This window comes from Mesoplodon mirus, assembly GCF_964341445.2.
Source record: "Mesoplodon mirus genome assembly, chromosome: 7".
Lineage (NCBI taxonomy): Eukaryota > Metazoa > Chordata > Mammalia > Artiodactyla > Ziphiidae > Mesoplodon > Mesoplodon mirus.
Window position 1 is genome coordinate 88,846,587 of NC_138983.1, and position 226,842 is coordinate 89,073,428.

Here is a 226,842-nt window from a genome sequence, read left to right on the forward strand (position 1 = left end):
TTTTTTATTTATTTATTTATTTATTTATTTATTTATTTTTGGCTGTGTTGGGTGTTCGTTGCTGCGCGCGGGCTTTCTCTAGTTGCAGAGAGCGGGGGTTACTCTTTGTTGCAGTGCGCCGGCCTCTGATTGAAGTGGCCTCTCTCGTTGTGGAGCACGGGCTGTAGGCGCCTGGGCCTCCGTAGTTGCAGCACATGGGCTCAGTAGTTGTGGCTCACGGGCTTAGTTGTTCCCTGGCATGTGGGATCTTCCCAGGCCAGTGCTCGAACCCGTGTCCCCTGCATTGGCAGGTGGACTCTCAACCACTGCGCCACCAGGGAAGCCCCAACCTTGACGGTTTTGAGGAGCAGTGATCAAGTGTTTTGTAGCATACCTCACTAATGTAAACTGTCCAATGCTTTTCTCATGGTAGGGCTGGGATTATGGTTTATTGGGAGGACAACCAGATAAAGTGCCTTTTTTATAACATCTTATCAAGGGTACATGCTATGCACGTGATTTGACTGTTGATGTTGACCTTGATAACCTGGCTGAGGTCGTGTCTCAGATTTCCCCACTGGAAAGTCACTCCTCCACCCCTTCCACACTACACTTGTTGGAAGGAAGTCACTATGTGAAGCACAAACCCAAAGAGTGGAGAGTTATGATCCACCTCCTTGAGGACAGAGTATGTACATAAAATATTTGGAATTCTTCCACACAGAGTTGTCCATTTCCCCCCAAATATTAATTTATTCAATTATTGATATTTATTTATATCAGTATAGACTCGTGGATATCTATTTTATCCTTTGGGTTATAATCCAATACTATTTTATTTTGTTGTTTGAATTGTTCCAGCTTTGGCCATTGGGAGCTTTTGCTTTTGGCGCCTGTGCTCCTTTGACATACTCCCTTTGGGGTGTGTGAGTTTGTGTGTGTCTGTGTATCTGTGTGTATATGTGTTTAGCATGCATGTTTGTGTGTGTGTTTAACACTTCCTGACTTTCTGGTACCACAAGGTGCTCCAGGCTCATTTTGTGTATTTCCTGCCCCAGTCCTAGAATCAGTCATTTCTCTGAGGAGCCCTGGTTCCTTCTATTGGAGAGTAGTAACAGAAACCAAGAGCTGGGCTCTAGATGTGCTGTTGCTAATGGGGTATTATTTGATTAGGCTCTCTTAACTGAGAGAACAAAGAAATAGATACGTATAGTAACCCATGTATATACACATATCAGTAAACATTTCTATATATAACTATCTATATCTATATTGAGCTGAGTGTATACTGATGTCTGCAACTATAATCCATTAATGCTGAGATTAGTTTAGCTTTCTCCTCGTTTATCTGTAAATTCATACTTCAATATTGAGAAATGTGGCTACCACCATCCACCATCTATTTATTTAATTGTTCAATTTCAGTACACATGTATCAGAATTGTTAACCCATCATCCCAACATCACTATTTTTAAGTATAGTAGTTAGTAGAGTCTCTGTTATAGCTTGCTATTTAATGAGTTTAAATACCCATTCGTTTCTATATCACAAATTTGCTTTTTAAAATATTCTAATGACTGCATTTAAAACATAGTAACTAGTTTCTTTTGAGATTCTATGTATTATATTTTATGAATTTAAAAGTGTTATTTTAAGACTATTTAAATGGGCTACTCCATATTGTCAAAGGATCCACAGTAAAAAGAAGGTGAGGATCTCAACCTCACAAAGATTATTGTCAGTTTATAAGGAGATGATGTGAAATTGTCTGGTGCAAATGTTGGGAGCTCATGCTTGATAGGTGTTAGCTTTGTCCACTTGGGCAGGCTTCTTTCTCCTTTAAAGTTCTAAATTGGCGGAAGAGAGAACATGCTAAACCTTATGGTTAATAATTTATAATGTAGTGGAAGGATTTGCTAGGTATCAGTGTTGGAGGTAAAGGTCCATATAAGGTTGACAGAGGATGAGAAGAAGACAAGGATGACCCTGAAGGTCAGGGGTTTTGTAGTTGAACAGACTGGGGATTGGATCCTTCCATTCACAGCCTGACTTTGTCTCATTTTTGAAATAAGGAGAACAGTGGCTATTACATAGGCTTGTCCTTAAGAGTGAAAGTAGATGTTTAATCTTTTCTTTCAATTTGTTTGAGACAGTGGGGATTAAGTGTGGCGATTTGGGACAGTTACATAACATATTGGATTGTCCTTCCTTGTATAGTTTTCACTCTGTGAAGCCAGACTCACTGGAGGTATAGATAGTTTCTCATGATAATTCAGGCTCCTTCATCCATGAAAGTACTCTTGCCAGGTGCTTTTTACTCATAGAGACAATCAATGTTGATGGTGCTTGGGATAAAACAAAAATTAAAGATATTAAATGGCAGGAATTAACTGCTTCAGATGCTATACCATGGCGAGAGACATAGGGGAAAGAGAAAGAAAAAAAATGAAATGAGAAATGTCTTACGTCAACATGTACGGTTTGAATCTATCTGCTTGGAACTTGACACACACCAGTATGCCAGATAATTTAATTTAATGAATAGTGGCTAGGGTGAGGTGAAATAGATCAGTTTTTTAATCTATGACTTTTCATTGAAGAACCCTTTTTTAAAAAACAATCTTCGGATCATGACTTTGAGGTCTGCAGTAATTCCTTTCTGATATTCTGGAATTACAGATCAAATGGCCTCATGATATCATGCGTCTCCGCAAAGGACAATATGAAAACCTGAGCCAGAGGCCCTGGGTGCCTGAAGCTGTCAGCATTAGAACCACTCCTTTGGTTTAAGGAGTCCTTCCAGAAAGGACTCATTTAAATGCAAATATACTATCAAGAGGGGTAACCATGTATCCAGTATCTGATTAGCAGCCATTAACAATTTAGCAGAGATTAGCTTCTCAGATTTATTATGGAGAGGAGTTGTCAGGGTGATTTGGCCCAGGCATCTGTCATCCACTGACTGCCAGGTCTCCTGCCCTCTTCACTACATAGGGATCTGCCTAAAGCTGGGAATTTAGTTTACTAGGAAAGAATTGGGCACTCACTGCATGAAAATCAATATTGTTTTACATAATTTTGACTTATGAGAAAGGGTAGGAGGAGAATTTCTATAATAATAGTACCTTTGTGTGTGTGTGTGTGTGTGTGTGTGTGTGTGTGTGTGTGATAGCTGCTCAGCTTAGGTTGATTAATCATACTCTACAGAAATCTTAAAATTTTATGATAAACATCTACCCTTTCAATGAGGCCAGAAATTATATCATGTAAAATATGCACAAATGTAGTCTAGGGATGGCAAAGCTATAGTAATAGAAATAGAATTGCGTTCAAGTAATTATAGCTGGACTAAAAATTTCCTGCATTAATATGAAAGCACGGATACAAGAGTACAAGAAAATGATCATTCATATGAAGATTGATATTTCATATTGAATATCTGTAACAGAAATAGGAAAATGGAAGAAGGGAAATGACTACAAACAGAACAGTAACTGTTTCTTTAGACATCGCTAAGAATTTACCTTGTTTTTACTGGTAAGGAGTTTACATATAATACCAGACCTATATAATACAGGTAGTATTCTATAATTGGAAGCCTAGATTTAATTGGGAAATGTATGTGTACTTAAGTGAGATGCTTGGTAAATGGCATATGATACATTCAATAGTGTGGTGTAAGCAATTCTCAAATAAACCCTTTTAAAAATAAATCATCATGTAGAAGTCATGAAATAAAACAATGTACTTAGGCATTGCTCTTTAAATTTTTTAACCTTAAGTTTTTAAAGAATCTAAGAAAACCAAAAAATCCCTTCTGGAGAAAGGTATAGTTTGAATAAAACTTTTGCATTGTAATGAATAGATTATTAAATAGTATTTATAAAGAATTATGCCTCTATAATTATTCATTTTTTAATAAAAAGGAATATTCAACTTTTCAAATCAAATTTAAGCTTATAAGAAGAGGAAATTGAAATTTGATTAAAAAGTAAGTTTCAATGAACTGTGTTTGGTCATCAGGCAAGTGGATGTTCATCCATTCAGCAGATATTGATGGAGTGTCTAATATGTGCCGCTGTTCTAGGCACTAGAGCAGTAGGCTCTAGGAGTGAACAAATAAATCTCTTCTTTATGGATCTTATGTTCCAGTGGAAGGAGACCACCATAAATACATAAATATAGCATGTTAGTGGAAGGACCATGAAGGAGCAGCGTAATGATGCAAGGTTTAGGGCAAGTATATAGGGTGGTCAGGGAACATTTGAGCAGAGATTTGAAAGAAGTATGGGAGCAAACCGTATGAATACACTGAAAGAGAGGCTTGGTGTATGCAGGTGGGTGGGCTTATACTTTATGTGTTCCAAAGACTAGGAGGTTAGTTGGTTTGTAGTGAAATGATCAAAGGGGAAATTGTTAGAAGATAAGTTTAGAAAGCTAGGTTAGCGAAAAATCACTTAGGGTCTTTTAGGCGATGGTCAAGAGAGAACTTTAGAGGATTAAGAATTTGTTTTTGGACATACTAAATTTGCGATGGCATGTGTGGACATGTGAAGTAGACAACTGGATATATTAGTCTGAATTTCAGCAGCAAGAGATTATCATGGCTGTAGATGAAAATCGGTAAATCATCATGGTATTTAAAGTCTCTAGATTTAAAGATGAAATCACTTTATAAGTAGGTGTAGGCAGAGAATACATGATGTTGAAGGACTGAGCCAGGAGACACTCCATCCTCTAGAGGATTCGGCAAAGGATATAAGAAGTGAGCAGGGAGATAAGACGAATTGTCTCATGAGCCAAGTGGTAGGTGTTAGGAGGAAGAGGGAGTTATTATTAATCCTACTGGTAGATGAAGATGAGAACTGATCATTTAATCTAGGACTTGGCAACATATAATAGATATCACTAATAACCTTAAGAAGAGTAGTTTCTGTGTAGTGGAGAGGACAAAACTAGGTCAGTGGGAGATAATGAAATGAAACATTAAGTAGAGCTGTGTTGTTTGAGTCATTTTGCTCTAAAGAGGAGCAGAGCAATGGGGCAATGGTTAGAATTGGACATGGGAAGAAAGAAAGCATTTTTCCCTTTAAGATGAGAGGTATTAGACCTTTGCATGCTAATGAAAGCATCTGGTAGAGAGCAAATAATGGAAGATACAGGGAAGAGGAGACATAGTAGAAGAGAAATCCCTGATTCGGCCAGAAGGGAGGTATCCAGTGCAGAGTAGAGGGTTCGGCCTTAGAACAGAGGACAAACATTTCTTCTGCCAAAGGAAGAAGGAAGGCAGAACACGTGGTTTCAGATAGATCCAGGTAGGATGGTAGACTTGGTGTTTGGAGTTCACAGATATTCTATTTTGATCCCTCCTGTATTCTCAGTGAATTAGGAAGCAGCTGAGAATTTAGAGGAAGACATGTTATAGACGTAAAGAAAGAGGAGTTATGAAATTGTTCTCTAGGACAGAAGAAAAGAGAATTGATTCAGCAATCAGTTTTCTAGTAAGTACTAAGAGTTCACATGGGGTAAAATGATTATGAATTTAAATGAGGCAACTTAGAAAGGTTGCTCATTTTTTTCTCCAGCCATGTTTAGTTGTTTGGCCCAGACGCTGAATTGGCATAAGTTCTATTTCACTAGGGCTGGCATTTTGCACTGCCAATATGACTAAGAGTGAGGGCCAAGGGACTTCACAGTGTCTCTGCAAAAGAGTGATTCTAATGACAGACCATGGGCTCTAATCAGGGTAAGCAGAGAACTGAGGAATTACGCCTTGAGCGCTACACTTGATTTTAACTGCAGGTTGGAACACAAAACTGAAAATCTTGACTGATAATGGTATGGTAAGGGCAAACACAGCTAGAACCTCCACATTTCACTCTGTTACACAGGAATTCTCCATGTTTCTTTCAGCTGAATTCTTGTCTCTAATTTCTTGATTCTTAATTCAGTGACATTATCTGAGGGGAGGTATGAATTTTTGATAAAGACTTTCAGAAATGCATTTTACAAGACTACTTTTAATTTTAAAGTTGTTAGACTAGAAATAAGTTTAACAGAGCTTGCAATGTTTTCAAGTGCTTTTCTTTTCTCTAAAGAGACATTTGTTTGACTATTACACCGAGCACCATCCTTCAGGTGTTCTTCCTCTGGCATTGAAAATATGAGTGAAATGTAACAATTAAACAAACATATTATCTTCAAACAGATATGGATCACTGTTTTCTTTCTAATATGGGCCAAATCTTGCTATTGACACCATGTCCATTTTTTCCCCAGTGTAACTAGTTGATTACTAGTGTTCCCTTCATTGTGTGTATGAGACATGTTTGCCCCCTCATGGATGAACCTGGAACTGTCACCGTGAACTTTTTCTTGTTTTTATAGGGAAAAATAGACTGGAAGTATAGATATTGTGGTCAATGGGAATTATTTTTGAAGGAAATGTTGAGGCTGACCAAAAGAGGTTGAAATCACTAGATGTTTAACCTTCAATTAGTTTCAGAACTTGGGATTATGTTAAGAACCACACTTTAAGTGAATCTGGAAGAAGATGATAGACAAAAAAGTTTAAATTTTGACATCCTTTTAAAATATGAGAACACAGAATTGTGAAGAAAGCTAGTCTCACTCTTATTTAAATATTAAAATGCTTAATGTTTGTAACTTAACTCAGAAGGATGAGATGGCTTTTCTTCAATTAGTTTAAGATTATATAAATATAAATGAAGGAAAACCTGCCATTGATTAATCTTCACTTGCTACATATAGAATTATACAAGTTATGAGAAAGTCCATTCTTAGGACTGTGGGAACAACAATGAATCTGACTTTCCCTTAAGTGTTTTCCCTAACATTCTAGAAAAAATAACTTCAATGTGCTGATTTAGACATTTATGACTTATTTGCTTGTCACTGTTTCCGTTTCTAGGAATAAGACCCAGTTTCTTTCCTCAAAAGAGTTGCAAGTTGATATAGAGCCAAAAATTGCAATAAAGTGTAATCAATTCCACTGCAGAAGTTTGTACTTGATATAAATTAATAGAAGTGCAAGCAATGTATTTGAAGTTCATTCTAGAGGAGTAGTTCAGAATAGCTTCATAGAGGAGAAGACCTGAGCTATCTTGGGAAATGTTTAGACAGATGAGGAGTGGAGCCGGAGTTGGGAAGGCAAAGGCAGTGTAGCCTTAGAATGCAAATGTTCACAGACATGATCTTGTGGCTTATTCACCATTCTTACCGACCTAAGAAGGACACCTGCTGGTAGCTTCATCATCATCATCATCACCATCATGTTAATAAAGGATGGATATTTTTGTCAGGTAGTCAAACAAGCTCTTTACATGTAGCACCTAGATGTTTTCTACGATCCACCTTGAGTTCAATCATTGTAATTATTCTCATTTTTCACATACAAAAATGAAGACTCAGAGAGATTAAGTAATTTGTTCAAATCTTGGTGTGTGCCCTTTCAACTCCATGCTCTGTACCTCTGTGCTTAACAGGCTAGGATGATTTGCCCATATTAAGGGCTCAGATATTGGTTGATAAGTATAATAATCTCATAAAAGGTAAAGTGAAGTAATCTGCTTTGATGTTTATGATGCAGTTTGGTGAATGCACTTAAGTGCCAATAGATGAATAATAAAAGTTAGAAACACACAAAACATAGAGAATCAAAATTCATATATGTATGTCTGTTGGGAACAAAAAATCCTCCTGAATGTCTAACTTCTTAGTAAATATCAGGATATCACATACACATCATTAGGCAGCATCAATGGAGTATCCTCTGTACCCTGCAAGAGGGCACTGTTACAGATGCACAGAAAGAAAATTCATATTTCCTGCACATTATAAATAAGGACATACTATGATCACGCTTTAAGAATGAAGTAATTTGAATTTTTAACTTTTCCTTATCAATTGGTGTATATGAATCATGTTAGGTGAAGAATTATTGGTTGATTGGACATTTTATGTTTTAATTCTTTTCAGAAAACAGTAAACAAATCCCTTTAGGATCAAAATATCACATTCAGCAAATAAGTTATTATACTGAAGAAAGTGATGAATTCAGTAAAGTGTCTGGAATCTAAAATATTATTATATAAGAAGTAATTGAAGGAACTGGGAGTAGATGACATGAAGCAAGACCAGGAGAGAAGTAGGTGGTCGCTCTAAACTATTTTAGGAGTTGTCCTATGAAAAAGGGTTTAGACTGTCCCACACTGAAGATTTTAGACCAAGTAGACAGGTTTAGGTTGATAAAAGGATGAATATTTTGACAAGTAGAACCTTTCAACTCTAAAATGGACCGACTGCATTTTAAACTCAAGAACTCCCTGTTACTGAAGTGCTTTAACAGAGGTTGAAGTTAAGCAGTTGGAAAAGGAAGAGACTTTACAGTGAGAAAATTCTATGATTCTATGGTTTTCAACTCATAAATTTGTGTAGTTCATCCATTTTATTCATTGTATACACTTAAGTATATTGTTCCTCGAAATGGCCATTCAAAGTTGTTTCCTGTGCCACACACTATGAATGCTAGGGTTGGTCCTGTGTAAATCTTACCCCCATTGAATTAGTATTAACCCTAAACAAGCAGCTTTCTTCCATAAGGAAACAAGAAAAGAGGTTCAGAAATGTCCAAACTAAGTTTCTATAAAACGGTGTTATCGAATCTTATTTATCAAAAAACTTCAAACAGGGGCTTCCCTGGTGGCGCAGTGGTTGAAAGTCCACCTGCCGATGCAGGGGACACGGGTTCGTGCCCTGGTCCGGGAAGATCCCACATGCCGCAGAGCGGCTAGGCCTGTGAGCCATGGCCACTGAGCCTGCACATCCGGAGCTTGTGCTCCACAACGGAAGAGGCCACAACAGTGAGAGGCCCGCGTACCGCAAAAAAAAAAAAAAAAAGAAAAAAGGGAAGATGCAGACCTGTATGCTTCAGGATTTTCTCACCAAAACCCCACACAATTTCTTTACTATTCCAGCCAAGTATGGCCTAGCCCTACCCTCATCCCTGTTTTTCTTAGTTTAGTAATAAAGAAAGAGATGGAAATAAAGAAGAGATATTAGGTAGAAAGATATAAAATAGTGGGGAAAATAATATAAGTGAAGTCATGTACCACCACCATTTACTAGAAGTGAACTTTCAGCACCAACATTAATATTTTTTCCTGTTATATCTGTAAATGATAATAACTAATATGTGCATAACAATTTTCAATTTAATCAAATCTCATTTTTATAACTAACTACTTCGCTACAAGTAACACGCTAAGGCAACATCAATAGATGAAAAAAGGTAGTCCCTGGCCCCAAGGAATGTTGCCCAGGAGAAGACAGAGATATGTAAAAAATACAATCACAATACAGTGTAGCGAGTGCAACAACCAGGAATGAAGAAGTGCAAGGGTAGCAAAAAGGAGCGTGTGATCACAACACTAAAAAGAAGACTGCACAAAAGACATAATATGTAAACTGAGGTTTGAAAAATGAAGTGGGTTGCCCAGGTACCCCATAGGGAGAAAGGAATTCTTGGAGGAGGGAAAAGCATAAATGAAGACAGTGAATTGTTCATATAATCCAGAAGTGAAGTAGGCAGTGGCAGGAGAAATGATTGGACACAGGCGTCATGAATACTTGCAGGTCTGCATTTTAGCAAGTCCATTCTAAAGGAAACTTTGAGGATCAACTCGGGGGTGGGGGGCCGCGGTGGGGACAGAACTAGTCATTCCTGAAAGAAACACTGGAACCAGTTTCTACCAACCCACCAATAGAACGACTTCAAAGGCAACATGGTATCACAGAAAGGGTTTGTTTTTTTGTTTGTTTGTTTTTAGTTCATTAGGCCTCACTTAAAATTCTGATTCCACAATGCACTTGCTTTGGGATCTTGAACAACACTCATAACCTCTGCAAGTCTCAGTGTAGTAAGTTTATGTGATTACCTTCATCTGTAATATCTCTGCGATGCAATTTTAATGGAAACTCAAGTTCAGGTCAAAGACAAGTTTCTCTGTAACTTCTCCTCCGAATTGATTCAAAAGCCGTCTCTCCCGTCCTCATTTGGCTTCTCTTATGGAATCTCATAAAAACTTCTATGACCTCTTTCGGGTTTTTTTTGTTGTTGTTGTCTGTTTGTTTTTTAATTTAAGTATAGTTGATTTACAATGTTGTGTTACTTTCAGGTGTACAGCACAGTGATTCCTTTTTCACATTCTTTTCCCTTATAAGTTATTACAAAATATTGAGTAGAGTTCCCTGTGCCATAGAGGAGATCCTTGTTGTATCTTTTCTACGCCTTCTTTGAATGACCACAGCACTTGTTGTCTGTATCAGTTTTATGTCTCTGGTTGCTTTGTGACTGAAAATGAAAAATTTCTATTTGTTCATGTCCTGGCCCTTCCTTAAAAATCTGTTCATTTATGTATTTCATATTTATTGACTACATCTTAGACACCGTGTTAACTGCTGGTTCTAGATGTTAGTAAAATATAGACCTTCCTGCTCAAAAGGTCACAGTATTTGTGGGAAAACAAAAAAATGAACAACCTATGTCTCAAAGAGCTTTGTACTTCCCAAAGAGAACACACCTAGTAGGTACAATAAATACACGTATCATACATAAATGTATAAATAGTTAATGGGATTAAAAACTAGAGATAACTGCTTTTCGATTCTGAGGAAATGATGATTATATTTCACCAGGAGCTCAACACCACTCTGAGAATGAGGGCTTAACCCCCGTCCTGACTCACTGCATCGCTTTTCTGTATAAAAACACACAAGTATGTACGTACGCTCTAGAAAAAGGCTTATCTGGCATGAATTTCAGATAGCAAGAAGAAAACTTCAAGAGGTTCAGAGAAGCATCCGGAAGCTCACGTGATTATCTGGCACTAATACAACTTGCTTGACAGGAAAATAGAGCTGTAAATCTCACAAAATTAGATCATCTTTGAAGAATTTCAAAACCTCCTGCTATTTATTGGAAATCCTAGAAGAACTGCTTCTTTTAAAGCATACTGATAATATGCTTTACAGCTTAATATTCAGAAGCCTATGTTTTGGCAAAGTGAGCTTCAGGAAAGAAGGAAACTTGAGGTTCAGTTCCGTCTACTCTGGAACCTCTGGTCAAGACATCTACTTTTGTGCTCAGCCATCTTATCACCTGTAAAATGGAGGCAACTCTAAGAACACATAGTTACACAGATGCTGCACAGTTTCACGTGTCATTGTCCTCATTTGTTTCAGAAAAACCAGTAACATCTAAGCTACGACTGCAAAGAGTGCAGTGTTCCTTGGGGTCACCTAGTGCAGCTCTGTCAAAGGAAAGAAAAGGAAAGGGGCCTAGAATAACTATAAATTTCCCAAGAGGACACTATTATTTTATGGTAAATCTGAGTCAAGAACCCTGATCTCTTTGATGACATTCCATTGTTCTTTCGTTGGATTCTGAACAACCCAGAGAAAGAAAGAGAAATAAAACTCCTCTGTGCTGTGTCACTGGTACAGGACGTGACAAGATTGGAATTGGAGAACTACATATTAACAGGTATTTGGGAAATTCTTCAAACTAATTAAGATATATACCAGGTCCATAAAAAACAGTATGTTTTCTCAAGATGATTCTGTGGAATGAACAGAACTGGTAACTGAAGGTGTCTGTGTGCTGCAGTTCCAAACAGGATGGGTGAATGCTTGTTTTCTGGCACCTTGAAGACTCCACCCCAACATACACATTAAAATAAAATTAACATTTCAACTGGGTCATAATTAATTCTGCATGTTCTTGTAAGTCAGCAAAATATTTCATATATCATTTAAGTTGTCACTCAGTTTTTTTTTTTGTGGTACGCGGGCCTCTCAGTGTTGTGGCCTCTCCCGCTGTGGAGCACAGGCTCCGGACATGCAGGCTTAGCGGCCATGGCTCACTGGCCTAGCCGCTCCGTGGCATGTGGGATCTTCCCGGACCGGGGCACGAACCCGTGTCCCCTGCATCGGCAGGCAGACTCTCAACCACCGCGCCACCAGGGAAGCCCCTATCCATTCATCTCTTGATGACACTTAGGTTGCTTCCATATCTGGGTAATTGTAAATAATGACGCTCTGAACATTGGGGTGCATGTATCTTTTCAAATACATGTTTTTGAAAACACGTGTTTTTGTTTTTTTCGGATTTATACCCAGGAGTTGAGTTTCCAGGTCATATGGTAGTTCTATTTTTAGTTTTCTGAGAACCCTCCATACTGTTTTCCACAGTGGCTGTGCCAGTTTACATTCCTACCAACACTGTACCAGGGTTCCATTTTCTCTAAAAATTGTAAATTTTCTTCCTAGGTGTAATTGAGATGGTAGTTCAATAATAACATAAGATCAGGTGATGTCTAAAGAAATTTTAGAAAACCTGGATAAAGTAAGAAAACATCTGTTCGCTGGCATCTGAATGTTAGAGAGACACCAAGACATGTGGGCCAAGTTCTGGAGAGAAGGGAAACACAGACGCAAGCTTGACATTTGGTGCAGCTTTTCTCCTTGGGGCATTTGCTGATTCAAATCTTACAGCCTAGGAGCTGAAAAGCCAAGGAGTTCAAAAGACTAACCACAGAAGCTGCTGGCATCCCTTGACTTGTAGGTGCAGCACTCTAGTCCTGCCTCTGTGGTCACTGCCTCCGCCTCTTCTTTGTATATAATCTCCTCCTGTCTCTCACTTATAAGTACACTTACAGATGGCACTTAGGGCGAGGATAGTCTCAACTCAAAATCCTTATATCTGCAAAACTTTACCTTGTAAGGTAACATTCTCAGGTCCCAGGGATTAGAGCCTGAGATCTTTGGGGCCACCAGTCAGCCCACTGTAAGCCCTAAACGTCTTCTCTCCTGAGGAAGGTCTAGGCTGGGCAGAAACCCCGACAGACATCTACCAGAGGCCAGATTCAGAGCCCTTTTAGAAGGTCATTTCTCAGCTCATTTGAAACCTTGCTATTGCCCTTTTTTTTTTTCTTTTCTTTTCGGTACGTGGGTCTCTCACTGTTGGGGCCTCTACCGCTGCGGAGCACAGGCTCTGGACGCACAGGCTCAGCAGCCATGGCTCACGGGCCCAGCCACTTGGTGGCATGTGGGATCCTCCCGGACTGGAGCACGAACCCGTGTCCCCTGCACTGGCAGGCGGACTCTCAACCACTGCGCCACCAAGGAAGTCCTGCCCTTTCTTTTTTCCTCCTGTTTGTCCTCAACAGGGGGAAGCATTAAGAGTAAATGAGGGGCTTCCCTGGTGGAGCAGTGGTTAAGAATCCGCCTGCCAATGCAGGGGACACAGGCTCAAGCCCTGGTCCAGGAAGATCCCACATGCCGCGGAGCAACTAAGCCCGTGCGCCACAACTACTGAGCCTGCGTTCTTGAGCCTGCGAGCCAAAACTACTGAAGCCTCCATGCCTAGAGCCTGTGCTCCGCAACAAGAGAAGGCCATGGAATGAGAAGCCCGCGCAACGCAACAAACAGTAGCCCCTGCTCGACACAACTAGAGAAAGCCCGGGCGCAGCAACGAAGACCCAATGCAGCCATAAATTTAAATAATAATAATAATAATAATAAAATAAATGCATTAGCAGATTTTGGGTTTCCTCTCATCGTTAGTGTATTGCTTTCATTCCTAAGACGCTAAAAAATTGGAAACCACTCCACTTACCAGGAACACACTTAGCAACACGGATCCAGGGGAAGCTGTTTTCTTCCGTAGACACTTCATGACCCCGGTTTCCACAACAGCAGGCACTGCTGGCTCTGCCAAGTTGCTGGAGAAGGGCACCTTATCTGCAAAGTCACGAATCCAAATGGGCCCCCATTGGCAAGGGTGGAAGGAAGTTGTTTGGCTTAGCTTCTTGGGGGATCAGAAGATTGGGAGTTCTGGTGGGGGGACTGCAGGTACCTTGCTGTCCCTTGGTACAACGTCAGGGGAGAGAAAGGTCGCTGGTAGCTTCTCAGAGCTACCAGTTGGGGCTGTGCAGAGCGTCTTAGTAAATGCCATTTTGGTTGCAAATAACAGAAACTCAAACCGGCTGAAGCAAAAAAGGGGACATCTACGGGGAAGAAAAGATGGCTCCTGCCTGTCCAGACTCCTCAGCTTTGCTTGCCCGTTGATTCTCTAACTTTCCACATTTCCTTTCAGTAAACTCCTTTTCTGTTTAAGTTAGCCACAGGAGATTTCTGTTGGTTGCAACCAGAGAATCTTGAGTGATACAAAAAGTCCTAGTGGAACCCAAGGGCAGGCATTACAATGGGCCTTTCCAAGGAAAGAAACCAAGAACCAGAAAGTCATCAGGAATCAGGGCAACTTTCTGCATCAGTTGGAATGCCTTCAGCTTTTTTTTTTTTTTTTCCTTCATGGAGCTCATAATCCATTCATTTATTCAATAAGCAATTATTGAGTGTCTACCCTGTGCCAGGCACCCTGCTAGGTCTTAGAGTTCCATACAGGTGTAAAATATGCCAAGACCCCTGCCCTCAAGTAGCTCACATTCTAGTGAAGATAAGACATGTGAGCACATAGAGTATATTCACAACACAGAATAAGAAGAGCTATGCCATGGACACATATACACCAGCAAACATAAAATAGATAGCTAGTGGGAAGCAGCCGCACAGCACAGGGAGATCAGCTCGGCGCCCCGCGACCACCTAGAGGGGTGGGACCGGGAGGGCGGGAGGGAGGGAGACGCAAGAGGGAAGAGACATGGGAACACATGCACATGCATAACTGATTCACCCTGCCACAAAGCAGAAACCGACACACCATTGTAAAGCAACTACACTCCAACAAAGATGCAAAAAAAAAAAAAAAACAAGAGCTATGCCAGAGGGATGAAGCATGACTGTCTTCATAGACCTAGAAAGCACAGATGCAATTATCCTGGTAGAGAGGGCCTGGGCAGAGAATCGCAGGTAGGTGAACCTGTGTGCACAGAGAACATGGTGTGTATGAGAAGCTGCAAGTTTGCAACATCCGTGGAGCAAAAGAGTTCTTGCAAAAGTAGTGGGAGACATGGCTGAAGAAATTGGTTGAGGATGAAGCATAAAAAACCCACTGAAGTGTGATCTTTTTTTCCTGAGGAGGCATGGGGGAGCCATGGAAGACTTTTAAGCTGTTTGAGGACATGGTCAATTCTCTGGGTTTCAGAAAAGTCCCTCTGGAGTCTGGAATGTGGTGAAAGCTGGGCTGGACCTTTCACCAGCGGGCATGCTCAGTCGCTCAGGAAAGGTTTTTGCTCTGCCTTGGGAAATTTTTCACGCCGCTCTGGCAGCGGAGCTCGCCCCGCCCACGGCTTCTCCTCACTGGATTGGTTGAACTCAGGGAGGCTACCAGGAGGCCCAGTTGACCTCCCAACTCCACACCCCGGCCCCCGCCCGTTAACGCTCTGGGCGCGCGCTGCCTCCAGCTTTAAATAACAGAAACCTGGATGTGGGTAGATGGTAAAAATTTGGAGCCCCTCCCAAATGAACTCTAGCCATGTGGCTTGCTTTGTCTGATGAGATGTTGGCAAACACATGGCAGGTGGAGACTTGAAAAGTGTGCTTTGGGGCTTTCTCTCTCCTCTTGCTCTTGGAAACCTGTACCCACCACACGTGGCCTGGTCTGGCCTGCTGGGTGATGAGGGACCACACCAGGCAGAATCAGACTTCCCAGCTGAGGCCTTTCTAGACCAGGGTTTCTCATTCTCGGTACTATTGACATATTGGATCAAATAAGTCTTGGTTGTGGGCAGCTGTTCTGTGCACTGCAGGATGTTTAGCAGCATCCCTGGCCTCTACCCCGAGATGATAGTATCACCCCCACCCCAGTTTAACAACCAAAGTGTGTCCAGACATTGCCAAATGCCTTCTGGGAGGCAAAATGCCCCCAGTTGAGAACCACTGTCCTAACCCAGCTTGCCTGGCAATGACCAGGCAGGCATGTACGAAACCACCCTAAACTAGCCCCAGCCAAACCAACCAGACCAGTACAAGTGGCCAGCTTGACGCCTGGAATCATGAGAACTAATAGTCGCCATTTTAAGTCACTAACTTTTGAGTGATTTGCTCCACAGCACAAACAGGTACATCTGACTACAGTGGCTGAAACTGATAGGATTGATTTATTTCTACAACAGGATGTACAGAGGTAGGCAGTTGAGGTACAGTGCAGAGCACAGTGATGCCACTAGGCTCCCACCCAGGCTTTTCATGTCTTTCCACTCCACTGTCCTTTGAGGTGGGCTTTGGTCTCTGGCTTGTTACCTGGTGATCCCCAACATGGCTGCTCCAGCTCCAAGTCCGAGCTCCAGGAGAGGAAAAGGAGACAAGGCAAAGGGACAAAGAGAAAAACTTTCTCCTAGCAAAGCCTTGCCTTTAATTCCAGAAGGGAAGCCCTGCCCAGGGCCTTCACCTGCATGTCACTGGCCAGAACTGAACAACACAGCCAGGTCTAGCTGCAAGGGAGGCTGGGAAATGAGGGCATTTCGCGTGCTGCTTATACAGTAGAGGGAGGCAATGACTAAGGGGCTTGTAGTGTCTGCTGCACTGTCTCACTGGGGGTCGTCTTGGTTTCTTCTTCTTTTTTTTTTTTTTTGCCACACGGTGTGGCTTATGGGATCCTAGCTCCCTGACCAGGGATTGAGTCCGGGCTCTTGGCAGTGAAAGCGCAGGGTGGACGGCCAGGGAATTCCCTGGGTCTTGGTTTCTTGTCTCTACCTGTTGCTTATCTATCCTGGCCATCTCTTTCTAAGACTGGCTTTGTTTCTCCAAACACAGTGGGAGAAATGGCCACCCCAGCTGGGAACTGCATCAAGACTTTCAGCTCCGGGCCATTAATGACCTGTGTGGTAACTCCATGTCCCACTTCCAAATATCAAGGGCACAGGTGCTGATTGGCCCAGCTTGGGTTAGAAGAGAAACCTGATTGGTCTGGCTTGGGTAGACTATCTACTGATCAGCCAGTCAGGTGTGGCCAAGAGAGCAGCAGTAGGTAGGGTAAACCTGGTTGGGGAATGTGCATTCTCAGAGAAAGGGGTGTGTGGCTGAGGAGACACCTAAAGAACCATCTAGTTCAAGGAGTGAAGAAAGGACATTGCCATTGTGGGTTGCAATGTTGATATGATAAAGATTAACACGTCCTTTGAAAGACCTCAAATACAGTGGAGCCACATAGGCATTACATTTAACTTATGCAAATTCAAATATTTGTATTCAACCAAAGTATTTTTTTCCCACACAATTTGGCTTCCAAACATGAGCCAGCTACTTAACTACTGCCTGACCAAGTGATCTTTTCTGGTGCTGGAGATTGCTGTTTTGGATTTTGGGGATATGGTACAGTATAAGTAATATGTTCTTTATGGAAAACTGCTGGGATTTTCAAGATTATTTTTAAGGTCAGGTGATGCTCCCCCTTCTCACTGTGTAAGAAGTACCTTTAGTGGAAGATCATGCCAATCATTTTTCCCATTTCCTTCTAGTTTTAATCAGTATAAAGAATGCATTTGGTTTTAAAATATCAAAATACTTTTATTGTGCCTTTTTAAAAATAAAAAATAAATGATATTCATGGCTTCTGGCTCTTCCTCCTGTTTTGTTTGGTGGTCTCTGGCCATACAAGAAAGGCAGGGAGAGAACAGATGGCTGGAGAGAAGGCAAAAATGAGGGTCTCTTCAAACACCATGGGAAAGGGGTGTGTCCACCTGGGCAGTGTGTGTTCTTTGATGACTAGGTACTTGGTCTGTCCTGATGGCCTGGGACTTGACCTACTGGGCTGTCTTGGTGCGGCAGAATGGGCAGCATGAGATGGAGTTAGAAACCTGGGTTCCAGACCCAATTCTTGAATTTACTAGCTGTGTGACTTTAGACGGGCCATTTAACTTCTCTGGGCCTCAGCTTCCTCCTTTGTAAAATGGGGAACATAATGCTATTTACCTCCCAGGGCTTGAGAGAGGATTAGACGAGAAGTGTTTTGAACACCGCAGAGCGCCATATAAACATGACTCACTGTTATGGAAGCGATAAAACTGGTTGCTGTTCACATTTATTATAATCAATTCAGATATAAATGCACTATACCATGGCCCCAACAGCCCTGAGGTTACCATTCTGTCCTGTGGCCCCAGTACACGCCCTGGGTTTTCTCCACTGCGGGCTTCTCAGAGCTCCTTGGAGGTATGACATTTGGGTTTGTCACTACCCAAACACATAATTGCATCTACCAGGCCTAGGAGTCTGAATTTCAAACTTATTCTTCATATGCCTGTGTATGTTTACATTCATAATATCTGTGAAAAGAACCCCTCTCCTCACACACTCCAAAATACAGTATTGTGCAAAATACCAGTCTAGGAAGCAACACACTAGGGTAGCAACCTTTAATGTCCTAAAAAAGCATCTTAGTAGTTGGACGCAGAAGAGTTACACTGACTCACGGAGGATCACGCGAGGCCCAGCGGGACGACGTTTCTAGTTCCTTCCACCAGGTTTAGAAAACAGAAGGCTCTGGCTGGATTTGCTGGACATTTCTCTCTTCAGCATCTCCCTTCCTTGGTCCATCTTTGGGGTGCCTTTTCTGGCTCCAACCTACAACAAGCAAGAGCAACAAATGCCCAAACTCTATAATTGTAGGGAGATCCCCAAATATTTCTCAAATGGCATTTTTTTTTTTTACTGAAAATAAAATCTTTGTTGTAAAAAATATTTATATATACACATAGACGTGAGCAAAACGAAGGTAAAATGATCCACCATTATCACACTACCCACAGGTAACCTTATTCACATTTTGGTGTACACTCTTCCAGATACACAGATAACGTTTTCTTCTGACATTTGCATCTTTTTTTGAACCAGCAGTTTCTGATGATAGGCAATTTCATTGGGATGGACTTTCTCTCGAAAAGCTGTTACTGAACTGAATGCCTTATGTCTCTGATGTCTTAGGAGGGTAAAATGCAGCATACTCTAGGGGGTCTGTCTAACCCTTTTCTGAGCACTACTCCTGGATCCAGGCAGCCATGTGTGTGACTCTGTCCCTGGTCATAGCTGATCGGGCACTTGGCACGGGCTGGGCTTTTAAGATGGTCACTCCCAGGATTTGGGTTATGGGTTCTAAGATGCTACTTGCTTCCTGGGCTGGTCCTTTGAACTGGGGGACCATGAGGTCATTCCTTCCTGTCACATGACTGGAGAGAGCAGAGATCAGGGGAGCCACACAGAGACACAGAGAGGAGATACGGCCTATGTGTGCGTGTGCGCATGCTTGTGTGTGTGTAAAAGAGATGATGCCTGAGATCTGATGGCTTACCAGTTCTATTTCGAGGCCAGTCTCTCTTTCAGCTCCCAGTTTTTATGAGGCACTCACCCCTATATCCTTAAAAAAGCCCCCTCCACCCCCTTTTTTTTTTTGCGGTACACGGGCCTCTCAGTGTTGTGGCCTCTCCCGTTGCGGAGCACAGGCTCCGGACGCGCAGGCTCAGCGGCCATGGCTCACAGGCCCAGCCGCTCCGCGGCATGTGGGATCTTCCCAGACCGGGGCATGAACCCGTGTCCCCTGCATCGGCAGGCGGACTCTCAAACACTGCGCCACCAGGGAAGCCCAAGGCCCACTCTTGGGGATGGAGTCGCCCAAGGTACACTTGGCAAGGAACCTGGAGGAAACCTTTCTGTACTGAGGAGATCCTAGACACCAAACTTCTAAGCTCAGGCTGGAGGGCAGGGAGAATGGGAAGCTGGCTCTTTGCTCTTAGCCGAAGCACCATCTGCCCCGCTTCTGTTAAAGCCAGAGGCAGCGTGAAGTTCCAGGGCGTCTCACATCTCAGAGAAGCACAATGTTCCCACAACATCCGGGGCCCATCCCAATATCTCATCTGCCATTTCACATCCGCAGGTGGTCCTCAGACAAAACCTAGATGTAGGGCAGTTTCTGCCTCCTCCCAGCTCAGTCATATATGTGAGTGAATAAGTAACAAACTTCCAGTCGTTTCCACTTTGCAGGGTGGCAAACGTCTCAGATCAAGTGGGGCCCTCAGGATGCTCTCTATCCTCTTAACATCCTGCTCTGGGGAGTAACCACCTTCTGGTCTTAGCACAAGGATGCTGGTTGAGAAGCTTCTATTTTTCAAATATATCCCTCACCTAGAATATCTTCGTTTCTTCCCATGATAATTTGGTTGCCTCAGCATGACTGTGGCCTTTTATCAAACTTGAATGTCTCCTCTCTCATATTCAACCAAAATGTGTTTGGCTTTCTAGCTTCCTGAGAGCTCGCCTCTACTGTCTGCAAAGTGGGAACGTGGACTGGCTTAATTCCAGTTCCAGGGCTGATTTGTCAATGGCAATGTTTCAACATGTTCAAGATTTCATAGTCTTAATTCTCAACTTTGAAGAGAATTCTAGAGGATGCTTCCTTGAAATTTAAGAGAAATACCACTGGAAATGTATCAGGTTTATTACCTGGAGGTTTCTAACCTAAAGGAGGAAAAGCTAGCACTCACCTGGGTGTCAGATCTGCACTGATTCCCAGCTCTCCTACTGAGCTGTGTGGCTCTGGACAAAGAAAGTCTCTGAGCCTCAGACACCTCATCTGTAAATTGGGTATAATAACAACACCCACCCTATAGGGTTGTTGTGAAGCTTAAAAGAGATACTGCACGTCGAGTGTTTGGCTCTGTGCCCGGCACATGCCAAATGCTCAATACATAATAGATGTGGGATAACTGTCCACTGGGCTTCCTGCTGACGTTCTAGGGTTTTCTCTCTTCTCTCTTCTGGCTCACCTGGAAATGTGAGTTCTGCATCTTTGAGTTCTTCATCAGCTCTCCAAACATTCGTCTCTTTAACACAGAAAGAATATTGACAAAATTTAGCGTATGTTCTTCTTTGCCTTTTGCATCAGAGAAAAATGGATTTTTCTCAACTTTCAGATGCTACCCATTTGGATGGAATGTTGAGCCTTCCTAGGTGAGGAGGTGAGGATAGAGGTCTGCAGAAGGGGGTGTGGCTTTGGGGCAACGCTACACTGTCCTGCTGCACCTTTTAGGGAATCTCTGTTCCAGATTCCAGCAGAGAAGGAGGTGGTCAACCAAGAAGGCTATGAAGGATACTGTATTCTTCTTGGAGGACAGATCTGCTTTAGCTGGAAGCAGAGCCTCCTAGATCAGTGGAAGAGGCTGTAGATGTCCAGTGGCTTTCCACCCAGTGGAAATGTTGAAAGCCCCAGTGGCTAACCTCCCTGGCAGGGACTACAGGGGCCTGTTGGGAAGCCAGCATCACTGAAAACCTGGAGCTTGCCGCTCCCCTGGGGTTTGATTACTATTGCTGACCCTGATCTGCTCAAGACCCTGCACCTCAGGGGCAGCTCATCAAAGAAAGAGCATCCCCTAGGCACTGGAGACACAAAAGTGAGAGGGAACTGGGGTCTCCCTTGCAGACTGACACTCCGCAGGTGAATGTGCAGTGGTGTCAGGAAGGAGACGTTCTCCTAGAGCCCTGAGCATCCACTGGGGTCGCCAACCTGATTCCTACAGCGGCCAGGAAAGGAAAAGAAGTGGGTGAAGTGAGCTGGGGTGGTGGTGGACAGCAGCAAACACACGAGCCCAGGGCCTTTCTAAGGGGCCTGGAAGATGGAGGCTTGTGATGGTGGCTTGTGGGTCTGTGGGCCTAGGGTCGCCAGATCTTCCAAGTTTCCCAGAGAAGCTGGAAATCCAGAGTATTCCAGGAAACTGCCCTATTTTGAAATGTAACTTCAAAAAAAATCCCATGAGCCAAATGGAATATATCTGTGGGCTGCCATCTTGCGACACCTGGTTCAGAACCTCCCTGCTTGGTGTCTAGTTGGTGCTCAGTAAATGTTGGAGGGGTTGCCAGATAAAATACAGGATGCCCAGTTAAATCTGAATTTCAGAATGAAGCCAACAAATTTGTGAGTGTGAATATGCCCCGTGTAATAGTTAGGACATTTATACTGAATAGCTTTTGTTGTTTATCTGAAATTAAAATTTAACTGGGCATCGTGTTTTTGGTTTGTTTGTTTTCCCCTAAATCTGGCAACCCTACCGGGTAGTCACAAAACTCAGGGAGGAAATAAGGCTGTCTTTTGGGACAGGGCATAGGTGCTTACAAGACTCTTCCATTCTCCCAGAAGGATGCTAACTCTACCCTCAGAGGACTGTCTGTGAAGGCTGATGGGCCCGTATTGAACTGACAGTTGCCCTCCAGGCATTTTCCGTGGAGAAGGCCTCGAGCCTGCAGCCACTCAGTATTTATCACAAACTCAGTTGAGACAATCACTATCCAAATTCCCAGATATTATAAAGCAGGGGTTAGTTTTAAACCAACAGCCTTCTTCTCTCCCACCCCATCCCCCGCCTTTTTTTTGGCAGAACCGTATATCCAAGCAAAATCCCATGAGGAACTTGGGGTATAAGATAATGGAGAGCTTCTCTGGCGGGAGAAAGGTGTGTGTGCTTTGAGAGTCACACCTTTCCATGGCACCCAAAGGCTCCAGGGAACCCCAGTTTGAACATTGCTGCAAAATTCCTTCCTGGATTAAGTTCCGTCAGTGGGCAACTGGGCACTGAAGGGCAGAGCCTGGCCCCTGTGCACCTGCTTTTCCTGAACTTTACTGAACACACTGGGATGTGATGAAGGGGGTGCGGGAGGGTCTTTTTCTTTAGCCTTCTTCTATCCGTATGCTGCATAGGCCTGGCCACATGGTTCTACTTCATCATTGTGGGCGGAAGAGCACCACCCCAAGCCCCTCCCATCCCACGCTCCTCCTACACAACATCTACCAATTGTGGGGCTTCCCTGGTGGCGCAGAGGTTGAGAGTCCGCCTGCCGACGCAGGGCACACGGGTTCGTGTCCCGGTCAAGGAGGATCCCACATGCCGCAGAGCGGCTGGGCCCGTGAGCCATGGCCGCTGAGCCTGCGCGTCTGGAGCCTGTGCTCCACAACGGGAGAGGCCACAACAGTGAGAGGCCTGCGTACCGCAAAAACAAACAAACAAACAAACAAAACACACAAGTGGCACGGAGGAAGCCAGAATCTTGAGAATACCTGGGCCCAAGGAAATCTTGGAAGATAGTGAGTTAAAGAGAATAGTGAGGGTAATGACGATGGTAGGAGAGGGTGAATGCTTTGTGGTCCTATGTGCTAAGGCTTTTGTATACAAGCTCCCATTGGGAAGGCTACGAGCTAGGTGCCATTTTTATTCTCATCTTAAAGAAGAGGGATCTGAGCTAATTAAGCAGAGGGAAGGTTAGGGGGTTTTCCTGGCTGAGACCACAAGGCAAAGTGGTGGTCACGCCCCCTAGCCAGGACTTGATTGGCTGGAGATTTGATTGGCAGGAGAGCTGAGCGGCTTCTCCTGCGAGAAGCAGCCGGTGCCCTTCAGCCTTTCTTACACTTCAAGCCCTAAGAAAGGGCTTGCGTGCTTCCCAAGTGGCAACTTCTGTGCATTTAAAAATTTCCTCTTGAAAATCCCAGCCTTAGCCCTTTCACAAAAGGTATCTGGGTCCTTTCTTGGCCGTGGCCTAGTCGTATTCACCAAAGAGAAGAGCGCGTCCCATAAGAGCTGGCAGCTTTGGGAGGACCGGGGAAGGCGTCAGCTGGCAGGAAGCTCCCTGAAAGAAATAGAGGAATCCCCACCCATCCATGAGCTGCCTATTCTTCCCCCTTAGAAACGGGGCTTGTGATGTTCCAGGCACTGCAGGCATTTTGCCATTTAACCCTCCCACTGCCCCACGGAGTAGGCCCCTTGCTAACAGTTTTGGTTGCTTTTGTTGAGGAACCTGGGATACAGAGGTCAAGCCACTTACTCAGGGTCATTCGGGGCAGTGGTGGGGCTTCACCCCTATTTGTTTGACTCCAAATCTGGCCTCTGAACTCTGAGAGACACTGCCGGCTTCTCGAGTGATGTGGGAAGTGGATTCGAGTGAGCACGGCCTGGGCCGCGGTTCCCGTCCCTCTGCCACATGGACAGAGCCACAGACCCAGTTCGCTGTGAAGGCCCAGCATCTTATACCAAGTCTCATTTTCACAGCCAGAGATATTAGTGTGGAAATAGGACTTTTGATATTTGAAAGGTCTGCTTGGTGAAGAGATGGTCAAAAATTAAAACTACAAACTCCATTTTTTTTTGGGGGGTGGGCAATTCTGAGGCTAAAGATGTGTAATTTCATCTCAGTGCTTCAACACTGCCACCTCTGTGAACGGGTGAAGAGTTTCAAAGTTTCATACAGGAGGCTAAAAAACTAAGGCTCCTTGTGAAAATACTACGTGTAAAACTTAGAAAAGAGGAATTCTACTTTCTGTTAATTTCTGCTTAAAGACAACGAAGATATACTCCCTGGAAGGAACGGATGCCAAGACAGATATATACAAGTGCCCTTTAGGATCCAGCAAAACTTTAAAATGTATTATTGTTTTCTTCCTGACAAACAGGCTGGCCTGTCCCTTGCACTGTGTATGAATGAGGCAGCCCATGAATAATGCATGTGAAGCCTGATTATGTAAATCCTCAGGTTTTCAGTACATGACAATGGCTTTTTTTGGGCCCTTCTCTGTCCCATTCTGTGGTCTGGTGTCTCTGCTTTGGGGCCTAGTCTGCCAAGCCCTGGGGGCGGGGGCGGGGTGGGGAGGGGTGAGCTCTCCAGAGGGCACATCAAAGGGAAAGTCACAACTCTGTCACTGGCCCAGCTCTCCCTGGCATTGCTTGGTGTGAAAGGAAACTGTCCTCTGCCTGAGGCAGCTCGATGACACATGCAGACTAAGGCCTGTGATGTTTAATTCACAGCAGTGAGCACTGGAAACACCGCATCCAGGCTCCCTCAGAGCAGGACAGCCACTTTTCATTTCTGGGGCTCTAAGCCAGAGAGCCTGCTGTCTGGAAACCTATTGCCTAGAAGGTTCTCAGAATGGAGGGCAGGCTTCTGCAAGGAACTATCTGACCATCACCTCCTGGTTGAGGAGAAGGGCACCCTTCTATGACCTTGGCCTCCTTAGAGCTCATGCAGGCAACAAACACGCACATGCAAATACACACACATGCAAACACACAGCACGTACTCACATGTACACAGATACACGCAAGCATGCGTGTACAAATACACAGCCCCAAGTCAGAAAGACTGGAGTACTATTCTGGCTACTCAGAATAGCAAACCCAAATCTTTATTCTCAGAGAGCTTATTCCTCGGTGTATCCCTGGCACCTGGCAGAACAATGAAAATCACAAGCGCCGCCTTTAAAAACACTCGGGCTGTTCACTCAACTGATTGTGGTCATCATTTCAGGAGGCAGGGAAGTCAGATCATGATGCTGGACACCCTTAAGCTCAGTACAGTGCTGTGTGTCAATTATGTCTCAATAAAACTGGTAGAAAAAAGAGTTATCTGGATAGAAAAAACAAGATAAAATACACGAATTATCAAAAGTTAAAAAAATACAGACGAGCTAGACTATGAGTCTCAGAAAGCACTGTTCACAACAGCCAGGACATGGAAGCAGCCTAAATGTCGATGGAGGAGTGGATAAAGAAGATGTGGTACAAATATACAGTGGAATACTACTCAGCCATAAAAAAGAATGAAGTAATGCCATTTGCAGCAACATGGATGGACCTAGAGACTATCATACTATGTGAAGTAAGTCAGACAAAGACAAATATCATATTATATCACTTATATGTGGAATCTAAAAAAAATGATACAAATGAGCTTAGTTACAAAACAGAAAGAGACTCACAGACTTTGAAAACAAACTTATGGTTACCAAAGTGGAAATGTGGTGGGGAGGGATAAATTAAGAGTTTGGGATTAACATATACACACTATTATATATAAAATATATAATCAACAAGGACCTACTGTATAGCACAGGGAACTCTACTCAATATTCTGTAATAACTTATATGGGAAAAGAATCTGAAAAAGAATAGATATATGTGTATGTATAACTGAATCACTTTGCTATACACCTGAAACTAACACAACTCTGTAAATCAACTATACTCCAATATAAAATAAAAATTAAATTAAAAAAAAAAGAAAGTTAAAAAAAATAGAGGCAAGCTAGACTGAGTCTCAGAGAGGTTAAGCTAACACATATATATGGAATCTAAAAAAAAAAAAAAAAAGAAGGTTCTGATGAACCTAGGGGCAGCCCGGAATAAAGACACAGATGTAGAGAATGGACTTGAGGAAATGGGGAGGGGGAAGGGTAAGCTGTGATGAAGTGAGAGAGTGGCATGGACATATATACACTACCAAATGTAAAATAGAAAGCTAGTGGGAAGCAGCTGCATAGCACAGGGAGATCAGCTCATTGCTTTGCGACCACCTAGAGGGGTGGGATAAGGAGGGTGGGAGGGAGACGCAAGAGGGAGGGATCTGAGGATATACATATGCATATAGCTGATTCACTTTGTTACACAGCAGAAATGAACACAACACTGTAAAGCAATTATACTCCAATAAAGATGTTAAAAAAAAAAAAAAGCTGCCTGAAGTCACACAGTAAATGGCAGAACAAGAGTCTAAACCTAAGTCTGCCTAATGCTAAAGCTATTCTGCCACCTTCCTTTGCAATGAGCGAATGCATTCTGTGCTGCCTGGATCCCACTGGGACCTCAGTTGGCTGTTTCTAAAGGGAGCTGAGGGGCAGCCTCAGAGGCTCTGCTCCGAGCAGGGACCTCTCACCTTCTGCTGCCTGATAGCCCTGGTGACCCTCTTCTCCTGGTGCAGCCGCTCTTCCATGTGTGCCAGGGCCTCCTTCAGCAGCGCCTTTTCTTTGGCCTCTTTGGAGATGTCGTCCTTCAGCTTTGCCACCTGTGACTGGTACATCTGAACCGACACTTTGCTCTGCCTGAGCACACAGGAGAGACAAAGTCTCTTTTCTCCTCAGCTTTCTCACTCACCACCAATGCTCCCGACCTGGGAGATCCTCAGAACACTTCCATATATGCCTGGCTTCGCGGTTTCCTTACAAGTGGGGGGAAGGCTGAAGATGTGGGGACTAGAGGGCAGAATAAATAGCCCATTGGCTGTGGACGTGCAGCATGAAGGGGGCACAGGTTATGCTACCAGCCCCTCCCAATTTCCCAGAGAGGGTGGGGGAACGGATACCACTGAAAATAGGATGGAATTACGAAAAGCACACACATGGTGAAACATCAGACACATTTATAAAAAAAGGTGCACCTTATTCCTTAACAGTAGGGTACTTTAACTGCTGCTTTCTTGCCCAGAGACTTGGGTCCATCAGGCCCTGAGTCACCATCCCGCCTGCCCCCCTCCACACCCAGGCCTCTGTCCTCTTGTCCTGGTCCCTACGGGTCTGCAGCTGCACCGAGGTTTAGCCTGGAGAATGGAGGCCTGGGCCTTTTGCCGGAGACATGAGCCATATTTGAGCTGTTCAATGTCTTTCTCGTATCGTCTCAAAAGCTCCTCTTTCCTCTGCAGCTGGTTCTTGAGTAGGGTGATCTTATCAAACACCAGGTACAGGTCTCTTTGTCGAAGCTGGTAGACTCTCTCCCTCTCTTTTGGGGAGAGGTGTTTCATGGACACGTGACTTGACATATCTTTGATGTTCAGCATAGTCCCGAGGGTTTTGCTCATATCCAAGTACTACGAGAAAGCGTTTCACAGGTAAGAGGCCTGGCCCAAGACCGCTGGTGGCCACTTTGAGGAGGCAAACGCCTAATTCTGTTTCATTCATTTTCTGCAGTTGCAGAGAAGAAACACATGCTTTGCAAATGAGTGCATTTGGGGCTTTTAGTATGACTTTCATTTTCCCCCGCATCCATTTACACTATGCCTTTTTGAGAATTGGGGGGAGGGGTGGAGGGGGAATGACAACAGACATAAACATTCATTCTTACTACCCAGTCTCCCAAGGAATTGGGCTCTGCAATTTCCAGCCCATGCTGGGATAGGAGATGGGTCTCGTGGACCTACTGTAACAACTAAAATGTATGTGGAGTTGATGTTTAAACTATCTGCAGGGCACACAGGTTTGGACAGGAGGGGACTGATGCTGGGTATACCTACCAGCTTTTCACTAAGATCTAAAGCGTCAGCCACATCCATTTTCCTTAACTTCTCAGTGGCCATGATGGACCCTGGGCTGGAAAGGCCATTTTGAGGCTGAAATTAAAAAAAAGAAGAAAAACTCTCTTGGCATTCCATTATGATTTTCTACATCCAGAAGAATAACCCAAAGAATAATGGAAGAACTGGAAAGATACTAAAGAATAATTTGAGAGAGTTAATTTTTTTAACATCTTTATTGGAGTATAATTGCTTTACAATGGTGTGTTAGTTTCTGCTGTATCAAAAAGTGAATCAGCTATATGTATCCATATATCCCCATATCCCCTGCCTCTTGCGTCTCCCTCCCACCCTCCCTATCCCACCCCTCTAGGTAGACACACAGCACTGACCTGCTCTCCCTGTGCGATGCAGCTGCTTCCCACGAGCTATCTATTTTACCTTTGGTAGCGTGTGTGTGTATATATGTCCATGCCAAGAAAGTTGGTTTTAAATCCAGTCTGACTCTGTGAACTGCTTTCTATATGACTGTGTTCCTACCACTTCAGAGCACGACTGCCTTTGAAATGATGCATCACTTATGCCATTCTTTGGCCACCGTCTCGTCTGTCTTCCCTTTAGGCCAGTGGTTCTCAACCGGGGGTGACTCTGTCCACCCTACCCCCTCCAGGACATTTAGCAATGCCTGGACACATTTGTGGTTGTCATAATTGCTGCTGGCGTCTAGTGGGTAGAGGACAAGGATGCTGCTAAACACCCCACGATGCATAGGGCAGTCTCCCAAACAAAGAGTTACCTGGCTCAAAAAATCAGTACCGCTGATGTTGAGAGGACAAGCTCCAGAAAAATGGGGACCATGCGGCTTTTGCTCACTATCTCCCTCCTTGTGCCCAGCATGGCACCTGGCACCGAGTGGTGCATAGTGGGCATGTTTGTGGAATGAACGAATGAAGGTTAAGTGGAAAATAGCCTCCCTCCTTTTTATTAAAGGAATCTCATTTCTGTGCAGCAGAAACCATACCCTCACAAAATTTGGCCCAACCTTCTCCTAGTTCTGGAACCTGGTGGGTGAGCATCACTTCAGACCCTTTCCAGAGACAATGCAGATAGTGTTTGCAGCTGCATCTCCCTAAGACCCCAACCAGCCAGCTGGCTGCTGGAAGCCCAAATGACTGCATGGAATGGCCACCAGTCTGAGTAGGTTACCTGATCTGAACGACTACAAATAACCATAATAAGCCTCCTTAAAAAATAAATTGGCTTTTAATGCTTGCCATGAGCATCTCTTAGCCCTAGCATTTGTTGGCACTACCCTGAAAACCTCTGAGATTAAAAACAAAACAACTAAAAAACTATAATGGCCCCCAAAATGACTGCGATAGATAAGAGTGGACATATTTGTCTATGTATCTATGGAGATGAGAATAAAAGAGGGTATCTGAAGATGACAATAAACCGGGCAGATCTGCTGCAAAAAGAACCTGAGATGCTGCTCAGTGTCTTCAGCTACCCTGAGCTGCATCCTCTGTACCTCTCCAGACGCCCCCTCTTTTCCTGAGGGGAGGGTCACGAAGGAAGAGCCTGGGCTACAGGATCCAAGCACACAGTCCCCACCCGGTCTCTGCAGGCTAGCAGACACACCACCAGGGACACACCCCTGGTGTGTCTTCAATCATTATTCTGTGACCTTGGGTGAGGTACTTGACCTCCTGAAGCCTTAATTTTTCTTATCTGTTAAATGGGGACAATAATAGTAACTATGACACAAGGCTGCTACGATCGTTCAATGACATAAGGCATGGAGCCGGCTGAGCTCAACGCCTGGCACACAGTAAGCAGTTCATAGATGTCAGCTATTCTTCCTCCTGCTCTTTCATTTAATTACTGCCAACCTTGGAGGATTGAGAGTTAGGAGGTTTCCTGCTCTGTGGTGTCAGTGGTGGGATGAGGGCTTGTTGCCAAGGAGAAGGTCTTGGAAGCAGGACCATCAGGACATGAGATCCAGCTGAGCTCCCCACCTGGAGACGGTCCCTCTACTCCCAACCTCAGAGAAGGAAGGTTCGATTTTATCAGGAAGACCAACACGTTTCTGAAGACTCACATCTCTAGACGTGTGAGCAAATGTCTAGAAAAATTGTAGGAGAAAATGCTGGTACAGAGAGGATGGCTTTATTATGTTTTCCCAAACCTGGTTTAGACCAGCTGCCACAGCAAGCCACGCTGACCTGAGCTGTCCATTGTCATGTGTCAGTCAAACACCCGATCAAACATCCATTTAGGATACAGGGCACCTTCAACCTAACAATCAAAGTACTTCTGAAAATCCTGGAAAACACAAACTATGCTCCCTAAGAAAGGAAGGTTTTCTTGGATAATACTCTTTAAATACTGTTTGACAATAATAACTATCATCTATTAAAGTGCTCTCTATGAGCTAGGCACTGGGATAAGCACTTTACATAATGATCTCCTTTAATTTTTCCATCATCATTTTACAGCTGGGAAATTGAAGTCCCAGAAAGGTTAGGAGCCTGCCCAAGGTCACAGAGCTTGCAGAGCTGGGATTAGGACACAGGTCTCTGATTCTAGAACTTGTGTCTTCTTAATCATCATGGCTCCCTTCTGCTGCCCTTTATGTGTTCATGTTTTTCAGTTTATAGCAAAAAGCAAATGTTAGGCAAGCTCATGACATACTGTTGTACATTAGCTTGTTGGATATTTTCTGCAGAATATAACATGTGATGTGAAAAGGAGGGCCCAGAGATTGACCTGGCCAGCATCAGTGCAATGCTATATCATGCTGTACATGATGGCAAGCCGCCTTTCTATTCAAACATTGGATCGCTGGTACGGCCAGGCACTGATCAGTCCATACAGTTGCCAGCCCATCAGGGAGGACCTGGCCTCGAATCAATGATGTATACAGTGGTGCCAGGGCACACGGCTAGTGTCTGTCCTCATGCCCACCCTCCCCACGTGTCAGTCAATGCAGAGACAAAGTTTCTTTGGTTACCGTTCCGATCTCTACTCTTGAAAAAGTTGGCAAGTCAGGTTTTGCATCCAATATTTTCTGAACATTTTTTTCCATCCCGAGGGTCTTTAAGTCTAGAAATGATCCATCCATGTGGTCCTTGTGATCTATAAAAGAAATAACTTACACTCAAAAGAAAGGCTCAGGAAGAAGTTACTGCATGTAAAAGTCACAGCTGCTATTTACTGGACACTTACCCCAGGCCAGTACTAATTAGCTCACAATCCTCCCTTGGCAGGTGAGGCATTGAGGCCCAGAGAGGTGAAATGACTTGTTCAAGGCCACACAGCTCATATGAGGCTGCAGCCTCCCAGGGCGGGGGCACTGAGGGGGAACCTTCGGCCACAGGTGTGAGGATGGACTTGAACCCAGGCTTCTGTGTCCTAGCCCAGGGCTCCACCCAGCAGCAAGCTTGGCTTCTTGAAAGCCCTATTCCCTCTAAACAGGGTATTTATCCTGGGAAGTTCCCCAAGGTTGGTCCTTGCACAGCATCCGTCTATGAAAAAGTCCCAGGGGAGGCGCCATCATTCACCTGGTGTGATCACTGCTTGGCTGAGGCCCCACTGGGCGTGGGCACGCATGGGTATGCAGAGTTGGAGGGGATGGCGTGTCAGAATGGAAGAGGTGGTTGGGTGAATGATGCCTCCCCCCCAAAGATGTCTGGGTCCTAATCCTTAGAGCCTATGAACATTACCTGACAGGGCAGAAGGACCTTTGCAGATGTGATGAAGGTAAGGATCTTGAGATGCGGGCTTATCCTGGATTAGCTGGGGGGACCCAATATAGGTGCATGGGTTCTTACAAGAAGCAGACACAGGGAGTCTGACTACAGACAGACAGAGACGGTGATGTGACAGAAGCAGAGAGTTGAAGGTGCTCCTCTGCCGTGAGCCAAGGAAAGCGGGGAATTTTTATTTCCTCGCCTTTTCCAGTCTAGAGACTAGAAAAGGCAAGGAAACGGATTCTTTCCTAGAGCCTCCAGAAGGAACCAGCCCCTTGCCTTTACCTTAGCGAAACTGATTTTGGACCTTTGGCCTCCAGAACTGTAAAAGAATAAATATGAGTTGTGTTAAGCCCCTAAGTTTGTGGTAATTTGTTAGAACAGCCATAGGAAACTAATATGGGGGGTGAAGGCAGGAGGTAGGATGAGAGGTGGGGAAATGCAGTGCATGTTCTGGAAGAGCTTAATTGGGTTAGAGCAGATGATGGGGGAGGGGAGGAGTAGAGGGAAGAGTCGGGATGGAAAGATGAGCTCAGTTTGTGGCCAGCCTAGAACAGTAGCCTAAAGAGTATAAACTTGATTTAAACATCACTGAAATGTCACGAGTGTGACCTGTGTGCCCGGCCCTCTGCCAAGCAATCAACGCATCACCCCACTGTATTGTCCCGCCATCGCCTCCTTTTACACATGAGGCGGTCGGGCTCTGAGACCTGTGGCTGCTGGACGCCACACAGCTGGCAAATGGCTGAGCCAGGGCTTGGGATCACAGTGGTGTGACTCCAGGGTCTGAGTCACTGCTATTTCAGCTTCTGATGGAGCAGTGAGTTGGCTTAATGAAGGGTGATTTTTTTTTTCAGAAAAATAACCGGGATGTATCAGAGACGAAGGAGCCAGCAGCATTTCTCAGCTGCAGCATCTCGACGTGTTGGGCTGGACAGTCCTCGTCGTGGGAGCCGTCCTGGGCACCGTAGGACGTTTAGCAGCATCCCTGGCCTCCACCTACTGGCTGCCAGGAGCATCACCCACCCAAGCTGTAATTATCAAAGATGAGAGGGTTTCAAGAAAGCAAACCGAGAGGGTTGGGTAGGCCAGAGAGAACATGGCGGGGGGAGGAAGCTGGGGCTTCAGTGCGGGGGGGGCACGTCAGTTGCCAAAGAGGCAAAGACAATGTGGGAAGTTGGTGGTGAGCACACAGGGTGTAATGCACTTCAAGGTCTTAGTGGGACAGGAGTACAAGCAGTAGAAAACGAGCTAAAGAAGCAGTGGTCCCAGTGAAGATGCACCAGCTTGAAGTGCATGTTTGATGACGAAGGAGAAAGATAGAGCGGGAGGCTGTAGACGCTGAAGAAGGAGGTCGTGATTCAGGAGCTTGTGCACAAGGTGGTCTGGGAGGGAGAGAGAAGGGGAGACTCAGGGAGGGAAGAGCTGCATTTGGAAAGAGAACGTAGTGAGGGAAGATGGAGGGAAAGGAGGAAAGGTGGGTGCGGAGAGAGACAGGAGGGGAGCTGAATAGGCTCGTGCCTGGGCCCTTGACCTCTGACAATGCCACTTGCTGAGAATTTCCAGCTTGGAAGAGTGAGAATAATAATATTATAATAATAGCTATTCAGTATTAACCACTTGCCATGTTCCAGGCACCATGCCAGAAGTTTACCACGTGATATTTTCTGATCATTACAAACAGCCTAGCAAGGAAATGTGTTTGCATTTATAGGTGAGACACAGACGCCCAGCAAGGTTAAGCTATGGAGCTGGTAAGCAGTAGGATCAGAATTCAGACCTAGGTCTGTCATTCTCTTTTCAGAGAGACTAGAGGCTGGAGACTGAAGCGCTGGGCTGGCTTATGTGAAGGGTGCGTGAGGAGAGGGGCACTGGGTGGATCCCGAGATGGCAGAGATGGGTGATGCAGACTTGGGCTGTTGGAAAGAGGGATTTTCTTCTCTGGGAGAAGCAGCAATTCTTGATTATAGTTCTGGTTACAAAATTTACACATGCCTGTTACACAAATCCAAACAGGGCAGAAACCCATAAAGTGGAAAGTGTCCCCCCGCTGTATCCTCAGGGGCCGGCACACAGTAGGGCTGCAATAAATAGCTGTTGAACGACTGAGGGAAAGTCAAGGCTCACGCAGTCTTATCATGCTGGGATAATACTCTCAACACTTTTATGTCTTTTCCTCCAGATTTCTCCTGTGGTTGGATATTGGCATTTGAAAAAAAAAAAAAGAAAAAAAAGGGGAGAACACTGTGCATATTGTATTACAACTTTCTTTTTTTTCACATAAAAATACTGCGTATCTTGGATATCTGAGAAAGAGCGATTTTCTATGTATGCAGGGAATCCTTTTATTTGCAACAAAGTCTTGCAGAAATAGACACAATCAACTGAGCTTGCAAAGATCAATGTAAAAAGTCCTTTCTTTCCCTTATCAAAAGAAGCTGAGAAACCAGGCAGGAGGAGAGGGGAGCTGACTTTTAAGGTCCTCCTTAGATGTTTCCTGTCTTCCAGTGGGACCACACAGTAATCCTTCACCAATTAGATTTTTTTTTTTTAGGTCGCAGCTTTTTTATTTTTTAATTGAGATATAGTCAATGTAAAATATTGTATGTTTCAGGTGTACAACATAGTGATTCACAATTTTTAAAGGTTATATTCCATTTATAGTTATTATAAAATATTGGCTATGGGCTTCCCTGGTGGCGCAGTGGTTGAGAGTCTGCCTGCTAATGCAGGGGACACGGGTTCGGGCCCTGGTCTGGGAGGATCCCAAATGCCGCGGAGCGACTAGGCCTGTGAGCCACAACTACTGAGCCTGCGCGTCTGGAGCCTGTGTTCCGCAATGAGAGAGGCCGCGATAGTGAGTGGCCCCCGCTTGCCACAACTAGAGAAAGCCCTCGCACAGAAACGAAGACCCAAGACAGCCAAAAAAATAAATAAATGAACAAATGTGGGGTTTAAAAAAAAAAGAAAAAAAATTAGGAAAAAGTGAAATTAAAAAAAATATATTGGCTATATTCCCTGTGCTGTAAAATATATCATTGTAGCTTATTTATTTTATACATAGTAGTTTGTACCTCTTTTTTTTAAAATTGGAGTATAGCTGCTTTACGATGTTGTGTTAGTTTCAACTGTACAGCAACGTGAATCAGCTCTATGTATTCATATAGCCCCTCTTTTTTGAATTTCCTTCCCATTCTGGTCACAAAAGGATGGAACGCTTCATGAATTTCCGTGTCATCCTTGCACAGGGGCCATGTTAATCTTCTCTGTATTGTTCCGATTTTAGTATATGTGCTGCTGAAGTGAGCACGGTAGTTTGTTCCTCTTATTTCCCTACCTCTAACTTGTCCCTCCCCCTTTCCCGCTCCCCACTGGTAACCACTAGTTTGTTTTCTATATCTGTGAGTCTATTTCTTTTTTTCTTATATTCACTAGTTTTATTTTTTAGATTCCACATAAAAGTCATATCATACAGTATTTGTCTTTCTCTGTCTGACTTATTTCACTAAGCATAGTACCCTCCAAGTCCATCCATGTTGCTGCAAATGGCAAAATTGCATTCTTTTTTATGGCTGTGTAGTATTCCACTGCATATATAGATATAGATATAGATATAGATATAGATATAGATATAGATATAGATATATCACATCTATTTTTTGGGGGTGGCCACACCATGCAGCTTGTGGGATCTTAGTTCCCCAACCAGGGACTGAACCTGGGCCGTAGCAGTGAAAGCGTCAACTCCTATCCACTGGACCGCCAGGGAATTCCCTACTGCATCTTCTTTATCCACTCATCTGTTGATGGGCACTTAGGTTGCTTTCATGTCTTGGCTATCGTAAATAATGCTGCTATGAACATTGGGGTGCATGTATCTTTTTGAATTAGTGTTTTCCATTTTAGGGGAATAAATACCCAGGAGTGGAATTGCTGGATCATGTGGTAGTTCTATTTTTAGTGTTTTGAGAAACCTTCAAACTGTTTTCCGTAGTGGCCACACCAATTTACATTTCCACCAACAGTGTACAAGGGTTCCCTTTTCTCCATATCCTCAAAAATAACAGTTGTTATTTGTGTTCTTTTTGGTGACGGCCATTGTGACAGGTGTTAGGTGATATCTTAACCAATCAGATCTTTAGTAGTGACCCCAATCTCCTGGGCTGCTCATGACATGATCCAACAATAGTTACTCAACCTGGATTTCCCTGAGGGATTTATTCCAGGATTTTACAGACCTAGCTTGTTACGTGCGTTTTATCCCTTAGGACAATATTTTAAAAGGCAGGTAGTATGGTGGTTCAGAGCAGGGGCTTTGAGGTCAGAGGGACCTGGATGGAGTCCCAGCTTTACCACTCGGCAGCTAGGAAATGCAGCCCATTGTCAAGAGCCGAGGAAGAAGGCCTGGGAAGAGAACTGAGTGCTCACGGCTAAGAAAATCTGACTAGCTGTCAAATAGAGATGCGGCAGGGGTCACAGGTAAAGGCACCTCGGCGTGAGTAAATCAAGCTGCCCTGCCTGTGTGCATACCCATCTGCTTGCCATCCACATTTAGTTCACATTAAATCAACAAGTATTCAAGGCTGATGCGGATGGCAGCTACCGTTTCCTAAGGCTTATGTGTGACCCCACGATTTGGGTACCACGTCGTTTAATCCTCACAACTACCTGGTGAGATCTTAACCCCATTTTATAACCAAGTAAACAGAGGCACACAGAAGTCGAGACCTGCTCACACAATGAGTAAGTGCACACTTGATAGTCACACCTTAGCAGCTGGTCTCCAAAGCCTGAACTCAGAATTATTCGTTCTAATGCAAATGGGGCTTTGCTGGGGCGAGGCCCGCGGTGCGCATCAGACACCCTTCACTCCAGGGAATGAAACTCTCAGGTTTGTCTCTGTTCAAGTTAACGACAGAACCTGTCCTCTAGGAACCGGGCATGTACCTGGTACCCCTCTGGATCTTCGGAGGGCGTGTGGGGTCACAGAAAAAACACAAGTGCCAGGATCACAACGACCTCAGTTTGAGTCCTGACCCTACCATGCACCAGCTGTGTGACTTTGAGCAAGTTTCTTAATGTTATTGATACTCAGTTTCCTTACTTGCAAAATAAAGACGACAATAGTACCTGGCTCATTGGGCTGTTGGAAGATGAAAGTACACAGTACATGTAAAACAACTAACACAGTGACAAGTACCGAGGAGGAGTTAAACAAACCATGGTTCCTACCCTCCTCTTAGGAACTGTGAACACACAAGGCTCTTAGGACTGCTTGCGTATGGTGATGAGTGACTGGGGGATCCCCTGCTGGCCTCAGTAATGGGAAGTACCTTGAATCACTTATCATGGTGGACTAACACATAAAAAGTTTTTGAGCCAGCTTCTTCTTTTTTTTTTTTTTTTTAGCGGTACGTGGGCCTCTCACTGTTGTGGCCTCTCCTGTTGCGGAGCACAGGCTCCGGACGCGCAGGCTCAGCGGCCATGGCTCACGGGCCCAGCCGCTCCGCGGCATGTGGGATCTTCCCGGACCGGGGCACGAACCCGTGTCCCCTGCATCAGCAGGCGGACTCTCAATCACTGCGCCACCAGGGAAGCCCCTGATGGCTTAATTTCGCAACCCATGTTTCTTTACGGGAATGTATGACTAGATTTAGAGGCAGAGGCTTCAGTGAGTCCTAAAGCCTGGGGAGGGGACAGTGCACACATTGCTTGGCCCCGCTATTACTAGGATAGAGATCATGGTCTTTCCTTGTTTTAGTTCTGATTTTGAAGAACAGCTAGAACTGTGGGCCACATCTCTCTTGGTTTCACGCACACTCAGACTCTGCCACGATTACAACGACAGTAATACAGGGGTTGGGGAGGGGCTGGGTTGCCGGGAGCAATGCAGCGCCCCTGTTCTCTACGCTATCGGGGAGGGGCAGGCACTGACAGAAAAGTTCATCTGGATTTTGCCTCTCTTTTTTTTCTTAAACCCCACATTTGTTTATTTACTTATTTTTTTGGCTGTCTTGGGTCTTCGTTTCTGTGAGAGGGCTTCATGTAGTTGCAGCAAGCAGGGGCCACTCTTCATCGCGGTGCGCGGGCCTCTCACTATCGCAGCTTCTCTTGTGGAGCACAGGCTCCAGACGCGCAGGCTCAGTAGTTGTGGCTCACGGGCCTAGCTGCTCCGTGGCATGTGGGATCCTCCCAGACCAGGGCTCGAATCCGTGTCCCCTGCATTAGCAGGCAGACTCCCAACCACTGTGCCACCAGGGAAGCCTTGCCTTTCTTTTTAAACACGTTTAAAAGAAATTCACACCACCTTCTGGATTACCTTAGACATATCCTGGCTGGGGCTGTTTAATCACCGGAGTTGAAAATCACTCCTCTATTCTCATTCATTATTGCAAGAATGTCAAGTTTGTGCAGCCTCCCTGGAGAGCGCTTTGGCAAGAAGGATCAACGATAAATGTTGGAGTTTCCCAGGTGTGGCCCTGGGCTCTCCCTTCTCATTCAATACTTTCTTCCTAGTGATACCATTCACACGTATGGCTTTAATCACCATCCATCCATCCACCCGTCCATCCATCCCATCTGACTAAGCACCCGCTATGTGGCACATGTTCTTCTGGGTTCCAGGGCCACATCACTGATACGGTTGGATATCCAGGGTGACAGCTGCGTCCTTGGCACCTCACTTTGGATGTCTACAGGCACCTCACACTCATCTTCCCTCTCAAACCCGGTCCTCCTGTGGCATTCCTTACTCTGGATTTTAGTGAAGGAACCACATCTGTACTTTTAACACAAGCCAGAAACCTGGAGATCTGTAGCCTCCTTTCTCTCCATCACTTCCCTTCTAGCCATATCTAACTCCATCACTGAGGCCTGTTGATTCATCTCTTAAATGCCCCTGGAATCTTCTCTCTTGCTCCGTCCCCTCCATTGCCACAGTGAGGGCCACCATCCCTTCCCTTCTAGCCATATCTAACTCCATCACTGAGGCCTGTTGATTCATCTCTTAAATGCCCCTGGAATCTTCTCTCTTGCTCCGTCCCCTCCATTGCCACAGTGAGGGCCACCATCGTGTCTTGTGACAGCCTCCTAACTGCTCTCCCGGGGTTCTGTGCTGGCCACCTTCCTGTACATTTTCCACTCGTGGCCAAGATGACTGTCTCCAAATGCAAGCCTGTTCCATCAGTTCCTTACTTAAAACCTTTCGTGGGCTTCTCTCTGCTCTCAGGTTAAAGCAGAGCTTCTTACCAGGGCTCTGCAAGCCCCCGGCCACAACATGATACAGCCCCTGTGGACCTCCTTCACCAGTCCCTGCCCTCCGCCTCCATTTCTTTAAGCCCCTTGAGTTCTCCATGCTTCCTTCGATCCCACCACGCTGCTCCCTCCACCCAGAATGCCCTCCCCTCCCCTCTTTGGCAAATAACTCCTATGCACCCTGCAGTTGCCCTGCCGTCCCTGACCAGGTCAGAGCCCTGCACTTCTTCAAAGCAACTGTCATGATTAAAGTTTTACATGGGAGTGATTTTTCAGTTAATGCCCCACCCTATTCCTCCCTGAGACCCTAAGATCTACAAGCGCAGGGAGAGTGCCTGTTAGTTCCCCAATATTTTATAATGAAAGATTTCAAATGTACAGTGAAGAGGGAGGAATTTTACAGCCAACATCCATATACCCCATAACCTGGATTCTACCTGTTTCTGACCCCATTATATTTCCATCCTGCACTGTGCCTGGTATCTAGGAGGCCTGCGATAAATCTTTGTTGAATGAAAGTGGTTCATATCCTTCCACATCTAGGATGATAAAGATAAGATGAACAGGTATGTGTGAATAATATTTATGTCAGCCTCATCTATTAAGTGTGAAAACTGGAAGCAACTTAAATGCCCATGATAGAGGACTGGCTAAATAAATTACGGTACATCCTTCAGAATGGGGTTCCTTGCCATCAGTGACAGCGATGATGTAGATCTGTGTATTGACATTGAAGGATGCTCCAGATGTACTGTTAGGAATGAAACTAAAGGAAATTGGGTATAATATGACATTATTCTTTTGTAAAGTTAAAAAATCAATACACGTGGATAGGTAGTGCCTATTTTATGCCAGGTACTATTCTAAGTACTTTACATGTATCAATGCATTTTAATCCTCACAAAAATCCTAAGGGGTGAGTATTCCCTATTATCCCCATTTTACAGGTAAAGAAACAGGCACAGAGAGGGGAAGTAACTTGCCTAGAATCACACAGCTCTTTCCATGGGAAAATGCCCTGGAAGTTCCACACAAAATATGATAGTAGTGATGATACCAAACGCTAGCGAGGATGTGAAGCAACAGGAACTCTCATTCATTGTTGGCGGGAACGCAAAACAGCCACTTTGGAAAAGAGTTTTGTGGTTTTCTTAAAAACTAAACGTACTCTACGGACTTCCCTGGTGGCGTAGTGGTTAAGAATCCGCCTGCCAATGCAAGGGACACAGGTTCAAGCCCTGGTCTGGGAAGATCCCACATGCCACAGAGCAACTAAGCCTGTGTGCCACAACTACTGAGCCTGTGCTCTAGAGCCCGTGAGCCACCACTACTGAGCCCGCGTGCCACAACTACTGAAGCCTGCGCACCTAGAGCCCATGCAACGCAACAAGAGAAGCCACTGCAATGAGAAGCCTGTGCACCACAAGGAAGAGTAGCCCCCGCTTGCCGTAACTAGAGAAAGCCCATGCGCAGCAATGAAGACCCAATGCAGCCAAAAATAAATAAAATAAAATAAATTAATTAAAAAAAAAACCTAAATGTACTCTAACCACACGATTCAGCAACCGCGCCCTTGGTATTTACTCAAAGAAGTTGAAAACATGTCCACACAAAACCCTGCATGTGGACGTTTATGGCAGCTTTATTCATAACTGCCAAAACTTGGAAGCCACCAGGATGTCCTTCAGTAGGTGAATGGATAATGGAATATTATTGGGCACTTAAAAAGAAAAAAAGAGCTATCAAGCCATGAAAAGACTTGGAGGCAACGAAAATGCATATTACTAAATAAAAGAAACTAATCTGAAAAGTTGTATGATTCCAACTACATGATATCCTGGAAAAGGCAAAAACTATGGCGACGGTAAAAAGATCTGTGGTTGCCAGGGGCTGCGGGGGGGCTGGGAGGGAGCACAGAGGATTTTCAGGGCAGTGAAACTATTCTTTTTTTGGGGGGGGATAGGTTCTTTTATTTGGAATAAAAATGTCCAGTTTTGAAAAGAAAAGACGTTATCTTAAAAACTTAAGTCCTCAAACCACAGGTTTCCCCATGACGAGTTGAATTCCTGAACACTGCAGAGGGATTACTGGAGATGTTGATTACTTAAGGCACTAATAGGAAGGCACTGAAGAACAGCAGGGCCAGGCTTCAATCAGGCAAACATGCGCTGCCATGGAGGAATTGCATAGGCTGGCTCTGAAGTTGGCTTCTCCTTTGCTTCTTTTTATTTTGTTAAACTTGTAGCTTTACTTTCCTCAGTTTCTAGAATATCAGTTTCTAGATATTTGGGTTTATGGGTTATCATCATTTTGCTTTATTACCACGTCCCTGATCTGTAACTTCACCCACCCCACTTCCCCTCTATGGACTCCACAGGTGGCTTTTAATGAATTCTGCGTACTTTCTGTTACTGTGTAGTTACAGAGTGACCTGAGAAGTGAAACTCATAAATCGAGTTGACCTAATACCAGGGCTTTGTGCACAGAATCCACCAATCTGCTCAGAGATGGCCTGATCTGAACCACATCCCCCGCCGTGCTCCCTGGCTTCTGCTTAGGGCAGTAGATTTGGGATCAAAGGCACCTTCAGGACTGGACCATCTTCCCGGTGGAGCATTGTGATTTACAGGGCCTCTGGGTCCTCCCCGGGGTGGGCCTCATTATTGGTGGACCTGCTGGTCTCAGGACTTAATGAAGCTCAGGTTGTTGATGTCTCATCACAGAAAGAATTCAGTGAGAGACAAAGTGATAGGTAAGACGTGGACTTATTTAGAGAGAAACACACTCCACAGACAGAGCGTGGGCCATCTCAGAAGGCGAGAAAGGCCAGGGCAGTGAAACGATTCTGTATGATATTATAATGGTGGATACATGTCATCACACATTTGTCCAAGTCCAAACCCATAGGATGTACAACACCAAGAGTGACCCCTACACAGCACTGTAAATCAACTACACTCCAATAAAATCAAAATGAAAAAGAGTGAACCCTAATATAAACCATGGACTTTGGGTGATTAGGATGTGTCAATGTAGGTTCATCAGTCCTGACAACTGTACCTCTCTGGTGCTGATGCTGATAAATGGGGGAGGCTGTGTATGAGTGGGGACAGGGGGTACCTGGGAAATCTCTGTATCATCCTCTCAATTTTGCCATGAACATAAAACTGCTCTAAAAAACGTCTCTACTCTATATATGTATATATATGGTTACTTCTGAGAGAGAAGATTTAGCATAATTTCGATTTTTCCTTTTGCCACTGTCACGTCTCATTTTTCTCCAGTAATCACGTCTCACTTGTGTACTTTTTTCCAGGAACACTGCTTCTCAAGTGGTGAAGCAAAGTGAAGTCTGGAGAAGGGAACACTTGGCCACATACCTAAGAAGCCTCCCTCAATAGATGTCCCATCGTGATCAGATTCAACGCAATATTTCAGCCATGTAACTATGTGAGAAAAGAGTTTCAATCACCTTTGTCGGAGCTGGAGAACTGGATCCCCACCTCGTGGAGGAGATGCTCCGTTTCCTCCAGCCAGGACAGTGACAGGCGCAAGATGTCCAGTGCCACCTTCTGGAGCCCTGAGACAGGTGGGCTCACCTGCAGGTGCTGTAGGAGGTCGACTTCCTTCTTCAGCTCATTGCTAGAGCAAGACATTGTCATGCACGCCTGGAAAGAGATGAGGTCGTGAGGAGCCCGGGCACCATCGCCAGAAATACCACCTGACGGTTGTGACCCACACAGAGCAGTGTTCTTGACGGGCCCGTGAAGCAGGCAGAGCCGTATGTTGGCCGCCCTGTGACGGCCCAGTTTTACTTCCCTTTTTCGGGGGGCGGAAGGAAGGAGGCAGCTTTTATTTCACGTGCACTCTAACTGGGACTCTGGATGGACAAATAGACCCTTTGTTTAGGTATAGGCAATTCCAAAGCCAAATTGCCAAGGACGATTTGGCTGAAAGGAGAAGCAAATTTGGTTACAGAATTCCTGCTGAGATCAACACACAAGCTGGTCATAAAGTGCGGTTTCCTGATTTGAAAGAGTGCTGACAAGCCAACATTTGCCCAGACTCCCCAAATAGTAGCTGCATATTTCCAGAGAAAGCAGAAGCAGCTGCCTGATGTGATAAGCTGGATCCCTGCGTGGGGGCCATGAAGTGGGGGCTCTGCCAGACCCTCTGGTCCAATAAGGGTAAGAGCAGCCTTCCACTGCTGGGACAGAAAAGAAAACTGCAAATAAAGAGCAGAAGGTTTCTTTGGTTTCTCTGGAAATAACACGGGGCTGTTTTTTTTCCCCCGGGGTCTGGGGCCTCCCAAAGGCAGTACTTGGAGTGTGTCGGGCAGCTTCTCCTTGGCCACACCAAGTTCACCTGGGAGGCATTTCTGGAGGTCCTTTGTTTTCTGATCTCAAACAGATTTCTCCAACAAGAGAAAAGGTGGACTAAAAGCAGAGCTGGACAATTTCCTGAACAAGGAGCACAAAAATGAGACACAGGGGACATTTGAGGAATGGAGAAGGGGGCACCTGGCAACTGTCTAAGGATGTCTTCAGCTTCTTGATGTTCTGGGTGATTTCCTCCTCTTTGCAGCTGCTGAGCTGGGTCTCCTTCTGCAGGGTCCGCTTTTGCTGCCAAACGTTGCTATTGTCCTCTGTGACCCTGCTGCTCTTTTCTGGTAACTGGTGAGAAAAAGAAAAAAAAAAGATTTAAAATGCAGGGTGGGGCTTCCCTGGTGGCGCGGTGGTTGGGAGTCTGCCTGCCGATGCAGGGGATGCGGGTTCAAGCCCTGGTCGGGGAAGATCCCACATGCCGCGGAGCAACTGGGCCTGTGAGCCACAACTACCGAGCCTGCGCGTCTGGAGCCTGTGCTCCGCAACAAGAGAGGCCGCGATAGTGAGAGGCCCGCGCACCGCGATGAAGGGTGGCCCCTGCTCGCCGCAACTGGAGAAAGCCCTCGCACAGAAACGAAGACCCAACCCAGCAAAAATTAATTAATTAATTAATTAAAATGCAGGGTGGCTCTGGGGGGAGGGGACCTGGAGGGCTTCAGCTTAAGCTCGGAGGAGGGAGGTCCTGGCGTGTTTTCGGGTTGGCTCTGGAGCGTGGATATTGGCTCTGTCACCGGGGCATGTTTCCCAGGATCAGAGATGGTGTTTTAAGAGCCAAAGGCCTGTCATGTGGCCACGAGTGTGTTCTAGATTCTTCTGCATTCTGGGAGGGATTCATCACACTGAGCCTGATGCTGTGGGCTCCTAAAAAGGAGGTCGTCCGAGAGAAGCCCGTGGTGTGATCTTGTGACCCGCGCGCTGACACCCAGGATTGGAGAGGATAAACGGAAGGATAATAAGGCATCGTTACAGCCAGAGGCCCACCCTCACTGCCATCTGCCACTTCAGGAGGAACGAGCGAGCGAGGACGCACCGTCCATGCTGAGGCCGCTCCTTTCCTCGCGGGGCTAACGGAGGTACACCGTGCGGGTCTGCCGACCAGACACAGTCCTGGGTGGTTTAATTTGATTTTCACAGAAACACTGCAAGGGAGTTTAACTGGCTTTTACTTGAAAAGCCAGGAAATCCCAGAAAATCAAAACAAATCTTTATGGTGTAGCAACAGTGTGAAAATTATGTGCCACCAACAAAAAACAGGAACATATGCTCCCAGTGTCTGGAGCCCCGGGTCCCTGAAGGAGAAAGTGGGGAAGAGAGACGAGCCTGCTGATTGGAGACGGGTTTGTCCTGGAACGGTTTCACGCGTCCGCAGGTGGCCTTGAGGACCTGACCTCTGAAAAGCTCCAGCTGCAGCACAAAGAAAGGGAAGGGGATGAGGTGAGGGGCGCAGCTGCAGCGGCAAGGCTGGGGGAGGCGCCTCCGTCGCTGGGTCTGGGAGAAATCGGTGAGAAGGCTCTGCACGCCTTTAGTGGTCATTATGGGTAATTAACACCTTCACCTCTCACCGGAAGGGGCAGTGCCCACACAAGAGAGGGGGACAGCAGGTTTTAATGACTTTTCAGGTGTGCCCGCCTAACCTAGCCGACGCACACGGTCAGCACACACACGTCTCGGGCTCTCGGAAGAGCCACTTGCTGCCAATTATCCAGTGGGAAGTCCAGGGCCAGGAGCGCTCTTCCGTAATTGCTACGTTGGCACCAGGCTGTGAGATAAACATTGAGGCTGCCAGCCCGGGTAACTCGTGTCATCAGCAAGGGTGCCTGGGGAGAGAAGGAGGAGCTGCCTGCTGCCGTTTTGTGCCTTAGACCTTGTGTCCTGAAGACGACGTCTCCTGTACTCCTCTCCAGGTCCCCGGAGCCTGGTGCAGCGCCTGGCACACAGCAGGCACTCAATAAACGTTCATCGAATGCTTAGAACAGAAACACCTGTCAAGTCAGATGTTCAAAGTCCTCTCCTTCAGTTCAGCCAGTTTTTACTGAGTGCCTCCCTGATGCTGGTGTCTTCATATTACGGATGATGAAACAACACAGTTAAATTAAGTCAGGGCTTCTAGAATGACGAGTTCAAGATGCCCCAGGCTCATGAGACTTGAACGGCAAAGAAGCCCAAGTTTCTCTGGAAATTTCCCAACGTGATGGCCCTTGGCCTGGGTTTTTGGCTCACTGGCAAAATGTGGTCATGAAAGGCTCTAAAACAGAGCCCTGAAGGACCACAAGGGCCACAGAATCAATGAGAACGTGAACAGGTCCTAAGACACAGGAGTCTGCTGCACACCAGGGAGCTCTGGGAAGCCAAGTAGAGGAATTGTGACTCTCCTAAGGACACCTCTGCAGTCATCCTGCCAGAAGCCAGCTGGGTGATTGGAGGGACTCTGGGTCGTCTGCTGGTTTCATGGCCAAGGGAGGGTCCTAGCTCACCCGAGGAAGAGGTTATGCAGAGGGCCCTGTGGGCAATGGCCCGTGTTATCACCAGAGGCGCCCTACAGGACTGCTTGGTGGGGGGTGGGGGTGGGGAGGGACAGGTCCTGCTGGATGGTGGGCTGAGTCCTGTGGTCACTGGCCTGGGGAAGGGCAGGACCTCAGGCCGGGAGCGGGCTGTGGAGACAAGGGGGTGAAGCAGCAAGGCCCAGGCAGCGCAGAGAAGCCTTGTTCGTCCTTTCTCTCTCGAGTCTAGACCTGGAGGAATCTCAGTGTCTCTGAGGGTCTTCCTGCATGACCCCTGGCCAGAGCCATGACCAGGCGCTCGGCAAGTGGCGCAGATCATGCCCTCAAGGCGGGTGTTCGCCGTGGGTGCAGAGTGCCAGCAAGGTGAGGGGTAGCCCAGGTGCATGGAGGGAAGCCCAGGCTGGCGGGCTCTCTGCCTTGCTAAGGGGTCGGCACCCTGCAGGAGAAAGGACACCGGGGGTGATGGTGTGGAAGTTGGTTGAAGAGGCTTTCAAACCTGCCTGAGGGTCAGCATCATCATTTAACTTGTGGGTGCCTCTGAAGTTCAGTGCGTGGGACAAATTCCGGTCACACTGATGGTTCAGGCTTGGATGCTACCAAACTCAAGGGCTTTGGGAGCTGGGCTGGGTGGGACGGAGGGCTCCTTTAAGGATTGTGGTTCTTAACCTTTTTTGGTGGTTTACAAATCCTTCTGAGCATCCAATGAGTGACGAGGTGGACTCACTCTCCCAGAAAAAGAAAAGCACAAACACATACATGCAAAACGTTCTTGGTCCCCCTGGAGCTGTGGCTGCCAGGAGAGGATGCCTTGTGGAGGGGGTCCAAGATGGGCTGCCCTCGGTGGGCTGTGTTCTGGAGGGCCAGTGCCCCGTCTTGGGTTCTCCTTTGCTCTCCCTTAGCCTTTGGTGAAGGCTCGTTTGCATGTTCTGGCCCTCATGTCTGTGCCACGTGTCAGAGGAAGGGCCACTGGGCCATCTTGGGTCAGAGGCCTGGGAAATGGCCCTCTCCCCACCCTGCCCACCTCCACCTGGCATAAGCTGTGGTATTCTGGGTTTTACTTTATTAAGAAAAGTGGCAGGACTTCCCTGGCGCTCCAGTGGTTAAGACTCCATGCAGCCACTGCAGGGGGCACGGGTTCCATCCCTGGTCGGGGAACTAAAATCCTGCAAGCCACGCGGTTCGGCCAAACAAAACAAACAAACAAACAAACAGAAATGTGGCATTTCCCTGGGGACACTGACTGTAGCATCTGTTTGGGGGCCCAGAGGAAGAAAGATCGCTCTAAATGTCAGGACAAAAAATGTGAAGGAGAAAGTGCTAGAAACACCACCGAGGTCAAGAGCTCAAACCCTTCCCAAGAGGGAACTGCACAGCTGGTTCACTGGGGTGGGCCTTGAGCTGGGACTGGCTGCTTGGTCAGGGTCTCAGGCAACAGCAAACACTGGAGTGGGCAGCTTCCCAGAAGGAAAAGCCTCTTTAGTGGAATCCACGGGGACGCGGAAGCCGCACAAAGCCCTGCCCCTGAGATAAGCGGGTGAACTAAGGCAGGCCGTCTTCCTCCTCATTCATCCCTGCCGGCCGCTTGGGTGCGGGATTCCGTGGAGAGCACGGGCCCGTGAAGGGGCTCTGCAGCACGCCTACCTGACCTACTGCCCTTTCCAAATTGGCTTTAATGAGGTTTTCTCTGTTCCTCATTTCTTGCAGCTGAAGCAATTTCCTTCTGGAATCCTCCCGAAGCTTCTCTTCCACCTGAAAGGATGATGAAAGCGTGGGCTTGCTGCTAATGTGATCATCATGCCCTCTGGGGAAACTCTTCTGGGTGGGCTAATGGCAGTGGGGGAGTCCCTGAGGGGTAGGGACAGCTGCAGCCCAGCAGCAGGGGTCACAGGCATGCACAGGGTGGAGGCAAACTCACAGGGAGTTGCCCCCTACGGGAAAGGGCCGAGCTCTGCACCCGGGGCTCAACTATGTTCTACCGCACACTCCCATCCCAGCTCGGTCCCTAACAAGCCGTACGACACTCGGAAAGTTACTTCACTGCTCCGTGACTCAGTGTCCTCATCTGTCAAATGGGGATGATGATACTAGTATCACTGCATAGAGTCATTGTGGGGATTCAGTGTTTGGAATAGTGCTTAAGGGCTCTGTGAGAGTGTTAAGTACTGTTGTAACCTATGAAAGGTGGACGGGAATGTCCGCCGTACAGTCTCGTTCTAATAACTCGTGATGGGTACTTGGAAATGTTATGATTGGGTTTATTATCATAACTGTTTGTCGTTACCACTTTGAGCACACTCACTGGTGGTAACCTCTCTGGAGGCTTGCCAAAGCAATGTCTATTAAGAACTGCAGCCTGAAAAGGAAGGCCTTTAAAGTGGAGAAGCTTGCCTACTTTTCCCCCCTTGCTTGGGTAACAGTCAACGCACGGTAAGCTTGGGAGTGCTCCACGCTACCCTTGGCTGGCCAGTGTAGGCCTCGCAGCTGCTCAATTCTTGGATGCACCTGCTGAGCCCTGGGCCCTGGCACTAACAGGAAATGAGGCAAACACTCGTAAATAAATGGAAAGTTTTTGTGCTGAAACAAATTCACAGGCTGTGTTTTTAGGGATCTGAAGAGGGGGATCACAGGGATGTTATAAAAGACCCAGAAAAGCCCTTAAGAGCTTTCTTCTGAGTAGTGTGGCCCAGTGGAAGAGCCTCTACCCAGCTCCGTTACCTTGGAAAAGTCATCTAAGCTCTCTGGGCCTTAGTTTTCTCCCAGGTCTAAACATGCTCTGACTTCTATTTCAGCAGCCTGTTTCATATGCTGCAAAAGCCAAGTCCAGCCTTGGACTCTGCCCCTGTTTGTGTTCTGCATGAACAGCCCCCGTTCCTGTCCCCAAGCCTCAGAGTCACCTTCAACAGCCGCCCTGCTCCCTCTCTCACACTCAGGGGTCTCATGCCTGTCCTCCAACCCCTCTCAAATGCAAGCTGGACTGTGACAACTGGCCTCCTCGCCTCGAGTTTAGTTTCTTCCAGTGCAATCTTAACGGTACTGTGAGAGTTACCCTGCTATAAGGCAGCTCTGTCCACCAGAACTTTCTGCAACGGTACAGGTACTCTGAGCGAGGCTGTGTTGTCTAATACGGCAGCCACCAGCCACATCTGGGGATCGAGCACTCGAAATGGGGCTGGTGTGGCGGGGGAACTGAATTAAAATTTTATTTAATTTTCATTAATTTCAGTGTAAACAGTAGCATGTGGCTGTTTGCTATGCCAGGGTAACTGAAGTCAGACAAACCTGGAGTCAGACAAAACCGACTGTGCCATTGGGCTAGTTACTTTACTAGTAACTAGTAGCCTTGACTTTCTCATCTGTAAAATGGAGAGGATGATTTCTAGATCACAGCGCTGTTGTAAAGATTAAGAGGTGAAAAGTTCAGGGTAACGCCTAGTACATGAGAAATTGTAACTCTCATTTTCACCCTAATTACTGTCCACGAATGTCATTGCATCAGTCACTTGTTCAGGAGGCTTAGTAGCTCCCCACTGCCTGTGTGGTACAGAGCCCAAGCGCCTGAACTAAGGCAAAACACCAAGCCAGAGATTCAAGAAGCCCCTACGAACTCTGTACGAGGTAAATAAAACTGAATCCACACCTAGATAAACCATAATAAAACTGCTGGAAATCAAGGAAAAAGACAATCTTAAAAGCAACCGGAGAAAAAGACAGATTATGCAAAGGTACAACAGTTAGGCTTACAGATGACTTCTAAATAGAAATAATAGGAGCCACAAGACAATAGTGACATATCTAATGCTGTATCTAATGTGCTGAAAGAAAAGAGTTGCCATTGTAGAATTCAATACGCAGTCAAATGTGTTTTAAGAATGAAGGTTAAATATACATCTCCAGACAGACACACAGGCACATTTGAGAATTTGTCATCAGCAGAGCCACAATGAGGGAAAACATTAAAGGGTATTCTTCAGACACAAGAAAAATGAACCCAGGTGGGTGATCAGAGATGCAGAAAAGACAAGCAACAGTAAGGGTAATGTGTGGATATGATACTGACTATAGAAAAACACTAATAATGTCTTGTGGGGTTTTAACTATCAAGAGGAGTTTAGAAAATGACAGTAATGGCTTATAAATCTGGAGGGGGTAAGTGAAGTTAAGGTGTTTGAAACTCATTGCACTGTCAAGGAGAAGGGCATCATTATCAACTACTATTGCCTCTTGGTAAGTTAAGAATGCAGGGCTTCCCTGGTGGCGCAGCGGTTGAGAGTCTGCCTGCCGATGCAGGGGACATGGGTTCGTGTCCTGGTCCAGGAGGATCCCACATGCCGCAGAGCGGCTGGGCCTGTGAGCCATGGCCACTGAGCCTGTGCGTCCAGAGCCTGTGCTCCACAACGGAAGAGGCCATAACAGTGAGAGGCCCGCGTACCGAAAAAAAAAAAAAAGAATGCACTTTATAGTCTTCAGGATGACTACTAAGAGAATAGTAGAAGAGTGAAAAACTTAATTAATGTGTGATTTTGGTGAGTCAAGGATGAATGCTATTGTCTTACTATGACTAAAAGAATAGTAAAAAAGTGAAATATTTCCAAGCTAATAGAGGGGGAAAGTGGAATAAGAGAAAACCATCCACTCAGAAGGAGGCAAGAAAGGAGAGAAAAAGGAACATACCACAGATGGTACATCTGGTATTGAGCAAGAAGGTAGATTTAAATCCCAGTACACGAGTAATTACATAATATAAATGGACTAAAAGTCAAAGATGGTCAAACTGTATTTTGTAAAAATGATACGCTATTTGAAGGCATATGTCTAAAACTTAAGACAAAAATTGACAGAGAACGTATGAAAAAGATAAGGTATGAAAACTCTAACCAACAGAAAGCCAGTGGTGAACCTAAATGACAAAGGAGACGTTAAGGGAGAAACACTACTAGAGATGAAAAGGGACATTTCATGATGATCTAAAGTTTTGCTCTACAGGAAGTATTAGGATCCTAAATTTATATGTACCTAGTAACACAGCCTCAAAATATATAAAGCAAACATCGTTCATATTAAAAGAAGAAACACACAAATTACAAACATGTTGAGATTTTTAAAAACATTCTCAATGATGGAACAAAAAAACAAAAAAAATCAATATGAGAATTTAAGTTGGAACAACATCATTGGCAAACTTGATTTAATGGATCAATTCTTTCTTAGATAATTTCACAATTAAGATTTGAAGGCAGTCTAGGGTAGTGGTTACACACAGGAGCTTTGGAGTCAGGCAGACCTGGATTCAAGTTCTGCCACAACTACTTTATGCAAGTGAACTTGGATAACTTCCTTCACCTCTGTGAGCCTCAGTTTTCCCGACTGTAAAGTGGGGTTAATACCAGTATAGACCGCATGGGGTCATTGTGAGGATGAACAGAGATGATGCAGGTGGAGTGCTGGCCCCAGAGTGGTTCCCAGGCCGACCTGTCCCTGCCATACCTTGCTCTTTTCCCGCAGCGTCATAGAGATCAGGCTCTGCTCGGTACTGCTCCTTTTCAGCTCCACCCTGAGCTTCCTCATTTCTTTTTCCATGTCATGGATTTGCTGAAAGAGTTCCAACAACAGGGAAGTCAACTTCACAACTCATTTCATCCGGTTCATTAAGGCAGAAACCTAGTCTGGGATTCGCTTCATTCCTTCCCTTGGGGGACAATTCCACATCTTTGAGGCAAAGTAGACTTTCTTTCAACGGATGCAATGAAAGGGCTGGGTGAGGGAAAATTTGAGTTTCTTTTGAAGATCAGCATGGATCCTGGATTAAACAGTACAAGATACCTATCCACTCATTAGAATCTCTTTCCTTGGGGTATATTTTTGAGTTCAATCTAAATAAGGGCTGTTTGGAAGACACAATGGGCACAGTTTGGAAGAAAAGAACAATGACATTTTTCTTTTTTCTCATTTGAGGCAGAGAAGTGTGCTCCTGACAGAGAGAAGAACACACGTCTCCTCCCCCTGTCCCAGGCACCGGGCTTCCCAACGGATGGAAAACGTATGCCTGGTGATGTGCACGAGGGTTCGGGCCGGTACAGGGGGTGAACATTTACATTGAGTGGTCATCTTTTCATTGTATTCATTTTTTTTTTTTTTTTTTTTTTTTTTTCTTTTTGCGGCACGCGGGCCTCTCACTGCTGTGGCCTCTCCCGCTGCGGAGCACAGGCTCCGGACGCGCAGGCCCAGCGGCCACGGCTCACGGGCCCAGCCGCTCCGCGGCATATGGGATCCTCCCAGACCGGGGCACGAACCCGTATCCCCTGCATCGGCAGGCGGACTCCCAACCACTGCGCCACCAGGGAGGCCCCATTGTATTCATTTTTATGTTCACCTTCCATACAAGGCCAGTGATACATTTGCTTTTTATTTTGTTTTTATGAATTGTTGTAAAATTGAATGTATTTAAGTAAAAATACTTCAAGAAGAGTTGTGTTAATAACAGTGCTCAGGGCTGTGATAAAACTTGTGACAGTGGATCATGAAAGTCTGGGCATCACAAGTCCAGGGGTAGGGACCACGGTGAATTTCTAGCAGCATATGGTGGCCACCTCCCGTCCCTTTCCCCAGGGGAAACCTGATGAGGGGCCTTGAGCCAACTGCCCAGAAAATCTGGGGAGAGTGTGTTTTCCATGGTCTTTTCACCCATCTCTTTGAGGCCAGCAAATCAAAGCATTAACACACAAACACCCAGAAAGCCCCAGAGCTTGTGCTAGCTAATGGGCCAAGGAACCCCTCCAAAACCCTCAAGGCCACAATCTAGGCTTTCAGTGGACACCTAGGGGTCAGGAGGTTCAATGCACGGTTTTGCAGAGTTTTAACTCTTTCTCTTGGGCTTCCCACTTCTCCTTCTGGGCATCTTCCTTCTGTAACTCTTCTTTCAGCACTGAGCACTGTGGAGAAAAAGGACAAGGCCACGGGGGCTTGGCTGGGGGTCCCAAGTAATTGTGTTCACGCCCAGGAGTGTTTCCTGCTGTATAACGCAATCACACCTCTGAATTCTGAGAGGCGAGACCATTTGTGTGATGGGAGCACGGGATCCTGCAGTCGTTCCCAGTTCACCCCTCTCATGAGTTCTGAGGAATAGAGCGTCTAAATTCCTCTTCAAAAGCCAGCAAACTTCACTGCAGGGGAAATCCAGCTTTGTAGAGTCTGGGGACTTAGGGTGCAGGAATTGGGATGTTTTCACGCTGTGAACGGTGAGGGTGGAGGGGGCCGAGGCAGTGAGCTGGGGTCCATCTTAGGGCTCTTGTGCAGGTTGCATCTCAAAGACACAACTGCCCCGACTGGTGTGGAGGGGTAAACGGAGCTGTCTTGCCCGAGGGCGGCTTGGCAACAGGCATTAAGGGCATAAGGATGGATGTGCCTTCTTTTGACCCAGCAATTCCCACTTTAGGAATGTACCTTAAGGACAATGACTGGAGAAATAAGTAAATCTGTAGTTTCAAGGATGCTCTTCACAGAATTGTCAGTAACAGTGGAAGAAAAAAAAAAAGAGGAAACAACCCAAGTGTTGTTTAGAACAGCAGACCACTTTATAACACTGGGTACATCCAGGAGAAAGTATGTAGCTTTTAAGACGAATGATAAGAGCGTTGATTTATTAGCACGGGAAAATAGTAAGTATTTAAAAATTTAAAAAATGTGCATAGTATAAATTCACTATAAAATGATTGATTGATTGATTTCTAGGCAATATATAGAAACAAGACTGGAAGAACATACATGAAAATATTAACACTGATTTCTCAAGGTAGCATTTCCTCTCCTCTCTTTTTATTTTTTCTTCTCAATGTCATCTACTTATTTTTCTAAAATTAACACATATGATATATGTCATTAAAAAAAAGGCATCTCAAATGTTCACAAGAGCAGTATCCTTGGTGGTGACGAGCCCTTGTGCTATTGGCCAGCACAGTCTAGAGGAGAAGGGCCCTCATTCCAAGGTCAACGAGGAAGGGGAAATGGGGACATAAATCATCCAAATGCACTTCAGGAGGTAGAAGAGCCAAGCAGGTGCTGTCTTTGCAGATTCCTTCTACTTAGCACCAGCTCTGCATCCCCTTCCCGTCCCCAACACACACACACACACACACACACACACACACACACACACACACACACACACCCCCCACATTAAACAGCTATAGCACATGCCTGGGAAGACACCCTGCTTGGGAGAAACGAATGCAGAGGGCTTGGCCAGGCAGCCGACCTCAGGCAGAGGCAGAAGAGCACAACTAAAACCAGCCTCCCACTTCTCGGAAAACGATTTTGTCATCCCCATTTCACACATGGGGAAATGGAGGCCAAATAAGTTACAATAAAAGAAAGCTCTGGGATGGGACCCTGGTCTGTCTGATCCCAAAGCTCATGCAGTGCCTTTCACCAGCTCCAAACTGGGTATGGTACTACGTTCCAGGTGTTACTTACTGTGCCTTTTCCTTGGAACCTCAAGATCTGTTCTCACCCCAGCCCCATGCAGACCTAGCTATCGGGTAGCCTCTGGGAATCTCTGAGTTGCCACCTGAGATGAAAGCTTTGAGGTTTTACCTTGACTCACAGAAACAGGCACATCATGCAAATACTGAGAAATCTTATCCTATAGGGGCAGGATTCTAAAGTTAGCATTGAAGGCAAGATTTGCAAATAGTCAGTTACATGTAAAAAGCTCTTTGCTTGCCTACCACGTTCATCTTCCATAGAGACATTCTACACACTAAAGTCTAAGGAAGGAATGAGCGTCTGCGTGTTTGCATCTAGATCTTCAGACGTTCTGCTGTGAAGACAGTTATGAGAACCAGCGGTGCTGGGACCACGATGCAGCCGTGTGGTCATCCGTGCTCACAGAGAGATCGTATTCTGTTTAATGTTAAACTTTGCAATGGCAGTATATGCTCATAGGTGGGTTTGTTGCTGGGATTAAACAAACTCATTTATAATAGGGGTTAGAAAATGTTTGCTGGATTTGAAAATCTATTATGCTTATTCTGAGCCACATACACGCTGTCCTTTGAAAGGCTTCAGAGAAGTTGGCCACCTGCCCAGCATCTACCCTCCCTGTGTCCTTGGGCACTGGCCTCATCTCACCACCGTGTGTCATGTGACTCCACTGTGTCTGCTTTTCGCAGCTACAATTTGCTGATGACCCGACACTCACTCTGGAGCTGAGGGCTTCGAGCTGGTGATCCTTTTCTTTGTTCTCACTTTTCAGTTGATTCACCTCCTGTTGTAGTTGTTGAACTTGACCATCCTTTACTAACACGTCTCTTTGCAAAGATGACACCATCTCTGTAAAAGAACCAAACCAAACCAAAACAAAAGACTCATGGAGGTGAAAGAGGCAGGAAGGATTATTGGCAACACCATGGCTGTCAGCCAACGTTTGGACAAGACTTTCCAAGCCCGGGCCACCACCGGTGCCCTCCTAGGACTGGGGAGGCTTTTTCCAAGGGTCCCAGAGCAGGAATGGGAATGAGAGCAAAGTCCACGGAACAGGGTTTGAGGCTTCAGTGAGAATGAGGGGCAGTCAGCACCAGCGAGAGGAGAAGCCTTTGGGGGCCTCTTGTGGGCACAGGCCAGGCAAAGCCGGGAGGAAAGGCCACACCATGGGCCTGGGGAACAAAGGCCCAGCACAGGGAAGGTCCAGGAATTCTTCTCCAGAGGCCAGGACACGGGCGTGTGGCAGAGGGCACTGCTGGACACTATTGATGGGGTGGTTGGTTGGTTTCTCAGTCCTCTGAGTTTGGACCCCTCTCTACCACTTATTAGCTTGGTGGTCTTGGACAAGCTATTTCACCTCCCACTGTCTGTCCTACACAGAGTTATTGTAAGCGTCAAATGAGACGGTATGCCCCAAGAACACAAAGTGGCTAAATTATGTTTGTTCCATGGCGCCTATTATTTTTCTCGGCAGCCAGCTTCCAAAATGGCCCCAATGATCCCTACCACCTAGAATTCATGCCCTGGTTAGCCCCTCCCACCCTGAATAGGGCTGCCATGGGTCACCAATATGATACTGTGGAAATGACGGACTGTTTCCTCTCAGGCTGGGTCATAAAAGACACTGTGGCCTCCTCTTTGCTCTCTCTCCAATCACTCACTCTGGGGGAAGCCAACTGCTGTGTCGTGACGACACTCAAGCAGCCCTAGAGAGAAGCATGTGTGCTGAGGGACTAAGGCCTCCAGCCAATAGCCACATGAGCAGCCATTCTGAAGGGGGATCCTCCGGCTCCCCCCGAGGCTTTAGATGACATGACTGATGCCCCAGCCGACATCTTGCCTGCAACTCATGAGAACTAAGTCACCCCCCCTCAAATTCCTGAACTACAGAAACTGGAGGAGATAATAAATATTGGTTGGGGTTTTATCCATTACATTTTGGGGTAACTTGTTATGCAGCAATAGATAACTCCTCCATTACTGTAGTATCATTTTTTTAACATCTTTATTGGAGTATAATTGCTTTACAATGGTGTTTTAGTTTCTGCTTTATAACCAAGTGAATCAGTTATGCATATACATATCTCCCCATATCTCTTCCCTCTTGCATTGTAGTATCATTTTGAATAAAAGTGGGAAGAAGGGTGCATAAATGCAGTGGTATTGGGTTATCTCCTACGGTTCTTTTCTTGAAAGAACATCAGGCCCAGTTTTAGTGGTAGGTATCAATCAAGAATGTCTATGAAATAAAGCACAAAATGCTCCAGAATTTCATTTTAAAAATGAGCTTTGCCTCCAGGACAGAGTTCAGTTACTTGGAAATCCCTCTGGGGCTTGCCACACTTTGAGTGGGTCCAGCCCATCTCAAGCGTTATCCCAACCCAGGCCTGTCCGACTCCCTGATCGGAGAAGGTGGGATCTGAGACAGGCTTGATGCTTGGATGAGGTTTCACTGGCCGACATACGGGAGGAAGGTGAGGACCAGCGAGTTCATCCTTCCATTCCTGGTGCCCAGAACAGCACCTAGCCTGGGGGAGGTGCTCAGAAAACATCTGAGGACATCCCAAGTGAGGGAGGAGCATAAGCAGAGACCTGGGGGCAGCAGGGGGTGGGTGTGGGTGTGATTAAGTTGCAGAGTGAGGCAGAAGAAAAGCACAGATTCATACAGAGATGGGGATTCACGTGCGACTCAATGCTATGCCTGGCTTCTACAGCTGTGGGCATGTTTCCTGCTACGCACTGGCTGCTTTCAGAGTGATGTGCCCCTGCGAGGCTCACTGCCTCCTCCCTGTCACCTGCTTCTCTCTCTCCCCTCGTCTGTGAGTGGCCCCATCCTCTTCAGGTCTCTAGACGTGTCAGTTTCTGCTTAAAAACCTCCACTGGATTCCCAACACCCTTGGAATAAAAACCCAGACCCCCCCGACCCTGCCCAGCCCCACAATCCCCTGTTCACTCCACGCAGGCTCGCTTGCCCTTGGCTTGTCCTTGCCCACCTGAAACAGGTCCTCTCTAAAAGAAGGACATAGCGGTGGAGGATACAACATGAACTGGTTAGAATCGGCTAGGTCCAAGGGGGCGTAAGATTCGACTTCCAGGGGAACTGGAGCCCCATTACAGGCTCATTGTAACACATGAGCGAAATGACACAGCCATCAGCACCAGGACTGTTCCGAGGCTGACCATAAAGGTCAAAAAGTGGGTGGTGGGGCTTCCCTGGTGGCGCGGTGGTTGAGAGTCCGCCTGCCGATGCAGGGGACACAGGTTCGTGCCCCGGTCCGGGAAGATCCCACATGCTGCGTAGCGGCTGGGCCCGTGAGCCATGGCTGCTGAGCCTGCACGTCCGGAGCCTGTGCTCCGCAATGGGAGAGGCCACAACTGTGAGAGGCCCGCGTACAGGAAAAAAAAAAAAAAAAGTGGGTGTTGGCCCAATTCCTGGAAATCCCCGCCCCTTCCCCAAAATATTAGAGTTGTCCCAATCCTCCCACTCTTTAGCCTATAAAATTACCCAGCCCATAAAAACTAACTGCCCCATATTTGGGGGTCTCTAGCCTTCTGAAATGGCCCACACTCTGTCTGTGGAGTGTGTTTCTCTCTAAAGAAATCCACTTCTTACTTTGTCTCTCACTGAATTCTTTCTGCATGAGACATAAAGAACCTGAGCTTTATTAAGTCCCGAGACCAGATGCATGATCTCGATTAAAAGATAGTGGGTTCTGAGTGGGTTCGAGTCCCAGCCCACGGGTTCAAGTCCCACCTGAGTTCCATGGTTGCACACCCACTAAGCTGGTCCCCCTTGGCCTCCCCCCTTGAAGCGCTGGCCACCACGACACACAGTTTATTTTCTCCACAGCAGCACTGCTCTCTGAAGTGGGCTTGTTTATTCATCCGTTTACTTTTATTGTCTGTCACCCCCTCCCAAATCTGTGAGTACAGGAATCTGACTGTCTTTTTTGGCTCTCCCTCCCCGGAGCCTGGAACGGGGCCTGACACCTAGTAGGAGCTCAAGAAACATGTGGAAGCAATGAAGGAATCCAGGGAATCAAAGCTCAGCCACAGCTGTGCGTTGGCTGCCCCTCTCCCAACCCAAGCCCTTTATCAGGGAACCACCTCTGATAAAATTAGAAAATGGTTTCCCTTGGGCCCAAGTGCACTCGGCTGAAATGGGTGAGACCATGGGTGCCTTAAAGGAGTGACCCCAGTTTGTCCATGCTCTAGTTTGCACTCAGGCTGCTTTGTGGAACCACCCAAGCCACAAGGCGACCTGTGTTCTCCCTGGTGGGGCCAGTGCTCAGGAGACCTTGTAGCCAAGAGATACCATTCTCTCAAATATTTACCAGGCCCTGCCCTCGGAACTGGGTGGCAAGAAACCTCCACTGAGGGAGAACTCTAATGCACCGACACGGGTGATCCCTGAGGCTGCACCCAGGTCACGGGCACAGGTGCGCTGGTTGACTGGTGATGTCTGCAGGGGGAGGGCAGAAGCTCTGGGGCCTGAATGCACAAGGGCCTCACCTGACGTGATGGCGGCCTCCCTCCTTAAGTTCTCGGCCTCGTGCTTCAGGGAGGTGATTTCTAAGTTTCTCTCAGACAGGGTCTGGCTCAGCACCTGGTTGTAGCCTTGCTGTAGGGCACTGATCTGTGGAAGGAGGCAACACACAGTCAGAGGGGGCCAGCCAGGCCTGCAGGACACGCCGGTACTTCTCCAACGTTGGGCAAAGAGTCGGGTTGATCTTGGATCGGGGTGTTGGGGAAACCAAGGTTTTCCGTTGTCACTAGTGGAAGGGGCAGGAGGGGGCCTGTTCCTTCAGTGACCACCATGTCATCGGTCCTCGAGACACGGACCTTATCTTTGTGGCCACCCAGGGGCTCGGGTGCTGCTGTCTTCCTATGACCTGTGGATTTTCAGCCATAAATAGACCAGCTGTTGGTTCCAGATCATCCAGCACTGACTGGATGCACAGCAAAGTTCAAGAGCCGGGAGCAGGTTATGAAATGAATTCCCTCTAATGAGAATAGAGGGTAGTTTATACCTCACAGAACACTCCAGAGTTTACAAAGCCCATTCACACATGCTACACTGATACTCGTCACAGCGTTGCTGAAGGCTGACGTTCCCATTAATGTGCCCATTTTGCAAGGGAGCCAGGTTGAGACTCAGAGAGGCGAGGCCCCCTGCTCGGCATCACGTGGCTGGTCAGACGTGCAGTCTGATTCAAACCCAGTCTTTAGTTGCCTGGTTCCTCCTTCCCAGGTGGCTCTAGGAATGAGCGTGAGAAGTTGGAGGCTGTAAAGCATGGCATGGACTCGGGAGCCGGACTGTGGCCTTCAAGTCCTGCCTCTGCCAGTTAATGGGCTTTGGGAACACAAGGAGGACACCATATTCTGTTTCCTTTTGTTCAGTCTGTATGCGGGGTGATGGTAGTCCCAACCTGATAGGATTGTTAGAAGTATTTTAATAAGTTAACATGTGTACAAGTGCTCAGATCATGCCTGGCACACGGCACAGGGGGATGAGCTGTGACGGTCCTCTCCTCTACCTACCACGGGGTGTTGTTTTTTTTTTTTTTTTTGCGGCACGCAGGCCTCTCACTGTTGTGGCCTCTCCCTTTGTGGAGCACAGGCTCCGGACGCGCAGGCTCAGCTGCCGTGGCTCACGGGCCCAGCCGCTCCATGGCATGTGGGATCTTCCCGGACCGGGGCACGAACCCATGTCCCCTGCATCGGCAGGCGGACTCTCAACCACTGCGCCACCAGGTAAGCCCTCACGGGGTGTTTTAGCTTCAGCTTCCCTCGTGCGTCTCTGGGGAAGATAGTTGGTAATCTTTATGTGTGCATTTGTAAGCCTTGCCAGGCTCACTTAAACGCCAGTGTGGTTGTTATTAAGAGGAAATACAAGGGCTTCCTTGGTGGTGCAGTGGTTGAGAGTCTGCCTGCTGATGGAGGGGACACGTGCTCATGTCCCGGTCTGGGAAGATCCCACATGCCGCGGAGTGGCTGGGCCCGTAGCCATGGCCCCTGAGCCTGCGCGTCCGGAGCCTGTGCTCCGCACTGGGAGAGACCACAACAGTGAGAGGCATGCGTACCACAAAAAAAAAAAAAAAAAAAAGAGGAAATACAGGAATCGTGGGTGGGAGCACCACAGGCCGGCTCTATCTATGGCTGCTGTGAGCACCCTCTAAATCCATGGATCAGAGCCCCCTCAAGGGCCGGTCCCTCTCCAGGGGTCTAGGTCTACACGTGGGGTGCGGAAGGCTCTCCATCAAATGCAACGTTGGTAAGGGCCCGAAAGTAGCTGCCAGGCCTCGGCCTCCACAGAGCAGGTACCCGAGAGGCCGGGAAAGAGAGCTGGGCCCAGAACCCCCTCCCTCTCGGTCTGATGTGGCCAGACTGCTTGTTCTGAGTGGCCAGGACTTTCCCAACTCAAGGTGCACTGTGGGCCTTTGCCCTGTGATTTTTCAGATGTCAGGCCTCAGTACTCCCTCAGGGACCCGTTTACTGGGGCATAAATGCCACGCAATCCGTAGACAGGACAAGAGCTAGCTTGTTTTGCTTTTCTTTTTTTTTTTTTTTGCAGTACGCGGGCCTCTCACTGTTGTGGCCTCTCCCGTTGTGGGGCGCAGGCTCCGGACGCACAGGCTCAGCGACCATGGCCCACGGGCCCAGCCGCTCTGCGGCATGTGGGATCTTCCCGAACTGGGGCACGAACCTGCGTCCCCTGCATCGGCAAGCGGACTCTCAACCACTGCACCACAAGGGAAGCCCCACTAGCTTATTCTGATAGATCAAAATGGAAGTGACAAGGAGAAGGGTGCAGTTTCTTTTCTTTTTTTAAAAATAAATTTATTTATTTTTGGTTGCGTTGGGTCTTTGTTGCGGTGCACAGGCTTATTGCAGCGCCTTCTCTTGTTGCAGAGCATGGGCTCTAAGTACACGGGCTTCAGTAGTTGTGGCACGAGGGACTCAGTAGTTGTGGCGCACGGGCTTAGATGCTCCGCGGCATGTGGGATCTTCCCCGACCAGGGCTCGAGCCCGTGTCCCCTGCACTGGCAGGCGGATTCCTAACCACTGTGCCACCAGGGAAGTCCTGGGTGCAATTTCTTTGTTCTCCTAAGGTAAGGTTGCCAGATTTAGGGGAGGAAAAAAGGATGTTCACTTAAAATAGGATTTCAGATAATGAATAATATTTTAGTGCAAATGTGTCCCATGCAATATTTGGGACACACACTAAAACGAAATTCTAAAATTCAAATTTAACTGGGTGTCCTTACTTTTTCTAGCAACCCCACCCGAAGAGAGTTCCTAAACTTCAGTCATTCATATACCACTTTCACTATTTTTCCCATGTCTCTTGGCTAGCCCCACTATAATTTCTTAGCATTTTTCGTAGAAGCAGCTCCCTTTTTAAACTTAAAAACGTGCATTAAATTAAAAATAACTGTTATAAGAGTAAATAGAGATTCAGTATCTTAAATAAAAATAATCCCTCCAAAAGAAGAAATACAGGAATTTCCCTGTTTACCATCAGACCAGGTTGCGGGCATCACACTAAAAAAAAAAAAAAAAAAAACATTGGGGGGAGGTGCTGGGCATGCCCAGGTAATGGAGTTCGGGCGTGCTGATATGGCCACCAGATGGCGCTCACAGCCTTTGGTCTTGGTTTGTGTCCTTGGAAATCTTGTCATTATTACTCTGGTAGAATTAACAGATACGTCAAGGTCTCACAAGTTTTCTGACTCGTTTCATACACCATCATGGTTCAGAGTCTAGGACATTTGGGGCAGTTACACTTACTTTTTCCCTGGGGCACCTGAGACATTATTGGGGGGGGTCTATGCTAGAAGTTGCGGGGACACAGGCCACTCTGACCCCCACTCTCCCCAAGGCTATACTTTTGCATGTTTGTGCTTTGGAAACTTTGAGTGAAAAAATTCTTTCACATCTTACTTTTCTCTGTTGGGGGGAAATACAACTTTTCCATAAAAGGTCCTTGGAACACTGAAAGTGTTTGTAAGCTCTTCTCAGCTTAATGCTTTTATTTGCATGATACCAGAGATAGAACACACAGAGACAAACTTCCAGAAGGGAAAACATACGTTCCCCTCTAAGACTCCAGTGGTTTTGACAGATTGAAAATATTTCAATCTGAGTGTCAGAGTTTTAGGATTTCGGATTGCTGGAAAACTCCAAAGAGTCTTCAAACCTCTTTGATACTTTTACTATCAAAGTAAATATCCATATTGTTTGTAATGGCATAAATTCCAAGATGTTTAATGTCTGTTAAGCTGTGTAATAAAATGGGCACTGAATCATAAGAAAGTTAAGAGTGCTAGGAGGAGTGATTGTTTCAGGATGATAATTTGGCTTCTAATTAGCACAGGCGTATAAGAGCACATGGAGGTAAGAATTTTCTAGTGATATTGTAGCGGATCGAAGATCTCTGAGAGCAAATCATTATGCACACACCTTCGGGGACCAGGGAAAACACATAAAGTAATCAGAACCATAAATCAACCTGCCATGTGGCTTATACTTCTGGTGGAATGCTCTGCAGGCAGTAGAATACTTAAGAAACTAAAATGTCAGTGGATGAAACTCGATTTGAGTTCAAACCAATGGAGCCTCTGGTTCATATATGCCTTGCTATAAAATATTCTTCTTCAGTTATAAGTGAAGCTCCAGGGGTAGGGGCGGCAACAGCATGATGCATCAGTGTAATTATTTCTAGATAATTTCTTTGTAAAAAAACATTTTTTCCCCCAGATATCGGCAGCCACTTTAAATAAAACTCAAATTGGGACCGGCTGATATTCAAAGCTATGTGGAAATTATATAATATTCTATGTCAAATATATTTCAATTATTTAAAAAAAGGTATGTGGGGAATTCCCTGGCAGTCCAGTGGTTAGGACTCTGTGCTTCCACTGCTGGAGGCCTGGGTTTGATCCCTGGTCAGGGAACTAAGATCCTGCAAGGTGCGTGGTACGGCCAAAAAAAAAAAAAGGTATGTGGGAATAATTCAGCCTCGTCCATGTACCTGAAAAAGACATGTCATTTTCTCAGGAAAGCTCTGAAATGGGAGAATAACTGAAAGGAATATTTCAGCAAAATTGGGTTCAGTTCAAGAAAAAGATGCTCATTAATGTGTCAGCTACATGTCAAGGTAGCTGTTTGCACTAATAATTCCTATAGGACCTGTTACTTTCATTGTTTTTTGAAAACCAGGTTTGAAGGAGAGTCATGAGTTCATTTAAATATTAGAGCATGTATTTGTTGACTTGTTTATTCTGTCTCCCTCACTAGAGCATAACAGGGGGAAGGATCATGTCTGTCTTGTTCTCTGCTGAATTCTCAGAGCCTGGAAGAGGGCATGGCACAGGATAGGCCCCCCAAAATATTTCTTTGGATTAATGGACGGATGGATGAATAAAGAACAAACAAACAGCCACAGTCCTAACAGAGTTCTAGAAGGTTACTGGGCCCAACCTTTGCCTTCATGGAGCTTACAGTTTCCTGCTAGAATCTCCTAGGTTCACCATACACAATCTGTGTCCTTTCTAGAGCACCATTTCTAGGACTGAAACTGTGTACCTAGAATTGGTTACAGAAGGGAAAGACAGTAAACAGAGCACAAGAGAACAAAGGCCCCCAAGCACTGACTACGGTTTTTTTTTTTTTCTCTCTCTCTCTTTTTTTAAATGTTTATTTATTTATTTATACTTTTCTTATTAGTCACCCATTTTATACACATCAGTGTATACATGTAAATCCCAATCTCTCAATTCATCATACCACCATCCCCACCCCCTGCCGCTTTCCCCCCTTGGTGTCCATACGTTTGTTCTCTACATGTGTGTCTCCATTTCTGCTCTGCAAACTGGTTCATCTTTACCATTTTTCTAGGTTCCAAATATATGTGTTAATATATGATATTTGTTCTTCTCTTTCTGACTTACTTCACTCTGTATGGCAGTCTCTAGATGCATCCACGTCTCTACAAATAACCCAATTTTCTTCCTTTTCTTGGCTGAGTAATATTCCATTGTACATATGTACCATTTCCTCTTTAACCATTCGTCTGTTGATGGGCATTTAGGTTGCTTCCATGATCTGGCTATTGTAAATAGTACTGCAATGAACATTGGGGTGCATGTGGCTTTTTGAATTATGGTTTTCTCTGGGTATATGCCCAGTAGTGGGATTGCTGGGTCCTATGGTAATTCTATTTTTAGTTTTTTAAGGAACCTCCATACTGTTCTCCATAGTGGCTGTATCAATTTACATTCCCACCAACAGTGCAAGACGGTCCCCTTTTCTCCACACCGTCTCCAGCATTTGTTGTTTGTAGATTTTCTGATGATGCCCATTCTAACTGGTGTGAGGTGATACCTCATTGTAGTTTTGATTTGCATTTCTCTAATAATTAATGATGTTGAGCAGCTTTTCATGTGCTTCTTGGCCAGTGGTATATCTTCTTTGGAGAAATGTCTATTTAGGTTTTCTGCCCATTTTTGGATTGGGTTGTTTGTTTTTTTAATATTGAGCTGCATGAGCTGTTTATATATTTTGGAAATTAATCATTTGTCAGTTGCTTCCTTTGCAAATATTTTCTCCCATTCTGAGGGTTGTCTTTTCATCTTGTTTATGGTTTCCTTTGCTGTGCAAAAGCTTTGAAGTTTCATTAGGTCCCATTTGTTTATTTTGGTATTTATTTCCATTACTCTAGGAAGTGGATCAAAAAATATCTTGCTGTGATTTATGTCGAAGAGTGTTCTTCCTATGTTTTCCTCTAAGAATTTTATAGTGTCTGGTCTTACATTTAGGTCTCTAATCCATTTTGAGTTTATTTTTGTGTATGGCGTTAGGGAGTGTTCTAATTTCATTCTTTTACATGTAGCTGTCCAGTTTTCCCAGCACCACTTATTGAAGAGACTGTCTTTTCTCCACTGTATATCCTTGCCTCCTTTGTCATAGATTAGTTGACCATAGGTGCGTGGGTTTATCTCTGGGCTTTCTATCCAGTTCCATTGACCTATATTTCTGTTTTTGTGCCAGTACCATATTGTCTTGATTACTGTGGCTTTGTAGTATAGGCTGAACTTAGGGAGTCTGATTCCTCCATCTCCGTTTTTTCCCCTCAAGACTGATTTGGCTATTCGGGGTCTTTTGTGTCTCCACACAAATTTTAAGCTTTTTTGTTCCAGTTCTGTAAAAAATGCCATTGGTAATTTGATAGGGATTGCATTGAATCTGTAGATTGCTTTGGGTAGTATAGCCATTTTCACAATTTTGATTCTTCCAATCCAAGAACGGGGTATATCTCTCCATCTGTTGCTATCATCTTTAATTTCTTTCATCAGTGTCTTACAGTTTTCTGCATACAGGTCTTTGTCTCCCTAGGTAGGTTTATTCCTAGCTATTGTATTTTTTGGTTGCAGTGGTACATGGGAGTGTTTCCTTAATTTCTCTTTCAGATTTTTCATCATTAGTGTATAGGAATGCAAGAGATTTCTGTGCATTCATTTTGTGTCCTGAAACTTGACCAAGTTCACTGATTAGCTCTAGTAGTTTTCTGGTGGCATCTTTAGGATTCTCTCTGTAGAGTATCCTGTCATCTGCAAACAGTGACAGTTTTACTTCTTCTTTTTCAATTTGGATTCCTTTTATTGCTTTTTCTTCACTGATTGCTGTGGCTAGGACTTCCAAAACTATGTTGAAGAATAGTAGTGAGAGTGGACATCCTTGTCTTGTTCCTGATCTTAGAGGAAATGCTTTCAGATTTTCACCATTGAGAATGATGTTTGCTGTGGCTTTGTCATATATGGCCTTTACTATGGTGAAGTAGGTTCCCTCTATGCCCACTTTCTGGAGAGTTTTTATCATAAATCAGTGTTGAATTTTGTCAAAAGTGTTTTCTGCATCCATTGAGATGATCATATGGTTTTTCTTTTTCAATTTGTTAATATCGTGTATCACATTGATTGATTTGCATATATTGAAGAATCCTTGCCTCTCTGGGATAAATCCCACTTGATCATGGTGTATGATCCTTTTAATGTGTTGTTGGATTCTGTTTGCTAGTATTTTGTTGAAGATTTTTGCATCTATATTCATCAGTCATATTGGTCTGTAATTTTCTTTTTTTGTAGTATCTTTGTCTGGTTTTGGTATCAGGGTGATGGTGGCCTCAGAGAATGAGTTTGGGAGTGTTCCTTCCTCTGCAATTTTTTGGAAGAGTTTGAGAAGGATGGGTGTTAGCTCGTTTCTAAATGTTTGATAGAATTCACCTGTGAAGCCTTCTGGTCCTGGACTTCTGTTTGTTGGAAGATTTTTAATCACAGTTTCAATTCCATTACTTGTGATTGGTCTGTTCATATTTTCTATTTCTTCCTGGTTCAGTCTTGAAAGGTTATAACTTTCTAAGAATTTGTTCATGTCTTCTAGGTTGTCCATTTTATTGGCATAGAGTTGCTTGTAGTTGTCTCTTAGGATGCTTTGTATTTCTGCGGTGTCTGTTGTAACTTCTTTTTCCTTTCTAATTTTATTGATTTGAGTCCTCTCCCTCTTTTTCTTGATGAGTCTGGCTAATGGTTTATCAATTTTGTTTAACTTCTCAAAGAACCAGCTTTTAGTTTTATTGATCTTTGCTATTGTTTTCTTTGTTTCTATTTCATTTATTTCTGCTCTGATCTTTATGATTTCTTTCCTTCTGCTCACTTTGGGTTTTGTTTGTTCTTCTTTCTCTAGTTCCTTTAGGTGTAACGTTAGATTGTTTATTTGAGATTTTTCTTGTTTCTTGAGGTGGGCTTCTATAGCTATAAACTTCCCTCTAAATCTATGGGATGCTTTTGCTGCATCCCATAGGTTTTGGATCGTCGTGTTTTCATTGTCATTTGTCTCAAGGTATTTTCTGATTTCCTCTTTGATTTCTTCAGTGATGTCTTGGTTATTTAGTAACGTACTGTTTAGCCTCCGTGTGTTTGTGTTTTTTACAGGTTCTTCCCTGTAATTCATTTCTAATCTCATAGCGTTGTGGTCAGAAAAGATGCTTGATATGATTTTAATTTTCTTAAATTTCCTGAGGCTTGATTTTTGACCCAAGACGTGATCTATCCTGGAAAATGTTCCATGCGCACTTGAGAAGAAAGTGCAATCCGCTGTTTTTGGACAGAATGTCCTACAAATATCAATTAAATCTATCTGGTCTATTGTGTCATTTAAAGCTTGTGTTTCCTTATTAATTTTCTCTTTGGATGATCTGTCCATTGGTGTAAGTGAGGTGTTCAAGTCCCCCACTATTATTGTGTTACTGTTGATTTCCTCTTTTAGAGCTGTTAGCAGTTGCCTTATGTATTGAGGTGCTGCTATGCTGGGTGCATATATATTTATAATTGTTACATCTTCTTCTTGGATTGATCCCTTGATCATTACGTAGCGTCCTTCCTTGTCTCTTGTAACATTCTTTATTTTAAAGTGTATATTATCTGATATGAGTAATGCTACTCCAGCTTTCTTTGATTTCCATTTGCATGGAATATCTTTTTCCATCCCCTCACTTTCAGTCTGTATGTGTCCCTAGGTCTGAAGTGGGTCTTCTGTAGAAAGCATATATATGGGTCTTGTTTTTGTATCCATTCAGCAACCCTGTGTCTTTTGGTTGGAGCATTTAATCCATTCGCGTTTAAGGTAATTATCGATATGTATGTTCCTATGACCATTTTCTTAATTGTTTTGGGTTTGTTTTTGTAGGTCCTTTTCTTCTCTTGTGTTTCCCACTTACAGAAGTTCCTTTAACATTTGTTGTAGAGCTGGTTTGGTGGTGCTCAATTCTCTTAGCTTTTGCTTGTCTGTCAAGCTTTTGATTTCTCCATCGAATCTGAATGAGATCCTTGCTGGGTAGAGTAATCTTGGTTGTAGGTTCTTCCCTTTCATCACTTTAAATATATCATGCCACTCCCTTCTGGCTTGTAGACTTTCTGCTGAGAAATCAGCTGGTAACCTTCTGGGAGTTCCCTTGTATGTTATTTGTCATTTTTCCCTTGCTGCTGTCAATAATTTTTCTTTAATTTTTGCCAAGTTGATTACTATGTGTCTCGGTGTGTTTCTCCTTGGGTTTCTCCTGTATGGGACTCTCTGTGCTTCCTGGACTTGGGTGGCTATTTCCTTTCCGATGTTAGGGAAGTTTTTGACTATAATCTCTTCAATATCTTCTCGGGTCCTTTCTCTCTCTCTTCTCCTTCTGGGACCCGTATAATGTGAACGTTGTTGTGTTTAATGTTGTCCCCGAGGTCTCTTAAGCTGTCTTCATTTCTTTTCATTCTTTTATCTTTATTCTGTTCCGCAGCAGTGAATTCCACCATTCTGTATTCCAGGTCACTTATCCATTCTTTTGCCCCAGTTATTCTATTGATTCCTTCTAGTGTATTTTTTTTTCAGTTATTGTATTGTTCATCTCTGTTTGTTTGTTCTTGAATTCTTCTAGATCTTTGTTAAACGTTTCTTGCATCTTCTGGATCTTTGCCTCCATTCTTTTTCTGAGGTCCAGGATCATCTTCACTATCATTATTCTGAATTCTTTTTCTGGAAGATTGCCTCTCTCCATTTCATTTAGTTGTTTTTCTGGGGTTTTATCTTGTTCCTTCATCTGTTACATAGCCCCCTGCCTTTTCATCTTCGCTGTCTTTCTGTGGATACGGTTTTTGTTCCACAGGCTGCAGGATTGTAGTTCTTCTTGTTGCTGCTGTCTGCCCTCTGGTGGATGAGGCTATCTAAGAGGCTTGTGGAAGTTTCCTGATGGGAGGGACTGGTGCTGGGTAGAGCTGGCTCTTGCAATGGTGGGCAGAGCTCAGTAAGACTTTAATCTGCTTGTCTGCTGATGGGTGGGTTGGTTTCCCTCCCTGTTAGTTGTTTGGCCTGAGGTGACCCAACACTGGAGCCTACCCGGGCTCTTTGGTGGGGTTAATGGCATACTCTGGGAGGGCTCATGCCAAGGAATACTTCCCAGAACTTCTGCTGCCAGTGTCCTTGTCCCTTGGTGAGCCACAGCTGCCCCCCGCCTCTGCAGGAGACCCTCCAACACTAGCAGGTAGGTCTGGTTCAGTCTCCTATGGGGGTCACTGCTCCTTCCCCTGGGTCCCAATGCACACACTACTTTGTGTGTGCCCTCCAAGAGTGGAATCTCTCTTTCCCCCAGTCCTGCCAAAGTCCTGCAATCAAATCCCACTAGCCTTCAAAGTCTGATTCTCTAGGAATTCCTCCTCCCATTGCCAGACCCCCAGGTTGGGAAGCCCGATGTTGAGCTCAGAACCTTCACTCCAGTGGGTGGACTTCTGTGGTATAAGTGTTCTCCAGTTTGTGAGTCACCCACCCAGCAGTTATGGGATTTGATTTTATTGGGATTGCGCCCCTCCTACTGTCTCTTTGCGCCTTCTCCTTTGTCTTTGCATGTGGGGTATCTTTTTGGTGAGCTCCAGTGTCTTCCTGTCGATGATTGTTCAGCAGTTAGTTGTGATTCCAGTGTTCTCAAAAGAGGGAGTGAGAACATGTCCTTCTACTCCGCCATGTTGAACCAAATCTGACTACGGTTTTAAGCAGAATTATGCACTGAGGCCAAAATTCATCAATGACCAATTGCTTTTTTATCAACTTTGTTGAGATATAATTTATGAACAAGATCAGTGGCCAATTTTAAAGTAGTTCTTTAAAACTTAAAATTTTTTTTTTTTTTTTTTTTTTGGATTTAGTTTCAGGAGGAAGGAAGTTGACTGGTAAATCCAAACATTCTGGGTGGAGAATTTTTGGTGAAATTCCCTATAAATGAACCAGCAGCTGCCTTCAGGGTTTGATAAAGGCCTCAGTGTTTGGAACACTGTGGGGTTCCTTCTCCCCATCTCCAGCTCTTTCTGGCTGGGTCCGGGTGGGTGTGAGAAGTGGTCACTGAAGCGACAGGAGTTGGGTGGAAATGCAAAGTGGGTGTGAAAGCATGAGGTGTACAAGGTGGCAGAGCTGAGCCCAAATCACATCACTGCCTCTCACTTGCTGTGCAAGCTGTAACAAGCTCCTGGGCATCTCTGAGCGTGCCTCAGTCTCCTCATCTGTAGAATGGCATCTGCCAGAAGACTGAGGTTTAAATAGCTAATGAGGGGACTTCCCTCATGGTGCAGTGGTTAAGAATCTGCCTGCCAATGCAGGGGACACGAGTTCGAGCCCTGGTCCAGGAAGATCCCACATGCTGTGGAGAAACTATGCCCGTGGGCCACAACTACTGAGCCTGCACTCTAGAGTCCGCGAGCCACAGCTACTGAAGCCCTCATGCTGCAACTACCGAAGCCCACGTGCCTAGAGCCCATGCTCTGCAGCAAGAGAAGCCACTGAAATGAGAAGCCCACGCACCGCAGTGAAGAGTAGCCCCTACTCACTGCAACTAGAGAAAGCCCATGCACAGCAACGAAGACCCAATGCAGCCATAAATAAATACATTAAATAAGTAAATAAATAAATAAATAAGCTAATGCACCCAAAGCACCTGCACCGGGGCCTGAACATGGTAGGCACTTAATCAAATCTAATATTGTTCTTACAAGGCTAGAAACTTGCCAACCCTCCACTCCCTGGATCTGCACTCTTCACCATGCTGTGCTGACTGCCCATTTCTAACTACCCGGGTGGCTCCCCCCAGGCTCTACCTGAGAGCTGTCACCCTGTGTTGTGACCCCAAGGCCCCGACCCACTTGTCTCTGAGCCCTACCTGGTTTTTCAAGCTCTGGATCTCTCTCTGTTGGGCATCGTCCTCTTCATGCAGAACCTGAAACTTGGGCGGGATCACCCTCTCCTTCTGCCTGGAGGTGGCTGTTTCCAACAGCTTCTGCCTCAGGTTGGCCACTTGGTTCTGCAGGCTTGCTATCACGGTGTCTTTGTATTTAGATTCAAGTTCAAAATCGGAGAGACGGCTGACTTCTTTTCCCAGCAGCAGAATTATTTCATCCTGGGTGGAGGACAGATGGGAAATTTACTAGGTGTGGGTCTGGATGTAAGGCTGAGCCCATTTAAAGAAAGACAGGAAAAATATGGTATCATTCTTTGGGAAGGTGAGGGCAGGCAGGGAGGGAAAAAGCAGACTTTCAAGGCTATCTCTGTCACTTCGAAAATCTCATAGAGACAAGAATTGGGTTAAAATGAGGTAATTGTATATAGACTCCTGTAATGGATGTCTGTACCTCACAGGTACGGAAACTTTCCTTTCCCCGAGAATTAGACTTTCATATTAAGAACAACCATCCCACTTGGGAACATTTGTTGCTAGGAAGTTTACTTAGAATGATTTCATTTATAATATACAGCCTAGCACACTGGGGACCTAGGAAAGGTACTTAGGAAAACAACATTCTGTATGACCACTTTCTGCCTATAATGAGGGTTATTTGTTTTAACTTAAAACATTCTTAACTGTTTGTTTTCCCTTTCCTCTCTTCTAATATTTCCTGCCTCTTTTGGCTATTCATGTATGAATTTTTTCCAGGTAACTCAATCTGGAAAGTAAATGAGACAGGAATAGTGATTTATTTGCATGGGCTCATGTAAACTTTCGGCTGGAAAAACAAAATTGCTGGTAGACTGTACCCACAGGTATAATTAACCCTGTCCTCCATCTCTCCAGTGAAAAAGCTCTGCAGCCAAAGAATTGGTTAGGTTTTCCAAAAAAGGAAAAAAAAATTCCCCCAAACTTCTCACCAGACGTTATCAATAAAATGTCAGAAAAACTGAAGAAGAAGAAGAAGAAGAAAAAATTCCCCAGAGGCCTTTTCCAAAGCAGTCACGGGAGGAGGTAAACGGGCAATTTCTGGGCCAGCTCATTCCCAGGAGAGCCGGCCAGTCAGCCTCACAACCTGCTAGCTCCGTGACCTGGGGCAGGACAGGGTCTCGCTCATGAGAAAGCCTGTCTGACATTGCCAGCTGCTGCCAGGGGCCTTCCTTTGGGTCCTTGTGAAAGTTGGTGGCAAAACTTCAAGAGAGAGCATCAGACATATTCCCTACTCCTGGGCAGTTTCCCCTGTTTCACCCTGTTATGATCAGCCAGGTGCTTATTCATTTTTCATGCAACAAACATTCATCGGGCAGCAACTAAGTGCCAGGCCCCGTGCCAGTGCTGGAATATAAGAAGTTTGCAGAGGGCAGTGGACAGCTGTGGGTTCTGGTTTCCTGGTGAGGGTCCCCTTGCCCTACTGGAGGGAGCGTTCCTCCTTCCATGGGGTCTGGGTAGGATTGTCAGTCATGTGCCCTGCTCCTTCTTGTCCCGCCTCCCCATGTGCATGTGGCCCAAGCTGGTCAATCAGAGATTTCACACATCGATTACAGAGGGAGAGGATCTTGCCTTCTTTTGGATCATAAACTTTAAATATGTAGGCTTGTTTGCCTGAGTTTGTCTTTTCTGACACACAAAGCCAGCCTTATGTAGAAAGCCAGACTCTGAGGGAAACAGAGGGGAGAGGTTGGTAGTGGGGAGGTGTTCTGATGACATTATTCAAGCTCCTGGATCTAGCCATACCTGAAGCTAGTGGCCCTTTAAATTTTCCAATAAGTTGAGCTAATCGATGCTCCCCCTCAAGCTAATTTGTTTATTGTCACTTGAAGGAGTCCTGGCAAGTCAGGGTATAAACGACTTATAAAGAGAAAGAATTCTTTCTATTATAAATAGAAAAAATGATAAATGGCTTATAAACATTTTCTATAAATAGAAAAAATTATAGTGGTTGCACTATATTTCCGAGTTAAAATTGAGGCAGGTTGAAAAATGGCAACAAATACTTTGCAGTTTTGCCATCCAGTCTATTTCCCCACCCTCTAGTCTGGGCTGGCCCCGTGACTTGCTTTAACCAATGGAATGGAGTGGAAGTGATGCTGCATGATCTCCAGGCAAGTTCTTACAGGCTGTGCAGCTTCTGCTCTGGCGCCCTGGGAACCCCGAGACCACCGTGCTGTGATGAAAAACCACATGCACAAAGGGGCGCACCCGTCCAGGCGTCCTGGCTGAGGCCCTAGATGTGGGAAGGAGGCCAATGGAGACCGACCACCAAACTGGCCAAGCCAGCGGCTGACTGAGGCCGCATGAGTGAGGCCAGGGGACGCGAGCAAAGGAACCTTCCAGGTCAACCCATAGATTCTGGGGAATAATGAATTGCTGTTGGAAGCCGCTAAGTTTTGGGATGGCTTGTTACACAGCGATAAATACAGAATCTGAGTGTGGCTTCTCGCCTTTCTGCAACATTTTTCAGAGTCTGGTCCCAGGATGCCTGGTTGGAACCCCTGCCTCCTGAAGGTTTGGATTTCCGTGTCTGACAAGAACCCCAGGTAGGTCTGCTCCTCACAAACTCTGAGAATTGCTGCAGGAGCAGGCCCTGGCCCTGAAGGAAAGCGAGATATTATAGACTGCTTCTTTTAGAGTAACTTTCGAGTCGTGTCTGAGTGGGGAGAAATTGACCTGGGCCCTTCCCAGGATGGCTTGAATCCACCTGTTCTGCTCGCATACCTGCTTTAAACCTCTCTGGTTCTTTAACGAGTCTCTTGGCCCAGGCCTCCCTGACTTCAGGGCTCAATTCCTCCTGCTAGGAACGTGTTTTTGCGTCACTGTCCCATCACTGAAGGTTGACCAAGTGATTACTGTGTGGGAGTTAGAAGTACCCGCTGAGAAGCTAACCAGACCTCGCTTTGAATCCTAACACTGCTCCTTGCATTGAGCAGCCGTGAACACATCACTGAACCTCTCTGAGCTTCAGTTTCCTCATCTGCAAAGTGAGGGTGATAAAATCTATTTTGAAGATGGTGAAGATTAACGAGCTAATAAATGTCAAGTGCACAGGACATGGCCCAGCACACAGTAGGTGCTCAGTACCTTGTAGTTGTAGATGTTATTTGGGATAAAATGAGCAGTGGCCAAACCTGGCTGAATGTCTTGGGAGGAAGAGGTGGTTTCTTGGAAGTAGGAAAAAGGGACGGTCCTTGAGACACAGAGAACAAGAGGCAGTGGCAATCTCTCCATGGTCCCTCTTGCTGCTGTAGCTCTGTGCTTCCCCAAGACCCCTCACCTTATCATACTGGGCCAGGTCCTGGTCCACAAAAATTTCTCTGTAGGGCTCTGCCCCAGGAATTTCCTCGGCCACTGATTGTTCCGACAGTTCCGCCGCGTTGGTCCACACTAACACACAAGATCAACAGAGAATGCAGAGGAGACTGTGAGTTTCCCCAAAGTCTTAAAAAATATTTTCAGATTAACCTTCACATTCATGAGACTTATGCACTGAAAGCATTACAGGAGGACAGGAAAGGGTAAGAGCTGCCTCATTTCTCTTCCCCAGCATTAACTGCACTGATGCACTGTGGTGTGTCTCTTTCCAGACATTTTTCTATGCCGCATAAGAGGTGATGACCTTGGGCAAGTCATTTGCTCTTTCTAAGCCTTCGTTTCCACATCCATAATTTAGGATCACTGATAGTCTCTGCTATAAAGGGCTATCTGGAGATTAAATAGAATAATGATATAGAGCCGGGGTTGGCAAACTATGGCCCTGCGGCCAAATCTGGCCTTCTGCCTATTTTTGTAAATAAAGTTTTATTGCAACACAGCCACAGTGATTGATTTACATATTATTTATGGCTGCTTCCCAGCTACAAAGGCAGAGCTGACTAGTTGCAGCACAGACCATGTGACCCACAAATCCTAAAGTATTTACTATCTGGCTCTTTACAGGAAAAGTTTGCTGACCCCTCATGTAGATCATTTAGCACTAAACATTAGCTATATATTTTTTATTGCAGTCATATCTTTTCAAAAAACAAAAATGCATTTACATGTCAGAGATTCTTATCCAGCTTACTTTTCAGCTAACAATATGAAAAACATCTTCCCATGTCAGTATTTGAAGCTGTACTGGGTCCTTTTCAAGGGTAGCATTGTGGTCCATTGTCCAAGTGTGCCAAACGTGTTTAACTAGGATCCACTTGATAGACATTTAAGCTTTCCTAATTTTTTTCTTATTTACCCCAATATTACAAGGCCTGTTTATATGACTTTCGGGGAATATGGCATTGTGTTTGGGGGCCCCACTCTGTATCACATCAGACATCTCGCAATTCACTCACATCAACACTGAATGGTGTAGAAACCATTTTCTTGGTGTAGAAACGTTTGTAAAGATTTCTATAATTCTACTTGTGAAACCACTTGGGCCCAAGCAGCGTATTTTAAATTTCCAAGTGACTATGGTTTCTGGACAGTCACTGCACATTCTTATCTTCCTGTGAAGTGAGAAACTGAACAAATTGTTTTCAGTGGTGATGAAACTTTAATGAGTATTAACATTAATGATGAATGAAGCATGCACTATCATGTTTGTGGACATTCATCATTTATTCATTTTGCTTCTGCCTTTTTTATTTATGCATTTTAGAATCAAAGATTCCTGCCCCCCAGCCAGGTCTCAAACCTCTTTGTGGACCCCAGAACCTCTAGTGGACATAGCTGATGGCCTGTGGTGCCCGGAGAATGCACAGCCTTGCGTGTTGAATGAGCAGCCCTGGCCACAGTGTTTCCTGGGGCACGAGGAACAGAAGGGCCTGGAACTTCAGCAGCTGCCCATTTTCTCTCCCTCCACCTCCCCAGCTAGGTCCATGATTAGAAAACTTTTATTTGAAGCTCACTGCCCCCATCTGACTCTCTTGGATCCTGAGCAGCTAAGTCCTAACTGACTATAGCAGCAGTGCCTGATAGAGAAATAAAGGGAGCTACAGAATGCAATTTTCAATTTTCTAGTAGTCGCATTAAAAAGGTAAAAAGGAGAGATGAATTTTTTAATGATCAATTTGATTTAACCCAATACATTAAAAAAACATCATTTCAACACGTAATCGACAAAAAATATGGAGATATTTTATATTCTTTTTCTTCGAGGCATGAAGCCTTTGAAATCTGGGGTTTATTTTACACTGATTGTGTATCTCAATTTGGAAACTGAATTTTCAGGAGGAAGACTTGATCTGTTTTCAGATTCCTCAAGAAATCGGCTCCCACTGGAGGAAGGTACTGCCTGGCCTGTGTCCCCAGGGAGGGCCACGGGGTCTGACCCTAAATGGGCCCCTGTCCAGTCTCAGCTTAGAGTTCTGGCATCTGATGCCATCTCTAGGGGTGACTCCGGCTGCCTCTGCAACCCTGTCGTGGCTGTCTTGAGGGACCCTTCCCCGCAAGATGATGGCCGGAGTGGGGACTTCATAAAACTTACAGAACAGGCTGATCGATGGGGTCCCTTTATTAGGGAAGGTGTGTTTACCGAAAGTCTTTGTGGGGCTAGAATTTGCTCTGAGACTCGCTTTCCTTACACCCAGGCAGGGAGGTGCTGGAGCAGTTACCCCTCACCTGCCCCAAACTTCTTTACCGGCTACTGTTATTTATCAGAAAGAACCTAAGGGCCATGTATGACCAAACCGGCTTAACTCTAGATGCTGGATCCTTCGGAGGTCCCAGTGGGGAGAAGCCCCAGGGAGGGTCGGGAGGGCTGGGGCGGTGGGAAGGCGGATATGGGGACGCAGGCACTTTAAGAATTTTCGGGCATGAGCTGTTGGCCAAAGGGCAGGGAAGTTACTTTAATATTTTAACAACCCCCAGCTGTCCTGGTGCGCTCCAATAATCACCAGTCTGCAGCAGGGGCAGTATGTGTGCACCTTAACTGTGTCTTTCAGACATTGTAAGTTGTAAATAAAAGTTAAATAACAATCATGGTTAGGTAATAACTTAATTTTTAAATTTTAATATTTAAAATTTAAATATTAAAATTTTAAAATATTAAAATTTAAATATTAAAATATTAAATATTTTAATATTTACTGAATGTTCGCTATGCACCTGGCGCTGTGCTCAGCACTTACACGCAGGATACGATTTCGTCTTCATAACAACCCAGTGAGATAGGCATTATTATTCCCATCTCCATTTTATACGTGAGAGGTATGAGGCACAGAGACGTCAAGTCATCTGCTCAAGGACACACAGCTGGTAAGTGGTAGAGTCAAGGGATGAACCTAAGTTTGTTGGATTCAGAGCCTATGCTTTTAACCACTATGCAGTCAATGTATTGAAGTGGGAAGATGTTTATGATATATTATTGAATTTTAAAAATCAGGTAGGGAATTCCTTGGCAGTCCAGTGGTTAGGATTCTGTGCTTCCACTGCAGGGGGCACAGGTTCCATCCCTGGCTGGGGAACAAAGATCCTGCAAGCTGAGCGGCACGGCCAAAAAAAGAAAAAAAAAGGTTACCTATGTTAGGTTCATATGATCCCATTATTGGGAAAAAAAAATATATATATATATGAGTCAAGATGCTATTTTAATAAGTCACTCCACATATTTTCTTTTCTCAGTAATTCTTCCCCACCTCCCATGAGCTCTTGCCATTAAGATTTGGCCTTGGAGCTGACGTTTTATTGCCTTGTGGTACAGGAAGGATGAGTATTAACTAGAACAGGGTGAGTTTTCCCCCAGGCAAAATGACGTTCTGACTTTTGACAACGTCTGGAGACATTTTTGAGAACCACAGTTAGGGGGGGTGGTGGTGGTGTTGCTACTGGTATCTCTGGTGGGTAGGAGTCAGGGATGCTGCTAAACACTCTACAGTGGACAGGACAGATCCTTCAACAAGGAGTTATGCGACCCACCTGTCACTGTGCCAAGATTGAGAAACCCTGACCTGATCTGCAGTAAATAAATCCTTGGCTTTGGGTTTTCAAATAGAATTTTTCAAGTCTAAAGCAAGGTGACAGTCTAACAGTAAACCAATTTAATTGGAAGAGCCCAGCTTTGCTAAGAGAGGAAAGAGCTTTCTCGGAACCCTTAAAAAGAGGTGTTTTCTGTCAAGAGACAGCATGGAGGACTGGAGCACAGAGTTTTCTCTAAAGCGTGGAGTAGAGAGGCCCAGACAGAAAGGAACTCCCCATGACACGGGAAGATGAAAGTCCTTTTCTGAGGATGGCGAGAGTGTCAGGGGAACGAGGGCAAACGTTTGGAAACATGAGACCTGGCTGAGAGGCTGAGGAGATAGAGCCCAGGTAGATGTGAGGGACTCTAAGCCATACGACTCATCCTTCATTTCTCCAGGGGGAATGCAAGTCCTTTAGAGAAGCCCCAAGTTCAACATGGCACTGGAGAAACCGGTGATTACAGTGGAAAAATTTAAATGGCGGAGTGAAAAAAAGAAAAGAAGCAGCCCATGTGCCATGTGTCCAAAGGACGCATTAAAAAAAAAACCCCAAAAACCCTGTATATATGTTCATAAGACAGAACATGATGCATACAACAAAATGAATGAATCTCAGAAATACTATGCTGAGTGAAAAAAGCCTTCCACAAAGGAACATGTACTACATGGTTCTGTGTACTTGAGATTCTAGAACAGGAATATCTAATCCATGGCGGGAAAAGAATTCAGAAGAGTGGGTGCCTCTGGGGCCTGGGGCTGGGAATTGACTGGGGAGGGACATGAGGGAACTTTCTGGGGTGATGGTAATGTTCTATATCTTGATAGGAATTTGGGTTACATAGGTGTGCACGACTGGCAAAACTCAGTGAACACATTCAAGATCTACACCTTTCAGGGTGTGGTAGGCAGTCTCCAAGATGGCCCCACTGCTTCTTGTCTCTTGGTATTCAGACCCCTGCATCATCCTCTGCAATACTGGATGGACTTTATGTTAGTTAGCTTGGGCTGCCATAACAAAACACCACAGGAGGTCTTAACAAAAGAAATTCATTTTCTCACAGTTCTGGAGGCTGGAAGTCCAAGATCAAGGTGTGGGCAGGGTTAGGCCTCTCTCCTTGGCTTGCAGACGGCCACCTTCCTGCTGTGTCCTCACATGCCCTTTTCTCTGTGCACGTGCATCCCTGGCGTCTCTCTCTCTCTTCTTACAAGGACACCAGCCCTTGGATTAGGGCCCACCCAATCATCTCATTTGAACTTACTCATCTATTTCAATACACTATCTCCAAATATGGTCACATTCTGCGATATTGGGATTGAGGCCTCAGCATATGAATTTTGGGGGAATGCAATTCAGTCCGTAACAAAGCTTCTCTATGTAACCAAGGATATTGCAGAAATGACACAGTTTGATTCCTGAGGTTAGATCATAAAAGGCATTGCAGCTTCTGCCTCACTCGCTAGGACCACTTGTCTGGAGGAGCTGGCAGCTTGAGGATACTCAAGCAACGTATGGAGAGGTGCACTTAGTGAAGAACTGAGGCCTCTTACCAAAAGCCATGTGAGTGAACCATTCTAGAGGTGGGTCCTCCAGCCCCAGACAACCCTCCAGAGGACCACAGCCCCAGCCAACACCATTACTGCAACTTCATGAAAAATCCTGAGCAAGAATCCCCCAGCTAAGCCATTCCCAACTTCCTGACGCAGAGAAACTATGAGATAATAAATGTTTACTGTTGTTTTAGGCCATTACATCCTGCAGTAATTTGTTATGCAACAATAAGTAGCAAATACAGGTTTGGGCACCAGGAGTGGTGGAAAATTTAACAAAAACCCTACAATGTGGAGTGGTTTGGGATGGAACAGTGGCCAGAAGCTGGAGGACTTTGGCCAAGAGTCTTTGAGAAAGCCTGAATAGTCTTAGTAGAAGCCCGATGGCCTTTGAGGAGGCCGTGAGGGAAGGGTTCCAGGAAAGTGAGGAAAATGTTACTGGGGTTAAGGGATCCTTGTCAGGTGGTGGCAGAAGGGTTCCTAACACGTTGCCTGTGGTCATGAGGAAGGTAGAAAATGTTTGTGATGAGGCTGAATGGTCTAGCTAGAGAGAGTCCCAGACAGAGTCTTGGAAGGTGCTGCCTGGTTACTTCTTGCTACTTATAGTGAAATGTGAGGGGGAGAGACAGTTAAAGGAAGGGCTGTTAAACCAGGGCAGTGCTCTGGGCTTGAAAATTCCCTGCCTCTCCCGGTGGCAAATGAAATGTAAGAAACAGGTTCTGGGCAAAGATCAAATCAAGGGCACTCTCAAGAAAACACAGTCCAGAGAAGAAGCTGAGGGTGTGGTTGTAAAATCCTTTGTTAAGAATACAGATCCAGGGCAGTGTCCAGGAGAACCCTTCGGTCAAAGAACTGGGCTTCTAAGAAGCTTCTGTCCTTTGTCAGTCTTTGCAGAAGTCCATGGTGGAAGGGCTTGGGTCCAAAAAAGTCTGTGGGCGTGGTTTTTGCCTGATAGGATGAACCCCAATAAGAAGCACTGCCAACTCAGACTGACAGAGACCCACAAAAGTCAAAGAAGCGTCTGGACAACCAAGCTTCTACAGGCAGGAAGCAGGCTATAAAACTATGCAGCCACATCCATGGGACACCTTTCATAGGAAAGGGAGGACGACTCAGAAGGCGGAACTCAGGGACCAGCGGGCAGACCCAAGAGCCCTGGAAAGTCATTTCTGGACAAGAGTTGGACTGAAGCCCAATCAAGGAACTGCCGATATTTTCCCAGCTGGACTTCAGAACTGCTTTGGGCCAGGGACTCCTGTGTGTTTCCTGTTTTTCTTCTTTTGGAACAAGAGGAGTGTATGTAGCAGTTATGCTATGTCTGTCCCACCAATATATGCTGGGTGTATGATGGACAGACCCTTTGTTCAGAGGTCTTCAGATTTCTGGAAGTAGTACTTGATGAGCTGAATGTAAGGTACTACACCCATGAGCCCCATCTGTACCTGGACTTGATTTAGACGAGATTCTGGAATTTGAGCCGATGCTGTTACTGGGGTGAGATTTTGGGGGGCCTCGGGAGAGAGGAGGAGGAGTGTGAATCATTGAGGACCCGAGGGCAGGCTGTGGTAGCCGGCCTCCAAGATGACTGCTGATAATCCCCACCTCCTGGTCTTCAGGCCCATGTGTAGTCTTCTCCCACACTGGAGGGTGACGCCCTGTGTAACCAGCAGGATATTGCAGCAATGACAGAGCATGACTTCTGAGGCTTAGTCACAAGAGATGTTGCCACTTCCATCTTGTCCTCCAGGATCACTTGCTCAGGAGGAGCAGCTGCCGTGTCATGGGAATGCTCGAGCCACTCTCTGGGGAGGCCCATGTGGTGAGGAGCCGGGGCCTCCTGCTGACAGCCATGTGAGCACGCCATCTTGGAAGTGGATCCTGCGGCCCAGGTCAAGCCTTCAGATGACTGCAGCCTTACGAGGGACCCTGAGCCACAGCTGTCCTGCTAAGCTGCTGCCAAATTCCTGACCCACAGAAACCGTATAGATGATAACACATGTTTGATTTTTGCTTTAGGCTGCTACGTTTGGGGAGAATTTGTTATGCAATCATGATAACTAATACACATTGTGTGTTCATTTTACATGAAGGAGACAAAAATGTTGAATTCTAGTTAATGGTATATGTGCTAAAGCATTTAGGGGGAGGACTACAGATGTGTGCTATTTATTTTGAAATGCATCCAAAAAATAAGATGGATTAATGCAGGACAAGAAGGATGGGTAGACAGAAATGTAATAAAGAGTACAGCAAAGTGTTAGCGGTAGAATTAGGAGGAGAGCTGTCTCTGTAAAATTCTTTTTGCTTTGCTGTATGTTTGAAAGTTTTCACATTAAAATGCTGGGGGGAAATGGCTGAGTAATTTCTTAACTTGGGTCGTAGGTACATGAGCATTCCTTAGATGATGATGATGATTATGTAAACTGCAGAGATACCTTTCATTTGCCCCTTAGTCTGTATATTTCAGAATAATAACTATTATTTGAATGGCTGAGGGAAGTGACTAGGTGAGTGGTCCTGAGTGAGACCAGGGAAGGGTGTGGAGGCATCGAGAGGCCTGGGGACTCAGAGGGGTCTGGGGCTGGGACGCAGAAAACAGAGAATGGGACCTTCACACCAGTGGCCACAGAAGAAACCTGCGAATCATGCCAGGGACTAAGTCGACCCAGCTACTCTGCCAGTAAGGCTGGCAAGGCCGAGAGGATGGTGACAGACAGGAAGTCTCCTGCCCAAATGCCATGAGGCCTTCTCGGGGGGAGGGGGGAGAAGGAAACCCTGATGGCTGTGTGTTCCCAAAGTGACCAGGCTGTGAGTGACAGTCACTGAGATAACCAGCCTTAAATTTGACTGAAAAGCGTTAGATTAGATTAGATTGAATACATAACCTCCGGAGAAGTAATTTTCTCCATAAGCCTCAGTCTCCTCTTACCTGTAAAATGGTAATAAGATATTTAAAAACCTCTTAAGGCAAGAGGGATTTCAGTTACCAATATGTCTGTACATCTGAGTCGAAGTATATAAATTTAGATTCTGATACACATTCATATATATTCATATATATGTACAAACACACACACACACACACACACTCACCACAGAGGTACTGATGTGTGCAGATGGGCAGAGCACAGTCTTGGAGGAGTTTGTACCAAAAAGTCAACAGGGAGAATTCTGGTGATAAGGGTGACAGCTTATCTTTTACTGTTTTCTAACTTTCTGCTTATCCCAATTTTTTCACATTTGATTATGTTCTACTTCAGAACCAGAGAACATAAGCAAAAGCCAGAGAAAGACAAATATCATACCATATTGCTTATATGTGGAATCTAAAAAAAGGTACAAATGAACTTATCTACAAAACAGAGATAGAGTTACAGATGTAGAAAATAAACTTACCGTTACCGGGAATAAGAGGGGGGAGGGATAAATTGGAAGAGAGGGATTGACATACACAATACTATAAATAAAGGAGATAACTAAGGACGACCTACTGGATAGCACAGGGAACTCTCCTCAATACTCTGTAATGGTCTATATGGGAAAAGAATCTAAAAAAGAGTGGATACATGTATATGTTGAACAGATTCAGTGTGCTGCATACCTGAAACTAACACAACACTGTAAATCAACTGCACCTCAATAAAAATTTTTAAAAAAAGGGGAAAGCAGAAACTGAGACCCATCCTCCTAGCAAAAGCCCCTCCCCTAAGCCACCAAGGAAGCGCCCATGAGTACCTTGCCTGATGATGGGAACGCTGTGGGCGGCTCTGTCCACCTCGAAGGAGAACATCTTCTTGCTGGCACTCATGGGCTGCCTGTGGGAGGCTGGTGGGACCATGGGGGGCTCGGGGGACCCCTGCGACCAGCTCCTCTGCACTGGCGCTGGCCAGATGCCCGGGTAGAAGGGGGTCTGTGGTGGTGAGGGTGACTGGTTCAGTTGCTGGGTGGCCCAAGGTGGCTGTGGCCTTGGCCAAGGTGCTGGGCCCCTCACCCATGGGAAGGAGACCTGCAGGGGCAGACAAGAGGGTCAGGGGAGGTTACGAGCAGCTGGGGTGGTCTTCACCTTTCTGTCCCGGCGACATAATTGCTGCCCTAGATTTCGGCGTATAAGTCACTTCTCCCAGGAAGCCCTCCCAGACTCCCCAAATTTGGGATGTTGGTCCCCACCATAGGTCACCTTGCACACTATCGCACCACCATTTATTGGGTGCAGCCTTCGTGCCAGGCACCCAGTCAAGAGATTCACATGCATTACCTCATTTAATACCCCTGATGCTCTGTGACGAGCCCGAGGCTGAGCAAGACCTAGTGACTTTCCCAGGATTACAGATTTGGCAGTGAGCTTCTGAGCTGGTACAACGCCACCTCTGAGCTCTGAGAGGCTGACAGCTTTTTGTCTACCTTGCTCAGCACCGTATCCTCAGCTCCTAGAATAAACCCTTGGCACATACACAGTAGGTCCTTAAATACTGGTTGAAAGAATGAATGACCACATCTCCGAGATTCAAGCCCAGCTCTCCAGGACACACACGTCCACACTGTGTGTCTCCCTGGCACTCCCATTCCACCTGTTCCCCGAAGCCGAGAGCTCTGGGGTGGCAGGCACCCCAACTGGCTCGCACCCCAACTGGCTCATTAACCTGTGATCCTCAACATCTGCCACATCTGATTCTTGCCAGACGCTCCATAAATATCTATCAAGGGAACCTCTTTTCATCTGATCCAGCGGAAGATGTCTGTAGCTACTTTCATTAGAGAGCACATCAAAATCCATCTATACCGGGAGAAGCAAATGCTGAGAGGTGCTGACACCTGGCTTTGTCTTGGTTAATGCTGTTGTGGCCATCCCTCCCCGAGCCTAGTGGTTAAACCGTGACATCGTGAATGCTACCATTTACTGTAATTACTCACCGATTTCTCGCGATAGCCCTGAAGGGGAGGAGCTCTCCTTATTCCTAGCTTACAAATGAGGCTTGGAGAGGTTAAGGACTTCACCAAGCTCAGGTGGTGGTGGAGAGGGTGGTGGGACTGGAGTTCTGGAAAGCTCTTTCCCTCTCTGTCTCTCTCTCCCTTCTCTGCCCCGCCCCCAGTCTCTTGGCAGAAAAAAACACACTTTTCAAGGAAGAAGCTAAGTTCAAAGGTTTGCCGCCTGTGGCGGTCACGTTTCTCTTTCTGCAGACTGCAGACACGTAATGAGAAACAGGACAGAATGCTTCCGAAATAGGAGCACTGGCAGACAGAACTTCCTATAGCTCCAGCTGGATTGTATTCAAGAGGAAGGTTCTCCACTCACTCAGGTTCCCAAACCAGTCTTTTAGCTACAGTCTTTCCCAGCCAAGTCAAGAATCCGGTGAATTCCCCTGAAGACTTTTTTGGAGTCAGGGAGAACACTGTTCGGGAAAATCAAACTCCAATTGCCTGGTGACACCTGGCCCAGCATTTATGATGACACTGGCCCCGTTGAAACCTGTTTCAGGAACGGACTTGGCAGTGTTCCAGAACTCTGTTACCTTATATGAAGATCCGAATTTCTCTCCACTGTGGGCACCTCGGTCTCCACCTAAGCTTTCTTCCTTTCTCTCCTTTCAGAAGCTGAGGTGTCCTGCTCCTGCCTTGCACTCACTTCTCCATCCATCCGATCCCTTCCCGTCCTCTCCTCTGGGGCTGTCTTGCCTCAATCATTCCTATAACCTTTCCTCATCGATTTAATAAAGATTTATCGAATGAAAGGGCTGAAGGTGGGAAGGGGGAAATTTGAATATGTTTTACCCCCGCCTGATAGAAAACAAATCGAGAGACCACGGGTAGTGTGGAGGAATTCCCTTTTGTGCTGGGATGCTCAGGTAGATGTGCCTCACTGCCCACTAACTGCCAGGGTGCTGAAGGGAGTGGTCATATCTCATGCCTCAAGTGGTTCACTGCCGTAGTGGACAGGCCGCAACCCACCTGGCTCTTCTGGAAATTCCAGGAATCTCCCTCCCAATCTGTTGGCCCATTGCTGTGGGTGGGGCTAAGCAATCAACCAATCACACTCCCTGGACATACTGATTGGTTCAGTGGTGGGGCAAGTGATCCAATCAGAGCCAAGGAGAACCAAGAAGACTTGGCTGGACACCAGGATCTGGAGTGACCTGGTGGGACTTCAGAATGCAGCCAGCATGAGGGAGTGGAGTCCAGACATGGAGAGAGGGAAGCTGTTTATTTATTTTTCAAATTGTGGTAAATAACCTGCAACATAAAATTTATCATCTTAGCCATTTTAAAGTAAATAGTTCAGTGGTGTTAAGTATTTTCACATTTCTGTGAGATGGATCTCCAGAACTTTTTTGTCTTGCAAAACGTAAACTCTATTAACCATTAGACAACAACTCCCCATTCCCTCCGCCACCCAGCCGTGGTGACCAACATTCTGTCTCTATGAATTGGACTACTCTAAGTACCAAGTACCTCAAATAAGTGAAATCACATGGTACTTGTCTTTTTGTGACTGGCGTATTTCACTTAGCATAATGTCCTCAAGGTTCATCCATGTCAGAATTTCCTTCATTTTTAAGGCTAAACAATATTCCATCATACAGTTTAGAGTGTATTTTGTTTATCCATTAAGCGTCACGGACATTTGGATGGTTTCTACCTCTTGGCTATTGTAACTATGCTGCTGTGAACATGGTGGGGAAAATAAGGAAGCTGGTTTTGAGCCTTGGCTCGGGTGCTACCCTGAAGTGCTCCATCCCTGAGGCCGGCTAGAGCTGGTTTCTGTCGCTTGCAGCACACAGAGCCCGAACGATAGGGCCCCTATGGGGAAGGAGCCAAAGATGTGTAAATGCAGCAGACTCCAAGCTCTTCGGGTTTAAAAATTAAAAAATAAAGTGTTTTTTTTTTCTCTGAAGCGTGTTGGTTGAGGGTAGCTTTAGTTGGATGGTTAAAGTGGGTTTTCTCTAGTTTACCGGCTTGCTCTATCACGGGGACGGTCAAGGTTTTCTCAGAAATTGCTGATGGTAACTACAATGAAACAGGCAGGGAGAAAAGCAAACATAAGAAAAAGACTCACATTTAAAAGCCAGCTCTGGGCTGTACAGGAAGCATGGGGTCAATGTCAGTTATCAACAAGTCTGTTTTTATTATTTTTTTAGTTTAGATTTAAATTTATTTATTTTTGGCGGTGTTGGGTTTTCGTTGCTATGTGCAGGCTTTCTTTAGTTGCGGCGAGCAGGGGCTACTCCTCGTTGTGGTGCATGGGCTTCTCCTTGCGGTGGCTTCTCTTGTTTCTGAGTGTGGGCTCTAGGCACATGGGCTGCAGTAGCTGGGGCACATGGGCTCAGTAGTTGTGGCTCGTGGGCTCTAGAGCGCAGGCTCAGTAGTTGTGGTGCACGGGCTGTTACTCTGCAACATGTGGGATCTTCCCGGACCAGGGCTCGAACCTGTGTCCCCTGCATTGGCAGGTGGGTTCTTATCCACTGTGTCACCGGGGAAGTCCCCAAGTCTGTTTTTAGAAACTTTAGTTTAAAAATACACACTAATGCCTTTTCTCTTTCTTTGTGTCTGTTCTCTGACCATATGGTATGTTGCCATGGTTGGTTTTTTTGTTTTGTTTTTGAGATAGCATATGTGATACTCCTGATTTCTTTTCCATACTACCTTTAAAATAGCAAGTTGTCAACCACCTGGATTAACCACGACCACACCACGACTGAATTTATATTAGCTTTAAAAAACACGGGTCAATGATTTACTCAAGAAGTCACTATCCATTTTCTTTCAAATTATCTACTTGTTCTTTGTGTTATTTCTCCAATATCTGCTTCTAACCCTGTAAAGAGTATAAGTTGAACGGGAGACCCTAAAAAAAATTCGAAGTAGTTTGCACATCGAGTGCCTACAGTACACATGAATTCTGCCAGGAAGCCCTGGAGCCTGCAGAGAAGGTGGAAACTTAGACCTTGCCCTTGGAGAGCTTGTTATGCGCTCTGCCATTTGTAAGTCATTGTGGACAATACAACGGCTATGAGCCACTGTGTAGAGAAGCCACAGATGTGCCACAGACTGTGCTGGGCACTTAATGCATGTCATCTCATCTGATCTCCAGAATAATCTTGCAGGAGGCATTTTACCCCTCATTGTGTGGATTAAGAAACTGAAGCTCAGAGAGGTTAAATGACTTGCCCAAGGTCTCACAGCCAGGAAGTGGTGACACTATTGGACTCCAGTACCTGTGCTCTTAGGACTTCTAGGTTACTCGAAGTCATGATTTATTACCTGCTTTCCATACTCACAGACGGATCTTAGACGATTGGTTAGTGAATGATAGGATATTTTCCGAGTTAAAAAAAGGAAATGAACATTAGATGGTGTGAAAAACCACAAGACATCACATGGGCTACTTAGAAATGGGATTTTCTAGGAACACTGACAACTTTCTTATGGAAGTGTTATTCATCTGGTACATGCCACACCCTGGAAGCAGCTCAGAGGACCCCAGCCTCCATCCGGGAAGACCTCTGGTATGTTTACTGCTGTACCAGAGGAGTCCTGTGGTCAGCTGGTACCCGCCCACGAGAACCGATTGTTAAATGTCCAGGAATTTTGCCAACTGGTTGATAAACACAGCCATTAATAAGAATTAACTTACATAAATTTACACTTAAATTATATCAGAAACAAAGGTGATACAAACTTAAAACTCACCCCTTCCTAATTATTTTACTCTATTTTATTATTACCTATGCTCTTGAGGTTATTTCACTCTACTATATGTGTCTGTTGGAAATGCTACACAGTGATGTGTTACCACACCTCTCTTTCCATCTCTGTATTCAGGGATGTGTCATTGGGAGCTTGAAATTGACCGTGGAGGGCGTATTACACCATAGAAATCAGGAAATGCTATAAATCAGGGCTTGATTTTTAAAAATTTTATAAATAGGTTTAATAATGGTGGTTCATGTAGAGTTTGATTTTGTTTCTTTGTTTGTTTTGTTGATTGCCTAGACTTAAGATGGTAATGGAGAAAATGTTAACAATGCAGATTATACAAAAGCATGTTGTGTCTTAGCCATTATGTTATGAATAGAAAAAAAAATTGAGGAAACGTTCTTCGAGTATTTGAAAATTATTATCTGATGCAGCAACAAAGTCACTCATGTCACTGATGAACATGTGAAGTTCTAACGTCTTTCTTTTTTCACTTGTATTATTCATAAGTCCAAAATATCCAAAAATACCCACGAGTGCTCAGGTTGGGAACTCTCTCATTCGTCAACTGCAATGAGAAATTGGCTATGGATACAAGAGTTTGGCTAAAGTCAATGAAAGCATTCTGTGAGACTCAGCTGGCTATATAGAATTTACAAGAAAGAGTACTGCATTTCTTGTTACATGGAAAGACTGTGCTACACATTCTTTATATCAGTAAACCTTATGCTATGCACCCATGTACTTTACTTTTCCCAGAGAGCTGGTCATTAAATATTTACCAGCCAATCGCTGGCTGTGCTGGCACCCAGCAGAGTGCCTACTACTCATGGTAGGTGTTCGCTGACTGAGCTGAACAGTTGGCAAATATAGTGTAAATAAAAAGCACTTTGATTCTGGGGCTGGGATGCGGAAAATACATGATAAGCCTGGCACATCTTGTAACAGCAGAGAGTAAGGAAGTGCCCAAAACGAAAAGGTGGGGAGATGCTCAAGGACACAGCAACCAACCTGAAAGAGCCCCCAGTGGCCAAGGCTGGAAGAATTTGAGCAAAGTAATAGTTAATGAGTATTGGATTATAACTCAAAGTGTAAAATCAGTATACATGGATCCATACTGACATAGATACATTAGTGAGTAAATACATAAAGGAGGGAGAAGAGACTGGCTTCCTTACAGAAGAATTTAACATACATAGATGTGGAGCTTAATTCCCACAGTATGGAAGGGCCTGGGGGGTAGGGGTGATGGTGGCGAGCAGGCACACTGACCGCAGCATGGAGGAGCCATGGACCTGGAAAGACAGAATGGAGACTAGAAAACATGGCCAGTAGAACTCAGAAGCCAGGAGAGGGGGCTACATGGTGCCAGGACAAATGGCCTTTATCTCAACAAGTCCCGGGATGTCACCGTAACTCAGAGACGGATAATAATTCTATGTCCCCAAGAAAAGGGTAAATCATGTACGGGGTTTCAGTGTGAGAAATCAGGGTTATACATTTAGAACACAGAACCGCCAAGTTATACATTATTTTTAGGTTTTGGAACTTAAAAGAATTAAGTCTCTTTGAGCTGTTCAGAAAAGCCATTCGTTTGGGATTTTCCCAGCTGTGTTAAAGGAGATCTGGCCCATCTAATTTTCCCATTTTCTTGTAAATCTTCAATCTTACGGTTTTTCCTTTCCTTTCAAGTTCTAATCAGCTTCCTGGTCAGTCCATAAAATGGGAAATAGAATCTAATGAGAAAACAGCCGGATTTTTGCAAATAGCTTTTGCTACCCGTAGACTTGGCCTGCTTCAATTCGGTCTTGCCAGATAGAGAGACGGAATGAATGAATGAATGAATGATCATCAACTAAGTTCAGAGAAGGAGCAACGTGGTTCTGATTTGGTAACAAAGGGTGTGGTCTGCCAGAGGAAGCAGGACGCGGCCAGGTTCCTGGCCGGGTCCGGGTTCTGTCTCAGCAGGATGCTAAGGGTTCAGCCCGCGCTCCCGTCTCCACCTCCCCCGATGTCATCTGCATCGCCTGTAGACATCTGGTGACAACACAGCCTCAGGGGTCCTTTTGTGTGAGTTTTTGCTGCGGAGGCCGAGCCGGAGGCTGCCTGCTGCCCCGTGCCCTCCACTTCACTGGTCTCGGGAAATCGCCTTTAATATAAAACACCCAGCCTCAGGAGTTCTCATCACATCAGTAAGTCCCCACAGGACCTGTAAGAGCACAGGGTAGAGGAAATCCTACAAGGTCAGGTAGGAGATGACAAAGCTTGACAAGAAACAGGTTTTGTTCTGAAGGGCACCATGCTCTCTGGTCATTCTCTCCGTTGCCGGCTCCTCAAACCCCGGTACAGTAAAGCCACATCCTCCTCAACAACGGGCCCTATTCAGAGGTCCCAGGAATGTGGAAACACCACCCTTCTTGGGGATGGACAACTAAGGCCCCGACTCTGAGCTTCTCATCACACCTGTTCACCACAGGAGAGAAATGAGCAACTCTGCTTCCTTGGAGACTGGCCTGGGACTTTTCCAATGGAAAAGTGGATTATTCATCATTTTCCTCCCCCCAGATCCCTGGTGGCAAATCCCGTTAGGAAGGCTCCACTTAGGCAATAGGAATGCTTCCTAATGTCATGGACATCTTCTTTGTTTTTGCCTCCCCCGCATCCATTTCTTCCATCTTTTGGATGGGCACCTTAATATTTTTGCAGGGAAGACACCCTTTCCCTGACAATCCTGAGTCCATAGAATTCTGACCCTTCCACCCCAGGGGTGAGGCCATAACCCAGGCCTGGCCAATCAGAGCATTCCTGGCCCCTGGCCTCAGTGATTGGTTCAGGGGAAGTCACGTGATCCAAGCCACTGCCAATGAAGATGCTGGCTCTTTCCCTGGAACTGCTACTTTGTAGGATGCTGGGGCTGCTGGTGGCTACTTTCCTACAGGTGAGGCAAGAGTCTGTCTGAGATTGGGAAGCTAACAGGGAAGAAAGAGTCAGATTCCTGACCATGATTTGGGCGCCTGGATCCAGCTGGGCCTAAGCTGCAGCTTTTGGCCTTTTCAGTTCCATGAGCTGTTTTTTTTTTTTTTTTTTTTTTTTTTTTTTTTTTTTTGCCTAGGCTAGTTTTAGTTGGTTTCCTGACACTTGCAAACAATCAAATTTCCTGGACAGTATGCTTACTGAGACTTTAGCATAAGCATCACTATGTACTCAGAGTGAAAGTTGTTTTAAAGGTTATGACATGCTCAAATAAAACCCACCAGACTGTCATCATGCACCAAATTTACCTTTCAACTTATAAAAGTAAAGCAGCATCTCCAGAGAAGAATGATTTAAGACCAAGGAACCAATCATAAGACAAGTAGTAAAACGCTGCTTAGAGAAACTTTGATAGATAAATAGTTCTCTAGCTACAGCAGGCTTCAGACTACAAATCCCAAATTTCTGCTTCAAAAGTGACTCAGGGAAGACATTCCATAGTTTTATTTATTTAGCTTTTTGGCCTCGCCGTGCACTTGTGGGATCTTAGTTACCTGACCAGAAATTGAACCCAGGCCCTCAGCAGTGAGAGCACTGAGTCCTAACCACTGGACCACCAGGGAATTCCCAACAGTCCACAGTTTTAAAAGAAAACTTTCCAGTTGAAGAAACAGGCAAAATTTGTAATATGCATCCGTTGTATATATAATATGTTAATGTCTAGTATATTTATCAGATCCATGTCAATGTAATTATATTATTACTATATTTGCAAATGCATATCTATGTGTATGTATATTTAGAACCACATATTTCCAGCTCTTTTTAAAAGAGGTATTGAAAAGACTGTTCAAAGTTTAGTTTTCCAGCTTGTCTGTTTCTTCTTATTCCTCAGTAAACTTAAGCAATTAACCAGCACATTTCCTGGCACACAGTAAGGCTCAATCTGAGTGAGTTCTTTCTCCCCAGCTCCCCCCTCTATTTTAAGTCCTTCTTTTAGAAACCAAGTCAAATGAAAGAGGCAGTACTGCATAATGTTACAAGCAGAGGCTGGTAAACGTTTTCTGTAGAGCCAGACAGTAAGCATTTCCAGCCCTGTGGGCCATAGGATCTGCCCAGCTTACTCTGCCGTTGTAGCCGACAACACAGGCAATACTGAAATGAATGGGATGGCTGTGTTCCCAGGAAACTTTACAAAAGCAGGCGATGGCCCGCATTGGCCTTGGGCCATAACGTGCCGACCTCGGGTTAAGACCTTGGGATCCGGCGTCACACAGACTCTGGTCCGGCTCCCGGCTCTGCTCCTTCTCTGGGACCCTGACGAGTGTGTCATTTCTGTGCCTTGTCTGTAAGACATAGGGATACTAACAGCCATTTCTTAGTCTGTGAGAAGTGGGTGAGATAGTGCACGTGAAATGCTGGGAACACTTCCTGGTCCATAATAAATGAGCATAAAACATTAGCCATCAGGTATGATCACCATCGTCAAAAAAGAAGAAGAAAGGGGGCAACTGAATTTGTCCAGGAACGGCAGCAATATCCCTGGTAAAGAGTTAGTGGATGGACTTCCCTGGGGGCGCAGTGGTTAAGAATCCGCCTGCCAATGCAGGGGACAGGGATTCGAGCCCTGGTCCAGGAAGATCCCACATGCCGCGGATCAACTAAGCCCATGGGCCACAACTACTGAGCCTGTGCTCTAGAGCCCGCGAGCCACAACAACTGAGCCCGCATGCCACAACTACTGAAGCGCATGCACCTAGAGCCCATGCTCCGCAACAAGAGAGGCCACCGCAATGAGAAACCCGCGCACTGCACTGAAGGGTAGCCCCCGCTCGCCGCAACTAGAGAAAGACCGCGCGCATCAATGAAGACCCAACACAGCCAAAAATAAATAAATAAAATAAATAAAATAATTAAAGAAAAAAAGTTAGTGGAGCCAGGGACTTCCCTGGCCGTCCAGTGGTTAAGATTCCACGCTTCCAATGCAGGGGGTGCAGGTTTGATCCCCGGTTGAGGAACTAAGATCCTGCATTGGTGCAGCCAAAAAAAAAGTTAGTGGAGCCAAACAAGCAAGGAAGCCAGATAACTGAAAATGCATTTTCTTCTATTATCAGTGGCTTTCGTTTTTACCCACATAATGAATCATCCCCTGTCAGAGTGTGAAATTGCAGGTTGGACTGGGAATTGCAAGACCTTCCTTAACCACTGGGCAGTGAAGGACCTGCCTGGGCTCTCACGGCCCCACGATGCTTCGTGCTATTAGGAAAAGCCTCCAAGGGACTCAGGAGAGCTGGCTTTTAATCCTGTCTCTGGATCTATATGATTGATGCCTAACCTTGGGGAAGTCACTGAAACTCTCTGAGCCTCAGTTTATGCCATGATAGGGGTGGTCCCAGGGACCTCTATAAAAACAACTGAAGGGGGAAAGGGGACCTGGGATTAATGAGTAGCTCCTTGGCAGAAATTGGAAATTGAAGCTCAGAAAGGTAAAGTCAGTTGCAGCTGGCATTTCAACTTGGGTCCATCTAACTCCAAAGGCCTTGCTTTCTCGATTGTGTTCTGCAGAGCTTCCCCATTAAAGCAGCAAGGAATATTGGCCGACAGAGGGCGCTCTTCTCGCAAGACAGGACGTCATGACATTGCAGGGACAGAAGACAGTATCCAGGAGCCACGTGGGAGAGTCTGGCTGGACTGGGAACAGGGCAGAGCAGGCAACAGGGAAGGCCGGACACAGGCAGTCATGGGGATGGGGGCTGCCGACAAGGAGCTGTCAACCCCCTCATGGAACAACTCGGCACGTCATTTGTGGCGCCTGGCTTCCTTTTTCATTCTGGCCATTTCCATCCGTTTTGCCGTATTTCAGAACAGAGAAAGACATGATGGATACATATGGGTGACGTGGGTTTCCTTACTCAGCTGCCTTGTAAGAACGGCGCCACTGTGACTAGCACAGCTTGTTTCCACACCTCCTTTCCCAGAGCTCAGAAAGCACGAGTAAAGGCAACAACCAACAAAACCCACAACACGGCAGCACACCTGACTCTGGGACTTCAATTTCCCACGCCTGGTGCCAAGACTCTATGGGATTAATCAACGGTTGCTTCAGGGCATTGCAGATGGCCCTGCGGGTTATGTCCTGCACAGCTTCAGTGGGCGCCATCCACATGGACTACGTTGTGAATGGTGACCCTGGAGTTGTGCAATATGGCAGCCCTAGGTAATACTTTGATGAGAGAGGTATAATTTACAAAGTATGGTCCTGGGGGCTTCCGTGGTGGCGCAGTGGTTGAGAGTCCCCTGCCGATGCAGGGGACACGGGTTTGTGACCCGGTCCGGGAAGATCCCACATGCCGCAGAGCGGCTGGGCATGTGAGCCTTGGCCTCTGAGCCTGCACGTACGGAGCCTGTGTTCTGCAACGGGAGAGGCCACAACAGTGAGAGGCACGCGACCGCAAAAAAAAAAAAAAAAAAAAAAAGGATGGTCCTGGGCACAACCTGGCTGCCAATGCACTTTGTCAAACAAGAGTTTTTCTTTATATTTTTCCATCTTGTATGTTATTCTATGGGTAATTTAACTGCAAATGTATTTATCTGCTAGCGGGGGCAGGTCTTGGGAGGTTTCCCTGTCCAAAAGGACACTTACAAAGGAGGCATCTTGGCTGCTCCATGCTGGTTTGCTTGACTCTAAAGCTGAGGGTTATCATGTGCTTATTAGGTGCCAGACGCTGGACTAAGCAATTTACGCACTTTGCCCACTTAATACCACAGTCACTCAAGGTGGTAGGAACTATTGTTACAGGAGTGGGGACCGAGGCTCTGAGAGGTAGATGATTTGTGCACGTCCAGTATAAAAGCCGGTCAAGAGCAGGGCTGGGACGGCGCTGGAGTCAGCCTGACCTCAGGGCACGTGCTCTAACCACTGTGACATCTGCAAACACATCTGGATTCCTAAGCGCCCCGCACCTCACCCCCCTCCCCCAGTAAAATGCTGTCACACCCTCCTCTATTAGTTAGGGTCACCACAACACCTGAACTAAATGCTTTCATTTGGGAACTCTTTGTCGGGAGAAGAACAGTTCTCATCATACTTAATCTGTATGATATCAGGGCAGTCCTCCGTGGAAACTCCATCCAAGGAGGAAACACAGCGCCCTCACCAGGGACCCCAAAATCAATTGGAAACAAGAATATGCCGGAAGCAAGAGGGCCACGAAAAGCAAGAGGGCTTCAAAATATTTGATGAGAGATGCTCTTCAATACCTCTCCCTTTCCCCCTCTTCCTTTCTCTTCTTTTAAACAGCCAGCAGGTTGGGGTCATCAGGAAGTGGAATTTGTAGGAAGGTGTCAGTCAGTCCACAGGCCGCCCTCACACGGACGCTGCAAAGGACCCCTCCATGAATATGAGCGTCATGGATGGAAGCTTCTCAAGCTGGGGACACCCCGGCAGAGAGCGCTTTTGAGAAGATGGGGTTGGGGAGAGTCCTGCAAAGTGCCCTGGGCACAGGCCAGGGGAACACTTGTGCAGCTGCCTGCAGTCAACCGAGGAATGAAGCAAGGTGCAAGTGCGTGTAGGAATAAGAATTGAAAAACTCCGTGTATATTCTAGTGACCGTGAGAGTATGCTTTCCTCGGTGTGAAAACCAGTCAAGGCTACTGCTCCAGCTAGCATCAGACTAAATGGTTTTCTCCCCTCCTTTTTCCACAAGTGGGGATAGTGTTTAATTTGCACTGACTAGCTGTGTGGCCCTGGGGAAATTACTTAACCTCTCTGAGTTTCGGATTCCTTGTCTGTAAAATGGGGATCACGGGAGAACCCATGTCATAGGTTGCTGTGAGCGTGAAATAAGGGAGAGCAGGTGAATTGCTTAGCACAGTGCTGTTCACGTCAGTGATTCCTCCTGCTGCTCTCCTGGTTTCTCTTCTTACAAAACATCTTCTTCCGTCTTATCTACTCAAGGTTAGAGGTCGTCATCACTGTTTCCCACAATTATATAAGAAGCACCTTGTAAAATAAAGTCCCCATTCCATAGTTGTACACCCGTGTGCATAACAAACTTACTCAAAATGGCCAAAAGGTGGAAGCAACCCAAGTGGCCATGGATGGATGAGCAGATAAACAAAATGTGGTGAATCCATACAATGAAATATTCAACTGGAATGAACCATGAGGATATCATACTAAGTGAAATAAGATGATCGCAAAAGGACAAACAATGTAAGATTCCATTTATATGAGGAACCTAGAATAGTCCAATTCACAGACACAGCATGGTGGGAGGGGAGGAAGGAAGCAGGGGGTTTGATTTGATGGGCTTAGAGTTTCAGTTTGGGAAGATGAACAAAGTTCTGATGATGGATGGGGATGATGGCTGCACAACAGTGTGAATAGATTTAATGCCACTGTGAACTGTACACTTAAACATGGTTAAGATGGTAAATTTTATGTGTATTTTACCATAATTTTGAAAACTAAAAGTTAAAAACAAACCCCAAAATGAAATACCTCCAAGGTTTCTCCGAGGTTTGGGGTGATAGAAATGGATGAAAGTGTTCTGAAAGCAGGTTGTGGTGATGGCTGCACAACTCCATCAATATATTCAAATTGATTGAATTGGACACTTCAAATGGGTGAAGTTACTGTTATGTAAATTGTACTTCAGTGAAGCTGTTAAGAGCAAGCAAGCAAACAAACACTTGCTGTGATCCGGAGGAAACTTTGGAGGATGAAGGAGCTGTTCACTGTCTTGATTGTGGCTATGGTTTCACAGGTGTACCCATATGTCAAAGCCCATCCACTTACAGACTTTAAACATGTGCCGTTTATGTCATGTCAATTATATCTCAAGAAAGCTGTGTTTTAAAAAGGCAGAACACTATTCCATATATAAACAAACTCCTTATAATATATTAAACTCCTTAGAATATATTAAACAATATAATTTATTAAACAATGCCTCCATTGGATGGAAATTTAGGTTTCAAATTTTATGCCCCTATCAATACTATTTCAATAAATATCTTTGTAGGAAAAAAAAAGAAAAAAATGCAGATATTATTTGCTGCTCCCCTATTCTTCTCCCCACAGGCAAGCCACAGAGTCAGAATTTCCCAGGGAGGGGGCCTGGGAACCTGTAATTTTACTGAACATTCCTGAAAATTTCTTGGAATCAGACATGTTGGGGCACATTGAATCAAACTTCATGAACTTGGATTTTCAGGCTTGGGAGTGTGAAATCCCCTTTTCTTTGATCCCTAAAAAATTCTGTAAGTGTTCCATACAAATGATTCTAAATTTCGGTTTCCCTCCTATTGGCGGTGCATCAGAATCATCAGGGAGCTTGTGAGAATGCATATTCCCAGGCCCTGCTCCCAGGGAGGATGTGTATGGTTGCCAGATTTCGCATAAATAAAGAAATGAATAAATCAATATATAATAAACTATAGGGTGTCCGTTAAATCTGAATTTCAGATAAACACCAAATAATTTTTTTAGCATAAGTGGTTCCTTGCAATAGTTGGGCCACACCTGCACATAACAATGATTTGTTGCTTCTCTGAAATTCAGATTTAACTGCGTGTCCTGTATTTCATCTGGGAATCCTAAGTATGAGTCCTCAGGCCTGGGGTGAAGCCCACATCTGCACTGTGGGTCTGCTCCCCACGTGCTTCTGACGAGGGGGATCCTTAGAACCCATGTTGAGAACCCCTGATCAGGTCAACACCTTCTATGTCAGGAGCCCCTCCTCAGGGCGGCCAGTGGATCCCAGTGCATCCCACAAGTGAGCACACTTTAATGTTGGTCCAAGGAGGAAAAGGGGGCTGAGAAGCAGCAGGAGAAAACTGTCCCAGGTTTTCAAAGCCAAACGTGGTGGATGCGGTGTCACGAGCCCTGCAGCCTGAGGGACGGTGCTCATCTTCTCTGAGTGGGTATTTAGGGCTGCCTAGGGGACCCACACCCAGGATTCTGCCTAGATTCTCTAAACTTTATTTATTTATACCCAGCCTCGTCCCAGAAAGGACTTTAAGCCTCGGAGGTCTCAGTCCATGCAGTGTTCTTGGTGCTGGGGAGTGAGGTTAACACGCCGTCTCTCTGGGACACACACGACAGGTATTAATTGTGTGCTCACCACGAATGGGCATTATTCTGGGAGTTTTACAATGATAACCATCTCATTTAGCCCTCGAGATAAGCCTGCAAGGTCATTGCTGGCGTTGGCCCCATTTTGTAGATGAGGAAACCGAGGTTCAGAGGGGTCCAATGGCTTGTGCAAGAGCGCACCGAGTAGGCCAGTGGCAGAGCTGGGGTTCTGACCCAGGACTGTGTTGCTAACCAGCCCCCATCCTGCCTCCCTACTGAACTAGATACTTCTGGTGACTGAGCTTTGCTGGGCGAATTTTGGCTTACGTTCCGCTTAACCTGGGGCCATACCTTAGGTCCTGATCCCGGGAACATTTCTGATCCGGTGTGATAACAGCTGGCAGGCCTTGAGCGTCTACTCCGGCCAGACACTTTGACTTTTTATACATAGATACTCTCTCAACGCCCTGCACCGCTGAGAAGACCCAGACCCAGGCACGCAGAGAACCCTGGCCGAGGTCGCAAAGCTAGGAAGTTGCAGAGCACTGATCTGCCTAAAAAGGAAGCATCCATCTCTGCATCTTCAAAAGCACACACCTGCTTTCCACCTCCCCTCGCCAAGCTTCACTTTTCAGGAAAATGCTCTCGCTCTGGGCTGGTCCCTAGGCAACTCTTGCATGTAATTCCACGAAATGCCCAGAAGAGGGCGCGAGGACTCGCTCTCCCCGGGCACCCACGCGATGGGGCTGAACTTCGCAGAATCTCGAAAGCAAGAGTGACGCGCTCCAGACGAACTCCACCTGTGGCCGTACCCGAGCCCTAGGCTGCACGGAAGGTGACACAACACGGCACCTCTGCACCCCGCCCTCCCCCCGGGCCCCCGCAGGGCCTGGACTCACCGAGGCTGGGTTTTCGATGACCAGTTCGTAGGTCAGCCCTCTGGACCCAAACCTCAGGATGTCTCCGGGTAGGAGCTTCACAGCCACGTTCTGAATGTGGCACTCATTGACGAACGTGCCGTTGCAGGAATTGAAGTCGTGGAGAACAAAGCTGCTTTCGGCCTCATTATATTCAATGAGTGCGTGATGGTTGTCGACGTCTGCAGACTGAAATGCAGAAGGGGGACAGTCAGAGCCAGGAATAACAGGAATAACAAGGAATAACTAGTGCCACTGACACTGGGGGCCCCAATGTGCTAACCACTTCATCTGGCTGGACGGTCACTGCAATCCTCATTTTAAGAGGAGGATGCTGAGGGTCAGAGAGGTTAAGTGACTTGCCTAAGGCCACACAGCTAGTGAGTGGAGGGTCACCAGACCCTGACAGTAGACCCAGAATAGATGCCCAGTTTTAGGGTAGGGCGTCAGGCAACACAGAGGCAAGAGGTAACTCGGGGGGAATTGGCCAGGAATTGGCCACTTGATAGTTCTCTGATCCCATGCAAGTATCCTTTTGGTTGTCCCGAGTGGCAAGACAGCAGAAATGGTCCAACACAAACCAGAAAGGTCAGTTGGCAAGTGACAACTGTCCATTTACTGCAAGTGTTAAAGTTCAGGGGAGGTTTAGTAATAATTGTTGTTTTCATTTGTTTGTTCTATTCATTTTTAAAATAACATGATTTTTCTAATAATGCAGAAAATGAGAACTAGAGAAAAACACAAAGAAGACATTAAAATCACTTAGACTCCCGTCCCCCAGAGGCAGGCACTGAGAACACGGTGGTTCACATCATTCCAGTCTTTTCTCTATGCTTACAATCTTTTTAAAAAGTTTAAACACAATTGAGCTCACACCACAAAACATAGTTTTATAACTACCTTTTAAAAGCCTTGGTGTATAATGAAGGTTTATCCCATGTGATTAATTATTACTGTTGCTTCTTAAAAGCTAATCAGAATTTATCTAACCAAAGATGATCTATTTTTCAATAGGGGCCCTGGTGTGACCACATTTCCCACAAAAGAGAGAGACCCCAGACAGTGAATTGTCAGTGGCGTCAGAAACCTCCTGTGTAACCACTTTAATAAGAAGAATGAGCAAACCTTGGCACCAAGGAGGAAATATCACATCCCCCCTGGCCCTGGCGCCCTGGACTATGGGCTGCAGGGCACGTGTGGAGTCTTCTGTCTTCTCAGGACACTGCCTATGAGCCATCCACTCCAGCCTGAGACTTTGCAATTATTTTCTAAGTCACTCTTCTCAGAGTGCCTCATCCAACTTTCACAGAGAGTGCTTGGAATTAGAAATCTATACTAACGTCCCACAATATAATTATAACCAATAGCTTTTATTAATAATAGCTTATAGTATATGAATAGATAATAATATAACTGCATATATTAGTAGAATATATTAATGACACATTATGTGTAATTACACAAATGCCAGGAAATTTGCTAAATGCTTTACTGCATTATCCCATTTCATCTTCACAATAATTCAAAGGGATACTTCCTCATTTCAAAAAATTTAATTTTTTATTGAAGTGTAGTTGATTTACAATGTTGTGTTAGTTTCAGGTGTACAGCAAAGTAATTCAGTTATACATATATATAATATCTATTCTTTTTCAGATTCTTTTCTATCACAGGTTACTGCAAGATATTGAATATAGTTCCCTGTGCTGTACAGTAGGTCCGATAGTTACTCATTTTTTAGATGAGGAAACTGAGGCATAGAACGATTAAGTGTGCCCACAGTCAGCCACTTTGACTCGCTTGGCTTGTTCCCAGGTTTGCCTGATTCATATGACTGTGCCTTTACCCACTTTTCAAATTCCTACCAAACACTTTGGCACTTAAAATACTGAAACACAAGAAGAAAGCAGGAGTAGCTCTATTAATTTCAGGCAGAGCCAACTTCAGAGGAAGGAAAGTTATCAGGGATAAAGAGAGGCGATACATAGTGATAAAGGGGTCGATTCTCCAAGCAGACATAACAGTCCTTCATTGTATGTACCCAACAATAGAGCATCAAAGTATGGAAGGCAAAAACTGATAGAACTGCAAGGAGAAGCAGATGAATCCATCATGGTAGCTGGAGACCTCAACAGCCCTCTGTCAGTGACGGGCAGACCCACCAGGCAGAAAATTAATAAGAATGAAGTTGAACTGAACAGCACTACCATCATCTGGATCTAACTGGCAACCACACAGCTTCATCCCACAGCAACAAAACACACATCCTTCTCAAGCTCCCATGGAACATTCACCAAGCAGACCACATTCCAGGCCACGAAATATACCTCAACAAATGTAAAAGAATAGAAATTATGCAAAGTACGTTTTCAGAACACAATGGAATTAGGCTAGAAACCAATACCAGAAAGACAGCTGGAAAATCCCCAAATATTTGGAGATTAAACAACACACCTCTAAATAACAGATGGGTCAAGGAGGAAGTCTCATGGGAAATAAAAATTTATCTTGAGCTAAATGAAAATGAAAATACAACCTATGAAAATTTGCAAGATGCAGTGAAAGCAGTGCTTGGAGGGAAGTTTATGGCATTGAAGGCATACATTTGAAAAGATCTAAGCTTCCACCTTATGAAACTAGAGAAAGAAGAGCAATATAAGCCTACCACAAGCACAAGACAAGAAGCAATGAATGAAATAAAAAGCAGGAAAACAAGAGAGAAAAGTCAGCAAAATAAAGAGCTGTTTGGTCTTTTTTTTTTTTGTAAAGATCAATAAAATTGACAAACCTCTAGCAGGATAACCAAGAAAAAAAGAGAGAAGATACAAATTACTCAAATCAGAAATGAAAGCGATGGCATCACTACTGATCTCATGGACACTGAAGGGATACTAAAGGAATATTATGAATAATTCTATGCCCACAGATTTTATAAGTTAATGAAGTGGACCATTTCCTTGAAAGACACAATCTACTGAAACTCACACAAGGAGAAATAAATACTCTGAAAAGACTCATATCTAGTAAAGAATTTGAATCAATAATGAATAACCTTCCAAAATGGAAAGCACCAGGCCTGGATGGGTTCACTGGTCAATTCTATCAAACATTAAGGAAAGAATGATACCAGTTCTCAATAATCTCTTCCAGAAAATAGAAGAAGAGAGAACACTTCCCAGCTCATTCTGTGAGGCCAAACTTATTCTAATAGCAAAACCAGATAAAGATATTACAAAACAGGAAAATTGCAGACCAATACCTGTCATGAATATAGATGCAAAATCCTCAACAAAATATTAGCAAATTGAATCCAGTGATGTATAAAAAGAGTTCTACACCACAGACAAGTGGGATTTACTCCAGGTATGCAAGGCTGGTTCAATATTTGGAAATCAATTAATGTAATCCATCACATCAACAGCGCAGAGAAGAGAAATCGCATTATCATAACAGTAGATGCAAAAAGAGCATTTGACAAAATTAAACACCATCCATGATAAACTAACAAACCACCAAACCACCACAACAACTCTTGGCAAATTAGGGATGGAGGGGAACTTCCTCAACCTGATAAAGTACATCTATAAAAACCCTAAAGCTAACGTCATATTTAATGGTGAGAAACTAGAAACTTTCCAATTAAGATCAGGAATAAGGTGAAGATGTCCCCTTTCACCACGCATTTTCAACATTGTACTGTATCTCCTAGCTAATGCAACAAGGCAAGAAAAGAGAATAAAAGATAGATTGGGAAGGAAAAAGAAATCTTCTTTGGTGAGGTGTTTGTTCAGATCTTTTGCCCATTTTGCAGATGGCATGATTGTCTATGCAGAAAATCCCAAAGAACCGACAGAAAGCCCTCCTGGAACTAATGAGCAATTATAAGCAGGTTGCAGGATACATGATTAATATACAAAAGTCAATTGCTTTCCTATATACCAACAATGAACTAGTGGAATATGAAATTAAAAACACAACACCATTTACATTAGCACCAAAAAAAAAAAATGAAGTACTTAGGAATAAATCTAACAAAATACTTAGCTATATGAAGAGGTATATGAAGAAAACTACAAAATGTTGATGAAAGAAATCAAAGTAGTCTAAATAAATGAAGAGATATTTCATGTTTGTTTGAAATTCCTTAATGATGTATGATGTTTACCATCTTTTCATATGCTTATTTGACATCTGTAGATTTTCTTTGGTAAGGTGTCTGTTGAGCTCTTTTGACCATTTTTAAGTTGGGTTGTTTGGTTTCTTATTGTTGATTTTTAAGACTCATTTATATTGTTTATTTATTTATTTTATTGAAATGTAGTCGATTTACAATGTTGTATTAATTTCTGCTGTACAGCAAAGTGATTCAGTTATACATACATATACATTCTTTTTAAAATATTCTTTTCCATTATGGTTTATCACAGGATATTGAATATAGTTCCCTGTGCTCTACAGTAGGACCTTGTTGTTTCTCCATCCTGGATGTAACAGCTCACATCTGCTAACCTCAACCCCCCACTCCATCTCTCCCTCAACCCCCTCCCCCTTGGCAACCACAGTCTGTTCTCTATATCCATGAAGACTCATTGATTTTGGATACATGCTTACAGCATCTTTATTCATAACTGCCAAAAACTGGAAGCAACCAAGATGTCCTTTAAAAGGTAAATGGATAGACAAATTGTGGTACATCCATACAATGAAATACTAGTGATAAAAATAAATGAGTTATCAAATAACAAAAAAGACATGGAGGAATCTTAAATGCATATTGCTTAGTGAAAGAACCTAGTCTGAAAAGGTTACATACCATATGATTCCAACTGTATTAAATTCTGGAAAAAGTAAAACTATAAGGAGAGTAAAAGATCAGTGCTTGCCAGGGGCACAGGGGCTCTGGGGCTCAGAATGAAGAGGAGGGGCACAGAGGATTTCAGGGCAGTGAAAATATTTTTTATGATACTGTAATGGTGGATACTTGTCACTATACATTTGTCAAAAGGAAAGAACGTACAACGCAAAGAGTGAACCCTAATGTAAACTATGGACTTAGTTAATAATAGCATATCAATATTGGTTCATCAGTTGTAACAAATGTACCGCACTAATGCATGATGTTAATAATAGGGGAAACTGTGTGTATTGGAGGGGTGGATATATGGGAACTCTCTGTATTCTCTGCTCAATTTCCTGTAAACCTAAAACTGTTCAAAAAATAAAGTATTTAAAAAAATGAAAACACATTAGTTCTTTGGAAAATGTCACCCACATCATCTTCATCATCATTGCCATTGATCTTTGTGTCCTTTGAACCTTTGATAACCCATGAATGAGAGAAATTCTGTGTGTTACATTTTGTTTGTCTCTTCCCAGGCTTCACTGCTTTCAGTTCCTCAAAAACTGTCAAGCCATTATTAAGAAATCAAAGCAAGCAGGAAGTTTTAAATGACTCCACAAATTTGGGTGAGTCTCTACCACATGTTAGGCCAGGAGACAGCTTCCTAGTTTGGCCCTATAATATCACTCGCTCCCTTTACTTGGAAAATTGCTAAATGCTGCTACTGGACAGACGCCCTGCTGCTAATACAGACTGACTCTATAAGCCCCAGCCTACTCAGCTGTCCAACTATGAGATGAACTGTTATTTATTTATTATTATTTTTATTATTATCCTTATCATCATCTAACATATTTTGAGGGCATCCTGTGAACTGGGCCCTGCTGAAGCATTTTGTCTGCATTTTTATCATTTGATCTGCATGACAGCCCTAAACAGGGTCTCTATTATTATCTCCGTCTTAGAGATGAAGAAGCTGAGACTCAAATGGTGAAGTGAGAGGACAGCATTACCTTGATACCAAACCCAGACAAAGACACTACAAGAAAACTACAGACCAATATCTCTTATGAACACTGATACCACAATCCTCAACAAAATAGGAGGAAACCGAATTCAACAGCACATTAAAAGGATCATACACTATGACCAAGTGGGATTTATTCTTGGAATGCAGACTTGATGGTTCAACATATGAAAATTAATCCACGTAATACATCACATTAACAGAAAGAAGGAAAAAAATGATCATCTCGATTAATGTACAAAAAGCATTTGACAAAATGCAACACTCTTTCATGATAAAAGCACTCAACAAACAGGGAATAGAGGGAAATTACCTCAACATAATAAAGGTCAAATATGAAAGGCCCACAGGTAGCATCATACTCAAAGGTGAAAGACGGAAAGCTTTTCCTCTAATTTCAAGAATAAGATAAGGATACCTGCTTTTGCCACTTCTATTCAACAAAGTATTGGAAGTCCTAGCCAGAGCAATTAGGCAAGAAAAAGAAATAAAGGCATCCAAATTCGAAAGGAAGAAGTAAAATTATCTCTGTTCACAGGCAACATGATCTTACATGTACAAAATCCTAAAGAGTCCATGAAAAACCACAACCCTCCTAGAACTAATAAATAACATTCACTAGCAAAATCGTAGGACACAAAATCAACACACAAACATCAGTTGTGTTTCTATATGCTCACAATGAACAATCTGAAAAGGAAGTTAAGAAAATAATTTCATTTACAATAGCATCAAAATGAATAACATATTTTGGGATAAATTTAACCAAGGTGGTAAAAGATGTGTACACTGAAAACTACAAAGTGCTGCTGAAAGAAATTAAAGACACAAATAAATGGAAAGACACCCTGTATTCGTGGGTTGGAAGACTTAATATTGTTAAGATGTCATTACTACACAGCAGGATCTACAGATTCAAAATCCCAACAGCAGTTTTGGCAGAAATAGAAAAATCCATCCTAAAATTCATATGGAATCTCAGTGGGCCCCAAATAGCCAAAATAATGTTGAGAAAGAAAAGCAAAGCTGGAGGTCTCACACTTCCTGATTTCAAAACTTACTGCATACAAAGGTACAGTAATCAAAACAGTGTGATACTGACATAAGGTCAGGCACATAGGCCAATAGAATAGAATAGAGAGCACAGAAATAAAACTTTGCATGTATGGTCCAATGATTTTTGACAAGGGTGCCAAGATTATTCAATGGGGAAAGAGCAGTATTTTCAACAAATGATGCTGGGAAAGACTGCAAAAGAATTAAGTTGAACTCTTACCTTACACCATGTATAAAAATTAACTCAAAGTGGATCAAAGACTTAAACAGAGTCTAAAACTATAAAACTTTTAGAGGAAAGCACAGGAGGAAAGCTTTATGACATTGGATTTGGCAATGCATTTTTGGATATGATACCAAAAGCATAGGCAGCAAAAGTAAAAATAGATAAATTCAACTATATCAAAAATTAAAACTTCAGCGAATCAAAGGACACAATAAACAGGGTGAAAGGCCATCTAGAGAATGGGAGAAAATAGTTGCAAAACACAAATCTGTAAAAGGGTTAATATGAAGAATATATAGAGAACTATAACTCAACAACAACAACAAAAAAGAACCCCCAAATAACCTGATCAAATATGGGCAAAGAACTGGAATAGACATTTCTCCAAAGAAGATATATAAATGTCCAACAAGCATATAAAAAGATGCTCAACATTACTAGTCATTAGGGAAATGCAAATCAAAACCACAGTGAGATACCACCTCATACCCATTAGGATGGCTACTATCAAAAACAAACAAACAGCAACAGAAAATAACAAATGTTGGCAAGGATGTAGAGTAGGGGAACACTTATGCACCGCTGAGAATGTAAAATGGTGCAGCTGATATGGAAAACAGTAGAGCGGCTTCTCAAACAATTTAGAATAAAATTATCATATGATCCAGCAAGTCCACTTCTGGGTATATACCCCAAAGAATTGAAAGCAGGAACTTAAAGAGATATTTGTACACTCATGTTTATAGTAGCATTATTCACAATTGCCAAAAGGTGGAAGCCACCCAAGTGCCCACTGACCGATGATTGGATAAGCAAAATGTGGTCCATCCATACAGTGGAATATTATTCAGTGTAGGAGGAAGGAAATTCTGACACATGCTACAACATGGATGAACCGTGAGGACATTATGTGAAGTAAGTGTCACAAAAAGGCAAATTTTGTATGATTCCACTATGTGAGGTACATAAAGTAGTCAAGCTCATAGAAACAAAATAGAACGGGGGTTGCCAGGAGCTGGGGAAGGGGGAAACGGGGAGTTGTTGTTTAATGGGTACAGTTTCAGTTTTGCAAGATGAAAAATTCTGAGGCTGGTTGCACAACAATGTGAATAACTTACAACTACTGATCTGTACACTTAAAAGTGGTTAAGACGGTAAACTTTATAGGTATTTTACCACGATTTAAAAAATGGCTAAGATGAAGGGACTCACTCAACATCAGGATGCTGGCACAGGGCAATGTCAGGGTTTGAACCCAAGTCTAATTCCAAAACTTGTACCTTTGATTTGTACCCTGTGATTTTCAGAGTAGAGAGTGATTTAATAATGAGAGAGGAGACAGGCAGGACCTAATATAGAAAACAAGTGCATTTTTTAAGGCTCCTGCATTGAAAATGTCTTTAAAAAGTATATAGTGAGTCCATAAAATATTGAGATGTTTAAACTTCTATTAACAATGACCATCTGCTCTGATGACCCCTGTGCTTTAAGGAAGCCTCCTCGGGAAGCTGACTTAGTTATGACGTTGCCCTGAGGTTCGCTGACATTGTCGCTGAGGTTCGACGTGTACCTGGAACTGTCCTTTGAGCTAGGTTTCAACCTTGCATCACCTGGCACTGGGAAGCCCCATCTCAGACCATAACCTTGCGCTCCCGGCCTTCCTTATCCTCTATCTCGTCCTCTCCTTGAGTCACGTAGCCTTTGCTCCCTGTTTGCTCCCTATGGGTAATGCCCTATGCTCACCCAGCCTGGGCCCTGCTCAAGCTCACCAGCTCCTTCAAGTCCATCCCGGCCCCCAAACCCTCCTGCCACCCTCACACTTCTGTCCTGAGGCTGGCCCAGTGCCCTTTGGGCACCCCAGACAGCAGGTCCCTGCTCTCAGGCTTTTCATTCTACTTTGACAACAGCCTCCTAGGTCTTCACCTCCTGCACCTGCCGGCATTCTCCGTCTGCTTCTCCCGACCCTCCTCCATCCCTTTACACGGTGCCCTCTGCCCAGCAGGCCCACCTGTGCAGCTACATCCATGGGCTGATGGGCTCCTTGTCTCTGGTTTCTTGTTGGGTTTGGCCAATGGGGGGTTAGAGATCAGAGCAGGGAGGAGAGAGCTTGGGGTACTTACTCCCCTGGCTTCCTTTCTCTGGGGCCACACAGCTTCCCTCAGAGGACTCTACCCAGCCCTCGGGGTCTCCGGGTCCCAGGAAATGCCCCTGCCCCTCACCCCACAGCTCTGGGGGTGGGAACAGTCCTCACTCATACTAGCTCTGGGCCCTGCACTATCCTTTGAGGTTTCTCTGAGCCCTGCCCACTCCCTATGGAGTCCCTTCAGGAAACACCCCTCCATCACTCCACACCCCTGTGAATGTGCCTTCAGCTCCCTGCCAGGACCTGGACTTCCCAGGCATGGAGAAGCTCTTAGATGGGACCTTCAAGGCTTCTCTTAGCTGCCAAGGGCCTCTGGGTGGTCCTGCCTTCATCCCACCCTGGTCTAGTCCCTCTGCTCAACCATCTCCTCTTCTGCATCCTCACCTTGACAGTGTAACTTCCGTCTAACCTGTGAACGTGCTCACCACCCCCTCGGCCTGGAAATGCCGCCCCTTCCCCCTTCCTTTCCTTTATTGTCAAATGGCTTCAAGAGGTTCCTCTCCCGCTGGGTCCTCAACCCACTGTCATTGCCCTCGGGGGCCTCCTCGGGCTCTCGGCCTCCCTGTGACATGTGACACAGTTGTCAGAGAGAGGCACGTGGCCTGGTGGTTCAGGGGTTGGGGGAGCAGGGCAACATGGTGGTTATTAGACTGGGCTCGAGTCCAGCTCTCCTACTTCCTAGCAGGGTGACGTTGGGCAAGTGATACCTCAGCTTCCTCATCTGTAAGGTAACAAAAGGACCATCTTATAAGTTACTGGTGACCTATAAATGATATAATACATACAAAAGCACTTAGAAGAGAACATAGGGCAAATGGGAAATGTTCTCTGTTATGAGCAAGAGGATGGGCTCTGGAGTTAGAAAGCCTTGAGTTCAAGTCCCACCTCTGCTACCTTCCAGCTGTGCAGCCTGGGGCATGGTTCTTTGCTTCTCTTTGGTTGCTCCCTGAGCAGCAAAAATGAGTTTGATAAGCTGGGCTTCATAGGATTGACAAAAGGTACTGCTTGGTGAAATGTTCAAAGGAGTGGGATAACATTTTTAAAATTAACTCGTGTGTGTGTGTGTGTGTGTGTGTGTGTGTGTTTTATCTATTTCTTTTAACCTTTTGGTTCTAGGCTATCCCATCCCCCAGCCCCATCCCCCCACTGCCTCCAGAAAGGGATGTAGTGCAGAGATAGTAAAAAAAAAAATGGGGTTTTCAAAAGAATAAGGATATGAGGAAACGGCCAGGCGCTGGTGAGACGACGAGTCTGGGATTGGAAGGAAAGAAGAAGCTCCTCTGCTTCCCCGTCAGCTGGATCTTTCCTCCCCGGTCTCCCCGGGAGAGCCCTGTGGACCGGCAAGGCCTCAGGAGAGGCTGGTCCTGAAATCAGACTGCCCGAGCGTGGTGCCCAGTGCCCCAGCCTCCCTCTGTGACCTCAGGCAGGATACTCAGCCTATCTGTGCCTCAACGCCCTCATCTGTAAAGTGGGGCAAACAACACTAACCTCCTAAGGATGAAATGAGTTAATACACTCGAAAGTGCCCAGAACAGTACCTGGCACAAAGCAAGCTGTCTCTGTGATGAATACCCTCAGCCTGGCAACAGCTCTCTGGCTCCCTCACCTCTCTGACTGCTTCCAGGTCTCCACGCCGGGTTCCTCTCCCCTCAGATGTCCATTTCCTCTGCACTCTGTCCATGGGCTGGGGCCACTGTACCACCCCCTCGATTTGCAGGTGTGTATTTCCAACCCCTGGTTCATCTCCAGGCCCCAAACTGCCTGGCCGCTTCCGGGATGTTGAGGTGCTCACTCAACCAGTCCTGCTTCCTGCCCTCTTGGTAACGGTGTTATCACCTTCCAGCTCATCCAGCCATCTTTCTCCATGGCCTGTGGCATTGATCCTACTGATTCTTCCAGAAAGCTCTCAGACCAGTCTCAAAGCAATGGTCCAGTCAGGTGGTAGTATTAATGTGGTGGGCAGAATGGTCTCCCAAAGATGCCCATGCCCTGATCCCCAGAACCTGGGAATATGCTCCATGACGTGGCCAAAGGGACTGTGCCGATGTCAAGGTTACTAATCAGTGCTCTTAAAAGAGGGAGACTAGGGACTTCCCTGGTGGCTCAGTGGTTAAGAATCTGCCTGCCAATGCAGGGGACACGGGTTCAAGCCCTGGTCCGGGAAGATCCCACATGCCATGGAGCAACGAAGCCCATGTGCCACAACTACCAAGCCTACACTCCAGAGCCCACGAGCCACAACTACTGAGCCCACGTGCCACAACTACTGAGTCTGCGCGCCTAGAGCCCGTCCTCCGCAACAAGAGAAGCCACTGCAATGAGAAACGCGTGCACCAAAACAAACAGTAGCCTTCGCTCGCTGCAACTAGAGAAAGCCTGTGCTCAGCAACAAAGACCAAACCCAGCCAAAAACTTTTAAAAAATTTTTTAAAAAGTGGGAGACTATCCTGGGTTATCCAGGTGGGACTAATTGAACTCCACCAGTCCTTATAAGCAGAGAACTTACTCTGGCTGGATTGGAGAGATAAGTGGTGTTTCTTGCTGGGCCCCCACTTAGCCCCAATGCTCCTCTTCCTGGGAAAGCACCAGGTCAACGTTTCCTCTTTACCCAAATCGCCCCCTAGATGGCGCCACCTCAGTCTGTTGCATGAATGAGGATCACAAGAACATTCATCTCACATTTCACTGACAACCCTCATTCTGGATTCCACAGGGTGGAATTTCCCTACCTTACTCAATTCTCTTGTTATCTCAGTTAACTGAGAATTTCCAATTTAGATATTAGATGTTCCCAAAGCTAAATTTACACTCAGAAAGTGAAGCTTCTGTTTTTAGAAGCTTGAGTCAGCTCAGTCTGAAACTCAGCCTCACCTCCCCCGTCTAGCTGTGTGATTTGGGCCAGTTCCTTAACCTTTCTGAGTCCCATGTCCATGTCATCAAATGAGGATAATAATGATAATAGTAGTTCTCACCTTCACAGGATTTGTTTTGAGGATATAATTCTGTAAATATATATACAGAACATATATAGATGATGTATAAAGCCATGTGAGATACAGTAAGTAGTCCATACATGTATGCTGTAGCTATTTGTATTATGTATGCTATTCAAAAGATTATGATCGAAAATTTCTTTCATCTCACATCCATCAGAATGGCTACTATACAAAAAAAAAAAAAGGGAAGGGCTTCCCTGGTGGTGCAGTGGTTGGGAGTCTGCCTGCCGATGCAGGGGACACGGGTTCGTGCCCCGGTCTGGGAGGATCCCACATGCCGCGGAGCGGCTGGGCCCGTGAGCCATGGCCGCTGAGCCTGCGCGTCCGGAGCCTGGGCTCCGCAACGGGAGAGGCCACAACAGTGAGAGGCCTGCGTACTGCAAAAAAAAAAAAAAAAAAAAAAAAAAAAGGAAATAACAAGTGTTGGTGAGGACGCAGGGCAAGTGGAACCCTTGTGCACTGTTGTGAGAATGTAAATTGTTGCAGCCACTATGGAAAACAGCATGGCGGTTCCTCAAACAATTAAAAGTAAAATTATCATATGATCCAGCAAGTCTACTTTTGGGTATATATCCCAAAGAACTGAAAGCAGTGGCTTGAAGAGATATTTATACACCCATGTTCATAGCATTGTTTGCAACAGCAAAAGGTGGAAACAACCCAAGTGTCCATTGGTAGATGAATGAATAAACAAAATGTGGTGAATCCACACAATGGAATATTATTCAGCCTTAAAAAAGGAAGGAAATTTGGACACATGCTACAGCATGGATGAACATGGAAATTATACTCAGTGAAAGAAGCCAGTCACGAAAAGACAAATACTGGTATGATTCTACTTATATGAGATACCCAGAGTAGTCAAGGTCATAGAGACAGAAAGCAGAACGGTGGTTGCCAGGGGCTGGGCCGGGGGGGCATGGGGATATATGGGGATATATACCCATGGGGATATATACCCATGTTCTTTCATGGGTGCAGTTTCAGTTCTGCAAGATTCAAAGAGTTCTGGAGAATAATGGGGGTGACGGCTGCACAACAGTGTAAATACATTTAATGCCACTGAACTGCACACTTAGTAAAAGTGGTTAAGATGGTAAATTTTATGTTATGCATATCTTACCACGATAAAAAAAATGAGAAAAATGAGACCACGATCTAGCCCTTTCCTCTGAACGTTTCCTCTTGGAAGCCCTCCATCTGCCGGTGAGAAACTACACCCATCAATTGCTGTGGTGGGAACTGAGCAATGAAATCAGCCGCCAGTTCCCAAACAGGGGACAAAACATTCCCTGAGGACTGGCGAGACCAAACAGGTGAACCCCCAGAGCGAGGAGCACTTGGGGAGAAGCCAAGGGTGAGGAGGGGGTGAGGGGGGGTACGGGAGCACAACCAAGGCGGGAGGACAAGCGCGATGCAGATGGGGAGCCAGCAAGTGCACCCTCCCAGGCCTGTTTCATTCCGTGGATTTCCCCACAGAGAGTCCACCTGTCACCTTATGTCTCAAAATGTAGGTGTTCGCTTAGAATAAGAGAAATGTGAATTGAAATGACACAGGTACCATACTTCACCCCGTAGATCAGTGAAGATCCAATGGGGGGTCAGCACCCTAGGCTGGGGAGTGAGTGGCAGACGGGCGTCCACTTCTGGCAGGACACCACATCCGGAAACCTCTGGTGGGCAATTTGGCCATGCCCATCAGAGTTACAGCTGTGTGTGTCCTTTGACAGAGCAGACATACCTGCACGTCCGTGAAATGATGCAAATAATAGGACAATCCCAGCAGCCTTGTTTAATAATAATAAACAAGATTATGGTGTAGGCTCTGGTTCTTTCCTGAGAGGCAGCCCAGAACTGGCAGGGGCCAGGAAAAGGGACGAGAGTCATCCGGCTGGATAGGATCTGGTGTGTGTGTGTGAGATCAGTCTGGCTTCACGACCCTCAGATCCCACGCGAGAAGGGCTGACACAGGCTGGAGAGATGGCTCCACCCATGAGCAAGGAGCCGGCTGGCAGGACACTGACCACCGAAGGTGGAGGTGCGGACACCAGCATTTCAGCCCCCTGTCATGTCTGTTCTTTCTTTTTCCCCTCCATCTCCACCCTCCCAGCTGCAGTCCTGCGCTGACTTGGGCTGTCCTAGAGCTCAGTCTTCTAGGGATCCTGGAACCTCCCTAGGGTGGGACTGGGGGAGTCCCTGGGGAGGGGGTAGGGTCAGTCAGCCCTTCATTGTTTAACCTTTGCTTCTCTTTTCCTCAAAACAAAGTTTATTGAAATAATACACACACACACACACACACACACACACACACACAAGCAGGAGCTCTGCTGATCAAGAAGGGCGAGGGAGGGAGCACTGATGGTGGGGTTCTCAAAGTGTGGTCCTGGAACCAACTCCAGGGGACTCCATTCCCCCGACCTGAACCTGGGGAGCATATAAATGTGAAGATTCCTGGGCCTTACCCCAAACCCACGGGGTCAGAATGCCTAGGAGTTCATGTTGAACAACCACTCTTAAACATACGGAAAATCCAACAACCACTGGCTTTGGTGTTTCTTCATTCTGGAAGAACTGAGTCCTTTTCTCAGCAGAGTTTAAATAACAGCCATATCCAACTCTAAAAAATACAGTTTACAAGACACATCAAATCATATAAATTATAACTTGCAAGGTTTAGCTGTGAAATGAGCAAGGCTGAGGCTTTTGAGCCGTGTAAAATGGGAGAGGGGAGATTGTGAATAGAGCTCCTGATGGCTCGTCTGCACACAGCAGCCGGGATGTTCACTGGCAGGTCTCCCCCTTGTTTACAATCCTTCAAGCCTTCTTCCCACTGCTTTTCAGATAAAGATCAAAACCCTTATGGTGACATGAAGGAGGCCGACTTGTCCCTTAGAACTCCTCCTTCCCACTCTGACTTCTGGACGCCCTGGTTTTCTCTCAGTCCCTTGGGTTCACAATATGCTCTTCCACCCCAGGGCCTTTGCACATGCCATTCCCTTCTCCTTTTGTCTAGTTAAGTCCTCCTTGTCTTCCATATTCCTTTCCTTTACAGCCCCAATGTTGGAATGGAATTAGCCACACTTTGTGGGATCATTTGACTTATTTCTCTCTCTCCTGGCAGCTTCCTGATGGCAGGGACCATGTCCAGTTCTGACATCGTTGTACCCCTAGACTTGGCTCGGTGCTGAGGCTCTGGGTAAATACTGTGCAATGAATGAGTGATAGCAACAGTTATCACTGTTGACTATAAACACTTCTCACTAGCCTGGCTATAAACAGGCTTCCTATTGCCTTTAGGGAACCAAACTCCTTACAGGATATAGAAAAAAGTCTGGAGGGTAAAACCCTGCAAATATCAATATTGATTTTTCCCTGAGCCAAATGATTACAAGTGACTTTTATTTTCTTCCTTATATTTTCCTTTCTCCCAATTTTTAAAAACAAGAAGCATGTAACTACCTTCCATTATCGGAAAGAGTAAATGATGTTGAAATACTATGATACCAATAGTCAAAACAACATGTCAGCCTTGCTGATGAGTAGAAATCTTTAGAAGCATGACTGCCTATTCTTTAGGATTGATCCAGGCAAATAAAACAAACAATCATTTTTTATTTGCTAGATGTAACCTCTGGGTAATTGCAAGGATGACTTTTTAGTAATATAAATCCCTGATTTTTTTTTTTTTTTGCGGTACGCGGGCCTCTCCCATTGCGGATCTCAGGCTCTGGACACGCAGGCTCAGTGGCCATGGCTCACGAGCCCAGCCGCTCCACGACATGTGGGATCTTCCTGGACTGGGTCACGAATCCGTATTCCCTGCATCGGCAGGCGGACTCTCAACCACTGTGCCACCAGGGAAGCCCAGTGACGTATTTCTTAAGCTAAGTCCGAGGAGCAGTAAGCAGTCAATTATTTCTATACAATGAATGCAACTCAATTTCTGTCTAGTTAATAACTGTCCTCATTGGTTCCCTTTTCCAAATGGCTTATTAATGTCAGTGGATCCTCATCTCAACCCTGTGCACCTCTGAGGATTCTTCTCAGTCTCTGTTTTAGGAGACCATAATAATGATCATTGTGTCATTCACTGAGCACCACATGCCAGGCTCTTTATGTGCATTTCTCACTTAATCCTCAGAATAACCCTGTGAGGTAAGAGGTTTACAGACAGGGAAAAGGAGCTCAGAGTGATTAAGTAATATGGTTGAAGTCACTCAGCCACAAAGTAGCCTAATGAGATTCAAACCCAGGCCTGTCTATCTCCAAAGCCTGTGCTTTTAAAAATTACTACACTTTTCTAATATCATAGTCAGGTTCAAAACAGAGATCTCTGTCTCTACTTTAGCCAGACAGGAAATAAAACTACCCCAAATCTATGCCTTGTTAGGATAAAGAAGAAACTACAGTTCTTCTTTTTCCTCCCACTTTGCACATTGCACAGATGTTCTGTGTCCTTGAAGGGAGACCATATCATGGAGGAGAATCTCACGGGGACGTTCATGGAGTTATCTTTAAATCTGTTGCGTTTACAATAAACATTCTCAGAAAACTAGGAATAAAGGGGGAAATTTCTCACTTCCTAAGAACATGTATAAATACCCTACAGCTAACCTCGTACTTAATGGTGAAAGACTGACTGCTTTCCCCTAAGGTCAGGAACAAGCGAATATAAGGATTTATACACTGCTCTTGTTCAGCAGAGTCCTGGAAGTCTTAACCAGGGAAATAAAGCAAGGAAAAGAAGATTCAAGGCATTCAGATCTCCTTTTCTGAAAGGAGAAATAAAATTGTTCTTATTTGCAGATGACATGATTGTTTATGTATAAAATCCCAAGAAATCTACAAAAGCCCTTATATAAGAAAGTGCAGTTAAGGTTGAAAGTTACCAAGAAGCATACAAAAATCAACTGTATTTCTATATACTGTCAATGAACATGTGGACACCAAAATTAAAAATATAATACCATTTACAGTCACTCAAAAAAAAAAAAAAAGAGAGACATACTTAAGTGTAAATCTAACAAAACATGTACAGGACTTGTATGCTGAAAACTACAAAACACTCATGATAGACACTGAATAAATGGAGAAATATACCATGTTCATGAATTGGAAGACAATGTAGGAGTATATCAATTATTCTCACATTGATATATACGATTAAACACAATTCCAATCAAAATTACAGCATGATATTTTGTATATACAGACAAGCTTACACTAAAATGTAAACGGAAAGGCAAAGGAACTAGAATTAAAAATTAAAAATTTTTTTTCTTTAAAAAATTTTTTTAAAGAAAAGTGGGAGGAATCACTCTACCTGATTTAAGACTTACATAGCGACAGTAATCAAGGCTATCTCATAATGGTAGATCCATTATGACAAGTAGATCCATGAAACATAATAGGGAACTAAGAAGTAGCCCCCACAGAAAGTATGGCCAGATTATTTTTGACAAACTTGCAAAAGCAATTCAATGGAGAAAGGATAGTCTGTTCAACAAATGGTTCTGGAACAACTAAATATCCACATGCAAGAAAAATGAACTTTGACCTAAATCTCACATCATAAATAACAGTGAACCCAAAATGGTTCATAGATTTAAACATAAAACTATAAAACATTTAGAAGAAAGCATAAGAGAAAATCCTCAGGGTCAGGGACCTGGTGGCATGTTCTTAGACATGACGCTAAAAGCATGATCTATAAAAGAAAAAAATAACTACCTGGACTTCATCAAAAGTTAAAGCTTTTGCTCTGTGAAATATTCTGCTAAGAGAATGAAAAGACAAGCTACGGATGGGGGAAAATATTTGCAAACCATCTATCTGACAAGGGACTCATATCTAAAATACATAATGAATTCTCAAAACTCAATGGTAAAAAAACAAACAATTCGATTAGAAATACTTAAAAGATATGAAGAGATATTTCACTGAAGAGGATATGCAGAAGGCAAACACGTACATGAAAAGACATTTAACATGACTATCGATTTGGGAAATGCAAGTTAAGACTATGATGAGATACCACTACACACTTACTAAAACAGCTAAAATGAAAAACAGTGTTTAGGCTAATTGCTGGTGAGGATGTATCTCACATTGCTGGTGGAAATGAAAAATGGTACAGCCACGCTGGATAAGCCTGGCAGTTTCTTTACAAACCGAATATATATAAACACATATGTTAATCCATGCAATCATACTCCTGAGCATTTATCACAGAGAAATAAAAACTTTGTTCACACAAAAACCTGTACACAAATGTTTATAGTACATTTATTTGTAATAGCCCCAAATGGAATCAAAATGTCCTTCAAAAAGTGAATGGTTAAACATAGGTGATACGTCCATACCGTGGACTATAACTCAGCAATAAAAGAACAAGCTAATAACCTAAATGGATGTCAGGGGTGTTACACTGAGTAAAAAAAAAAAAAATTCAATCACAAAGGTCATAGATAAATGATGAAAATTATAGAGACGGAGAACACATTAGTGGTTTTCGGAGCGTGGGGACGATGGTGGGAGGAGGAATTGTGACTATAAAAGGAGCATCACAAAGGACATCTCTGATGATGGAATACTCCTATATTCTGATGGCCACACCCAAATCCACATGTGATAAAATGGCACAGGACTCCACACATGCTTTGTGCCATTCTCTCTACTATTTGTGCATCTATAATTATTTCAAAATAAAGTTTAAAAAAATCTGTTGAGGGAAGTCTGAGAGAGGTCTGCCTTTCACAGTCCTAAAGGGATTCCATTGCATTTCTCTTTCTGCTTCAATATTTTAATCCCTTTCAAAATGTTAAAAGGCTCAAAGCCACTGTTTTTATAATTCCTTACTTACAATTTCTTCCAACTTCCTTGGCTGTCAATGAGCTGGGACTGTGGACCAAGCCACAGCTAATTCAGAGAATAGAATGAAATGAAGTGAGAGAGTGCTGAGGCCACGCCCAGGACTTATCCTGATTTACTACTTGGAGGTACGGGGACGGGGGAGGGCTCTGAGGGGCCCAGAGTCTCCAGAAGCTCTGGAAAGGGCGAGAGGCCATGGCTCAAGCTGGGCACTTCAGGTGGCTGTGGCTGCCAGATGCAGAGCAGGTGAAGGTCAAGCATCAGCTCTAAGCCCACCTTCCAAACCGCGCCATCAGGGTGGGACACTGCACACACAGTCAGCAAAGGACACAGGGCCATCGCACTTTGCACTGTGCTCATTCTTACCACATGTGCCAGGGAGACCCAGCACATGCGGGGATTGGTTATTGGTGGCACACCGAGGAAGGCTGGGACTGTTAGCCAGAGGCTGTGCTTTACAAGAGACTGGAGTCCACAGAACAGTAAGGACTTTTGGTGGTGTGAGGGGTAGGGAGGGTCGGGGACTGGCTAGGAAGAGGTCTTACCTCTAAAACAAGGTCTGAATTTTCATGCCTTCCAATCGTAGTGCTTTTATTCAGGACAAAATAGCCTTCTGCACTCTTTAGATAGGCTTTCATATTCTCTGCTTTCCCTATTAAAAGTTTTCAGAAAACAATTTTGTTAGAAAAATACAGTCCTCTAATTATTCAATGTCATATTTAGAATGAATGGAATACACCATAATGTCCACAGGAGAAGGCAGCAGAGGTAGGAGTGGATAGCTGAATTTAACAATGATCACAATGATAATTCCGCACATTTTTAAGACTGTCCTTTTAACAGTGATAGCCGGCATAGATGAGCTTGCTTCTGATCACAAGAGGACATCCTTTATGTAACTCAGAGCACAAACAAGCAATAGCAAAAAAAAAAAACCCAAACAAATCTGAATTCCACTGATAACCGCTCTCCACTTCCCATTAAGCTTAGTTTGGGGTTAGTTATCTGACAGAATCAAGTACTCAGTGTTACTAACCCACCACTTACTAGCTCTGTGACTCTGGGTGAGTTCCTTATTCTCTCTCTATGCCTCTGTTTCCTCATCGGTAAAATGGGGTTAATAATACTCTGTATCCCAAAGAGTTTTGTGAGGATTAAATGTGAAGCATCTAGAATGGTGATTGCTACACTAAACACCCATTTGTCCTACTGTGATTGTGACTGTTATTAATCTTGGGCTTCTGAACTTTGACTCAAAAAACCCCAACTTCTACAGAGCTTCTTAAAGTGTGGAAGAGTCAGTCATCAAGGAAATGGGAATTAGAAGATACTTTCTTTTTAAGTCACCACATTCCTTCATATATTTAGGTTGAAAATAAAATGATTTCCAAAGACAAAATATCAAGATTATAGCTTGGCTGTACGGTCAAGACTCTGTACATATCTTTTCCTGGCATTTTATTAGGAAAATGTCAAACACACAGAAAAGTTGAAAGAAGTGGATGGTGAACTTCTATAGAACCACCACCCAGATTCTACAATCAACATTTTGCTCTATTTGCTTTATCACATATCTACCCATCTATACATTTTATATTTTAATGCATTTCAAAGTAAATCCTATACATGTTTTTAAATTTTATTTATTTATTTTTGGCTGTGTTGGGTCTTCGTTTCTGTGTGAGGCCTTTCTCTAGGTGTGGCAAGTAGGGGCCACTCTTCATCGCGGTGCGCGGGCCTCTCACTATCGTGGCCTCTCTTGTTGCGGAGCACAGGCTCCAGATGCGCAGGCTCAGTAGTTGTGGCTCGCAAGCCTCGTTGCTCCGCGGCACGTGGGATCTTTCCAGACCAGGGCTCGAACCCGTGTCCCCTGCATTAGCAGGCAGATTCTCAACCACTGCGCCACCAGGGAAGCCCTATACGTTTTTGAAAACATAAAAACGTCAGTGACTACTTCAGCTGGTTCCAAGATGTTGATGATAATTCACATGATATTTGAATTCTGATCCATCTCAGTGCCATGTCACAGAGAGTCTCTTTTCTTTTTTTTCCTTTTTTTTTTTTGGCTGTGTGGGGTCTTCGTTGCTGCATGCGGGCTTTCTCTAGTTGCGGCGAGCGGAGGCTACTCTTCCTCACGGTGCGCAGGCTTCTCACTGCGGTGGCTTCTCCTGCTGTGGAGCATGGGCTCTAGGTGTGCAGGCTTCAGTAGTTGAAGCACGTGGGCTCAGTAGTTGCGGCACGCGGGCCCTAATTGTGGCTCGCTGGCTCTAGAGTGCAGGCTCAGTAGTTGTGGTGCACTGGCTTAGTTGCTCCGAGGTATGTGGGATCTTCCTGGACCAGGGCTCGAACCCGTGCCCCCTGCATTGGCAGGTGGATTCTTAACCGCTGAGCCACCAGGAAAGTCCCCAAAGTCTCTTTTCAACTGAAAGGTCACTGAAGTGTGAAGTTGTTAGACTGGATAAAAACAAAAATCATCTAGGTGTGACCGTAGAGGGTCTCCGGTCTGGCTCTGCTTTCCATCAACATCTCCATCATCATTCCGTCACTGAATCCCTACTAAGTGCCAGGCACTGGGCTATCCTTTTACACACATGGCCTCTTTTCATCCTCAGAACCACCCTGCGAGGCAGGTGTCAGTATTGTCCTGCTTTCCAAATGAGGAAACTGAGACTCAGAGAAGTTAAGGTCACACAATAGTAAGTGTGTGACAACTCTGGGCCTTTGCATGTAACCAGTGTACAAACCTCCATTGCTGCTGCTGGGGCAGAGTAGGGGTGGGGGAATTGCAATGTCTGCTGACACTTGGGACATGTAATAAAAGAAAGTCCTTGAAACCAGCATTCTATCCTCTGAAAGGAAGACGAGATCCTACCTGGGGATAAGAGAAATAAAAATAAGCAGGATAGTTTATATTTGTAATCTTTGAGGCCTGTGGATGTCCCACAAATATTGATGCTTTCATATAATGAGAAATAAGTTTTATTAAGTTCGCTGTCATGTATACAGGGGAAAAGACATTTCCTCTTCCTAAAAAACCATGCTCTGCTGCCTTCAGTTATTAATCTTCAAATGCAGAGGACCATGTTATCACGCAACACATTCAGGTCTAATTAAGCTAAAATGTAAACTTCCAAGAAATGTCTCTTCTGCAGGAAAACCACAGGAAACGCCACTAATCGAAAACTTAAACTTGGATCATGCGCATATTTGTTTTTTAGCTCTCACCCCAGACGTCCCCAAGGCTGGGGTCTTCTCTCTGCTCAGACGTCCCCCCTCGGGGCAACCACCTGACTGACCACTCTGGCTGGCTAAAGGCACCCTCAGTCATGTTATTCCCCTGCTAGTTTTCCCCTGCTGTGTTTCCTTCCTTGTACTTATCATTCTCTGACATGTTCTTGTTCCTTTCTTTAGTTATGCTTGCTGTTGGTTTCTCTTTCACTAACATATATGTTCCTGGAAGACCAGAACTGTGTTCATTTTGTTCAGAAGCGATTCTTCATGGGTATGTTGTGTTTGTACCCATCTTCAGAGCAAAGGCATTGAAAGATTTTGTCCTGCACTCACTTTCCGAGGATGCTTGTATGGCAAACAGCTTGGGAGGATAGAGGTAATGTTTCTAATAAAGATAACGGCTCCTTCTGGGGCAAAAGTTGGGCAGGTTTCCTAGCAGCCCCTTTCAAAGATTGCAGTTTCCTGAGTTTGGAGTTCCTTACCTGGGACACAGACCCACTGTGCGCACAGCATCCACACTGGCTGCTCTGCACCAGCCTGAGGGACTTTCAGGGCAACAGGAACCAATGTGCATATGCAGCTCTGCTGCCTGTTATGTAGGCTGTGCTGTGAGTAATCAAGTTCTTTGTTTCTGGCCCAGGAGTCTCTTGTCTTCTGCCAGGAACTATAAGCTGGGCAGGCTAACTTACTAACTTTCAAACAGGGTCAAATGTCAGACCTTTTACAGTTCCTGCCAGTTCTGTGCATTACCCCTTCTCCAGGGTAGGGGGCAGCGGGGGGGCAGAACCTGACACATAGTAGGTGCTTGGGAAACACTTGCTGAGTGAATGAAAATACAAAGGGCACCTCTAAGCAAGTCAGTACAGCCAGCTGGCTAGGAAGCTTTGATAGTAACTACCTTTCATTTTTCCTGTCAGTATCTAGCTTACATGACTCCTTGGAAAACCTAAATTCTATCTCTTTAGCTTTTGGATTGGACAATATTTCTCCACCTTCATTTTGCCCTGTGCATCACTTCCTTGCGTGAAAACACTGTCAAAATAATTTGAATGTGTGGAGCTCTGTGAATTCGTTCTTACTCAGCGCCATGGAGCACCAGCCACAGGAAAGAGCAAAAGGGCTTCAGTCATCTGTGTTCCCCCGACCACTTTGGATGGCTCAGAATTGGGTTATAGGAGCAAACTTTCTTTTGAGGTTTACAGTGGCCTCAAAGTTCCTTAAAGAAGGGGAGTTCAGGAAAGGGGTGTGTGTGTGTGTGTGTGTGTGTGTGTGTGTCTCTGACCATTGGGTGGGTGTTGTCCATAAATCAGGGGAAACAGGGGTTCCTCTCTTAATCCCAGCTATACCCACAGGACATCCAAGAGCTGGTGCCCAGGAGAGGCTTAAAGCTCCCGTGCCGCCTCCCTTGGGGGGCGAGGTAGGGGCTGCATTTAGGAAGGAATGGCTGGTGTTGGGGCACCTTTTCTGGGGTGCTCCTGGCGACCCGAGCCTGGATCAGAGAGTTCGGACTCGGCTGGCGCCGGGTCCCCTGCCTACCCCAACGCCCTTGACCTCGCAGGGCTGGCCTCCTCCGGCCCAGGTTTCTGCCCGCCGCCTCCTCGCGCGCCGCTCTCACCTGGCCAGAGGAAGAAGCCCACGCCTCGTCCTCCGCCGAGAGCCCTGACCTCCGCTCTGCCGCCCTCCCGCGGAGTCTCCAGGCGACAGCCCGCAGCCCGCGCGCCCGCCCGGCCTTTGTACGAAAGTCGCCACGGCAACGCCATTCTGACGGCCGAGCTGGGGAGGGGCGTGGCGTGCGCGGCGCCCGAGGATGAGGGGGAGGTGCGCTGGCAGCACCCGGCCAATTACAGCCCGCTGCAGCGCTGCGAGCCCTCCCCGGACCTGCCCCGTAGAGGTCCTCAGCCCCGTTTCCAGGATGGGGAAACAGGCTCAGTGTTCGCAGAAGTAGCTCCAAGTCTTACAGCGGGGAAGGAGCAGACTCGAGAATCCTTCCTACTGACCTTAGCTCTAGGCTCGGTGCGTTGAGGAGGGGGTGGTCAGGCGTGGGAGGGTAATGGAGCTGAACCACGAGAAGCCTGGAGGTTAGTCCCCCCGTCCCACCCGAATCTCTAGTTCTCTCTGTTGTGGAGGAGAAAACAGAGTAAGCTGGGGGACCATCACTTCTGGGGGTGGGGGTGGAGATGGGAGATAGGTGCGGTGGAAGGAACACTTCTGAAAGAATGGAAGATTCTCCCACGTGCTAGGGAAGGGGTATTTACAAGCCCACAACCTTACTGTTCCTGTCCTTCCCTGTCAAAACTCGCGTTTATTCATTCATGTGTTCTTCACTTCTACAAACATCACCTGAGTCCCTACAAGGTCAGACGGTGGCCCCAGTGTTGACCTGGATCAGATCCTTAAGAAACCCCCCCGCACTCCCCATGGGCACGGGGCTGGGGGGATGGAGCGTGTGGAGAAGACATGCAAATGCCAACTATCTCCCCTCACCCCATGTCACCTCTTTTCAGATCAGCCCCTTCTGTCTGGGAGCAGAACAGCCCCGCTGACTACCTACAGAATGCCTCATTTCCCTGGCAGGAAATGACTGACAAGGTGCCCCAAGACAAACTCAAAATATTCATCTGAGAAAGATGAAAGATGGCAGACTCCACTCTAGTCAATTAGAAGAAGATATAAGAGAGAAAAATCATGGAAATCGATATGGGATGGAATATATGGTAAAGATGCTCCCACATGCCTAGAGGCTCTTGGAAATGCACATTCCCTGGCACAGACCTCAGAGATTCTGATTAAGCAGCTCTGGAGCATGGTCCAGGAATGAATTTGTTGCATTCTTGCAAATTCCTTGTGCATTTGTTAAAAGCTTGGCAAAACCTCAGGACTTATTCAAACCTGCAGTTGAATCGCAGAGCCCTCCCAGCACTTGTGCCTAGAAATATTTTCCAGGCCCTCAGTCAGCCTGGAAGGTTCTGCCTGGGTTAGTTCCCTTCGACCAGAAAGACCTTAGGAATGTATGAGGAGTGACCACAGAGGCCGGGGCCCTGAGTGGTAACTTCAGAGGAACAGAGAGGGTCAGGCTCAACTCTCCAGGCACATTTCTGCCTCAGGGCCTTTGCAGTTAATGTTTCTTCTCCCTACAGGGCAATTCCCCCAGTGATCTCCTTCAGCTCCTTTAGATTTTTACTCAAATATCACCCTATTTAAAATGGTCTTGGAATTCCCTGGCGGTCCAGTGTTTAGGACTCGGTGCTTTCACTGCCTGGTTCGATCCCTGGTCGATCCTGCAAGCCCCATGATGCCACCCAAAAAAACAAAACAAAACAAAAAACACCCCCCAAAAAACATGAATAACAAAACAAACACCTCACTCTATTGCTCTTCCCTTCATCTTACCACTCCTCTAACATGCTATTTATTTAGTTTCCTTCTCTTATTTTTTGTCAGTCTCCCCACTCCCAACTCCCCCCTGCCGCCCAACTTAAGCTCCATGAGGGCAGGGATTTCTTTTCTCTTTTGTTCACTGCTGTATCACCAGTACCTAGAACAGTGCCTGAATGAACGAATGAGTGAATGAACAGGGCCAACCCTTGCCACCCGCCCACAGCCTTGCCTCCTACTCTTGAGCTGCTGAGCTGAACTGTCCTTACCCCAGGACCTAGGCTTCTGTAGCCTTGGCCCTCCCCAGCCCCACCCCCATCTCCATGCTTGTCTTCAGTCTCATCAACATGAGCACAGAATGCAACCCTGCTCACTGCCAGTCAGACCCTATGGAGCCCATCCAGGCCAGCCTGGAGCCGGAGCTGCCCATGGCCCCCTGATAGGCTTGGGAGAGCATCTGTTACCATTAGTCCATCTCTCGATGAGGAAATACTAAACGCAGAACAAAGCTGACATTCAGGCTCACTGGAGCAGAAATTGCCAAATCTTGATTGGATCCTGCCGCTCCCCACAGGATGCCACAGTCATCTCAAAGGGTGTGTGAAAGTCTTAAAACCCAGTTCCATGTCATCCACTTAAATTTCAAAAACAGAAACTAAAATACCCCAATAACTCATGGCTTTATCATAGCATGTCCTGGGCTGAGTGAGAGTTGTACTTTGCGTTGATGGGGTGTTCAAAATACTGCACCTGGGGAATTCCCTGGCGGTCCACTGGTTAGGACTTGGTGCTTTCACTGCCGTGGCCCGAGTTCAATCCCTGGTGGGGAAATTAAGATCCCGCAAGCCACATGGCATGGCCAAAAAAAAAAAAAAAAAGAGATTTCTAGCTTATATGGGCTCCTTGGTGATGCCTGTAATCAATCAATCTTATTGAGCTCTGGGTGGCTACCAAGGCTGTACCGTATCTCCATCAACATCAGGATACTGGTGTCTGAAAGGCCTGGGTGCAGGTCCCAGCTTTGTCATTCCCAGCTGTGCTCATAATACTGGAGCGAGTAATGTTAACTCCGGGCTTTCCACCCGCAGGGCTCTGTCCCATTCTTTCCTGTGGATCATCTCATTTAATCCTCAGCATAACCTGGGGCAGTAGGTGTGTGTGAAACACCTGGAACAGGGAGCTCTGCAGAGAAACGCTCAAAAATGTCGTGACAGGTATTATTTCTATCACATCACTCCCACTTGAACAGGAAAATAAGGCTCAAGAGACATGGAGGTATGTGACCAAGGTGACACAGCCAGAAAAGGATTTGAATCTAGATGACTGTGATGGGACGGTATTTTCCCAGGGGACCACACGTGACAGGTGTCACAACCACGAGACACCCATGCTCACCACCTGCTTTCCCTCAGCCCTGAACAATCTGGGCTTCCGGCTGTCCTGAAGTTTTGGCAGTGCCTGCAGCAAGAGGGGGAGGGATCTGAGGCCAGGAGCCGGTAGCTGGGGCTTGCTAGGGACCTCTCCTGCCACCCTCTGGGCTTCTTTCCTGCAGGACCTCTGCCCCATAAAATCTCATTGGGCCACAGTTACCTTCCCTGGGCTGTCCTTGACTGGGAGAGCCCATCCACTGTGCCCCCTCCCCAGATCTGCTTGTTGTCACCTGCATTCCAACAAGAAATGAATGCTGGCCTCCCGCCTGGAAGAGGTAGGGAGCTTGCCCAGCCTTTAAGGGGTAAGAGAGAGCCAGGGAAAGAGCTGGAAAAGGAGAAAGGGAGTGTAAAAGAGAGAGAGAGCGCTCGAAGATCAGGAAGTAGCTAAGCTGTTGAGTAGGTGTCAGATGGGAGAGCAAAGGGCCACTGGAGGCTCCACAGTCCATTACTAACCTGGTGCGATGGGCTAAGGAAATGCAGGTTTTTATACACACACACACACACACACAGGTTCACAAAAATAAATTCAAACCACAAAATCACAGCTGGTCACTGAGGCCTTCTGCGGCTGTGCTCACCCCCTTCCCCTGTCAGAAAATGAGAAATCACCCAGGTGTTTTCTCAGATAGAGACAAGGCTGGTTGGGACGTTCATCTCTTGCAAATCAGAGCTCTGCCAGGGAGCTTCCCTGGTGGCGCAGTGGTTAGGAGTCTGCCTGCCAATGCAGGGGACGTGGGTTCGAGCCCTTGTCCGGGAGGATCCCACATGCCGCGGAGCAACTAGGCCCGTGAGCCACAACTACTGAGCCTGCGCGTCTGGAGCTTGTGCTCTGCAACAAGAGAGGCCGCGATAGTGAGAGGCCTGTGCACCGCGATGAAGAGTGACCCACGTTTGCCACACCTGGAGAAAGCCCTTGCACAGAAATGAAGACACAACACAGCCAAAAATAAATAAATTAATTAATTTTTAAAAATTAAAACAAAAACAGAAAACACTGTCTCTAAAAAAAAAAAAAACAGAAAAAAAAGCTTTGCCAGGAAGGTCAGTCTGTATGTTCTGTTTGAAAACTGCAGATGAAGGGTGCTGATCCCACCTCTGATCGGCCTGGTTTCGTTTGTTTGTTTGTTTTATTCTGTCTGTACCTCACTTCTCTCACCTGTAAAATGGAGGTAATAACAGCATTGACTGTAAAGACCACATGGGTTAATATGTGTGAAGTAGTAAACTGTGCCCGGTACCACAGACTCCTTCTGTGAATGTCCGCGTTGCTGTCTGTCTCTTTGCTTGTTTTTGTTGCTTTCTTGATGATGTGGGAGGACAGCACCATCTCAACCCAATCACAGCCATCCTGGGGAGAGCTTTGATTTGCATCGTCTCAGTCCCAACCCAGAGCAAACTTGACCTCAGAACACTCGCATATCATCTTGCTTGTTGCCCAGGGACCTTTCTGGGTGTGGGTGTCAGAGGCAGGCTGAGCTCCCCTGATCGCTGCTAGAGGGATTCTGAGAATCCAGCTGGTCTCTGTGGAGTGGCACCTGCAGGACAACTCCATAAATTCGACTTGCAGGCATCCAGGCAAATCAACCTCCACTACTTCTTTTTTTTTGAGATTAACAATGAACCATTATGAATGAGGTGAACCAAACTAGCTAATATTTATTGAGGCTTGTTAGGTACCAGCTGCTATGCCATGCACTGTTTTATTTAATTCTTAGCCCAACCCATTTTACAGAAGCGGGCTCAGAAAAGTCAAGTAACTTGCGCAGTTACAAATCTTGTAAGTGATAGGTCCAAGATTCGAACCCTGGCTGTTTAACTCCAGCATATTGTCATGTTTGTAAACTTTTGTTTTCAAAACATAATCTACATCTCGAAAAGAGCACAACTGATAAGTGTACGCTTGAAGAATTTTCACAAAGTGTATGCACCCACCCTAACCAGAACCCAGAACAAGAAGCAGAACATCACCACCCGCCCCCGCCCCTCCGAGAAGACTCCCTGTGCTCACTTCTGGTTACCCCCTCCCGCTTGTCTGACTTCCAATCATAGATTAGTTCTGCTTGTTTTTGAACTTCATGGAAATGGAATCTTACAGATTCCATTTGCTGCCTGGTTTCCTTCACTCAACTATGTGAGGTTCGACCACGTTGTCTGATGTAGCTGTGGTTCATTCACTCTCACTGCTGCATTGCATTACACTCTGTTATCTATTCCTGCAGAACAAATTATGGCAAACTTAACGGATCCAAAAAACACACACTTATGTCACAGTTTGTGTGGGTCAGGAATCCGGGCACTGCTTAGCTGGGTTCTCTGCTCATGGTCTCTCCCAGGCTGCAATGAGGGAGGTGGCCAGGGCTGGGGTCTCATCTGAGGGTCAGCTGGGGAAGGATCCTCTTTCCAGTTCATGTGGTGGTTGGCAGGATACAGTTCCCTGAGGGTTGTTAGTTAGTCTGAGGACCTCACCTCCTTGCTGGCTGTTAGCCAGAGATCCTGCACTGTTTCTTGCCATGTGGGCCTCTCCATAAGGTGGCTTGCTTCATCAAAGCCAGTGAGAGTCCATAGAGAGAGTCTCCAGGCAAGATGGAAGTTACAATCTTCTGTAACATAATCACAGAAATGACATGCCCATCACCTTTGCAGCATCTACTGATTAGAAATAAGGTACAGTCCTGCCTACTCTCAAGGGGAGGGGACACAGAGGTGTGAACACCAGGGATAATTGGGGGCCGTTGTGTATGCCTTTTGGTCTGCACATGTGCACATATCTCTTGGGTATATATCTAGGAGTAGAATTTCTGGGTCCCACATACGTCCCGCTTTACGAGATTCTGCCAAACATTTTTCCAAAGTGCAGGTACCATCTACACTCCCTCAGCAGGCTATGAGCTTCCCAGGTAGAGCACATGCTTTCAATACACTCCTCCCCTCTCTCCTTACAGAAGGGGTGTTTGAGCTGGGGCTCTTTGGGACGACAGGTCCTAATTCTGGCCCCATGTCAGAATCACTGAATTCCCGGGCCGCTTCGCCAGACATTCTGATCATTTGAGGGCTCAGATACAAACTGGAAGGTCCACTCCATGAGGCGAGGATCCCTGTACCCTTGGTGTCCGGAGCAGTACCTGGCAGCAGTGCCTGGCAGGTACCAGGGAGCTGGCACTCAATAAATGTTTTTTTGATTAAGTGAATGAGTTTTGGAAATATTGTTCAAGAGATGGGCCCCAGGGCGGGTATAAGCTGCTTAAACGGGAAGGAAACTTTGTTGTGACTGAGGCTGTGTTCATTTTTCTGGGAAGAGGGCTCAGAACCTCAACCAGGTATGTCCCCAACAAAGGTTAAAGGCCGCTGTGATTGGATACTGTCCGGCTTAGGTATTTTATCACATGAAGAAAGAATTGGTCCCGGGGTAGGTGGCATGGGAACTGTGGACAAGGTCCCATGGTCCTTAGAAGTAAAAAGCGAGACAGTGCTTGCCTGGGGTGGCTCATAAACTGAGACCTTGCTTGTTTTGACCTTTGACCCATGGTAGCTCTTTTGGTACATCTAGCCACTGCCTGGCCTCTTGGGACCCTCCCTGTGTCTGTCTGTTGAACAGAAAATTCCAGAAGGCCTCGGTGCCCTGAGTTTCCATCAGGGGCAAGCCAACATGAGCCCTAGCTTTTGAAAAACCCCTTTCAATCCATAGAAAGCCTCCCAGTTTATCTGGTTTGAGATGACCTCATCCTTTGTCACCTTCTCTCTTGTTTTCTGGAGGTTGCTCAGCGTCTTGCTGCTCTCTGCATTCTTTTCTCACGTGAACAGTGCACCTACTTTGGGCATTTTGTCGTTGTTGTTTTGGGTCATTCCCGTCACACATTTTTTGTATTCCTTTCCAGTCAGATCAACCTCATGCCTCTCTAGACATTTCTTCTCAGGTTTCCTCTGAATCATTTCGTTCGGTCTAAATATGTCCAGTGTTTCCTCCTTCCTCACTGCACTCCACATAGACCCTCTCTTTTCCCCGGAACAACTGTTCTTTTCTTTCGAATCCCTGACCCAAATCCTCATCTTTCACCATGTTTTCTGACTTCTCCTAAGAACTGATTGTTTTTTGAAACTTAAGCCTCAAATATCATCCCTTCTAATCTGGGTCTGAATTTGGATCACGGTCAAGAAGCAGGCGAGACAGGAACGTGGCTGGGTAATTAGGACCCTCAGCAGAAGGGCTGAGTGTTCATCGGGGGGTCAGAGGGGCCTGGGGATGGAGGGAGAGGTATCTTCTTCTGCCTCGGGTAGGGCTTAGGGTGGGGTTGTCAGGAAAGCGCTAAGAAAAAAGGACCCATTTGACTTGAGTTCTGAAGGAAGAGTAGGATTTCCGGAGGTAGAGCAGGGAGAGCAGAGGATGGTCCAGGGCAGGAGCAGTGGGAATGGAGGCTAGAAGATGAGTCATCAGAGACGCTAGGGACAGGAGTACAGAAGGAGAGGGGTGGCCAGGTGCTGAGACCGCACACTGAAGGTCCATGGTCAGCCCTCAGATATGTTTGTCTGGCTTTCCCAACGTGTTAAAAGACTTTTAATTAGTTGCTGAAGGAATAGGCCTCTTTCTGTGGAGTGACAGAGAAACCTATTCAAATTGGCTTCAGCATGAATGCAAATTCACTGGTTACCAAAAATGAAAATTCTAGAGGGAACCTCTGGGTTCAGGCTCAGATGATTTCATGAGGCCTTGGCCTCTCTCCAGCTCTCAGGGATTCTTTGTACCATGTGGACCCAACCTTAGACAGAATCTCTGTATAATGGTCACAAAAAGGCGGCCGAAGCTCCAACCCTTACATCTTCTCAGCTTTAAATTCCATAGGGAAGTATAGGAGTCTTTTTCCTAAGCTTCCCCCAATGGCCTCACTGCTTCTCATTTTCTCTGGGTGGGTCACAAGCCCATTGCTGAGCCAATTATTGTGGCCCAGGAGACTGCTCTGATTGGCTGAGCTTGAGCCAACATGCCCATCCCTGCAGCCAGAGGTGGAATCAACAGCGTCTCTGAGAAACTGGACTGAGACTAGGAGAAAGGTGTTGTCCCCAAAGGAGGATCATAACGCCATAATATTTTAGAAGAGAGGTGAATTGTTATTAGGTGACGAAAACCAGATGTCTACCACAGTAGCCAACATGTACAGATCATTAACATCTGGATTTATGCCTTTTTTTGCGAAAATGGGAATATCTGGCAATACCTGGACTCTCTTCTTGTATATAGATCAACAATCTGCTGGGGCTGAGAAGAGGCTCCCTCTTTAGATACAGCCTATGTTCTGCCTGCCCAATGCACTGCTCATATTTCCTCTCTGGCTCCTGGAAGCAGTTGAATTTTTATTGCCAGCATAATTTGATTCTGTAAAGAAATCTGTTTTTCCCACCAGAATGGAAGAGCCAAATATACAGGGGTCAAATAGCTCTCCTGTGCTCCCACAAACTCCTGAGGACAAATGCCTGGCCATTTTTGATAGTCTCATTCCTTGCTCATTTTAAAAGCCTTCTTTAAAAAAAATATTGAATACATAGTGATTTTAGAATCTGTTATCTGATAATTCCAACATCTGAAGTCTTTGGGTGGGAGTGGCAGAGGGGTGGTGTCTCAATGTCTTGTTTGTTGTTTCTGCTTACTCTGGCTCATACTGACTTATTGCTTGGATGTTTAGTAATTTGACTGTGATCTCATTCTTGATTGAACTTAATCTGTGGGAATCCTGAGGGGTCTGATTCCTGGCTGCTTTGCTCTCGGAAGTCTTTTTTGTTTGTTTCACCTGGATGCCGGGGATGCTAATAACCTCTGAACACTGACATTTATTTCCTCAACTTGGAGTTTTCCCACTGAATACATGGAGTGTAAACTTGAGCCCCAGACCCACGTGGTTACAAACCTTCAGGGTGATCATCATCATCATCAGTATTGTGGCCATTATTAGTTTTCCCCTCCAGAGCCACATTGAAAACTACAGGTTTTCATAGGCTCTCCTTTCTGAAAGTCCAGAAAAAAAAATTTTTAAGCCCTCCTCTTGCCAGGGTGTGGAGCATCTTTGAGGGTGCCAGCTTAATACAGGCATCTTAGACTTGGTTAGCTCATCTTGCAAAGGCCCAAGGCTTAATCTCCTGTTTCCTGCACTTACTAAAGGCAAATGGCTTCCTCATTTGCTTATGCTTTGGTTGTAGCTCACTCTGTTTGTGTGTGTGTCTGTATGTTCCTTTGAGATTGCCTACATAAAAACTGTTTTTTATTATGGGATTTTGGAAACACACACAAAACTAGAGAAGCCTGCGATTAACTTCATGTATTCATCATCCAGCTTCAACATTTTCCCAGTGTTCTCTCATTCTTTTTTCTTCCTTTTTGAGTTTTTTTCTAGGTTAATTTAAAGCAAGTTGTGTCATTTCACCCATAAAGACATCCTAACTGAAAGGACTTTTTGTTCCTTTACATTATCCCCGCCTTGACATGATCACAGCTAAAAATACTTATAATCATTCCTGAATACCATCTAATATTCAGTCCATGCTCACATTTCCTTGATTCTCTCAGAGATATCTTTTTTACTTTTATCTTTGTTAGAATCAGGATCCAGACAAGGTCCACACATTACACTTGGTTGTTATGTCTCTGAAATGTCTTTAATTCTGTAACAGCAACACCCCGCCCCTGACCTTTGTTATCCCCCAGCCACTGATTTGTTGGAGAAACTGGGTCTTTTGTCCTGGAGAACATTCACATCCTGGATTTGGCTGATCACTTCTTCTTGGTTTCAGTTAACTTGTTCCTCTTTTCCCCATGTTTCCTGTAAACAAATAGTTAGATCTAGAGGTCTGAGGAGATCAAAGTCTTTTTTTTGTCCAGACGCCTTCATAGGTGGTACTGTGTGATCCATCCTGCATCACACAGTGAGCACATAATGTCTGGTCATCCTGTTTTTAACGATATTGAGATTGAATGGTAGGTCCAGTGCTAACAGACTGAGCCATCCATTACAAAGTCCCCAACGGCTTTTTTTCCCCCAATAATTAACATTTTTAATTATTCATTATGGTAAAATATACATAATATAACATTTACCATCTTAACCACTAAAAAATATACAGTTCGGGCTTCCCTGGTGGCGCAGTGTTTGAGAGTCCGCTTGCCGATGCAGGGGACGCGTGTTCGTGCCCCGGTCCGGGAAGATGCCACATGCCGCAGAGCGGCTGGGCCCGTGAGACATGGCCGCTGAGCCTGCGCGTCCGGAGCCTGTGCTCCACAATGGGAGAGGCCACAAGAGTGAGAGGCCTGCATACCGCAAAAACAAACAAACAAACAAAACACACAAGTGGCACAGAGGAGGCCAGAATCTTGAGAATACCTGGGCCCAAGGAAATCTTGGAAGATAGTGAGTTAAAGAGAATAGTGAGGATAATGACGATGGTAGGAGAGGGTGAATGCTTTGTGGTCCTATGTGCTAAGGCTTTTGTATACAAGCTCCCATTGGGAAGGCTACGAGCTAGGTGCCATTTTTATTCTCGTCTTAAAGAAGAGGGATCTGAGCTAATTAAGCAGAGGGAAGGTTAGGGGCTTTTCCTGGCTGAGACCACAAGACACAGCGGTGGTCACGCGTCCTACCAGGACTTGATTGGCTGGAGATTTGATTGGCAGGAGAGCTGAGCGGCTTCTCCTGCCAGAAGCAGCCGGTGCCCTTCAGCCTTTCTTCCACTTCAAGCCCTGAGAAAGGGCTTGCGTGCTTCCCAAGTGGCAACTTCTGTGCATTTAAAAATTTCCTCTTGAAAATCCCAGCCTTAGCCCATTCACAAAAGGTATCTGGGTCCTTTCTTGGCCGTGGCCTAGTCGTATTCACCAAAGAGAAGAGCGCGTCCCATAAGAGCTGGCGGCTTTGGGAGGACCGGGGAAGGCGTCAGCTGGCAGGAAGCTCCCTGAAAGAAATAGAGGAATCCCCACCCATCCATGAGCTGCCTATTCTTCCCCCTTAGAAACGGGGCTTGTGATATGCCAGGCACTGCAGGCATTTTGCCATTTAACCCTCCTGCTGCCCCACGGAGTAGGCCCCTTGCTAACAGTTTTGGTTGCTTTTGTTGAGGAACCTGCGATACAGAGGTCAAGCCACTTACTCAGGGTCATTCGGGGAAGTGGTGAGGCTTGACCCCTATTTGTTTGACTCCAAATCTGGCCTCTGAACTCTGAGAGACACTGCCGGCTTCTCGAGGGATGTGGGATGTGGATTCGAGTGAGCACGGCCTTGGCAGCGGTTCCCGTCCCTCTGCCACATGGACAGAGCCACAGACCCAGTTCGCTGTGAAGGCCCAGCATCTTATACCAAGTCTCATTTTCACAGCCAGAGATATTAGTGTGGAAATAGGACTTTTGATTCTTGAAAGGTCTGCTTGGTGAAGAGATGGTCAAACATTAAAACTACAAACTCCATTTTTTTGGGGGGGGGGCAATTCTGAAGCTTAAGATGTGTAATTTCATCTCAGTGCTTCAACCTTGCCACCTCTGTGAACGGGTGAAGAGTTTCAAAGTTTTATACAGGAGGCTAAAAAACTAAGGCTCCTTGTGAAAATACTAAGTGTAAAACTTAGGAAAGAGGAATTCTACTTTCTGTTCTTTTCTGCTTAAAGACAACGAAGATATACTCCCTGGAAGGAACGGATGCCAAGACAGATGTATACAAGTGCCCTTTAGGATCCAGAAAAACTTTCAAATGTATTATTGTTTTCTTCCCGACAAACAGGGATTTCTGACGACATATTAACAACAAGCCTGAAATGCAAACCTGAGTCCTGGAGTGAAACCCCCAGGAGCAATGGTGCGATGTATCCAAGGGGGCCACCCTGGTAAGGGAGACACAGAAGGAGGGGGTGTGGAAAAGTGAACATGGGCGGGGGAGGGCAGCAGGTGGGGAGGGAATCCTGTTTCTGCCACTTAGTAGCCAGGGAACGGTACCCTCTGTCAACTCACCTTTCCCCTCTCTCTAAGGGGCTGACACTTGCCAGCATCCCTTGAGGGTTGATGGGAGAGATGAAGCATGTGCAGTGTGGAGCAGGTGCCTGTCCCTTGGTAAGTCTTTCCCCCAGTTGTGAACTCCACGAATTTGAAAGCTTCTAGCTGTAGCTCTTCTGGGGACCCTGACACAGGTTCAGCTTGGCCATTTCAGACCCTTCTCGGCTGAGGGATGTCCAGCGCCAAACAGGCTGGCATGTCCCTTGCGTTGTGTGTGAATGATGCAGCCCAGGAATAATGCATGTGAAACCTCATTATGTAAATCCTCAGGTTTTCAGTACATGACAATGGCTTTTTTGGGGCCCTTCTCTGTCCCATTCTGTGGTCTGGTGTCTCTGCTTTGGGACCTAGTCTGCCAAGCCCTGGGGGCGGGGGTGGGCACCTTGGGGAGGGGTGAGCTCTCCAGAGGGCACATCAAAGGGAAAGTCACAACTCTGTCACTGGCCCAGCTCTCCCTGGCATTGCTTGGTGTGAAAGGAAACTGTCCTCTGCCTGAGGCAGCCCCATGTCACACACAGACTAAAGCCTGTGATGTTTAATTCACAGCAGTGAGCACTGGAAACACCGCATCCAGGCTCCCTCAGAGCAGGACAGCCACTTTTCATTTCTGGGGCTCTAAGCCAGAGAGCCTGCTGTCTGGAAACCTATTGCCTGGAAGGTTCGCAGGATGGAGGGCAGGCTTCTGCAAGGAACTATCTGACCATCACCTCCTGGTTGAGGAGAAGGGCACCCTTCTATGACCTTGGCCTCCTCAGAGCTCATGCAGGCAACAAACACACACATGCAAATACACACACATGCAAACACACAGCACATACTCACATGTACACACATACACGCAAGCATGTGTGTACAAATACACAGCCCCAAGTCAGAAAGACTGGTGCACTATTCTGGCTACTCAGAAGAGCAAACCCAAATCTTTATTCTCAGAGAGCTTATTCCTCGGTGTATCCCTGGCACCTGGCAGAACAATGAAGATCAGAAGCGCCGCCTTTAAAAACACTCGGGCTGTTCACTCAACTGATTGTGGTCATCATTGCAGGAGGCAGGGAAGTCAGATCATGATGCTGGACACCCTTAAGCTCAGTACAGTGCTGTGTGTCAATTATGTCTCAATAAAACTGGTAGAAAAAAGAGTTATCTGGATAGAAAGAACATGATAAAATACACGAATTATCAAAAGTTAAAAAAATACAGACGAGCTAGACTATGAGTCTCAGAAAGCACTGTTCACAACAGCCAGGACATGGAAGCAGCGTAAATGTCGATGGAGGAGTGGATAAAGAAGATGTGGTACAAATATACAGTGGAATACTACTCAGCCATAAAAAAGAATGAAGTAATGCCATTTGCAGCAACATGGATGGACCTAGAGACTATCATACTATGTGAACTAAGTCAGACAAAGACAAGTATCATATGATATCACTTATATGTGGAATCTAAAAAAAATGATACAAATGTGCTTATTTATAAAACAGAAACAGACTCACAGACTTTGAAAACAAAGTTATGGTTACCAAAGTGGAAATGTGGTGGGGAGGGATAAATTAAGAGTTTGGGATTAACATATACACACTATTATATATAAAATATGTAATCAACAAGGACCTACTGTATAGCACAGGGAACTCTACTCAATATTCTGTAATAACTTATATGGGAAAAGAATCTGAAAAAGAATAGATATATGTGTATGTATAACTGAATCACTTTGCTGTACACCTGAAACTAACACAACACTGTAAATCAACTATACTCCAATATAAAATAAAAATTAACTTAAAAAAAAAGAAAGTTTAAAAAAATAGAGGCAAGCTAGACTATGAGTCTCAGAGAGGTTAAGCTGATATATATATATAGAATTAAAAAAAAAATGTTCTGATGAACCTAGGGGCAGGCCAGGAATAAAGACACAGATGTAGAGAATGGACTTGAGGACATGGGGAGGGGGAAGGTTAAGCTGGGACGAAGTGAGAGAGTGGCATGGACATATATACACTACCAAATGTAAAACAGATAGCTAGTGGGAAGCAGCCGCATGGCACAGGGAGATCAGCTCAGTGCTTTGCGACCATCTAGAGGGGTGGGATAAGGAGGGTGGGAGGGAGACACAAGAGGGAGGGATGTGAGGATATACGTATGCATATAGCTGATTCACTTTGTTATACAGCAGAAACGAACACCACGCTGTAAAGCAATTATACTCCAATAAAGATGTTAAAAAAAAAAGCTGCCTGAAGTCACACAGTAAATGGCAGAACAAAAGTCTAAACCTAAGTCTGCCTAACGCTAAAGCTATTCTGCCACCTTCCTTTGCAATGAGCGAATGCATTCTGTGCTGCCTGGATCCCACTGGGACCTCAGTTGGCTGTTTCTAAAGGGAGCTGAGGGGCAGCCTCAGAGGCTCTGCTCCGAGCAGGGACCTCTCACCTTCTGCTGCCTGATCGCCCTGGTGACCCTCTTCTCCTGGTGCAGCCGCTCTTCCATGTGCGCCAGGGCCTCCTTCAGCAGCGCCTTTTCTTCGGCCTCTCTGGAGATGTCCTTCAGCTTTGCCACCTGTGACTGGTACATCTGAACCGACACTTTGCTCTGCCTGAGCACACAGGAGAGACAAAGTCTCTTTTCTCCTCAGCTTTCTCACTCACCACCAATGCTCCCGACCTGGGAGATCCTCAGAACACTTCCATATACGCTTGGCTTCGCGGTTTCCTTACAAGTTGGGGGAAGGCTGAAGATGTGGGGACTAGAGGGCAGAATAAATAGCCCATTGGCTGTGGACGTGCAGCATGAAGGGGGCATAGGTTATGCTACCAGCCCCTCCCAATTTTCCAGAGAGGGTGGGGGAACGGATACCACTGAAAATACGATGGAATTACGAAAAGCACACACATGGTGAAACATCAGACACATTTATAAAAGGTCCACCTTATTCCTTAACAGTAGGGTACTTTACCTGCTGCTTTCTTGCCCAGAGACTTGGGTCCATCAGGCCCTGAGTCACCATCCCGCCTCCCCACTCCACACCCAGGCCTCTGTCCTCTTGTCCTGGTCCCTACGGGTCTGGAGCTGCCCCGAGGTTTAGCCTGGAGAATGGAGGCCTGGGCCTTTTGCCGGGGACACGGGCCATACTTGAGCTGTTCAATGTCCTTCTCGTATCGTCTCAAAAGCTCTTCTTTTCTCTGCAGCTGGTTCTTGAGTAGGGTGATCTTATCAAACACCAGGTACAGGTCTCTTTGTCGAAGCTGGTGGACTCTCTCCCTCTCTTTTGGGGAGAGGTGTTTCATGGACACGTGACCTGACATATCTTTGATGTTCATCAGAGTCCCGAGGGTTTTGCTCATATCCAAGTACTACGAGAAAGCGTTTCACAGGTAAGAGGCCTGGCCCAAGACCGCTGGTGGCCCCTTTGAGGAGGCAAACGTCTAATTCTGTTTCATTCATTTTCTGCAGTTGCAGAGAAGAAACACATGCTTTGCAAATGAGTGCATTTGGGGCTTTTAGTACGACTTTCATTTTCCCCCGCATCCATTTACACTATGCCTTTTTGAGAATTGGGGGGAGGGGTGGAGGGGGAATGACAACAGACATAAACATTCATTCTTACTACCCAGTCTTGCAAGGAATTGGGCTCTGCAATTTCCAGCCCATGCTGGGATAGGAGATGGGTCTCGTGGACCTACTGTAACAACTAAAATGTATGTGGAGTTGATGTTTAAACTATCTGCAGGGCACGCAGGTTTGGACAGGAGGGGACTGATGCTGGGTATACCTACCAGCTTTTCACTAAGATCTAAAGCCTCAGCCACATCCGTTTTCCCTAACTTCTCAGTGGCCATGATGGACCCTGGGCTGGAAAGGCCATTTTGAGGCTGAAATAAAACAAAAGAAAAAAACTCACTTGGCATTCCATTATGATTTTCTACATCCAGAAGAATAACCCAAAGAATAATGGAAGAACTGGAAAGAATAATTTGAGAGAGTTGATTTTTTATATCATCTTTATTGGAGTATAATTGCTATACAATGGTGTATGTTCATTTCTGCTGTATCAAAAAGTGAATCACCTATACGTATCCATATATCCCCATATCCCCTGCCTCTTGCGTCTCCCTCCCACCCTCCCTATCCCACCCCTCTAGGTAGACACACAGCACCGACCTGCTCTCCCTGTGCGATGCAGCTGCTTCCCACGAGCTATCTATTTTACCTTTGGTAGCGTGTGTGTGTATATATGTCCACGCCAAGAGAGTTGGTTTTAAATCCATTCTGACTCTGTGAACTGCTTTCTTTATGACTGTGTTCCTACCCCTTCAGAGCACGACTGCCTTTGAAATGATGCATCACTTGTGCCGTTCTTTGGCCACCGTCTCGTCTGTCTTCCCTTTAGGCCAGTGGTTCTCAACCGGGGGTGACTCTGGCCACCCTACCCCCTCCAGGACATTTAGCAATGCCTGGGCACATTTGTGGTTGTCATAATTGCTGCTGGCGTCTAGTGGGTAGAGGACAAGGATGCTGCTAAACACCCCACGATGCATAGGGCAGTCTCCCAAACAAAGAGTTACCTGGCTCAAAAAATCAGTACCGCTGATGTTGAGAAGACAAGCTCCAGAAAAATGGGGACCATGCGGCTTTTGCTCACTATCTCCCTCCTTGTGCCCAGCATGGCACCTGGCAATGAGTGGTGCATAGTGGGCATGTTTGTTGAATGAACGAATGAAGGTTAAGTGGAAAATAGCCTCCCTCCTTTTTTTTTTTTTTTTTTTAAATTAATTATTTATTTATTTATGGCTGTGTTGGGTCTTCGTTTCTGTGCGAGGGCTTTCTCTAGTTGTGGCAAGTGGGGGCCACTCTTCATCGCGGTGCGCAGGCCTTTCACTATCGTGGCCTCTCTTGTTGCGCAGCACAGGCTCCAGACGCGCAGGCTCAGTAATTGTGGCTCACGGGGCTAATTGCTCCGCGGCATATGGGCTCTTCCCAGACCAGGGCTCGAACCCGTGTCCTCTGCATTGGCAGGCAGATTCTCAACCACTGCGCCACCAGGGAAGCCCCAGCCTCCCTCCTTTTTATTAAAGGAATCTCATTTCTGTGCAGCAGAAACCATACCCTCACAAAATTTGGCCCAACCTTCTCCTAGCTCTGGAACCTGGTGGGTGGGCATCCCTTCAGAACCTTTCCAAGACAATGCAGATAGTGTTTGCAGCTGCATCTCCCTAAGACCCCAACCAGCCAGCTGGCTGTTGGAAGCCCAACTGACTGCATGGAAAGGCCACCAGACTGAATAGGGGACCTGATCTGAACGACCACAAATAACCATAATAAGACTCCTTAAAAAATAAATTGGCTTTTAATGCTTGCCATGAGCCTCTCTTAGCCCTAGCATTTGTTGGCACTACCCTGAAAACCTCTGAGATTTAAAAAAAAACAACTACAAAAATATAAAGGCCCCCAAGTGACTGTGATAGACAAGAGTGGACATATTTGTCTATGTATCTATGGAGATGAGAATAAAAGAGGGTATCTGAAGATGACAATAAACCGGGCAGATCTGCTGCAAAAAAGAACCTGAGGTGCTGCTCAGTGTCTTCAGCTACGCTGAGCTGCATCCTCTGTACCTCTCCAAATGCCCCCTCTTTTCCTGAGGGGAGGGTCACTAAGGAAGAGCCTGGGCTACAGGATCCAAGCATACAGTCCCCACCCGGTCTCTGCAGGCTAGCAGACACACCACCAGGGACACACCCCTGGTGTGTCTTCAATCATTATTCTGTGACCTTGGGTGAGGTACTTGACCTCCTGAAGCCTTAATTTTTCTTATCTGTTAAATGGGGATAATAATAGTAACTATGACACAAGGCTGCTACGATGGTTCAATGACATAAGGCATGGAGCCGGCTGAGCTCTATGCCTGGCACACAGTAAGCAGTTCACAGATGTCAGCTATTCTTCCTCCTGCTCTTTCGTTTAATTACTGCCAACCTTGGAGGATTGAGAGTTGGGAGGTTTCCTGCTCTGTGGTGTCAGTGGTGGGATGAGGGCTTGTTGCCAAGGGGAAGGTCAATCTTGGAAGCAGGACCATCAGGACGTGAGATCCAGCTGAGCTCCCCAACTGGAGACGGTCCCTCCACTCCCAGCCTCAGAGAAGGAAGGTTCGATTTTATCAGGAAAACCAACACATTTCTGAAGACTCACATCTCTAGACGTGTGAGCAAATGTCTAGAAAAATTGTAGGAGAAAATGCTGGTACAGAGAGGATGGCTTTATTATGTTTTCCAAAAGCTGGTTTAGACCAGCTGCCGCAGCAAGCCACGCTATTCAGAGCTGTCCATTGTCATGTGTCAATCAAACACCCGATCAAACATCCATTTAGGATACAGGGCACCTTCAACCTAACAATCAAATTACTTCTGAAAATCCTGGAAAACACAAACTATGCTCCCTAAGAAAGGAAGGTTTTCTTGGATAATACTCTTTAAATACTGTTTGACAATAATAACTATCATCTATTAAAGTGCTCGCTATGAGCTAGGCACTGGGATAAGCACTTTACATAATGATCTCCTTTAATTTTTCCATCATCATTTTACAGCTGGGAAATTGAAGTCCCAGAAAGGTTAGGAGCCTGCCCAAGGTCACAGAGCTTGCAGAGCTGGGATTAGGACACAGGTCTCTGATTCTAGAACTTGTGTCTTCTTAATCATCATGGCTCCCTTCTGCTGCCCTTTATGTGTTCATGTTTTTCAGTTTATAGCAAAAAGCAAATGTTAGGCAAGCTCATGGCATAATGTTGTACATTAGCTTGTTGAATATTTTCTGCAGAATATAACATGTGGTGTGAAAAGGAGGGCCCAGAGATTGTCCGGGCCAGCATCAGTGCAATGTTATATCATGCTGTACACGATGGGAAGCCGCCTTTCTATTCAAACATTGGATCACTGGTACGGCCAGGCACCAAACAGTCCATACAGGTGTTAGCCCATCAGGGAGGACCTGGCCTCGAACCAATGATGTATACAGTGGTGCCAGGGCACACGGCTCGTGTCTGTCCTCATGCCCACCCTCCCCACGTGTCAGTCAATGCAGAGACAAAGTTTCTTTGGTTACCGTTCGGATCTCTACTCTTGAAAAAGTTGGCAAGTCAGGTTTTGCATCCAATATTTTCCGAACATTTTTTTCCATCCCGAGGGTCTTTAAGTCTAGAAATGATTCATCCATGTGGTCCTTGTGATCTATAAAAGAAATAATTTACACTCAAAACAAAGGCTCAGGAAGAAGTTACTGCATGTAAAAGTCACAGCTGCTATTTACTGGACACTTACCACAGGCCAGTACTAATTAGCTCACCATCCTCCCTTGGCAGGTGAGGCATCGAGGCCCAGAGAGGTGACATGACTTGTCCAAGGCCACACAGCTCATATGAGGCTGCAGCCTCCCAGGGCGGGGGCACTGAGGGGGAACCTTCGGCCACAGGTGTGAGGATGGACTTGAACCCAGGCTTCTGTGTCCTAGCCCAGGGCTCCACCCAGCAGCAAGCTTGGTTTCTTGAAAGCCCTATTCCCTCTAAACAGGGTATTTATCCTGGGAAGTTCCCCAAGGTTGGTCCTTGCACAGCATGCGTCTATGAAAAGTTTCCACTGGGCCACAGTGAAATAAGAAAAAGAAGGACAAGGTTCTGAGTTTTTCATGAAATCCTGTTTATTTAATATCAAGGCCTGCTCTTGACTCTGAGCTCATGCCTACCCATCTATTTTTTTTCCTGCTCATCTTTTTTTTATAACTATGTTTTTTTAGTTATGAAATGATGGGGATAGAAGATGGTGGTCCTGGCAAATTGGTTAGTCCCTAAAGTGAACCCTCAAGTCTGGGGCCCATGGTTCTCAGCACAGAGGGGTGACTAGGCAGGAGGAAACTTACTTGACAAGCTGGCCTTCTCAAGTTCTTTAATTCGCGCACGAAGCTCAGATAAGGCCTTTTTCTGACACTGAATGACTTCCTCATGTCGGGACCCTTTGCACTTGGCTCCTAGATCACTGAAGGACTGCTCCTGTGGCCAGAATGGTGAGGACAGCAGCTTTATCAGTGATCACAATCTCACTCTCTTGTATTTGAAGAAACATGAACAAATCATGGATTAGCAGAAACCCTGTCACTTACTTAGTACCTTGGAAAATATCATTACAGGGCTTCAGCAGAGAAGGAATTTAAAAATTTCATTTCGAATACAAAGTCACATCTAGGAAGATTTCCAACTTTCCTACCTACTTAGCATCATTATAAATAAGAGATCCCCCCTATGTTCCCTCCCCATGTTTTATTTCTTTTTTTCTTCTAATGTTCTTCTAAGCTTGGGTTTCCACTTGTTGTCATTCTGGTCTCATCTCTGAACAATCACATCAAATTTGCTCCTGGAGGGGCTTTTTTTTTTTGCCTGCACCATGCGGCATGCGGGATCTTAGTTCCCTGACCGGGGATCGAAACCGCGCCCCCTGCAGCGGAAGCACAGAGTCTTAACAACTGGAACACCAGGGAAGTCCCTGGAGGGGCTTTTAGTTATTTATTTTTTTTCTGCGTTACGCGGGCCTCTCACTCTTGTGGCCTCTCCGGTTGAGGAGCACAGGCTCCGGACACGCAGGCTCAGTGGCCATGGCTCACGGGCCCAGCCGCTCCGCGGCATGTAGGATCCTCCCGGACCGAGGCATGAACCGGTGTCCCCTGCATCGGCAGGCAGACTCTCAACCACTGTGCCACCAGGGAAGCCCCAGGTGGTTCTTATCGGCCAACTTGGGGAAAACCTTCTTCTCAGACTTTGTGGCTGAAAATGTAGTCTGCAGAGCTGTGCTATCGGTACCAGCTGGGAGCTGTTCAGAAATGCAGAATCCCAGGCTCCCCCAACCCGAGACCTGCTGAGTCACAATCTGCATTTCAACAACATCCCCATATGATCCGTGGACACCTTTGAGTTGAGAGGTGCCACTGTAAAGTATCCTCTAATTGGCTGGTTTCTGGAAAAGTAAGTAGCCGTTTTGGCCATGTGTTTCCCCTGATATGCATGAAGAGAAAGCAAAAGACTGAAATACTATTGGTTGGTCTTGCACTCACTGAGACACAAACCAGGACCCGCAGTAACGACTGGGATTTGTATCAATAAAATCAGCTGCGGTATATAAACAAAGTACCATTTCTAGACATTTCAATAACCTTGCCTCTTCAAGTTGATCTTCAAGTTGATCTCTGAGTTTTAGGATTCAAGCTTCATGTTAATTCCTCCTACATCATTCACCCTCTTTAATTAATTTAGTTCCCAACAAGGAGTTGCTGAGATTCCTCCATCTAAGTACATGCCCTCTGTTTCTCATAGGAAAGCCCATTTCATCAGTTTCCAGTAGTAAAGAGAAGGACGGGGACCACCTTACCGATTTCTCTGCCATTAGCCACTTGACTCTGGCTTTCAGCTTCTCCTCTTGCTGTAGCCTTTCCTCGGTCAGCTTCCCCTTCTCTGCCAGATGCTGCCATAACTCTTCTTGCAGCAAATACTGCTGAGTTTCCCGAGAACTGTTGATCTTCATCTGAAATGAGGGGAAGGGGAACTGCAGCTGATGGGGGACAGGACTAACGCAGGAGTCATTTCCACTACCTTTGGGGGCGGGACAAAAGTTCACGAAACTTTCTTCAAAACACAGAAAAATGATGCTTAGCTTAGTAACTAATAGCGAAGTAGTAGAGCATCGTGGTTAAGAGCTCAGACTCTAGATCTAGATAGAATCTCAGCTCTAGTTCTTTCTAGACACTTCTTCGTATAGAAAATAAGCGGGTGAACTAAGGCAGACCGTCTTCCTCCTCATTCATCCCTGCCGGCCGCTTGGGTGCGGGATTGCGTGGAGAGCACGGGCCCGTGAAGGGGCTCTGCAGCACGCCTACCTGACCTACTGCCCTTTCCAAATTGGCTTTAATGAGGTTTGCTCTGTTCCTCATTTCTTGCAGCTGAAGCAATTTCCTTCTGGAATCCTCCCGAAGCTTCTCTTCAACCTGAAAGGATGATGAAACCGAGGGCTTGCTGCTAATGTGATCATCATGCCCTCTGGGGAAACTCTTCTGGGTGGGCTAATGGCAGTGGGGGAGTCCCTGAGGGGTAGGGACAGCTGCAGCCCAGCAGCAGGGGTCACAGGCATGCACAGGGTGGAGGCAAACTCACAGGGAGTTGCCCCCTAGGGGAAAGGGCCGAGCTCTGCACCCGGGGCTCAACTATGTTCTACCGCACACTCCCATCCCAGCTCGGTCCCTAACAAGCCGTACGACACTCGGAAAGTTATTTCACTGCTCCGTGACTCAGTGTCCTCATCTGTCAAATGGGGATGATGATACTAGTATCAATGCATAGAGTCATTGTGGGGATTCGATGTTTGGAATAGTGCTTAAGGGCTCTGTGAGAGTGTTAAGTACTGTTGTAACCTATGAAAGGTGGACAGGAATGTCCGCCGTACAGTCTCGTTCTAATAACTCGTGATGGGTACTTGGAAATGTTATGATTGGGTTTATTATCATAACTGTTTGTCGTTACCACTTTGAGCACACTCACTGGTGGTAACCTCTCTGGAGGCTTGCCAAAGCAATGTCTATTAAGAATTGCAGCCTGAAAAGGAAGGCCTTTAAAGTGGAGAAGCTTGCCTACTTTTCCCCCCTTGCTTGGGTAACAGTCAACACACGGTAAGCTTGGGCGAGCTCCACGCTACCCTTGGCTGGCCAGTGTAGGCCTCGCAGCTGCTCAATTCTTGGATGCACCTGCTGAGCCCTGGGCCCTGGCACTAACAGGAAATGAGGCAAACTCTCGTAAATAAATGGAAAGTTTTTGTGCTGAAACAAATTCACAGGCTGTGTTTTTAGGGATCTGAAGAGGGGGATCACAGGGATGTAATAAAAGACCCAGAAAAGCCCTTAAGAGCTTTCTTCTGAGTAGTGTGGTCCAGTGCAAGAGCCTCTACCCAGCTCCGTTACCTTGGAAAAGTCATCTAAGCTCTCTGGGCCTTAGTTTTCTCCCACGTCTAAACATGCTCTGACTTCTATGTCAGCAGCCTTTTTCATATGCTGCAAAAGCCAAGTCCAGCCTTGGACTCTGCCCTTATCTGTGCTCTGCATGAACAGCCCCCGTTCCCGTCCCCAAGCCTCAGAGTCACCTTCAACAGCCGCCCTGCTCCCTCTCTCACACTCAGGGGTCTCATGCCTGTCCTCCAACCCCTCTCACATGCAAGCTGGACTGTGACAAGTGGCCTCCTCGCCTCGAGTTTAGTTTCTTCCAGTGCAATCTTAACGGTACTGTGAGAGTTACCCAGCTGTAAGGCAGCTCTGTCCAACAGAACTTTCTGCAACGGTACAGGTACTCTGAGTGAGGCTGTGTTGTCTAATACGGCAGCCACCAGGCACATCTGGGGATCGAGCACTCGAAATGGGGATGGTGTGACGGAGGAACTGAACTAAAAATTTTAGTTAATTTTCATTAATTTCAGTGTAAACAGTAGCATGTGGCTGTTTGCTACGCCAGGGTAACTGAAGTCAGACGAACCTGGAGTCAGACAAAACCGACTGTGCCATTGGGCTAGTTACTTTATTAGTAACTGGTAGCCTTGACTTTCTCATCTGTAAAATGGAGAGGATGAATTCTAGATCACAGCGCTGTTGTGAAGATGAAGAGGTGAAATGTTCAAGGTAACTCCTAGTACGTGAGAAATTGTAACTATCATTTTCACCCTGATTACTGTCCACGAATGTCATTGCATCAGTCACTTGTTCAGAAGCCTTAGTAGCTCCCCACTGCCTGTGTGGTACAGAGCCCAAGCACCTGAACTAAGGCAAAACACCAAGCCAGGGATTCAAGAAGCCCCTACGAACTCAACGAGGTAAATAAAACTGAATCCACACCTAGATAAACCATAATAAAACTGCTGGAAATCAAGGGAAAAGACAATCTTAAAAGCAACCGGAGAAAAAGACAGATTATGCAAAGGTACAACAGTTAGGCTTACAGATGATTTCTAAATAGAAATAATAGGAGCCACAAGACAATAGTGACATATCTAATACTGTATCTAATGTGCTGAAAGAAAAGAGGTGCCCTTGTAGAATTCAATACGCAGTCAAATGTGTTTTAAGAATGAAGGTTAGGGCCTCCCTGGTGGCGCAGTGGTTGAGAGTCCGCCTGCCGATGCAGGGGATACGGGTTCGTGCCCCGGTCTGGGAGGATCCCATATGCCGCAGAGCGGCTGGGCCCGTGAGCCATGGCCGCTGAGCCTGCGCATCCGGAGCCTGTGCTCCGCAACGGGAGAGGCCACAACAGTGAGAGGCCCACGTACGGGGAAAAAAAAAAAAAAAAAAAAAAGAATGAAGGTTAAATATACATCTCCAGACAGACACACAGGCACATTTGAGAATTTGTCATCAGCAGAGCCATAATGAGGGAAAACATTAAAGGGTATTCTTCAGACACAAGAAAAATGAACCCAGGTGGGTGATCAGAGATGCAGAAAAGACAAGCAACAGTAAGGGTAATGTGTGGATATGATACTGACTATAGAAAAACACTAATAATGTCTTGTGGGGTTTTAAGTATCAAGAGGAGTTTAGAAAATGACAGCAATGGCTTATAAATCTGGAGGGGGTAAGTGAAGTTAAGGTGTTTGAAACTCATTGCACTGTCAAGGAGAAGGGCATAATTATCAACTACTATTGTCTCTTGGTAAGTTAAGAATGCAGGGCTTCCCTGGTGGCACAGTGGTTGAGAGTCCGCCTGCCGATGCAGGGGACATGGGTTCGTGTTCCGGTCCGGGAGGATCCCACATGCCACGGAGCGGCTGGGCCCGTGAGCCATGGCCGCTGAGCCTGTGCATCCGGAGCCTGTGCTCCACTACGGGAGAGGCCACAACAGTGAGAGGCCCGTGTACCACAAAAAAAAAAAAAAAAAAAAAATGAATGCATTTTTTAGTCTTCAGGATGACTACTAAGAGAATAGTAGAAGAGTGAAAAACTTAATTAATGTGTGATTTTGGTGAGTCAAGGATGAAAGCTATTGTCTTACTATAACTAAAAGAATAGTAAAAAAGTGAAATATTTCCAAGCTAATAGAGGGGGAAAGTGGAATAAGAGAAAACCATCCACTCAGAAGGAGGCAAGAAAGGAGAGAAAAAGGAACATACCACAGATGGTACAACTGGTATTGAGCAAGAAGGTAGATTTAAACCCCAGTACATGAGTAATTACATAATATAAATGGACTAAAAGTCAAAATTGTCAAACTGGATTTTGTAAAAATGATACGCTATTTGAAGGCATATGTCTAAACCTTAAGACAAAAATTGACAGAGAACATATGAAAAAGATATGGTATGAAAACTCTAACCAATAGAAAGCCAGTGGTGAAGCTAAATGACAAAGGAGACGTTAAGGGAGAAACACTACTAGAGATGAAAAGGGACATTTCATGATGATCTAAAGTTTTGCTCTACAGGAAGTATTAGGATTCTAAATTTATATGCACCTAGTAACACAGCCTCAAAATATATAAAGCAAACATCGTTCATATTAAAAGAAGAAACACACAAATTACAAACATGTTGAGATTTTTAAAAACATTCTCAATGATGGAACAAAAAGACAAAAAAAATCAATATGAGAATTTAAGTTAGAACAACATCATTGGCAAACTTGATTTAATGGATCAATTCTTTCTTAGATAATTTCACAATTAAGACCTGAAGGCAGTCTAGGGTTGTGGTTACACACAGGAGCTTTGGAGTCAGGCAGACCTGGATTCAAGTTCTGCCACAACTACTTTATGCAAGTGAACTTGGATAACTTCCTTCACCTCTGTGAGCCTCAGTTTTCCCGACTGTAAAGTGGGGTTAATACCAGTATAGACCGCATGGGGTCATTGTGAGGATGAACAGAGATGATGCAGGTGGAGTGCTGGCCCCAGAGTGGTTCCCAGGCCGACCTGTCCCTGCCATACCTTGCTCTTTTCCCGCAGCGTCATAGAGATCAGGCTCTGCTCAGTACTGCTCCTTTTCAGCTCCACCCTGAGCTTCCTCATTTCTTTTTCCATGTCATGGATTTGCTGAAAGAGTTCCAACAACAGGGAAGTCAACTTCACAACTCATTTCATCCGGTTCATTAAGGCAGAAACCTAGTCTGGGATTCGCTTAACTCCTTCCCTTGGGGGACAATTCCACGTATTTGAGGCAAAGTAGACTTTCTTTCAACGGATGCAATGAAAGTGCTGGGTGAGGGAAAATTTCAGTTTCTTTTGAAGATCAGCATGGATCCTGGATTAAACAGTACAAGATACCTATCCACTCATTAGAGTCTCTTTCCTTGGGGCATATTTTTGAGTTCAATCTAAATAAGGGCTGTTTGGAAGACACAATGGGCACAGTTTGGAAGAAAAGAACAATGACATTTTTCTTTTTTCTCATTTGAGGCAGAGAAGTGTGCTCCTGACAGAGAGAAGAACACATGTCTCCTGCCCCCGTCCCAGGCACCGTCCTTCCCAACGGATGGAAAACGTATGCCTGGTGATGTGCACGAGGGTTCAGGCCAGTACAGGGGGTGAACATTTACATTTAGTGGTCATCTTTTCATTGTGTTAATTTTTATGTTCACCTTCCATACAAGGCCAGTGATACATTTGCTTTTTATTTTGTTTTTATGAATTGTTATAAAATTGAATGTATTTAAGCAAAAATACTTCAAGAAGAGTTGTGTTAATAACAGTGTTCAGGGTTGTGATAAAACTTGTGACAGTGGATCATGAAAGTCTGGGCATCACAAGTCCAGGGGTAGGGACCACGGTGAATTTCTAGCAGCATACGGTGGCCACCTCCCGTCCCTTTCCCCAGGGGAAACCTGATGAGGGGCCTTGAGCCAACTGCCCAGAAAATCTGGGGAGAGTGTGTTTTCCATGGTCTTTTCACCCATCTCTTTGAGGCCAGCAAATCAAAGAATTAGGAGACTACATTAACAGACAAACACCCAGAAAGCCCCAGAGCTTGTGCTAGCTAATGGGCCAAGGAACCCCTCCAAAACCCTCAAGGCCACAATCTAGGCTTTCAGTGGACACCTAGGGGTCAGGAGGTTCAACGCACGGTTTTGCAGAGTTTTAACTCTTTCTCTTGGGCTTCCCACTTCTCCTTCTGGGCATCTTCCTTCTGTAACTCTTCTTTCAGCACTGAGCACTGTGGAGAAAAAGGACAAGGCCACGGGGGCTTGGCTGGGGGTCCCAAGTACCTGTGTTCATGCCCAGGAGTGTTTCCTGCTGTATAACCCAATCACACCTCTGAATACTGAGAGGCGAGACCATTTGTGTGATGGGAGCACGGGATCCTGCAGTCCTTCCCAGTTCACCCCTCTCCTGAGTTCTGAGGAATAGAGCATCTAAGTTCCTCTTCAAAAGCCAGCAAACTTCACTGCAGGGGAAATCCAGCTTTGTAGAGTTTGGGTACTTAGGGTGCAGGAATTAGGATGTTTTCACGCTGTGACCGGTGAGGGTGGAGGGGGCCGAGCCAGTGAGCTCCGGTCCATCTTAGGGCTTTTGTGCACGTTGTATCTCAAAGAAACAACTGCCCCGACTGGTGTGGAGGGGTAAACGGAGCTGTCTTGCCCGAGGGCGGCTTGGCAACAGGCATTAAGGGCATAAGGATGGATGTGCCTTCTTTTGACCCAGCAATTCCCACTTTAGGAATGTACCTTAAGGACAATGACTGGAGAAATAAGTAAATCTGTAGTTTCAAGGATGCTCTTCACAGAATTGTCAGTAACAGTGGAAGAAAAAAAAAAAAGAGGAAACAACCCAAGTGTTGTTTACAACAGCAGACCACTTTATAACACTGGATACATCCAGGAGAAAGTATGTAGCTTTTAAGACGAATGATAAGAGCGTTGATTTATTAGCACGGGAAAATAGTAAGCATTTAAAAATTTAAAAAATGTGCATAGTATAAATTCACTATAAAATGATTGATTGATTGATTTCTAGGCAATATATAGAAATAAGACTGGAAGAACATACATGAAAATATTAACACTGATTTCTCAAGGTAGCATTTCCTCTCCTCTCTTTTTATTTTTTCTTCTCAATGTCATCTACTTATTTTTCTAAAATTAACACACATGATGTATGTCATTAAAAAAAAGGCATCTCAAATGTTCATAAGAGCAGTACCCTTGGTGGTGACGAGCCCTTGTGCTATTGGCCAGCACAGTCTAGAGGAGAAGGGACCTCATTCCAAGGTCAACGAGGAAGGGGAAACGGGGACATAAATCATCCAAATGCATTTCAGGAGGTAGAAGAGCCAAGCAGGTGCTGTCTGTGCAGATTCCTTCTACTTAGCACCAGCTCTGCATCCCCTTCCCGTCCCCAACACACACACACACACACACACACACACACCACATTAAACAGCTATAGCACATGCCTGGGAAGACACTCTGCTTGGGTGAAACGAATGCAGAGGGCTTGGCCAGGCAGCTGACCCGGGGCAGAGGCAGAAGAGCACAACGAAAACCAGCCTCCCACTTCTTGGAAAACGATTTTGTCATCCCCATTTCACAGATGGGGAAATGGAGGCCAAATAAGTTACAATAAAAGAAAGCTCTGGGATGGGACCCTGGTCTGTCTGATCCCAAAGCTCGTGCAGTGCCTTTCACCAGCTCCAAACTGGGTATGGTACCACGTACCAGGTATTACTTATTGTGCCTTTTCCTTGGAACCTCAAGATCTGTTCTCACCCCACCCCCATGCAGACCTAGCTATCGGGTAGCCTCTGGGAATCTCTGAGTTGCCACCTGAGATGAAAGCTTTGAGGTTTTACCTTGACTCACAGAAACAGGCACATCATGCAAATACTGAGAAATCTTATCCTATAGGGGCAGGATTCTAAAGTTAGCATTGAAGGCAAGATTTGCAAATAGTCAAAGTTACATGTAAAAAGCTCTTTGCTTGCCTACCTCGTTCATCTTCCATAGAGACATTCTACACACTAAAGTCTAAGGAAGAAATGAGAGTCTGCGTGTTTGCATCTGGATCTTCAAACGTTCTGCTTTGAAGACAATTATGAGAACCAGTGGTTCTGGGACCACAATGCAGCTGTGTGGTCATCCGTGCTCACAGAGAGATCGCATTCTGTTTAATGTTAAACTTTGCAATGGCAGTATATGCTCATAGGTGGGTTTGTTGCTGGGATTAAACAAACTCATTTATAATAGGGGTTAGAAAATTTTTGCTGGATTTGAAAATATATTATGCTTCTTCTGAGCCACATACACACTGTCCTTTGAAAGGCTTCAGAGAAGTTGGCCACCTGCCCAGCAGCTACCCTCCCTGTGTCCTTGGGCACTGGCCTCATCTCACCACCGTGTGTCATGTGACTCCACTGTGTCTGCTTTTCGCAGCTACAATTTGCTGATGACCCGACACTCACTCTGGAGCTGAGGGCTTCGAGCTGGTGATCCTTTTCTTTGTTCTCACTTTTCAGTTGATTCACCTCCTGTTGTAGTTGTTGAACTTGACCATCCTTTACTAACACATCTCTTTGCAAAGATGACACCATCTCTGTAAAAGAACCAAACCAAACCAAAACAAAAGACTCATGGAGGTGAAAGAGGCAGGAAGGATTATTGGCAACACCATGGCTGTCAGCCAACGTTTGGACAAGACTTTCCAAGCCCGGGCCACCACCGGTGCCCTCCTAGGACTGGGGAGGCTTTTTCCAAGGGTCCCAGAGCAGGAATGGGAATGAGAGCAAAGTCCACGGAACAGGGTTTGAGGCTTCAGTGAGAATGAGGGGCAGTCAGCACCAGCGAGAGGAGAAGCCTTTGGGGGCCCCTTGTGGGCACAGGCCAGGCACACCTGGGAGGAGAGGCCACACCATGGACCTGGGGAACAAAGTCCCAGCACAGGGAAGGTCTAGGAATTCTTCTCCAGAGGCCAGGAGACGGGCGTGTGCCAGAGGGCACTGCTGGACACTATTGATGGGGTGGTTGGTTTCACAGTCCTCTGAGTTTGGAACCCTCTCTACCACTTATTAGCTTGGTGGTCTTGGACAAGCTATTTCACCTCCCACTGTCTGTCCCACACAGAGTTATTGTAAGGGTCAAATGATGCGGTATGTCCCAAGAACACAAAGTGGCTAAATTATGTTTGTTCCATGGCGCCTATGATTTTTCTCGGCAGCCAGCTTCCAAAATGGGCCCAATGATCCCTACCACCTAGAATTCATGCCTTGTGTAGCCCCTCCCACCCTGAATAGGGCTGCCATGGGTCACCAATATGATACTGTGGAAATGACGGACTGTTTCCTCTCAGGCTGGGTCATAAAAGACACTGTGGCCTCCTCTTTGCTCTCTCTCCAATCACTCACTCTGGGGGAAGCCAACTGCTGTGTCGTGACGACACTCAAGCAGCCCTAGAGAGAAGCATGTGTGCTGAGGGACTAAGGCCTCCAGCCAATAGCCACATGAGCAGCCATTCTGAAGGGGGATCCTCCGGCTCCCCCCGAGGCTTTAGATGACATGACTTATGCCCCAGCCGACATCTTGCCTGCAACTCATGAGAACTAAGTCACCCTCCTCTCAAATTCCTGAACTACAGATACTGGGTGAGATCATAAATATTAGTTGGGGATTTATCCATTACATTTTGGGGTAACTTGTTATGCAGCAATAGATAACTCCTCCATTACTGTAGTATCATTTTTTTTTAAACATCTTTATTGGAGTATAATTGCTTTACAATGGTGTGTTAGTTTCTGCTTTATAACCAAGTGAATCAGTTATGCATATACATATCTCCCCATATCTCTTCCCTCTTGCATTGTAGTATCATTTTGAATAAAAGTGGGAAGAAGGGTGCATAAATGCAGTGGTATTGGGTTATCTCATACGGTTCTTTTCTTAAAAGAACATCAGGCCCAGTTTTAGTGGTAGGTTTCAATCAAGAATGTCTATGAAATAAAGTACAAAATGCTCCAGAATTTCATTTTAAAAATGAGCTTTGCCTCCAGGACACAGTTCAGTTACTTGGAAATCCCTCTGGGGCTTGCCACACTTTGAGTGGGTCCAGCCCATCTCAAGCATTATCCCAACCCAGGTCTGTCCGACTCCCTGATCGGAGAAGGTGGGATCTGAGACAGGCTTGATGCTTGGATGAGGTTTCACTGGCCGACATACGGGAGGAAGGTGAGGACCAGCGAGTTCATCCTTCCATTCCTGGTGCCCAGAACAGCACCTAGCCTGGGGGAGGTGCTCAGAAAATATCTGAGGACATCCCAAGTGAGGGAGGAGAATAAGCAGAGACCTGGGGGCAGCAGGGGGTGGGGCTGGGTGTGATTAAGTTGCAGAGTGAGGCAGAAGAAAAGCACAGATTCATACAGAGATGGGGATTCACGTGCGACTCAATGCTGTGCCTGGCTTCTACAGCAGTGGGTATGTTTCCTGCTACGCGCTGGCTGCCTTCAGAGTGATGTGCCCCTCCGAGGCTCACTGCCTCCTCCCTGTCACCTGCTTCTCTCCCTCCCCTCGTCTGTGAGTGGTCCCATCCTCTTCAGGTCTCTAGGCATGTCAGTTTCGGCTTAAAAACCTCCACTGGATTCCCAACACCCTTGGAATAAAAACCCAGACCCCCCGACCCTGCCCAGCCCCACAATCCTCTGTTCACTCCACGCAGCCTCGCTTGCCCTTGGCTTGTCCTTTCCCACCTGAAACAGGTCCACTCTAAAAGAAGGACATAGCCGTGGAGGATACAGCATAAACTGGTTAGAATCGGCTAGGTCCAAGGGGGCGTAAGATTCGACTTCCAGGGGAACTGGAGCCTCATTACAGGCTCATTGTAATACATGAGCAAAATGACACACGCACCAGCACCAGGACAGTTCGGAGGCTGACCATAAAAGTCAAAAAGAGGGTGGTGGGGCTTCCCTGGTGGCACGGTTGCTGAGAGTCCGCCTGCCGATGCAGGGGACACGGGTTCGTGCCCCGGTCCGGGAAGATCCCACATGCCGTGGAGCGGCTGGGCCAGTGAGCCATGGCCGCTGAGCCTGCACGTCCGGAGCCTGTGCTCCGCAATGGGAGAGGCCACAACTGTGAGAGGCCCGCGTACAGGAAAAAAAAAAAAAAAAAGTGGGTGGTGGCCCAATTCCTGGAAATCCCCGCCCCTTCCCCAAAATATTAGAGTTGTCCCAATCCTCCCACTCATTAGCCTATAAAATTACCCAGCCCATAAAAACTAACTGCCCCATATTTGGGGGTCTCTAGCCTTCTGAGATGGCCCACACTCTGTCTGTGGAGTGTGTTTCTCTCTAAAGAAATCCACTTCTTACTTTGTCTCTCACTGAATTCTTTCTGCATGAGACATAAAGAACCTGAGCTTTATTAAGTCCCGAGACCAGATGCGTGATCTCGATTAAAAGATAGTGGGTTCTGAGTGGGTTCGAGTCCCAGCCCACGGGTTCAAGTCCCACCTGAGTTCCATGGTTGCACACCCACTAAGCTGGTCCCCCTTGGCCTCCCCCCTTGAAGCGCTGGCCACCACGACACACAGTTTATTTTCTCCACAGCACCACTGCTCTCTGAAGTGGGCTTGTTTATTCATCCCTTTACTTTTATTGTCTGTCAACCCCTCCCAAATCTGTGAGTACAGGAATCTGACTGTCTTGCTTGGCTCTCCCTCCCCGGAGCCTGGAACGGGGCCTGACACCTAGTAGGAGCTCAAGAAACATGTGGAAGCAATGAAGGAATCCAGGGAATCAAAGCCCAGCCACAGCTGTGCGTTGGCTGCCCCTTTCCCAACCCAAGCCCTTTATCAGGGAACCACCTCTGATAAAATTAGAAAATGGTTTCCCTTGGGCCCAAGTGCACTCGGCTGAAATGGGTGAGACCATGGGTGCCTTAAGGGAGTGACCCCAGTTTGTCCACGCTCTAGTTTGCACTCAGGCTGCTTTGTGGAACCACCCAAGCCACAAGGCGACCTGTGTTCTCCCTGGTGGGGCCAGTGCTCAGGAAATCTTGTAGCCAAGAGATACCATTCTCTCAAATATTTACCAGGCCCTGCCCTCGGAACTGGGTGGCAAGAAACCTCCACTGAGGGAGAACTCTAATGCACCGACACGGGTGATCCCTGAGGCTGCACCCAGGTCACGGGCACAGGTGCGCTGGTTGACTGGTGATGTCTGCAGGGGGAGGGCAGAAGCTCTGGGGCCTGAATGCAGAAGGGCCTCACCTGACGTGATGGCGGCCTCCCTCCTTAAGTTCTCGGCCTCGTGCTTCAGGGAGGTGATTTCTAAGTTTCTCTCAGACAGGGTCTGGCACACCACCTGGTTGTAGCCTTGCTGTAGGGCACTGATCTGTGGAAGGAGGCAACACACAGTCAGAGGGGGCCAGCCAGGCCTGCAGGACACGCCGGTACTTCTCCAACGTTGGGCAAAGAGTCGGGTTGATCTTGGATCGGGGTGTTGGGGAAATCAAGGTGTTCCGTTGTCACTAGTGGAAGGGGCAGGAGGGGGCCTGTTCCTTCAGTGACCACCATGTCATCGGTCCTCGAGACACGAACCTTATCTTTGTGGCCACCCAGGGGCTCCGGTGCTGCTGTCTTCCTATGACCTGTGGGTTTTCAGCCATAAATAGACCAGCTGTTGGTTACAGATGATCCAGCACTGACTGGATGCATAGCAAAGTTCAAGAGCCGGGAGCAGGTTATGAAATGAATTCCCTCTAATGAGAATAGAGGGTAGTTTATACCTCACAGAACACTCCAGAGTTTACAAAGCCCGTTCACACATGCTACACTGATACTCGTCACAGCGTTGCTGAAGGCTGACGTTCCCATTAATGTGCCCATTTTGCAAGGGAGCCAGGTTGAGACTCAGAGAGGCGAGGCCCCCTGCTCGGGATCACGCGGCTGGTCAGACTTGGAGTCTGATTCAAACCCAGTCTTTAGTTGCCTGGTTCCTCCTTCCCAGGTGGCTCTAGGAATGAGCGTGAGAAGTTGGAGGCTGTAAAGCAAGGCATGGACTCGGGAGCCGGACTGTGGCCTTCAAGTCCTGTCTCTGCCAGTTAACGGGCTTTGTGAGCACAAGGAGGACACCATATTCTGTTTCCTTTTGTTCAGTCTGCACGCGGGGTGATGGTAGTCCCAACCTGATAGGATTGTTAGAAGTATTTTAATAAGTTAACATGTGTACAGGTGCTCAGATCAAGCCTGGGAGCCGGGAGCAGGTTATGAAATGAATTCCCGCTAATGAGAATAGAGGGTAGTTTATACCTCACAGAACACTCCAGAGTTTACAAAGCCCGTTCACACATGCTACACTGATACTCGTCACAGCGTTGCTGAAGGCTGACGTTCCCATTAATGTGCGCATTTTGCAAGGGAGCCAGGTTGAGACTCAGCGAGGCGAGGGCCCCTGCTCGGGATCACGCGGCTGGTCAGACGTGGAGTCTGATTCAAACCCAGTCTTTAGTTGCCTGGTTCCTCCTTCCCAGGTGGCTCTAGGAATGAGCGTGAGAAGTTGGAGGCTGTAAAGCAAGGCATGGACTCGGGAGCCGGACTGTGGCCTTCAAGTCCTGTCTCTGCCAGTTAACGGGCTTTGGGAACACAAGGAGAACACCATATTCTGTTTCCTTTTGTTCAGTCTGTACGCGGGGTGATGGTAGTCCCAGCCTGATAGGATTGTGAGAAGTATTTTAATAAGTTAACATGTGTACAAGTGCTCAGATCATGCCTGGCACACGGCACAGGGGGATGAGCTGTGACCATCCTCTCCTCTACCTACCACGGGGTGTTTTTTTTGTTTTCTTTCTTTTTTTTTTTTTTTTTTTTTTCGGCACGCGGGCCTCTCACTGTTGTGGCCTCTCCCTTTGTGGAGCACAGGCTCCGGACGCGCAGGCTCAGTGGCCATGGCTCACGGGCCCAGCCGCTCCGTGGCATGTGGGATCTTCCCGGACCGGTGCACGAACCCGTGTCCCCTGCATCAGCAGGCGGACTCTCAACCACTGCGCCACCAGGTAAGCCCTCACGGGGTGTTTTAGCTTCAGCTTCCCTCGTGCGTCTCTGGGGAAGATAGTTGGTAATCTTTATGTGTGCATTTGTAAGCCTTGCCAGGCTCACTTAAACGCCAGTGTGGTTGTTATTAAGAGGAAATACAAGGGCTTCCTTGGTGGTGCAGTGGTTGAGAGTCTGCCTGCCGATGCAGGGGACACGTGTTCATGTCCCGGTCTGGGAAGATCCCACATGCCGCGGAGTGGCTGGGCCCGTAGCCATGGCCCCTGAGCCTGCGCGTCCGGAGCCTGTGCTCCGCACTGGGAGAGACTACAACAGTGAGAGGCATGCGTACCACAAAAAAAAAAAAAAAAAAAAAAAAAAAAAGAGGAAATACAGGAATCGTGGGTGGGAGCACCACAGGCTGGCTCTATCTATGGCTGCTGTGAGCACCCTCTAAATCCATGGATCAGAGCCCCTTCAAGGGCCGGTCCTTCTCTAGGGGTCTAGGTCTACACGTGGGGTGCAGAAGGCTCTCCATCAAATGCAACGTTGGTAAGGGCCCGAAAGTAGCTGCCAGGCCTCGGCCTCCACAGAGCAGGTACCCGAGAGGCCGGGAAAGAGAGCTGGGCCCAGAACCCCCTCCCTCTCGGTCTGATGTGGCCAGACTGCTTGTTCTGAGTGGCCAGGACTTTCCCACCTCAAGGTGCACTGTGGGCCTTTGCCCTGTGATTTTTCAGATGTCAGGCCTCAGTACTAACACAGGGACCCATTTACTGGGGCATAAATGCCACGCAATCCGTAGACAGGACAAGAGCTAGCTTGTTTTGCTTTTCTTTTTTTTTTTTTTTTGCTGTACGCGGGCCTCTCACTGTTGTGGCCTCTCCCGTTGTGGGGCACAGGCTCCGGACGCACAGGCTCAGCGGCCATGGCCCACGGGCCCAGCCACTCTGCGGCATGTGGGATCTTCCCGAACCGGGGCACGAACCTGCGTCCCCTGCATCGGCAAGCGGACTCTCAACCACTGCACCACAAGGGAAGCCCCACTAGCTTATTCTGATAGATCAAAATGGAAGTGACAAGGAGAAGGGTGCAATTTCTTTTCTTTTTTTAAAAATAAATTTATTTATTTTTGGCTGCGTTGGGTCTTTGTTGCGGTGCACAGGCTTATTGCAGCGCCTTCTCTTGTTGCAGAGCATGGGCTGTAGGCGCACGGGCTTCAGTAGTTGTGGCACGAGGGACTCAATAGTTGTGGCGCACGGGCTTAGATGCTCTGCGGCATGTGGGATCTTCCCAGACCAGGGCTCGAGCCCGTGTCCCCTGCACTGGCAGGCGGATTCCTAACCACTGTCCCACCAGGGAAGTCCTGGGTGCAATTTCTTTGTTCTCCTAAGGTAAGTTTGCCAGATTTAGGGGAGGAAAAAAGGATGTTCACTTAAAATAGGATTTCAGATAACAAATAATATTTTAGTGCAAATGTGTCCCATGCAATATTTGGGACACACACTAAAACGAAATTCTAAAATTCAAATTTAACTGGGTGTCCTTACTTTATCTGGCAACCCCACCCGAAGAGAGTTCCTAAACTTCAGTCATTCATATACCACTTTCACTATTTTTCCCATATCTCTTGGCTAGCCCCACTATAATTTCTTAGCATTTTTCGTAGAAGCAGCTCCCTTTTTAAACTTAAAAACGTGCATTAAATTAAAATTAACTGTTATAAGAGTAAATAGAGACTCAGTATCTTAAATAAAAATAATCCCTCCAAAAGAAGAAATACAGGAATTTCCCTGTTTACAATCAGACCAGGTTGCAGGCATCACACTAAAAAAAAAAAAAAAAAAAAAAAAAAGATTGGGTGGAGGTGGTGGGCATGCCCAGGTAATGGAGTTCAGGCGTGCTGATATGGCCACCAGATGGCGGTCACAGCCTTTGGTCTTGGTTTGTGTCCTTGGAAATCTTGTCATTATTACTCTGGTAGAATTAACAGATATGTCAAGGTCTCACAAGTTTTCTGACTCGTTTCATGCACCATCATGGTTCAGAGTCTAGGACATTTGGGGCAGTTACACTTACTTTTTCCCTGGGGCATCTGAGACATTATTGGGGGGGGGTCTATGCTAGAAGTTGCGGGGACACAGGTCACTCTGACCCCCACTCTCCCCAAGGCTATACTTTTGCATGTTTGTGCTTTGGAAACTTTGAGTGAAAAAATTCTTTCACATCTTACTTTTCTCTGTTGGGGGGAAATACAACTTTTCCATAAAAGGTCCTTGGAACACTGAAAGTGTTTGTAAGCTCTTCTCAGCTTAATGCTTTTATTTGCATGATACCAGAGATAGAACACACAGAGACAAACTTCCAGAAGGGAAAACATACGTTCCCCTCTAAGACTCCAGTGGTTTTGACAGATTGAAAATATTTCAATCTGAGTGTCAGAGTTTTAGGATTTCGGATTGCTGGAAAACTCCAAAGAGTCTTCAAACCTCTTTGATACTTTTACTATCAAAGTAAATATCCATATTGTTTGTAATGGCATAAATTCCAAGATGTTTAATGTCTGTTAAGCTGTGTAATAAAATGGGCACTGAATCATAAGAAAGTTAAGAGTGCTAGGAGGAGTGATTGTTTCAGGATGATAATTTGGCTTCTAATTAGCACAGGCGTATAAGAGCACATGGAGGTAAGAATTTTCTAGTGATATTGTAGCGGATCGAAGATCTCTGAGAGCAAATCATTATGCACACACCTTCGGGGACCAGGGAAAACACATAAAGTAATCAGAACCATAAATCAACCTGCCATGTGGCTTACACTTCTGGTGGAATGCTCTGCAGGCAGTAGAATACTTAAGAAACTAAAATGTCAGTGGATGAAACTCGATTTGAGTTCAAACGAATGGAGCCTCTGGTTCATATATGCCTTGCTATAAAATATTCTTCTTCAGTTATAAGTGAAGCTCCAGTGGTAGGCGCGGCAACAGCATGATGCATCAGTGTAATTATTTCTAGATAATTTCTTTGTACAAAAACATTTTTTCCCCCAGATATCGGCAGCCACTTTAAATAAAACTCAAATTGGGACCGGCTGATATTCAAAGATATGTGGAAATTATATAATATTCTATGTCAAATATATTTCAATTATTTAAAAAAAGGTATGTGGGGAATTCCCTGGCAGTCCAGTGGTTAGGACTCTGTGCTTCCACTGCTGGAGGCCTGGGTTTGATCCCTGGTCAGGAAACTAAGATCCTGCAAGGTGCGTGGTACGGCCAAAAAAAAAAAAAGGTATGTGGGAATAATTCAGCCTCGTACATGTACCTGAAAAAGACATGTCATTTTCTCAGTAAAGCTCTGAAATGGGAGAATAACTGAAAGGAATATTTCAGCAAAATTGGCTTCAGTTCAAGAAAAAGATGCTCATTAATGTGTCAGCTACATGTCAAGGTAGCTGTTTGCACTAATAATTCCTATAGGACCTGTTACTTTCATTGTTTTTTCAAAACCAGGTTTGAAGGAGAGTCATTAGTTCATTTAAATATTAGAGCATGTATTTGTTGACTTGTTTATTCTGTCTCCCTCACTAGAGCATAACAGGGGGAAGGATCATGTCTGTCTTGTTCTCTGCTGAATTCTCAGAGCCTGGAAGAGGGCATGGCACAGGATAGGCCCCCCAAAATATTTCTTTGGATTAATGGACGGATGGATGGATGGATGAATAAAGAACAAACAAACAGCCACAGTCCTAACAGAGTTCTAGAAGGTTACTGGGCCCAACCTTTGCCTTCATGGAGCTTACAGTTTCCTGCTAGAATCTCCTAGGTTCACCATACACAATCTGTGTCCTTTCTAGAGCACCATTTCTAGGACTGAAACTGTGTACCTAGAATCGGTTACAGAAGGGAAAGACAGTAAACAGAGCACAAGAGAACAAAGGCCCCCAAGCACTGACTACGGTTTTTTTTTTTTTTCTCTCTCTCGTTTTTAAAAATGTTTATTTATTTATTTATACTTTTCTTATTAGTCACCCATTTTATACACATCAGTGTATACATGTAAATCCCAATCTCTCAATTCATCATACCACCACCCCCACCCCCTGCCTCTTTCCCCCCTTGGTGTCCATATGTTTGTTCTCTACATGTGTGTCTCCATTTCTGCTCTGCAAACTGGTTCATCTTTACCATTTTTCTAGGTTCCAAATATATGTGTTAATATATGATATTTGTTCTTCTCTTTCTGACTTACTTCACTCTGTATGGCAGTCTCTAGATGCATCCACGTCTCTACAAATAACCCAATTTTGTTCCTTTTTATGGCTGAGTAATATTCCATTGTACATATGTACCATTTCCTCTTTAACCATTTGTCTGTTGATGGGCATTTAGGTTGCTTCCATGATCTGGCTATTGTAAATAGTACTGCAATGAACATTGGGGTGCATGTGGCTTTTTGAATTATGGTTTTCTCTGGGTATATGCCCAGTAGTGGGATTGCTGGGTCCTATGGTAATTCTATTTTTAGTTTTTTAAGGAACCTCCACACTGTTCTCCATAGTGGCTGTATCAATTTACATTCCCACCAACAGTGCAAGACGGTCCCCTTTTCTCCACACCGTCTCCAGCATTTGTTGTTTGTAGATTTTCTGATGATGCCCATTCTAACTGGTGTGAGGTGATACCTCATTGTAGTTTTGATTTGCATTTCTCTAATAATTAATGATGTTGAGCAGCTTTTCATGTGCTTCTTGGCCAGCAGTATATCTTCTTTGGAGAAATGTCTATTTAGGTTTTCTGCCCATTTTTGGATTGGGTTGTTTGTTTTTTTAATATTGAGCTGCATGAGCTGTTTATATATTTTGGAAATTAATCATTTGTCAGTTGCTTCCTTTGCAAATATTTTCTCCCATTCTGAGGGTTGTCTTTTCCTCTTGTTTATGGTTTCCTTTGCTGTGTAAAAGCTTTGAAGTTTCATTAGGTCCCATTTGTTTATTTTGGTATTTATTTCCATTACTCTAGGAAGTGGATCAAAAAATATCTTGCTGTGATTTATGTCGAAGAGTGTTCTTCCTATGTTTTCCTCTAAGAATTTTATAGTGTCTGGTCTTACATTTAGGTCTCTAATCCATTTTGAGTTTATTTTTGTGTATGGCGTTAGGGAGTGTTCTAATTTCATTCTTTTACATGTAGCTGTCCAGTTTTCCCAGCACCACTTATTGAAGAGACTGTCTTTTCTCCACTGTATATCCTTGCCTCCTTTGTCATAGATTAGTTGACCATAGGTGCGTGGGCTTATCTCTGGGCTTTCTATCCAGTTCCATTGACCTATATTTCTGTTTTTGTGCCAGTACCATATTGTCTTGATTACTGTGGCTTTGTAGTATAGGCTGAATTTAGGGAGTCTGATTCCTCCATCTCCGTTTTTTCCCCTCAAGACTGATTTGGCTATTCGGGGTCTTTTGTGTCTCCACACAAATTTTAAGCTTTTTTGTTCCAGTTCTGTAAAAAATGCCATTGGTAATTTGATAGGGATTGCATTGAATCTGTAGATTGCTTTGGGTAGTATAGCCATTTTCACAATATTGATTCTTCCAATCCAAGAACGTGGTATATCTCTCCATCTGTTGCTATCATTTTTAATTTCTTTCATCAGTGTCTTACAGTTTTCTGCATACAGGTCTTTGTCTCCCTAGGTAGGTTTATTCCTAGCTATTGTATTTTTTGGTTGCAGTGGTACATGGGAGTGTTTCCTTAATTTCTCTTTCAGATTTTCCATCATTAGTGTATAGGAATGCAAGAGATTTCTGTGCATTCATTTTGTGTCCTGCAACTTGACCAAGTTCACTGATTAGCTCTAGTAGTTTTCTGGTGCCATCTTTAGGATTCTCTCTGTATAGTATCCTGTCATCTGCAAACAGTGACAGTTTTACTTCTTCTTTTTCAATTTGGATTCCTTTTATTGCTTTTTCTTCACTGATTGCTGTGGCTAGGACTTCCAAAACTGTTGAAGAATAGTAGTGAGAGTGGACATCCTTGTCTTGTTCCTGATCTTAGAGGAAATGCTTTCAGTTTTTCACCATTGAGAATGATGTTTGCTGTGGCTTTGTCATATATGGCCTTTACTATGGTGAAGTAGGTTCCCTCTATGCCCACTTTCTGGAGAGTTTTTATCATAAATCAGTGTTGAATTTTGTCAAAAGTGTTTTCTGCATCCATTGAGATGATCATATGGTTTTTCTTTTTCAATTTGTTAATATCGTGTATCACATTGATTGATTTGCATATATTGAAGAATCCTTGCCTCTCTGGGATAAATCCCACTTGATCATGGTGTATGATCCTTTTAATGTGTTGTTAGATTCTGTTTGCTAGTATTTTGTTGAAGATTTTTGCATCTATATTCATCAGTCATATTGGTCTGTAATTTTCTTTTTTTGTAGTATCTTTGTCTGGTTTTGGTATCAGGGTGATGGTGGCCTCAGAGAATGAGTTTGGGAGTGTTCCTTCCTCTGCAATTTTTTGGAAGAGTTTGAGAAGGATGGGTGTTAGCTCGTCTCTAAATGTTTGATAGAATTCACCTGTGAAGCCTTCTGGTCCTGGACTTCTGTTTGTTGGAAGATTTTTAATCACAGTTTCAATTCCATTACTTGTGATTGGTCTGTTCATATTTTCTATTTCTTCCTGGTTCAGTCTTGAAAGGTTATAACTTTCTAAGAATTTGTTCATGTCTTCCAGGTTGTCCATTTTATTGGCATAGAGTTGCTTGTAGTTGTCTCTTAGGATGCTTTGTATTTCTGCGGTGTCTGTTGTAACTTCTTTTTCCTTTCTAATTTTATTGATTTGAGTCCTCTCCCTCTTTTTCTTGATGAGTCTGGCTAATGGTTTATCAATTTTGTTTAACTTCTCAAAGAACCACCTTTTAGTTTTATTGATCTTTGCTATTGTTTTCTTTGTTTCTATTTCATTTATTTCTGCTCTGATCTTTATGATTTCTTTCCTTCTGCTCACTTTGGGTTTTCTTTGTTCTTCTTTCTCTAGTTCCTTTAGGTGTAACGTTAGATTGTTTATTTGAGATTTTTCTTGTTTCTTGAGGTGGGCTTCTATAGCTATAAACTTCCCTCTTAGAACTATGGGATGCTTTTGCTGCATCCCATAGGTTTTGGATCGTCGTGTTTTCATTGTCATTTGTCTCAAGGTATTTTTTGATTTCCTCTTTGATTTCTTCAGTGATCTCTTGGTTATTTAGTAACGTACTGTTTAGCCTCCGTGTGTTTGTGTTTTTTACAGGTTTTTCCCTGTAATTCATTTCTAATCTCATAGCGTTGTGGTCAGAAAAGATGCTTGATATGATTTTAATTTTCTTAAATTTCCTGAGGCTTGATTTTTGACCCAAGACGTGATCTATCCTGGAAAATGTTCCATGCGCACTTGAGAAGAAAGTGCAATCCGCTGTTTTTGGACAGAATGTCCTACAAATATCAATTAAATCTATCTGGTCTATTGTGTCATTTAAAGCTTGTGTTTCCTTATTAATTTTCTCTTTGGATGATCTGTCCATTGGTGTAAGTGAGGTGTTCAAGTCCCCCACTATTATTGTGTTACTGTTGATTTCCTCTTTTAGAGCTGTTAGCAGTTGCCTTATGTATTGAGGTGCTCCTATGCTGGGTGCATATATATTTATAATTGTTATATCTTCTTCTTGGATTGATCCCTTGATCATTACGTAGTGTCCTTCCTTGTCTCTTGTAACATTCTTTATTTTAAAGTCTAATTTATCTGATATGAGTATTGCTACTCCAGCTTTCCTTTGATTTCCATTTGCATGGAATATCTTTTTCCATCCCCTCACTTTCAGTCTGTATGTGTCCCTAGGTCTGAAGTGGGTCTCCTGTAGACAGCATATAGATGGTTCTTGTTTTTGTATCCTTTCAGCAACCCTGTGTCTTTTGGTTGGAGCATTTAATCCATTCGCGTTTAAGGTAATTATCGATATGTATGTTCCTATGACCATTTTCTTAATTGTTTTGGGTTTGTTTTTGTAGGTCCTTTTCTTCTCTTGTGTTTCCCACTTACAGAAGTTCCTTTAACATTTGTTGTAGAGCTGGTTTGGTGGTGCTCAATTCTCTTAGCTTTTGCTTGTCTGTCAAGCTTTTGATTTCTCCATCGAATCTGAATGAGATCCTTGCTGGGTAGAGTAATCTTGGTTGTAGGTTCTTCCCTTTCATCACTTTAAGTATATCATGCCACTCCCTTCTGGCTTGTAGACTTTCTGCTGAGAAATCAGCTGGTAACCTTCTGGGAGTTCCCTTGTATGTTATTTGTCATTTTTCCCTTGCTGCTGTCAATAATTTTTCTTTAATTTTTGCCAAGTTGATTACTATGTGTCTCGGTGTGTTTCTCCTTGGGTTTCTCCTGTATGGGACTCTCTGTGCTTCCTGGACTTGGGTGGCTATTTCCTTTCCGATGTTAGGGAAGTTTTTGACTATAATCTCTTCAATATCTTCTCGGGTCCTGTCTCTCTCTCTTCTCCTTCTGGGACCCGTATAATGTGAACGTTGTTGTGTTTAATGTTGTCCCCGAGGTCTCTTAAGCTGTCTTCATTTCTTTTCATTCTTTTATCTTTATTCTGTTCCGCAGCAGTGAATTCCACCATTCTGTATTCCAGGTCACTTATCCGTTCTTTTGCCCCAGTTATTCTATTGATTCCTTCTAGTGTATTTTTTTTCAGTTATTGTATTCTTCATCTCTGTTTGTTTGTTCTTGAATTCTTCTAGATCTTTGTTAAACGTTTCTTGCATCTTCTGGATCTTTGCCTCCATTCTTTTTCTGAGGTCCAGGATCATCTTCACTATCATTATTCTGAATTCTTTTTCTGGAAGATTGCCTCTCTCCATTTCATTTAGTTGTTTTTCTGGGGTTTTATCTTGTTCCTTCATCTGTTACATAGCCCTCTGCCTTTTCATCTTCGCTGTCTTTCTGTGGATATGGTTTTTGTTCCACAGGCTGCAGGATTGTAGTTCTTCTTGCTGCTGCTGTCTGCCCTCTGGTGGATGAGGCTATCTAAGAGGCTTGTGGAAGTTTCCTGATGGGAGGGACTGGTGCTGGGTAGAGCTGGCTCTTGCAATGGTGGGCAGAGCTCAGTAAAACTTTAATCTGCTTGTCTGCTGATGGGTGGGTTGGTTTCCCTCCCTGTTAGTTGTTTGGCCTGAGGTGACCCAACACTGGAGCCTACCCGGGCTCTTTGGTGGGGTTAATGGCATACTCTGGGAGGGCTCATGCCAAGGAATACTTCCCAGAACTTCTGCTGCCAGTGTCCTTGTCCCTTGGTGAGCCACAGCTGCCCCCCGCCTCTGCAGGAGACCCACCAACACTAGCAGGTAGGTCTGGTTCAGTCTCCTATGGGGGTCACTGCTCCTTCCCCTGGGTCCCAATGCACACACTACTTTGTGTGTGCCCTCCAAGAGTGGAATCTCTCTTTCCCCCAGTCCTGCCAAAGTCCTGCAATCAAATCCCACTAGCCTTCAAAGTCTGAGTCTCTAGGAATTCCTCCTCCCATTGCCAGACCCCCAGGTTGGGAAGCCCGATGTTGAGCTCAGAACCTTCACTCCAGTGGGTGGACTTCTGTGGTATAAGTGTTCTCCAGTTTGTGAGTCACCCACCCAGCAGTTATGGGATTTGATTTTATGGGGATTGCGCCCCTCCTACTGTCTCTTTGCGCCTTCTCCTTTGTCTTTGCATGTGGGGTATCTTTTTGGTGAGCTCCAGTGTCTTCCTGTCGATGATTGTTCAGCAGTTAGTTGTGATTCCAGTGTTCTCGAAAGAGGGAGTGAGAACATCTCCTTCTACTCCACCATGTTGAACCAAATCTGACTACGGTTTTAAGCAGAATTATGCACTGAGGCCAAAATTCATCAATGACCAATTGCTTTTTTATCAACTTTGTTGAGATATAATTTATGAACAAGATCAGTGGCCAATTTTAAAGTAGTTCTTTAAAACTTAAATTTTTTTTTTTTTTTTTTTTTTTTTTTGGATTTAGTTTCAGGAGGAAGGAAGTTGACTGGTAAATCCAAACATTCTGGGTGGAGAATTTTTGGTGAAATTCCCTATAAATGAACCAGCAGCTGCCTTCAGGGTTTGATAAAGGCCTCAGTGTTTGGAACACTGTGGGGTTCCTTCTCCCCATCTCCAGCTCTTTCTGGCTGGGTCCGGGTGGGTGTGAGAAGTGGTCACTGAAGCGACAGGAGTTGGGTGGAAATGCAAAGTGGGTGTGAAAGCATGAGGTGTACAAGGTGGCAGAGCTGAGCCCAAATCACATCACTGCCTCTCACTTGCTGTGCAAGCTGTAACAAGCTCCTGGGCATCTCTGAGCGTGCCTCAGTCTCCTCATCTGTAGAATGGCATCTGCCAGAAGACTGAGGTTTAAATAGCTAATGAGGGGACTTCCCTCATGGTGCAGTGGTTAAGAATCTGCCTGCCAATTCAGGGGACACGAGTTCGAGCCCTGGTCCAGGAAGATCCCACATGCTGTGGAGAAACTATGCCCGTGGGCCACAACTACTGAGCCTGCACTCTAGAGTCCGTGAGCCACAGCTACTGAAGCCCTCATGCTGCAACTACTGAAGCCCACGTGCCTAGAGCCCATGCTCTGCAGCAAGAGAAGCCACTGAAATGAGAAGCCCACGCACCGCAGTGAAGAGTAGCCCCTACTCACTGCAACTAGAGAAAGCCCGTGCACAGCAACGAAGACCCAATGCAGCCATAAATAAATACATTAAATAAGTAAATAAATAAATAAATAAGCTAATGCACCCAAAGCACCTGCACCGGGGCCTGAACATGGTAGGCACTTAATCAAATCTAATATTGTTCTTACAAGGCTAGAAACTTGCCAACCCTCCACTCCCTGGATCTGCACTCTTCACCATGCTGTGCTGACTGCCCATTTCTAACTACCCGGGTGGCTCCCCCCAGGCTCTACCTGAGAGCTGTCACCCTGTGTTGTGACCCCAAGGCCCCGACCCACTTGTCTCTGAGCCCTACCTGGTTTTTCAAGCTCTGGATCTCTCTCTGTTGGGCATCGTCCTCTTCATGCAGAACCTGAAACTTGGGCGGGATCACCCTCTCCTTCTGCCTGGAGGTGGCTGTTTCCAACAGCTTCTGCCTCAGGTTGGCCACTTGGTTCTGCAGGCTTGCTATCACGGTGTCTTTGTATTTAGATTCAAGTTCAAAATCGGAGAGACAGCTGACTTCTTTTCCCAGCAGCAGAATTATTTCATCCTGGGTGGAGGACAGATGGGAAATTTACTAGGTGTGGGTCTGGATGTAAGGCTGAGCCCATTTAAAGAAAGACAGGAAAAATATGGTATCATTCTTTGGGAAGGTGAGGGCAGGCAGGCAGGGAAAAAGCAGACTTTCAAGGCTATCTCTGTCACTTCGAAAATCTCATAGAGACAAGAATTGGGTTAAAATGATGTACTTGTATATAGACTCCTGTAATGGATGTCTGTACCTCACAGGTACGGAAACTTTCCTTTCCCCGAGAATTAGACTTTCATATTAAGAACAACCATCCCACTTGGGAACATTTGTTGCTAGGAAGTTTACTTAGAATGATTTCATTTATAATATACAGCCTAGCACACTGGGGACCTAGGAAAGGTACTTAGGAAAACAACATTCTGTTTGACCACTTTCTGCCTATAATGAGGGTTATTTGTTTTAGCTTAAAACATTCTGAACTATTTGTTTTCCCTTTCCTCTCTTCTAATATTTCCTGCCTCTTTTGGCTATTCATGTATGAATTTTTTCCAGGTAACTCAATCTGGAAAGTAAATGAGACAGGAATACTGATTTATTTGCATGGGCTCATGTAAACTTTCGGCTGGAAAAACAAAATTGCTGGTAGACTTTACCCACAGGTATAATTCACCCTGTCCTCCATCTCTCCAGTGAAAAAGCTCTGCAGCCAAAGAATTGGTTAGGTTTTCCAAAAAAGGAAAAAAAAATTCCCCCAAACTTCTCACCAGACGTTATCAATAAAATGTCAGAAAAACTGAAGAAGAAGAAGAAGAAGAAAAAATTCCCCAGAGGCCTTTTCCAAAGCAGTCACAGGAGGAGGTAAACGGGCAATTTCTGGGCCAGCTCATTCCCAGGAGAGCCGTCCAGTCAGCCTCACGACCTGCTAGCTCCGTGACCTGGGGCAGGACAGGGTCTCGCTCATGAGAAAGCCTGTCTGACATTGCCAGCTGCTGCCAGGGGCCTTCCTTTGGGTCCTTGTGAAAGTTGGTGGCAAAACTTCAAGAGAGAGCATCAGACATATTCCCTACTCCTGGGCAGTTTCCCCTGTTTCACCCTGTTATGATCAGCCAGGTGCTTATTCATTTTTCATGCAACAAACATTCATAGGGCAGCAACTAAGTGCCAGGCCCCGTGACAGTGCTGGAATATAAGAAGTTTGCAGAGGGCAGTGGACAGCTGTGGGTTCTGCTTTCCTGCTGAGGGTCCCTTTTCCCTTCTGGAGGGAGCGTTCCTCCTTCCATGGGGTCTGGGTAGGATTGTCAGTCATGTGCCCTGCTCCTTCCTGTCCCACCTCCCCATGTGCATGTGGCCCAAGCTGGTCAATCAGAGATTTCACACATCGATTACAGAGGGAGAGGATCTTGCCTTCTTTTGGATCATAAACTTTAAATATGTAGGCTTGTTTGCCTGAGTTTGTCTTTTCTGACACACAAAGCCAGCCTTATGTAGAAAGCCAGACTCTGAGGGAAACAGAGGGGAGAGGTTGGTAGTGGGGAGGTGTTCTGATGACATTATTCAAGCTCCTGGATATAGCCATACCTGAAGCTAGTGGCCCTTTAAATTTTCCAATAAGTTGAGCTAATCGATGCTCCCCCTCAAGCTAATTTGTTTATTGTCACTTGAAGGAGTCCTGGCAAGTCAGGGTATAAACGACTTATAAAGAGAAAGAATTCTTTCTATTATAAATAGAAAAAATGATAAATGGCTTATAAACATTTTCTATAAATAGAAAAAATTATAGTGGTTGCACTATATTTCCGAGTTAAAATTGAGGCAGGTTGAAAAATGGCAACAAATACTTTGCAGTTTTGCCATCCAGTCTATTTCCCCACCCTCTAGTCTGGGCTGGCCCCGTGACTTGCTTTAACCAATGGAATGGAGTGGAAGTGATGCTGCATGATCTCCAGGCAAGTTCTTACAGGCTGTGCAGCTTCTGCTCTGGCCCCCTGGGAACCCCGAGACCACCGTGCTGTGATGAAAAACCACATGCACAAAGGGGCGCACCAGTCCAGGCGTCCTGGCTGAGGCCGTAGATGTGGGAAGGAGGCCAATGGAGACCGACCACCAAACTGGCCAAGCCAGCGGCTGACTGAGGCCGCATGAGTGAGGCCAGGGGACGCGAGCAAAGGAACCTTCCAGGTCAACCCATAGATTCTGGGGAATAATGAATTGCTGTTTGAAGCCGCTAAGTTTTGGGATGGCTTGTTACACAGTGATAAATACAGAATCTGAGTGTGGCTTCTCGCCTTTCTGCAACATTTTTCAGAGTCTGGTCCCAGGATGCCTGGTTGGAACCCCCTGCCTCCTGAAGGTTTGGATTTCCATGTCTGACAAGAACCCCAGGTAGGTCTGCTCCTCACAAACTCTGAGAATTGCTGCAGGAGCAGGCCCTGGCCCTGAAGGAAAGCGAGATATTATAGACTGCTTCTTTTAGAGTAACTTTCAGGTCGTGTCTAAGTGGGGAGAAATTGACCTGGGCCCTTCCCAGGATGGCTTGAATCCACCTGTTCTGCTCGCATCCCTGCTTTAAACCTCTCTGGTTCTTTAACGAGTCTCTTGGCCCAGGCCTCCCTGACTTCAGGGCTCAATTCCTCCTGCTAGGAACGTGTTTTTGCATCACTGTTCCATCACTGAAGGTTGACCAAGTGATTACTGTGTGGGAGTTAGAAGTACCCGCTGAGAAGCTAACCAGACCTCGCTTTGAATCCTAACACTGCTCCTTGCATTGGGCAGCCGTGAACACATCACTGAACCTCTCTGAGCTTCAGTTTCCTCATCTGCAAAGTGAGGCTGATAAAATCTATTTTGAAGATGGTGAAGATTAACGAGCTAATAAATGTCAAGTGCACAGGACATGGCCCAGCACACAGTAGGTGCTCAGTACCTTGTAGTTGTAGATGTTATTTGGGATAAAATGAGCAGTGGCCAAACCTGGCTGAATGTCTTGGGAGGAAGAGGTGGTTTCTTGGAAGTAGGAAAAAGGGACAGTCCTTGAGACACAGAGAACAAGAGGCAGTGGCAATCTCTCCATGGTCCCTCTTGCTGCTGTAGCTCTGTGCTTCCCCGAGACCCCTCACCTTATCGTACTGGGCCAGGTCCTGGTCCACAAAAATTTCTCTGTAGGGCTCTGCCCCAGGAATTTCCTCGGCCACTGATTGTTCCGACAGTTCCGCCGCGTTGGTCCACACTAACACACAAGATCAACAGAGAATGCAGAGGAGACTGTGAGTTTCCCCAAAGTCTTAAAAAATATTTTCAGATTAACCTTCACATTCATGAGACTTATGCACTGAAAGCATTACAGGAGGACAGGAAAGGGTAAGAGCTGCCTCATTTCTCTTCCCCAGCATTAACTGCACTGATGCACTGTGGTGTGTCTCTTTCCAGACTTTTTTCTATGCTGCATAAGAGCTGATGACCTTGGGCAAGTCATTTGCTCTTTCTAAGCCTTCGTTTCCACATACATAATTTAGGATCACTGATAGTCTCTGCTATAAAGGGCTATCTGGAGATTAAATAGAATAATGATATAGAGCAGGGGTTGGCAAACTATGGCCCTGCGGCCAAATCTGGCCTTCTGCCTATTTTTGTAAATAAAGTTTTATTGCAACACAGCCACAGTGATTGATTTACATATTATTTATGGCTGCTTCCCAGCTACAAAGGCAGAGCTGAGTAGTTGCAGCAGAGACCATGTGACCCACAAATCCTAAAGTATTTACTATCTGGCTCTTTACAGGAAAAGTTTGCTGACCCCTCAAGTAGAGCATTTAGCACTAAACATTAGCTATATATTTTTTATTGCAGTCATATCTTTTCAAAAAACAAAAATGCATTTACATGACAGAGATTCTTATCCAGCTTACTTTTCAGCTAACAATATGAAAAACATCTTCCCATGTCAGTATTTGAGGCTGTACTGGGTTCTTTTCAAGGGTAGCATTGTGGTCCATTGTCCAAGTGTGCCAAACGTGTTTAACTAGGATCCACTTGATAGACATTTAAGCTTTCCTAATTTTTTTCTTATTTACCCCAATATTACAAGGCCTGTTTATATGACTTTCGGGGAGTATGGCATTGTGTTTGGGGGCCCCACTCTGTATCACATCAGACATCTCGCAATTCACTCACATCAACACTGAATGGTGTAGAAACCATTTTCTTGGTGTAGAAACGTTTGTAAAGATTTCTATAATTCTACTTGTGAAACCACTTGGGCCCAAGCAGCGTATTTTAAATTTCCAAGTGACTATGGTTTCTGGACAGTCACTGCACATTCTTATCTTCCTGTGAAGTGAGAAGCTGAACAAATTGTTTTCAGTGGTGATGAAACTTTAATGAGTATTAACATTAATGATGAATGAAGCACGCACTATCATGTTTGTGGACATTCATCATTTATTCATTTTGCTTCTGCCTTTTTTATTTATGCATTTTAGAATCAAAGATTCCTGCCCCCCAGCCAGGTCTCAAACCTGTTTGTGGACCCCAAAACCTCTAGTGGACATAGCTGATGGCCTGTGGTGCCCGGAGAATGCACAGCCTTGTGTGTTGAATGAACAGCCCTGGCCACAGTGTTTCCTGGGGCGCGAGGAACAGAAGGGCCTGGAACTTCAGCAGCTGCCCATTTTCTCTCCCTCCACCTCCCCAGCTAGGTCCATGATTAGAAAACTTTTATTTGAAGCTCACTGCCCCCATCTGACTCTCTTGGATCCTGAGCAGCTAAGTCCTAACTGACTATAGCAGCAGTGCCTGATAGAGAAATAAAGGGAGCTACAGAATGCAATTTTCAATTTTCTAGTAGTCGCATTAAAAAGGTAAAAAGGAGAGATGAATTTTTTAATGATCAATTTGATTTAACCCAATACATTAAAAAAACATCATTTCAACACGTAATCGACAAAAAATATGGAGATATTTTATATTCTTTTTCTTCGAGGCATGAAGCCTTTGAAATCTGGGGTTTATTTTACACTGATTGTGTATCTCAATTTGGAAACTGAATTTTCAGGAGGAAGACTTGATCTGTTTTCAGATTCCTCAAGAAATCGGCTCCCACTGGAGGAAGGTACTGCCTGGCCTGTGTCCCCAGGGAGGGCCACGGGGTCTGACCCTAAATGGGCCCCTGTCCAGTCTCAGCTTAGAGTTCTGGCATCTGATGCCATCTCTAGGGGTGACTCCGGCTGCCTCTGCAACCCTGTCGTGGCTGTCTTGAGGGACCCTTCCCCGCAAGATGATGGCCGGAGTGGGGACTTCATAAAACTTACAGAACAGGCTGATCGATGGGGTCCCTTTATTAGGGAAGGTGTGTTTACCGAAAGTCTTTGTGGGGCTAGAATTTGCTCTGAGACTCGCTTTCCTTACACCCAGGCAGGGAGGTGCTGGAGCAGTTACCCCTCACCTGCCCCAAACTTCTTTACCGGCTACTGTTATTTATCAGAAAGAACCTAAGGGCCATGTATGACCAAACTGGCTTAACTCTAGCTGCCGGATCCTTCGGAGGTCCCAGTGGGGAGAAGCCCCAGGGAGGGTCGGGAGGGCTGGGGCGGTGGGAAGGCGGATATGGGGACGCAGGCACTTTAAGAATTTTCGGGCATGAGCTGTTGGCCAAAGGGCAGGGGAGTTACTTTAATATTTTAACAACCCCCAGCTGTCCTGGTGCGCTCCAATAATCACCAGTCTGCAGCAGGGGCAGTATGTGTGCACCTTAACTGTGTCTTTCAGACATTGTAAGTTGTAAATAAAAGTTAAATAACAATCATGGTTAGGTAATAACTTAATTTTTAAATTTTAATATTTAAAATTTAAATATTAAAATTATTAAAATATTAAAATTTAAATATTAAAATATTAAATATTTTAATATTAACTGAATGTTCGCTATGCACCTGGCGCTGTGCTCAGCACTTACAGGCAGGATACGATTTCATCTTCATAACAACCCAGTGAGATAGGCATTATTATTCCCATCTCCATTTTATACGTGAGAGGTATGAGGCACAGAGACGTCAAGTCATCTGCTCAAGGACACACAGCTGGTAAGTGGTAGAGTCAAGGGATGAACCTAAGTTTGTTGGATTCAGAGCCTATGCTTTTAACCACTATGCAGTCAATGTATTGAAGTGGGAAGATGTTTATGATATATTATTGAATTTTAAAAATCAGGTAGGGAATTCCTTGGCAGTCCAGTGGTTAGGATTCTGTGCTTCCACTGCAGGGGGCACAGGTTCCATCCCTGGCTGGGGAACAAAGATCCTGCAAGCTGAGCGGCACGGCCAAAAAAAGAAAAAAAAAGGTTACCTATGTTAGGTTCATATGATCCCATTATTGGGAAAAAAATATATATATATATGAGTCAAGATGCTATTTTAATAAGTCACTCCACATATTTTCTTTTCTCAGTAATTCTTCCCCACCTCCCATGAGCTCTTGCCATTAAGATTTGGCCTTGGAGCTGACGTTTTATTGCCTTGTGGTACAGGAAGGATGGGTATTAACTAGAACAGGGTGAGTTTTCCCCCAGGCAAAATGACGTTCTGACTTTTGACAACGTCTGGAGACATTTTTGAGAACCACAGTTAGGGGTGGTGGTGGTGGTGTTGCTACTGGTATCTCTGGTGGGTAGGAGTCAGGGATGCTGCTAAACACTCTACAGTGGACAGGACAGATCCTTCAACAAGGAGTTATGCGACCCACCTGTCACTGTGCCAAGATTGAGAAACCCTGACCTGATCTGCAGTAAATAAATCCTTGGCTTTGGGTTTTCAAATAGAATTTTTCAAGTCTAAAGCAAGGTGACAGTCTAACAGTAAACCAATTTAATTGGAAGAGCCCAGCTTTGCTAAGAGAGGAAAGAGCTTTCTCGGAACCCTTAAAAAGAGGTGTTTTCTGTCAAGAGACAGCATGGAGGACTGGAGCACAGAATTTTCTCTAAAGCGTGGAGTAGAGAGGCCCAGACAGAAAGGAACTCCCCATGACACGGGAAGATGAAAGTCCTTTTCTGAGGATGGCGAGAGTGTCAGGGGAACGAGGGCAAACGTTTGGAAACATGAGACCTGGCTGAGAGGCTGAGGAGATAGAGCCCAGGTAGATGTGAGGGACTCTAAGCCATACGACTCATCCTTCATTTCTCCAGGGGGAATGCAAGTCCTTTAGAGAAGCCCCAAGTTCAGCATGGCACTGGAGAAACCGGTGATTACAGTGGAAAAATTTAAATGGCGGAGTGAAAAAAAGAAAAGAAACAGCCCATGTGCCATGTGTCCAAAGGACGCATTAAAAAAAAAACCCCAAAAACCCTGTATATATGTTCATAAGACAGAACATGATGCATACAACAAAATGAATGAATCTCAGAAATACTATGCTGAGTGAAAAAAGCCTTCCACAAAGGAACATGTACTACATGGTTCTGTGTACTTGAGATTCTAGAACAGGAATATCTAATCCATGGCGGGAAAAGAATTCAGAAGAGTGGGTGCCTCTGGGGCCTGGGGCTGGGAATTGACTGGGGAGGGACATGAGGGAACTTTCTGGGGTGATGGTAATGTTCTATATCTTGATAGGAATTTGGGTTACATAGGTGTGCACGACTGGCAAAACTCAGTGAACACATTCAAGATCTACACCTTTCAGGGTGTGGTAGGCAGTCTCCAAGATGGCCCCACTGCTTCTTGTCTCTTGGTATTCAGACCCCTGCATCATCCTCTGCAATACTGGATGGACTTTATGTTAGTTAGCTTGGGCTGCCATAACAAAACACCACAGGAGGTCTTAACAAAAGAAATTCATTTTCTCACAGTTCTGGAGGCTGGAAGTCCAAGATCAAGGTGTGGGCAGGGTTAGGCCTCTCTCCTTGGCTTGCAGACGGCCACCTTCCTGCTGTGTCCTCACATGCCCTTTTCTCTGTGCACGTGCATCCCTGGCGTCTCTCTCTCTCTTCTTACAAGGACACCAGCCCTTGGATTAGGGCCCACCCAATCATCTCATTTGAACTTACTCATCTATTTCAATACACTATCTCCAAATATGGTCACATTCTGCGATATTGGGATTGAGGCCTCAGCATATGAATTTTGGGGGAATGCAATTCAGTCCGTAACAAAGCTTCTCTATGTAACCAAGGATATTGCAGAAATGACACAGTTTGATTCCTGAGGTTAGATCATAAAAGGCATTGCAGCTTCTGCCTCACTCGCTAGGACCACTTGTCTGGAGGAGCTGGCAGCTTGAGGATACTCAAGCAACGTATGGAGAGGTGCACTTAGTGAAGAACTGAGGCCTCTTACCAAAAGCCATGTGAGTGAACCATTCTAGAGGTGGGTCCTCCAGCCCCAGACAACCCTCCAGAGGACCACAGCCCCAGCCAACACCATTACTGCAACTTCATGAAAAATCCTGAGCAAGAATCCCCCAGCTAAGCCATTCCCAACTTCCTGACGCAGAGAAACTATGAGATAATAAATGTTTACTGTTGTTTTAGGCCATTACATCCTGCAGTAATTTGTTATGCAACAATAAGTAGCAAATACAGGTTTGGGCACCAGGAGTGGTGGAAAATTTAACAAAAACCCTACAATGTGGAGTGGTTTGGGATGGAACAGTGGCCAGAAGCTGGAGGACTTTGGCCAAGAGTCTTTGAGAAAGCCTGAATAGTCTTAGTAGAAGCCCGATGGCCTTTGAGGAGGCCGTGAGGGAAGGGTTCCAGGAAAGTGAGGAAAATGTTACTGGGGTTAAGGGATCCTTGTCAGGTGGTGGCAGAAGGGTTCCTAACACGTTGCCTGTGGTCATGAGGAAGGTAGAAAATGTTTGTGATGAGGCTGAATGGTCTAGCTAGAGAGAGTCCCAGACAGAGTCTTGGAAGGTGCTGCCTGGTTACTTCTTGCTACTTATAGTGAAATGTGAGGGGGAGAGACAGTTAAAGGAAGGGCTGTTAAACCAGGGCAATGCTCTGGGCTTGAAAATTCCCTGCCTCTCCCGGTGGCAAATGAAATGTAAGAAACAGGTTCTGGGCAAAGATCAAATCAAGGGCACTCTCAAGAAAACACAGTCTAGAGAAGAAGCTGAGGGTGTGGTTGTAAAATCCTTTGTTAAGAATACAGATCCAGGGCAGTGTCCAGGAGAACCCTTCGGTCAAAAAACTGGGCTTCTAAGAAGCTTCTGTCCTTTGTCAGTCTTTGCAGAAGTCCATGGTGGAAGGGCTTGGGTCCAAAAAAGTCTGTGGGCGTGGTTTTTGCCTAATAGGATGAACCCCAATAAGAAGCACTGCCAACTCAGACTGACAGAGACCCACAAAAGTCAAAGAAGCGTCTGGACAACCAAGCTTCTACAGGCAGGAAGCAGGCTATAAAACTATGCAGCCACATCCATGGGACACCTTTCATAGGAAAGGGAGGACGACTCAGAAGGCGGAACTCAGGGACCAGCGGGCAGACCCAAGAGCCCTGGAAAGTCATTTCTGGACAAGAGTTGGACTGAAGCCCAATCAAGGAACTGCCGATATTTTCCCAGCTGGACTTCAGAACTGCTTTGGGCCAGGGACTCCTGTGTGTTTCCTGTTTTTCTTCTTTTGGAACAAGAGGAGTGTATGTAGCAGTTATGCTATGTCTGTCCCACCAATATATGCTGGGTGTATGACGGACAGACCCTTTGTTCAGAGGTCTTCAGATTTCTGGAAGTAGTACTTGATGAGCTGAATGTAAGGTACTACACCCATGAGCCCCATCTGTACCTGGACTTGATTTAGACGAGATTCTGGAATTTGAGCCGATGCTGTTACTGGGGTGAGATTTTGGGGGGCCTCGGGAGAGAGGAGGAGGAGTGTGAATCATTGAGGACCCGAGGGCAGGCTGTGGTAGCCGGCCTCCAAGATGACTGCTGATAATCCCCACCTCCTGGTCTTCAGGCCCATGTGTAGTCTTCTCCCACACTGGAGGGTGACGCCCTGTGTAACCAGCAGGATATTGCAGCAATGACAGAGCATGACTTCTGAGGCTTAGTCACAAGAGATGTTGCCACTTCCATCTTGTCCTCCAGGATCACTTGCTCAGGAGGAGCAGCTGCCGTGTCATGGGAATGCTCGAGCCACTCTCTGGGGAGGCCCATGTGGTGAGGAGCCGGGGCCTCCTGCTGACAGCCATGTGAGCACGCCATCTTGGAAGTGGATCCTGCGGCCCAGGTCAAGCCTTCAGATGACTGCAGCCTTACGAGGGACCCTGAGCCACAGCTGTCCTGCTAAGCTGCTGCCAAATTCCTGACCCACAGAAACCGTATAGATGATAACACATGTTTGATTTTTGCTTTAGGCTGCTACGTTTGGGGAGAATTTGTTATGCAATCATGATAACTAATACACATTGTGTGTTCATTTTACATGAAGGAGACAAAAATGTTGAATTCTAGTTAATGGTATATGTGCTAAAGCATTTAGGGGGAGGACTACAGATGTGTGCTATTTATTTTGAAATGCATCCAAAAAATAAGATGGATTAATGCAGGACAAGAAGGATGGGTAGACAGAAATGTAATAAAGAGTACAGCAAAGTGTTAGCGGTAGAATTAGGAGGAGAGCTGTCTCTGTAAAATTCTTTTTGCTTTGCTGTATGTTTGAAAGTTTTCACATTAAAATGCTGGGGGGAAATGGCTGAGTAATTTCTTAACTTGGGTCGTAGGTACATGAGCATTCCTTAGATGATGATGATGATTATGTAAACTGCAGAGATACCTTTCATTTGCCCCTTAGTCTGTATATTTCAGAATAATAACTATTATTTGAATGGCTGAGGGAAGTGACTAGGTGAGTGGTCCTGAGTGAGACCAGGGAAGGGTGTGGAGGCATCGAGAGGCCTGGGGACTCAGAGGGGTCTGGGGCTGGGACGCAGAAAACAGAGAATGGGACCTTCACACCAGTGGCCACAGAAGAAACCTGCGAATCATGCCAGGGACTAAGTCGACCCAGCTACTCTGCCAGTAAGGCTGGCAAGGCCGAGAGGATGGTGACAGACAGGAAGTCTCCTGCCCAAATGCCATGAGGCCTTCTCGGGGGGAGGGGGGAGAAGGAAACCCTGATGGCTGTGTGTTCCCAAAGTGACCAGGCTGTGAGTGACAGTCACTGAGATAACCAGCCTTAAATTTGACTGAAAAGCGTTAGATTAGATTAGATTGAATACATAACCTCCGGAGAAGTAAGTTTCTCCATAAGCCTCAGTCTCCTCTTACCTGTAAAATGGTAATAAGATATTTAAAAACCTCTTAAGGCAAGAGGGATTTCAGTTACCAATATGTCTGTACATCTGAGTCGAAGTATATAAATTTAGATTCTGATACACATTCATATATATTCATATATATGTACAAACACACACACACACACACACACACTCACCACAGAGGTACTGATGTGTGCAGATGGGCAGAGCACAGTCTTGGAGGAGTTTGTACCAAAAAGTCAACAGGGAGAATTCTGGTGATAAGGGTGACAGCTTATCTTTTACTGTTTTCTAACTTTCTGCTTATCCCAATTTTTTCACATTTGATTATGTTCTACTTCAGAACCAGAGAACATAAGCAAAAGCCAGAGAAAGACAAATATCATACCATATTGCTTATATGTGGAATCTAAAAAAAGGTACAAATGAACTTATCTACAAAACAGAGATAGAGTTACAGATGTAGAAAATAAACTTACCGTTACCGGGAATAAGAGGGGGGAGGGATAAATTGGAAGAGAGGGATTGACATACACAATACTATAAATAAAGGAGATAACTAAGGACGACCTACTGGATAGCACAGGGAACTCTCCTCAATACTCTGTAATGGTCTATATGGGAAAAGAATCTAAAAAAGAGTGGATACATGTATATGTTGAACAGATTCAGTGTGCTGCATACCTGAAACTAACACAACACTGTAAATCAACTGCACTTCAATAAAAATTTTTAAAAAAAGGGGAAAGCAGAAACTGAGACCCATCCTCCTAGCAAAAGCCCCTCCCCTAAGCCACCAAGGAAGCGCCCATGAGTACCTTGCCTGATGATGGGAACGCTGTGGGCGGCTCTGTCCACCTCGAAGGAGAACATCTTCTTGCTGGCACTCATGGGCTGCCTGTGGGAGGCTGGTGGGACCATGGGGGGCTCGGGGGACCCCTGCGACCAGCTCCTCTGCACTGGCGCTGTCCAGATGCCCGGGTAGAAGGGGGTCTGTGGTGGTGAGGGTGACTGGTTCAGTTGCTGGGTGGCCCAAGGTGGCTGTCGCCTTGGCCAAGGTGCTGGGCCCCTCACCCATGGGAAGGAGACCTGCAGGGGCAGACAAGAGGGTCAGGGGAGGTTATGAGCAGCTGGGGTGGTCTTCACCTTTCTGTCCCGGCGACATAATTGCTGCCCTAGATTTCGGCGTATAAGTCACTTCTCCCAGGAAGCCCTCCCAGACTCCCCAAATTTGGGATGTTGGTCCCCACCATAGGTCACCTTGCACACTATCGTACCACCATTTATTGGGTGCAGCCTTCGTGCCAGGCACCCAGTCAAGAGATTCACATGCATTACCTCATTTAATACCCCTGATGCTCTGTGACGAGCCCGAGGCTGAGCAAGACCTAGTGACTTTCCCAGGATCACAGATTTGGCAGTGAGCGTCTGAGCTGGTACAACGCCACCTCTGAGCTCTGAGAGGCTGACAGCTTTTTGTCTACCTTGCTCAGCACCGTATCCTCAGCTCCTAGAATAAACCCTTGGCACATACACAGTAGGTCCTTAAATACTGGTTGAAAGAATGAATGACCACATCTCCGAGATTCAAGCCCAGCTCTCCAGGACACACACGTCCACACTGTGTGTCTCCCTGGCACTCCCATTCCACCTGTTCCCCGAAGCCGAGAGCTCTGGGGTGGCAGGCACCCCAACTGGCTCGCACCCCAACTGGCTCATTAACCTGTGATCCTCAACATCTGCCACATCTGATTCTTGCCAGACGCTCCATAAATATCTATCAAGGGAACCTCTTTTCATCTGATCCAGCGGAAGATGTCTGTAGCTACTTTCATTAGAGAGCACATCAAAATCCATCTATACCGGGAGAAGCAAATGCTGAGAGGTGCTGACACCTGGCTTTGTCTTGGTTAATGCTGTTGTGGCCATCCCTCCCCGAGCCTAGTGGTTAAACCGTGACATCGTGAATGCTACCATTTACTGTAATTACTCACCGATTTCTCGCGATAGCCCTGAAGGGGAGGAGCTCTCCTTATTCCTAGCTTACAAATGAGGCTTGGAGAGGTTAAGGACTTCACCAAGCTCAGGTGGTGGTGGAGAGGGTGGTGGGACTGGAGTTCTGGAAAGCTCTTTCCCTCTCTGTCTCTCTCTCCCTTCTCTGCCCCGCCCCCAGTCTCTTGGCAGAAAAAAACACACTTTTCAAGGAAGAAGCTAAGTTCAAAGGTTTGCCGCCTGTGGCGGTCACGTTTCTCTTTCTGCAGACTGCAGACACGTAATGAGAAACAGGACAGAATGCTTCCGAAATAGGAGCACTGGCAGACAGAACTTCCTATAGCTCCAGCTGGATTGTATTCAAGAGGAAGGTTCTCCACTCACTCAGGTTCCCAAACCAGTCTTTTAGCTACAGTCTTTCCCAGCCAAGTCAAGAATCCGGTGAATTCCCCTGAAGACTTTTTTGGAGTCAGGGAGAACACTGTTCGGGAAAATCAAACTCCAATTGCCTGGTGACCCCTGGCCCAGCATTTATGATGACACTGGCTCCGTTGAAACCTGTTTCAGGAACGGACTTGGCAGTGTTCCAGAACTCTGTTACCTTATATGAAGATCCGAATTTCTCTCCACTGTGGGCACCTCGGTCTCCACCTAAGCTTTCTTCCTTTCTCTCCTTTCAGAAGCTGAGGTGTCCTGCTCCTGCCTTGCACTCACTTCTCCATCCATCCGATCCCTTCCCGTCCTCTCCTCTGGGGCTGTCTTGCCTCAATCATTCCTACAACCTTTCCTCATCGATTTAATAAAGATTTATCGAATGAAAGGGCTGAAGGTGGGAAGGGGGAAATTTGAATATGTTTTACCCCCGCCTGAGAGAAAACAAATCGAGAGACCACGGGTAGTGTGGAGGAATTCCCTTTTGTGCTGGGATGCTCAGGTAGATGTGCCTCACTGCCCACTAACTGCCAGGGTGCTAAAGGGAGTGCTCATATCTCATGCCTCAAGTGGTTCACTGCCGTAGTGGACAGGCCGCAACCCACCTGGCTCTTCTGGAAATTCCAGGAATCTCCCTCCCAATCTGTCCGCCTATTGCTGTGGGTGTGGCTAAGCAATCAACCAATCACACTCCCTGGACATACTGATTGGTTCAGTGGTGGGGCAAGTGATCCAATCAGAGCCAAGGAGACCCAAGAAGACTTGGCTGGACACCAGGATCTGGAGTGACCTGGTGGGACTTCACAATGCAGCCAGCATGAGGGAGTGGAGCCCAGACATGGAGAGAGGGAAGCTGTTTATTTATTTTTCAGATTGTGGTAAATAACCTGCAACATAAAATTTATCATCTTAGCCATTTTAAAGTAAATAGTTCAGTGGTGTTAAGTATTTTCACATTTCTGTGAGATGGATCTCCAGAACTTTTTCGTCTTGCAAAACGTAAACTGTATTAACCATTAGACAACAACTCCCCATTCCCTCCGCCACCCAGCCCGTGGTGATCAACATTCTGTCTCTATGAATTGGACTTCTCTAAGTACCAAGTACCTCAAATAAGTGAAATCACATGGTACTTGTCTTCTTGTGACTGGCGTATTTCACTTAGCATAATGTCCTCAAGGATCATCCATGTCAGAATTTCCTTCATTTTTAAGGCTAAACAATATTCCATCATACAGTTTAGAGTGTATTTTGTTTATCCATTAAGCGTCACGGACATTTGGATGGTTTCTACCTCTTGGCTATTGTAACTATGCTGCTGTGAACATGGTGGGGAAAATAAGGAAGCTGGTTTTGAGCCTTGGCTCGGGTGCTACCCTGAAGTGCTCCATCCCTGAGGCCGGCTAGAGCTGGTTTCTGTCGCTTGCAGCACACAGAGCCCGAACGATAGGGCCCCTATGGGGAAGGAGCCAAAGATGTGTAAATGCAGCAGACTCCAAGCTCTTCGGGTTTAAAAATTAAAAAATAAAGTGGTTTTTTTTTCTCTGAAGCGTGCTGGTTGAGGGTAGCTTTAGTTGGATGGTTAAAGTGGGTTTTCTCTAGTTTGCCGGCTTGCTCTATCACAGGGAAGGTCAAGGTTTTCTCAGAAATTGCTGATGGTAACTACAATGAAACAGGCAGGGAGAAAAGCAAACATAAGAAAAAGACTCACATTTAAAAGCCAGCTCTGGGCTGTACAGGAAGCATGGGGTCAATGTCAGTTATCAACAAGTCTGTTTTTATTATTTTTTTAGTTTAGATTTAATTTTATTTATTTTTGGCGGTGTTGGGTTTTCGTTGCTATGTGCAGGCTTTCTTTAGTTGCAGCGAGCAGGGGCTACTCCTCGTTGTGGTGCATGGGCTTCTCCTTGCGGTGGCTTCTCTTGTTTCTGAGTGTGGGCTCTAGGCACATGGGCTGCAGTAGCTGGGGCACATGGGCTCAGTAGTTGTGGCTCGTGGGCTCTAGAGCGCAGGCTCAGTAGTTGTGGTGCACGGGCTGTTACTCTGCAACATGTGGGATCTTCCCGGACCAGGGCTCGAACCTGTGTCCCCTGCACTGGCAGGTGGATTCTTATCCACTGTGTCACCAGGGAAGTCTTCAAGTCGGTTTTTAGAAACTTTAGTTTAAAAATACACACTAATGCCTTTTCTCTTTCTTTGTGTCTGTTCTCTGACCATATGGTATGTTGCCATGGTTGGGTTTTTTGTTTTGTTTTTGAGGTAGCATATGTGATACTCCTGATTTCTTTTCCATACTACCTTTAAAATAGCAGGTTGGGGCTTCCCTGGTGGTGCAGTGGTTGAGAGTCCGCCTGCCGATGTAGGGAACACGGGTTCGTGCCCCGGTCCAGGAAGATCCCACATGCCACAGAGCGGCTAGGCCCGTGAGACATGGCCACTGAACCTGCGCGTCTGGAGCCTGTGCTCCGCAACGGGAGAGGCCACAACAGTGAGAGGCCCGTATACCAAAAAAAAAAAAAAAAGCAGGTTGTCAACCACCTGGATTAACCATGACCACATCCACGGCTGAATTTATATTAGCTTTAATAAACACAGGTCAATGATTTACTCAAGAAGTCACTATCCATTTTCTTTCAAATTATCTACTTGTTCTTTGTGTTATTTCTCCAATATCTGCTTCTAACCCTGAAAAGAGTATAAGTTGAACGGGAGACCCTAAAAAACGTTCGAAGTAGTTTGCACATCGAGTGCCTACAGTACACATGAATTCTGCCAGGAAGCCCTGGAGCCTGCAGAGAAGGTGGAAACTTAGACCTTGCCCTTGGAGAGCTTGTTATGCGCTCTGCCATTTGTAAGTTATTGTGGACAATACAACGACTATGAGCCACTGTGTAGAGAAGCCTCAGATGTGCCACAGACTGTGCTGGGCACTTAATGCATGTGGTCTCATCTGATCTCCAGAATAATCTTGCAGGAGGCATTTTACCCCTCATTGTGTGGATTAAGAAACTGAAGCTCAGAGAGGTTAAATGACTTGCCCAACGTCTCACACCCAGGAAGTGGTGACACTATTGGACTCCAATACCTGTGCTCTTAGGACTTCTAGGTTACTCGAAGTCATGATTTATTACCTGCTTTCCATACTCACAAACGGATCTTAGACGATTGGTTAGTGAATGATAGGATATTTTCCAAGTTAAAAAAAGGAAATGAACATTAGATGGTGTGAAAAACCACAAGACATCGCATGGGCTACTTAGAAATGGGATTTTCTAGGAACACTGACAACTGTCTTATGGAAGTGTTATTCATCTGGTACATGCCACGCCCTGGAAGCAGCTCAGAGGACCCCAGCCTCCATCCGGGAAGACCTGTGGTATGTTTACTGCTGTACCAGAGGAGTCCTGGGGTCAGCTGGTACCCGCCCACGAGAACTGATTGTTAAATGTCCAGGAATTTTGCCAACTGGTTGATAAACACAGCCATTAATAAGAATTAACTTCATAAATTTACCATTAAATTATATCAGAAAAAAAGGTGATACAAACTTAAAACTCACCTCTTCTTAATTATTTTACTCTATTTTATTATTACCTATGCTCTTGAGTTTATTTCACTCTACTATATGTTTCTGTTGGAAATGCTACATAGTAATGTGTTACCACACCTCTCTTTCCTTCTCTGTATTCAGGGATGTGTGATTGGGAGTTTGAAATTGACCGTGGAGGGCGTATTACAACATAGAAATCAGGAAATGTTATAAATGAGGGCTTGATTTTTAAAAACTTTTATAAATAGGTTTAATAATGGTGGTTCATGTAGAGCTTGATTTTGTTTGTTTGTTTGTTTTGTTGATTGCCTAGACTTAAGACAGTAATGGAGAAAATGTTAACAATGCAGCTTATACAAAAGCATGTTGTGTCTTAGCCATTATGTTATGAATAGAGCAAAAAATTGGGGAAACGTTCTTCCAGTATTTGAAAATTATTATCTGATGCAGCAACAAACTCACTCATGTCACTGATGAACATGTGGAGTTCTAACGTCTTTCTTTTTTCACTTGTATTATTCATAAATCCAAAATATCCAAAAATACCCACGAGTGCTGAGGTTGGGAACTCTCTCATTCGTCAACTGCAATGAGAAATTGGCTATGGATACAAGAGTTCAGCTAAAGTCAATGAAAGCATTCTGTGAGACTTAGCTGGCTATATAGAATTTACAAGAAAGAGTACTGTATTTCTTGTTACATGGATAGACTGTGCTACACATTCTTTATATCAGTAAACCTTATGCTATGCATCCATGTACTTTACTTTTTCCAGAGAGCTGGTCATTAAATATTTACCAGCCAATTGCTGGCTGTGCTGGCACCCAGCAGAGTGCCTGCTATGGTAGGTGTTCGCTGACTGAGCTGAACGGTTGGCAAACGGAGTGTAAATAAAAAGCACTTTGATTCTGGGGCTGGGATGGGGAAAATACATGCTAAGCCTGGCGCATCTTGTAACAGCAGAGAGTAAGGAAGTGCCCAAAATGAAAAGGTGGGGAGATGCTCAAGGACACAGTAAGCAATCTGAAAGAGCTCCCAGTGGCCAAGGCTGGAAGAATTTGAGCGAAGAAATACTTAATGAGTATTGGATTATAAACTCAAACTGTAAAATCAGTATGCATGAGTCCATACTGACCTAGATACATTAGTGAGTAAATACATAAAGGAGGGAGAAGAGATCGTCTTCCTTACAGAAGAATTTAACATACATAGATGTGGAGCTTAATTCCCACAGTCTGGAAGGGCCTGGGGGGTAGGGGTGATGGTGGCGAGGAAGCACACTGACCCCAGCATGGAGGAGCCATGGACCTGGAAAGACAGAATGGAGACTAGAAAACATGGCCAGTAGATCTCAGAAGCCAGGAGAGGGGGCTTCTTGGTGCCAGGACAAATGGCCTTTATCTCAACAGCTCCCGGGGTGTCACCGTAACTCAGAGACGGGTAATAATTCTATGTCCCCAAGAAAAGGGTAAATTATGTACGGGGTTTCAGTGTGAGAAATCAGGATTATACATTTAGAACACAGAACCGCCAAGTTATACATTATTTTTAGGTTTTGGAACTTAAAAGAATTAAGTCCCTTTGAGCTGTTCAGAAAAGCCATTCGTTTGGGTTTTTCCCAGCTGTGTTAAAGGAGATCTGGCCCATCTAATTTTCCCATTTTCTTGTAAATCTTCAACCTTACGGTTTTTCCTTTCCTTTCAAGTTCTAATCAGCTTCCTGGTCAGTCCATAAAATGGGAAATAGAATCTAATGAGAAAACAGCCGGATTTTTGCAAATAGCTTTTGCTACCCCTAGACTTGGCCTGCTTCAATTCGGTCTTGCCAGATTGAGAGATGGAATGAATGAATGAATGAATGAATGATCATCAACTAAGTTCAGAGAAGGAGCAACGTGGTTCTGGTTTGGTAACAAAGGGTGTGGTCTGCCAGAGGAAGCAGGAAGCGGCCAGGTTCCTGGCCGGGTCCGGGTTCTGTCTCAGCAGGATGCTAAGGGTTCAGCCCACGCTCCCGTCTCCACCTCCCCCGATGTCATCTGCATTGCCTGTAGACATCTGGTGACAACACAGCGTCAGGGGTCCTTGTGTGTGAGTTTTTGCTGCGGAGGCCTAGTCTGAGGCTGTCTGCTGCCCCGTGCCCTCCACTTCACTGATCTTGGGAAATCGCCTTTGATATAAAACACCCAGCCTCAGGATTTCTCATCACATCAGTAGGTCCCCACGGGACCTGTAAAAGCACAAGGTAGAGGAAATCCTACGAGGTCAGGTAGATGACAAAGCTTGACCAGAAAGAGGCTTTGTTCTGAAGGGCCCCATGCTCTCAGGTCATTCACTCAGTTGCCGGCTTCTCAACTCCCGGTACAGTAAAGCCACATCCTCCTCAACAACGGGCCCTATTCAGAGGTCCCAGGAACGTGGAAACGCCACCCTTCTTGGGGATGGACAACTAAGGCCCCGACTCTGAGCTTCTCATCACACCTGTTCACCACAGGAGAGAAATGAGCAACTCTGCTTCCTTGGAGACTGGCCTGGGACTTTTCCAATGGAAAAGTGGATTATTCATCATTTTCCTCCCCCCAGATCCCTGGTGGCAAATCCCGTTAGGAAGGCTCCACTTAGGCAATAGGAATGCTTCCTAATGTCATGGACATCTTCTTTGTTTTTGTCTCCGCCGCATCCATTTCTTCCATCTTCTGGATGGGCACTTTAATTTTTTTGCAGGGAAGACACCCTTTCCCTGACAATCCTGAGTCCATAGAACTCTGACCCTTCCACCCCAGGGGTGAGACCATAACCCAGGTCTGGCCAATCAGAGCATTCCTTGCCCCTGGCCTCAGGGATTGGTTCAGAGGAAGCCACGTGATCCAAGCCACTGCCAATGAAGATGCTGGCTCTTTCCCTGGAACTGCTACTTTGTAGGGTGCTGGGGCTGCTGCTGGCCACTTTCCTACAGGTGAGGCAAGAGTCTGTCTGAGATTGGGAAGCTAACAGGGAAGAAAGAGTCAGATTCCTGACCATGATTTGGGCGCCTGGATCCAGCTGGGCCTAAGCTGCAGCTTTTGGCCTTTTCAGTTCCATGAGCTTTTTTTTTTTTTTTTTGCCTAGGCTAGTTTTAGTTGGTTTTCTGACACTTGCAAACAATCAAATTTCCTGGACAGTATGCTTATTGAGACTTTAGCATAAGCATCACTATGTACTCAGAGTGAAAGTTGTTTTAAAGGTTATGACATGCTCAAATAAAACCCACCAGACTGTCATCATGCACCAAATTTACCTTTCAACTTATAAAAGTAAAGCAGCATCTCCAGAGAAGAATGATTTAAGACCAAGGAACCAATCATAAGACAAGTAGTAAAACGCTGCTTAGAGAAACTCTGATAGATAAATAGTTCTCTAGCTACAGCAGGCTTCAGACTACAAACCCCAAATTTCTGCTTCAAAAGTGACTCAGGGAAGACATTCCATAGTTTCATTTATTTCGTTTTTTGGCCTCGCCGTGCACTTGTGGGATCTTAGTTACCTGACCAGGAATTGAACCCACGCCCTCAGCAGTGAGAGCACTGAGTCCTAACCACTGGACCACCAGGGAATTCCCAACAGTCCACAGTTTTAAAAGAAAACTTTCCAGTTGAAGAAACAGGCAAAATTTGTAATATGCATCCGTTGTATATATAATATGTTAATGTCTAGTATATTTATCAGATCCATGTCAATGTAATTATATTATTACTATATTTGCAAATGCATATATATGTGTATGTATATTTAGAACCACATATTTCCAGCTCTTTTTTAAAGAGGTATTGAAAAGACTGTTCAAAGTTTATTTTTCCAGCTTGTCTGTTTTTTCTTATTCCTCAGTAAACTTAAGCAATTAACAAGCACATTTCCTGGCACACAGTAAGGCTCAATCTGAGTGAGTTCTTTCTCCCCAGCTCACCCCTCTATTTTAAGTTCTTCTTTCAGAAACCAAGTCAAATGAAAGAGGCAGTACTGCATAATGTTCCAAGCAGAGGCTGGTCAACGTTTTCTGTAGAGCCAGACAGTAAGCATTTCCAGCCCTGTGGGCCATAGGATCTGCCCAGCTTACTCTGCCCTTGTAGCCGACAACACAGGCAATACTGAAATGAATGGGATGGCTGTGTTCCCAGGAAACTTTACAAAGACAGGGGATGGCCCGCAATTGGCCCTGGGCCATAACGTGCCGACCTCGGGTTAAGACCTTGGGATCCGGCGTCACACAGACTCTGGTCCGGCTCCCGGCTCTGCTCCTTCTCTGGGACCCTGACGAGTGTGTCATTTCTGTGCCTTGTCTGTAAGACACAGGGATACTAACAGCCATTTCTTAGTCTGTGAGAAGTGCGTGAGATAGTGCACGTGAAATGCTGGGAACACTTCCTGGTCCATAATAAATGAGCATAAAACATTAGCCATCAGGTGTGATCACCATCGTCAAAAAAGAAGAAGAAAGAGGGCAACTGAATTTGTCCAGGAACGGCAGCAATATCCCTGGTAAACAGTTAGTGGGTGGACTTCCCTGGGCGCACAGTGGTTAAGAATCCACCTGCCAATGCAGGGGACAGGGATTCGAGCCCTGGTCCAGGAAGATCCCACATGCCGCGGATCAACTAAGCCCATGGGCCACAACTACTGAGCCTGTGCTCTAGAGCCCGCGAGCCACAACAACTGAGCCCGCATGCCACAACTACTGAAGCGCATACACCTAGAGCCCATGCTCCGCAACAAGAGAGGCCTCCGCAATGAGAAACCCGCGCACTGCAACGAAGGTTAGCCCCCGCTCGCCGCAACTAAAGAAAGCCCGCGCGCATCAACGAAGACCCAACGCAGCCAAAAATAAATAAATAAAATAAATAAAATAATTAAAGAAAAAAAGTTAGTGGGGCCAGGGACTTCCCTGGCCCTCCAGTGGTTAAGACTCCACGCTTCCAAAGCAGGGGGTGCAGGTTTGATCCCCGGTTAAGGAACTAAGATCCTGCATTGGTGAAGCCAAAAAATAAGTGAGTGGAGCCAAACAAGCAAGGAAGCCAGATAACTGAAAATGCATTTTCTTCTATTATCAGTGGCTTTCGTTTTTACCCACATAATGAATCATCCCCTGTCAGCGTGTGAAACTGCAGGTTGGACTGGGAATTGCAAGACCTTCCTTAACCGCTGGGCAGTGAAGGACCTGCCTGGGCTCTCACGGCCCCACGATGCTTCGTGCTATTAGGAAAAGCCTCCAAGGGACTCAGGAGAGCTGGCTTTTAATCCTGTCTCTGGATCTATATGACTGATGCCTAACCTTGGGGAAGTCACTGAAACTCTCTGAGCCTCAGTTTATGCCATGATAGGGGTGGTCCCAGGGACCTCTATAAAAAACAACTGAAGGGGGAAAGGGGACCTGGGATTAATGAGTAGCTCCTTGGCAGAAATTGGAAATTGAAGCTCAGAAAGGTAAAGTCAGTTGCAGCTGGCATTTCAACTTGGGTCCATCCAACTCCAAAGGCCTTGCTTTCTCGATTGTGTTCTGCAGAGCTTCCCCATTAAAGCAGCAAGGAATATTGGCCGACAGAGGGCGCTCTTCTCGCAAGACAGGACGTCATGACATTGCAGGGACAGAAGACAGTATCCAGGAGCCACGGGGGAGAGTCTGGCTGGACTGGGAACAGGGCAGAGCAGGCTACAGGGAAGGCCAGACACAGGCAGTCATGGGGATGGGGGCTGCCGCCAAGGAGCTGTCAACCCCCTCATGGAACAACTCGGCACGTCATTTGTGGCGCCTGGCTTCCTTTTTCATTCTGGCCATTTCCATCCGTTTTGCCGTATTTCAGAACAGAGAAAGACATGATGGATACATACGGGTGACTTGGGTTTCCTTACTCAGCTGCCTTGTAAGAACGGCGCCACTGTGACTAGCACAGCTTGTTTCCACACCTCCTTTCCCAGAGCTCAGAAAGCACGAGTAAAGGCAACAACAAACAAAACCCACAACACGGCAGCACACCTGACTCTGGGACCTCAATTTCCCACGCCTGGTGCCAAGACTCTATGGGATTAATCAACGGTTGCTTCAGGGCATTGCAGATGGCCCTGCGGGTTATGTCCTGCACAGCTTCAGTGGGCGCCATCCACGTGGACTACGTTGTGAATGGTGAACCTGGAGTTGTGCAGTATGGCAGCCCTAGGTTATACTTTGATGAGAGAGGTATAATTTACAAAGTATGGTCCTGGGGGCTTCCCTGGTGGCGCAGTGGTTGAGAGTCCACCTGCCGATGCAGGGGACACGGGTTTGTGACCCGGTCCGGGAAGATCCCACATGCCGCGGAGCGGCTGGGCCAGTGAGCCATGGCCGCTGAGCCTGCACGTCCGGAGCCTGTGCTCTGCAACGGGAGAGGCCACAACAGTGAGAGGCACGCGACCGCAAAAAAAAAAAAAAAAGGATGGTCCTGGGCACAACCTGGCTGCCAATGCACTTTGTCAAACAAGAGTTTTTCTTTATAGTTTTCCATCTTGTATGTTATTCTATGGGTAATTTATCTGCAAATATATTTATCTGCAAGCGGGGGCAGGTCTTGGGAGGCTTCCCTGTCCAAAAGGACATTTACAAAGGAGGCATCTTGGCTGCTCCATGCTGGTTTGCTTGACTCTAAAGCTGAGGGTTATCATGTGCTTATTAGGTGCCAGACGCTGGACTAAGCAATTTACGCACTTTGCCCACTTAATACCACAGTCACTCAAGGTGGTAGGAACTATTGTTACAGGAGTGGGGACCGAGGCCCTGAGAGGTAGATGATTTGTGCACGTCCAGTATAAAAGCCGGTCAAGAGCAGGGCTGGGACGGCGCTGGAGTCAGCCTGACCTCAGGGCACGTGCTCTAACCACTGTGACATCTGCACACACATCTGGATTCCTAAGCGCCCCGCACCTCACCCCCCTCCCCCAGTAAAATGCTTTCACACCCTCCTCTATTGGTTAGGGTCACCACAAAACCTGAACTAAATGCTTTCATTTGGGAACTCTTTGTCGGGAGAAGAACAGTTCTCATCATACTTAATCTGTATGATATCAGGGCAGTCCTCCGTGGAAACTCCATCCAAGGAGGAAACACAGCGCCCTCACCAGGGACCCCAAAATCAATTGGAAACAAGAATAGGCCGGAAGCAAGACGGCCACGAATTTTTTAGAAAAACTGGGCTTCAAAATATTTGATGAGAGATGCTCTTCAATACCTCTCCCTTTCCCCCTCTTCCTTTCTCTTCTTTTAAATAGTCAGCAGGTTGGGGTCATCAGGAAGTGGAATTTGTAGGAAGGTGTCAGGCAGTCCACAGGCTGCCCTCACACGGACGCTGCAAAGGACCCCTCCATGAATATGAGCATCATGGATGGAAGCTTCTCAAGCTGGGGACGCCCCGGCAGAGAGCACTTTTGAGAAGATGGGGCTGTGGAGAGTCCTGCAAAGTGCCCTGGGCACAGGCCGGGGGAACACTTGTGCAGCTGCCTGTAGTCAACCGAGGAATGAAGCAAGGTGCAAGTGCGTGTAGGAATAAGAATTGAAAAAATCCGTGCATATTCGAGTGACCGTGAGAGTATGCTTTCCTCGGTGTGAAAACCAGTCAAGGCTACTGCTCCAGCTAGCATCAGACTAAATGGTTTTCTCCCCTCCTTTTTCCACAAGTGGGGATAGTGTTTAATTTGCACTGACTAGCTGTGTGGCCCTGGGGAAATTACTTAACCTCTCTGAGTTTCGGATTCCTTGTCTGTAAAATGGGGATCATGGGAGAACCCATCTCATAGGTTGCTGTGAGCGTGAAATAAGGGAGAGCAGGTGCATTGCTTAGCACAGTGCTGTTCACGTCAGTGATTCCTCCTGCTGCTCTCCTCGTTTCTCTTCTTACAAAGCATCTTCTTCCGTCTTATCTACTCAAGGTTAGAGGTCGTCATCACTTTTCCCCACAATTATATAAGAAGCACCTTGTAAAATAAAGTCCCCATTCCATAGCTGTACACCCGTGTTCATAACAAACTTACTCAAAATGGCCAAAAGGTGGAAGCAACCCAAGTGGCCATGGATGGATGAACAGGTAAACAAAATGTGGTGAATCCATACAATGAAATATTCAACTGGAATGAACCATGAGGATATCATACTAAGTGAAATAAGATGGTCACAAAAGGACAAACAATGTAAGATTCCATTTATATGAGGAACCTAGAATAGTCCAATTCACAGACACAGAAAGCATGGTGGGAGGGGAGGAAAGAAGCAGGGGGTTTGATGTGATGGGCATAGAGTTTCAGTTTGGGAAGATGAACAAAGTTCTGAAGATGGATGGGGGTGATGGCTGCACAACAGTGTGAATAGATTTAATGCCACTGTGAACTGTGCACTTAAACATGGTTAAGATGGTAAATTTTATGTGTATTTTACCATAATTTTGAAAATTAAAAGTTAAAAACAAACCCCAAAATGAAATACCTCCAAGGTTTCTCCGAGGTTTGGGGTGATAGAAATGGAGGAAAATGTTCTGAGAGCAGGTTGTGGTGATGGCTGCACAACTCCATCAATATATTCAAATTGATTGAATTGGACACTTAAAATGGGTGAAGTTTCTGTTATGTAAATTGTACTTCAGTGAAGCTGTTAAGAGCAAGCAAGCAAACAAACACATGCTGTGATCCGGAGGAAACTTTGGAGGATGAAGGAGCTGTTCACTGTCTTGATTGTGGCTATGGTTTCACAGGTGTACCCATATGTCAAAGCCCATCCACTTACAAACTTTAAACATGTGACGTTTATGGCATGTCAATTATATCTCAAGAAAGCTGTATTTTACAAAGGCAGAAGAGTATTCCATATATAAACGAACTCCTTGTAGTATATTAAACTCCTTATAATATATTAAACAATATAATATATTAAACAATGCCCCCTTTGGATGGAAATAGTTTTCAAATTTTATGCCCCTATAAATAATATTTCAATAAATATCTTTGTAGGAAAAAAGAAGAAAAAAATGCAGATATTGTTTGCTGCTCCCCCTCTTCTTCTCCCCACGGGCAAGCCACAGAGTCAGAATTTCCCAGGGAGGGGGCCTGAGAACCTGTAATTTTACTGAACATTCCTGAAAAATTCTTGGAATCAGACATGTTGGGGCACATTGAATCAAACTTCATGAACTTGGATTTTCAGGCTTGGGAGTGTGAAATCCCCTTTTCTTTGATCCCTAAAAAATTCTGTAAGTGTTCCATACAAAGGATTCTAAATTTCGGTTTCCCTCCTATTGGTGGTGCATCAGAATCATCAGGGAGCTTGTGAGAATGCATATTCCCAGGCCCTGCTCCCAGGGAGGATGTGTATGGTTGCCAGATTTCGCATAAATAAAGAAATGAATAAATCAATATATAATAAACTATAGGGTGTCCGTTAAATCTGAAGTTCAGATAAACACCAAATAATTTTTTTAGCATAAGGGGTTCCTTGCAATAGTTGGGCCACACCTGTACATAACAATGATTTGTTGCTTCTCTGAAATTCAGATTTAACTGCGTGTCCTGTATTTCATCTGGGAATCCTAAGTATGAGTCCTCAGGCCTGGGGTGAAGCCCAGATCTGCACTGTGGGTCTGCTCCCCACGTGCTTCTCACGAGGGGGATCCTTAGAACCCACGTTGAGAACCCCTGATCAGGTCAACACCTTCTATGTCAGGAGCCCCTCCTCAGGGCGGCCAGTGGATCCCAGTGCATCCCACAAGTGAGCACACTTTAATGTTGGTCCAAGGAGGAAAAGGGGGCTGAGAAGCAGCAGGAGAAAACTGCCCCAGATTTTCAAAGCCAAACGTGGTGGATGCGGTGTCACGGGCCCTGCAGCCTGAGGGACGGTGCTCATCTTCTCTGAGTGAGTATTTAAGGCTGCCTAGTGGACCCACACCCCAGGATTCTGTCTAGATTCTCTAAACTTTATTTATTTATACCCAGCCTCGTCCCAGAAAGGACTTTAAGCCTCGGAGGTCTCAGTCCATGCAGGGTTCTTGGTGCTGGGGAGTGAGGTTAACACGCCGTCTCTCTGGGACACACACGACAGGTATTAATTGTGTGCTCACCACGAATGGGCATTATTCTGGGAGTTTTACAATTAGAACCATCTCATTTAGCCCTCGAGATAAGCCTGCAAGGTCATTGCTGTCGTTGGCCCCATTTTGTAGATGAGGAAACCGAGGTTCCGAGGGGTCCAATGGTTTGTGCAAGAGCGCACCGAGTAGGCCAGTGGCAGAGCTGGGGTTCTGACCCAGGACTGTGTTGCTAACCAGCCCCCATCCTGCCTCCCTACTGAACCAGATACTTCTGGTGACTGAGCGAATTTTGGGTTACGTTCCGCTTAACCTGGGGCCATACTTTAGGTCCTGATCCCGGGAACATTTCTGATCCGGTGTGATAACAGCTGGCAGGCCTTGAGTGTCTACTCCGGCCAGAGACTTTGACTTTTTATACATAGATACTCTCTCAACGCCCTGCACCGCTGAGAAGACCCAGACCCAGGCACGCAGAGAACCCTGGCCGAGGTCGCAAAGCTAGGAAGTTGCAGAGCACTGATCTGCCTAAAAAGGAAGCATCCATCTCTGCATCTTCAAAAGCACACACCTGCTTTCCACCTCCCCTCGCCAAGCTTCACTTTTCAGGAAAATGCTCTCGCTCTGGGCTGGTCCCTAGGCAACTCTTGCATGTAATTCCACGAAATGCCCAGAAGAGGGCGCGAGGACTCGCTCTCCCCGGGCACCCACGCGATGGGGCTGAACTTCGCAGAATCGCGAAAGGAAGAGTGACGCGCTCCAGACGAACTCCACCTGTGGCCGTACCCGGGCCCTAGGCTGCACGGAAGGTGACACAACACGGCACCTCTGCACCCCACCCCACCCCACCCCACCCCCGCAGGGGCCTGGACTCACCGAGGCTGGGTTTTCGATGACCAGTTCGTAGGTCAGCCCTCTGGACCCAAACCTCAGGATGTCTCCGGGTAGGAGCTTCACAGCCACGTTCTGAATGTGGCACTCATTGACGAACGTGCCGTTGCAGGAATTGAAGTCGTGGAGAACAAAGCTGCTTTCGGCCTCATTATATTCAATGAGTGCGTGATGGTTGTCGACGTCTGCAGACTGAAATGCAGAAGGGGGACAGTCAGAGCCAGGAATAACAGGAATAACAAGGAATAACTAGTGCCACTGACACTGGGGGCCCCAATGTGCTAACCACTTCATCTGGCTGGACAGTCACTGCAATCCTCATTTTAAGAGGAGGATGCTGAGGGTCAGAGAGGTTAAGTGACTTGCCTAAGGCCACACAGCTAGTGAGTGGAGGGTCACCAGAGCCTGACAGCAGACCCAGAATAGATGCCCAGTTTTGGGGTAGGGCGTCAGGCAACACAGAGGCAAGAGGGAACTCGGGGGGAATTGGCCAGGAATTGGCCACTTGATAGTTCTCTGATCCCATGCAAGTATCCTTTTGGTTGTCCCGAGTGGCAAGACAGCAGAAATGGCCCAACACAAACCAGAAAGGTCAGTTGGCAAGTGACAACTGTCCATTTACTGCAAGTGTTAAAGTTCAGGGGAGGTTTTGTAATAATTGTTGTTTGTTCTATTCATTTTTAAAATAACATGTTTTTTGTAATAATGCAGAAAATGAGAACTAGAGAAAAACACAAAGAAGACATTAAAATCACTTAGACTCCCGTCCCCCAGAGGCAGGCACTGAGAACACGGTGGTTCACATCATTCCAGTCTTTTCTCTATGCTTACAATCTTTTTAAAAAGTTTAAACACAATTGAGCTCACACCACAAAACATAGTTTTATAACTACCTTTTAAAAGCTTTGGTGTATAATGAAGGTTTATCCCATGTGATTAATTATTACTGTTGCTTCTTAAAAGCTAATCAGAATTTATCTAACCAAAGATGATCTATTTTTCAATAGGGGCCCTGGTGTGACCACATTTCCCTCAAAAGAGAGAGACCCCAGACAGTGATTTGTCAGTGGCGTCAGAAACCTCCTGTGTAACCACTTTAATAAGAAGAATGAGCAAAACTCGGCACCAAGGAAGAAATATCACATCCCCCCTGGCCCCGGCGCCCTGGACTATGGGCTGCAGGGCACGTGCGAAGTCCTCTGTCTTCTCAGGACACTGCCTATGAGCCATCCACTCCAGCCTGAGACTTTGCAAATATTTTCTAAGTCACTCTTCTCAGAGTGCCTCATCCAACTTTCATAGAGAGTACTTGGACTTAGAAATCTATACTAATGTCCCACAATATAATTATAACCAATAGCTTATAGTAATAATAGCTTATAGTATATGAATAGATAATAATATAACTGCATATATTAGTAGAATATATTAATGACACATTATGTGTAATTACACAAATGCCAGGAAATTTGCTAAGTGCTTTACTGCATTATCCCGTTTCATCTTCACAATAATTCAAAGGGATACTTCCTCATTTAAAAAAAAATTTAATTTTTTATTGAAGTGTAGTTGATTTACAATGTTGTGTTAGTTTCAGGTGTACAGCAAAGTGATTCAGTTATACATATATATAATATCTATTCTTTTTCAGGTTCTTTTCTATCACAGGTTACTGCAAGATATTGAATATAGTTCCCTGTGCTGTACAGTAGGTCCGATAGTTACTCATTTCTTAGATGAGGAAACTGAGGCATAGAACGATTAAGTGTGCCCACAGTCAGCCACTTTGACTCGCTTGGCTTGTTCCCAGGTTTGCCTGATTCAAATGACTGTGCCTTTACCCACTTTTCAAATTCCTACCAAACACTTTGGCACTTAAAATACTGAAACACAAGAAGAAAGCAGGAGTAGCTCTATTAATTTCAAGCAGAGCCAACTTCAGAGGAAGGAAAGTTATCAGGGATAAAGAGAGGCGATACATAGTGATAAAGGGGTTGATTCTCCAAGCAGACATAACAGTCCTTCATTGTATGTACCCAACAATAGAGCATCAAAGTATGGAAGGCAAAAACTGATAGGACTGCAAGGAGAAGCAGATGAATCCATCATGGTAGCTGGAGACCTCAACAGCCCTCTGTCAGTGACGGGCAGACCCACCAGCCAGAAAATTAGTAAGAATGAAGTTGAACTGAATAGAACTACCATCATCTGGATCTAACTGGCAACCACACAGCTTCATCCCACAGCAACAAAACACACATCCTTCTCAAGCTCCCATTGAACATTCACCAAGCAGACCACATTCCAGGCCACGAAATATACCTCAACAAATGTAAAAGAATAGAAATTATGCAAAGTACGTTTTCAGAACACAATGGAATTAGGCTAGAAACCAATACCAGAAAGACAGCTGGAAAATACCCAAATATTTTCAGATTAAACAACACACCTCTAAATAACAGATGGGTCAAGGAGGGAGTCTCATGGGAAATAAAAATTCATCTTGAGCTAAATGAAAATGAAAATACAACCTATGAAAATTTGCAAGATGCAGTGAAAGCAGTGCTTGGAGGGAAGTTTATGGCATTGAAGGCATACATTTGAAAAGATCTAAGCTTCCACCTTATGAAACTAGAGAAAGAAGAGCAATATAAGCCTACCACAAGCACAAGACAAGAAGCAATGAATGAAATAAAAAGCAGGAAAACAAGAGAGAAAAGTCAGCAAAATAAAGAGCTGTTTGGTTTTTCTTTTTTTTGTAAAGATCAATAAAATTGACAAACCTCTAGCAGGATAACCAAGAAAAAAAGAGAGAAGATACAAATTACTCAAATCAGAAATGAAAGCGATGGCATCACTACTGATCTCATGGACACTGAAGGGATAATAAAGGAATATTATGAATAATTCTATGCCCACAGATTTTATAACTTAATGAAGTGGACCATTTCCTTGAAAGACACAATCTACTGAAACTCACACAAGGAGAAATAAATACTCTGAATAGACTCATATCTAGTAAAGAATTTGAATCAATAATGAATAACCTTCCAAAATGGAAAGCACCAGGCCTGGATGGGTTCACTGGTCAATTCTATCAAACATTAAGGAAAGAATGATACCAGTTCTCAATAATCTCTTCCAGAAAATAGAAGAAGAGAGAACACTTCCCAGCTCATTCTGTGAGGCCAAGCTTATTCTAATAGCAAAACCAGATAAAGATATTGCAAAACAGGAAAATTTCAGACCAATACTGCTCATGAACATAGATGCAAAATCCTCAACAAAATATTAGCAAATTGAATCCAGTGATGTATAAAAAGAGTTCTACACCACAGTCAAGTGGGATTTATTCCAGGTATGCAAGGCTGGTTCAACATTTGGAAATCAATTAATGTAATCCATCACATCAACAGCGTAGAGAAGAGAAATCGCATTATCATAACAGTAGATGCAAAAAGAGCATTTGACAAAATTAAACACCATCCATGATAAACTAACAAACCACCAAACCACCACAACAACTCTTGGCAAATTAAGGATGGAGGGGAACTTCCTCAACCTGATAAAGTACATCTATAAAAACCCTAAAGCTAACGTCATATTTAATGGTGAGAAACTAGAAACTTTCCAATTAAGATCAGGAATAAGGTGAAGATGTCCCCTTTCACCACGCATTTTCAACATTGTACTGTATCTCCTAGCTAATGCAACAAGGCAAGAAAAGAGAATAAAAGATAGATTGGGAAGGAAAAAGAAATCTTCTTTGGTGAGGTGTTTGTTCAGATCTTTTGCCCATTTTGCAGATGGCATGATTGTCTATGCAGAAAATCCCAAAGAACCGACAGAAAGCCCTCCTGGAACTAATGAGCAATTGTACCCAGGTTGCAGAATCCATGATTAATATACAAAAGTCAATTGCTTTCCTATATACCAACAATGAACAAGTGGAATATGAAATTAAAAACACAACACCATTTACATTAGCACCAAAAAAAAAAAAAATGAAGTACTTAGGAATAAATCTAACAAAATACTTAGCTATATGAAGAGGTATATGAAGAAAACTACAAAATGTTGATGAAAGAAATCAAAGTAGTCTAAATAAATGAAGAGATATTTCATGTTTATTTGAAATTCCTTAATGATATATGATGTTTAACATCTTTTCATATGCTTATTTGACATCTGTAGATTTTCTTTGGTGAGGTGTCTGTTGAGCTCTTTTGCCCATTTTTAAGTTGGGTTGTTTGGTTTCTTATTGTTGATTTTTAAGACTCATTTATATTGTTTATTTATTTATTTTATTGAAATGTAGTCGATTTACAATGTTGTATTAATTTCTGCTGTACAGCAAAGTGATTCAGTTATACATATATATACATTCTTTTTAAAATATTCTTTTCCATTATGGTTTATCACAGGATATTGAATATAGTTCCCTGTGCTCTACAGTAGGACCTTGTTGTTTCTCCATCCTGGATGTAACAGCTCACATCTGCTAACCTTAACCCCCCACTCCATCTCTCCCTCAACCCCCTCCCACTTGGCAACCACAGTCTGTTCTCTATATCCATGAAGACTCATTGATTTTGGATACATGCTTACAGCATCTTTATTCATAACTGCCAAAAACTGGAAGCAACCAAGATGTCCTTTAAAAGGTAAATGGATGGACAAATTGTGGTACATCCATACAATGAAATACTAGTGATAAAAATAAATGAGTTATCAAATAACAAAAAAGACATGGAGGAATCTTCAATGCATATTGCTTAGTGAAAGAACCTAGTCTGAAAATGTTACATACCGTATGATTCCAACTGTATTAAATTCTGGAAAAAGTAAAACTATAAGGAGAGTAAAAGATCAGTGCTTGCCAGGGGCACAGGGGCTCTGGGGCTCAGAATGAAGAGGAGGGGCACAGGGGATTTCAGGGCAGTGAAAATATTTTTTATGATACTGTAATGGTGGATACTTGTCACTATACATTTGTCAAAAGGAAAGAACGTACAACGCAAAGAGTGAACCCTAATGTAAACTATGGACTTAGTTAATAATAGCATATCAATATTGGTTCATCAGTTGTAACAAATGTACCGCACTAATGCATGATGTTAATAATAGGGGAAACTGTGTGTATTGGAGGGGTGGATATATGGGAACTCTCTGTATTCTCTGCTCAATTTCCTGTAAACCTAAAACTGTTCAAAAAATAAAGTATTTAAAAAAATGAAAACACATTAGTTCTTTGGAAAATGTCACCCACATCATCTTCATCACCATTGCCATTGATCTTTGTGTACTTTGAACCTTTGATAACCCATGAATGAGAGAAATTCTGTGTGTTACATTTTGTTTGTCTCTTCCCAGGCTTCACTGCTTTCAGTTCCTCAAAAACTGTCAAGCCATTATTAAGAAATCAAAGCAAGCAGGAAGTTTTAAATGACTCCACAAATTTGGGTGAGCCTCTACCACATGTTAGGCCAGGAGACAGCTTCCTAGTTTGGCCCTATAATATCACTCGCTCCCTTTACTTGGAAAATTGCTAAATGCTGCTCCTGGACAGACGCCCTGCTGCTAATACAGACTGACTCTATAAGCCCCAGCCTACTGAGCTGTCCAACTATGAGATGAACTGTTATTTATTTATTATTATTTTTATTATTATCCTTATCATCCTCTAACATATTTTGAGGGCTTCCTGTGAACTGGGCCCTGCTGAAGCATTTTGTGTGCATTTTTATCATTTAATCTGCATGACAGCCCTAAACAGGGTCTCTATTATTATCTCCATCTTAGAGATAAAGAAGCTGAGACTCAAAAGGTGAAGTGAGAGGACAGCATTACCTTGATACCAAACCCAGACAAAGACACTACAAGAAAACTACAGACCAGTATCTCTTATGAACACTGATACCACAATCCTCAACAAAATAGGAGGAAACCGAATTCAACAGCACATTAAAAGGATCATACACTATGACCAAGTGGGATTTATTCTTGGAATGCAGACTTGATGGTTCAACATATGAAAATTAATCCACGTAATACATCACATTAACAGAAAGAAGGAAAAAAATGATCATCTCGATTGATGTACAAAAAGCATTTGACAAAATGCAACACTCTTTCATGATAAAAGCACTCAACAAACAGGGAATACAGGGAAATTACCTCAACATAATAAAGGTCAAATATGAAAGGCCCACAGGTAGCATCATACTCAAAGGTGAAAGACGGAAAGCTTTTCCTCTAATTTCAAGAATAAGATAAGGATACCTGCTTTTGCCACTTCTATTCAACAAAGTACTGGAAGTCCTAGCCAGAGAAATTAGGCAAGAAAAAGAAATAAAGGCATCTAAATTCGAAAGGAAGAAGTAAAATTATCTCTGTTCACAGGCAACATGATCTTACATGTACAAAATCCTAAAGAGTCCATGAAAAACCACAACCCTCTTAGAACTAAAAAATTACATTCACTAGCAAAATCGTAGGACACAAAATCAACACACAAACATCAGTTGTGTTTCTATATGCTCACAATGAACAACCTGAAAAGGAAGTTAAGAAAATAATTTCATTTACAATAGCATCAAAATGAATAACATATTTTGGGATAAATTTAACCAAGGTGGTAAAAGATGTGTACACTGAAAACTACAAAGTGCTGCTGAAAGAAATTAAAGACACAAATAAATGGAAAGACACCCTGTATTCGTGGGTTGGAAGACTTAAGATTGTTAAGATGTCATTACTACACAGAAGGATCTACAGATTCAAAATCCCAACAGCAGTTTTTGCAGAAATAGAAAAATTCATCCTAAAATTCATATGGAATCTCAGTGGACCCCAAATAGCCAAAATACTATTGAGAAAGAAAAGCAAAGTTGGAGGTCTCACACTTCCTGATTTCAAAACTTACTGCATACAAAGGTACAGTAATCAAAACAGTGTGATACTGACATAAGGTCAGGCACATAGGCCAATAGAATAGAATAGAGAGCACAGAAATAAAACTTTGCATATATGGTCCAATGATTTTTGACAAGGGTGCCAAGATTATTCAATGGGGAAAGAACAGTATTTTCAACAAATGATGCTGGGAAAGACTGCAAAAGAATTAAGTTGAACTCTTACCTTACACCATGTATAAAAATTAACTCAAAGTGGATCAAAGACTTAAACGTAGTCTAAAACTATAAAACTTTTAGAGGAAAGCACAGGAGGAAAGCTTTATGACATTGGATTTGGCAATGCATTATTGGATATGATACCAAAAGCATAGGCAGCAAAAGTAAAAATAGATAAATTCAACTATATCAAAAATTAAAACTTCAGTGAATCAAAGGACACAATAAACAGGGTGAAAGGCCATCTAGAGAATGGGAGAAAATAGTTGCAAAACACAAATCTGAAAAAGGGTTAATATGAAGAATATATAGAGAACTATAACTCAACAACAACAACAAAAAAGAACCCCCAAATAACCTGATCAAATATGGGCAAAGAACTGGAATAGACATTTCTCCAAAGAAGATATATAAATGTCCAACAAGCATATAAAAAGATGCTCAACATTACTAGTCATTAGGGAAATTCAAATCAAAACCACAGTGAGATACCACCTCATACCCATTAGGATGGCTACTATCAAAAACAAACAAACAGCAACAGAAAATAACAAGTGTTGGCAAGGATGTAGAGTAGGGGAACACTTATGCACTGCTGAGAATGTAAAATGGTGCAGCTGATATGGAAAACAGTAGAGCGGCTTCTCAAACAATTTAGAATAAAATTATCATATGATCCAGCAAGTCCACTTCTGGGTATATACCCCAAAGAATTGAAAGCAGGAACTTAAAGAGTTATTTGTACACTCATGTTTATAGTAGCATTATTCACAATTGCCAAAAGGTGGAAGCCACCCAAGTGCCCACTGACTGATGATTGGATAAGCAAAATGTGGTCCATCCATACAGTGGAATATTATTCAGTGTAGGAGGAAGGAAATTCTGACACATGCGACAACATGGATGAACCGTGAGGACATGATGTGAAATAAGTGTCACAAAAAAGCAAATTTAGTATGATTCCACTGTGTGAGGTACATAAAGTAGTCAAGCTCATAGAAACAAAATAGAACGGGGGTTGCCAGGAGCTGGGGAAGGGGAAACGGGGAATTGTTCTTTAATGGGTACAGTTTCAGTTTTGCAAGATGAAAAATTCTGAGGCTGGTTGCACAACAATGCAAATAACTTACAACTACTGATCTGTACACTTAAAAGTGGTTAAGACGGTAAACTTTATAGGTATTTTACCACGATTTAAAAAATGGCTAAGATGAAGGGACTCACTCAACATCAGGATGCTGGCCCAGGGCAATGTCAGGGTTTGAACCCAAGTCTAATTCCAAAACTTGTACCTTTGATTTGTACCCTGTGATTTTCAGAGTAGAGAGTGATTTAATAATGAGAGAGGAGACAGGCAGGACCTAATATAGAAAACAAGTGCATTTTTTAAGGCTCCTGCATTGAAAATGTCTTTAAAAAGTATATAGTGAGTCCATAAAATATTGAGACGTTTAAACTTCTATTAACAATGACCATCTGCTCTGATGACCCCTGTGCTTTAAGGAAGCCTCCTCGGGAAGCTGACTTAGTTATGACATTGCCCTGAGGTTCACTGACACTGTCGCTGAGGTTCGACGTGTACCTGGAACCGTCCTTTGGAGCTAGGTTTCAACCTTGCATCACCTGGCACTGGGAAGCCCCATCTCAGACCATAACCTCCCACTCCCGGCCTTCCTTATCCTCTGTCTCGTCCTCTCCTTGAGTCACGTAGCCTTTGCTCCCTGTTTGCTCCCTATGGGTAATGCCCTATGCTCACCCAGCCTGGGCCCTGCTCAAGCTCACCAGCTCCTTCAAGTCCATCCCGGCCCCCAAACCCTCCTGCCACCCTCACACTTCTGTCCTGAGGCTGGCCCAGTGCCCTTTGGGCCCCCCAGCCAGCAGGTCCCTGCTCTCAGGCTTTTCATTCTACTTTGACAACAGCCTCCTAGGTCTTCACCTCCTGCTCCTGCCGGCATTCTCCGTCTGCTTCTCCCGACCCTCCTCCATCCCTTTACACGGCGCCCTCTGCCCAGCAGGCCCACCTGTGCAGCTACATCCATGGGCTGATGGGCTCCTTGTCTCTGGTTTCTTGTTGGGTTTGGCCAATGGGGGGTTAGAGATCAGAGCAGGGAGGAGAGAGCTTGGGGTACTTACTCCCCTGGCTTCCATTCTCTGGGGCCACACAGCTTCCCTCAGAGGACTCTACCCAGCCCTCGGGGTCTCCGGGTCCCAGGAAATGCCCCTGCCCCTCACCCCACAGCTCTGGGGGTGGGAACAGTCCTCACTCATACTAGCTCTGGGCCCTGCACTATCCTTTGTGGTTTCTCTGAGCCCTGCCCACTCCCTATGGAGTCCCTTCAGGAAACTCCCCTCCATCACTCCACACCCCTGTGAATGTGCCTTCAGCTCCCTGCCAGGACCTGGACTTCCCAGGCATGGAGAAGCTCCTAGATGGGACCTTCAAGGCTTCTCCTAGCTGCCAAGGGCCTCTGGGTGGTCCTGCCTTCATCCCACCCTGGTCTGGTCCCTCTCCTCAACCATCTCCTCTTCTGCATCCTCACCTTGACAGTGTAACTTCCTTCTAACCTGTGAACATGCTCACCACCCCCTCGGCCTGGAAACACCGCCTCTTCCCCCTTCCTTTCCTTTATTGTCAAATGGCTTCAAGAGGTTCCTCTCCCGCTGGGTCCTCAACCCACTGCCATTGCCCTCGGGGGCCTCCTCGGGCTCTCGGCCTCTCTGTGACATGTGACACAGTTGTCAGAGAGAGGCACGTGGCCTGGTGGTTCAGGGGTTGGGGGAGCAGGGCAACGTGGTGGTTATTAGACTGGGCTCGAGTCCAGCTCTCCTACTTCCTAGCAGGGTGACCTTGGGCAAGTGATACCTCAGCTTCCTCATCTGTAAGGTAACAAAAGGACACTCTTATAAGCTACTGGTGACGTATAAATGATATAATACATACTAAAGCACTTACAAGAGAACATAGGGCAAATGGGAAATGTTCTCTGTTATGAGCAAGAGGATGGGCTCTGGAGTTAGAAAGCCTTGAGTTCAAGTCCCACCTCTGCTACCTTCCAGCTGTGCAGCCTGGGGCACGGTTCTTTGCTTCTCTTTGGTTGCTCCCTGAGCAGCAAAAATGAGTTTGATAAGCTGGGCTTCGTAGGATTGACAAAAGGTACTGCTTGGTGACATGTTCAAAGGAGTGGGATAACATTTTTGAAATTAACTTGTGTGTGTGTGTTTGTGTGTGTGTGTGTGTGTGTTTTATCTATTTCTTTTAACTTTTTGGTTCTAGGCTATAGCATCCCCCAGCCCCATCCCCCCAATGCCCCCAGAAAGGGATGTAGTGCAGAAATAGTAAAAAAAAAAAATGGGGTTTTCAAAAGAATAAGGATATGAGGAAACGGCCAGGCGCTGGTGAGACGACGGGTCTGGGATTGGAAGGAAAGAAGAAGCTTCTCTGCTTCCCCGTCAGCTGGATCCTTCCTCCCCGGTCTCCCCAGGAGAGCCCTGTGGACCGGCAAGGCCTCAGGAGAGGCTGGTCCTGAAATCAGACTGCCCGAGCGTGGTGCCCAGTGCCCCAGCCTCCCTCTGTGACCTCAGGCAGGATACTCAGCCTATCTGTGCCTCAACGCCCTCATCTGTAAAGTGGGGCAAACAACACTAACCTCCTAAGGATGAAATGAGTTAATACACTCGAAAGTGCCAAGAACAGTACCTGGCACAAAGCAAGCTGTCTCTGTGATGAATACCCTCAGCCTGGCAACAGCTCTCTGGCTCCCTCACCTCTCTGACTGCTTCCAGGTCTCCACGCCGGGCTCCTCTCCCCTCAGATGTCCGTTTCCTCCGCACTCTGTCCATGGGCTGGGGCCACTGTGCCACCACCTCGATTCGCAGGTGTGTATTTCCAACCCCTGGTTCATCTCCAGGCCCCAAACTGCCTGGCTGCTTCCGGGATGTTGATGCAAATAATAGGAGAATCCCAGCAGCCTTGTTTAATAATAATAAACAAGACTATGGTGTAGGCTCTGGTTCTTTTCTGAGAGGCAGCCCAGAACTGGAAGGGGCCAGGAAAAGGGACGAGAGTCATCCAGCTGGATGGGATCTGGGGTGTGTGTATGAGATCAGTCTGGCTTCACGACCCTCAGATCCCACGCGAGAAGGGCTGACACAGGCTGGAGAGATGGCTAAACCCATGAGAAAGGAGATGCCTGGCAGGACACTGACCACCGAGGGTGAGGTGTGGACACCAGCATTTCATCCCCCTGTCATGTCTGTTCTTTCTTTTTCTCTTCCATCTCCACCCTCGTAGCTGCAGCCCTGTGCTGACTTGGGCTGTCCTAGAGCTCAGTCTTCTAGGGATCCTGGGACTTCCCCAGGGTGGGACTGAGGGAGTCCCTGGGGAGGGGGAGGGTCAGTCAGCCCTTCATTGTTTACCCTTCGCTTCTCTTTTCCTCAAAACAAAGTTTATTGAAAGAATACACACGCACACACACACAAGCAGGAGTTCTGCTGATCAAGAACGGAGAGGGAGGGAGCACTGATGGTGGGGTTCTCAAAGTGTGGTCCTGGAGCCAACTCCAGGGGACTCCATTCCCCCCACCTGAACCTGGGGAGCATATAAATGTGAAGATTCCTGGGCCTTACCCCAAACCCACTGGGTCAGAATGCCTAGGAGTTCATGTTGAACAACCACTCTTAAACATACGGAAAATCCAACAACCACTGGCTTTGGTGTTTCTTCATTCTGGAAGAACTGAGTCCCTTTCTCAGCAGAGTTTAAATAACAGCCACATCCAACTCTAAAGATTACAGTTTACAAGGCACATCAAATCATATAAATTATAACTTGCAAGGTTTAGCTGTGAAATGAGCAAGGCTGAGGCTTTTGAGCCGTGTAAAATGGGAGAGGGGAGATTGTGAATAGAGCTCCTGATGGCTCGCCTGCACACAGCAGCTGGGATGTTCACTGGCAGGTCTCCCCCTTGTTTACAATCCTTCAAGCCTTCTTCCCACTGCTTTTCAGATAAAGATCAAAACCCTTACGGTGACATGAAGGAGGCCGACTTGTCCCTTAGCCCTCCTCCTTCCCACTCTGACTTCTGGACGCCCTGGTTTTCTCTCAGTCCCTTGGGTTCACAATATGCTCTTCCACCCCAGGGCCCTTGCACATGCCATTCCCTTCTCCTTTTGTCTAGTTAAGTCCTCCTTGTCTTCCATATTCCTTTCCTTTACAGCCCCAATGTTGGAATGGAATTAGTCACACCTTTGTGGGATCATTTGACTTATTTCTCTCTCTCCTGGCAGCTTCCTGATGGCAGGGACCATGTCCAGTTCTGCCATCACTGTACCCCTAGACTTGGCTTGGTGCTGAGGCTCTGGGTAAATACTGTGCAATGAATGAGTGATAGCAACAGTTATCACTGTTGACTATAAACAGTTCTCACTAGCCTGGCTATAAACAGGCTTCCTATTGCCTTAGGGAACCAAACTCCTTACAGGATATAGAAAAAAGTCTGGAAGGTAAAACCCTGCAAATATCAATATTGATTTTTCCCTGAGCCAAATGATTACAAGTGACTTTTATTTTCTTCCTTATATTTTCCTTTCTCCCAATTTTTAAAAACAAGAAGCATGTAACTACCTTCCATTATCGGAAAGAGTAAATGATGTCGAAATACTATGATACCAATAGTCAAAACAACATGTCAGCCTTGCTGATGAGTAGAAATCTTTAGAAGCATGACTGCCTATTCTTTAGGATTGATCCAAGCAAATAAACAACCTTTTTTATTTGCTAGATGTAACCTCTGGGTAAATGCAATGATGACTTTTTAGTAATATAAATCCCTGAATTTTTTTTTTTTTTTTTTTTTTTTCGGTACGCGGGCCTCTCACTGTTGTGGCCTCTCCCATTACAGAGCTCAGGCTCCGGACACGCTGGCTCAGCGGCCATGGCTCACGGGCCCAGCCGCTCCGCGGCATGTGGGATATTGCCGGACCGGGCACGAACCCGTGTCCCTTGCATCGGCAGGCGGACTCTCAACCACTTCGCCACCAGGGAAGCCTAGTGACGTATTTCATAAGCTAAGTCCGAGGAGCAGTAAGCAGTCAATTATTTATATACAATGAATGCAACTCAATTTCTGTCTAGTTAATAACTGTCCTCATTAGTTCCCTTTTCCAAATGGCTTATTAATGTCAGTGGATCCTCATCTCAACCCTCTGCACCTCTGAGGATTCTTCTCAGTCTCTGTTTTAGGAGACCATAATAATGATCATTGTGACATTCAGTGAGCACCACATGCCAGGCTCTTTCTATGCATTTCTCACTTAATCCTCAGAATAACCCTGTGAGGTAAGAGGTTTACAGACAGGGAAAAGGAGCTCAGAGTGATTAAGTAATTTGGTTGAAGTCACTCAGCCACAAAGTAGCCTAATGAGATTCAAACCCAGCTCTGTCTATCTCCAAAGCCTGTGCTTTTAAAAATTACTACAGTTTTCTAATATCATAGGCCGGTTCAAAACAGAGATCTCTGTCTCTACTTTAGCCAGACAGGAAATAAAACTACCCCAAATCTATGCCTTGTTAGCATAAAGAAGAAACTACAGTTCTTCTTCTTCTTCTTTTTCCTCCCACTTTGCACACTGAACAGATGTTCTGTGTCCTTGAAGGGAGACCATATCATGGAGGAGAATCTCACGGGGACGTTCATGGAGTTATCTTTAAATCTGTTGCGTTTACAATAAACATTCTCAGAAAACTAGGAATAAAGGGGGAAATTTCTCACTTGGTAAGAACATGTATAAATACCCTACAGCTAACCTCGTACTTAACGGTTAAAGACTGACTTTTTTCCCCTAAGGTCAGGAACAAGTGAATATAAGGATTTATACACTGCTCTTGTTCAGCAGAGTCCTGGAAGTCTTAACCAGGGAAATAAAGCAAGGAAAAGAAGATTCAAGGCATTCACATCTCCTTTTCTGAAAGGAGAAATAAAATTGTTCTTATTTGCAGATGACATGATTGTTTATGTATAAAATCCCAAGAAATCTACAAAAGCCCTTATATAAGAAAGTGCAGTTAAGGTTCCAAGATACCAAGAAGCATACAAAAATCAACTGTATTTCTATATACTGTCAATGAACATGTGGACACCAAAATTAAAAATATAATACCATTTACAATCACTCAAAAAAAAAAAAAGAGAGATATACTTAAGTGTAAATCTAACAAAACATGTTCAGGACTCGTATGCTGAAAACTACAAAACACTCATGAGAGACACTGAATAAATGGAGAAATATACCATGATCATGAATTGGAAGACAATGTAGGAGTATATCAATTATTCTCACATTGTTATATAGGATTAAACACAATTCCAATCAAAATTACAGCATGATATTTTGTATATACAGACAGGCTTACACTAAAATGTAAATGGAAAGGCAAAGGAACTAGAATAGGTTAAAAAATTTTTTTAAAGAAAAGTGGGAGGAATCACTCTACCTGATTTAAGACTTACATAGCGACAGTAATCAAGGCTATCTCATAATGGTAGATCCATTATGACAAATAGATCCATGAAACATAATAGGGAATTAAGAAGTAGCCCCCATAGAAAGTATGGCCAGATTATTTTTGACAAACTTGCAAAAGCAATTCAATGGAGAAAGGATAGTCTTTTCAACAAATGGTTCTGGAACAACTAAATATCCACATGGAAGAAAAATGAACTTTGACCTAAATCTCACATCATTAACGACAGTGAACCCAAAATGGTTCATAGATTTAAACATAAAACTATAAAACACTTAGAAGAAAACATAAGAGAAAATCCTCAGGGTCAGGGACCTTGTGGCATGTTCTTAGACATGACACTAAAAGCATGATCTATAAAAGAAAAAATAACTACCTGGACTTCATCAAAAGTTAAAGCTTTTGCTCTGTGAAATACTCTGCTAAGAGAATGAAAAGACAAGCTACGGATGGGAGAAAATATTTGCAAACCATCTATCTGACAAGGGACTCATATCTAAAATACATAAAGAATTCTCAAAACTCAATGGTAAAAAAATTAACAATTCGATTAGAGACACTTAAAAGATATGAAGAGATATTTCACTGAAGAGGATATGCAGAAGGCAAACACGTACATGAAAAGACATTTAACATCACTATCGATTTGGGAAATGCAAGTTAAGACTATGATGAGATACCACTACACACTTACTAAAACAGCTAAAATGAAAAACTGTGTTTATGCTAATTGCTGGTGAGGATGTGTCTCATACATTGCTGGTGGAAATGAAAAATGGTACAGCCATGCTGGATAAGTCTGGCAGTTTCTTTACAAACCGAATATACATAAACACATATGTTAATCCATGCAATCATACTCCTGAGCATTTATCACAGAGAAATAAAAACTTATGTTCACACAAAAACCTGTACACAAATGTTTATAGTACATTTATTTGTAATAGCCCCAAATGGAAACAAAATGTCCTTCAAAAAGTGAATGGTTAAACATAGGTGATACGTCCATACCGTGGACTATTACTCAGCAATAAAAGAACAAGCTAAGGGCTTCCCTGGTGGCGCAGTGGTTGAGAATCTGCCTGCTAATGCAGGGGACACGGGTTCGAGCCCTGGTCTGGGAAGATCCCACATGCCGCGGAACAACTGGGCCTGTGAGCCACAGCTACTGAGCCTGCGCATCTGGAGCCTGTGCTCCAGCAACAAAAGAGGCCGCGATAGTGAGAGGCCCGCGCACCGCGATGAAGAGTGACCCCCCGCTTGCCACAACTAGAGAAAGCCCTCGCACAGAAGTGAAGAACCAACATAGCCAAAAATAAATAAATAAACAAATGTGGGTTTAAAAAAATAAAAACTGGAAATAATAACAGTCCTTTATAAAAAAAAAACAAACAAAAAAAAACAACAAGCTAATAACCTAAATGGATGTCAAGGGCATTACAATGACTAAAAAAAAAAAAAAATCAATTGCAAAGGTCATAGATAAATGATGAAAATTATAGAGACGGAGAACAGATTAGTGCTTTTCGGAGCGTGGGGACGATGGTGGGAGGAGGAATTGTGACTATAAAAGGAGCATCACAAGGGACATCTCTGATGATGGAATACTCCTATATCCTGAGGGCCACACCCAAATCCACACGTGGTAAAATGGCACAGGACTCCACACATGCTTCGTGCCATTCTCTCTACCATTTGTGCATCTATAATTATTTCAAAATAAAGTTAAAAAAACTCTGTTGAGTGAAGTCTGAGAGTGGTATGCCTTTCACAGTCCTAAAGGGATTCCATTGCATTTCTCTTTCTGCTTCAATATTTTAATCCCTTTCAAAATGTTAAAAGGCTCAAAGCCACTGTTTTTATAATTCCTTACTTACAATTTCTTCCAACTTCCTTGGCTGTCAATGAGCTGGGACTGTGGACCAAGCCACAGCTAATTCAGAGAATGGAATGAAATGAAGTGAGAGAGCGCTGAGGCCACGCCCAGGGCTTACCCTGATTTACTACTTGGAGGTACGGGGGCGGGGGAGGCCTCTGAGGGGCCCAGAGTCTCCAGAAGCTCTGGAAAGGGCGAGAGGCCATTGCTCAAGCTGGGCCCTTCAGGTGGCCGTGGCTGCCAGACGCGGAGCAGGTGAAGGTCAAGCATCAGCTCTACGCCCACCTTCCAAACCGCGCCATCAGGGTGGGACACTGCACACACAGTCAGCAAAGGACACAGGGCCCATCGCACTTTGCACTGTGCTCATTCTCACCACATGTGCCAGGGAGACCCAGCACATGCCGGGATTGGTTATTGGTGGCACACCGAGGAAGGCTGGGACTGTTAGCCAGAGGCTGTGCTTTACAAGAGACTGGAGTCCACAGAACAGTAAGGACTTTTGGTGGTGTGAGGGGTAGGGAGGGTCGGGGACTGGCTAGGAAGAGGTCTTACCTCTAAAACAAGGTCTGAATTTTCATGCCTTCCAATCGTAGTGCTTTTATTCAGGACAAAATAGCCTTCTGCACTCTTTAGATAGGCTTTCATATTCTCTGCTTTCCCTATAAAACGTTTTCAGAAAACAATTTTGTTAGAAAAATACAGTCCTCTAATTATTCAATGTCATATTTAGAATGAATGGAATACACCATAATGTCCACAGGAGAAGTCAGCAGATGTAGGAGTGGATAGCTGGATTTAACAATGATCACAATGATAATTCCACACATTTTTAAGACTGTCCTTTTAACAGTGATAGCCGGCATAGATGAGCTTGCTTCTGATCACAAGAGGACATCCTTTATGTAATTCAGAGCACAAACAAGCAATAGCAAAAAAAAAAAAAAAAAAAAAAACCAAATCTGAATTCCACTGATAACCGCTCTCCACCTCCCATTAAGCTTAGTTTGGGGTTAGTTATCTGACAGAATCAAATACTCAGTGTTACTAACCCACCACTTACTAGCTCTGTGACTCTGGGTGATTTACTTATTCTCTCTCTATGCCTCTGTTTCCTCATCTGTAAAATGGGGCTAATAATACTCTGTATCCCAAAAAGTTTTGTGAGGATTAAATGTGAAGCATCTAGAATGGTGATTGCTACACTAAACACCCAATTGTCCTACTGTGATTGTGACTGTTATTAATCTTGGGCTTCTGAACTTTGACTCAAGAAACCCCAACTTCTACAGAGCTTCTTAAAGTGTGGAAGAGTCAGTCATCAAGGAAATGGGCATTAGAAGATACTTTCTAAGTCACCGCATTCCTTCATATATTTAGGTTGAAAAAAAATGATTTCCAAAGACAAAATATCAAGATTATAGCTTGGCTGTACGGTCAAGACTCTGTACGTATCTTTTCCTGGCATTTTATTAGGAAAATGTCAAACACACAGAAAAGTTGAAAGAAGTGGATGGTGAACTTCTATAGAACCACCACCCAGATTCTACAATCAACATTTTGCTCTATTTGCTTTATCACATATCTACCCATCTATACATTTTATATTTTAATGCATTTCAAAGTAAATCCTATACATGGTTTTAAAATTTATTTATTAATTTTTGGCTGTGTTGGGTCTTCGTTTCTGCGCGAGGGCTTTCCCTAGTTGTGGCAAGCGGGGGCCACTCTTCATCGCGGTGCGCGGGCCTCTCACTATCGCGGCCTCTCTTGTTGTGGAGCACAAGCTCAGTAATTGTGGCTCGCGGGCCTAGTTGCTCCGCGGCACGTGGGATCTTCCCAGACCAGGGCTCGAACCCATGTGCCCTGTATTAGCAGGCAGATTCTCAACCACTTCGCCACCAGGGAAGCCCTATACATGTTTTTTATTTATTTATTTATTTATTTATTTATTTATTTATTTATTTAAATTTTTTTTTTTTTTTTTTTTGCGGTACGCGGGCCTCTCACTGTTGTGGCCTCTCCCGTTGCGGAGCACAGGCTCCGGACGCACAGGCTCAGAGGCCATGGCTCACGGGCCCAGCCGCTCCGCAGCATGTGGGATCCTCCAAGACCGGGGCACGAACCCGTGTCCCCTGCATCAGCAGGCGGACTCTCAACCACTGTGCCACCACGGAAGCCCATATATACATGTTTTTTAAAACATAAAAATTTCAGTGACTTCAGCTGGTTCCAAGATGTTGATGATAATTCACATGATATTTGAATTCTGATCCATCTCAGTGCCATGTCAAAGATAGCCTCTTTTCTTTCTTTTCCTTTTTTTTTTTTTTGGCTCTGTTGGGTCTTCGTTGCTGCATGCGGGCTTTCTCTAGTTGCGGCGAGCGGAGGCTACTCTTCCTCACAGTGCGCAGGCTTCTCACTGCGGTGGCTTCTCCTGTTGTGGAGCATGGGCTCCTGGTGTGCAGGCTTCAGTAGTTGAAGCACGTGGGCTCAGTAGTTGCGGCACTAGGGCCCTAGTTGTGGCTCGCTGGCTCTAGAGTGCAGGCTCAGTAGTTGTGGTGCACTGGCTTAGTTGCTCCGAGGCATGTGGGATCTTCCTGGACCAGGGCTCGAACCCGTGTCCCCTGCATTGGCAGGCAGATTCTTAACTGCTGAGCCACCAGGAAAGTCCCCAAAGTCTCTTTTCAACTGAAAGGTCACTGAAGTGTGAAGTTGTTAAACTGTGGATAAAAACAAAAATCTCTAGGTCTGACCGTAGAGGGTCTCCTGTCTGGCTCTGCTTTCCATCAACATCTCCATCATCATTCCATCACTGAATCCCTACTAAGTGCCAGGCACTGGGCTATCCTTTTACACACATGGCCTCTTTTCACCCTCAGAACCACCCTGCGAGGCAGGTGTCAGTACTGTCCCGCTTTACAAATGAGGAAACTGAGACTCAGAGAAGTTAAGGTCACACAGTAGTAAGTGTGTGACAACTCTGAGCCTTTGCATGTAACCAGTGTACAAACCTCCATTGCTGCTGGTGGGGCAGAGTAGGGGTGGGGGAATTGCACTGTCTGCTGACACTTGGCACATGTAATAAAAGAAAGTCCTTGAAACCAGCATTCTATCCTCTGAAAGGAAGACGAGACCCTACCTGGGGGTAAGAGAAATAAAAATAAGCAGCATAGTTTATATTTGTAAACTTTGAGGCCTGTGGATGTCCCACAAATATTGATGCTTTCATATAATGAGAAATACATTTGATTAAGTTCGCTGTCATGTATACAGGGGAAAAGACATTTCCTCTTCCCAAAGAACCATGCTCTGCTGCCTTCAGTTATTAATCTTCAATTGCAGAGGACCATGTTAGCACGCAACACATTCAAGTCTAATTAAGCTAAAATGGAAACTTCCAAGAAATGTCTCTTCTGCAGGAAAACCACAGGAAAAGCCACTAATCTAAAACTTAAACTTGGATTATGCACATATTTGTTTTTTAGCTCTCACCCAGACGTCCCCAAGGCTGGGGTCTTCTCTCTGCTCAGACGTCCCCCCTCGGGGCAACCACCTGACCACTCTGGCTAAAGGCACCCTCAGTCATGTTATTCCCCTGCTAGTTTTCCCCTGCTGTGTTTCCTTCCTTGTACTTATCATTCTCTGACATGTTCTTGTTCCTTTCTTTAGTTATGCTTGCTGTTGGTTTCTCTTTCACTAACATATATGTTCCTGGAAAACCAGAACTGTGTTCATTTTGTTCAGAAGCAATTCTTCATGGGTATGTTGTGTTTGTACCCATCTTCAGAGCAAAGGCATTGAAAGATTTTGTCCTGCACTCACTTTCCGAGGATGCTTGTATGGCAAACAGCTTGGGAGGATAGAGGTAATGTTTCTAATAAAGATAACGGCTCCTTCTGGGGCAAAAGTTGGGCAGGTTTGCTAGCAGCCCCTTTCAAAGATTGCAGTTTCCTGAGTTTGGAGTTCCTTACCTGGGACACAGACCCACTGTGCGCACAGCATCCACACTGGCTGCTCTGCACCACCCCGAGGGACTTTCAGGGCAACAGGAACCAATGTGCATATGCAGCTCTGCTGCCTGTTATGTCGGCTGTGCTGTGAGTCATCAAGTTCTTTGTTTCTGGCCCAGGAGTCTCTTGTCTTCTGCCAGGAACTATAAGCTGGGCAGGCTAACTTACTAACTTTCAAACAGGGTCAAATGTCAGACCCTTTGCAGTTCCTGCCAGTTCTGTGCATTACCCCTTCTCCAGGGTAGGGGGCGGCGGGGGGGCAGAACCTGACACATAGTAGGTGCTTGGGAAACACTTGCTGAGTGAATGAAAATACAAAGGGCACCTCAAAGCAAGTCAGTACAGCCAGCTGGCTAGGAAGCTTTGATAGTAACTACCTTTCATTTTTCCTGTCAGTATCTAGCTTAGATGACTCCTTGGAAAACCTAAATTCTATCTCTTTAGCTTTTGGATTGGACAATATTTCTCCACCTTCATTTTGCCCTGTGCATCACTTCCTTGCGTGAAAACACTGTCAAAGTAATTTGAATGTGTGGAGCTCTGTGAATTCGTTCTTACTCAGTGCCATGGAGCACCAGCCACAGGAAAGAGCAAAAGGGCTTCAGTCATCTGCGTTCCCCCGACCACTTTGGATGGCTCAGAATTGGGCTATAGGAACAAACTTTCTTTTGAGGTTTACAGTGGCCTCAAAGTTCCTTAAAGAAGGGGAGTTCAGGTAAGGGGCGGGTGTGTGTGTGTGTGTGTGTCTGACCATTGGGTGGGTGTTGTCCATAAATCAGGGGAAACAGGGGTTCCTCTCTTAATCCCAGCTATACCCACAGGACATCCAAGAGCTGGTGCCCAGGAGAGGCTTAAAGCTCCCGTGCCGCCTCCCTTGGGGGGCGAGGTAGGGGCTGCACTTAGGAAGGAACGGCTGGTGTTGGGGCACCTTTTCTGGGGTGCTCCTGGAGACCCGAGCCTGGATCAGAGAGTTCGGACTCGGCTGGCGCCGGGTCCCCTGCCTATCCCAACACCCTTGACCTCGCAGGGCTGGCCTCCTCCGGCCCAGGTTTCCTCCCGCCGCCTCCTCGCGCGCCGCTCTCACCTGGCCTGAGGAAGAAGCCCACGCCTCTTCCTCTGCCAAGAAGCCCTGACCTCCGCCCTGCCGCCCTCCCGCGGAGTCTCCAGGCGACAGCCCGCAGCCCGTGTGCCCGCCCGGCCTTTGTAAGAACGTCGCCACGGCAACGCCATTATGACGGCCGAGCTGGGGAGGGGCGTGGCGTGCGCGGCGCCCGAGGATGAGGGGGAGGTGCGCTGGCAGCACCCGGCCAATTACAGCCCGCTGCAGCGCTGCGAGCCCTCCCCGACCTGCCCCCTAGAGGTCCCCAGCCCCGTTTCCAGGATGGGGAAACAGGCTCAGTGTTCACAGAAGTAGCTCCAAGTCTTACAGCGGGGAAGGAGCAGACTCGAGAATCCTTCCTACTGACCTTAGCTCTAGGCTCGGTGCGTTGAGGAGGGGGTGGTCAGGCGTGGGAGGGTAATGGAGCTGAACCACGAGAAGCCTGGAGGTTGGTCCCCCCCGTCCCACCCGAATCTCTAGTTCTCTCTGTTGTGGAGGAGAAAACAGAGTAAGCTGGGGGACCATCACTTCTGGGGATGGGGGTGGAGATGGGAGATGGGTGCGGTGGAGGGAACGCTTCTGAAAGAATGGAAGATTCTCCCACGTGCTAGGGAAGGGGTATTTACAAGCCCACAGCCTTACTGTTCCTGTCCTTCCCTGTCAAAACTCGCGTTTATTCATTCATGTGTTCTTTACTTCTACAAACATCACCTGAGTCCCTACAAGGTCAGACGGTGGCCCCAGTGTTGACCTGGATCAGATCCTTAAGAAATCCCCCCGCACCCCCCATGGGCACGGGGCTGGGGGGATGGAGCGTGTGGAGAAGACATGCAAATGCCAACTATCTCCCCTCACCCCATGTCACCTCTTTTCAGATCAGCCCCTTCTGTCTGGGAGCAGAACAGACCTGCTGACTACCTACAGAATGCCTCATTTCCCTGGCAGGAAATGACTGACAAGGTGCCCCAAGACAAACTCAAAATATTCACCTGAGAAAGATGAAAGATGGCAGACTCCACTCTAGTCAATTAGAAGAAGATATAAGAGAGAAAAATCATGGAAATCGATATGGGATGGAATATATGGTAAAGATGCTCCCACATGCCTAGAGGCTCTTAGAAATGCACATTCCCTGGCACAGACCTCAGAGATTCTGATTAAGCAGCTCTGGAGCATGGTCCAGGAATGAATTTGTTGCATTCTTGCAAATTCCTTGTGCATTTGTTAAAAGCTTGGCAAAACCTCAGGACTTATTCAACCCTGCAGTTGAATCGCAGAGCCCTCCCAGCACTTGTCCCTAGAAATCTCTTCCAGACCCTCAGTCAGCCTGGAAGGTTCTGCCATTCGACCAGAAAGACCTTAGGAATGTATGAGGAGTGACCACAGAGGCCGGGGCCCTGAGTGGTAACTTCAGAGGAACAGAGAGGGTCAGGCTCAACTCTCCAGGCACATTTCTGCCTCAGGGCCTTTGCAGTTACTGTTTCTTCTCCCTACCAGGCACTTCCCCCAGGGATCTCCTTCAGCTCCTTTAGATTTTTACTCAAGTATCACCCTATTTAAAAGGGTCTTGGAATTCCCTGGCGATCCAGTGTTTAGGACTGAGTGCTTTCACTGCCCGGTTCGATCCCTGGTCGATCCTGCAAGCCCCATGATGCCACCCAAAAAAACAAAACAAAACAAAAAACACCCCCCCAAAAACATGAAGAACAAAACAAACACCTCACTCTATTGCTCTTCCCTTCATCTTACCACTCCTCTAACATGCTATTTATTTAGTTTCCTTCTCTTATTTGTTGTCAGTCTCCCCACTCCCAACTCCCCCCTGCCCCCAACTTAAGCTCCATGAGGGCAGGGATTTTTTTCTCTTTTGTTCACTGCTGTATCACCAGTACCTAGAACAGTGCCTGAATGAACAAATGAGTGAATGAACAGGGGCAGCCCTTGCCACCTGCCCACAGCCTTGCCTCCTACTCTTGAGCTGCTGAGCTGAACTGTCCTTACCCCAGGACCTAGGCTTCTGTAGCCTTGGCCCTCGCCAGCCCCACCCCCATCTCCATGCTTGTCTTCAATGTCATCAACATGAGCACAGAACAGCAACCCTGCTCACTGCCAGCCAGACCCTATGGAGCCCATTCAGGCCAGCCTGGAGCCGGAGCCGCTCATGGCCCCCTGATAGGCTTGGGAGAGCATATGTTGCCATTAGTCCATCTCTCGATGAGGAAATACTAAACGCAGAACAAAGCTGACATTCAGGCTCACTGGAGCAGAAATTGCCAAATCTTGATTGGATCCTGCCGCTCCCCACAGGATGCCACAGTCATGTCAAAGGGTGTGTGAAAGTCTAAAAACCCAGTTCCATGTCATCCACTTAAATTTCAAAAACAGAAACTAAAATACCCCAATAACTCATGGCTTTATCATAGCATGTCCTGGGCTGAGCGAGAGTTGTACTTTGCGATGATGGGGTGATCAAAATACTGCACCTGGGGAATTCCCTGGCGGTCCACTGGTTCGGACTTGGTGCTTTCACTGCCATGGCCCGGGTTCAATCCCTGGTGGGGAAATTAAGATCCCGCAAGCCACACGGCATGGCCAAAAAAAAAAAAAGAGGTTTCTAGCTTATATGGGCTCCTTGGTGATGCCTGTAATCAATCAATCTTATTGAGCTCTGGGTGGCTACCAAGGCTGTACTGTATCTCAATCAACATCAGGATGCTGGTGTCTGAAAGGCCTGGGTCCATGTCCCAGCTTTGTCATTCCCAGCTGTCCTCCTAATACTGGAGCGAGTGATGTTAACTCCGGGCTTTCCACCCGCAGGGCACTGTCCCAGTCCTTCCTGTGGATCATCTCATTTAATCCTCACCATAACCTGGGGCAGTAGGTGTGTATGAAACACCTGGAACAGGGAGCTCTGAAGAGAAATGCTCAAAAATGTCGTGATGGGTATTATTTCTATCACATCACTCCCACTTGAACAGGAAAATAAGGCTCAAGAGACATGGAGGTATGTGACCAAGGTGACACAGCCAGAAAAGGATTTGAATCTAGATGACTGTGATGGGAAGGTATTTTCCCCGGGGACCACAGGTGACAGGTGTCACAGCCACGAGACACCCATGCTCACCACCTGCTTTCCCTCAGCCCTGAACAATCTGGGCTTCTGGCTGTCCTGAAGTTTGGGCAGTGCCTGCAGCAAGAGGGGGAGGGAGCTGAGGCCAAGAGGGCGTAGCTGGGGCTTGCCAGGGACCTCTCCTGCCACCCACTGGGCTTCTTTCCTGCAGGACCTCTGCCCCATAAAATCTCATTGGGCCACAGTTACCTTCCCTGGGCTGTCCTTGACTGGGAGAGCCCATCCACTGTGCCCCCTCCCGAGATCTGCTTGTTGTCCCCTGCATTCCAACAAGAAATGAATGCTGGCCTCCTGCCTGGAAGAGGTAGGGAGCTTGCCCAGCCTTTAAGGGGTAAGAGAGAGCCAGGGAAAGAGCTGGAACAGGAGAAAGGGAGTGTAAAAGAGAGAGAGAGCTCTCGAAGATCAGGAAGTAGCTAAGCTGTTGAGTAGGTGTCAGATGGGAGAGCAAAGGGCCATTGGAGGCTCCACAGTCCATTCATAACCTGACGCTATGGGCTAAGGAAATGCAGGTTTTTATACACACACACACACACAGGTTCACAAAAATAAATTCAAACCACAAAATCACAGCTGGTCACTGAGGCCTTCTGCAGCCGTGCTCACCCCCTTCCCCTGTCAGAAAATGAGAAATCACCCAGGTGTTTTCTCAGATAGAGACAAGGCTGGTTGGGACATTCATCTCTTGCAAATCAGAGCTTTGCCGGGGGCTTCCCTGGTGGCGCAGTGGCTGAGAATCTGCCTGCCAATGCAGGGGACGTGGGTTCGAGCCCTTGTCCGGGAGGATCCCACATGCCGCGGAGCAACTAGGCCCGTGAGCCACAACTACTGAGCCTGCGCGTCTGGAGCTTGTGCTCTGCAACAAGAGAGGCCGCGATAGTGAGAGGCCTCTGCACCGTGATGAAGAGTGACCCCCGCTTGCCACAACTGGAGAAAGCCCTCGCACAGAAACGAAGACCCAACACAGCCAAAAATAAATAAATTAATTAATTTTAAAAAATTAAAACAAAAACAAAAAACTACTCTCTCTAAAAAAAAACAACAACACAGAAAAAAAGCTTTGCCAGGGAGGTCAGTCTGTATGTTCTGTTTGAAAACTGCAGATGAAGGGTGCTGATCCCACCTCTGATCGGCCTGGTTTCGTTTGTTTGTTTGTTTTATTCTGTCTGTACCTCACTTCTCTCACCTGTAAAATGGAGGTAATAACAGCATTGACTGTAAAGACCACATGGGTTAATATGTGTGAAGTAGTAAACTGTGCCCGGTACCACAGACTCCTTCTGTGAATGTCCGCGTTGCTGTCTGTCTCTTTGCTTGTTTTTGTTGCTTTCTTGATGATGTGGGAGGACAGCACCATCTCAACCCAGTCACAGCCATCCTGGGGAGAGCTTTGATTTGCATCGTCTCAGTCCCAACCCAGAGCAAACTTGACCTCAGAACACTCGCATATCATCTTGCTTGTTGCCCAGGGACCTTTCTGGGTGTGGGTGTCAGAGGCAGGCTGAGCTCCCCTGATCGCTGCTAGAGGGATTCAGAGAATCCAGCTGGTCTCTGTGGGGTGGCACCTGCAGGACAACTCCATAAATTCGACTTGCAGGCATCCAGGCAAATCAACCTCCACTACTTCTTTTTTTTTGAGATTAACAATGAACCATTATGAATGAGGTGAACCAAACTAGCTAATATTTATTGAGGCTTGTTAGGTACCAGCTGCTATGCCATGCACTGTTTTATTTAATTCTTAGCCCAACCCATTTTACAGAAGCGGGCTCAGAAAAGTCAAGTAACTTGAGCAGTTACAAATCTTGTAAGTGATAGGTCCAAGATTCGAACCCTGGCTGTTTGACTCCAGCATATTGTCATTTTTGTAAACTTTTGTTTTCAAAACATAATCTACATCTCGAAAAGAGCACAACTGATAAGTGTACGCTTGAAGAATTTTCACAAAGTGTATGCACCCACCCTAACCAGAACCCAGAACAAGAAGCAGAACATTACCACCCGCCCCCACCCCTCCGAGAAGACTCCCTGTGCTCACTTCTGGTTAGCCCCTCCCGCTTGTCTGACTTCCAATCATAGATTAGTTCTGCTTGTTTTTGAACTTCATGGAAATGGAATCTTACAGATTCCATTCGCTGCCTGGTTTCTTTCACTCAACTATGTGAGGTTCGACCACGTTGTCTGATGTAGCTGTGGTTCATTCATTCTCACTGCTGCATTGCTTTACACTCTGTTATCTATTCCTGCAGAACAAATTATGGCAAACTTAACGGATCCAAAAAACACACACTTATGTCACAGTTTGTGTGGGTCAGGAATCCGGGCACTGCTTAGCTGGGTTCTCTGCTCAGGGTCTCTCCCAGGCTGCAATGAGGGAGGTGGCCAGGGCTGGGGTCTCATCTGAGGCTCAGCTGGGGAAGGATCCTCTTTCCAGTTCATGTGGTGGTTGGCAGGATACAGTTTCCTGAGGGTTGTTAGTTAGTCTGAGGGCCTCACCTCCTTGCTGGCTGTTAGCCAGAGATCCTGCACTGTTTCTTGCCATGTGGGCCTCTCCATAAGGTGGCTTGCTTCATCAAAGCCAGTGAGAGTCCTTAGAGAGAGTCTCCAGGCAAGATGGAAGTTACAATCTTCTGTAACATAATCACAGTAATGACATGCCCATCACCTTTGCAGCATCTACTGATTAGAAATAAGGTACAGTCCTGCCTACTCGCAAGGGGAGGGGACACAGAGGTGTGAACACCAGGGATAATTGGGGGCCGTTGTGTATGCCTTTTGGTCTGCACATGTGCACATATCTCTTGGGTATATATCTAGGAGTAGAATTTCTGGGTCCCACATACGTCCCGCTTTACGAGATTCTGCCAAACATTTTTCCAAAGTGCAAGTACCCTCTACACTCCCTCAGCAGGCTATGAGCTTCCCAGTTAGAGCACATGCTTTCAATACACTCCTCCCCTCTCTCCTTACAGAAGGGGTGTTTGAGCTGGGGCTCTTCGGGACGACAGGTCCTAATTCTGGGCCCATGTCAGAATCACTGAATTCCCGGGCCGCTTCGCCAGACATTCTGATCATTTGAGGGCTCAGATACAAACTGGAAGGTCCACTCCATAAGGCGAGGATCCCTGTACCCTTGGTGCCCGGAGCAGTACCTGGCAGCAGTACCTGGCAGGTACCAGGGAGCTGGCACTCAATAAATGTTTTTTTGATTAAGTGAATGAGTTTAGGAAATATTGTTCAAGAGATGGGCCCCAGGGCGGGTATAAGCTGCTTAAACGGGAAGGAAACTTTGTTGTGACTGAGGCTGTGTTCATTTTTCTGGGAAGAGGGCTCAGGACCTCAACCAGGTATGTCCCCAACAAAGGTTAAAGGCCGCTGTGATTGGATACTGTCCGGCTTAGGTATTTTATCACATGAAGAAAGAATTGGTCCCGGGGTAGGTGGCATGGGAACTGTGGACAAGGTCCCATGGTCCTTAGAAGTAAAAAGCGAGACAGTACTTGCCTGGGGTGGCTCATAAACTGAGACCTTGCTTGTTTTGACCTTTGACCCATGGTAGCTCTTTTGGTACATCTAGCCACTGCCTGGCCTCTTGGGACCCTCCCTGTGTCTGTCTGTTGAACAGAAAATTCCAGAAGGCCTCGGTGCCCTGAGTTTCCATCAGGGGCAAGCCAACATGAGCCCTAGCTTTTGAAAAACCCCTTTCAATCCATAGAAAGCCTCCCAGTTTATCTGGTTTGAGATGACCTCATCCTTTGTCACCTTCTCTCTTGTTTTCTGGAGGTTGCTCAGCGTCTTGCTGCTCTCTGCATTCTTTTCTCACGTGAACAGTGCACCTATTTTGGGCATTTTGTCGTTGTTGTTTTGGGTCATTCCCATCACACATTTTTTGTATTCCTTTCCAGTTAGATCAACCTCATGCCTCTCTAGACATTTCTTCTCAGGTTTCCTCTGAATCATTTCGTTCGGTCTAAATATGTCCAGTGTTTCCTCCTTCCTCACTGCACTCCACATAGACCCTCTCTTTTCCCCGGAATAACTGTT

General features: G+C 45.4%; 2 protein-coding genes across 2 annotated transcripts; both read right to left on the reverse strand.

Moving 5' to 3' along the window:
• Nucleotides 1–18,466: 18,466 nt before the first annotated feature.
• Nucleotides 18,467–215,207, reverse strand: LOC309808862 (forkhead-associated domain-containing protein 1-like; the record flags this gene model as incomplete). Its single annotated transcript, XM_082629439.1, has 16 exons — nucleotides 18,467–18,583; nucleotides 138,014–138,176; nucleotides 138,713–138,933; nucleotides 139,357–139,452; nucleotides 142,682–142,806; nucleotides 143,492–143,615; nucleotides 145,502–145,603; nucleotides 149,574–149,678; nucleotides 150,706–150,795; nucleotides 153,040–153,170; nucleotides 156,834–156,957; nucleotides 169,636–169,872; nucleotides 172,971–173,080; nucleotides 181,916–182,186; nucleotides 198,014–198,220; nucleotides 215,115–215,207. The coding sequence occupies 16 exons, from the start codon at nucleotides 215,205–215,207 to the stop codon at nucleotides 18,467–18,469; spliced, it is 2,316 nt and encodes a 771-aa protein (XP_082485565.1).
• Nucleotides 19,746–119,163, reverse strand: LOC309808040 (forkhead-associated domain-containing protein 1-like; the record flags this gene model as incomplete). Its single annotated transcript, XM_082628051.1, has 18 exons — nucleotides 19,746–19,772; nucleotides 26,702–26,867; nucleotides 27,408–27,628; nucleotides 28,052–28,147; nucleotides 31,065–31,157; nucleotides 42,528–42,725; nucleotides 43,578–43,730; nucleotides 44,763–44,846; nucleotides 47,585–47,692; nucleotides 51,428–51,532; nucleotides 52,783–52,872; nucleotides 55,140–55,270; nucleotides 58,934–59,057; nucleotides 71,166–71,402; nucleotides 74,500–74,609; nucleotides 83,444–83,714; nucleotides 99,350–99,556; nucleotides 119,071–119,163. 18 exons carry the CDS (start codon nucleotides 119,161–119,163, stop codon nucleotides 19,746–19,748), a joined length of 2,514 nt encoding a protein of 837 aa, XP_082484177.1.
• Nucleotides 215,208–226,842: the final 11,635 nt, after the last annotated feature.